General features: G+C 41.8%; 1 protein-coding gene across 1 annotated transcript; it reads right to left on the bottom strand.

Annotated features, from left to right (window-relative positions):
- Window positions 1–37,358: 37,358 nt before the first annotated feature.
- On the bottom strand, window positions 37,359–200,193 carry RAPGEF5 (Rap guanine nucleotide exchange factor 5). The gene is given in 27 exon segments (XM_042802015.1): window positions 37,359–41,106; window positions 44,498–44,552; window positions 49,091–49,155; window positions 52,415–52,502; window positions 53,590–53,640; window positions 56,318–56,408; window positions 59,708–59,886; window positions 61,098–61,220; window positions 63,016–63,077; window positions 63,080–63,112; window positions 65,809–65,958; window positions 68,925–69,003; window positions 69,956–69,986; window positions 70,758–70,855; window positions 72,767–72,911; window positions 75,019–75,097; window positions 103,428–103,516; window positions 103,862–103,968; window positions 131,007–131,132; window positions 136,782–136,858; window positions 152,119–152,167; window positions 160,218–160,284; window positions 165,890–166,058; window positions 167,408–167,529; window positions 168,546–168,652; window positions 169,721–169,771; window positions 199,919–200,193. Coding segments are annotated over 27 exon segments (2,601 nt in total). The 5' UTR covers window positions 200,108–200,193; the 3' UTR covers window positions 37,359–40,987.
- Between the last annotated feature and the right edge of the window lie 78,884 nt (window positions 200,194–279,077).

The following is a 279,077-nucleotide window of genomic DNA, read 5'->3' as shown; positions in this document are numbered from 1 at the left end:
ACTTCTCTCCTTCCTCGCACCAACAAAGATTCAGACATGTTTGGTTACCTCATCTTACCACCTATACTTTTATGTACACACATCAGTGTTCTTGCATTAGAAATGAGTTGTTCATTTTTACCAAGGCAGGATCTTGCCGGCAGGATGCTGAAATCTTGGGGGGTGTAGGTTATTGTTTCTTTTTTTTTAAAGAACCTAGGTTTAAGGTATGATATGCTCTGTAAGGCATAACATAAACTCCTCAAATCACATCACATTACCACATATTTTCTTTTAGCTTAAGACAGGTCTGTAGTGTCCCTTATCATAGCAAAAGTTACTGCTTTAGCAGGAGTTGGTTTGTTATCTTTCTAGCTCAGAGGATATAACCAAAATATTTTTCTTTGGATGCTCTCACAGTATATTTGTCTGGATTTAACATGAGTCCTTCTTTTTTATGATTGATGGTGCAGAGCCGATTGTGCTGTACTCTACCTTATTCTGCCAGACCTGAATTCTCATCCACAGCTGCTGCAAGTCCACAAAAGTCCAAAGAGGTATAATCCATTTCTTTGATTATGAGTTAGATGGGAGACACATGGCCAGAGAAATCCATGAAGCTTCAGTCTATGCACAGTGCCCAAAGTCTGTGCTTCACAGGTTCATTTAAAGAGCCATTAACCCCTTACCCAAGCACATGTCTATGAAGTTTGAAGACTGAACATGATGGAATACTGTCATGTGCATGTACTTGTTCTTTTTTATCCTCACTCAAGAACTTTTCAGTGTAACATTTTGGGATGGTCCTTGGGAAGTCCTTACGTGGTTTTACACCTGAAGCTGAGAAATATTTGTCCCAGTCTCTGTACTGCAGACCTCACCCTTATTAAAAAAAAAGTCATTTGAATCTCAGGATTCGTCAGAGATAGTCCTGAACTTTGTGGTGACAGTTGAGCTAGTCAGTGCCTTGAAGATGAAATCCCATGACTTTGAATTTAATATGGGTAGAGCACTGAGGGGTGGGGGTAGGGGGGCATTTAAGACGTTGGCAAGGAGGTGCTGGCAGTCTTTTGTGTTAGGTCACTGTTCCAGCAAAGTTGGCAGTGTCATTAAGTTGTTTGCCTTGACGACCACCTATTTTTTCAAGTGTCTCTTAATCTTTTGCTCATGTTGTGAAACTGTGGCAGAGGGCTGTCTATATTTTGGGATCCATTGCAGTATCCAATTTAATCCTATGTACTCTAGAGGCACTACCATAAAACACTGCATTTTTCCATGAGGTCATCTGGCTTCGATCTTGCTGAGTTGTCAGTGTTTATTTGTTCTCATAAAGATCAGCCCTTCTTTGTAAACAAGCATTGGTGAAGATTTGTCTTACATAGGAGACTTTCAATATGCGACATATCTTATTTCAGTACAAGTTCCTTGAATGTGCAATGGACCTGAAAATGCAGAAATTACTGAAAAATAGAGAAAAAAATCCAAATTCACCCCAATGTCACCTGCAAATTCCTTTTTTTCTTATCATATGTAGGTAAAATGTATAATGAATTAATTCTCAGACCCCATAAGGCTAAATGTAGAAGACGTTTTCAATGTGCAGTTGCATAAGCTGGGTTGCTGGTTTGTGTCTCTCTTGGTTTGCCTTGAAAGCATCAAACCCCCACCAGGGTTGATGATAAAGCTGATCTTTTATGACACAACATGCTTTTCTTCCTGGCAGCAATGGATTGAGGTTTTTGGAGTTCTAGTTAGTACAATAGTACAAAATCAGAGATCCAACCTAGGCGGTAGGAGACCTGATTTAAGCTCCAGTACTACTTAATGAAAATCAGCCCTGGGCCCTGACACTGGAAACAGGGATCATACTCCTCCCCTGCCTTGTCTATCAAGCTTGAAGATACTTTGGAGCAAGTGCTGTTGTACTGGGGGTTGCTGTGTCCCAAGGATAGCTGGAGAAGAAAGCACAGCTGTGGTAGAAATAGTCAGCTTAAGCAGCCGTTTGACTAAACCTGTTTGAAGACTGGCACATGCAACATTAAGCTTATATATGCATCCACCATATAAAGGTGAAATTCAGTATAAATCTCGGTGGGTTTTTAACCTTGGGTGCAAAATCAGGCATTCACGGAATGAAGTGGGGTGTGCATTCATAAAATGTGATTTCCAGCAACTTTGGCTAGACATATGGAGACAAAAAGCCTAACAGCAGAGGTGCAGGAAATAAAATGTAGCTAATTTAAAGTATCTTTTTAATCACATAGCTGGCTTTCCTGCATTAACACAAAAGCTTCTGAATGGGGAGATTGTGTTTCCCATAATAGTAATTTTTTTTGCTATAAAATGCTTTTTTTATCCTTCTCCACTTCTGGACTAAATGAATGATGTGGAGACACATGAATGGCTTGGTGAAATCAGCCACTTAGCAACACTAGGACCAGATGCTCATGCAATAGAGTGCCAAAGCAGAGCGCTGGTGTCCTCCACAGCTTGGACAAATGTCTGGGTCTAATGGCTCCATGGCAGCCCTGTCTGCAGAAAATTCAGGGCCACGGTCACAGCCCACAGAGAGCTGCACCCAGTGGCAAAGCCTCGAGTGACAAATTTGGGTGGTTACTGTATATCATCCAACCGTTATTCTGGCAAAAGTGTTGGAGACGTTTTGCAAGTGTCCTGGCAAAAAGGACAGTTTTTGTGTGCTTGCCCCATTTCACTAATGGTGACAATCGGTCCACAAAAGGAAAAAACTCCGAAAGAAGCAGTATGCCTACAGTCATACTGGTGACAACAAAGAAGTTACGTTGTGCGACTTGTGCCTGTTCTGTTAATTCTTACTTTGTCTTTGTGGAGATTTCGGTGTTTACTCCATAACAGAAATCTGCTTCATGTAGCAGCTCAATAGCTTAATGTGATTGCACTGCAAACCATTTATTTAAACAAAAACGTAAACTTCCAGCCTTCCTTTCTGGGGAGAAAAGACTGAAGCTGTGACTAAATTAAACCCACATTTTCCAAGCAGAAAGGAAATACAAAAGCTCAAAATATATTTTGTTTCTAAATTCATGGTTTTAAAGCCAAGTTCATGATTTTTGGTGGCTGAAAAATGTTTTCTGAACATTTGATGACAAAACTTGTAGTCAGAGCTACATTTAGTGTTAAGAAAAATTATCATATTGCTAAGAGTAATTCTTAGCAGCCAGTCAAGCAAGCTTTCTGCATAGATGCTCTGGTTAACTCCTTAACGTTCACAGGACTGTATATTCTATAGCGACTGAAGTCACCTGAAGCTCTGAATAAACAACCATTTGATAACAAATCTTTGTCACTGATGCCCTGGATTGATTTGAATCATAATCCACCTGGAAGGACACAGCCTGTGTGGTGGCATGAATTTTACATCATGTGTTGGTTAAGGAGTCAAAGCAGCAGCATGACCCTTCATCTTCTGTTCCAGCTAGGTGGGAGGAAACAAGAGGAGCTTCATGATTCAAGCAGTTGTCTGGCATTGAGGAGATTGGGGCCGAATTTTCAGAATCTGCATCAGAATTTCCTGACTATCAGTGAGCAAATCTCTGCAGGGATATCTACGTAAAAAATTCTTCCCTACATCACAACAATGCACTCAGTACTTCTGGTTTCTTAGACTCTATGGGGAGATGTAGCTGGGTGGCAAAATTGTACTTGGGAGCATCACAGGGGCTAAGGACAACCGGGACAAGGCTGCAGCAGGCAGGGATCAGAATTGGAAAAGAAGTGAAAGGAGCAACTGTATCCAGAGCTGCCTACCACATGGAAAAGACGCTGGATTCTGAAGGTCAGGCCTCGGACATGTGGGGAAAGCTGTGAAGACGCACATTGTTGGAAGCTCTTGTTGCCACAAACGCTCGTCTGTCACTTATTAAACTGTGAGGAGAAACCTAAATTGCAGCTGAGCAGAGTTACAATGGCTGATTATAATACAGAACAAAGTATTTCTAGCAACAAAGGCCCTAAGCATATTAATTCATTCAGCTCATTGCATTGTGTGTAATTCTTGCTTACACTTGCTGTCATGCAATAGAGTTAAAATCTTATTGATGTGAGAAGATATTTTTATATATAGTACTTTGTTACCCATTTTGCTTCCTAATAATTAATCAAATCCCCAAAGAAGTATCATGTTGGGGAGTGCGGATTTATTTGTGTTATTAAGCTATTCTAACAGAGCATTTCTGTGTGGTAACAGCTCTGTTACAATATGGCCCACTTGTTTTATGACAAGTTACAATTTTCTTGTAATGTTAGCTGCAATTCATCTCAATAATTATGCTAAATTAAGTACTCATGCACATATAGAAATAAACATTAAATACATTAAAATAAAGTGAAAATCATAATTTAATCTCTCTCAAGCTAAATAAAGCAGGGATTGCTTAGCAGTCCTTAGTTCACCCATCTAAACATGGCTGAAGAGCCCCAGGGCTTTTAGGTTTCTGGGACAGGGGATACACCGTGGGTCTGGGAAGGGCTTGGTGGGTCACTGATATCTGCCACCTTTGAGCAATCCTGCAGCCCTTGCTGCCTTTGGTGGGCTCGAGCTCTGCCCTTATCCAGGCCTGGCTTGTGCAGCCCCACAGCCCCCGCAGGGGCTGCCCCAATGCCTCGCTGCTTGCACGGCTGAAGGTCGTCTTGACCTTCAGATCCGGAATCCAGGAGATGGTATGGTCATGCCTCTGCCTGGGGACGCTGCCTCTACATCTCTGGAGAGGCGGGTCTAGGGAGAGCCCCGTGCCGCAGCTCAGGGGTTGCTGCAACTCCTGTCCCACTCAGCCAAGCTGAGCACTTGGACTGAGACTTGTGAAAACTAATCAGAAAAGCAGTGGCAGTGCTAGGGACTGACCTCAGCTTCTCGGTAGACTCCACATCCTCAGCCACAAGTCCGTCCTTGGCTACTGTTTCCATTCAGTGGTGAAAGCTCCTGGGAAGGCGGCTGGTACTACGTGGGCAGGAGGAAATATTAAGAACACAGGGGCTGTATGTTTGCCCCACATACGTGTCTTATGTCCCCGGTATGGAAGGTTGATTGCAGAGGGAAGACAATTCTCTGCTTACTTTTAGCCAGCAGAGTTTTGAACCGAGTCCTGTTGCCACAACTGGATAGAGAAATGCAAAATATTGTGTCCCATCAAGGAATATAGTTTTACTCATCATGTCCAAGGGCTGCAAAGCAAATATGTTTTGTGCTCACTGCCATGATTGGCGCACTCCACAAGAAGGAAGGGGGGTTCCAGGACCACCCCGGTGATGGATCTTGAGTGGAGTTTGCAATTAGGAATTACTACCATTAGGACAGCACCAAGGACTACTAAGGCCAGTGCCACCATGCTAGACTCTCTGCAAAGGCATAGCACGAAGGAATTCTCATGGAGTCTACAACACTGGCATACACCCAGGAACAGAGAGCATTAGGCATATCCAGGAGCACTCACAAGGCATCAGCTCTGTACCCAAGTCCTAGGGAGGCTTGGACAAAAAGCACCCCTCCCCCCCCCGTGCCTTCCCTTGGGGACACAACGAATCAGCAGTGAAAGCTCTTAGACTGTGGAAAAGTGTGGCAAGGAACCTGGGAAGGAAGCAGGAGGGAGAATATGTTATCCTATTGCTTTGAAAAGTTGCTTAGTCATCCAAATAGGAACTATCAAAAAAGCCTTAAGGCATTGGATCTGCTGTCAAATCCTTTGTAAATGGAGTGTATGTTGCTATCTGGTGTCTTTTTTTTTTTTTTGTTTTTTCTCTCTTTCTTCATCACTGTTGAAAAGACTCGTATTAAAAAAATTTTCAGAGAGGATGATGTTCAGTATGGCACGTCTTTAAAAATCCATCATGAAGCACACCTCCACTGAGGATTAAACCTTTGAACCATGCGTAGTCTTTGGAAAGGCTCCATATTCCACCCCCCAGAGAAGGAAGGTGGTAAGGGAAATGCACAGGAGACCCTCACCTGTGGCAGGTCTGCTATGAGCCATTCTAATGAACAGCATGATTTTCTTTTCTCTTTTTTGAACAGAGAAGAGGTTTCCCTAGAAACCTTTTTTTCTGGTAAATAAAGTCACTGTTTGTAGGTAAATTTGCCTAATACTGCTGAAAATGCTTTAATGGCCTCAAAACATAATGACAGGTTATGTGCCTCTGACTGTCACTGTGGAAGGGAAACGGTGACATAAAGGAAATAAGACAAAGACCACTGGAAAAGCAAAATACTTGGAGATCAAGATTTCCTAAGATCTCTTGCTTCATGCAGGTTTCCGTTGTCAGAATTCCCCAGCTGGCCAGTGCTACACCTGTCCCCAGCATTAGCTGGAGAAACAAAGCCACGTGTAGTGACTACATGGTTACCAGTCACAGCACAGCTGCACTGTCCCATAGCTATAACTGGGACTACACTGTCGTCCCAAGAGCTGCAGAAGAGAGTGGAGCAGTGCATGACATGATGCTCTTTCCACGATACAGCACCTTCTTCTATCCGTAATTACAAGCTGACACACCATTATTATCATCTCAAATAAAGTCGAGACTTCGGGATAAAAAAATATTTTATAGTCATTCACTTTTCCAGAAAAAAAAAATCTATCAAATGTCTCTCTGAAACATCTCTTCCTCATTGCCCCACCAAGCTGAAATGAGTGTTGGGTTACTCTATTTTCTTGCCCGTGAAGCCAAGTCATCCCCTCAGATACAAAATGCCCTATGATGCACAATGAATCATATAAACATATCTGCATGAACAGGTACTTGGTTTTTTCATTAGCTTTCTTTTTCTTCCTTTAAGTGGAAGAGCCATTCCTGTAGCTAAAAAAGACCTATCCTCTTTTTTTTAAGCCATTATATCATTTTGATACACTTTGTCATCTAAGAACAGAAGCACCATCAAAGATAAAGCCTTGGATAACCTCAAGGCCATAAATAGACATGATGTTTGAGATTGCTCCAGCTTGTGAGTTTGAATCTGGGCTGTTTTACCTGATACATTCAGTATCACCTACCAGGAAGAGACAAACAGATGTGTTCAACCTCTGGGAATTATTCTTCAACACCTAATTTTTGCTGTAAATCCATTTTCTGTGTGATGTGAAAAATAAGCAACAACATCTTTAAGAAACAGACATTTGCTTGGAGTCAGTCTTGGTCATAAGGCACCAAGAGGTCCATGCACACACACTTTTGCCTACCCATGCTCTGTGGCCATGAGCATTAGTTTAATTGGGTTTAGAGTCAGACTGATTCAACACCATACCCAGAGCAAAATCTTACTAAATTCAATTTTCTTTCATTGAAAGTTTTAGATGGATGAGGAATTTGACTGATACCAGTTGAGTCAGTGGCTTAATGTACTGGGTTATTTATTTATTCCACCCACTCTTCTCAACTTTTTTTGGCTGTTTACCCAGGTAAAGGCATAATCTTAATTAAGATATGAATTAGGGGCAGGATGGATTCCTGCAGGCTATTATACAACGTGTGATATAAAGCAGCAAATAAATAAGTATGCTGCACACCACGTCTGTAATTACTGTGCTCAGCTGTATAGCGTAGGTGAATTGGCTTTGCCTTCCCCACATCTGTTCTCTGCAGCATCCCTACTTTCTCTGCTCCACTGTAGGATCTGGAAAACCCTTCCCAAGATGGGTGACTCATTTTGGGGGACCTCAGTGAACATAGCTCCAGTTGAAAGGTCTTTCTCCCTGATAACTGTGCTGAGTGGGAGCTGGGTGGTGGGCTGGTGCCAACACCAGCTAGCTGGGAGGACAACAGAGCCTGGCTGTCAAGAAGAGCATGTGGCAGAACATATGGCATTTGTACGTCTGTAAATCACATGTCACTGCTCAGGGTGTCCCTTAGGAATGGGGGTTCACCTACAGATACTACTGGTATAACTGTTTTGCTCCTGCAGTTTGTGTACTCATCCAGAGATGCTGTAAGGCCAATACTCCCTCCCTCGCTGAGAATATTTTTCCATTTCACATTTCCATGGGAAGCATTGTAGTTGAGATCAACTGATGTTGCTTGTTTTCAGCACAGCATATAGCACACACAATTCAGTTGTAAATGTTTCTTGTGTCAAATTTCATGTACTGCATAGGTGAAAATAACTTCTCCACGATATATTGCTCTACAAATAATGATGTATGTAATTATAAACATCTTATTGTATTTGAGCAAGTAGTAAAGTATTTTCAAGCCCTGAATTTTATTTTCAAGATTGACCCTATTAACCATTGGTGCTTCACATTGAAGATTTCCTAACCAAGTTCTCAGATCACTTATTTTTGCTTACTGAATACCTCAAAACTCCTCAGAGGAGAGATGAGTTCTGTTGTTATTTTCACAAGCAATGCCAGACAAGAGTGCACTAGCCAACCCCCTGGAAGGCTGGTGGCAGAGCTTTGTGCAGAAGTGAGGTTTCCTAAGCCCCAGAAATACACACTGCGACGCCTTGCCCTCCACAAAGGCTGCAGCTCATCCCTTAGGTTCTGCAGCAGGGAATAAAAGAGCTGTCATTATAGTTTTCTCTAAAAGGCACTACTTTAAATCTGGAATAGCTTCAACATGTAAAAGCTAGCTTGAATTTCTGCTCCCGCATGTGCAGGTAGAATCAGACTCCTGCTGACTCCTTCAGGGCCCAAGCAGGAGATGAAGACACTCTGGTATCAAAATCAATATAGACAGTGTACAGGCAGCTACACTGGATCAGGATAAAGACTTTTTCTCTGATATCTGGTGACTTTAAAACCATCTTAAGGAGGAGAAGGGAGGGAGATTTTTCTTTCAACAGGTTCTTAAAGGTGAGAATTTAGACAGCTACAGAAGAAGGTCTTGTTAAGTCAGCATAGCTCTGACTAATGAACAAGAGTTAAGGAGTTTAATGACTGCTTAGCTCCTTGCAAGGCTTGCTTTCCTGCTAGGCTGACTCACAACAGCAATCCACCAGGAAGAATGCTGCCTCCAGGACCATTACAATGAAACTGTAGGATTTCTACAAACAATTTACTCTGTGGGAAAATCCCTCTCTTGGAACTACTATTCTTTCCCAAAGCCTTGTTTGACTTTTCATTGCCACAGCAGGGGCAACTTTTTTCCTCTCAATTCTTTCACTGAAACTCTGTCTGTGAAAATCGAGAGAATGTGGCTGCAGAGGAGGCCACGGATGCTATCGCTCTGCAGTGCAGAAAGGGTTCCCATGCTGATTGAACTTTCTTTTCTGCCACTACACCAATTTAGTTTGCACCATGGTGGATGTATAGGCTGATTCCTGGACACATTGAAGGGAGAAGAAAGGTAAACTAATTCAGAGGAAAAAATGCAGGATTGGGACTATGCAAATAGATTATTTCTGCTCAGATCAAACTTTCTTATTTTCCTCTCACTGAAACAAACAAACTAAAAATTCACCTGGCTGCAAACATTTCTTTCAGCTCTTAATGAAACACCTTGGGTGCTCCTGAAAGAAAAGAAGGGCTGGATTCACAAAAGAGGAAGAAACAGTATCTCCAATTTTCTCAAGAGCTCAGTCACTGGTGCACTAATCCCAGAATAAAGGAAACGCAAGTTTAAACCCCTTCTCATATCTCTGGGGTTTTCTCCCTTCTCTCTCATCCTCATGCCTTAACTACTATGCAGTAAGGTATTCTGGAAGTGTGCAAACTTCATTACGTTTTGTACCACTTTGTAAAAATACATTTATATTTTTAATTTTTAAAAATTAGTTTAAAAACATTTATATGAGTAAAACAATGACAATTGTTGATTTGGCTTCCAGCTCCATTACTGCATAGTTTGGAGGAGCACAGATTTCATGCTGACATTTTACCCAGTGTCTGGTGAACTCCAACTTCCCTGAGCTACCCAGTAGGATATATCCATGTAGCTATAGAATTGGGCTGGATATAGAAATAATGTGTGTAATGACTTCCTATTGTATAGTACTTTCAATGATTAAGAGGTCTATTCAAACACCTAATTTTTTTTTCTAAAGATTTCAATTACAAGGGTACAGAATATGGAATAGATGCAAAATACACTAATGCTTTTAACTGAAGACAAAAGTGGCTTATAAAAAACAAAATGTGGCAGGAAGCACTGACAACCATGCAATTTGAGCATTGTACAGGAGTGCCAGCAGCAGCAGTATAATTGTTTTTTCCAGTTTTTGTTTGGTCCCCATGCTGGCTCACAGTGTTAATCACCGTATGACTTTTTTTTTAATTCAAGTAAATAAAAGAAAAACAAGGCTCTGGTTGTACACACTGGTTTTACTTGTTTCTTTGTCTAAATGCGAGAGGAGGATGGGTTATGGAGGGATATGTAATATACTGAAAGTTGATCTGAAGCTACTTTGCTACTACTTGCTGGTAGGGGAAAAGAATGTCATTCACAGTTCCTCGGTTAGGAAAGTAAAAACAAGTTAAAAGCCATATTTAATGAAAAATTTATTTTCCACCAGATAGCCCAAATTTTGTTGAATGCCAACATAATTTTCATTTTGATTAACAGAATATGGCTTTTCATTGTTTTAGTCACAGCAACTGAAATGAAGAGAAATTATAATGTTTCACTATTTAGTTTGTTACTAAGTTCATTTTTTCCTTTACACATCTATTGCTTTCCATTTCCTCATTACCCCCATCTTTTTTTCATAGCCCCTTTTTCTGTCCTATTTTCATGAACTTCAAAACAGAATAGGCTCATTGTTATCAGTTTAATTTATATATTCACACAGTTTTTCTCTTCTTTATGATTCCTGAAAACCAGGTCAATTAATTCCAGTGTGGTTGTGTCTACATTGATATGCCTCGATTCCAGAAGTCCTGTAATCAAGCTTCAGAAATACATCTCCGAATTTTACAGCTTATACTGTAGCTAGCCTATCTAACCACTAAGTCACATTTCTAACACTAACAGTTTCCCTTGAAACTCACTCTGAACATTAATTTATTGACAAGTCTTAATGACTTTCTTTTAAAAGCAGAAGAATTAAAGGTAATTAAAATAGCAAGCCCTTAAAGAAAAATGGTGACTGCAACATTTTCTAGAACATCAGTTGTAAAACCATCCTATATGTGGCCACTTTCTTTTGCTGGCTGCTGCCGTGCCTCACTCAAGAGGATGAAGACAGGGATCAGGGGAGGAGATGAATTTTCAAGTTCCCTTGGCTTATCGGAAACAAAACAGCAGTGGCTATTTGCCTGACTGTCATATGAACAAAATTTGATCAAGGAATGTTCATCATTAAGTCTTGACTTCTGGCTATTTTTTTGTGTCCATGTGGAACATGTCCATGTCCATGTCCATGTCTGACATGCCAGGTGTTTGATTTTGAGTCCCTTATTCCCAGGAAGCCATGGCTTCGACACTGGAGATAAGCAAATGGTTCGTCACGTACTGGTCATAAACAATTTGAATGATGATACAGATATGGACTTTGAAGGCTGAATCAGAGACTAACACAGACATATTTAGAAAAAAGTCCTGATTTGAATAGTGGACAGTTCTAACTGAACTATGAACAAACCAGAAATAGTTTGAGGTCTGTTGAGTGCTTTGTACCATCAAACTCGAAACATGGGGACAGTGCACTGACTTATTTTGAATTAAATTCAAATAAATTTCTGAATAAAGTCTGAAACAAGAACATCCAAATATTTTTCCTTTAACTTTTTTTTCTCTCTTTGACTCCATATTTTTTTTTTTTTTTTTTTTTTTTTTTTTGTGGGGAGCGTGCAGATAGCTTTGATTGCTTCCTACCTGAATTTTGGTGAACATAAAAAGTATTGGAGGAGATCAGAAAGGTCTCACATGATGATTTTGAAGATACTCTGTAAAGCCTGCAATATTTCTTTTGCTTAATCCACTGCTCTTCTAAAGTAACTGTATTTTTAAAAGGAACTCTGCCACCAAAGAGATTCTCAATTCAATGAGTAAATAAATCAACTGTAAAAACATTTCTTAAATATGAGTCATTATACACAGGCAGCTGTCAGTGTGAGTTTGTTGCCATCAATTAGGATGCAGAGACTGCACCTCGCCATCTGAATACATGAAACTCTCAAACTCAACATGAGCCAGTTTCTATTAAATACTTTACAACTTTCACAATCATAACATTTGGATTAAACAACTGTTCAGTTAGACAAATTTTCTAGAATTCACCTTGAAGTATTTAGGAATGCCTGTCTCTAAGACAGACATTCAACATTGTTGTAAAGTAATTTTTTCATTAAATGTGGATAACAACAGTTTTTGGAGCGGTTTCTGAATGCAATGCTGCATTTCTTTTCCTGTCTCAACTGCTGGTGAGATGCTGCTCTATTGCTGGTTAGAGACACAACCAGCTGCAAGCATATGCAATAGGTTATGTGAAATTTCTTAAAGCAAGAAGCTGAAATTCTCCAGGAAGGCTGTGATCATGCACATCCCTCTCTCTCGTGTCCTCCAAATTAAAATGAACATACAGAATAAAAGACTCATTAATATTCCTGATTTGACTTCCACAGCAACTGCTGGAGAACAGCTCCATGTGCCAGGTGACTGTGTACTGCCTTTTATTTGTTTTAAGAGTCCTGTCTGACACTGCTCCCGTATGGTGAGAAAATCAGAGTAATCTGCACTGTTTATGATCATATGGGTCTCTTGTTTTCCACCCTGGTGTCTCTTTTCCTGTATGGAAATCTTGGTCTCGAGATTGGGATTTCTGCTGCCCTTCTGTATGCCTTCTACTACCCTGTCTGTGGTGGACCGACTAGGTAGCCATATGGTGCCCAAGGTATAACCACATCTGTAGTTTGCAGAGCAGCAAAATGAAGTTTTATATCTTGTTCTCAGTTCCTTTCCCAATAACTGCTAACCTTCCATTTGCCTTCTGAGTACTCAGCTGTTGAAAGACGTGAACTACTCACTTGTGATCACTTGTATAAAGGTAGCAGCACCTTCACATTGAAGAACAGACTGGCGGATTGCCAGCAGAGAAATTCAGAGTACATAGGCCTAATGAATTCGGACTGAGCAGAACGGAGAAATCCTGAAAGTCTTCAAACAAGGAAAGTATGGATTTATGATACCCACTGAAAAATTTTGACTCAAAGTTTATAATACCATTATCAATTTTAGACGAAATTAACCTCCTCTGATATAAAGGTTTGCATACTGGAGTGAACAGAGATCCAGTAAGAAAGCAGTTCAGCATGATCTCCTCCCACGTAGGTGCAACTTGGCAAATCCCGGAGATCTGGCATCTAGTGCACGGGGGACAAAAGGTTGGCAGACTAAGACCATTTCCGCCCCAGCGTCATAAAGAATCCTTCACTGCCGATAAACCAGAGGATATGTTTAATGAAGTAGAGGCCACAAGCTGACAGGAGTATTGGAAACGGGTGAAGAGGAATCAGTGGATCGCAGGCAGAGTTGGCAGGCAAGGCGGCTGGCCATTAGCCGGGGGAAATAGAGTGGAGCTGAGCGTTGGCTGTGGCCAGCTGGTGAGAACAGAAAGGGAGCACAAGTAAGTAGTAAAATCACAAGCTCAGGCAGGACAGAGTTTGTTGTAGAAACCCGAGTTACTCTTGAATCAATAAGCCTTAAAAAAAAAACCCAAAACCAAAAAACAACTCTGTCAGCACCATACGTTACGGTAAGATTGTAAGACAAAAACTCCCTTGGCCTCCAAGTCCTGTAAGCAAGCACAGAGAAGTGAAAGCTTCTCCAGGAACAAAGGCCAGACAAGAAGCAGGAGAGGAAAACCAAAATGCTTTTGCAGAAGGACTCTGGGCCTGAATTTTCCCTGTTTTGCATTTTATCATCAGTTACAAAAAGTGAATTTCAAGTTCTGCCGAACAAATAGCGATGTGCATCAGCATAAACAGCCATGCATTTAAGAAATGATTGTATTTTCCTTTTCAATGCAAAGTTCCAGTCCCTCCCCACAATGTGTTTTTTCTCAGTAGCCTACTACCAAAATCACTAAAAATTACATAATTAAAAACTTCAGATTTTCCAGAAATTTTGTGCATTGTGAAGCTCTGCTGAAGCTAGCAGCAGCCATGTCAGGATAAGAATGAGGATACTTCAGATATGTGAATTCTTCCAAGTTTTTGGAAGAGAAAACTAGTTCCTCTTTGGGAATGATATTCTCCTGGCTTGTGGAATTTCATTATTTAACTTTATAAAAACATGTCTCTTGTTGATTCCTGTGATTTGACTGAAGGAATCTGCATGCTCTAATCTTGTTTTTTTATCAATTTAAAGAGATGGGGTGGCAGGGCGTGTGTGTGTGTGTGTGTGTGTGTGAGTGCATGAAACAAAATGGATTATGAATTTGAAAATTGCCAATTATGTTGCATCATACAGCTCAGAGCACTGGCACAATGATGAACCACAATCCAGATTTTTCAGCTTAAATGGCTTTACATTCAAGCAAGCAAATTAACCATAAAATAAAGGGGGGGGTTTACAAAATATCCCAAGAAAGAATAAACTGCAGATAATAAGCACCAATCTGGTGTTGAATGCAGCCCAAGATACCAATTGTTTTAAGTCACGACAAAGACAGCTGAATGCTCATCTTGCGGATATAGAGCATGGATGATTGCTTGCCATGAGTATCTTCTCTCACAAATAACAGTTTTTTCGCTCTTAATTTTCTGCTAAATTGGAAGCTAACTGCTTCCCACATTGTCGTTGGAGCACCTGCAGCTGTGCTGGATTTCTGCACACCATTTCTTTTAGGTAAAACAGCACTCCACTTCCTTGAGCTCATCATTATGTTTATGTCTTCCTTTCATTGCACTGCTGCACTAATGATTCAGGCAGGCTGGTCAGTCATTAAGTGACAAGCAAATGATACCATATGCAACGTGTGACTAATCGGTCTGAACAAATGAAATCACAGACTTGCTTTTCCCATCATTCATTTCACAAACAGTAGCAATGTGGTGCACAGCAGGTAGTTCAGTTAAAACCAGCCTTGTAAAACAAATTTCCTGCAGCCGTTTAAGCGCACTGTGACGGATTCGATGCTTTAGCTAGTAGATGATGCCCAGGGGAACTAAGGATAGTTTGGGCAAAGGGAAGTAGGGAGGAGGAGAAACGGTCGGTACATACATTACAGTAATTAAAGGTTTAGTTACCTTATTGGTTTGGGTATTTTGTTTGTATGGATCACAGAAATGACTACTGGATTACCAAGCCCAAAACATACATAACATACACAATGCTTATCAAGACAGAATACACAGCTCTTTAGTTAAAGTTCCCCAAAGATGCATATTTTATGCAGATCTAAGCAAAATTATCTCTGATAGCTCTAGTAGGAAGATATACATATGCAAAAGTAGAACTTAAATCTTTCTTTTCTCTGTGTCCAAGATGTCTCTCACTGATTTTAATGAGATATTTTTCCCAGCAATAGTAGTATTAAAATATCTAGTATTTATAGTATTTAATACTTGCATTAAAAAAATAGTACAAAAATTAGCTGCTGACCCCCAGTAAAGTCAAATGTACAAAAATAGCTTCATCTGCTATCATTAAAATTTTGCTAATATTAAATAAAAGCCCTGAGTAGCTAAAACCATCTCCTAACTGGCTAGTTGAACTGGTTTACTTTTGTCATGGTTATATGCTAGCTCAGTTACATGCTGTTTGCATCTCATTGAAAAGGTAACAAAAAATGCTTCTGGGCTTATATTAACTTCTTCAGCGTGGGCATGAAGGGCCCTCTGTCCTGAGAGTAGATGTTCTTTCAGTCCTTTTACTCAAAACTATGTTTTTGGAGCTGAAAAAACCCACAAGAATAAAAAAATCTCAAACCAATCTACTTTTTTTTTTTTTTTAAGTTAAATAAATAAAGAAAACCCAAAAGCATGGTAAAAGGCAGAACATAGATGCATTCACTTAACCCAAACTGAGATTTTGAGAAGTTACAATCATGGTTGATGAGGAGACATGAGATGAATTTCTTCAGTCGCTCATGTACCAATGTTAGGATCCAAGTTAAGAACGAACTGGACTCATTCATCTCCCAGCATAAATGTCACCCCACAGACATTTCTTAAACCTTGTGGAAATATTTGCATAATTAGAATAATTATAAAACCAATTCTTAACGAGGATGAAACAGCCAGAGGGGACTCTCTTTTGACTTTCTATGTCAAAGTGGCTTTATGGGTTTCTAAGTCGTTAACAATTCAGAGGGAGAGGATCATGAATACTTATAGATCAAACTTCTAACAGATAAAAACACAGAGCGGGAGCAGGTGGTACGTTTTACATATCATAGTGGATGATCACCTTCCACAGCATCATTCTGTGACAAAGATAGTACAAAGTTGGGCTCATGGAGACAAAACAGTTTGGGTGGTTTGCGAAACAGGCATAACCAAGGAATATGCATTTGTATTTATAAATCTGAAAACAAAATATGCAGCTCGTCTTTACTGAATGGGGAACTGCTCTGGCAGAACACTGACTTAGGGTAAAATCTTGGAGTCCTGATGGACAGTGAAAATGTACATATCTTCTCAGCATACTACCATTGGCAAAAGGCTAATGTGACCTGTGTGTAAACCAAGAAAGGGCTGTCACATAGCTGTTATAGAGAAGTTATATTCTGTTTTTATTACTGAAACACCACCTATAGTTCTACAAGTCAAGACCGCATTGATGCATTCATAGTGATCAAACAAGTGCCCTGCATTCAAATCTGCCGGGGAGCACCATCTACATATTCAAAGAGCAAAACAGATAAAAATCTAATGTGTTACTTAACAAAACTTGTAAATACCTACAGGAGAACTACAACAACAGCCAGAACAGATCAAAACAAACATCAGTTCAGCTAAATATTGTCTCTACAACAGCACCAGAAGTGGTTGGTTGGAAAAGAGTGCATGAGGACAGAGCAAATTTATGATACTTCTTTCTAAAGTCTCCTACGCGCAACACATTTTTAATTCAGAGACTTTTCTGGGACTCATGTTTATTTCTATACATTTAACGATCATCCATGGATTTCTCTCTCACAAATGTGTCCAACGCCCTGTAGAACAGTGTTAATAAACTAGCAATCAAAGACAATAATAGGATCTAAAAGTTGGAAGTGGAAGCTCAGTACATTTAGAGTATGGATTTTGCAGTTGGGATAACTAGCAATTGGAATGATGTACTGAGGATTGTGGACCACTAACAAATATTACACCAATTTGATTAATTAATTTCTGCAAAAACTTACTTTAGTTCAAAGGGCTGTTTAGGCAACCAATATGCCACGTACTGTTCTAGATGTCAGATAAAATCAACACAAAATCCAGCCAACCATCTTTTAATCCATTACTTTTACAGTTGTGAGATACCTTGCTACCATTCTTCTACAGAAATTTAAAACATTATGCCTTCAGTGGCATAAATTATTGCATGCCTAAGAGTAGGAAAGGACTTCTTTGTTTATATCATATTGTGGCTTACTGCGTTATTATAACCTCAGTAGTCTCCACATGAGATAAAGACATACTGATTTGGTCCTGTTTATTAATGTCACTCAATTTCCACGTGGTATCTAGCCATTGCTACAGTTTGCAGAGATGCCTTTCACTAATCAAACATTTCTGCAACATGTTTTTTTTGCAGGGTTGCTGTTCATTGTTGAAGTCATTGCAACAGGTAGGAAAAAATACATTGCCTGTTTCTACTGCATTTTTTTTTCCTTATCATGCCATAACCCAGAGGCTTCTGGCACAGGATGTCTCACTCAGGTTCTTTTTCTGCAGAGAAAATAAAGGTGTGAATATCCCAATTGCAACAAATATGGGATTTCATAGGGGGCCACATGCCATTCAGTATAATTTAGTGCTTATCTGAGTACATGTTTATCCAGGCATTTATTGATGCCTAGTACAGATTTTCAGAGCATGTCAGGAAGTTACAGGATGCATTAATGATGTACCTTTTCCTTATCTTGCAGCTCAGAAGAATCTTTTTAATCTTTTATAAAGTAGAGCTAAAGAGAATGGTAAATTGGGACAACACAAGGTTAAAATAATCAAAAAAACCTTCCTAGCTATTGCAAACTAAAAATCAATGCTTAAATATTTCCTAGTGACTTTTGTTTCTTTCTCTCTTTTCTTTTAAATACTGCCATTAAAAAAAGAATTACACAGGAAGATAGATGCCCCCCATTGCTTTCTGTCAGATACTATCTTATTTGTATATACTTTTTGTGGTTTAATTACTCCCTTTGTTGTTTTTTTTTTTCCCCTTGGTTAAAGAACAAGTCTCCAGATTTTTCTGTGATCTTTGTATATATGCAGATTAGATTTGGAAATTAAGGAAACTTGCATCAGCTACATAATTAAGTGCATAAAGAGGTCTGCCACACTTTCTTGGTTTTTTTTTTATTACTAACAAACACATATAATATTAAACATTTGGAGGTTTTAGGGTTTAAAGAAATATTTTCTGGGAAAGTCCTACAAACATCAAGCTGTGTAAGTAATAAATTTCCATCTTAGCAGAAAAACTTTCAGTGTCTCCAGTCCCACCGCTTCTGCCCATTTGGCATTACACCTTCAGCCCTTCCACTTACTTTAATTAAATATATAGCTATTTCTACTTACGGCCGAGCATCCCTGTAGTGTGCTCTACAAAACTGACATTATAAGCAAGAAGGTTGAAAAGGGACAAAACAGACTGTACACCTGGGAAAGAGAATGTCACATCACTTGTCCCTAACTGTTATGAAGCCTTTCAGTCCCCGCAGAGGTTTTTAGGAGGATTTGAATGCAGAGCTGCTATGTTACAGTTTGTCATAGAGTTACTAATGCATTAATCCTGCAGACAGCTAAGAGGGGAAGTCACAGGTTATTTGATTCGCCTCTGTTAATGTAGGCTGTCTGTCTACGCAAGGAGGTTCAAAGTTTGCCTGGTCAACACAGAAGACATCCTCCTCTTACGGTAAATTCAGCAGGGAACTTGGCATGTGCCTCCTCCAGCTAGCCCAAAAAGTGCTTGGATGAATAGGTGTCTTACCCGAAATAAACAGGACTTGTTAGCAATGCTAGGAAGGATTTTACAAAAATGTCCCTGAATTGTCAGTGGAAATGGAAATAAAAATCACAGTTATTCCTACCCAACCGCCCACCTTGATCACTGGCTGCGTAGGAGACAACCTGGGCCCCCCCAAGGGAAGCAGGTTTCGAGGGAAGCGGCACTCGAATGCCAGTCCATCACTACCCAACACAGCCCATCTTCATTTACTTTTCCCACCATGAAAGCATCATGCATTCTGCTCTGCTCACACTCTGATGTGGGGCTATTTCACCAAAAAGATACCGAAAAGCTGCTTTTTCTATACCAGAGCTCAGAAGGGCCAGCTGCTTGTGTGACGACAGCTCAGCCAGCCGTCACAGCCCAGACTCCCACACAAGGAGTCCCCTGAGCCCAGATGCCTCACAGGGGAGGCAACAAAAGGGAAAAGCAGAAATATTTTAGTACAGACTCAAATCCCAGGAAGACCCTGTCACTGTCTGATGTACAGCTCACATTTCTCCCACCCCCTCACCGTGCCAGGTATCTCACTGTCATATTTCTAAACCACTGATAAAAAGCTCAGTGCTATACCCAAGAGATACACTTTCACCAGGGCTGCCATTTGAGGAGAAAAAAGGAACGGCTCCACAAATGCACTTCCACGAGGGTTACATGGAGCTTTATCATTTCACAGTTTCCTTGTGCAGCACTACATGAAATTCGAAAGGTTCCAAACAAGCTTCTAGAAATTAATAAAAATTCATTTGGAAATATATGTATGTTTGTTATCTCTTCTAGAAACTGCCTCCTGGTTTGCACTTCCATTAGGAAAGTACTGAGACTTAAAGTGCATGTAGGATCATTTCAGTCTTAAAGACAACTTCAAATGCATGTACAAATAGTGTAAGCTTCTGGATGGCTGTTTGGAGGAAGACTGAGTTCCTCTCCCATCCCTTATGACACTACTTTTCACTCTCATCAGGCTTTTTTCAAGATACCCGTTTCCCTTAAGCTTTCTGTACATTACCAGTGTCTCCCATTGTCAACCCCCCTATTTACTCATCTATTTTCTTCAGTCAGTATGCCACCAGCAGTTCTCCAAATGCTCTTCATATGCTCCTGTATCCATAGGGCTTGGGCTTCCCAAGCCATTTTTTCTAAAGAAAGGAAACCAAGGCAATCGTATCATTCTTTTACTGCTCAATCCCCCAATTTTAACTTATGAATTCTTCAGTCAACCACAGTTAAATTTGACATATAAATTTATTCAGACATTTTCTGAAAAGTTGCAGCTGGAGAGAAGGGAGAGACACAAGTTACTATCTTCTCTCTTCCCCTGAAAAACCACTGAGTGAGGTCCATCCTGTTGTCCATCATGTTTGCCCTATCTGGAGTCCAGCCAGGCCACCACGTGCCCACCTAGGGATGAGTCACGATGGACATAGCCTGATGGCCATCAGCAAATCGCTGAGGGTTCTGAGCCCTGGGGGAGGCTGAAAGGGGGAGAATCAGGGCCAAGGACAGAGGGGAGGGAGGTTGAGTATAAAATCGGACATGGGGGGAAGAGGCAGGCTCTGTTGTAGTGGTCATGAAGGGATTTAAAGTATAGAAATTAACATAGAAATTACCAATTTATTAACTGAAAAGCAGGTTTCATTAATGTCACTGTTCACAGAACAATGTGTTTAACAAAGAAATTAATATTCAGCATCTCAGTGGTTTTATAACGGTGGGTTGAAAGGAAACAGAAAGAAGTGAATTTTACCCCAAAAAACTGTATTTTGCTAATGCAAACCTGACTTCAGCTTGGTTGGCAGCATTGAAATTTGCAGCCATATTTATTAAGGAAACTATGTCCTCATGCAGAAACTGCAGGTAGAAGGTAGCACTGCTGCCTAGCTTTAGCCCCGGTAGTCAGTACTGTAGGTATTTTGTAAAAATGAAACTCCTGGAAGCGGGAACAAGAAAATAATCTGAAAAGTTCTGAAAAAAACTGCAGAACTGATTGTGATTCTGATGCACTCTCACAGAACATCTTGAAATCACTTTGCGAAAACTTCTTGTTTCAGGAAGGCATGAGAGGCACCACCACACAGATGAGCAAGGAAAAGAAAAAACAGTAAGAGGAAAAAATGCTCTTTCCCCATTGCCCTCCTTCCCCCAAAGAAGGGGAAGGGCATCTAGTTAGCTGCCCTTACAGCTCAGCTGGATGAGATGAGCACAGTCCCATCAAGTAATTCGGTGCAGAGACCACTGCTCAAAGGGGTAGGTAATCCCAGGAATTTTGACTTTCTAGTTTACTAGGAGATAATCTAATTTGTAGAATTGTGTCGTGGTTTAGGCCTGGTTGGCAGCCAACCACAATACAGCAGCTCTCTCTCCCTTCCCATCCAGCAATGAGAAGGGACAAAGAGCCAGGCTTGGGGTTCGAGATAGGACTGGGATGGGGAAAAATTTCCCCTTTATGATCACAAGCAAGAGGCAGACTCGTTAGGGGAAGAAAATAACCCATACATTTATTACAGACACTAACAACACATAGCAGAGTAGGACAGTGAGAAGCATTGCCACATCTTGAGAACACCTTCCCCCCACCCCTCCCTTCTTCCCAGGCTCAGCTCTGCTCCCAATATCTCTACCCCCTCCCCCAGTGGCGCAGGGGCAGGGAATGGGGGGTGCAGTCAGTGCTGCCACTTCCTTCATGTTCGGTGAGGGGAGTGTCCGGAACTTGTTCCCCCTGCTCCATCGTGGTCCCCCTCTCACAGGAGACAGTCCTCCACAAACTTTCTCCAACATGAATTCTTCCCATGGGCCACAGCGTTCCCCACACTGCTCCGTCATGGGTCACCAACTTCCTCCGACTGGATTCCCTCCCACGGCTGCAGCCCTTCCCGAGCTGCTCCGGCGTGGGACTCCCCCGCATGCTGCAATCCTCCCAGCGCTGAATTACAGCAGTGGGGCTGCCTTTTCCCACAAGACCCTGGCCTTCTTTGGGCACAGCACCTTGATCAGGCGAGCAGGAACAACAGGCCATAAATCAATGTCTGCTCCACCGTAGATCTTCATGGGTGGCAGGAGGGGCCGCCCTGCCGTCTCACCACAGGGTACAGGGGGGTCTCTGCTCCAGCACACCTCCCCCCTCCTTTCTTCCTCTGTTCCTCCACTGACCTTGGTGTTCATGCAGCTGCAGCAACTCCTCCTCACCAGTCCCACTGCTTGTCACCACGTCCCTTCTTAAATACGTTATCGCAGAGGCACAGCTGATGGGCTCAGTTTCCAAACAGAAGTGGAGCTGACGTGGAGCTGGGGGAGCTTCGAGAAGCTTCTCACAGGGGGCCGCCCCAATAGCCCCCTCCCCTGCCACCAAAAAACTCCACCACTCACTCAACCCAGGACAAATTGATACTGTTCTTCAGCCAAAATGTAACAAACCAGTTCCTAGCCGTTCAAAAAAAGCAAGCACTTGTTTAATTTGATTATTTTTTCCCCTTGTAGATGTATACATGTGTATATATTGCATATATATATATGTGCATATATATGAAACTCACGTTTTTGTATCATAGCATCTAATTAACAGAAATCGACCATCTCCACTGAAAATAGCCATAATTTTACCTAAATACGGCAGCATCTTCCTACTGCCAGTGTGTGACTTTTGTAGAGAGCAGCAGGTTGGATCTGAAAGCATGTAACAGGATTTGTGCTGTATTAAGTACGGAAAATAAACCAGAAGCAGCATTTCAATTTTCAGTGTTGTCTGCAAACATTGTCCTGCCAAATTGCATGGAAATGGGCAGAAGGTTTGACATGAAATTCTAAAAGGAACATACCCTCCAAAAATTACAGGTGGCAGAAAAATATGTCCTTATTTTTTCCTTCTTAAAAAAATATATATTTATATTTTCCTTGCTTTTCCCCTCCCCTAAAAAAATACCCTTTTTTTTTTTTTTTTTTTTTTTTCCATCTCCTGACACCCTTTAATTAATGCTCTTTTTTGGTGACACTGCATACTATAGATTGTGTGGCTGAGTGGATGTCTACCCCTGCCAAGCAACAAGGCACCCTGTGGAACACTAACAAAAAGCCCCAGCGTCTGACCCGGCTGGGCTCCTATGGATAGCTCACCATTTCTTTATCAAGATAAGAGATATACAAGGCCCTGTGTGTGCCAGATTAGGAGAGAGAGGAGATATACATCTAGGTGTAAATATAGCGTGTCTCAAGGAAATTTCAGAACATGATAGAAGTTGATTAGCCCCAAATGGGATTTTAGTATTGTCTGCAAGGCAGTGTGCAGTGTCGTCAGCGTTTCTCAACGAGGGCCACCACCACACTGAAACAAAACAAACAGAAAGTGCTGAAAAAGCCTCCAGGCTGCTGCCCGAGGCCAAGGAGGTGTGGGACCTGCTGCCCAGGACCTTGCCTGCCCTCAGGGCTGGCCCAGCATCCACCACTGGCCATGGGAAAGCAGGAACCTCGTAGGCAAGGGGCTGGCCGTGAGTGGGCTGTGGAGCCAGAGGGTAGGAAGAGGCTGTTCCAAAAACTAAATTTCTGCAGTGAAAGGGTAAAATCCAAAAGGTGCTGAAATACAAATGCATCACTGATGTCAACAAAGACTTGCCCAGCAACTTACCTACACATATTTATAGGGATTTGTAGCTAATGCCATATTGAATTTCAGATAGCAGCCACTGCAGTAACTTTCTCTTGACGTTGCATCTGATAAGACAAGTATGACATACCATTCAAATAATGCTTCCTTCTCAGTTTTCTTTCAGCTTAATCCTCATCATACCTGGTACGCTCAAGGGAAGGCAAGTCACAGAGGTAGAGGTAAAATCCAGCTAATGTCACCTGATGCATGAAGTGACACTCGTTTATGTGGAGCATGATGGAGCAGAGTCTTTAAGAATTTTAATACATGTGAATGAAATAATTATATAATCTACATTTTAATTGTGCAAGCCTGTTAGTTGTAGAAGGATTATGTGGGAAGTAAACAAACAAACAAAAAAATCTGAACTAGCACTGCTGTAGTCAGTCAGGTTACACTGGAAAACTTTCCTGAGGGTATACGATGTGGAGCGGAGCTCGAGTTCTTGGTTTTGCTCTCTTAAAAATAAGGAAGCACTGTCTGCCTTGCAAGAAGTTTTAGAGGCTCTGGTCTAAACCTTCTCACAAGTTTCAGATGGAAAAAAAATGGTGTTAAGCCTTCTGACAAGTTTCAGATGGAAAAAATGGTGTTAACAGAGCAGAGCTGCCCCTGATGCCTACGCAGCCTGTGTGCTGGAGAAGCCACAAGGCAAGGGTAGTGTACACAGGTTTATACACTCTGCAGTCCCATTATACAGCCACCCCATATTGGGCCCTGGAGTGTATTCATCTTGTAACAATCCTGTAGGTAGCTGTGAAAGTATTAAACCCTTGATTTAACCTCATGATATCTGATAACTACTTCATCAAATGTGGAGGAATCTGGTTGTTTTTCCACTTTTAAACAGAACTCTTCATGCTCTTTTCAGTAACCCAGCAAAGCAGCTAAGTGGCAGATAAGGATTTGCACGATGCCTTACCAGAAAGCAGAGGCTGCAGAGGATTATTTCAGGATGCAGCACTGCAGCTGAAGGGCTGACCTGAGGTAAAGATGCTGATATGAGGCTCAGGGTGCTGAAGTTCAACTCCCAAATCTGTCATACCCTGCAAGAATGATTTGAGGCACATCAGTTAAAGCTAGTACCCGTAAAAATCCCAGATGCTTAACAGTTAGGGCTTGCCTCCCAAGTCAGTGCTGGCTGTCAGCCTGGTCACCTCGGCAGGGTGTGGGGAGCTCCAGGAGCTGGGAAGGGCAGCTCTAGAGCAATGTGGATGCTGACCACACGCAGACTAGGAGGTGAAGGGCTCAGACACGAGCCTCCTGTGCTCTCGGGCACCCTGCTGAAGAGCAAGCCCCACTGCCACCCCAAATCCCCCATGGCACCTGTACGCCTGTCTCCAAATTAATAAAACTGATCGAGCAGTGCCAGTGGTCTCCACCTGGCACCTGCACCGTGAGAATATAGTGGCTGGAGGGACAAAGTAGGTTTGGGTTGTGTTTCCTCCTCAGCAGTAAAGAGATCAAAGCCATATCTGCCACCTCCTTGCAGCTTTTCTGGCACAAGCGGGATGCTCCTCTGCCACTTCCCTTGATGTCAGAGGGAAAGACACAAGGTTTGACTTTGCCATCCAAGTCCCTGGGCACCACCGGGGCCTGGGGAGTCCTGGAGGCTTGACCTTGTGTCCACGGGACTTTGTGGACCTCAGACTGGAATCACTGAACAAATACAGAAAGAGCTCAGAGCACAGGGACCAAGCCCCAGGTTCCCCTTGCCCCCTCCCACACACAGCCAAGAGTCTTACCAGGATGCAGAGTCTGGCTCCCTCTTGTGCTCTCTCCTTTTAACAAATTAATTTGGGAAATATGATGCAGTGGAATATTTTTAACAGGTGGTTTAAAAGCGCCTTTAAGATAGAGCTGGGGCCCTCATGCATGCTGCGGTGAACTTGAAGCCATTTAGGTGAGGAACTCATCTTACCACTTGTTTGGGTTAAGCATGCTTATGGGTAGGAAAAAAGTTTAATAGGAATACCAAAAAGGATTTTCACATTTCTAATCTTTTTGCAGAAGGCTTCCCATTACTGTTAAGCTGCAGCTTGTGATCTGTCATGCATTTGTGCAGCCCAGTAACGAAGCCACTTCTCTGTAGAGATGCCTGCTTCAGAAGCTGTTTGAGCAGCTCTCTGCCAGCATATAGGTTAGAAATTTCCGAGGGCAGAAGCTGAAACTGTAAAACACGACATTTACAGGGTTTTACAGAAGGTGTCATTGTTGCGCTGTTCTGTTTGACAAATTCCTCACCAGTGTCCAGCACACTGTGAGTCACTTCAGAAAATTAATCTTTATTTTTTCTCATTCAGCTACAGTCCGTCCTGTATTAAGCTCAAGATTAAATATTTCCTCTGACAGAATTTAACTATACGTATAGACAAATACCACAGGCTACCTCTCCAATTCATTTCCTTGTAAAGATTAATCAGGTGTGTGTAATCTCACAGAGTCTAACCTTAAATTTCTGGCAATAAGAGGAAACCTCTGCTTTAACCAGGTGACAAAAAAAAAAAAAAAAAAAAAAAAAAAGCATACTGGAAAGAGTAGGATCCTCATTATAGCATGTTATCTGCACCTTTTTGCCACATCCAGCATGCCTGTGCTCAGGAATGCTTTGATCACGACATGGGTGCTGGGAGTACAGAGGCTCCTGAGAACAAACGTGGTCCAGGGAATGTGTCTAGCAGCCATCAGAAACCTGCTGGCTACCCCTATTCAGAGACATCACACTGGTTATCACAAATACCCCAAATATCATGCCTCTCTGAAGAATGCCCTACTTCTTGCTCACAGAATTAGAGCAGCGAAAATCGTGAATGTATAAAAATAATGAGAGCCTAAAATAGCTTCTGCTATGACTGCTGAGGAATAGCCCATGATGCCAAATGCCCGTGCCCTTCTGTGATGTTATACACCTCTAGTTTAATCAGCACAACCCAGAGTCATCCCTACCACTGGCATTGCTATACTTGTATTTGATATGGTACCTTTGATTCAGCACTTTTGCTTCAAATGACCCAAGATTATGGTGATGCCGCTGACCCAAATCAAATTCTGCCATAGATTCTCGCCTCACCCACAAATGATTTTTGACTCCCCACGTGCTTTCAGCAAAGCAAATGTGAAGCCAGGCCATAGAAATAACAGCAGAATGAGATGAAGATGAGCTTTCCTGGAGATAAACGTGCTTTTCAATACCAAGATCCTGCTATGGAGTGGAGAAGAAGTCTGATCCAGTCCCCTGCCAGAACTAAGATTACTTTTACCTTGTTTGCAGCCAGGAAATAGTAAATACTGATCAGCATGGTTTTCAGATGTGGAACTTACTTGAGATCTCCCAGACATATGTGCCTCTTGACAGCATGTCTCTCTCATATTGTATGGCTCTCTCCCATATGATAATGATCTGAGTAACGAACAGGTATCACCCATTTTTGGGACTGCTCTAGCCAAGGTGAGAGCAGCTAAAATGCAATGCCAGCTCCCAGCTAGCATATGTAGTCCCCTCTCAAGCACTGGAGCCCCTAGATGGCACTGTGAGACTCTTCTTCCACTCACCAACACAGCCGAGATGGGATTTTTTTCTGCCTGTTTCCTTTTTGTACATAAAAAAACCAAAACAAACAAACAAACAAACAAAAACAAAACAAAACAAAAAAAAGACAAGAAAAAAACAACCAAAAAAAAAAAAAAACCAAACAAAAAAAAACCAAACACCGATCACTACCCAAACATCAGTTCACATTACTTGAGCTCACTTCCATGTTATGCATGGAAGCTGGAACCATCTCTTTATCGATTAAAAGCCAAGTCAATATGTCTTTGTCGTAGAGTATACTTGTACTATTGCCTGTTTTGTGTAACAGCAGTTCTGCCTCAGGTTGGTGCCATTCTGGTATACTCTGATTGTCTTGCTTGGCCAAACAACATTTAGGACCGTGGTGGCTCCTTGTTTTTGGGAGTCCTAAAGCACTTTGCTTATAGTCCTGAAGTGAGCTTCAGAAAAGATGCTGTAAGGTAGTCAAGCACTGCTCTTTACATTGTAAAATATCCAGGACAGAAATAGAACTTATATTCAACTTCTGTTCCCCTGAGCTGCTCTCTTCTCTGTACTATAGCTGAAGATCTAAAAAGCAAGGAAACAAACAGAAATTGCACCAGCACCCCCCAGTTAAATATCTAACATGACAATGCTGTTTTACTGGTAGTAATTGGTTTGGAGCAGGAGTAACACTAGGATATCAGTGTCATGTACACAGCTCACAAATGATCAGTCTCCTACCTGAGACACTAAGAGACAATTCACGCTCTTTGCAGGGTGGACAAAAAGGCAGGACTGGAAAAAGGCAGGAGAAAACATGTAGAATAAGTGATGCGGAACAAAGGAACATCATGAGGAGCTAGATTATGGCCCTGGATCAATGCCTTGCTAGCACCGCCAGACAGTAAACCTCCAGGATGAAAAGCAAGGTGTACCAATGGTACATTGCTCAAATGTGCCCACGTGCTTATTCCTGTGACCTGAAAAATTTCTGCTGGGCAAGGGCTAATGTGCATCAGGCAAGAGCTGGCTTCCTGCTGGCCACAGAGCACCACGGGGAAGAGGAGCAGTGCTGCACGCTCCTGTTTGACTCCCCCTCGCCTCTCACAGCTGCCCTCTGAGTTCCCTCATGGGCATATAATTGTTCCTGAGCCTTTCACTGCTCTTCTAGATTTGGTCGAAAATGTCTCAAGTACCTAGAAAGCTCACAAGGGATAAAAAACAGGACAAGCAAATGAGACATATTTCTTTAGAAACCAGGTTAAAAATGCTTCTTCCTTCCCCTGAATTATATCAGTAGCAAATTCTTGCTCCCACAAGTACTGCCTGTTATTCCAGAAGTGATTGCTGCCATAAAGGAGAGCAAAGCTCAAAAGCAGGATTTAGTCTTATAGTTCCTTCATCTGTCAATCAACTGATGGTGCAATCCTGTGCACAAGACAGAGCATATTTTTCTAGGTCTAGTTACCTGGTTTTTGGTCACAGTATGCTCTTGTTGGCATTCAGCTTGAGATACTGCAAGCTAGGAAGACAAAAGTAACCCCCTGTCTTTCAATGAAGGGATTAATAGAAAAAATAAACCAGATGAACTAAATACTGGTAAAGCCCAAACCATTAAGAGCTGGTTGTTATTTTGGCAGAGTAAGAGACCCATGGAATAAACAACTGCTAATGGCAAGCCATTGAGAAAGATTGCAGGAGGCAGATTGGAGACATGCAGCGAGCGAAGAGGACCCCCACAGCAGAAACAGTCCCCAGAGAGAGGGGGCTCCATGTCTACCAAAGCAGGTTGCTCCAAGGAGCCTGACAGAGGTGTTGCACCTTTCTCCAGCTTCCAAAACACCCCCAGCACACCTGCAGATGTGGACTGTGTCATCTACCTCCACACACGTCACATTCCCTACTCATAAAACAACTTCAGTTTCCTGAGGCTCTTCTCAGCTGATGGCTGCTCTTCTCGAGCCGTGGGGAGCAGCAGGGGCTGCAGAGGAGGAACAGCCATGGGACGATCACCAGCTGGGTCAGGCACCCTGCTTGAGAGGGGGGTCTCCAATCCAGAGGGGAGGATTTTCTAAGTCACACTGTTTTCCTTAAAAGAAAACGTGAAAAGCCTCACAGGGCGCAGAGAAAATGCCCATGCAAGCAACATCACGGCTGCTGTGCCAAGGAGAAAATAGAGCCACTGCCAGGAAACGTGGAGGCCATGCGTGGCTGGCTGAGGGGAGTGGTGACGAGCGTGCCATGCCCTGCCATGCTCTGGCTGCTGGTTCCCTACGCTGGGCTATCGCTACTTTTGCCTTCATCAGCCTTTTTTTGTTGTATAATCAGCTTAGTAAGCAAGCACCGGAGAAGCACCAATGGTCTGGAAGTACTCAAGGATGGGTGAAAAGCAATCGGGATGGTGTCCCAGCTTCACGTGTCCTTGGCCATGTCTCCCTGCCTCTTTCTGAAGTTTCCTCATCTGTGAAACAGGGATAGCAACTCCTCTCTGCCTCCTGGTGACTCTTAACTGGCTAGCATTTTCTGTGTGCCTTCAGATCCCTCTGAGTGGCACTAAATGAACAAGTTTTATTGACATTTCTTTCAGTTTCTATTCATAAGCACTCTTTTTCCTGAGTCCAGGGAAGAGCAAGTGTTAACAGTCCCTGTTATCACCCCAGACCGATCAATGACTGTCACTGTGACCAAAGTCACAATATCCCAGTGACTAGACTCTAGGGAGATCTGTAATGAACTGCATGCATTAGGCCCAGTAGTAGGCTAAGGTATAATTAGCAAGTCATGTGTGTATCTCAAATATGAGGTTTATTATGTAGAGGAGGTTCATCCTGGATGTGAACATTTCCCAGGTTCATGATATGGCTTAGCGTGCAGGCACAGGACCAGCTGCATCAACACAGTGGTGGGAATGATTGACTGGGGCTCTTCCTAGTCCCAGCTCACAGCTAATATCAGTTCATCAGTAAGATACTTCCTAAAGTACCTCCGTATTAGTTGTTTGACCCTCTCGCTGACTATGCACAGTTTATCAAACAGCTATAGCTTAAATAAATATTTTACTCTTTTCGATGCTTCTTCACAACTATATGATACCTATTGTGACAAATTTACAGTCCTACTACTCACCAAGTCACACCAAAATCTGATTGATTCTGACTTTCCCCAGAGTCCTTACAGTCTGCAGCTGTCTCTGACCAACAGCAGACTTGTTCAGCTTTTCTGAATTTTGCTCCTTTTAGCAGTCACTGGCTTGTCAACCAGCAGCTTAATAACACAGCTGATTCCCAAATGCTGCCATCTTATCTATTTGCAGCTTCCCTGTGACAGCACACGGCAGCCCCAGCTGGCTGGCCCCATCTGTGCTCATGGGGGTACTGCGGATATGTGGAATTCTGGGTGGTTAACCCAGGGTGAAGAGGACACGATCCATAACGGCACAGGGAAAGGAGACTGGCCCCAAAACCCCTTCCCCAGGTGCAGCACAGTGCCCTGCACCTGCTCCAGGGTACGCAAGGCAGCACAGCCTTGCTTCATGCCCTGGTGACAGCAGCATTTAAGAGCTCTAAACTCCAGAGCAACCCATTTTCCTTTCATAGTGCAATTCATTTGCAGAACATGGTATTTGGGATCAAAGCATGGCACAGCTACACAAAGCAGGTTAAGTTGCTGTCGTGGTTTAGGCCTGGTTGGCAGCCAACCACAATGCAGCAGCTCTCTCTCCCTTCCCCTCTGGCAATGAGAAGGGACAGAGAGCCAGGCTTGGGGTCCGAGATAGGACTGGGATGGGGAAAAATTCCCCTTTTATGATCACGAGCAAAAGGCAGACTCGTTAGGGGAAGAAAAAAACCCATACATTTATTACAGACACTAACAACACATAACAAAGTAGGACAGTGAGAAGCATTGCCACATCTTGAGAACACCTTCCCCCCACCCCTCCCTTCTTCCCGGGCTCAGCTCTGCTCCCGATATCTCTACCTCCTCCCCCAGTGGCGCAGGGGCAGGGAATGGGGGGTGCAGTCAGCGCTGCCGCTTCGCTTATCTTCGGTGAGGGGAGTGTCCGAAACTTGTTCCTCCTGCTCCATCGTGGTCCCCCTCTCACAGCAGACAGTCCTCCATAAACTTTCTCCAACATGAATTCCTCCCATGGGCCGCAGCGTTCCCCACACTGCTCCGTCATGGGTCACCAACTTTCTCCGACTGGATTCTCTCCCACGGCTGCAGCCCTTCCCGAGCTGCTCCGGCGTGGGACTCCCCCGCCTGCTGCAATCCTCCCAGCACTGAATTACAGCAGCGGGGCTGCCTTTTCCCATGAGACCCTGGCCTTCGGGCACAGAACCTTGATCAGGCGAGCAGGAGCCACAGGCCATAAATCAATGTCTGCTCCACCGTAGATCTCCATGGGTGGCAGGGGGGGCCGCCCTGCTGTCTCACCACAGGATACAGGGGGGTCTCTGCTCCGGCACACCTCCCCCCTCCTTTCTTCCTCTGTTCCTCCACTGACCTTGGTGTTCATGCAGCTGCAGCGACTCCTCCTCACCAGTCCTACTGCTCCTCACCACGTCCCTTCTTAAATACGTTATCGCAGAGGCGCAGCTGATTGGCTCAATTTCCCAAACAGAAGTGGAGCCGACGTGGAGCTGGGGGAGCTTCAAGAAGCTTCTCACAGGGGGCCGCCCCAATAGCCCCCTCCCCTGCCACCAAAAAAACTCCACCACTCACTCAACCCAGGACAGTTGCTCAGCTCTCCTTCCTTATCAAAGGTTGGGTGAACATAGACTCAAACTATCACCAGGACTGCCAGGATCACACGTACCACAGCACCTTCCAGAGAAAATCTGCTCCTTGGTCTCACAAAACCGCTTCTTGGATTAAACAGTGAATTCAGCCTCACGCCATTAACCCAGCAGGCAGGGGATTTGCTTGCTTTTGTCAAATGCACCCAGACAACTCTGCAGCATGTTTGGAGAAGCTGCCCCAGACCAAATGCTCACTCTGCAGCCAACATCTCTGAATGAGATGCTGACTCCGGGGGCTCCTGACAGATGAGAAGGCAGCAGCAGTCTTTATTGCCATTAGCATCTGTCCTAAGTGAATGTGCACTCTCATCATAAAGCCTGAAAACTAAATCCTTGGGGAAATGTGAACAAAATGGCTGAACAGATAATCCTGTTAGTCCACTTAAATGAGAAACTGAGTCAACAAATCTAATAAACCGGGATCAGTGGACCACGCAGGTGACAGAGGAGCTTCTCACTGTTGCATTATGTCCTGCAGTCCCTTGAGATCACACTGGCAGTTTTGATGCGATAAACTGACTCTCCAGGCACAGGCTTTCACCACTAGATGTCAATGGTATCTGAGCTTTCAAAAGAGAATATCTTACTAAAAGCAGGTTAGCTGCTGGAAGTTTGTTCTAGCTGGCAGCAGCTTTTGATGCAATCAGCCATAGCCAACAAAACCCTTTGCTGGGTCAAAACAGTGATGTGCCCTTTGCAGAGATACTCCCCATAAGAAACCCATCTGTCTTTTAGTAACACATAGCTCTGGCAGTTTCTTGTCAAGTTATTTCTGGGAAATGATACCTACCTTTGCCACTTTACTATCTCTCAATGTCCTCTGAAAATATTAACATTTAGACTAAGTCTTTCCTCATTTTCACTTGTACAAAGCCAGACCAAGTTCCCTGGAGTCACTCAAATCACTCTGAGGAATAAATCAAGTTAGCAAAAAGCAAGAAATTAAATTTGATTGGCTAAACTACATTATACTCTTCAACAGAAACTCTTACTTGAAAATAAAGTGAATTACCTCACTTAAAATGAAATAAACCTCACCAAATAAGTACTAAACAAGGGTGTCTAAATGCATTTTAGACACATGGATTTTCTTCAGATTTTAATGTTATTTTCCCCTAACAGTCATCCCCAGTTCTGCCTCTGCTATTTTGGACTTGTTCAAATCATCGCCAGTTATACCATATAACTCTCTGCTGGTTCTAACTATCACATCGTCATCTACCTGGACTTAAAAAGTGGCCTCCAACCAACAATGCCCTGAAGCTGGAACATGAAGCTGTAGCCTCAAGTCAAAGTCAACCCTGGCAGCTGGCATCAGCCACAACAGTTTTCATCCCCGTGAGTGTGACAGGGCACCCAACACAAGCAGCCCTGTTTGGTCCTCTTCTGGTGCTGCACAACAACTGGGGGTGCTGGCCTTGTTTGAAACCCATCATTAGTAGCAGATAAAGCAGATTGCATTTATTTGCTGCCTTAAAGTGTTTCAAATTGGATTTGGTGGTTACATTGAGGTTTGTAGAGTAGCCAGGGACTCGGCTAGAAATCAGTAGAAGGTCAACTTGACCTCACAAAGTCTTTCCAAATAAAAGGGAGAGACACCCTTATGACAGCAGCTTTGTTCTTGATGGAAGTTTTTCCAAGCTGCTTGATGTAACTTGAAGACTTCAAACTTTGGAGGGATTTACAGCTGAAGGACTGTCACCTGGAGCTGCCGAGCCAAATTCCTCAGCAGACGCTTGTCTGTACTGAAGTCACCCCCACGGAGACACATTTGGCTGGAGGCAAGCCCACTCAGGAATCAGGCCCACATGGCCTCAGTAACAGCTTAATTGCTTATGAAGCAACACAAACATTTGCCTAGCATTACAGAGAGCTCTCACAAGCTCAAAAGCCTGAGTAACTTGCCAGGGAGGTGATCGATCTTCAGCATCCTTTGTCATTTCTAGGTCTGACTTATCCCTGCTTACATTTGCTGGGAAATTCCCCTCCAGCAAAGCACAGCTCTGTGCTTTCAAGCCATCTGTCTCAGCTGGTGGTACCTCTCTCAAGAGGCACTTCACCACTGCAGTTGAATGGGTGAGTTCTGCCACTTCTCCCTACTAAGTAATACTCCTCTCTAACCCATTTGCCAGTGGAGGTAGCTCTGCATTCAACAGGGTCAATGGCAGGACATTTCCCCTTTTTTTTTTTGGGGGGGGGGGGGGTGTTTGTTTTTTTGTTGTTGTTACGGTGCCATTTACCTATTGCAGCTTATGAAGAGGCTGTTTGTCATTGCTAACCATTACTTTTTTATAACCTTACCTGGAACACTAGCAGTTGCTCCGAGCCAGCTCTTCCTGCCACTGTGGACAGGAAAGGACTTGCACTGGTTACAGTGATGGCAGGAGACCAAGACAAAAACCCCAAGCCGCTCAAGTTTTAGAAGTCCTGACAGTTTTCTGCAAGAAAACCAGTTCCAAAGACCGCACAACCTATAACCCATCTCCTCACACAAACCATCATTTAAGACCCATCTGCAGTGTGGTTTAGCTCAGCTGGTTCTGCTTAAAAACATCTTCATGTCTTTCTCACATGCTTCTCTAAATCTATACCACTAAATCCACATTTTCATGATAAAAAAGGTAGAGGAAGTTTGGTTTTCTAATCAAATTCCATTCTAAACTGTGCTGGTTCACTGTTTCTTAGAACCCCCAGGACTGCTCTAACGCCTTACTACAGAGATAAGAGCTGAAAGCTTACAAAGAACTAATAGCACCAAGACCATACAGAGCACTAAAGCCAGCCCACAAACAGTCCTACTTACACACAGACCCAGCACTATCCACCTCTCCCTTCAAACTAACAATTTAGGCAAATACCCAGATGCAATCACTCAGACCTATGCAGAGAACATAAAGGAAGAGATTCCCTCTCACCTGCTGGGTTTATGTGACCTCATGAAAGGATCTTCTCTTTCCTGACCTCCAAAATGAGTTTTTTTCCTAGGTTTCAACTGCTTAGTTTCCTCTAGGACTCTTGTGTTTTTCTCAGTGGGGAGGTAAGGATGGAGATTGTCTCTACCCTGGGGAACAGAGACCTGGAAAGGATCAGCAACACCCGTCAGAGTAAATTAAGCTTTCCAATGCTTTCAAGACAGTGCCCCTTTCCCTCTTCCCATAGTCTGCCTGGGATAGGAAAAGGATGGGAAAAGCCATTGCTGAAGCCCAGGCAGATCCCAAAATGCCCAGATTTGCAAAGATCTTTGTGCCTCTGCAAGTAAATGGCAGTACAGACCTCCTGGGGAGGCAACCACCTGCAAATGCTTACCACTGACATGGGCAGCGAAAATTAAATTTGTGCAGACTGTATTATTGCCATTCTTTGACCTTTTAAAGGCTCTGAGGCTGGACTACTGCCCAAGCTTACTTTTACTAGGCTTTCTGAACCTTTACAAGGGTCCTATGAAAGCCACTGACCTTCCAGACAAGAGGAAATGCAGAGAACACTTCTCTCCTGGCTTCAAAAATTCTTCATTTGGCCCACCTTTGCAGACCTCCTCAGTTCTCCAGATTTTATATTAACTGCATTGCATATTCTTAACTCTGATACAGCTACAGGTATTTCACAGTATTACTGCAGCCGTGCGTGTAGGGTGCTGTCACAACTCCCCAGTGTGAAGCGGTGGTCATTGTGGTTGTCTAGGTAGACAGTACTCACATCCAGAGGAAGACTTACTTGTTTTTTTTTGTGTGTGTGACTTGGCTGCCACCCCCATGGTGGAAGAAAGCAGTACACCAGGGCAGGCGCTCTGTATGGCATGAAAGCCTGCTTGGATATGAAATGCAGCAAGCAGTTAGGAGGTTTGTTTTTCAGGCTGAGTAGGTTTTTTTTCCATGGAGAAGAGGGAATCACCTCTACGTAGGGTAGAGCAGCTGTCCTGGTGCAGGTCAGTCCCACTTTGCACCAAGGGCCACGCTGGCCCCAGAGCGAACTGCCCCCACCTGCTGCCTCTCACCTTCACACAGCTCCCACGGGAACGGCTCATCACAGGCCTCTCTAACCACTTTTGTTAAAATTCACAGAGTCCATCGAGCAGCTTAGATTGAAGGTCTTTGCCAGTAAATCTCCTTTTGACTCACAGAAACGGAGGAGCCCTTTGTTTGAATAGTTCAGCAAGGTGGTCTGAAGGGACAACATCTGGAGTGCAGCAGCCTCTCGTTGGGGCTCCTTTAGCACAGCTGGAGCTGTAAGGCAGCTATTCTCAGCTCTACCTCTTCACCTTTGCAATCTGTCTTAAAGGTATTGTTATTCTAGCTTCTTGTGACAACCTCCCAGCAAGGCTGATGGATGGAAGGAGAGCCCTTCTGTGCAGTTAGCTGCTTGCATGCAGCCACCTGTGGCTTGAAGTAATCCAGCTAGCTAACTGCAACTGGTTAGGAGATACTGCCTAGGTCTCCTGGGCTATACTGTGGGGAGCAATGATCTCCAGTGAAGGGACAGTGATGAGCAGCTGGGAACATAAATTCTTCAGCTTGCACTGCTGGGTCTGGGAAAGGATGTCTGTCTGTAAAGTATCCTTAAACATCATTATAGAGCTGTGTCAACAATTTGGCTTGTGCTGTTCTAATTACACCAGTTAAGACTCTCCCTACCTGTATATTAACACTGCTATAAACACTTTGTAAGTCAGGCTTGACTATTCAAGGTGCAGACACTCAGATGATTAAGTACAGCCTATTTGTAAAGCACTTTGAACAGACATCGTGCTGTCAGTACCAATTGTTATTTCTGTGTGAAATAGCCAGGTTTGGCTTAGTGGCTCCCAGGGTTTGCAAGTGGAAAGGGTGGAAGGACAGGACAAGCTTCAGCTGCATTACAGAGCACTTGCAGCCCATCACAGATTCTGCCTTCCCAGCAGCAGACCAGCTGAGAGGAAGGAGAGGAAATAGCACTGGCAGGGATGCTTGATGACAAGGAAAAGCATTTGCTGTCCTCAGTAAGAGAATCAAGTGCTGATAAGCAGACGCCAGAGGATATGAAGATAGATTTACTCCTCCCCTCTCCCACGGGGACTTCTCATGGTGGCTCCAGGCCCCTCTTAGACTGTGCCCTGATGATAAGGCACAGCTGAGACCCCTATTAACCTCATCCCTGCTTCTGAAATGTGGGTACCAGTGAGTCCCACCGACCAGAGGCAGATGAGCAGCTCTGAACGGGATCAGGTTCCTGAGCCTCGACGTGCATCAGCATCCACATTGCAAACACAGTGAGGGTTTGTGGAAGGGAATGACTGGAAGTAAAATATTCCCATTAGAACAGTAAGTACATGTGATAGGCATGAAGGCACAGAGCCCAGACTTCGTTAAGGTAGTTTTTATATTTTTAAAAGCAATATTAAAAAAACACTGGAAAATGCAAGATAAATGTAACAGTTGCTTCTACAAGTTTTAACCTTGTATTGCTTGGCCATTTTGACATATAAATTATTGCTTACTAGCTCTCATAAATACACAACACAATAATATGTACAGAGGCAGACAAGCATGAAATATTAAAAGGAAAACATTGGCAATATTAATTCTGGTAAATCGGATTATTTCATACATACCAGGTCTCATAACGGTGGATAACTACTAGCCATAGTCCCTGAGAAGTTAGGTAAATATCTTGATTTGGGGTTTTCTATTTTATTACTTTTAATGCAAGTTGACAGCATTATGGCACTCAGAGAGAATGGAACAGGCAGGTGTTCTTACCTCAGCTCATTGACTTCATCCCAGTATTTAACAGTGTATAAGATGACAATAAATAGGCTATGCAAATAAATATTACTCTGCTAAAATGCTTAGTATTTACATCTTTCTTTGTAACTTTACAGCAGCATGTATCTTATTATTTCTGGTAACATCCTTTTTTGCCACTGTCATGCAAATGCAATTTACTTCTGATGATGGGGCTAGAATCAAAAAGCTGTGTTATAGAAACATCTAAATCTGATGAAACAAAATCCCACACCAAAGAGGTACAGAGTGACCCAGCTCTTTCCTTTGTTTTGTCGAATTACTCCTCAAGGCTACTAAAGAAAATACGCAGAGTATTTAACCCCAGGTGCAATTGTGATAAACTGAACTTGCAAGATTCATGGATTTTATCCAATATAACATAATTACACTATTGAAGGTTTTTTAAAAAAAAAAAAAAATTACACAATATCACCAGTGTTGGACCCCGTTAGAGGCTGTATAATGCCCCCCTTCCCTTTCACAGGGTTTACTTCTAGTTCTCCTCCCAACTACCACACCTTCAAACTGCTTGCCAGCCTGCAGCCCAGCTCTGCAATACTTTACCTGTTGAATGAAGACTCTGAAGGGCCTTTTTCTTAGGAGACAGATTAGCTACAGATTTGGGATATTTGACTTTCCTTTATGGGAACAGTTATAAGTTCTATATTTTCAATGTGAAATTGATGCACCCATGTTGGCCCTTCACACCAGAAATTTATATTGAAATTATGCAGGCCACTATGAAAACTAGTTTGTAAAGTTTTAAACAGTAGTCTAATTAGCCACAACACAAACAATGAGGTTAATGCTGGCTATGTGCCTTCAAATTGATTTTATGCCAGCTGCAAGGGGTAGACAACAATTCATTTAGTATAGTTACAGTGGTGCAGATAGCCAATACCTCAGCTGGCCTGAAGCACACTGGTACAAGTTAACCCATCAATTTCCTTCAACCATTTTCATCTAGCACAGTGAGGAGCCTTCAGGGTGGCTCTAGTGTGCTTTCAAATCAAAGACTGAGCACAGAATCATCTTTCTTCTTTCCCCACCCCCGTTTCTTTTTTTCCCTTCTTTCATTTCCTTGTCTTTTATTTTTCTCTGGCATTGCTGCTGCTTCAGCAGCAGTAACTACCAAAACTATCACAGAGCCAAATGCAGTGAAGTGAGAAAGAGCCCCGCTCTCTCACCCTGAATACCTTCTAATGCTCTCGCTCCCACAGATTTCAACAGAACAATTTATGGACTAGTGTTACACCACATGAACAGCATGCAGGCTGGTCTACATACAAGCTCCTAAAAATAATGCCACAGTAAAAAAGATTTCACAAGGGGGAGCTCAAAACCCAGCAAAGAACCCAGGTAATGGGGCTAGAGTGGGGATTCGGGGAGTGCTGTAGCCAGAGGAAGAACTGCAATTACACAAGCAACAAATTTTGTCTGGTTTGTGTTCTTACACTGCAAAAATAAGCCCACCGCAGCTAGTATCCTCATCTGAACAGTTTTGGTCTGTTTGCACAAAAGAGTTATTTACAATATGTGCAGTCACATCTACAGAAGAACATAGGAAATTTTTACTCCATGGCCAGCAAGAGTTTATTTTTTTTTCTTTTTACTGGGTAAAAAGAAGATTTTTGTTTTTATTAAAAAAAAAAAAAAAGTCATATAGTATTTGATAATAACAAAGTACAAGCAAATACATTTCTGAAACATCTGTTTCCTTTACAATAGATCTATACAATATTTCACAGATGGGAAAACTGAATGCATTCTACAGATTCCCCCACAGACTACGTGTTAAAGCTGCTTTTTTTAAATCCCTTTAAACCAGAGATAACACAATGATGAAGAGCATGCTACTTCAGTATTCCCACACTTCAGTAAAGGAGCATTTTCTTGGAAGTCTTCCTCATGTGGAAAACATACAATAGAGATGGGCAAGCAATGCAGTGTATCCTCCCTGCTCTGCAAAGGAACTGTTACTGTGACTCAGCGCACAAACACGTGCCACACTGCACAGCACACTGCTGTGGCATTCACTAGATTATTTCAGGGCAACTTCTTAGCACTGAAAACCAAAGCTACAGAGACGGTGGTGCTTAGATGTAAGTCAGCTGTAGACAAGGCTTTAGAAATGCTGCTTCAGTACATAGCCAGAAGTAGTAGTACTTTTAGCTACATGAAAATTGGCTAAGGAGGGGTGTGAGATGGCCAGAAGCAGTAAAGGGACCCTGATGCTGAGAGCCCGGTGTGTGTATGCAGGTAATTACACTGGTACACTGTAAGGTGTACCCTTTTGTTCTTTAGAAACTAAAAGTGTGTGCAAGTTAGGTGAAATTTTACCTGCTGAAAGAGTATTTCCAGGAGGTGAGTTAGGAATGTAGGTGGATCTAAGCATTGCCTCTGAATAGACACCGAGGAGGCTATAATCCAAGCAGAAAACAAAGCTCCTGCTATAATAATTTATAACACATTAACCGCAGGAGCTGGTACTGTATCTGAGATAACTGAAAAGGAAGAAAATAACACATTTTCAGTGTACAAACAACTGTGTCCATAAACTGCAACTGAAGTGGACTAGTTCTTATGGTGTGTTAGAAAGCAGATTCTTAAGGGGCCATAAGAGTGTGAACTGTTTACTGCTGACCTCCACATCATGATGCACTCTTGAGTTTCATCTGGTGCGCTGACTTTTTATTCCCATTCTTGGTTGTCTGTCCACACTTATCTCAAATAAGACTCAGAGGAGCTGCATGGGTTGCACAGGACTTTTGGCAAAAATACTTCGGCAGCCTTGAATTAGTGAGGTACGTACTATGGTGAACTGAGAATCAATCCCCTTGCGGCATGTTGCTTGCTGAAATGTTTTGCTGCTGTGACACGACGGTTTCTTTCATTCTAATACTGGCAGAATCTGCATTGAAAGCTACACTGGACCAAACAATATTTTCACAGAAACCAAGCTCCTGAGCTCAAAGGACGCTGCTCCTCTCCCTCCCGTCCCGGTGACCAGCGAGGATGGCACCAAGCATGCCCTGCAACTCTGTGAGCAGCTCCTTTGCTGGCTCTTGCCCGATTCTCCTGTGCATGTTGTGTGAGCTACTGATAAAACTCAGTAAACTGTTCTCATATAGGGAAGCAACATGCTTGGCATAAACATTCACTTAATTCAAAGTGCTGCAGTTACAAGGTTATATGAAGCTGTGTATGCTCACACTCGCGGCTCTATCCTGTGAGAAAGCTCAAACAGAGCTTGCTGGTTGTCGATGACATGCAGGTGATGGACGTATGGCTTCAGCTCATGATGCTCTTTTGAAGGAACTTCATTGCCTGTAAGACAGGAGAAAGGGGAGGGATCAGAAAGCCATGCTTTGTGTGCTTCTCTGTCCTGAGCATTACAAAGTCCCCGGTGTGACAACCTGTCAGGTGCTAGACAGGTGCAAGAAAGACGGCCAGCGATCCAAAGGACTTGCTGCTGAAGTGCTGTGCGTGAACTAACAGCTAGATACAGAAAAGGGGAGAAGAAAGAAAGAAGCGGGCAAGGCAGGGCAGCCAGCGTGCACGAAGGAGGGACAAGTGGGTGGCAAGAAGCTGACTCTTCCCAGGTGGAAGATTTACTCCTGCTGGCAGTACAGGCAGTCTGTCCCCAGAAAGGGTGGTTCAAGGTTCCCTCTGTGCCGCTCTGGCAGCACAACGGGACCTTGAGCAGGGGTGGGCAACCCAGCTGTAACTTTTAAACAACCGTAACGCAAGTACACAAGACAGGAGGCCTCGGATAATTTCCTTCAGAGCAGGTGAAAGGTGACAGCACAGCAGATGGATACAAAAGCTCTTCAAAGCTGCTCTGCCAGGCCCCTGCATTTTGATCTGTTATGCTTTTGATTTCTGATCTAGTAATAGAGACGAGAGTCATGCTGTCATTTCACGGGAGTTCACACGGCAAAAGGAATTAGCTGTGTAACAGACAAATTGAAGGGCGGCTTGAATAGCAGATGTTTTCTGTTACAAGCTTTATGCCTGGCACTGGCTTGGGGGAACTCGCCGCCCGTGAGACCCTCCAGCATGGCTGGTGACCAGCAGAAGTGGAAAAGGAAAAGCTAAGCTCATGGCCACGGGACCATCAAGACACACAGAGAAAGCGATGAGATACCTTTCCCAAGCATTGCTGACTGACACACGAGCAAAGGTTGCAGAGGTCCTTTCTAGCCCATGTCCTCAAGGAATTTTTAATAACATTACCATAAATTAAGAAAGAAAACCCCTCAAAATTCCTTGAACCAATCAGCTTAACTCACGCACTCCCTCCCTCTCCTTTGTTTCATTATCATCCTTTTCTCCATGCTCTCCAGCTACACGAGAAGCTTTCCAGGAACCGACCACCCCACTTGTTTCTAAAGAGTGCTGTACGATGCTCTGCAGGTAACGTGGGATGTCAGTGCAGCCAGTTCTGTGTGCGGCTGCTAACAGGGCTCCCCTGTTAAAAATAGCTATTTTTATGAGCTATTTCTGAGTAGCTAACTAACTTGAGAAATGTGGGAGACAACACAACAACGTGATAAATTTGTGTCAGGAGAGAGAGATGTCCTTTTTGTTCTGGGGGAATGGGATCCCAGCAGCTGTACTGAACATACTGAAAAACATTTGTATTTCTCCTTAACACCTGAAATGTCAAAAGCCTGAATTATGTTATTTTCTTAGGCTGCTTTGACTGGTTTTGGAAATGCTATTATTTGTTTTCAGGATTTAGGATATAAAAGCATTATTTCCATTAAAAAGGCATCTCAGTCTTGCTTGGAACCTAACCAGTTTTTAACCCAGACAGACTTTGGCCTGTAAGCTTAATACACGCGATACAGTTCATAAACAATAATAATATTCCTTGCTTAGTTTTGTTTGAATTCTTTCCTACAGCGAGACGCCTGCTGCTCTTAGGCCAATCTGGGAATTGATGCAGTAGAAAGATTCACATTCCTGAGAGCAAAATAAGCCCACTAGAAAAGGAAACTGTCCATAAAGTCTCAATAAATATTCAGTGAATTCATTTCATGCCTAAACGAATTTAAGGAAAAAAAAAAAGTGCCTACAGGGATGTCTGTATAAGCTGCTTTTTAAATGCCAGCTTCACAATAAATCAAGTCTGTGGTAAAATAAAATAACAATCACGTACTTCAAACTACCAGATTATATGATAAATCTCAGGTATTAACCTTGGATTTATGTTGCAACACTTACAAAACCACTTGGGGAAAAAAAAAAGGCAAAAATGAGATGAAAGATTTGCAGAGAAGCTGGGAAAAAAAATCACATCATTAAAATAAACCAATGTTACATTTTATAATGCCAAATAAGAGATATTCTAACTCACAGAGGCATGGTTTGGATAATCAATATTTCCTTCAATAACTGGTTTAACAGAATAGAAAAAAAAGGCATGTTCTTCTTCCTCCCCCCCTCTCTTATATTTATAACACAAAATAACACAAGAACCATAATACTAAGCAGCCTTTCTTTAAAAAAAAAAAAAAAAAAAAAAGACTGTACATCCACATGGTGATTCTACGGAACAAATGTTCAGCAAAGCTCTCAACAGTACCTATCATTCTCCAAGGTATGTGTATTTATACACAAAATTATTATCATTATTCTTTTTGTTGGAGTCCATGTTGACAGCTGCTGAAAATTCAGCTAGAAAAAAAGAAATTATTCAAACTCTTTTTCCCCAAGGCTGCAGCACATTCCTGAACTTCTCTTTGGAAAAGAGGTTTTAGTCACCTCAATAAAGGACATGTTTAGTGGGTTTGGCTTAAAAACTAACCACTTCCTAAAGTAGTGTTGTAATTGTCCCCTTCCCGTGTTTAACCTCTCTGCAGAGAATGAGAAATGCTGAAGAGAAAAACAAGGTTTCTCCTCTGTGAGCAGCAGAACAGAGTAAGCTAGTGTCTTCTGGCATGGTCCCATAGGGTTGGATTCTCTGGTGGCTATAATAAGGTGGAAACACACAGAAGTCTTTTGTGTGGCTGAGGCACTTGTGACCATTCCCATCAGCATAGATCCTCCAGTGTCTAAAGCAGGCAGAGCTCTATTTGTGGGCTTCCCCTAGCAGAGGTACTAACACAACCCCCTATTTTCTACTTTGGCAACTATTTTCACAAAACCCACAAGGACCTTAGTATCATCAAAACTTTTACCATTTTGTGAAATGTCCTTAAGAACCCAAACTAAGCAAACAATTGCTCTTGATGAAAAGCTAAGTGAAAAGCTGTGGTGCTGAGTACCATCTTTTAGCTACTGGAAGCCAAGACAGCTGTGAATCCATTACCAAAACACACAGCCTACCAAGCGACTGAGGCAACTTGGTTATAGCTGGGGAAGTAAGAAAGAGCAGCATATATCAGAGGTGTCCATTATTAAGTGCAGCTGGCACAGCTCTTGCACAGTATTTTGAAGAGGTGGTAGTTTTTGCAGGAAAATAATTTACAAAAAAATTTGGAAGCTGTTTCTTTGTAAAGTAAAGCTTCATCCAACTATGGTTATTGCTATGTTGACCTTCCAACAGTGATGCCCCCTCTTGCCAGTTGGTTAAATAATTGTCGACCATGTTTTGCTGGTGTAGTAAACCTGAGCAAGTGGAAAGAAGGCAGAAAAAAAAAAAACAAAAAACAAAAACAAAACCCTCAAGGCTGTACAAAGGCAAAATAAGTAGCAAATTTTGGCTACTCACCAAACTGGTTATTTCTGCAGTGTCTCAATGACCGAACAGTATCTGCAATCATGTGCTGCAAAGATAAGATATAAAACGTCAGTGAAAAAAATCTGAGATGGATTCTGTCATTAAAAAAACCTCCTTGTCCTACATTGTACAGCGAAATCTACAGTAAGGTAGAAAGCAAAGATAGCAGGAAAAAGACTTTGGTCTTTGTCTTAGTGACAATATTTGATGAAACAGCGTTAGTCTAGAAGGTCCTTACTGGTATCACAGAGATTAAATGAGAACAACACCCTAAGAGCCCATAGAAGGTTGTAATGAAAAACAGTCAAACAATTCCTTATTTTTGTTCAGGTGACTTTTATTAAACTGAACGCCTACAGATGGGAAGTCCTGTGGACTGGGTGGGTGCTTCTGGGTTCAACCCCCAACTTTAGTGCATTATCCAGGGCATTTGGTAGTCTGCAACCTCTCATTCTGTCTCCAGGTGTTGTCCAGTTAGGCTTACAAGCCCCTTTGTGGCACTGACTATACCTTAATGTATACTTGCATAATGCCCAGCACAATCAGGCACCAGTGTCAGCTAGGCAGGTTTCTGCAGTACGATAACCAACACAAATAAAGAGCCCATAGTCTAAACACCACAGAGCAAGGACCCTGACATCTCCGCAGACACATACCAAATAAGACTATGCTATAGGTATACTATTTTAAGAAAATCTGGTGCTAACAGAGATATTGGATGTTCACTTAGAGTAAGCAGAGGAAATAAAAAGTCGAAATTTGGTTTCTCATTCAGGCTCAGGTCTTCAACTTATGAAAACTGGAATTGTTCACTATAAATCAGTGGAGTGTGCTCATTTTCCCTAGATGTTGCCCATAAAGTTCCTAAGGCATTATTATTTCTTCTTTATTTGACTGATTCTGTGGCAACTCTTCACCATATCTAGTAACTAATTTAAGCAAATTGCAGTTAGCAGGAACGATATAATAGCTCATGCAAACATCTGATGATCTTCTCACATCTCCCGCAAAGAGGTGGAAAGGATTAACTGTAATGAGTAGAGTATGTTTAAGACCAGAATGACACAGAACAGCTCATCTCTCAACACCCTGGGAGTGGCTTACAAGGCTCCTCTGCAGAAAAATTTATCGCAAGAGCATGTTTAATGGAAACTTCATATTCCTTTCATCAGTGAATCAAAATAATTTTTCTTGTTACCCGCTGTGCTTCATTTGACATGAAATCACGCAATCTCTTGTGCTGATGTCCTTGCACTGATAATAATTAAGTTCTAATGAGATGATCTAGATTTCATTATCAATAGTCTGAGTACTGGGAGAGCTACAACTTCCACCAGTGCTGCTGCTGTGATGTTTTTTAGCTGATGCCCTTTGCATTTGACTTTTAGAAGAGAGACCCCACTATCTCAATCACTCTCATTCTTTGCTCTTTCTCCTTTGACAGTGTGGGGGTCCATCCCAAGACTGACTTCTGAAGGTGATGCTCTGGTAACAGAACCACCTCTTTGTGTAATGATCTCTTACAGCAGAATCCCCAATCTCCTGGCTTTCGGAGGCATTTCTCTCTGTCTGTTTTCAACTCTCTGGGATCCAATTGTAATACAGAAAATCAGCCAATTCATCTGCAAAGCAAATGCTGTCTCCTGACTGTTTAATCAGGTGCTTGCATACCACTAGTGTGATGAGTAACACACATCTCTAGTGGCCTTTCAGGCTATCAGCTACCTAGGTTCATTACCATTCCTTTAACTGAGGATAGCAAAAACGCAGGCTTGGGAGTTGCACAGATATTCAGGGGGTGGGAGCTGAGAACCTTCAGCTGCATGTACACAGTCCTTTACAGCTGAAGGCCCCAGGTAAGAAGGTGTTATCTAAAATGGTAATGGCCATTGACCTGTATTAGAGTTTGCTGGGGGTGTGGCTAAGACATGTCATTGCTAAAATATGGGTGACAGCTGACTGGAGGAAAAAAACCTGAAGAAGCCACATTTCAGTGAAGCAGCTCGGTAAACACCATGAAAATACTTCGAGATGCAACAGTATAAGACCGTGTTTTCAATTATTCCTTCAGATTTAGTTGAGGAAGTGGGTATGGTACTAAATATTGACCCAACACTTTTCTAGACTAGAGTTCACCCAGCATGGAGTTAAATAAGCCACCGCAATCCTTTCGACTTTTGCTAAAACTAGGTAACATTCCCAAGACAAAAGATCATTTAATTTTGTTCTCTTTGTAAACTCCCTTATTTATACTTTGAATTAACTTAGTCTTCACTGCAATCAAGTCATGTCAAATCAAGTTGTTACGGTAAGATTGTTGAGGCCATGATGGTCTAAGAATATAAAAGAAGCAGCTATTGTAAGGAGAGAGAATATCTTTTATTAAACCAATTGATATAGTTGGAAAAAAGAATGGTTTTGACTGACAAGTCCTCCTTAAGGTGAGATGCTTAATGCAGAAATGAAATATTTCAGAGTACTGATTCAAATGGAGACATGAGAAACCATCTTTGCTTTTAAATTTCTAAGCAGAAATTCTGTGCATTTATGACAGTAAGTTCCTTCCCCAAAGCAGTAATCTGCTATGGTAGAATAATTCCTTTCTTCTTTTTCTCCAATAGCAAATCTTCAGGTGAGGTCCAGTGGCTTGATCCAAACCAAGCAGGACTCAATGTCAATCCTAATTTTTCTCAGCAGAGGCCAGAAAGTGCTCAGCACAGTAGAAAGCACCAAGGAAGATATCCTTCCTTGGGATAAAGCCCTTATAATTAGAAAAGAAACATGAACTGATGTATACGTGATCATGTGTGATGCATCTTGTCAGTTCATGCCCACTGACTAAATACCTTAGCATCCAAATGAACCAGTGTAATAAGTGTACTGCCTGAATTTCCACTATATTCATATTTAAATTTCTCCTAAGACCCCACTTCCTAAGCTTGCACTACTGCCTGCATTCATATGTACACAGGGCTCCAGGAGACAGCAGTTCCTGAGGGCATGATCTGACTAATAATTTGGAGGAAGTGTCAGTTTGAACAACCCTTACCCCAGCACTATCACCTCCTACTCTCGTCCCCTCCCCGCCGCCATTTAAAATGCCCATTATCCATTTGCATGGAAAAGGTGAAATCCTGGCTCTCTGAAGTCAATTAGCAAAGCTCCCGCTGCCTCTGGAGACACAATGGTGACAGAAAGGATAGGAAATCTTACCCAGAAAACCCAGCATATATTAAATACATACATGATTAAACAACAAACAAACAAACTAACAAGGTCTGGCTAAGGCTGGAACGAGAATCAAATCCTACATATTCACTAAATAAATATATGGGCCAGTGGGGGGATTTTAGTAATAATTATTGTGCATCAAGAGCTGGTTTAATTTACATGTTAATTGGATGTACTTCCAAGAGGCAATGAAGAAGAACATGCTAATGAGTTTTATGCAAACACCTAAAGGTCAAACAGTTAATGGACTTGGGACAAGAAAACCTTTCATTAAATGCAAATCAGTGTTCTTGTGAACTCCGCAACAAGAAAAGGTACAGAAATCAAATAGAAAACACAAAAAGAGGAGCTCAGGTTCAAAAGTCAAAGTCTACATCTGCTTGCAAGTTGAAAGACAATGTACATCATGATAGGGTGTGAAAAGAAGTTCAACATCTGGTTTCACAAAAAACTCCATGCTTGCACGTTCATTCTCAGACAAGTGTAAACACATGGAGGAAATAATTGGGAACCAGGCACATCCATCTGGACTAACAGTCCCATGGCACAGCTAGAGCAACTGGGAAGAACATTTTGGTTTCTTGATCAAATACTCCAGGCCAACAAAAAGAACAAAAAAACCCAGAAGTTTCTTCACCACAGTTCAGATATATAAACCGTGGCTTTCAGTGCTACAAAAATATTATCAACAGAGAAATGAAATATCCAAATTAGAGAAACCAAACCTCTATCAGTAATATCATACCAGAATAGATGTCATATCATGTCTAGAGTAGATGTGGCCAAAGATACAATGTCAGTAAGTGCCATTCTACATGAAAGTTAGTGTAGTGGTATTTACAGTCAGTTTAATTCAGGCATTATTTTCTTCATCATCTAACCTGGATCAAAAATTTTAATTCATTTAAGATCCCTGGAATTAGCATGCCAGTGGCAAATAATAAACTAGAGAAACCTTTTCCTTAGTGCCTTGAGAAAAAAAAAGGAAACATAATTCAGAGAAAGCTGAAGCAGGAGAACTTAACTGAGAAGAAATAGTCCATGAGGTGGTGCAAAGGAATAGATCTCACTGGGAAAAATCTGAGTGGACTGTGTGGCAGTGATGCTGGCCATCACTGGTTTAGCCATTTTACCCAGAAGTGGTGGGAGGAGGAGTGAGAAGACAGAGGAGCAGAAGAAAGGGGCATGGGAGACAAACTGTTGGCTGTTTTATCCTGCTTGCTCTTTTTACACCTGTTTATTTCTCCCTGATTCAGTCAGAAGAAAAACTTTTAGTCTCACAAGATAAGGGAGGGAAAGGGAAGAAGAGAATGTGAATCTCTTTCAAAAACAGGAAGGACAAAATTAGCTTACCAGCTTTTCAAAATTAACAAGGTTATCCAGAAAAGTCTTATTTCCTTCATGGATGAATGTTACATCTGAAAAAAGATAAAGGAGAGAGAATTATTTGTCATGGCTTTGTTGTTTAATACAAAGAAATAAAATGACTAAACAGCAATAAAAAGAAAAAAAAAAAAAAAAAAAAAGAGGAAAGTATCCCATTAAGGATTGACACAATACCTCGTAGCAGTGGAACAAAACCCTGGTATAATGATGACATGCAGAGATTATTAGATAACAACACTGTGTAACACATCGTAACAAGAGGATTTTCAAGTGGGAGCACAGATTTCTTATTAAACCTGGCCTGTGTTACTTCTGGGGTGCGCGTCATACAGAGGACGGCTGGGAGCAGGCGGGGGCATCCGGGGGGAGGGCCCCGCAGGGCCCTGATCCGGGCACACTGCCCACGGCCGTGCCCAGGCTGGGGCTGGCTGGTCCCCGAGGGGACGGGAGACCAGATGTTGGAGTCGGCTCTGACACCCCTTCTTCTCTCTCTGTGGGACACGATGACTCTGATGTCCACCCCAGAGACAACGGGCTACAGCAGTGGCCAGCCGGGGAAGGTTAAACACAAGCCACCAGTTCCAAGTTCAAAGCCTTGAAATAAGCACTATGGCTAGGAAAAAAAAAAAAAAACACTTGTACGCAGTGTTGTTGGAGAGAATTTGCAAAGGCAACAAAAAGGTCAGTGAGAGGAAAAGGAAAAGGTCTATATTTGGCTCCAGGAAGGGGACTGAACACAGTGTAATGGAGCAGGGGGAATATGAAGCGAAACAAATGTTGCTAAATTAAGATTACTATTAAAACAGTAGCTTGAGGTCATTTTCTCCATTTTTCTAATATATATTAGAACACGAAGTGAGACTTATCTCGGACATGAAGTATCAAGGACGTGGATGGATTCCCAGTGGGGGCTGAAGCTCTGACTGCAATTGTGCATCCTCTGGGTTACTGAAAAACTAGCAGGAGCAACAACCACCATGCCCCTGTCAGCTCTCTCCTGGATGGGCAGGGACCCAGGAGTGCCAGGAGCAGACAGCACTACATAACGAGATGGCACTCCAGTACCATTCCTTCTTAAAAGTCACAGTTGTGTCTGCCAGCAGGCAAATGGCAACGTCCCCCTCTCAGCAGAGGTGCCAACCCCCAACCCACCAGTCTAACTGTGCATCTCAGTATTTCTCCTCTGCTCATCTCTAGGACCCCTGATGCCCACTGAGCCCCCCTAGTTTCAGGGGATTTTAGGACTGGGAACCTGCAGCTGATGCTGGGGGATGCTTCATCACACCCTCACCCCCTCCCATCCTCCTCCAAAAGAGCCGACCTGATTTATTTCCTTTTGCTTCAAAGACTCGCTCTATGCCTGAGGGGCATTTTGTAATTGCTTAGAAAGGAAACGGTTAAGGGCTTCACGGGCTGGTGGAAGCCCTGTGTGAGGGGTGATGGAGCACTCCAGTGCCCCCAGGGCAGCCGGGCTGGGGTCTGCCTTGGGCAGGAGAGATGCCAGCCCGGACCCCTCAGCAAGTGGGGTGAGCAGGGCCCACGCTGGGGAGGCCGCCTGCACCCCTCTGCCTCTGGGCAGGATCCTAAAAATCAGGGGAAAGGAGGGAGCAGGACCGTTATACCTCCTCTGCTGGGCTGCTCTGGGGCACCCCAGGAAAGGGACAGGGAAAGGACACGGCCTCAGGACACAGGCATTACTTGTCTCTATATCAATGCACTTAGAACCGTCTGTAACATCTAATAAAAAACTTCTGCGGGAAGCAGAAATTTTCACACAACTTTTAAAGTCAGTGACAGCAATGTGTATATCTCTAAGGGTGGAAGGAACAGAAATTTGCTTTGCAGCCAACAACTAAGAGTCTAGATAAATTCAGCGGAGCAGAAAATTGCATCTGGGCTAGGTTGTAAGGGTATATCACTGTATTTTATTACACATTTGAAAGATCTGCCTGGTTTTCAAAAGCTGTGTCTGTGTACTGCAAGAGAGCTCTGCATTTAAATTTAATTAACTTTAAAAGGACACTCTAAAGTTATTTTTCATAATTAAAGTTTATTAATGATTTTCAGTTTTTTCTTGAAACTACTTTTGTTCCTCTTGCATTGAAACACAGTAATTTGTTGAGTGACTGATGATTTGTATGCTATCCAGGCTTATTTTACTGGTCTTGGGAATAACATTAATGCAAACATGCTTGACATGGAATAAAGTCCTACATACTGTGCAATGCTTTGGGAACTACCAACCTTGGTAACATCTCCTTATGGATCACTGTACTGAAGGAAAATACTGTATTAATTTGAAAAGTCTCCTTACTATCTCCAATACATTTTAGAGACATGAATGCTACTTATGTGCATGTTCTTATACATCATATTGTAGTGCTGCACAAACATCATTGCTACAAGTTACTTGTTTATGTTTGCTGCCTTTGTTTGCAGGCAAGACGTACTTGAGAACACTTAAAAAATATTTATTTTGAAGCCTTGATAATTGTAGCCATATGAATTAATGCAAACTCCTTTGATGAGTGCAAAGAGGGGAAGTGCCTGATGGTTCCCGAACTGTCACCAACTGATCTGGAGAATCATCTTCAAACATTTTAAACTTGCAGCAGCAGCAGGCTGGAATAAACAGCCTAAAGAGAACGCTTTCGGAATACAGGAATAATCAAATGAATCTGCCATGTTCAAAGACAAGGCAATTAATAATTAATGACTCCAAGACAACAGAATATTTGAAATACCTGTCACTTAATTAGCCGCCCAGCTCTCTGCAGGAAGCAAGTAGCTGTATTTTATTTCAATGGATTTTTTAAAAATAATTTTTTTCATAGTAAGGTTTTATTTATCTCTCTCAGACCTACAAGAGACTTGAAAATCCCCTCCTCTCAGGACAGGCAGATGGGGTAAGTTTGCCTTCAGGGTGACCCCAGGTAGGCTCACCCTGGTGAGGCAGGGCAAGCATCTCTGCCGAGCAGCGTGCCCGAGGCCAGTCTCACTTCTTCACTGCAGAGGATGTGGCCAAAGCAATGGCACACCGCTCTATCCACACTTGATGGGATGGCACTGAAGTTTGAGAACCTGTGTGAAAATTGCCATCTTCCCCTTGTCTTAAACACCAGCTGTTTATTATCCAGACCAAGTGCTATCTTGTCGATACCACTACACCTGCCACATACTTATCATAAGGCCATGTGAAGGAAAAAAGAAAAAAAAAAAAAAGAAAAAAAAGCACCTTGTACTTATTTTAATTAACCACAATGAAGAAGAGCGGCCAAGCTTTAACATTACCTTTCAGAAGTAAGGGCATGAAGGGGATTTTCGGAGATTTCATTTTCTTGAATGCATCTCTGTAAGCTTTGTGATTCAGAGAAGGATCCTACAAAACCATTTGGGCAATAGAGAGAAAAATCAATAGGCTATAAAAAGAGCAATTCTAAATCCATTACGGGCTTATGATCTGAACATGATTTAGATATAAAAGGTTTCTTCAGGAAATGAGGTAGATAAAGGTTTTCTGAGCTCTAAACTGAACAGGACATATAAACAGTGAAAAGAACAAACACAGTCATGTTCCTCTAGATGAAGCAGTGCTAAAATGGGAGTAAGCTGAAGAATAGATTCACTGGGACTGCTCTATAATTTCCCCAGAAATTTCTTAGCAAAATCTCTTCAGCTTACTATTTAGCACAAGATGTATCCCAGAATGTATTGCCAATTAATTTCTTCTTAAAAAAAAACAACCCACCACCAAACAACAAAAAAATCCCAACAAAAATTGCTCTCAGATCAATGGAACATATTGGAGATTGTAAAAGAAAATAAGAGAGTATGTTTCAGTGGTGTTGTGTAAGTAATTCAAAAAGTCATCTCCATTTCCCGTATAAACGAACGTTTTTGTACACCAGCTCACACACAATCTTGAAAACACATTAATTTATAAAGGACTCTAAGTATAGAAGCGTGACAGCCGTTAAAGGCTGAATCTCATGTTCCCTGCGCCAGGCAGTGATCTCACCACGCACCCACTTCCATGACAGCCAGAGGAAACACTTGTTTATTCAGCTTTGATAATGCTGACAAAGACCCTTAGCCTTGAATTTTGAATTTTTTTTTTTTTTTAAACTTCAGCTGTCCTCCTTTTCTCCTGATCCACAGCACGTTGCTTTGGATAAAGGTTGATTAACCACCAGCGCAAAAGAGCAGCTTCCAAATTGATGCTGGGGAACTGACACTACATTCCCCTCTCTCTGCCCTTCGCCCAGCTGTCAGGAATACAGCCTTTTTCCTTTTCGTGTTTGGAGACCACCTCTGAGCTCTGGAGAGCTGCGTGGCCTTCGGCAAATTAGAGCTCTGACATGACAAGTTCCAGCTCCAAATAACAACAGGCAGTCTCCAAATAAATTGGGAAGAAGGAAGGCAGGTAGAGACAAGAAATGCCATTCCATTGTCAATACCATACTTACCGTCAAACTTTCGAGCTCAGTGAAAAGTTTCTTGAACTTCCCAGGAATTTTCTGAAGTGGGGAAAAACAGATGAAAAAAAAAAAAAAAAAAAGATTTAAAGTAAAAAAAAAAAAAAAACAAAAAACACCAAAACACATATAAGCAGAAAAATGCTGAGATTTTTTTTCCATAAGACTGTGTGAGTCTTATGTAAGTATGTGTAAGTCTTACATGAGTCTGTGTAAGTACCAACAGGCCACTTTCTCAGACAGTTAACCTCTGCTCCTCAGCTCCAAGAGCCCTAATTACAGACCATGTTGAGTGCGATGCCAGTGAGGCACCAGACTCTGCAGCCTCACCTCAGGGACCTGCCGTCCTTCTTGTCCTTCTTTTAGGGGAACTGCTTGTTAACAGCTGTTTTTATTTTCTTCACTAGATTCCATGTCTGCTGCATTTACCTTAATACCCTTATCAAGTTAGAAGCATTAACAGAGGCTGAAAATTCAGATTCTGTGATCACATCCAGGTTCAATTATTTGTTGCAACCAATCTTCTGGTGCCAGAGAAAGAGAACTTTCCTTAAAAAATGCTTACTCCATCTCTGGTATCTCATCCTAATCCCACCGTGAGGTACACAAAACACCGCCCAAGGGAGCCCAGGCACAAACTAACTTCTTGCCCCATATGATAACACTCGCTCTGACCCACAAGCATCCATTTCCTTTTATCTCCAAGATGTTTAAATGGATTCACCACATCATACTCAAAGCAATCATTCTTCAGTTCGAATTTTGCTGCTGGCATTTCAGACTTGAAGAGTGGTGTGTGGACCTTAAAGCCTGTCTGTTTTTCTCCAACCATACTAGTTAGTCTAGTGAAAGATATCCCCCTCTTAATACAAATCCTGTCTTGTCTTTGTCCTTAGACCATGACAGCCACAGTGACACTACCAAGAGAAAAGAGATTTAGAAGAATTAAGATTAAGTGGATGTGCTGTATGATTAAAATGCTGAAATAACTGAACATGGAACTGCAATTGCACATTTTTAGTACCTTCAATCAGGGAAAGTTAGGGTCATTAAAACCCTGCACACTGTAGAAAAAAAAAGTAGAATAATATGCTTAGGAGCATACTACTTGTTTAAGAATTCAAGTGCAGAGCCAATATAATTTAGTGTCTAAATGGTTGCTTAAATTTAGGTGGTTTCATTTACATGTGTAAGTAATTATAATTAATTTATAAACATTGCTCTACTTTCTAGAAGTCACATTACTAATGCAAATAACCTTCTGCTTTTGAAATTTCCAGTGCAGTAAAGTTTTATAAATAAAAGAAATATGCATGTGACTTCGTAAATATTTTACCCACAGAAACGTGACATATTTACAAACGATACAGATGCATATGCAGTCCTTGTTCCAACAAACAATATATCCTGCTCTTCCTGAGAGAAGTCCACCAGCAGCACATGATCTCCAGAGGTCTCACCACACATAAGCTCTGCATGTTTCTGTGTGGGAGAGATCTACATCATTGCCTCCAGGTGCCTCTGATACAATACTTGGTCCCTTTCACTCTCCTACCAAAGCCCAGAGAAATGGGATGAAGGCAACCCATAAAGGCAGGTGAGGGCAAATGTTCCCTAGAAGGGCATTTTAGAAACAGGAGAGACAAGGGCTTTCTGTACTGTCATCTTCAGGTACGTATTTTTCTCTAAAATTTTTTGCTTTACCTGTTATTTAAAGTTAGCTCCACCTTGCCTGCCTCAGTCCCTCTAAACTCCTGCCCACAGAAGCAGTCACTGCCCTTGTTTCTCTCCACGCCGAAGCCACTGGCATACGCAGTGATGTTTCCATATGCATGATTTCAGCTAAGGGGGAAGACTTTGCTCTGGGCAGTGTTAGATAGGTTTGTAAGTCTCAGATGGCTGTTTGGTTTCAGCTGTTGGTGCTCAAGAGTATCTCCAAGGCAGGAGATCACAGTCGTTCTCTGTCATTTTGTATTACAGACTGACATTTTTTGAGTACTGCCTGCTTGTGGTGGCGGGGACATGGGGGAAGGATAAGGCTTCACCCCATTATACTAAATTCCTCCTTCCCCAATTTTTGGTTCATCAGCAGATATAGTAAGCTTGCAGATACTACCACTCAGTAATTTACTTAGATGGAAAAAAAAAAATCCACAAAATAAACACAGATCCCAGTGAGACCCTCCTTCTAAACATCCCATGCTCTGTCTAGCAACGGGTAGCTTCTTTAGCAGATAATCTGTTCTCTAGTATGCTCCTTAGTCATGGCCCATTTCCTAACTTTGTTGTTCAAGATGAGCAGCTGCAAAAGAGCTGATAACAGAGAATTAAAGAAGGTTTATTTATACTCTGTATTTTTTTTTTAAATTAAGTTATTTATTATAAGGCACTGCTTTTTTGGAGCTACCTTTATAAGACTTTCTGTTCTGACAACTACTTAAAACTCTAGGATAATTCAACTTTTTTTTTTTAAAAAAAAGAAGACAAGGTCTCTTTCTTTGTTCTTATTTAAAAGTTCTGGAAGGACACATTTAGTTTTATTTGAATAGCTGTGTATCTAAGGTTTCAGGTCACAGAGAAGTTTCTCTACCAACACTCACTCCATGTTTAATTTCAGCATGAAAACCCAATAATTAGGAAGAAAAGGTAATTCAATAGTATACAACCTTTGTGAGAAATGGTTTTAACAGGGTCTAAAAGATACAAAGATGTGTCTTACCTCCCAGGTCTGAGACAACCGGCTGACAGACGCTGTGTTGAGACCCATAACAATAGCAAAGAATGAATTCAGATTTCTTTGGGCTTTACAGCTGTGGAATAAAAATACGAACACTGCATTTTGATTTTTTTGTACTCAGATAAATGGAATGCACAGGTATCCTAGGTTACTGAGTCCCATTTCAACCCTCAGCACTAACATACAATCGTCTTTCCCATAATGAACTCATTAAATGTCCTCTCATGACCACCTGCAGTCTAGGTGATGGGGTCTCTAAGAGGATTTTTAGCAAATGCTCCACTGTCTCATCAACACTGTTGTTGGCAGTTTTTTTCCCTTTGCTGTCAGAAGTAATTTTCCCTTTCCAGTGTTCAAGTTACTCTCAGCTGTCCTTTACCATACAGAATAATTCATTGACCTCTATTCTGTTGTATTATACATATTTTCATCCCCTTTTTCATCTTTTCTATAAACTGTACAACACCGGTTCCTTCAATTTCTCTTTGTGGTCCTGGCCTGCAAACTACTTTTCCTTCATTGATTTCTATGCAATTTATTTTAACTTTTCTCTCATGTGTTTCCTTCTTACCAAGGAGATGTAGGGAGACAGTGAGGAGGGAAGGAGAAACATAATTACTGTTTTGGCTCTAAGTTCTTTCACCTTTCTGCGATGCAAGTATAAAACAAATATCAAATTATTTATTTGGAACAGTATCACTTTGTCCTTGCCTTTAATTTGTCATCTATTATCACCCAAGGACCTCTGTCACAGTACTGTTCTTCACAACCATGCATTTATTTCTTCAGTTCAATATTAGCATTCCCTAGCTGAATTACATTGCCTCTATCTTAAATTAAATCTTATCCTACTGCTGTTTGCACATGCCACTAGACTCCTTAGATCATTTTTTTTTCTATCCTCCAATGCATTTGCAATCCCTCGTCATTTTTATTGTCTGAAAATCTGAATAATGTTCAATTTACATATCCCTATAAATTAGTTGCAGTTAGCACTGATTCCAATACTGGTCTCTATGGAATTTGCTTGATACCTCTATTCTTTGACATTTTACTATATATGACCAGACCCTGCTTATTTCTAGTCCATTGGGAAATTAGAAATCCTGAAATATTAAGTCCTTTTCAAACAAAAAGATTCCCCCTTTCTCTCGAAGATTCTATAAAGCACTATAAACATATAGTGCACGTGTGTGTGAGAGTGAGAATCCTCTTTTAAGATAATTCTAAGTATGAATGATTCTACTGCCTTCACTGGGATTTATCATCGGGGAAAAGTATGTGCCAAGGCCGTAGACTGGAAACATGCCAGCACTTGTACAAGTTTTATAAAGCTTGTACTCATCGCTGTGCACTAACTTGAGATGGTGTATTTCTCACTTCACTCCAGCTGTCTTAAAAGTTAATGCTAACTTTGTTGCTTAGGCTCCCTTTATTACTGAAGTTAGGCAGCTCCCAAAGGTAATTAATTCCAGAACAAGGAAGGTGTCCAGCACAGCCTGGATAAGCAGGCCATTGGATGGGCCCGTTTCTCACAAAGAACTGAAGAGAGAAGGTACATCTTTTACAGTCAGCCACTGCTTGGAAAGCAAGAAGGCTGCTGATGTAATCCATTTATGCTCACCCGATGTTGACCTGTTTCTGTAACTCCTCAGCAAGCTCATTTCTAAAAACATGCTAATTCATTTTCTCTATCAAATCGCTTGTTTTCTAATTGAGACTAGCTCATCAACAGAAGTGTAGGTATCTGTGTTTCAATAACTCTGTCTCTCTTATGTATTGACACACTTGTGTAAAAGCCTTCCATCTTCTGCAGGTGTTCCTCAACAGTGAAGCACACAAATGTTGGACATGAGATCTTAGTGCTGGTGCTCTGCCGACAAGTTGAAAGTCAAGAGACATGGAGGATCCCTGGTTGAATCTGGGAGCAGAGAATAGGGAGCAGCCAGAGCTGCTCACAGGTCCCTACCCCTCTGCCTTAGCCATAAAATATCAGGGCTGCTTGGTTTGTGCCTCATGATGACAGTCCTGTGCTTAGCACAACCTCCTCCAACCCTAACTATTCCCCTTTCATCAACTCTTTCAGAATTGACGAGATACAAAAATGTCTTCTTTTAGAAAGCTGTTTTTCTGATTAAAAAAAGATCCCAAGCAAACTACACACTCACTTATTTGTGTACCCATTATTTCACCATGTACATGCTATGATGATAGGTGCTTCCTCAGTGCACTGGGAGACCCTGTCTACTGTCTACTGACAACTGTATTTAGTCTCCACAACTTTGGCTTTTCACTTAACAGAGATGAAATTAGTTCAAATAGAGCAACATTTTAGTCTGCCGACAAATATATTCCTATTCATGTAGGACAGAGATGAAATTTTTCCTGGAATGTAAATTAATGCTACTGTAGTGCAAGCAAGGCACACAGATCAAGTTTTTGACGTAGTCGGACCAAACTTGGCCATCAATACAGAAGAAAATGAACATATTACTGGACACTGTACAATGTGCACAGTAAATCAAATCACATTTATGACTTACACTAGATTAGATTAAATTAGAAGAATTCATTTCACTAAAGGCACTGCTTCAGCAGAGAACAAGTCCCTTCTATGTAAGTGCCTTGCAAATTAAATCAAACCAGTTGATGAAGGGAACAAATTATACATTTTGCATGAACATGCATATTCAAATATTGCAGAAGACCAACAAGTGGAGATGCAAGAAGAATGGTTGTACATATTCAAATTGCTCCACTACTTTGGTTACTAAAATAAGAGTGATTACAGAGAAGACAACTCTCTGTGTATAGTATGTATCTGTATTCTGTTCCAGGGAATAGAATAAATGCCAACACTACTTAGTAACAGTGTAAGAATAGACCATCAAATCCAGCTGATGAAGCACCCGTCCTCCAATGAACAGATGAGTACTCCAGAGAGGATTACATGGGGCAACAGCTTACTACAGCTACTTTCCTCTCTAGAGGCAGGACTTTCAGGATTGTAACAAAGTTTTTTGGTTTCTGTGTAGTCTTTGGTGAATAACTGTGTTGCTGCTCAAATACTTTTATAATACTGTCCTCAGGTTATCTCTGCTAAGAAAGGAGATATCTCTGCCCATCGGGCATTTTGCAGTTGAGACTGCAGATACTGCAGCTAAGCTGCTGGGAAAGATCTGAGCAGCATATACTGTACCACATCCAGTTTTGGTCAGTGTTATTATTTATGGATGGTTTTATCTAGGTATGCTTACTACACTATTAAAACCTAGGATGACAAAATAGTTTTCTTGCTTTGCTTTTGCAGCTATTTCTCACCAAATAAAGCATGTGAATTCAAGGATTTTTGTTGCAGCTTTAGTCACTTACTGAGCAGCAATCTTGATGAACTTTTTGACTAGTTGTACACGTTTGCAGAGCTGGCTGCAGAGGAGTACCTCAGTGGCAACCCAAAGCTGGACCTCGTTGCATCTTTGAAGCAGAAGACTGAGATTCTCAGTGTTTTCAGCATTGCCCTGTCTGCTGAACGTGAAGTATATCAGCTCTTGCTGGAAGACATCAACAACATTATTAGGGATATAAAAACAATTTAAATGTAAATGAATTATAAATTATTTAGAAGTATGTTTTTGAAACAAGACCTGGTTATAAATGGTTATTTTTTTATTATCCATGAGCCAATCACAAATGATTCAGGGTCCAGGTTTGGCTTAACAAAGTCTAGAGGCTTATTACAGTAGACAGGTGGACTGGAAGTCCTGCAAGACATGCTTTTCTTGTGAGATGTCCTGCAGTTCCACTTCTGGCTACAGCCACATATAGGACTTAAACAATGTGTCTCTTTCTGTATTTCACCACTTCTGTTCCAGTATGAAAAAGCAACCATATCAGACCATTTCAGAATCTGAAAGATTTCCATACAAACTTCTTCCTAAAAATAGCCAAGTTTTCATCAACAGAGGTGTGGGTCTTGATTTCTGTGCAAAAAAAAAAAAAAAAACAAACCACCTCACAAGCTCTAGATTTAGTGTCTGACCTGAATAAAAAACCTGAAATGAAAGATCAAGGAAAGCTTCTGATGAGAAGCAAGGGTCTTTCCCATTTAATTTCTCAGAAAGCCAACATGCCTTTCAGTGTATGATATTTTCAAGTGACATTTTGTACTGTTAACTGTGTATTTTACTCAGCAGCTCACAGCAGAACCTGTCAAAGTCACTGAAACAACCCAATGGGCACTGAAGTGGGCCATTATCCCATTTTATAAAGCTTGCCCAGTATTTTTTATCTCACCGAACTCTAAAAAGAACAGTAATGTGACCCTCTAAATTGCTGAAATTGTGAATTCTTTTGTGGTTAAAGCAATGTCAACGACACCTATTTATGGAGTCTTATATTTACTGGAATATTGTTGAATGCAAAGGACAATTTGCATATACAACATTCACACAGACAGTTTTTAGAGAATAATCATGGTCTTCTACTCTCTTGAGGCAAAGCTCAATAAAACCCAGCAGGTACACAGGGAACAGGAGATGCCCCAGCATAAGGAAGTTACAAACCTTTGAAAAATTTTTTTCATTTCAAGGATTGCATCATATCTCTTTCACCTACTTCAGTGCCACAGCTACTGAGAGCTGCCAAATCAGGCTGTCATGACAGTGAACTGAGCACCAAGGAATACTGACGTTCCAAAATGCATCATAACGGCACAATGCTATATGAGAGTAATATACCTGGAAGTGGCTGTGGTGCTTCTTACCTCATGAATTGCATTGAAAAGGCTCCAGTCAAAGTTTGTTAGTTCTAAGGCAAGATCCCAGGTGTTGATTCCCAAAATTCTCACAGACCTTTGCTGCAACTCCTCATTTTCAGCAAATGGATTCTAAATCAGTAACCAAGAGCAAAAAAATCCTCAGCAGATGCCAAAAGTTCTGCAGTGAAACAACTACTGGATCAAGGTACCAAACAGAGCCAAGTAAGTAATCTTCTCTAAGTGCACTCTGAGGGTTTTTCCCCCCACTAATAATAAATCAAGGAGTTATAGCCTATTTAATAAATAGCTCGAAACAGGAAATGGGTCAATAGGATCAATGATTTGCTACTGGATTTGGCCTCCTCCCTCCCTCTCTCTTACTCTAAACCTTGAATATTAAACACCAACCGAGCAGACAGCATAATGAAAATAAAATCCCTGAAACCATCAGAAAACAAAATCTGAATTAAGACGCCAGGAAATTTTTGTATTATAAGATAAAGGAATCATTCTGCAAACACACCGGATTTAAAATAAATACACACAACTTGCCCACCAATCCACCTTTACAAATTACATAAATCCATATATTTGATGATTAATTTACTCCAAACATAATCACCGACAAACAGTAAAATACTGTGGGTCCTGATTCATAAAAGTTACTCAGCATATTACTGTGGAGTGCACTGGTACTGCTGGTGTTAAGGGTCATTCGACATTTCCATTATTAGCTTGGATTTTCAAAGGTTTGCCTTTCCCTTGGGTTTTTTTACTTTATCAGGCTGAAACTTGGCACATGAACCATCTGCCAAGATGAAAGATTATTCTTATCAGTTAAGCCATTACTTTGGTGTTATATTTCTGACAGTTACAGCAAGTTTTGAGATTTTTATTATGTAACTAATGAAACTAGATTGGCTGTCACCTGTCTGCACTGGGAACCCTGCCTTAATATTCGCATTTTTAAAGGTGGCTAGAATGCCAGAGATAATGGGGGTGACAGATTACAATGATAGTGGCATGTCAGCTCTTCAGGGCACATTGATCCAAGAAAATGTAAATAGACATTTCTCATCCCTAGGATGAATGCACAGATCCTAGCAGTACTGACAACACGTAAAAGTCAGTTGCAATACTGTCCCTGCACTTTCATCAAAACGTCTGCATAATGATCAGAAAACTACTGAAAGAGTAATTCGTTGAGCGCCTGACTGTTCCAGCCTCACTGAGGTTTGGGGAAATCATGGAGGGAGAGAGTTTGCAAGCTTGGTTTTTGAGGACAGAGGGAATGAGAGAGACCTGCTGCCCTTTGACCAGCTTCCCTCCCCAGCACAGCGAGAGGATGGAGACACAGACAGACAGAAGGAAGGGAAGAAGACACACCACCAGTGATATACGCCAGCCACAGAGTGACCACGCAGCTGTCACAACACTGGGGTCACACTGATGCCCAGTAGTTTCGGTAGAACTCACACAACATCTATTTTTACATGTAGCAATGCCATGGGGTTTGTCTATCACCTTATATGATTATGTACCAGCCACTGTAAGTGTTACAGAGACACAAGATGGGGGGAGGAAGAGGGGAGGAGGCAAAAGTCACACAGCCCTGAATAATTCTCATCTCATCCAGTCCTGTACAAGCACAAGTCAGCTTTTCCAGGCTGATCATGATTGAAAGATTTAAGCTGTACAGAAGCTTTGGTCTATTTGAAAATGATGAACAAATTCTATTACTGTTCAGTTAAATAACTGCTGTTAAAGCAATATTTTTTTTTTCAGGTATAGAGCAGCTCAGTAAGCTTTACTAAGGAAGCAAAAAATAAATTCTGTATTGAAAAAGCCCTCTGAAAGGAATGTCGAGGTCTTGAATGAAAGTCAGACAAATAAGAAATGAGAAGGATAAAATGCAGATCCTTACCAAAGAATCAGTCAGATCTTTTCGGTAGACAAACATACGACTGGATGACTCAAAAGATTTGAGATAGCCAAGTCATTCGGTTGTAGTTCATGTTTTTCTGTAAAAACAGAAAACAAAACCAGAAAAGCTTCAGACACAGAGTAAAAGCTGTATATAAATGAGAAAACGTTACAAATATATTTGTAAAGCCACATCAACTTCTTAGAATGTAACTAAGCATCAAATCCTAATCTCTGCACTATTCAGGCACAATAAAGGCAAGATGTCTCTGATGCTGGACTAGAGCACGAAAACTCCCAGCATCTGCTTCCAACCTGGACTTCACATAGGATAGAACAGAAAGAAACCCTTAAATCACCTAGCCTAACCTCCTGTGCACTACAGGATATTTCATTTCAACCCAGTGTATCTGCTGTAAATATAGTGACTTTTGTGAGAGCAAAGCGTCTCAGCCTCCAGAAACTGCACTGGCAGACAAGAGCAGGCGTGGAGATGTCATCAGCAGCCACGGCCATTCGACAGGTAAAGAAGTTTAAAGGATCCCAACACCATAAAATTCACCTCACGGAGCAGAGCTGAAAAGTCCTTTGTAGTACAGTATTTACAGAAACTCCTCTAGATCTCGAGTAATTAATTTAGAACACATGTGAGTAAAAAAAAGCAGGACACACCAAACCAGTAGCAAACAGAAAGGACTTTTTTTTTTTTTTTTTTTTTATTCTCCACTCCAGAGTACTAGTTCAGCAAACTTAGATGAACCAAAGAAAGGTGTGGGAAAAAATAAACCAAAACCCAGAACATAGCTAAAATACTGCCCTGGGAAAACTGTCTCTTCCTCCAGGCTCCAAGTAGTCTTCCAGAGACCCAACACATGAGATTTGCTTACGATGACTGTATAAACGTAGACCCAAAAGCACTACAAGCCTGTTGACAGCTACCTTAGACTTTTCATTGCCTATGAGGAGGGAGCAGGACCAAGAGGAGTCTGAGCATCAAACATCTTTTCAGACTTTTCTCTCTTCTCCATGCTCACACTGACACCAGATACATTTATGTTGAACAACCAGTATGTCTTTTCAAGGTAATTTTGAATTAAAAGAGGTTGCTTGCTCATTTCAGTAGTACAATAAAAATGTGTTCTCCGATGCTCATACTGCTGCCCTCGAAGTGGACGGCAGATGATAGTTCTGAGTCATGCAAATAGCAAAAATAAACCAAAGAAAAAAAATGCGTGGCAGGCTGCTGATTATTGCTCACAGCACAGGAGTGACAATGCATAAGAACAAAGATACTGAAACTGTGGTATCTCCAATTAATTCAGGCAACGTGACTAAATGAAATTTTAAATCAAATTTACAATGGTCATGCACAGATGACAGTCCTATTGTACCTACATTTTAATTATTATTTCTTACTGAACAGACAAGTGGGAACCACTTCTATTCTGTGGCTTTCCTGGGAACCAATGTGGTCTAAAGATAATAGTGTGTTTCATTATTTATGAATTGTTGGTTTTCTTTAGCTAAGTAGGCAGTTACCACTAGATTTATTGCTATCAGAGCAAAATCTGCCCTGCTCTTGAATAGGGGCACAAGACCTGAAAAACAACAGCAGCACAGTGATTTTGCAGTGCTGTAAAATGCACTGGAAGCGAGTCTGGGAACACAGAGGGGTAAAAAGAGTATGCCTGCAAATGACGTAGCCCAGCTAGCCAGGACACCTGCATGTAATAATGCTCCTGCCCGGCCACTCCTTGCCCAGGCTCTCGACAGCCAGAGCAGGGCACCACCCCCCCGCCACCCACATGGTGCCTTGCAAAAAATTGGTTATTTAATTGAGGTTGGTGTGGGGGAGAAAAATGTGACCTTCCACTTGTGAATCAAGTAAATAAACAGAACAAGCCAGCATTTGTGTATACTTCATTTAACTAGGCAAAGAAGTAGCAAGGAGTGCTATATCTCTAAGGGTGCATCCTTTGTCCCAGGGGATCGACACCAACTAATGTTATCTAAGAATGTGGCCAAAATATTCTTCACTCGTAGCTCCTTTCTGTAGATCCAGCTTCACATTTCTATGCATCTAGTCAAATTGCTTCTTTTATATTCCCTAAGAGCCAAAAGACACCACAATGAGGAACACAATCTGATCAATGAGCTTGAGACTTGCCAGACACCAAAGAAAACCTTGGGGGTCTGGCTGCTCCCTAGTATCAGCCCATGAACAGTCTGGTCTTCCTTGAAAAAGACAATAGGCCTTTCTGTTCAATGAGAAACACTAAAATAATAGGCAAAAAAATGTCAGTTGTAAGCAAGACTGCTTACAAAATACTGCTTAGATTGCTCTCAGTGTCTCAGTTCTGCAAATATATGTCTCCCTCCTTTCTGCTGGAGAATATTCATTACCCATGCTGTAAACGAGGCAACAGCCACACATATAGTACTTGTTATTCCCTTTTATATTTTTAAAGCAAACCATGCCTCATTGCCTTCCAAATTAATTAAATGCAAAAGTAGGCGATTCATCTGTGGGGAAAAAATAAAATCTTGCAATACTGCTGGAGACTGAGAGTCCTTTTGCACTCCCTTCTCAGAGAGGAGGTGCCATATCCAATGGTACCCAAGAATAAGCTGTTGCCATGGAAACGACTCTCTGGGAAGCAGCTCCTCATTGTTCCCATGGTCATCCAGCTGTGGGCTTGCACAGGAACAGCTATATCCTTGCACCAGCAAATATCATCCCTCCCTTACGTGATGCACTAAAAGGTAAGTAATCAGATGAAGGGAAGTTATTTACCACCAGAGAACGCGACTGTCACCAGCGCCAGCTCCTCCTCCGGATACTGGATCTTTTCTGCCACAATCTTCAGTATCTCTTGAGCTGAAGTGGATACTTGAGCTTTCACACTGACATAGGAGTGCTCTGTTATATACACGCGGCAGAAAACTGCACAAAGGAAGAAAAACATGCTCAGCAGTGGGCAGAGACACCTGAACAGCGCAGGAGAGAATCTTGCATCCCCGACCAGGGCAATGCCTCGGCTGCCTGGCTCCTGAGCCTGCAGGAAGGGTGGCTGCTGCACCCTGACTCACAGGAACATGAAACTAAGCATAAATGTCACCACTTCCCCCCTTCCCACCACCTCTCCACGGGAAATAAGAGGGGCAAGCAAATGGAAACAGACCCCCACAGCAATACCTATTTAAGACATCTTACCATGCGGATCTGTCACAGACAACTTTCTCTATTGCCTATCTTCTTTGCAAATTCAGCTGTTGCCATCTTTTCTCCCTTCCTTTTAGGGTCATATAAATCACCCTCCTTACAGTATATTTCATATCCGCTGCAGAAATTATTTCAGACCTTCACATGCACCTGGAACGGGCTTCACAAGCCCCGGTCTTCAACTACTCCCGATAGCTTATCTGTCTAGACATCTAAACTACTTGTACTGCCAGAGTATTTTAGTGTCAGAGACTGCCCAAACAGCAACGCAATTAGTTCTGACAACTCTTTCCCTGAATCACTTGCAGCACACATAAAAAGGGACCAGTTTGGAGAAATTCCCTGCGCTCATCGCTTCCACTGAGATCCACAAGTCGGTTCGGCTCTGGGAGGGACATTTCCAGAAATAATGCTCTGGTCAGCTCAGCTAGTACTTTGTTTCTGCTACAAAAAGGGACGCACTCTTGCTTGCCAGAATTTTAGGTTTGCATCTGTTGTCAAATTTGCTGTAGCCAGTTCTTTGAAATACAGCTGCTATACTTAAAAGGGAAGAAACAGAGCTGCAGACTTGCATAAATATTTCAAAACTTACAGCATCTGCTAATAATTGCCACAACTCTTGGGTTCATACTCCCTTCAGTGCTTAATTACTTTCCTTTCCTTCTCTCTAACACTTCTTATTGCAGACAGGCTGCTACCATGTCAGTATAAAACAAAACTTTTCTTCTCCAGAAACATTGCAATTTTTTTATTATTGTTATTGACAGATGTATGTAGCAATAGCTCTTTGCTTGTCCTACAAATCTTCATGGCTTCAGGGCGCTTTCATTAACTGAGACCATGCCAGAAGCAATTAAGAACTCTATCCTCAAGAATATTTTTTTGTGTGTGTGTGTTGTAGTGAAGGAAAAATGAAGATGAGAAGGAAGGAGGAACTCAACATTTAGCCTTGGGGAAGAAAAGTAATTTGATTTTATAATTTTTTCTTAACCTGTCTCTGCTGACAGACAGTAAATCAGATGCTCATCCTATGGCAGAATCTCTCTTCAGAATGGAAATAACTCATGGAAAGATAGAGACATCAAGTTTCACTCTAAATTACTAGGTAGACAAATAAATTTAAAAAAATCTGACAGGAATATTTGGACTCTGTATGCAGAGTGTGACACAACTTGCTTACAGTGAATTTGTTCTAAATATCCTCCTCTCTCTCATTTAGGAGGGGGAGATGACAGCAATGTTAATTTATAACTGGGCTATTGACATCCTTTGTTTAACACTGAACTAAACCAACCCACAGGTCAGTTCCTCCAGCACAACCAGCACACTGGTTTTCCCAAAGCCCCTTCCCCTGACACCTCTGCACCGTCCCATCTGCAGCAGGTATTGGCATGGGCCACGCCATCTCTTCCAGGAGCCCGTGCTGCTCCTCTGTGAGGTGCAGGAGGGAATACCAGTGGGAGCAAGCAGCCATGGGCTGCAAGTCGCCTTGGTGATGCTTACATTAGGGGATAAAATGCCTCCAGTCAAGTCACATGGTGTAGCTCAGACAGACCCATCCTCCACAAACTCCTTTGGTCAGCAGCACTCCACCACACCGACTTAGATGTCCACCCACAGCATCTGCCCCTCCTCTCCCTGACTCCACTTTTGCTATTTCATTCCCTCAATCCCATCATCTTCCATGGCTCATGCTCTCAAGGAGTGAGATAAAAGTAATTTAAGCCAGTCAGGGCCACACAGTCTGTCTCCTCTCTGGTGCCAGTACACCTCCCTCGCCACTCACCTACGAGCTGTGTCCAACTTTTTAAGAAGAATAAGCGTGGGGGTTCTCATCTGGAAATAACATTTTGAGAGGCAGCCCTGATAACATGAACCTCAAATAAATGTATGTCTGAAGCACAGAAGGAGGATATCTATCAGCAGCATGTACTGTGTGGAAAGACTTGGCACTGAAGGAGCTCTGTTTTTATTCTGTCAGAGCTCAGTTTTTATTCTGTCACAAACAAGCACTAAAAATATACTGACTCCAAGCGAACTTCCAGAGTTTTGTTCCCACTGAGAAACGAAGATATACTGTCAAAGGTAGGAGGTCCTTCTGCCTGTTCTCTGCTTGTGTACATGGTGTTATCCTCCTCTCTGCCTCCTTCCTCATACAGACACTACAGGAGGGTGACAGCCTTACCGTGTTATTAGCAGCAACGAAGGGAAATTCCACTTTGAAATGGTTGACGTTAAAGTGAAGTGGCACCCTGCACTCCACACGGAGATGTTTTCAAGGAGAGAAGGAATGAAAGCAGGTTCCCAGAGTTAGCAGATCCTGGCCCATTTCATGTGACAGGTTGATTAATTCACTTTTTGCAACCAAGATCTAGGTCAAGAGACCAAGAGCATGAAATGGAGCAGGAATGACACCTGGTGGGTGGGCTGCCAACCGCCCCGGGAGGCACACAGCTCTGCTGGAGGAACTGGCCAAAACCCCCTTGAGATACCACATCAGTGTTGAACCCTGCAAAGTAGGAGGCCAGAAGGCAACCTTACACAGTTAAATCTTTATTCTTTTGTGGCCCTAAGGTCCTGTTCAGAAGCTGTATGTCAATTAAAAAAAAAAAAAACAAACCTATATTATGCGCAGCACTTGAGAAATAATTTTGCAGTTTTTCCTCCAATCTTTCAATCATACTTACTTTCTTCTGTTTCATTCATGGTTCCTCTGTGCTGCAGCCAGCTCTCCTTTAGACTGAATTGGTGGAAGAAGGTTTTATTCTGTGAGGGGGGAAGGAAAAGAAAAAAGGAGAGACAACAGTGACTCTTTGAATCCCTGCCCTTTACAAAGCAGTAATTCACAAAACAGAGCATTCAGCCCCTACGTCTGGCCAAAAAGGTTTCTGTATAGGAAATCCACCCACCCCTTCTCGGAACAGTAAACTGGGAGTTGCCTTACTAAATAATGGCCAAGGTGGGGATTTTGGAGGAAGCGGGACACACCAAGTCTAAGCAGCCTCCACAATTCAAGGCTCTCTGTAGTCATGTTCAGAGCCTATTTCTTATTCAATTATTCTTATATGTGTTTCTTATGTACCAATCAGCCTATTTAGCAATTTCACTACAATCTCATGTTCTGCCCTCCACATTTCCACAGGAACATTTTAAGCTTATTACACACTTCCACTTCAGCCCAGTAAATTTGATGAGCACAGCAATTCACCTCCGTGCAGTTTGTACACCAACTTTCTCTGGCTGCATCTTCTCCTTCCAGTTAAATAGACAGATTCATGTTATTTTCTTTCTTTCTCCGTCCCTGTCACAACAAATCCCCCCTTTGCTCTGTCCACTTGACATCCATGTCAATGTCTGTGCTCAGCCTGGTTTGCCCAGGGTGCTACATCTCCCCAGCCGAGTGGAGACATGCTCCCAAGCTTCTCCTGAATTCTGACATCTCAGAGCATCTTGTTAAAATGCTAATACTGTCACAGCCACTGCAGCTTAGCTCACACAGCTGATATCCAGGCTGCACTGGCAGGAAAAAAAAAAAAAAAAAAAAAAAAAAATTCCTTAAACAATGTTACAGATCTAACCTCACTGATGTATCCCGTCATGTTTTTGGCCACCAGTCACTTTCATTTGAGAAGCCAAGAAAAGAGAAGAAAGTGGGCAGAGGGGAAGAAAGTGAGATGGTAAATTATCTAGCAACCAGCAACAATCAGGTTTGCATTACCTTTCGGTGAGGCGAATACTCATCTACAGTGCTGAAATGAAAAGGAAAATCCAAATTATTCTTTCCAGCCAAAGCTTAGGAAAATGAAGTTTTAGCTATTAAAAAGTTTACAACATCAGAAAGTTTTTAACATTAACTGATCACTGCAGAATGGCTGCAGAACTCCTTCAGGGAGAGGCGGAGGGCATCTGGCTCAGCCAGAACAATTCCCTGTGACTTGCACAGTGGATGTAGTGAAAAACAATGCTGCCAGCCCGCAAGCTGCCGGAACACACGGACACAGCTCGGGCCTCCTGGGTAAGCAGTCAGGGTCACGGCTCTTTCCACTTCCCCAACGGCCAAACCACAGAAACAAACTCCGTTTGTTGCAAAAGCGCGCCAAGGAAATATCTTTTACAAATACCGTAATTATTACTAAAATAATAACCCTGAGACAACTATTGAAAAGTGATTTGCTTCTCAGTACTGCAGATTGCAGAGAGAATGAGAATGGAGGTACCATCTGAAGTCACACACTGCAACTTCTGAGGGAAATTTTGCCAGCTTTTCCACAAAGTTTCACTCTGCTTGCAAGTCACCCCAGACAAAATTGATGGGAGTGACTGTTGAACCACACACACCACCCAACAAACATCAGTGAAGATTGAATAAGCTAGCTTTACATTAACAAATAAATGATTTGTAAAAATGAATAGAGTACTTGTATCACTCATCACTTTACTGAATTACAGCAAGATGACAACAAAAATAAATTACACTCTAAATAAAAGGACACTCGATGACAAATATAATGAATACTTACTGACGACGATGCATTCCAAGTATCTTCTGAAATTCTTTCAGGTCCTTCTCAAGAATGGGATATTCATACACATCATCTAATACATTCCTGTATATTGTCTACAAAATAAAACAGTATTTTCAAACATCTCATAACTCAAACATAAATCTAAGGCATCACATCAGTGGTCTAAAACAATTCAGGCACTAGCCTACTAAAACAAGTTTCATCATTATATTTATGCAAGACCCATAAGGAGAGAATGTTCCTGTTTAAATTTCTAGATAGGTCAATATTCAGCTTGCCTTTGGAAAAACACTCTTTGTATCATCACCAAGCAAGAGCGCAAAATGTTAACATTCTTTTGTCTACAAATGGGAAGATTTAAAACAACACTTGTGGCTGTTACACGAAATCTGGGTTAGGTCAGAAGAATACATTCTGAAGCATAAGAACACACCACACCATCATCACATATCCAAAATGGTAACAAACAGGTTCATTTGATTAAGACTTTTAAAATAGAAAATGTTCTCCTTCACTTTTCATCATGTTTGCATGCATTTTAAATTGAGTTTATGTCTCTCACAAACAAGTAACAATATAATCCTAGTTGTAAACCAATAAATAAATAAATAATGTTTCTTATTTTTTGGGGAGGCACTGTCTGAATATCATCAATCGGGAACCTCAGTTAAATGTAGAAGACACTACCTCAGACAAGAGGTAGACAAACTGAATTGGCTTTCATGATTGAAACTGTGGGAAATATTTTCTCTATGCTTCTTCAGAATCTACACACAGATCCTTCTCTTTCCCTTCCAGGAGAATGAGGAACAGATGTATGAGCTGAGACATCAGGTTTGCTTGCACCCAATTAACACTCCTACATTCCTAAATTTCAGCACGAATGATTCTAGCCTACAATCCTACATATTGTTTTTACACGTATAACTTCAACCATCAATAACATTACTGCTGTTTAATATTGCATAGAAGCCTCAAGCAAATAAATTGTGTGACAATACACAGTCACACACTTCCACATCCAGAAGGACAAGCCCGGCATCAAGATAGGTGCAAGGCAGTGTAACCTAACCGTTGGCTGGAATGATACCCCCTCTTTCCAGTACAGCACTACACATCTAGTACTAAACAGCAAAAATCCTAAGGTCTCTCCTTCCATATGCAGTGTGTCCTACGCCAAAACCAAGGAAGCTCAATGATTTCTCCAAATTTAGTTCAATGTTTCATCCCTTTGTCTTGAGTGAATGACTGACTGAAGAGAACTAAAAGGCCCTCAAGAAGATCTCCAGTTGCAGAGTCGCATCAGGAAAGGCAGAAGATCCTGCAAAGTCCCCTAAAATACTTTAATCTTTCAACCAGCAGGGGAAAAAAAAGCATAAAATCAACAACCAGATGGATCTTGGGTCAGCGACAACATGGCTGTTTGCAAATTTAGAAGGGAATTATAAAAGCTTATGGAACTCATTCAGAAAGATCAGATCCTTGATAGTAAGTAAGGACGTAATTTTAACTATTAGAAATACATAAAGCTGTGCTGCTCTCCACATGCACCTGAAAAATGCTGTGGAATGGCATTTTACTCCACAGTCAAAGTAGCATCTCTCAGTAGGACCTCAAAACTCTGTCTGTGATCCACTGGATACCAACTGTAGACTCTGCTCTAGCAGACACAACCAGCATGTCCAAGGAACCTCCACATCTTTGTAGTTTTATTTCTTACCTTCCTAACTTTTCCCATTTTCTAGAGAGCATAGAGTTTTATAAGTTTCATATCTGAAAGTAATGCTTTTGACATGGAATGTATTAACATTATAGGTTTTCAGTTCAAACAGACTATCCCTAAGGCATTCAAGGAAGACACATGTAAATAATTTTACATTATAGTTTTCATGGAGAAAATTTAAGTATGAAAAATTAGGCTTTATAGGTTTTGTTGTTGGAGCTTTTTAGGCACAGTATGTTAATTAAACAATGCTGAAATGCATCAGAAAGTGTTTCAATACCTTTAAAAATTGTTTTAAATGCTCATCTTCGTGTAACCAGTCTTTGTAGAGAGAAGTCCACTGAGACACCAAATGCAAGACTTTTCTTTTCCTACAGGACACATCAGTCTCGTCTTCTTTCCCTTGGTGGTTCTTAGCACAATAGGTACAGCAGGTTAAGGAACAAATAATAAGATCCCACAGAAACTTAACTTTTAAGTGATGGAAAAGACTTTGCAATCATCTCATTTGCTAACAAAAGATTTTTTCACTACATTGCTCAGTTTTAAACGTTTTATCCCATCTGGAGCTTTAGGAGTTTCATCAACTCTTTAGAATGAAATTCTCAGTAATAGAAATGTCAGTTCATCCTCTGTGCCAACAGGATTCTATTCCCTTATAGATTAGTGAGGCAAGTCTATAAAAGTAAAATCAATTCAAAAAGAATTATACAATGTTGAGTCATATATTTTCTGCAGAACTGGGAACAAACCTGTGTCCTGCACACAGATGCCAACATGAATGTCTGTGGGAAGGAGGACAATACATCATTAAGAACAACAAAAAACCCAGGCAGAGGAAGTCAGTTTCTTTTTCCCTGCACAAATTACACTATCTACAGGAATAACACTATTAAAATAAAATAAAAAAAAAAAAGGTGAAAGAATCTATTTCCACCATTGTCCTCTGTTCACAAAGCAGAAACATCAAATGAGAGAAGATACCCACTTTGTACATTGTTCCTGTCCTTTTGCTATTCTTTCTTTTAATAAGTAAAAAGATGATGTTTTCAACACAAAAGGTAAAGAGGAAAAAAAAATTAAAAAAAGAAAGAAGCAAGTTCATTTTATAGCTACAAGTCCATTCAAACAATGCTCCATAGCCTACAGAAGTAATTAGAAATGCAAGAAAAAAATTCCTTTATCTCAGAATGAGTTCAATTTATATACTGTATCACATGATAAAAGAAGCAGAGATGGTAAAATACTTATTCTTCATTTTTTCTCTTCTTGTATTCTGAAATGTATTACACAGATATAGGTGTTCTAAGAAATAACATATAGGTCTAGATAGGTTTTAACCCCACTTTAAATGTTATTTTGCAACAGTTACAAAGGTTTATTTATCTTTAAACAAAACCAGCAGACTTAAGATTGCATTGTTGCTATGAGTGAGGCATCTGTTTCAATACATCTTCCGAGCATTCTTGTGAAGTAATTATGCACATACACAGATGTGTATGTTTCGGATACAAGTTTATTCAGAGACAGCTTTAGCTTTGTACATTCAACTTCAGAACAGGAATTTTCTGTTTATTGATTCCTCAGCTATGCAAATTCTAAATGTTTTAATAGGTGAATGTGTGTGTATATATCTATCTATATCTATATATCTCTATTTACAGGCATGTGCCAATTAGAAGAACTCATACTCAAATTTGGATTTAATGTTTTCAGTTTGTTTCCTCCACAACCCATTTGAGTTAAGAAAACAATATAACCTGAACTTCAGGAAGCTACAGATGTGAACTGAATTCCAAGTATCATAAAACCTTATAAAAATTGGACTGGAGAAGCAGAAACCTTGAAAGATCAGCTAACCTAGCCCATCCAAGTCCACCCTAACTAGTCCACCCTTGAGTGCACCCTATGTTATCCATCCTTGGAATATATTTTCTAGTTTCTTCTTCTTAATATTCTCCAATATCAAAGGTTCTACTGTCTCCCACATTTTCCACTCCAGTGTTTCTTTTCTTATTGTAAAAAAAAAAAAAAAAAAAAAAATTTCCAAGTATCTAACACAAAACTGTTTTACAGCAATTTAATCTGGCAACATGAGATGGGAACAGATTCTTCCCTTCCTCTTCAGGTACCTAAAAGATTGTCCCATTTATAGTTTCCCTTTTTTCAGTAAAACAATCCCAGTTCTTTCAATCCTTCTTTGCAGGTCTTTTTCTTCCAGAATACTGGTAATTCCCATTGCTCTCTTCTGCAGTTTATCCTATTTCTTCAAGCATTTCTTGGGGTGTGATGCCAAAATCTCAAGTGCAGTCCACCTTCTAAGCACGTCACAGTAAACATTAGACAACTGTTCTCTTTTCTCACCATTTTACATGCAACCTCAGGGTTGTATTTCAATAATATCAACATGCAAAGAGCAAAACTAATTACCCCAGGCATGCAGTTTACTACATTTGATACAAGGGTTGGCAATAGATAAACCTAGGTGTAAGTGTGTGACTCCTGTTAATACAAGACTGAACAAAAGGATATTGCCTCAGAAGTGCCTGGCACAAGTCATCAGTCGTCATGAAGACTGTGTACGTGAGAAGGAAGTCATCCAGGAGAGTTTCTGCAGAGGAAGATGAAAAAGCCCAAGGTACAATACATTAATGAGAGGAGGAAGAGAGTATCTACTCCTGTTAGTGTGCATGGCAGGAATAGGACCTCCTCCCCAAAACACAAATGTCCAAAGCACACAGAATACATCGAATTAAGTTTCAAGCAGTTAACAATAAGTTGCCATTGAAGAGATAAGATCCTTTATTTAACAAGCCCATCCCCAGCTCTCAGAGAACCAACAACCACAAATATGCACAAAATAAGCCACAGTTTAGGAATCGGTATGAAAGAGTCCTTATCACAAACGCCACCGTCCGGGTTGGCTCTGCAACATGCAAAGCAACCTTTCCACCAGTTAAGTTGTTCTGGAAATTCAGAAGAAAATCTTTTAGCAACAGGACAGAGGAAACTGTGATTGTCATGTACTGTGATTAACATCTACACACAGTAGTTCAGAACCATTAAATAAATATATTCAAATCTTTAGCTGGTTAGTCTTATAGGCATCACTGTAAGTGCTGAGAAGTTTTCTCTAAGTTTTATTTAATTACATTATGGAAGGTTTTTTTATCTATCTGGTTTCTATCAGTGTTACAAAACCAGGCTGAAGGTACTTGCTAACAGACCATCTCTACCCACTGCAGTTGTAGCACCTCAGATTGTTAGGATGAACAGCACTTCCAGTTCGGATCTCAGTGTAACTTTCTCATTCATCTTTCCCATGCCACACCAGTTTTACGATTTTTCCAAACCTTTACCACACACAGCAGGTGTGACTGCAGACAGACTGCAGAATCTCCAACACCAGGTATATTCAGGGCCTGCCTGGGCAAAGCTCTGAGCATCCTGGTCTTACTGGACCTGCTTCAAGCAGAGGTTGGACCAGATGCCTTCACAGATCCCTTCCAACTGAAATTATTCTATACTTCTTGAACAAATTTGCTTCCAATTTTAGTAAACTACTCGTATATGATGTGTGATCTAGGAGCTAATTTGTATTTGGTTCACAAACAACAAAATCTTTAGTTTTCTGCAACAGACAAGAGAATTATATTGGTCTTTTTAACTTCAAAATAAAAATGTTTGTGTTTGTGGTTTTGGTTTTGTTTTTCCTTCCCCAAAATGGTAAGATTTTCCTCAAGTTTTGAGGAGATCCTGTTCACCGTATTTCCTTTAACAAGAAAACAGGTTTGCACCACCTGCTTTATCAGATAAGAACAGGAGTATGGACAGATTGAACAATAACAGAAGTAATTCCAGCTATATTGCAGAGCAAAAATTACTTTACCAGTATAACTAGTTGTTTTATTAGTTAGTACCAATTACACAGTTGCGATTTAAGTGGTGGATTTACAACTGCAAAGACTAAGAGCCAAACCACACCTCACTTGAGAGAGATAAGGGTGAGCCCTGATTTCCATATCCTGATCCTATCGTTACTTGTGATCTGTTCCAGTCCAAGCTAGTGCTTATGTACGAGTGTGCAACTGAGAGCATCCCGGCAGCCTTTCACGCCAAGGCTGCAATTTCACAATAATTTAGACCAATTTCAACTACAGATGCCTTGGACCTCCTTGTCAGTAAATTATTGACCTCATAGCTGTGGTACAGGATGGCAATAAGAATTCATCCATATTATCACTCAAAGCCAGATATCATGTGGATATCACATGGATGGATAGCTAATGACATCCCACCCTGCGAGCATGGGATTCAAATACCTCCATTGTCTTTAAAAAAAAAAAAAAAAAAAAAAATCTGGCTAGATCAATGAGTTTAATGCAGCTGGTCTAGAAAGAATCCTGATCTAAAGACGCATAGCTATACCCCTTTGCATTCGGAAACAAAACAATTAAATTCTTTATATTTCACCAACATAGTTTAAAATGGTGGAAAGTATTATCTCTACACAAAAAGAGTATTTTGTCTCAGTAAATGAAAAGACATTGTAAACAGCTTGTTCTCTATCTGAAAGGTCATGCATTCATTCTGTTGCCCATCTTTTGGATGATACAATGCAGCTATTAGAGTTGGAGGTTTCACAAACTTTTATTTGGAAACAGCTGATCTTGGAGTCAACAACTACATTTTAGTTCTTCGCTAAACTATATGACTGTGCAGTGATCCTCATGAAGTCAGAGACCTTTAAAACAGATTATTTCCCCAACTTTCTACTCTATATAGATGATATCTGAGTTTCAGCTATACACAGCCACACGTTCAGAAAACAAATTAAGTACTACCTGAAGCAAAACTGCAATGTTTATCAATGAGCTTCTGCAATTATTGAAAACAGCATGATTTTACCATACTAACTTTAAAAGTTCATTTTTATTACTTGATCATCTGTGTGTGTTCAGGTAACTTACAACTGCTTCTAAGCCCTCTGTTCATCTCTCTCTGCATGCTCAATCATACATCCATCTATTCAGTCTCTGGCTTCTAACAACCTTAGCAAAACAAGGTATATCACTCAGCCAACTTAAAGTTGCATGTATGTATACATAGTGATTTCTCTTCTAAATGCAAAGCAAATGCTAGGAAGAAGAAAAGTTCGTAAACTATGATTCCCATAGTTTGTATATAAGCTAGATATCTTCAAAATGCCTCTGAACTTGTTTAGCAATTTAAACCCTAAATGAATGTTTTGAACAAAAGAAGTCTGGATTTTACATGTGGTCTATTAATAACATCACTCATCTGTTAAATTACTTTAACAAGTAAGCAATGAAAGTGCTTTTGCTAGATTAAACATCTATTACCAGACATCACCTAAAGACTTTACAATAATATTCGTATTTTCAAATGCCTGTACTAGCTTGCATGTATTTCCCTGAAGTCCTACTGCTCACTGTAACTATCTTCTGTAATTTTTTCCTAAAAATACTGTAATTTAAAATCATTCAGGAATGTTTTTTCATGCCATCGCAAGGGCACAAAGCATGACAGTATACTGGTTCTTTGAAAATAATTAGTTCAAAACAAATAGCTGCACGCTTCTCAGATACTTGTGGACATTAATACATGTCCACAAATACCGATTTGCTGGTCTTAACCTGCAAACAGAGAGAAAGGCTAACCATGAGAGAATTTATTCACAGCAGATTACTCATTCTGTTACTAATGGCCACTAAGAGCAGTAAATTTGAATGAGGAAGGGCTCTAAGTGTACTATTTGGGCTAATAATTATGAACACAAGTCTTTCTAGGGTTTTTCTGTTTAGTCACAGTTGATTTAAGAGTTAAAAAAAAAGGCAATTCCAGTCAAATCATTAATTATTTACAGTGTACCAAACCTCACTCAGAATGGCAGTGAAATGCATACCTCTCTATATTACCGTGTCCCAGCTCCTGCATAAATTTGTGACCATCTTCCCCATCATTCCCACAGAAAAAGTTTTTCTGGTATTTGTAGCAAACAGGGAGAACAAAATGCACAGTAGTAGTTGGAAAAGAAAAGCTTCCATTGGAAAGGAAGTCTTTGTGCAAAAGCCTGTGACGCTACGTTATTTTTTTTTTAATTTCTCTTCTTCATTAATTTTTTATTTAATCATTTTCTTCTAGCCATCGATCTTATTTTTCTTTGTTCCTCACAATTTTCCTTTATTTGGCTAAAGAACCATTATAAAGTATGCAGTTAGCTTGCAGCTATGGAATATTTCATTTCAAAGACAATTTCAAGCATTTTAAAGCTTCATTAAGACATGTGACACAACCAGCACGAGTTCAATGGGCTCCTGTTCTTGCAGCAATTTTGGGGCAGCCTGGGGCAGTAATCTCACCACATCGAATGGGTGTGAGTACCACAGGCGTAAAAATAATAAAAAAAGCAGGCACTGTGCTTGCTTGTTATTAATAATCAATTCACACCGGCTTCTGCTGAGAGTTTCTCACGGGCTGTGTGTGTCCTCTCCTTTCCCCAGGTGACATAAGGCAACATGGACACCAGCTTTACCAGGAGCAGCTAGTACCCTCTTCCCACCTGTGCAAATCCTTCTGCAAGGAGATGGCAGAGAGATTGCAGAAGCAGTATATTGACATGGGATGTGAATTACACAAGGAACATTTGTTTTCAGCTGGTAACTGAAGGACTGAGCAGGACCCAGCAATAAGTCTACATGAGAAGTTGCAACTGTATTGGCTGTGGTAACAGCCAACAGCAGTGATGGTGTATTTGGTGGGGAAGGGGGATCTAGAGCCCCAGAGACAGTAAATGGTCATATATTTGGATAAACAATGCATCATATATTCCCACGTACTCAAAAAATCCAGAGGATTCCCTGCTGCTTTCCATGCGCCTGCTTACCTCTCTAACCAGGTCATACCCTTTCTCTCCAAGAAGGCAACTCAACAAACATTAACTCAATGAAATGGCACAATTGTGAATGCCAGGAGGATAGAGCGGGTTTCTCACATGGGTTTACACCTCAGATTTGATTTTTCAATGGTTTCTTTTCTCCCCTCTTCACCATCTTCTTTAGGCCGGGCATCGATTACTAAGCCTCAGGACAGAAATGAATTCAGATCTGTAGCGAGAAGTCATCCGTGACACACATTTAACAAATAAGGACAACCAGTACACTTCATGGTGTTGCCATGTCTAACACCTGTGAGCTCTTCTCAAACTTGAGCATTTTCTTAAACTACCATAGTGGTAAACAGCGTCAGTGGAGCATCAGGTATCACGTTAATAACTTGTTACATAAACATGAAAACAGACTTAATCTAAAGGAAATGCCTTTGTCAGGTTGAGTAGAAGTTAAATTCTTTTTATTAAATTAAATATATTTGAGGACAGTTTTTAAAAAGCAAATATTTCAGTTTAGCTATCAAATAGAATGAGTAAAGAAGGAAAAATAGGGAAATATTCCAGTGTTTCAGATAGATACACCTCTCTACCAACCTAGCAATTTGTATGTCCACATATTATTTACTAGTATACACATGCACAAACCAGTGTCTTTAGACCATCACAGCTAAAAAAGTACAGTATACACATTTACATTACAAACATGTTCAGTAGCTCAAACTGTATTCAGCACATACCTATTTCCCTTTTGCTAATATTAGACACCCTGTCCACCTAAACCAGATATAATTATTCCTAATGCCAGACCTGAGTCATTAATCTCTTTACACCCACAGAAGGGATAACCTGAAGACAAATTCCAGCTTGTCCTGGTTTTCTGACCACCCTGTTACATCCTGAACAGTTTTTGTTTTGCTGCTTCTCAGTGGCTACCAACAACAGAAAAAAAGGTGAAAAATAAGCCAAACAAGTCCTCTCACTTTCAGTGACAAACTGTGATTGCTGAGATGACAAAGAACCATTCTCTTTTTCATATCGGATTACACAGAGCAACTTTTCAGACCCTATTCTTTCCACTCTATAGCATTTGTTTCCATGTTCCTCCCTTTCCATTACATGCTTTTTTAAATATTAAGAAAAAAATCAAGATATGCAAAACAGGGCAACCAACAGGATTTTAAATACGCAATGCATCAATATTTTTTCTTAAAATTACACAGTTTACGGAAGATAACTTCATCTATATAGAGAAGTATAAACATATAGACTGTGCATATAGACTCTGTACTCCTTTATCTGCAGATTTCCTATGTCACATACTGTTAGATGGGGAGAGGGTGCTGATACTGAAATCTGTTAAACTGCAAAGAAAAATAAGTAATCTGTTTGGGGTTTTTTTAAACTAATCACCATTCTGAACCCAAATCTCTTCCACTTTGTACTGTACAAATCCATTGCGAATGTCTGTGCAAGAATTACAGAAAGATTTAAGGGTTTTTCAGGCTTGTATTGACACTAAATCGGATTATAAGAAAATATAGATGAAGTACTAGAATGCAAGTCTTTTTCCACATTATGCAAAGTTGCTACTCAGCTTTCTCCATGGATTTGCTGGAGGAAGCCAAACCTGTATGGGGATTGGAGGGGGAAAAAAAGGGGGGGGAGATTTCCTTAATGAACAAGCCACTGGAATTCAGTTAACTCGCAGGTTAAAACTACTCTTATGGCAACTTGCTAGTGTCACTTCAGCAATCTTTACTCATGCTACACAGAAGTTAGTTGTGGTTTTCACTATGAGTATGAGAGAATTAAACTGAGTAAAAGGATGAAAACTAATGTACTGAATTAAAAATATTACCTGCTAAACTCTCTGCTTTCCAAGCAGAGGAAATCTCTAAATGCCCTTACTGCTCAATTTATCTTTCAGAAACATACCAAATAGAAGGAGATCATAAGATCATCTTCATCCTGAAGCATGTTAGAACCTGAGTCTAATGTATTGGTGGGCAGCACGTAGGAGCTCCAACAGTATCAAATTGGAATGGGGGCTACACACACATTTTTCAAACATCGATGCAAACTCTAGAGTTTTGTGCAGTAATAAGATCTCTCTGGTGTTTTGGGGAGAGAGGCGCAATGAGGGAACTTTTGAGAAAGACAAAGACAGAAAGAGAAATAAATGTATTTTAGAAAACATACAAAAAATTCTAAAACTCTTTAGTTATGCCATTTCCCATTTGTGATTATGTCAAAGACAATGGGATGACCACACGGTCAGCTCCTGACATCGCCTTATGTTAATACACTTATCAGTATCAGTCAGAATTCTGAATTTAAAAATCACCAACAACTTCAAAATTTGCTCTCACTTACATTCACTGTGTCATCCCTACCTTGCAGGACCAGCCACTTCTCTAACTTTTAGTTGAGGTGCATCCTCCAGAGTATATTTGGGGAAAAAAAAAAAAAAAAATGAACCAAACCAACTGAATTCTTTGAGGTTTTTATCTTCCTGTGTATTACTGAAAGCTGGGCAAAATAATGCTAATGCACCTTCTGACTTCAAAGCACATTCTGGAAATAATTTTTAAAAGAAATTATTCACTGATAGGGTTAGCAACACCACATCTGCTCAGAAATAGTTAAAACTTGCATTTCTCACAATCATCAAGAAAAGGAGCCCTATGAGATGGGGTTACAGCTGGGCAAACAGACAGATGATCTCCCTGTGCCTGAGTAAAATGGATGCTGATTACTTACTATTTTATAGGGAATACATATTTTTTGCTATTTTAAATATTCACTCACTGAGTTCAAATTAAACTAAATGAGGGCGACAGCAAAGCATTTTCAGTTTTTCAGTCTCTCAGTGCTGAAAGCTCTTAAGCTTGATAAATTCTTGTCACCACTCTTATTCTTTTTTGTAAATGAGAAAAATTATAATCACACCTCAAGGCAGACACTGCTACATGTAGATTTTTTGCATGTTTTGGTTCACATAATACTATGTGGTGCTCTGAAACCTTTCAGCAATGCAAACGCATGTCCAGAGAGTTGTAGTTGTAATCAGAAAATTGCTTTTTCTGCAGAAATGGAAAAACGATTTGAGGGCAACTCTTTTAAAATATAGGAGTTTCTCAATAATCTGTAATTCCACAGCAATTTACTAAAAATGTCAGAATGTCTCTGAGAACAAACAGTAAATGCAAATTGCTATCATTACTATCTGATCTAGCGAGATATTGGCTCACATCTGAGTGGTCCCAGATCTCCCCTGCATTCAGCAGATGGCAGTGGCTCTCAGGACCTTGCAGGATTAGCCCTTAATTCAAAATCAAATCCTCTAATAATGCTATGGCACCATGGACACAGCATGAAGCAAAAAAATGAAAATTAAGTTGAGAAAGAAAGGTCAATGGAAAAAAGAACATCGATATATAATTTGCTGCTAATGTATTAAAACAATTATAGTAGTTATGTCATCTAACCACTGAAGCACTGAGAAATCAATGCACAAAGGAATAAAGAGCAAGTCATTTATTTCTGGCAATAGGTTAGGAAAAGAAAATACGTAAGGGCAAGATATTTAACCTGTACAACCAGATTTGCTAGAGCACAGAAGTCAGAACTAGGAATAATTTCTAAGGTCATCTCCCAGAAATTTCTGTCAGTATTTTAACATCTGCAGAATGAATCAAACACATTCTGTCTGGTAAGGTCAAAGATCCTCCTAAAGTTGCATTCCAGTTGCTGCTATCACATGTTTTGGAGCAGTTTCATATTTTGCTTGAGGGACAAAAAGCCCTGAAACCACAGGCAGAGAGCAAATGTCAAACTTGTCTAGCTTTAATGAGGCACTAATTTTTCCACATAGAAATCTGAAGCTCCTTTTTTTTTTTTTTTTTTTTTTTTTCCTCCCCCAGGTAGGAGGGAACCCTGGTGATTAATGTACTGCTATAATGGTTGGGGTTATTTGAAATTATTGGGCAAATCCACTATGCCTTATATATTTTAGAGTATTTATTAGAAATATTGCTTGCATCAGTCACCCTAAAATATTGTGACTTTTTGTTAAAAAATGCCCTTGACTACTGCAACTAAAACACTCAAGCTTTCCATGCAGTGAAACTTCACTTGACAGTAAACTGAGGTATTTAACACACATGTAAAAGTCCTCACACAAGCCTTGCTGTAGAAGGCAGCCATTCCTTGTTTGCATCAGGCATCTCCCAAAGTACTTCAGGAGAAAAACCCATCCTCTCTTTCCAGCGATTCTCTAAAATAAGCCAGCCAGGCCAGGATTGCCTGGAGATGCAGGATGGAGGATAAAAGATTTAATGGTTCCTTTTCATCCTTCTGCCCCACCGCATGCTGTGGGTCTGCCCTCACAGGCTTTCACCTCCAGCACCGACACCGTCCAGCGCCCCAGTCATTAGTGTGTCTTGGTAAAAGTCATACTGAGCACATGCAAAGCAAGTTTTTACTTTTCTGCTTCTGTCCTGTGCCTGGACTTCTTTGCATTCCGGACATCACTCTAGTCTCCAGGCACCCAAAGAGATGTAATGCTCTCCGGATCCTTCAATGAGACAACTTCCAGGTGCCCCCAAGATCTGTCACTGCCCCAGCGGGACCTTTTGTTGCCTGGTGGCAGCACAGCCACCGCACACAGCCATCCTTCAGGAACAGACAGCAGTGCACAAAAAGGGGCTGAGTCACCTGCCCCCTCTGCCACTGCAAGCCTGGTCCTACCAAGTGGCTGCTCTAAGGTGCTTCATGGCTGCTCATGCCTTTTACCAGGTCCACCAGCTCAGCATACTTTTGAGTCTAAAGGGAACTTTAGACTAGACATTCAACTTCCAGGAAGCTAATTAATATAAAGGAAAATGTATTTAATCTTCATTCTTTTCATCTTTGCTGTCAGACACTAATATGGCATTGAAGAAGAACCAAGTTCTAAGTTCAACATGTCTTTCTCATCAGTGAATTGGAAAATCTACTCCTAGAAAATGGTAATTTTCAAATCTAGTATTATATATAAATATAAAAATATCCTCACATCTTCAAAGAAAGGTTGTGAGTTCTTAATTTCTGGGTCTTCAACTTGAAACGCTTTAAAATAGACTACTTTTCAGTGACATTTTTGAGAACATTAAATCAAATTTTCTATTTACAACCCCAAAATAACATACATATATATATATAGATATAGATATATAGATATAGATATATATATATATATCTTAAATCTTAATTGGCATTATTTTCAAATAAGTTAAGCCTATTAGCCGAAAAGGTTTTAACTTTAGTGCCTTATGACAGGCCCCAGAATCCAGCAGATTAGAATGACTACAGTATAGTGATCAGGATACATCCCATACTGGCACATAGTATGGATAAAGGTCAGGTCAAACTCCACATGGTATTGTCACATCTAAAGCTCTGCAGGTCAGGTGCAGTGCCTAGACTTCAGTGTGCAGAGTTATCCCCATCACCTGCTGCTAACTGCTTTCCATACCAACCAGAGGGATAGGTCCCTTAAGGGAACAGAAATGTATGGATCCGCACTGTGTATTTTTAAAAGTGTTTAGCAAGAAGCTTTGATCTATTATTTTCCCCCTACAAAGCAGCAAGGGGAAATTTCTTTGTGCTTCAGCCCGGGGAAGGAGATATAAGAAGAATCTTGTTTGCCCCTGGGAGCCAAATTATCATAAATATGCTAAGCAGTGCAAGCTCCCCAACATGTGGCATTGGAGCATGTGCAGTAAACATCACAGCATCTCTTCAGGGAAGCCTAGCATGACAAAGTTCTGCTGGCAAAATGCTCCTGGCTTCTGTAGATTTGGCAGAACTGCCTACAAAGGGAATGATGGCATTTTCATCTGAGAAATGACTGTTGGATTTGGTCCAAATCTCTGCATAAGATGGCAATAACATGCACTAGACTAATGTACAGACCACACATTTCTTCAGTGCATGAACGAGCAATGCATTCAGTCAAGTGGTGGAACATTTTTGGTGCATTGGGTTGCACACACTAGGTTAGGGTCTGTGGCCCACCACCATGTAACCTCAAAAGCAGCAACTTACTTGCCAACATCTTCTGACGTACGGAGGCAAAAGGCCCAGAAAAGGTGCTGCATGGCTGCGATGCTGGGCAGGGGGTGAGGAGGAGGAGGGAATACATCTTGCAAACCCCACAGGAGACCTGGACAGGCCTTAGCATACTGCAATGGCACGGCAGCCCTGAAGGATGCCATTTCCAGCATTTTGCCCTAGGGTCTCCAACACTTCAAGCTGATGAGCACACACTTCTCCGATACCTCTGAAATACCTTACGAAATATCTAAACACCTACAACACACAGCAGAGACCTCCTTGTACTGGGAGGGGGATAGTAGGAGGGACACAACACCTAAAAGAACCCCAAAACCAAACCGGGCCATACTTGCATCTTACATTTCTACACCTGCCCTCCTCCCCACTCACCAGGGCAGTGAAGCATGGCTCCAGAGCAGAAAACCAGACCAACAAACATCAGAGCACCCATAAGGCAGCTGCATTTTACATCCCCGTGAGGAGAATGGGATCAAAAAAAAAACCTGATGAATTTCATGATAGTGTTGTTAAAACACAATGCTACATTAATTGTAGACTTATTTACATGATATATGCCCTTAAATTATGAACCTGAAATCGTAGTTGCTGTACTGGAATGATTTGGGTGCCTCAGTGATGTGCTAATATGTAATTAAGGTTCATTATTACAACTTAATGGAAGACAGCAATAACAAAAATGCCTTGGACTTAGTCTGTGTATGTATTAAGAACATCTAACAACTTCAAACTATCAGGTTTGTCAGTACAACCCTGTTCTGACAGCAGAATTAAAGAAATAACAAAGGTTCTTGCTTGCACAGTTTAAAGATCATACAGGTGTAAGACACAAGGAAGAGACGGAGTTCAGCTGCTTGTGAGTCCTAAAATACCTGCATGGGCGTATTTCCTTGTGTCAGCAGAACAGTGTTCCTGTGCAAGGACCTTTGGCTGCTTGCAATACAAAGGAGCTCAGCATAACACTTTTGAGAAAGAACACCTTTCTTCTGATAATTTTCAAACTTTACACCCATCAGGACGCTCAGCATTAGATCCTTGATTCAGCTGTACCATAATTACTCAGGGATTTTATTCAATGGCCTTACTTATTTCAGTTAAATAAAGCAGAGATATTAAACAATTACTGGATGAAAACCCTGGTGGGGTAATTTTCTAAAGGTGTATTTCTGCCATTATTTTGGATTTTTAGTGTAATTTATTTAGTTACAAAAAAAATACATGCAGAATACAACTCTCAAAAAGATGTAACTTTGTACTTATATAGTCTAGCTTTTTCCATTTGTATCTTTCCTTTCCAAGTCTTATGAGATACTGTATCTTTCATGCACACTCTAGAAAGCAACTAATGCATGAGATCCATTCTGTATCTTGTAGAAATTGTTCGGTTTTAATCCCTTCATCAACACTGCCAACTGTTCCTTGGACTTTTACAAGGCACAGGGGAATCTCCTTGGCCAAGATGTAAACTCTACCTTTCTTCACAAGCACACGTGAATCTGATGGTAAAAGAGGATAAAGGTAAAAATCACAAACTGCAGTAACAGATTGGATATGCTATTAAACTGGGCTTCTTGGCTTATCTGCTCCAGGGCCATGTTTCACCACTACACGTAACAACATCTGGCTGTGACTAGCGCCTGCTGCCATCTTTCATTTCTATAGCTTTTTTTGGCCATAAGTGCCAGCACAGTTTTTATAGAACGTGCTTTATTTTTCCAGTGTACAGAGAAAAGGAGGCAGACACAGGCTCAGCAGAGGCGGGAGGTACCTGCCAAGTCTGAGAGTACAAACCTGGTGTCTTCACTCACATTCTGCTCATCTCTCCACAGTCCCGTGCAGACAATACCAGTGCACTTGGTCTCCTGCCAGTGAGGCCAACACCACAAAATGTGAGATTCAGAGGGTGATCCCACTGCAAGTCACCTTTCCCTATCAAATGCCCAAACCCTTTTCAAATTAAATAGGCTAACAACCGCATACTTTCTACTTTCCTTCAGCATTTCTTCTTCTTTCTTGCTCCTCAAAGGAAAACAGCGTTTGCAACTGAACTGTCTTGTCCAACTGTCTGTCAGTCGTGCTCTCCCTTACCCTGTAACCTTTGAATCTGTTAACAAATTTCAACTAAATTTGAGACAGAGCAGCAAATTCTCAAAGACACTGTGTTGTTATAAGTAACAGGAGTAAGTGATTCTGTAGAAGAAAGAGACAAATTATTGTCTCACCGAAGTAAAGGCTGTCATTAAGCACAGCTATGTTTGTAGATATAAAATAACTCAAGCCAGAGGAGATGTAGTGATAGCATCTCAAGCTGCCATTGGTAGGACTGCATTTTCTTGATTAAAAGATACTATCTCGAACACTGGGACTACTAGCATCACTGAGATACCCTCCTTATTTAGAATTCTGAAAACTGTGTCCATTCCCATTTTCTCTAACAAGGTTTCCTATCACTGCTGTTCCCATCTCTCTACTGCACCACGTTGCTGGGTCTTCTCTTAGTTGACTCTATAAATTCCCAGGGAAGAGCACTGTTTCTTACTTCGTGTTTGCATAGCACCAGTTACAGGCAATGTGGCTTCTGAATGCCTGTATGTATGTAAAATGATAACTCGTTATCTTTCTGCAGTTGTTTCTGCAAATAAGGTTTTTTTCATTAGACTGCTTTGCTTATTCAGTTAGTCATTAAGGCCGATTATGAAAACTCACTTTTAATTTTTTTTCTTACTAAGAATCAGTACTCTCTTTATATCATTCCTGGCTAGTCCATGGAAAATCAATTACGTGATGACAGGCTCAGACTGCAATCACTTGTCCATGACACTTCTGCTAGATGTAACGCTACCTATAGCTTCTTTCAGATTACAAAATTGTGAGTGTGTATTTATTTTTACTAGAGTGCCTGTCAGAGAAGGTAGCAAAGCATCTTGAAGGAAGACTGAGGATTACATACCATTCTTCAGCTAGCTAAATACTTCCTACATAAGAACATATATTTTAAAGCAATTTTTCAAACCAGTTCTCAGAAACACATCACCAATCACAGTAAATATATAGGAGCTGGAATCAATTCCATTAGGAGCTGCTGTTTTAAAGACACGGCATCCCACATCCCAGAAGGACAATGAAGTATATTATGCAAGCTCATTTAATCACTGTATCCAATTACAAGAAGGAATAAATCATCACACACATGCCTATGTCTGAATTTTAAAAGGTAAATAAATCATGAATAGTCAAGCCAAACGCTGTGAATCTCTGGATTCACAGATTAGCAGGGGAAGTGGTGCATTTACTTCCCATTTGAAATGAAAGCATCCAAGAACTATTAACAATATCTAATTATTTTAATACAAAAGCTGCCTTTTTTTTTGGTTCAGTTTGGATCTTGATCGTACAGAGCTGCCATTCTCTACAGCAGGGAACAAAACCCTGACAAACATTGACCTCAGGAGAGTGTGTATATGGTCTAGTGACAGACTTTCCTGGTCTCTCTGCCCTGACTCATACCCTGGACTCCCCTAAGTCACAGGGGTTCAGAAGAGGAGCTGGCCTTCTTCCTAACACTACAAATAGCGGCACTGCAAATAGGAGCAACCGCTCCTGCCCTTTGCTGTAAACTCCCTCATCCCAGACCTACATGACCATACTCTCTAGGAGGATGTGAATGTTCTCCATTTGTCAAGAAAACCCAATACAGCAGTTTCTTGCAAAGCTGAGGCATTTTCATGTTTCTGAGACACTTTTAGAGAATTTTTATTAAAGATTTATCATTCTTTGTAATCAAGAAGATAGTTGTGACTTCCCAAATTGCATTCTACTAACCTAGATCCCGTGAGCAAATTTCCAATCCTTTAAACTGAGATGTTAAACTAAATGCCCTATGGTCCACTTGCACGTCAATACCCTCAACCTGAGCAGGGAGATCAGATTCTCATTAATAACACCTCAATCTGTATGCATACATCAAAGAAAAAAAAAACTGTTCAAAATATTTACAGAAACTGCCAAGCAGCCCGTAAGATGTGCCAAAACTTTTGCCTAGGGAGATGGGTCATCATGCTGGAGATGGTAACAAAATTTGCCTCAACCCAGTGACACTGCACCAGGACAGACCTCAGGAAAATGCTTTCTTGCTGCTTTTCAACAGAAGAAAAATATGTGGGAGAGGACTGAGGGTCTGGGGAACACATGGGAGAAGCCCAGCTTCAGCTGGAAGACACCGTCCCCCTGCCTATAGGTTTAGATTTAGCTTGCCCAACACGTCCCGCTTTCCTGACTGACCGCATCCCAAAATCTCCACGTGTGTGCTTTGGGGCTCCTGCCCACAGCAAACCTCAGGGGTCCAGGGGGGGCCCATGATGGCAACGGCTCCCCTGGGTCTCACGGTGCCCTAGGAAAGGGCTCCCTGCCCACCACGCAGCTCTGCTGGACAGAGCAGGCAGCCCTGGCATGCACATCATCTTCAAAACGTTTGCAAGCTGCATGTGGCCCGACAGCCCTACACAAGGAGGGCGAGGAGGGAGCAGACGGCGTCCCTTTGGCTCCCAGGACCTGCTCAGGGGGACATCCCTTCTCTGGCTCAGTGGGGAGAGGACACGGAGGAGCCCACAGGACAGCCAGGGCTGCTTCCTCGCCGTCAGGCTGGGCTTGAGTAGGCCAGGGGTCTGCGTCAGTTTGCCCGTCCTAAGAATTACTTGACCGCCCCAGCGCAGCCTCTTTGTTCATGCCCATGAAGCTGAAGGTGGAGGTGAGGGGGTGTTTCACCTGCGAGGAAGAGGGGTGAGTGTGCGTGTCCTGAATTCCTAAATCATCCATTTGTTGCCTCCCTGCCACTCTGACACATACAAGGATGGAAATTTTCCACCTGCCCATTACAGAGCCATCTCTACAGAGAGCAATGTAACAGGGAGGGGAGAAGCTGTAGTCACCTTAGTAGGCAAAATGTTTGCATTTGTCTGCTATTCGTGGTTTCCGTGCTTTGAAGCAATGCTGCATGCTCACTGCTGCTTTAAGACTTTGAGTGAAAACCTCTTGACAATAGGGATCTGACAAATGCTATTTGTTTGTGGTTGTTTTTTACTGTTGTTTGTTTGCTTCCAGCTTGTGCCTGTGCATGCCCATGATGTATTAACAGCAACAACAAACAAAATCCCATGGACAAGGCTTCTATCCGGGCAGAGAATGAAACCCAACAAGGGTTTCATTATTGTATTGATGCCAGGGCTCTGAATTCATGACTGGAGAAAAACAAAACCAGTATCTGGCTTTCTGGTTTTAGCTGCAGTGGTTCCTAGAAAGACATGAACCAGCCCTAAATACTAAGAAATGGGGGCAGGGAGGGTTAAAGAAAGGCTGCTTGGGGAATGGGTAGAGCCTTGTGGGGAGGAGAAGGAGGAGGGATAATGTCAGGAGGGAGATGCAGGGTACAGAAAAAAGGGAATAAACTGAAAAGCAATAGAAGGTGAGGTATAAAGGCCTCTAGCAGTCCCAGGTCAGACAGCATGAATTCTCCATGATTACATCCCTTTTACTGGCAATTTATATCCCCAACAAAATTCAAGTTCAAGCAAAGGAATAAAATCACAATTTATCGCAAATACTGTCACAAGAAAGCCCAATCTTTTTATTATTGGCTTCCATCAAAATTAGATCCATCAACGCTGCCACTTTATTTACATTGATCTATTTTCCCCGTTCTCCCACCCCAGAATGTTTTTGTGCTCAGTGTCCTTGAAAACAAGCCATCAAATCCACTTCAGAGAGAGAGTACCGATTTGGTTTCAGAAGGACCTCACAAGGGTTTCTGAACTGAGACAAGGTCATCTCATGATCTCAGCCTGGCTCAGAAGACTGTGATGTGAGCTGCTGCCACAGCTACAACTCACATCAGTATTTTTCACCTTGTCTAAAAGATGGGACAAGCAATTTACTTTATTGCAGTAACCGATGCTATTCTGAAAAACTCTTTCTGCCAGAACCAGCTATACTCTGTGAGACTAACTGACATCTCATGAGAAACCTTTGGCTGTCAAAGTGCTGTAATTCTACTCCTATTTCAATCTCTGAAAGGATCAAAATTGACTTTAAAAAAACAAGCAGGATTGTCTCCAATGCCAACCACATAGACTCTCCTAAATGGCGTTATATACCACAACTGATAGCAAACTGGATCAAGCCTTTCTTTCTGAAAAAGTGACAGCAATTTCAAGCCTGCATTATGAGCTTACTAATTGCAGTTAATGCACAAAGCTTCTGAATTTATGCCAAGCACATTCTGCTCCATTATCTCCTTTTCAGATGGGCCCTTCCATTCTCACAAAAGTACTCCTACTATAACCATCTATTCCTACATCCAACAGCTGAGCTTCTGACTTGCCCACTAAAATCAAAACCTAGCAAGGTAACACAAAGCACAGCAGAATCCCCCACCAACCTCATCCAGCACACAGCAAATCTGCCTTTCAGTAACTGCTGCCACAGCTGCTCTTTCCCCTGTTTTTTCCCTTGGACATGACAGAGAAGGCAGCAGCCAGCATCAGGGCAAGGCGGAGCTGAGCTCCGCTGCACTTGATAATATGGAGTGTGCTGGTACCAGTTTGCCAATGCCACAGACGGGCTTTCTCAAGCAATTGTGTTTATTCAACTTCATAACGAGCAGAGGCATTCGGTACTGTAATGCAGCTCAGGATTGGCAGCTATTAAGGGAAGCCTTAAGAGCCCAGAGAAAGCCTCATCAGGCACTACACATCGGGAAATAGGCAGAAATCTATTCCAATTAATGGTTCACAAACAGATCTTGGGCTGTGACTTTTTGTTCTTAATTTCCCTGGGTGTCCTCTGAGCACAGGGATTTACAGAAAATGGTAAAGTGGGAAAGAAAACGGCTGCATCAGCACACTGTACAACAAAGTATCACCTAACAGTAGTAACAGACAGTATGACAGGGAGCTTAGGAAAGCAACGATAATTGTAGTTTGTCTATAGCCAAAACCAGTCCCACTCTTGCTCACAAAAAGACTGAGGCTGCTACTTCCACAATACCGTGAAACTGTTTGAACTCAGGACACGTTAAGAAGGATTGCGGGGGAAGGAGGAATTAACAGCATGAGAATAAATTTAGTTGAAAAGGGGAAAAAAGCAGCTTTGAAGAACAGATTTCTTTCAGATTCTTAATACACAACCTCAAAGCACAGGTCTTGAGTGAATCCATCCTTCCACCCTGTGGGCGGGGAATGAACATGCTCTTTATATTCCTCATAAAATGTTCATCTCACAAGAAAATCTTTGTATTATAGCAACTTTGAGCACTGGAAACACTGGAATTCAAACCCTGAAGACAGCACGTGAACTGTATTCTTGGACTCAAAGATGCAGCAAATATTTCAAGAAACAATTTTATGTTTTCAGCATTCTCCCATAAGAACTCCCCCACTCCATGAAAGCTTCCTTCCAAAAAAATCTGAATTTCAGAGCATCATCTCCAAGTTTTGTAACATTACAGAGGTTCTGCTCTTGGGAAGAAGTGCTTTGCTGTATTCTGAGAACGAGCTTCTGACTTAACAGTCATCGCACTAAGTGCTAATAGCAACATAGGAGTCCTTAATGGACAAACACCCCTACTTATGCCAGCAGGTGGTGAATCCCCATGTTGAGGAAGAGGAACACAAAAACAGTACTGAAAACAGCATCCAATTTCTCAACAGCCAGCAGGTCAAGGTTTGATAATAAAAAGCTTTAATGAGGAAGGAAAGAAAGGAGAACAACACTAAGTGCTGAGAAGGAGTAAAAACCCAGGAAAGATGGAAGACCTGCAGTGAAGGGCCCCATGGTTGGGGTTCCTGAAGAACTGCATGGTCTGTGGGTCCCGTTGAAGGAACAGGACATGCAGAAACTTCATAAGAAGCAGCAACACTGATATTTCAGTTTTGTGTTCCCACTCTCACAGTTAACTGACCTGCCAATCCACACACCGTCTGTTGCTATTCCTCTTACATTACTCTCCTATGAATCAAATCTCACTTTTTCTCCACTAGAAACATCAGCTTTGAGATAACTGTGTATGCTTTATCATTAGGCAGCTTCAATAAGCCACATTCTGGGAAAACATGAAAACAGGGCTGTATCTGGGGGCTGAGAGGATCTAGAAAGTTGTGTAACCTTCACAGGAGGGGTTGTTCCCTCCCTTCATACATTGCACACTTGGTGGATTGACCCCACTGCTGCAGAGGAATGGATCTCCAGTAGACAGAACTCAGAGTTGCCACACTCACTTCAGAATTTGGCTATGACTTTTTGCTAAGCTGATGTGGACTTCCTTTACCTTTGACGTTCCTACAGCTCACTAGAATCAGTATGACACCAGTTGCAACAGAAGGGATCTGGCCTGCTTCATCTCCAGACCAGCAGTTGTGGAACTGACCCAACCTCCAGTGTAGCATTTAAGCCAGACAGGGAATCAACCCAAGTGGCTGGTGTACTTCTAAAACAATATCTCCCTTGCCAAGAGAGATCTCCTTAGCAATCACCACTATGCAGTGACTCAGTTTTCCTTTTTGCCTTTATGGCCCTCAGTCCCAGACTTCTGACCTGAGAACACTAGCTATTTCTGCTAGATTTGACACTGAGTAGCCACACTCAAGAGATTAGAAAAGGACTCAGACTAAGGAAGAAACTAAGAGGCAACCTCCGCTACTCTTTTCAGCACTAACATACAAGCATTTTTATAAAGCAAAACCTTACAAGTATTTTTTATCCCTTCCATACTCATTTCTTGGCTTACCACCACACAATCAGGAATTTTCAAAAGCACCATTCTGAAATAAGTTCTACAGAAATATTTTTCAAATATACAAACAAGTCTCTTTATAATCTCAGCTACTTAATCCATCTGTTAATTTAGAGATATATATGACCATATATCCTTTCATGTATTTGAAATAGTTCATTGGTTTGATAATTCGTATCACCTAGACTTCCAATGTCATTAGGGCAAAATTGATTTTACAAATAACTGATTAAAGCTCTTTAGGGTCACATTAGCTTTCCAGAAACCTTAACAAACTCCCAGTGTCAAATCAACTTGTCTTCCAGGTACTTCATCAAAATGTTTATATCACCCAAGTCTATTTTTCAGTACAGCAAATAAACACATTCTGCCTTTTACAACTTAAAAAAACCCAAGTAATTAAAAGCCTTTTTCACTATCAAAAGTAAATTATTGATTTTCACCCCTGAAAAAGTTCTCCTGTTATACTTGCACTTCCCAATTCCTTTCTGCTTAAACCACTACAATCATCAAAACCTCTCATATTGTCTACAGTACACATCATAATAAATGGTTTCACACCAGGCTTTCATGACAGCTCCTTATCGCCTTCTCACATAGCAAACGGTGACAACTAGCTATAATGAACCACACAATTACAGATAAAAGACTGATGAACTAGGACTACTATGATCCAATTGACTGTCATATATAATGGGTGGCCTTTTCTTCTGCAAATTTAACTCAAACACAAAACACATTAAACACTTTGAGCCCTACCATCACCCCAACCTATTTTTGAGCAGGGTACCAAACAAATGTATTTAGGTGCCCAGAGGTGTCTAGGCACACTGAAACCATGTGTTTGTCTGATGGCTACCTCAGTTCCTTTCCCTCTTTGAAAGGATCTACTTTGATAGCCATGCTTACACCATGAAAAGTATTTGTGGTGATGAACTGAAAAAAATACCATAAGTATCTACACAGAGAGTCCTGATCATTAAGGATATTCATCACTCCCCATGCTGCCTCTAGTTTCTCAGTCATTGGATATAATGGTGAGGCAATCCAGGAGCAGTATTCCTGGACTCTGCCCTTCTGAAAATTTTCCCTAAATAGGCTTTAGTGCCCAAGTGCCAAAAAAAAAAAAAAAAAAAAAAAAACCAACCAAAAAACCACCACCACAACCTTTTTCAGGCTCTGAGTCCTCATTTCCCAGAAATAACTGTCTGAGCTCCTGCCAGGAGACAGCATCTTATACATATTCTCCTCTCTGGCATTTCCTATTAGCTTAGGCAGCGCAGCGTGTGACACGCTCTCTGTAGTGAATCCCAGACATGGCACTCCTCCTGCAAGCTGATTCAGCTCACTAACGTGACAGAAAATAATCCTACCAAAGGGGGGAAAAAGAAAGTTTCCTACTAAGATATTAGGTCTATTTGGCACAAGGTCAAACCAAGTATAGTAGAAGAGAAGGGCCTACATGGGAGTGAACGAGAGAACAACTGGAGGATGCCAGATCTTCCCATTTGAGCAGACACCAGTGTCACTGCTGGCAGCCTTGGTCCCAACCTCATGCTATTCCCAGGGCTCCTGCTTCTCTTGTCCCTGCTCCAGGCCCCACCATGACATCTGCAAAGCCGTGCAGCAGAAAACTGTTCACTCTCTGCTGCCGACTGAACTGATAACTCGGTTGTCCTACCTGAAGGAACTAGTATCTTCTTACAAACTTAGATTCTGATTAACTGCTTCCACACTGCCATGTGCTGCATGTGACACACTGGGTCAGAGCAAAGATGCCCATAAAATAGAATCATGTCTTTGACAGGGGCCAACAGAGGATGCCCAGGGGAAGAAAAAAACCTAAGAAAAAGACAAAGACAGAGTTATCTTTCTCTGATACTCCCTCCTAGCTTCAAGCAACTGGCAGTGTAGGCTTTCCAAATGGGAAGTTGTATCAGCGATGGGAGTTTTTGCCAGCATTTTGCCTAGTTTGTTTTTAAACTCTTCCAATCTTTGTCTTCCAGAAAATCCTCACAACAATAAATTTCACATTTTAGTTGTGCATGATATCAGAAAAGAACTTCTCTTTATTAGCTATAAACCTAATAATTTCACTGTGTTGCAAAACTCTTCCCACATGAGAAACAACAAATAATCTTTCATACACCTTCCCCACACAATTCATAGTCTCATAGATCACCATGTGCCTCCTGTACAGAAATTGCTTTTCTACGATGACCAGACCTAGACTATTTATTCTCAGATGTATTTAATCTATACTTCTAATCACCCTTAATGCCATTTTCAAGCTTTTTTTAGTTCATTTACAACCTTTCTGAGCTGGGAGAGAAGGAGGAACCATTTGACACATATCATAATATACAGTTATACAATGGTGTAATTATGGTTCTTGCTTGTCTTCTTTGATAATTGTCCCAAATACTGTTTGCCTTTTTGATCAATGCTGATCAAAAATTTCCAAGAACTATCCACACTATCCCCAAAGACCTATTTTCTGCATAACATTAGCCAATTCAGCACCTCTGATGAATATGTATAAAAAGGATTTCCCCTTCTCCACGTTAGAAAATGCTTTACTTTGCATTTTTCAAACTTGGATCTCATTGGAAATTTTATCACACAGTCATGCAGATTTTTATTCCTTTCATCTTTCTTCAGCCACAGGGCTGGTTTGAGGGGGCCCACTCTCAACTTATTTTCCCAGTCCTGTACTGCCCCATTCCTACAACTTTCATGAGGCTATTTTTGAGTTGGATCAGCTTTCTTACAAAAGTCACCTTGCAGAGACACCTAAGCAAAGTTTGTCAGTATGATGACAGGACAACACGACAGCTTAGACACGCAGTCAGAGGTGGGATAATAGGGTGTACAAGAACATAACCTTGCATGGCCACCAAAGGTGAAACCATGGCTTCATTTATCAAGAGATCCTCAACCATACAATCAACATATGCTGTTACCTCAGTTTTCACCCCACACTCAGCAGCACCCCGTCTTCAATGGCAACTTCATTTTAAATACTAACAATTTACTCTTACCTTTCATTTTCTCTCTTCTAAGTCATCATCAGTCCTGAAAAGCATCATTTTCCTTATCAAAAGAATCTTTAAATTTCTTTAAGGCTTTTTCGCAAGGGACTTTACCAAAAGCATTTGGGAAATACAAATATAAGATATAGGCAGACCAGACCATATATAACCTCATACTCCTTCAAATCTTTAGCAGCTCTGCAGGATACACAAGATCTGACTTATCTCTGAAAACAAAAAAACAAAAAACAAAAACAAAAACCAAAACCTAAAACATTTCCCTTACCTCAGTACGCTATTTCTGCATGCATTTCTTCCTTCTACTTTTACTGTACTGACACCCAATTTTGCACAACAAAGTCATAACTTTATGCTGCAGTTTTGCACCTAGTCAAACTCCTGCAAGCAAGTCCAGATGCTAAAGACACCAGTCCTTCTGCTGCCCTCACTGCACACCTCCCACTCCCTGCCACCTTCTCCCTGTGTCAGGGGCAAACTTTGCGTCACTCACAGATCAAGTGGATCAGGAGATCGATCCATTTTAAAACTAATAATTTATTATTTCCTAAGTTAGCATCAACTAGGACCCACTCCCTACTCAGGTCTGCTATAGAATCACACCACAGGCTGTGGAGGCACAGAGGGACCAGTGCAGTGGCAGGAATGAGTGGTCAGGGAAGGCTGAGCTGCTTCTTTTGACCACAGTGCCAGTTTATGCTGGAATAATGTATTGGTAAAATGACAACCTTGTTGCTTAGAAGTTCCCCAAATAGAACCATTTCTTTAAATTGGCATCACATTTTCCACCTTCCTCTTCCACTGAAGCTGATTTATATGATAGATTACACACCACTGTTAGGAGTTCAGCAATTTCATATCCAAGTTCCTTTAGAAGTCTTTGGGGAGTAACATCCGATCTTGGTGATTTGTTACTATTCATTTTATTGATTTATTCCAAACCTATTTCTACTGACACTCCAATCTGAGACAGTTTAGACCCATGCTGCATGAAGCAATGGTCCTGTGCAAGAACCTCCCCAGGTGTTCTCACACTGAGAGATAAATCATTATTTTAGCTTCTCTACTATTCTTACACTGATATTGCTCCATGCACCCTGCTAAACTCTTATTCCTCTCCTACGGGCATGGCAGTAATATGCATTTAGCCCACTCAGTTCACCAAGTTTTCCTAAGACTTTGGGAAAAAGTTTACAAAAATCCCTCAAAATGATGGCAGACAACATTTCATTATGGAGGACTGATAATAGGAAGGGCTAGCAGGCAGGTATTCTCTCCATCCTAAAAGCCAGAAGATAGGATCACAGAGCATTGGACAAATATTTATTCTCCTTGACATCAGTCTACATGTGTCAGATATACTTACGTTGACTGTGTGGCAGTCACAAGAATATGTTTTCAATGCCTTTTACTCATCAGTAATAAAGCACAGTGAGCAAAAGTCCTAATAACTTCCTTTATAGCTACGAAACAAACAAAAAATATCAAAAAGCAATCAAGGTGTTTTTTTGTTGTTGGATTATTAAATAAAAGACAACACCTACAAAAGGCAGAGCTATATTCCTTTCTTACAACACACCACTTAGCATCTAACTACGATCACCTCACGCAAGACAGCACCATTCTCCTAAAAGGTCACACACAGTTCCACAGAGGGTGTCATTACCCAATATCAAAGCAGCGTCATTGGTGCAAGTGGAGAAACAGAATGGATTAAACAAAAGTAACCTTTACTACACAGCACTTCTAGGACAAACAGACATGGTCTGAAGGTCCCCTCCTAGAAGTTACATTATGAACCTAACGCTAAAACTGCTTCTGTGTGACAGGGGAGAGTTCCCACTAAGCCAAGCATCATACACGGTCCTGGATAAGGTGACACAGCATGGTACAAAGGTCATTACTACTCTTGGGTTTTTTTAACTACTACTAAGAAATCCAGACCATGCTTAACAACTTTCTGCATCTGTTTTAGCTATGTCATGAGGATTCACCCTCTTTTTCTGTCCTGTTAACCCTTCTCTGGGCCTTTCATCATTTGCCATCTTAACTTCTGGGACAGCCTGTCTAACAAAAGTGTCATGCCTCCCCCCCTTGTCACAATCCCTGTCACCCAATCCACTAAAAAGATACACCAATTAAGACCTACACCATCATGTTTCTCCAGATCTCCCATTTCCCACTGCTTCTCATTCTCAAAGACCTTCACAAATTAATCTCTTCTACTCCCTACTCATTCCCTAAGCTGAATCCCACAGTAGGGAGGTAAAAGACAGGTAGTGTCATCAGATGTGACGGGGGAAATTATGTTCTGCTTCAGCTGCCTGAGAGAGGTGGCCCAGCGGCCTGAAAGAAATGGTGTGAGGGATCCAGGCAGGCCTGGAAAAGTAGCGGTGGGTGTGATGATCACTGCGTCATTCCAGAGGCTGCCAAACATTGAATGCAACCACCACAAGGCAAGACGATGTGTTTGAATAGAGACCAGTCAGAGGACACTCCCAACACTAGATCAGGATAATATCCAGAGAAGGAAATGCTAATGCCCAGTAAATAAGAGTTTTTGCAGAAAAGGATAAGAATTCTGAAAAAAAGTTGTAGTCAATGGGAGGGGATCAGAGATCCTGAGACACTAAAATTTGGCCTCTTGGAGATTACTTGTTCAAATTCCCATCCTTTATGAGGATTAGCCCAGGAGGTGTGCCCTGCATTTTCTGTCAAGTGCCTCACTCTGTTCAATTCTTAAAACTTCAAACTTCCCCTTAAAGTACACACACAGCAGACAACCCCCAGTGATTCCAACACCCCTAAAGATGACTCAGAAAAGATGTTCATTACAGAAATTTTAAATTTCCATCCATTTCACGGTAGGAAATAAGAACGGTCTTCTTAGGGGTTGGTACATTTACATGTTATAACAATTCAACGAGATTAAAACTTTATCCCTTTGAGATGGAAGGCTGACAAGCCTTTGTTACTGGCAAGCCCAAATTTAAGATGATGCCACAGGAACTCGCATATACTCCCTGATAAAGTCATCAAAAACAAACCCTCAGTCATTGAACAGTTATTAAGTATGTTAAGCTTAAAATGTTTTGAAAACCTCAGGCTTTCGAGACATCCTTGTCTACAGAAGTCATCGGAGCAACAGATGAGTCTATCTGTGCCCACTGCAGTGTCCCCTTTAGTGTCCTCAGTTGCTGTAACAGTGCTCAAACAGGTCACAGACAGTGGGACAACTCTTCAGTTGGTCAGGTCTCCACCCGTTTATTATAGCAGAGGATGCCGCAGCAGAGTGCTTAAGGTACCTTGCTACAGGTTTGGCAGCAGCTGAAGGGAGCCTTGAGGCCTGGGCTGGACCCCAGTTAAATTTATTCCAGACCAGCCCCAAAGCTTCCTTTTACCCTCCCAGCTGCAAGCAGTACCTGCTGGCTTGGGCTAGAAAACGGAGGATGGCTGGCACATCATTCAGTCATGTCAGTGTTTATAAAAAGTGGTGCTCCATGACCACTGTAGCCCCAGGAGGTAGTGGATTTTTATTTTAATGACCATAGAGGGCTGCAGCTACGATGTGTTATACAAAGGGTGGGAATGAAAGCATGCAGAGCATCCTTCCTTGGGAGGCAGTACAAAGGGTCAAAAAGAACAACAGACCCCTGAGCACCAGCGTACGTAAGAACAGCTCTTTCTCATGTCCTTTACAGACACAAATAAGCAAACTGGGTTAGGGACTGCAGGGAAAGCAGGACGCCAGAGAAATCAGCCTGGAACTGGCAAACCAACAGCAGAAACAGCAGCTGGGTACAACAACATCATCCTTTTATGTTCCACAAAGCTATTCCTGCTAAAACACAAGCCTGCGGAACTCTGTAACTCAGCTGTCCTCTGAGATGGGCCAGGCCGGAACTACAAAAAATACAAAGAACAGCAAATCCAAGCACACAAACAGCAGAAGAATGCCTTCAGGTGCATACACAAAGATATACATATGTACAGTCGGTATCCCATTCTTCCTCATGCCAAATGCCACTGAGTCTGCAAAACAGACTGATACATCTATTAGAGGGGCATCTACCACATAAAATACTGAGAAACATAACTCCCAAAGCATTTTATTTTGCTGAAGTTTTGCATCACTAGATTAAAAAAGTCAGAAGAAAAGCATACATGATGAACTATCCTTGAGGAAGTAGAGGGCCGTTGGGCAAGGGTTAGCACATTTCTTTGTGATGGCAAAAAACTGAAGCCACAGCTACTTTGTTCTGCCTCTGGGATCCAGTTAACCCTGGCTACAGGGCAGAGCTAATTGTTTCTTTCTAAGAGGAGTTGGGATAAGGCAGAAGAGCTGAGGGGAAGCCAAATAACCTTTAAACACATTACCATCTGCTTACAACCAGGCAAGTAGTGTTTTAGAATTTGTTTTGAGGGCAGTTTACCAGCCCTTCTCTATAACAATAAGAACAGGCTTAGGAACAGCCTCCAGGAGCCAGGAGGGAGAGAGAGCAAAGAGAAAAGAAAAAAAAAGGTAGTACAGGTGAGGATGTACACAGCATCTAATGCTTTATGTAAGGATCTACACAGCATCTCATGCTTTATGTAAGGAGTGCTTTGTATTTACAAGCACTAAAATATAATGCCTATTACTAGTGAAAAATCTCATTGTTTTCCAGCAAGATTATAAGCTTATAAAAAAAGATGAAGCAGACTATAAAGACGAGAAGCTAATGTCCCTCAATCTGCATATGATAAACATTAATAGAGAAACTTATTCTCCATCCAATATTTGACCTTAAAGGGCCAAGAAAGGACCCTCACTACACTGCCCAAGAGCTGGTTCAAGTAAATCACACCCAGAACTAATCTGAGGACATCTGTGGAAGGAAAACAATCACAGCTTCTCTCTGCACTAAATATTAATGTCTAGGCAGACAAAAGCGGCACTAGGAATACCGTAATAATATCACCAGCAGACACTCTATATGTTTCTTCAGGGCATTCACACATCAGCAGTAGGAATATGCCTATTGTCCCACATTAAACTAATGACTTGTTCCGAGAACCCAATCCTGAAGTTCCTCTGGGAATCACAGATGTTATTTATATCTTCAGTCACTTAAAAGGATTAAAGTGTGTTTATTCTCAGTAATCTCATTTGCAGAGATATATATACAGGCAGCAGGAGTATGCGTTTTAACCCCATTGGGAATGATCAAATGCACAGCTCCATTTAGAGCCAGCTGCCTTCCTCTGCTCCTCGGTATTCGGGACCTCAGAAAGTCTCACCAGTCTGGCCGCTTTCATTAAAACTATGAATTGCTGGTTGCAGGCACTTCTGATAAACTACCCCTGGAGCTCTTGGTGACGAGCAAGCTGTGCATATAGCCAGGAGATCCTGCTGAAAATTAAACCGCATGTCAAGTAGCCCGATCAATATAATAATTGCTTGAGGCTGGAACAAACTACAGTCTCTGGTTGAAGACACACAAGTACAGAATCAGGCTATATACGCTGTGCCCTGGGTTATGAGGAAATTTATAAACCGTGATTATGAAACGGAAGATGTGCCAAGGTACTGGTGGGCAAAAGGAGTAGTTACCCAGGAGGCTGAAGTGCACAGCAAGTATCCCGATCAATACGCTAACAGCTGCAGGTTACGAGGAATGGCAGGCTCCGCCTGAAGAGACGCACCCGGGCGCTGCGCGCTGCCCGCCGCAGCCTGCGCGGCCCCGGCAGCAGCCAAACCCGAATAGGGAACCGGCTCAAGTCGCTGCGAAGCGCGTGCGGTTCCCGGGCGGCTCGGCACGGGGCCGGGCGCCCCGCTTTGCCACCCCCCGGGTGCTCACGGCGTCCGTCCCGTCCCGTCCCGTGTCCCCCCCCCCCCCAGCTCCACTGCCCCCGGGCTGAACATCGGGCTGGCAGCCGGCTTTCGGCCGGGGGGTGCCCGGCAGCGACCCCCGCGCCGCCCCGCTCTGCCAGCACCGGCACCACCGGGACCTCTTCTCCCCCATTCCCGCCCCGGGCCGGGGACAGGCGCTTCCCCGGCCGCCGCCTCCTCCTCCTCCTCCCCGCCGGACTCGCTCCTTACCCGTCTCTTTATCCTGGGCGGCTTCCAGGTGCAGGTCGCTGAGGAGATGCTCCAAAATCTTCTCCGGCGTCCCCGACACCACCACGTATCTATCGGAAAGCAGAGAGTCCCCGGAATCATCCTCGGTGGACGACTGCGAGCGGCTGCTCCACTCGTCCTCCTCATCCTCCTCGTCGATGTACTTGAAGTAAGGCACGTCGAAGGTGGGCAGCGGCCGCTCCCCGCCGCGGCCCGCCAGCGCCTCGGGGACCCGCACCCCGCCGCTCCCCATGGCTCCCCCCCTCCGCCCCTCGCCTTCCCCTTAGGCGCGCCCCCCGGGGGCCACCGCCCTGCCGGGGGCCGCCGCCGCCTCCCCCGCCCGCCCTCCCTCCCGCCGCCGCGGAGCCCGGCGCGGCCGGCCCAGCCCCGCGCTCCCGGAGCCGCGGAAGCCTTACCTCCCGCGCCGCTCGGGGGCCGGGCTGCGTGACCACACCTTCCGCAGCACCAGCGCTGCGCCGGCCTCCTCCCGCGCCCGCTCGCCGCCGCCGCCTCCGTCGGCCGCCTTCCGTGCGCAGGGGGAGAGAGAGACGGGGGGGGGGGAGAAACGGGAGGGAGCGGGGGGAGAGCGACAAGGGGAGCGCGGTCAGTGCCCGCGGTCAGTGCCCGCCGCCGGCTCCCGCCCCGCCGGCCGCCCTTCGCCGGGCCGGTCTGGCTGCCGTGAGGCCGGAATCGAGAAGGGCGCTTTTTGCGCTGCGAACGGGTTCCCCTTTGTGAGCGGCACCCGGCATCGGGTGTTGGGATTTTAATTCGCTGGGGGGGTGGGGGGGTGGGGGGGGGGGAGGGAATGCGGGTTTTCGCGTCCCCGAGGTGGTGGCTTGCTTAATTCCCAGCTGGTCAAATAAAGCAGGGGGCAGGTGACAATAGCCAGAAAGCGGGAAGCGCTCCCAGCACTCGGGTAATACAGAAGCAGAATACACCTTCTGTGAAGCTGCTCTCCTGTACTTCAACAAAGGCAATAAACCAGCGGGGCAGGCGTGCGATCAATGTCTCTGAGCACTTCTTAAAATCCTCTGTATGTAAATCTCCCTCCTTTCCAACAACTTTTTAACTTGGGGAAACAAACACACACACACACACACACACGCACAGAAAGTGAAGCCCAGTGACCAATGTCGGCTAAACCGCGATGTGGACACTGACTTTCTCCCTCTCGGCTCCCTGAAAGGGAAGGGTGCTGAACAGCCATCCATTTCTGCACATGCAGCCCGCATCCACAGAGCAGCTAAAGCCAGCTGACTGAGCAGCAGGAGAGGAGGGTTTGCTGCTGACCAAGCAGGGCCCAGGGAAACCCAGTGACTGGCAAAGAGTGGCTCACAACCCCCTGCAACATCCCCCTGGCGGGTTCGGTCACCGGAGGGTGAGCAACACAAAAGAGGCAGCTGTTTCAACACAAATACATCCAGTAGTTGCTGTCTCTCTAACTCTGACCTGGTTTAGTTATATCGTTCAGTATGTCAAACACATGTATGAAGGCAATGCATGTACTACTCAGAAAAAAGCAGCATTTGTGTGTCAAGTGTACAGTATCCGGCAGGGACAAAGACTTCAAGTGGGCTAAAAATTGCTGAGGAACAGATCTTGGCAAAACAGGGGAGAGAAAACACTTTATGATCCCTCTATTATTTTATTTCTTATTCCAAGACCCAGTGAGTCTGATTGTTGCTTCTGGTCATCATTGTGGTGCCGGCACATCCAAAAATGCAGCCCCTGCCCTGAAGAAGTTTTCTGTATCGGTAAACAACATGTAGAATTGATCTATTAAATTTCTGCAAGGTCAGACATACAGGTACTGAGCCAATTAATGTCAGATATTCATTGTAACACTCCCAGGGGACATTACTGAGCAGCCGCATTACAGGAATACTGATGCATAATTGTAATCTTCCATTTCACCGGCTGTGTTTTTATGTTGCCTACATATTTGAAAAGCTGCAATGAAAGAAGCAGCAAAAGAGAAAGAAAGGAAGAACAAGAAACAGGTGCAGCATTAAAGCAATTCAGTAACAGGGAGGTTTATCCAAACAAATACATTTCTCCATTTCTCTGTCTTTTCTCTGGCATCCCCTAAAATAGCCCCGATCCTCATTTCCCTGTGCTCACATTCCAATCTGCAGCACATATGGGGCATATATGTTCTGTATGGTGCTGCATTTGTACAAACCATCGATTTCTACATATGTGGGAATGGATTTGAAGCATACCCATATACATTACATACATGAGCAGCTGGCAGCAAGTCAATAGGGAGCATCAGGAGGGTGAAAGCTCTCTCATACTGAAAGGACATTAACAATGGTTGTTCTGGAAGATGGTGTTCCCCCTTCAACATCTCACCAAGCAGAAGAATTTTCAAAAAACCTTTTGGGTAACTGTACATGAATTAACCTCAGAAACAGCCCCGATGGTGAGATTTTTGCAAGGCTCTTCCTCTTGTCCTTGCCGGTTTTATCAATTTCAAGAAACAGAAAAATTAATCTATTTTATCAGGAAAGACAAAAATTGTGCAAAACCAAGGCCAGTCGGGTTCAGTTTGGATTTTCATTACCTACAATAATTATTTCAAAAAAAAATGAGAGGGATAAATGATTTCTTTATTTTGCTATAGTCTATGAAAAATAATTTCACTTTAAGGGAAGAATTATTTCATTAAAATCCCACTTATGCATGACGTATTTTTGTGTTCAGTCAGACCCTTTAATCATATCACAAGCAACAACAATTAACCTGAACAAAGCAAAACACGAAGGCAAGTCCTGTGTATTTTTCCCATTTTTACAAGTTCTGATTGCACTACAGATATTACTCTAAAATGACATCAAGGCACGCTTCATTTATCAGAATCCTGAATGGTCTGTGAAATAATTAATTCTCGCTGAAAGAAAACCAGACTGCTCTCAGCATGCTCCATCTAAATCCTGTGGCAGATGAGGAGGAGGATGCAAGTGGCCCCCAAGTGACAGCAGCGTGTACTGAAGAGCAAGGCAGCACCCTAGCTGAGTCCCTAAAAGCCAGCCGACTGACTCAAGGTACGTTCTCATCACACGAAGCCTCCCGGCACTTTTTCAGACCTTTAGGCAGCCCTTGCTTAAGCAACCTGCACCGACCGCGCAGGAGCACAGCGGCTCAGCGTGACCATCTCTCTCATTTGAATGCCAGGCAGAGGGGCCACCACAGAGTCATGCTGCAGATCATCAGGAGAATCACAGTTCACTGGGGTGACACTACACTTGGCACCTTGGTTTTGAGCCCCCCACGCTGCCTATTTGGCATTTACTTCACTGCAGGGCAGAGGGTGGGAAATGACTCCCCACAGCCCCGGTCAGAATACGCTTGGGCCTGTGGTTTCACTGAGCTGGGACAGGAGCGGGTAGAGCACCAGAGATGCCACAGAGGTGAAACCACTGTCTCACTTCACATGTGGCCTCCAGCAAGTCACACTTGTGCAGACTCTCCCTGTCTCAGCTGCCCCTTCAGAAGAAGCACCCTGCTTGGGTGTTATAATCAATCCCTGGTGCACATTGCCCATCACTAGGAAATTTAGCGAGTGTCCATGAAGCTCGGTGTGTGTCAACCATTATATTTCACATTTATTTCAGATTTTAATTAATCATTTCTTGATAGCTAAGCACAGCACTATCAACATCTATGTCACTTCCCAGTAGGAGTTTCAAGTAAACAGGCCCTCCGGACTCGGTGGATCTTCCAACCAATATTATGGTCAATTTTCCACTCCTCTCATCCATCTTCCTAATACTGAGATAAGCCATTTAGCTCCTGGGTAATATATTTTAACAGCAGACAAGTGCTACCTTTATTTTCAGCATGAAAGGAACCCTGGGGTGGTATAAATATTTATATGCTTATAGGAATGAAACGGCTGGAAGTCCTTGCTTAGCGGGCCTTAACTCGTGCAGGTTACGCTTTGCATGAGTAGGAATATGACCCTCTGAATTACCACCGGGGCAGAAGAAGGCAGAGGCACATATGGTAGTGTTGGAAACAGCCACAGTGTCCCAGCTTTCTCATGGAAGACATTAAGTTTCTGGGTTGTTTGCAATTGGCTGCAAAGAATCCAATCTCTGGCCAAAGCAACCAATAGCTTTGGTAGCAGTCAAGGGTATTTCCATGTCTCTTCAATTCCTGACTTTGTCTTTTTAATTAACTAAAAGAGAAACCAACACCCAGAATGTGCTGCCTCCCCTCTTCCTACAAGAAACATCCACTGCTAGAAAAAGTGTTGAAAAGCTGTTCTACTTTCTAACAGCTTTCTAACAGCAGGAAACAGTATGCTCTACAACGGACACAGTATATTCAGGTGCCTGCTTCAGTGAAAAGAAATTGCATTTTCGCACCATTCCTCCACGGGACAGGACATCTGTGCAAAGATTTATTTATTTATCTTACCCATTACTGAAGTGCCTGTTAGGTTGAAACACCCCTAACTAGCAATGCATAATAGGCACTTCCCAAGGACAGAATTTTTCTTCAACATTTCTCCATCCGCTTTTTTAAAAAAGGGACCAGACTCAGAGCTACCCCGGCAAACCCCAGATCCAGACTCCCACACTGTTGGTTCCAATGGGTAAAGAAGTAATACAGCAATTAAGAGATAACCTGACTAAACTTAATGATGCATGGAAAACCCAGTCAGCAGACAGATTTTCCTGCTGCCAACAACTGAGCAAAGGCAAAGTGAATTTTCTTTGGGCAACAAGCAAGAAAGCAAACTTTACACAGGCTATCTGCTTCAAAATCACATTAACTAAAAAAGAAATTGCCTCCTCTAGGAGTTATGGAGTGCAGGAACATTTTGTTTTCACAGCATAATTCAGTAAAACTGACTCAATGCAATCAGATAATGTGGATCGCTTCTGCCTCTATGTCTTTTGATGCTGGTGCCAGGGCATGCCCTTAAGAGGTACAGGAAAAGGCATATGCGAAGAATTCCTGGGGCTGTTCATGTTCTGAAGGGGAGACTGTCCTCCCCTAATGAATCCATGGAGCTTCCCTGCACACATATAAATATTTCCATGTAAGAGGTGTGAAATACAAGAGTGGAGGCTGGAAGGGGGCTCAGAAGCACAAGTGTAAACAGGCTGCCACTGCAGTGCAGGGAAGGTGCTCCAATAGCTGACAGAGCAGGACAAAAGTCACAGAATAACAATATCCTCATTTCAGAAGACTGATTGTTTTCCTGGGCAGATATCTTTTTGCTTGGGTGTTACAGTGAAACCCTGGCACATATTACCTATGCAAACGAAGAATTACAAGAACATGATAAAGACAGAAAAGTCAAGTCTGAAAACTGAGAAACCCTGACTGGTATTCTTTAATTTAGCATCTTTGAATAAGTCTTTTTTTTTTTTTTTTTTTTTAATTAAAATACTGTGTCCTCCTCCTTCACTATGGCTCTGCCTTGTTTAGCATATATTGAGGACTTGCTGTGGGAATGGGTCAAAGCTGAGACAAAATGTCCTCGTCTGTTGGGACCCTGCTGTACCCACTGCAAAGTCTGGAAGTGCCTGCCTTCCCAGTGTGACACTGAGGTTCCCAAACCTGCCCACTGAAAACTAGCTTGGACACACCAAAAGTCAGAGGGTTACAGCTGCTGTAGCTCAGAGCTCCGTCCAGGCTCATTACATCCTACAAGCAGATCCCAGCTATAACAGCCAAAAGCTACAGCTGTAAAGAAAACCCTTCACAGCTCAGGCTGAAGCATGCTCAGTGCTTACCAAGCCCTCAAATATTAACCTGTAAAACTCTAAAAGCCCTTTACAGAGCATGTACAAACTGCATTTTTTTTAGGCCACTAACTTGGGCCAGATTTGGGTGGATTTTTATGAAGATGGCAAAAAAACAAGAACTCTTCCCCAAAGGGATTTCAGATCCCACTTCAGACTTATAAGGGCATAAGAGCTTTTGAGAGAACTATTGCCAGGATTTTTTTTAACATAGCAAAACAGTATTTACCCCTAACCTTACCTTTAGCAGTTTCTGAACCATGTTGGCTGCATTTTTCATTAAATAAATTAAATGGGCTGAGGCAGACACCTTCCAGAATAAGCAGATAAGATGCAACTCTTAGAAGCAACTGAAAATGAAGTCTTACAATGTCAGACATTTACCAAAGCTAGTAGTAGACAATGAGATGAGCCCTAGTTATAAAATAAAACATATTCATATTACAAACATGAAAGAAGGTTAAAAAAAAAAATCTTAAACCATTCTATTAACAGCTTCTCCTGTAAGAGACCTTCCTTCAGACAGCATCTATCAAAGACTAAAGATGATTGCCTGCTTACACTTCACTATGTTTTTCCCTGGAATCAGTTATTGTGGAGAATTAGATTTAAAGTCACCAGAGTACAAACAGATGTACAAAAATGACCCCATGCTTTACAGGCTATTCCTCTTTATTTGACAAGAAAATGGAAATGAACACATCACAATTAAAGTGGAGATGGACAACAATATCTCTGATCTCTGTGAGTAATCCATCTCAGAATATGTTGCTGTATTTCAATTTCCAGACAGACCAAAATCTGCATTAATAGGCTTGATTTACTTTCAACTACAGCAGGAGAAAAGCATTTCAAAGTCACCAGCACGGCTTATCCAAGCTGTATAAGGAGGAGACTGGTATTTCTTCTGCAGTGGTTACCCTCTCTTTATTCTAGAAAGATGAAAGTAAAAAACAGCTAATATTCTACTTTATTCTTACATAAGGATGTTATTTAATTTCACTATAAAATACAGCTCAAAGCATATTCATATTAAGTTTTATAATTTTTCTCACCTCTTGAAGTTTTCTCCAGTTCTTCTTTATACTCTAATATTTTTGTTTCCCTCTGCAGTTGCTAAATCTACTTTCATAAACATGCGTTAATTCACAGTATGCTGGGAGAAAGAGAAACGCACTAATGACATTAAAATGCCTTACACAGTGATTTTGTTTTGGCTCTCAGTGACTTCTGACCAGTCTATAAAACCATAAAACGCTTCAAATGGTTCGACCACCACCTCCCCCAGCAAAGGGCACCCAGGGATCATACCAAAACTTCCCAGTGGTCTCAGGCTGAGCTATCTGTCTCAGAGACGCACAACAAAGAGTCAACATCCGACTCAGCACAACCTCCTCTGAATTTATCAACTTTGCAAATGGTGGTAAAATGAGCATGAGCCACAGCACGGAAAACAAAATCAGCTTTGTTGCTGAAGCCAATTTTGAATATCACATCCGATAATGCACAGAACAAGGCCTTTTAGAAAAACTGTTGGTGCTGTCATCTGCATATCGAGCATCTGCAGCAAAGGCAACGTTAATAACAAGTTACCCTTGTAGAGGGGTCAAAAGGACAGTGCTGGTAAGACAGAGATGACAGACAACAGGCATCAGGGAAAAGATTAATATCCCTACACAGTCATACATCAAGGAACTCAATTTTTGCCTGTAATCCCAAAACTGCTGAGAGTAGGATTATTTCTGCTTTCCCTATTACTAAGAAGAAAGAAACTGCTCATGGGAATAGGTCACTGCTAAACGCGAGTTCTTATGTGAGCAGAAAGGCAGCAGTTAGGACCTAGGGCAAAAAAAAAAAAAAGCGCTCAGTCGTGTGATGTTCCCAAGTGGTGGTCCCACCACAAGCAAGGTTGGGGTTTCATTGCGCAGGCCACTTAAAAAACATGAAAAAAAATCTGTGTAGTTCAAGAAAGACAAAAGGAGTGAGTGAAGAGGAGCCTCACGTGGCATTTCATAGCAGGTTAGTAGCAAGAAATGCCCTAAATCGAGACCAAATTGTCTGCACCCCTGACTGGCCCCTACTTATCTCCAAATATGATCATTTAAAGTCAGGGCATTTTTACAGATCAGGCTTTAATGAAAGGAAGCAATAAGTCTAACACAGAGAAAAGGGCACACTTTCTAAAATAACATGAAAAAACCCATTACTGGTGTCACAATCACCAAAGTAATGATATCATAACCTTAACACGCCACAATTCTTTGTCAGATAATGAAAAATATCTTTTTAAGACAACTGAAGGCGATGCATTTCGGTTTTCCCTTTCTTGGAGCACATGCTCTTCATAGCTATTAGTAGATAAGTTTGACAGCCTGACAAAGAGCTACCACCTTGGCAAGGACAACCTAGGAGACCTTCTCTCTGTAACCATGCAAAAGCAGAGGGGACAAAGAAAGGAGGAGGAAGTGAGGACAGAGAGACAAAAGGCATTGTTATCATTGCTTCACAGCTGGCAAGGCAGCACTTACTTCAAAAATACTGGGATATGGAAGAATTACAGGCCTAGAGTACTTGTATTTGTAGAAAAACCTGCACCACACCAGGGCAAATTAACGTGACTGTAGAACAAAAGGGGCAGGTGCCAACCATCCCTTCCAGTGGGCTTGCAGTCACTGTGGTGGGGTGTGGAGCTGCTTGGAAATATTCCAAAGCAAGGGGTTTTTTTCCTACTGAAAAAAAAAAAAAAAAAAGTGGATTCACTACAACTGAAACAGTGCCAGAACACGTCAGTTTGAACAGAAAGCAGCCTGCCAGGCTCCCCCCCCCACCGGCACATACCGCCCGCCCCAGGCTGGCAGGGCTGCTGCATCCCCTGCCCCCCAGGAGCTCATCGGGCCTGGAGCTACAGCCTGGAGGTCCGGGGCCTAAGGTTTTCTGAGTAAGTGGCAGGAAAATTAAATCTGTATTTCTGCCCTAAGAGAGTTTTGCAATTGTGTTATTTTTGCCAGAAGCAGAATTGAAACTTCCCTCCTGCCCCCCCCCTCACAAAAATGTAGTTTCTTATAAGACAAAATCCAAGCATCAGACACATCTCCCTTACATGTGTAGTTGAAGCAACAGTTCAATCCCCAGAGCTGCCAATGAATGTCTTCCACTGATGTCAGTGGATCAAACCTCAGCTGCAGTGACGAGCATGAGGGAAATGATATAAAAACTGCAGGATTTATGTCTTGGCCAGGGAGGGGGGAGGACTGCTGAGGATTCGAGGAGGACTGCAGACTTAACCCAGACCCCCCTGGACTGATAACACATACTATTATTGCCATACGCCTCAGGGAAATAATAATGGAAAATGATTGACTAGACATACAGAAGTTTTACTTGAGAATAATCTTAACATCAGCGGGTGAAATTCAAGAAATTACTGGAATATGAGGGGAACTAGATAAGAACTTAATTAGCATCCAGTGGGATTGGAACTTGGCTTCTCCAGCAGCCCCCATACAGCTTTCACACCAGAATGAAAACTGCAGAAGATAGCTCACTAACATTAGTGGATTTAATTTATTAACGTGTACTAATATTCACCTTGGTAAGGACATGTGTACAAAGGCCTTACAACCTGTGTAATGGATGTAGTGATAAATAAGGTCTGCTGAAGGAACGGAGGAGAGATGGCAGTAAATATATGACGCTGTCAGCCTTATATTGCTCTAATTACCCGTGTTGGACACATACAACTTTTAAGTCAAACAGACAGGACTGCTGGTCTCTTTCTTTGCCTTTCATTCCAATTTATACTTGGTGTGAAGTAAAATATTATTTTAAAAAACTGGCTTAGCCACTTGCTCTCTACCAGAGAAACCTTTCTCTCTTGCCTTATGTCCATAGCACCTCTCAATGCTGCCAATGCCATTACTGTAATAAAAATGAAATTAAATATATACACTATCTACATTAAAGCCATGATTCCAAACTAGAAATACTAAAACTTGTCTATTAAACTGAAGTGCTGCTCATTACATTTATCACTGTAAGGCATCTATCTTTTTGTTGAAGCATTGTGCTCACAGAAGGATACAGCTGATTTTTCACGAGAGAGCACTCAGCAAAGGTCAGGAGCTAGTTCTGGCCTCGCAAAAGGCTTAAGATAAACTCTAAAACTGAGAATACTACATAAAGCTCAAGCTCATTCTCAGGAACTGTAGAATCAAACTGTCTCAAATGCACTGACATTTAACATGGTCTTCAAACAGAAAGTGTGAAAAAACACTGAATAAAGCAGTAAAAAAAAAAAAAATCCAAAGCTACTGTTTAAAATAAAACCAATTTATTTAACTTCTAACCCAACAGTAGACGTCACAAAGTGGAGTTCATATCCTGTGTTTTCGAGGTTGTTTTCAACTAGAGTTAGATATAATGTGATGATTTATTTTGAGAAAAATATGAATCACTATGAATACAGATCTCTTGGATTTGGATGATGGTTTTAACTCCCTCCAAAACAGCATGAAATGACCAGCCTTCTTACTACTGATTTCTAATGGTTCTTTTCTTGCTAATTCATTCATGCATCTAAATCATTCAAAAATAGATAAGCCGCTAACCTCTCGCAGACTTGATAACATATCCTAAGTAGACAGCAATACATAGAGCATGCAATAAGGCTGCCAAAAATAAAGAGAAAAGAAGTTAGAAGGAAAAATAAAACTCACTCCTTCAACCTAATAGCAGGAAATTTGATTTCATTCTGCATGTATTATGTAGGACAAAATGCTCACTGATGTCAACGAATAGTCTGCTATAGAAATAAGAAAAATCAGGCTGCTTCTATACAGGATACTTTTTTCTAATGTTATATGCACAGGAGAAAATTAAAGGCTCAATTTTTTTTTTTTTTTCACTTAGGTACAAGGTTTGTTGTCCACATTTAGCAAAAGTAAAAAAGAAAAGAGTAAGGGAGGTGGGAAAGAGCAGGTTAACAATTCACCAGTTGTTGTGAGCAATAATTAATTCAAAAGTGGAGATTATAGCACACAAGAACTAAAGAAATTTTATTGCAAGATTACAACACAGAAAAGATGAAAAGTGCTTTCTTGCATGCCTATGTAAAGAATAATACTATAAAATGATAAATTTAATTAAGTTTTTGGGTACTGAAAAAAAGTGTCACAAACAATAAAAATTACAGAAAAATATACAATGCCAGTCACCACATTATGAAGTAACATTTTATATTTCTCCCATTTTATGATTTTAAATAATCACATACTAAATTACTTTTATTGTGTTCCAGATCAAATCATGTACCTGCTTCTTAACTAGCTACATGCCCTAAAAATTTATTTCAGTATGAAAGCGGGGAGTTTCTTCTGTGCTTTCTTTAGATAATATAATCATGCCCAACTTTAGGAGGGAAGTTAGTTAGTTATACCAAGAGCAATCTCAACAGTTATTCAAGTTATGGAATGAAAAATGCATCGTTACCGTGGCAACTGGTAAATCACATGGTATCTACAATGAGATGCAAGGCATCTTGAGTAAACACTCATCTGTGCGCTTGTGTGTCCTCCTCCGCACAGAACGGTTCCTTTGTGGAGGAACATGCACAATTTCACTCTCTTCTACAAAAAGTTGATAGAAGTAATCCAAAATGTCATTTTTGCATGGGGAAGTTTAACCAGATCTATCATTAGAATAGGAACAAATATTGAAAAACAGATTAAGCGTTGAACATTTTGCTAGGATTTACCTCAATCAAGACTGTGAAACCTTAGAAATGACAGAGCGTACTTCTCAAACTCACTTTGTACATTGGCATCAGAAGACCGTTTGCAACAGCACTAGAAAAAAAGTCTTCCTGACAGTATGAGGAGCTGCCAGATGTGCAGCAGCACATCACGCTGGGGGAGCTGGAGCTGCTATCGCCCCCAGCCATCTGCCCCACACCTCTGGTGGATGTTGCTCCCTCCAGAACAAGGACATCTAATCTACCCTTGAATCAGCCCTGAACCATGCTGCTGCATGTCTTGCCAGGCTCAGATATTATTGCAGCCAACATACAACCTCTCCTTGAGAGTGCCTCCCCTCCTCCCCGCTCTTAATGAAGACAACTCTCTCCAGAACAACCCTCTCAAACCATATTTCTCTACTGCCAGTCCCCTCCACAAAGCACCAAACATTCACCAGTTGCTGGGATGTGACTGCACTTCCCTGCTGTCCTTTTCTAGCTCTTCTTCTCCAGCCACTATTGTGCTCACACAAGGCTCCCTTTCCCATCCCTCTTCATTCACCATGAGGAGCACCATCAACACCAGATTCTCAAGTAAGTAATCCCTTGGATCACTCCCTTTCTCCTCTCCCAAAATATCTCCTCCTTCTTGACCTTTTTGAGCAACCTGAAGTGATGTTACCTGTAGGAAGAGATAGAGGGCAACACTGTGATGCCACTTGTCAGCTTCTGGTATCACACTGTATACACAGTGGTTTCTTTGGCCAGCAAGGTCTCCACATGGGGATCCAAATGTCCACTGACACGTGCCTACTCCCGATCCCATTCTCTTCCTCTTATCACATCCCATCACCATTAGACAGCATAGCACAGACCACCCAGACCCTGCCAACATCTGTGATGTCACCCAAGAAAAACCAAAACTCTCGTGTATCTCTGATCCTGACCTGCCTTCCCCTATTTCTGGCTTCAATTCCTTCCTGACCTTCATAGCTTTATACAGCTTTATACAGGCTGATGGTCTTTTTGTATATAAGCTTGAGACCTCATATAACCAACTTCCTCCTTATTCAGGAAATTTTTTATATCTCATATGTCTCAGAAAGTCAGCCTATCTCTTAAATCCCTCCAGTGACGACTTCTTAAACCTGTTTACTTTGTCATTGCTGGGCATTTCCATCCCACCTGGTTGGTCATTTGCTGTCTGACCTGAACTTTGACAGGTAAGGAGACGCCGTGGGTGAAGAAGAGACACACTCTGGTATTCATCAGCTGTCACAGAGCGTTTGAGTAAAGGAAAGATAAAATGAGATGTGTGAACAAATGGCCAGGTCTTAACTCCCTAATAGAAGCCTGTGGAGGGGGTTACAATATCCAAGTACTCCAGGGAAATAATTAATGATCCTTTCTTCAGTTCAGTCATGTTTCAAGAAGCAATCGCCTGAGTTACTAAGTGCTTGAGACTGCCTCAGTAATTGCAATGATTTATTTTATGCATCGTCATAACTATAGCACTAGGTCAGGAGGACTTGTGCCTTATGGATGCCTTGAATTTTAACACAGATATTGGAGGATTAGGAGACTGCAATCAGAAACAGAGACACCACAATTATTTGACTGGAAGAAAAAAAAGACAAAGTCTTTAAAATCCTAGGTATCTAAAACACTAGGTTTCTGTTAGATATTTAATAAAATTAATTATATTTTCAGGTGATCCTAAGCAGAAATTACTTACATTTTTCTTCTGCTCCCTTAAAATGCAAAGGATCATAATCCAATGTTCCTGAAGATCTCTGATAGGATTTTTTTCCAGTTTACATAATGAATGTGTAGTTAACAGTGTAACTATCCACTTAGTAAAGACAAAAAACCCTGTTGCTTCTGTCTTATACCTCTATCTATTCCAGAGGAAACTCTGCCTGTGCAAAGTGTGTTTGTTCACCTACCCTTAGTTTGTCCTGGTGCAGTGGCTGCCTGTTAACAACCAGCAAAGAGGGAGACAGGACTGTAAGCTCATGAGCCTTTTTTGCTATAAAAGGTATAAAATTTACACCTACGTACCCAACTGACCTACCAAACGTGCCAGAGAGTATTTTGTGAGGACACACATCCACGATGCAGGAGGATATATTTGCACAGAAACAAAAGGGTTTGACTAGCAGCTTATCAGGCATCCTCGTCCTCCTGACATTACTTAAACCCTGTTCCCCAGTCACCTTTCCTTTTAGCTATGTGAGGCTTTACTGGCACAGTTTTTAGGATAATGATAATTTAAAGTGCTCTCGTCACCAGAACTTTCAGGCTATTTGAAGATCTTGAAGACAGTTCCCCTCCACCCCCATAAACTTCAAACTGTTCCCCCATGATAACTGAAGTGCTAACTTTCAGCACTGTTTTTCCAACTACTGTGTTTCAAGGTTAGCAATGTGGAAAATACTAAATTAACCCGGTTTTCAAGGTCAAAATAAGAAATGCAGCAGTGATAGTCCACAGTAACTTTCATTCATTTGGTATTCAGGACGTATTCCTTCTGAATATCAAATCACAAAATCACTGCCAATTCATCAGATTTCAAGCTTTAGCTTATTAAAAATTATGCTATGCTAAAAATAAAATGCAGTTTTTTATTTGATCTGATTAAGATGTTTCTGTACAGCATTATCTAAGTCTCTAGTTATCTATACCTCTATATTATTTCAATTGTTATTTCTATATAAGCAAATTCATAACAATGCATTTTAATGTGGTAAAGCAATAGACGTCAAAAAGCTGAATGTCAAGATGCTAAAAATGAAAATGTTTCTCTACATTGTGTGTGCCAGGAAAGCAAGAGTTTACATGACATTTGGCAGTGATTTCCCATGATGAAGCAACTCTTCAGGCCTTTCATTTTTGTAAAAGCCCTAGTCTATGTAGAGCTAGCTCCTAGCTCCTTGTCCTTAACAGTGCAATACAGATATAGTTAATTAAATGTATTGTCTAAGGTAGGAAAGCAAGGAAGTTTTGCTGTAGCAAGCACTTAACCTGTGCATGGCAAATCAGACATAAAAAAAAAAAAAATGTTAAAAGGATAGGAACAAATTATTTGTTGTATAAACAAAAGTGACACAGGCATATTGATATTACATGTTGTGCTGCATTAGCAAAATTGTCCAAATGAAGAATCTTCGGAATGGGAAGTATTATTAGATCTTAATCAATAGGATTTTTTTCAAGCAGGCTGGGCACCCAACCATTTGATGCAGATCTTTTCTGTGCATGAGAGCACTGGAATACTGGAAACCGCAGCATTAATGAATTACAAGGAAAATTGCAAATGCCTATGAGATTATAGTTAATTTTCACATTACAATGGTCAAGCAACTTTTACAGCTTGTTGATACTTCTCCTGGAATGGTAAACCTTTATTTCTTCTTACAGCAGGTAAGACATTAATTTCTACCATAATTTAATGAGTAAATTGCTATTTTTTAACTGTTTCTATTCTTGTGGGATCCTTAATACGTATTGAACATCACACAAATTAAAAACTAATAGCATTTTAAAAGAATAAGAATATGCATGATTTACTGTATAGCTTTTCTCTAATACAAATATTTACTATTTCCATACCATTGCAATGAAAACGGTATGTGTCAATTGATTAACCAGTAAAAATTAGACAGAGTTTAAGTGCCTTGCTACAGCAGCTGAAAAGGAAAATGTTGCAGTGGAACTGTAGTCTTTTCCCCTTCATAGTACAAAACTAAGTTTTGCACCAAGGAAGAAATAGTCATATCTGTACATATACACGTGTCTGTGTAACAGCTGAGGGTGGCAGAGTGAGAACAGATGAAATACAGGGAGAATACGGCCACCCAGTGCAAGAAGAGAGCAACTCAGTTCTATGGATGGCTGCAGATGCCACACAAATTAGCACAGATACCCACAGCTCTGTTGTAACATTGGAGCATGTTCCTTCAGTTCCTGCGTAGGTTCCTACAAGGAAATGTCTAAAATGAAATCAGAGAGGCAGATTTTTAAGGGTCTCCTGAAATGAAGGCCACATTAAAAATCTGTCACCTGAAGCAATCTGTTCAGACTTTAAAAGGGAAGCTGCTTCAACACATCCATCGCATTCTTCAGCCAGCCCGTGCACCCTAACTACCCAAACACCATGTCAGTGTGGGAGGGCATCCCCAGAGCTTGCCTTCGCAATGCTCCTGAAAGCAGGGAAGCGGCACTTCCCTGGGCAAAGGAGCATCTGAGACACAGAGACGTTCGGTCGTTAGCCTGCTCAAGATGGGGAGCTCCCGAGTCCCCATCTGACACCCCGATTCTGCCACCCACCCTTTCTCTTCAGGGAGGCAGCTATGGTAACGTGTACCTACAAAGAGTTATCTGCAAGATAAGCCAGTGAAGAGACAGCCCGCATCTATCACTTTTTCTGTCAGCAGGCATTGGATGGACAGCAGGGGAAAGGCCACAGCCCTGATGTCCCTGAGGTAGGGGCACAGAAGTTTCTACGGGTCTCAAGTGTGATGCCTGAGATTCAGGTTTTGTTCTGAAGAACTGAAAAACAGACTGAAACTTTTCAGAAACTGGTAGATGAAAACCGGATGCAATCTGAAGAGAGGAGGAGGAGAGGAGTGTCAGAACAGATGGGTCACCAGGAAAAAGCATCTTCTTTATTTTACCAGCTGAGACTATGTGTAAATGACTAGTTATTTCTACAATGTGAAAAAGGGTTCCATAAGTAATCCTTGTAAGTGATCAGCTTTGCTTTTAGCAAGGTTTGCAGTCTGTTTAATGAATAAATATGTACAGCACATGGACACATAGACACCAATCTTTACAAAAAGAGAACTAGGGGACCACCAGCACTCCCAGGTTCCTTGGTGGAGAAGGATTCTGCCATATCCTTCATGAAATCCTGAGAAAGGTCCCAGATGCAGGAAGCTGTCACCTGTAATGTGCAGGATCTGATGGGTTCCCAGTGGGACACTGGGCACTGCCCAAACTCCTCTGGAAAATCTTGTGATGCCAATGATAAAGCAAGTAGGACAATCCTCCATCCAGGCTTAATTTACTATTTCTGCCTCTGTGGGGAATATGAGCAAAGAACTCGCTGCAAAGGGATTTTTGTTTAGAAGTCACATGCTTCTTTTACACAAATTCATCAAATCTAGGAAACCGAAAAGAAATCAATATAGTCCAGTGATTAGCTCACTATATGTACTGTGTACAGACTGATAGATTATTTAGACAGACTGAATCAATGTGTTAATTCCACTGAAAAGATTCAGGGTTCACCCATGAGGAGACAAAGCCAGAGTGTCAGTACACTTTCCAGCCATGGAAGGCAGGATTTCCACACAAAGAAATCCAGGCTTGAATGTGTCTGTTTTTTAGCTTGAAACCTGAACAGCCAGTCTTTGCATGTGAAAACTGAAATTCTGGCCTCTTCACTCCAGCCAGCTCTGATTAATGTTTTCTCCTCTGACCCTGACCACATCAATTCTCTCTATTAACCTGCTAAATATGGCCAAACAGCATATTTTGCAAACACTAAATCAATGTAACTGCTGTAGTTGTATCCACACATATGTTTTAAACATCCCTGTGGTGAATAATCCCCTACTTGCAATATCAAAAGTATTTGGCAAAAAGGCCTAAATTGATATGGTACTCATTTGATAAATACTAGTGCATCTAAAAGCGGAAGAGACGCTGTGATATTGCAACCAAACTGAAAAGATGATGCATATTCTCATTCTGTGCTTGTCTCCTTCTCTACCAAAAGAGAAGGTTCTCTTTTGTCCCTCCCAGCACTGGGCTAAGTAGAAACACTGCTCCTAACAGAGCATGCACAGGACTACTCCCCTCACCTCCCAGAGAAAATGGAGATGAATTAAGGGATGGTGCTTTCAGTCCAGGTGAGACAGCAGTGTCAGCCAGGCTGGCAGGGGACAGAGCTGATGCGCAGCACAGCCCACAAGAAGTGTGAGCCTTTCCCTTGATCAAACAGGGCTGTGTGGTTCAGCATCACTCCCTGTTTAGCGCTTAGCCAAATTCAGAGCTTGGAAGCTTAGACCCACCTAAGGTTTGATCTCCAGCAAGTTGTTAAAGGAAATACCAGCTGCTATTCATGCTCTTCCTGAGTTAGGTCATTCCATTATTTTCCAAGTCACCAAATGAGGCTAAATTGCTTTTCCCTGCAACCAGCAACTGCTGCAGCTCCCACACGTCAGAGCCTTCCCTGCTCGGATGTGCAAGTTCCAGCCAGTGAAAAAAAAAGCTGGGAACTGACTGCCACATGGTATCAGAATGTATATTCGAGGAAGGCTGCAAGGTCACTGCTAATTTCAAGCCCTGTTTCGTGTTTCCACATGAAACATCTAATTAAAACTTTTCACAGGGTAGTTAAAATGAAATCCATGCATATGCACTTGAGACCTCATTTTCATGTGCTGTGAATTAGAACATAGGAGGTACTGCACACAGCAGTAGGAACACTAATCGAGGAAGGAGAGGGGAATACCCACTTTGATTTAGAGGAAGACAGTCAGCAAAAATATCACTAATCGCCCGGGTTTTCATTCCTTTGCTCTTTGAGCTGCCACAAACAACCAGGAAAAATGAATGCAAGTGGTGTATTAACTGCTACCAAATCAGCATTCTCCACAGGTGACTGTGTGTCAAGCACATCTTGCAGAGTGCCACCACCTTCCAAGGCTATAGTGAAATGAAAGCATTAGACCCTAAGGGCTATACCCCGCTCTCACCAAAAAATACCTATTAACATCAGCAGGAGCTGAATTAGTCTTTAAAATGCAGGCATGGTGAGTGACAGAATGGCCATAGCAAAGGACAACATTTGTAGATTTAAGGGATGTCTCATGATTAAATACATAAATCCTGTAAAAAAAGAAGCCTGCAAAAAAAATAAAAGGTCAAGTTGTCCTTTCTTTCTTGCTGTGGAGGAGACTTCAGCAATGTAGGCAGAGATAGACACTTTACAGCCACCCCTTTTCCAAAAAGCCCTCAGTGCAAATAGACTGACCCTGGTACAGGAGCAGCAGCTGAACGAAAGGGAAAGGCTGAGTTTTCACACCAGCATGCTCCAGGTGGTCTCTGGAGCCTGCATGCCAGAACAAATGCTGGAGGCATTTATTCCAGTGAGGTCCTGACACAGGCTGTCGGATGTCAAGAAAGGTAGGTTGCTCTGGCAGCTGGGGAGGGTTGCGGTGCCAGCACAGCAGCACCTGAAATCAAAGGCAGCCTCACTGGCTCCAGAGCATCCTGCCACTGGGACCACACTGGCCGTAGCACAGAGTGCAGATCTTACTAGAGAACTGGTTCTGGTATAGTTTCTACTCCAAGCAGAATCAAAGCTTGACATGTTGAAACACGTTCCATGTTCACCTATTTAATGATACTAGCCACGAATCTTCTGCATTACTGTCCCAAAGCTCCACTTCAATGAAACTGAAGATTCTGCTGGAACTTATTTGGGAGGATATGAGAAAAAAAAAAAAAAAAAAAGGGGGGGGGGGGGTGGGGGGGGTGGGAAAGGAGATGTGGATGTGAAGCACTGAAGCTTTTACATGACTGATCTCCGGGCAGGCTACCAAACCTCACATTTAACTTCCAAAGAGGATTATGTAGTGGACAGCCATCAGCTTCTGGCTTATCAACAAAGTTTTCCAGTTATCTTGGCTGTTTCTTCTCAGTCAGGTCCACACTGTGAGCCAAAGCCAGGTGTCCTCGATTGGTTTCAATTCCAAGAGAAAAGACCAGTAAAATAATGAATGGCTTAAAAGATCAGCACCACTGAAAGCTGAAGCACAAAATTACTTCTCCTGAATTTCAGAAACTGCTTGGAATTTCTGACTTAAGTTCACGTGGTACCTATTCAAAGCATTATCAACTTCTCTTTTTAATCTTCCCAAATTTAGATAACAAATTCCCTAACCTGACGGAGAGTTCCAGGCACTTTTGTTATTCAGCGTTCCCAGGACAGGCGCAGAAGTAACTGTACAGGAGTAAATGGCAGAATACTTTCACTGTATTATCAGCATAACTGGGAGTTTATTGATGTCATAAATCAGAAAAATGGACAAAAGAACATTCAGAACATCATCAAATGTGTTGATCATATGAAGAGAGGGACAGAACAGTAAATTTAAAACTGGAAAACATTAAAGCAGGTGTTTTGAATTCATAAACTTGCAATTTCTACTCCTCTAAAGGGAGACAACAATAGATTAATTTTATGTAAGTCTTTGGACAGTCTAGAAACATAAGCAGGTAAGTGGGTCAGAATCTGGAGATTTAACACTGAGGCAGAGGAGAGTGGCAACCTGCAGATGAAAGCTTTTATGAGAGTTTCTTTGCTTTTTCACACTGATATACGGAGTAGAAGGCAGAACCATGGAATCAAGTTTTTGGTGTTGGCACTACCAGGAACTGCGTAGTCCCACTGCCCATGAAAAACAGCACTCCTGTCCTCTCCCTGCTCCTGGATGCTGACTCCCACTCATCATTCACCCCCTGCTTCATGCACGTAAACCTTCAGGAAGCCACATGGTGAAACACAGGATCTAGATTAAAGTTATGCCAACCAAAAAAATGCAAGGACATTTAATTTGACCCAGTTCCGCTTCTGGATTTGGTAAGTCACTAGACTCTGGGGAATAAAGGAGCAAGGCTGTGTTTCACTGTCAGCCACAGAATAGCTCTCACCAGCAAGGATCATCCCTCACACCACATCCCATTCCCACCCCATACCCATATCCCTGTACCACGAGGGAAACTGATTCAGTTGGAAAAGAACCCCACAAGAAAGGTGTCTTCATTTTATTTTTCAGATGGATTATTCCCTGTGTGTCTTCACAAAGCAGCGCAGCCCAGGGATGGGGACGAGCAGTTGGGGCAGGGATGCTGCCGACTGCACAGCCACGGAAGCGATGCCTGTGGATCCACAGACCGTGAAGTGACTGCAACCTGCTTGGCCTTGCCTCAGCTATGCTCAGGTTTTTAAAAAAATATCCCCCTGGCCCTCAGCAGACCAAAGTCCAACCCACTTCCAGCTTGCTGGGATCCTCAAATCACCTTTCAAGTATCTCAAAGCAATTCATCAACATTCATTAACCACTGCGGGTTTTATAGCAGCCCTTCAAGGTCCTACATGTTTAAGATCCCATTTTATATCTGGGTAAACAAAGGTGCAGAGAAGTGACATGATTTAAAGAAGGTTACGTATTAAATAACCGATGGAGTAAAAAATAAAAATTCTGTGTTCTGGCTCCCAGGTTTTAGCTTGCTAAATAAATTTTAGCCCAGCACCTAAGGTATTGTCTCATACAACAATGAGTCACCATTCCACACCAAAGAAAGCCCAGCATGAAAAATGCGTATGTGGAATTTCCTTCTATACAAAGAAGTTTAATGTTACAGAATAAATCAAAGAGGAGCAGCAAATTAGGCTTTCTTTTCTTTCAAACACTAGGCCGAGCATATGGAAGAAAAAAAGTATTATTGGAATATGTAACTTGACTCAAAGGAAAAGAGCAAACTTCCCACTCAACACATTCCTATACTGTGATTACAAGACATCACGTGAGAACAAGCATGATTCACGTGCTTTATACTCTACAGGAAGAAGGACCATATTATCTCACCACTATTTTGCACTCCTGGCAAGAAGGCATTCTCCTCCAAAACTCTGGCCACATTAAAGGCTCAACAAAAGAAACAGTAAGTCCTCTCAGAAGTGTATGGTAAATAAAAATACTTTTATTATTTTAACAAAAGTGTTGCAAGAGACTGAAACAAAGCTTTTCCTAGCAGCCAGATGATCCCAGCCCTACATCTGAGCAGGAAGATCCTTATCTCTGGCAAACTTTTTCTGTTTCAAGAAGATGCCTGTGCCTGTTCTGCACTGAAAAAAATCCTAGGACCTGAAGAAGTCTTCTCAGAAGATAAAGAGGTTGACTTATGAAGAACAGGTGATCACCTGGGGCTACGGATTCATTCCAGCAGATGAAAGATTGACTGTCTGGAATAGGACACTCTCTCTAGAACATGACAGAACTAGATTCAAGTCTCTGTTCCTCCTGATTCAGGACAGAGACTTGAACTTCAAGTTACCTCCACAGCAAGCATGTACCTACCTCTTAATTACTTACTCTTACTCAACACGGAGCTATACACTGCCAACCTTATTGATAGTCTCAGTTTTTTCTTGGCTTGAAGATGAAGTCCAAATTACAAACTATCATCTTACCCTAGCACAGCCCTCTCTGCTAACTCTGGCAGATCTAAGAGGTATGAAGGGAAATAGCAAATTCCCGTGCTGATGCGCTAACTCCGTTCCTGCTTCAATGACTTCAGACATCTATACTACCTCATAGCTATTCAAGCCATGAGAGTTTCTGCAAAAACTTTTACTGTGCTGTAGTTGTTGTGTCCCCTTGATCCACAGCTCTGCAGGAGATGCAGAATAGCCTCCAAAAGCAGTAAATCTGCACTCAAACTACCAATAGACCTGTCCCAGCCAGAGCAGATATTACAAAAGCAGCGACATTTTTTTTAAAAAATAAAGCACAGATTTCAGTCACTGACTGCATTCAGATGTCATTCTATTTCATCATTTTAAAGAATATTTTTCTATTGGAGCCCTGATTATTGACCATCAATTCAACAGTACGTCAGTGCAAGGCCACAGAAATGCATCTCTGGACACATCCTCACATTCATTCTTGTCTCCTTGCAGGCGTCCAGCTGGACAGGTGGGTGCACCCTAAAATAACCTTGATGTGTCATGGCTGGAATTTCCTCAAGAAATTCCTTGGTTGTGAGTAATCTATACAACCTGGGGCTCTAAACCATTAATCTTCTTTTGTAAGCCTTTTAACAGCTTCAGCCCAATCACTAACCTGCTTCAATGAGCAAATCATCAGTCTTCTTAATAAGACCACTGATTACAAAAGTTAGTACCTAGTAAATAAACAAAACTGTTTCACAGTATCTGTTGTCCTTCTGAAAACATATCTGTCCCCCTATAATATATCTCTTTCAACTTGAACTGGGTAAGTCACAGAAACAATACATTCAAGCTATATGTACTTATATACTTTTAAACAGTACATAACTCTAATGAACATATACATTAATCTGTAAAAGGATTACAAGGTGGATTTAGGAAACATCTCCCTCTTCATTGATGCACAAAGTACTGGAAGAGCCCCAGCCTGGAATATAGTTTATATAGTAGAATAAAGAAATTAATATTCTTTAGTTCTCTAATGAACACATTAGAGAATCTTACATTTCCTTTGCACATTAGTGTCATTTTCTAGAAAGCTTACTCAGTTGATCTGAATATGAATATAGTACTATAATCTAAAGAATATTTTCCCCGTGTTGCTGATGTGAAAAGCACTTTGACGATTTTGCTGAGGCAACGACACTATAAACAGATGTGATTTTCTTAATGAGTGCAACACTTCATTGAAATAATAACTGGAAACACTGTACAAACAGTATCACATCTATTACAAAGGCACTATTTAATTGAGTTGTGGTTGCTTGAACAGAGTTCTAAAAAAATAGTTTAGCGCAATTATGCCTCAAACACATCTCAAATGTATGCTTGAGCAAAAAAAAAAACTATGACAAATTATATACAGAGCTTGCTTTCCATATTATAATTAATGCTAACTATAAGTAAACTTCTCAAAAAAGCAGGCTCATTTTATATCTGAATATTTCAATACAGATTTCTCATCTATATTCTGTCAAAGCAATTATTTTAAGGGAATTAAATATTTAAATTACACAAAAGTACTAATATCCAGTTTTACATTTCCCTAGGCTTATGAGTGTGATTTACATGTAATGATAAAATTAGAACTGCAAGCTTGCATAGTTATTTTTACTCTGGCCCACATCTGATATTAAAATAATTTCTGTGCACTTTACACAGCCATTTCATTTTATTTGTCAATACATTGAATCTCATTGTAGGAATACAACAGCACAGAGAAGAAGCTTATCTGCCTATTTAGAAGCTTATTTATTACTATTTCCTTTCTACTCATTAGCAAAACTGAAGTTTTAGGAAACCTAACGCATATGGTAGGTTCAGTGCCTTAATTAAAAACCTTATTCTAACACATTAGCAAGTGGGAATGGGAAGGAAAAAAAAAAAAAAAACAACACTATAATTTAGGTTTTGTTTCCTCTACAAGTCTGAGAGCACCATTACAGCTAGAGAACTTTGCAAACGTTATATTCACCAGAGAGGAAGCTGGCACTGTGTGCTACAGAACACCAATTCCCATATACCAATCTAACCTGTGATGCTTACAGTGCCAAAAATAAATAAGCAGCTCACATATAATAGAATTGCAGCACAAAACTTTTTAAACCATGGGACTCTTTCAGAACACTTTTTTATCCAGACCATAAATCTGAATAGAAAATAATAGCATACCAGAAACTTGAAATAAAAGCAGTATGGACTTTCTGACCTGAATACTTAAAAGTATGAAGTAAAAATGTATGCAAGTACAAAATCATCATATATATACAACCCAATTTTACAGCCCCCAGAACACATCCAAACTGAAGGAATTCCTTCTCTCTCCCACCATAGTTCCAAACTGAGCTTTCCTCCAGTGAACCACCCAGCTGTCACATATTTTTCCTCTTCCAGACCATCTGCTTCTTCTGAGAAAAAATAATTATATTTCATCTTCTGAACCAGTGACCCAAACCAATCCACCTGCCCACTATGGTCCACAGACCTCCAACGCCACACCTTGAAGGATCTTCCCAAAAACTTGTGGAAGACCACTCTTGTGCATACACACATCATCTACCTTTCCTGTGTGAGTCACTAAGTTCTGTCCTCAAACTTAGATGAAGATGGTGATTATTTATTTGAATGATGGGAGGCCTCACCAGTGCTCTGCACAGCCCAGCTCACCATCGTGCTCCAAACCTCATTCACTGCACAGGAAAAAAGTTACTGGGATCACTATGTATCAAATTATTCGATTAGGCTGACGGGTCTTCCTTCTTCAAAGGAAAGTACAAGAATCAGCAAAACCCAATCATACTACATTTATGTTTGCTGTTAATGCTGGAAAATCATGTGAGGTTGTACTAATTTGAAGAGACCTGCTTTAGAAACACTGTCGGTAGCACCAGAGGAGCCCCAACTCCATTTCCCATTATGTGTGGGGGGGATAGTACACTTGCAGAGGAATTATGCATATGCACAGTTCTAATCCTGTGTTCAAGTTGTTTTTTTGGTTTTTTTTTTGCATATCTCTAGAGGAGAACAAACCAGAACTCTGCTCTGGGCAGAAATTCCCCCTTGGCCATCTTGGAATGAGCAGCTTTACCTCCAGGAGGATTACAAAGCCCCCAGCCTCAACCAGGGACACCGCCCTGGGCTGACTGAGACACGCAGCCCTGCGAACAAGCAGTATTTCTGCTCCGAGACGGGCTGCCAGGGGCCAGGAGAGGAGCCTGGCAGGGGGTTCAGGCATCTCATTTGCAGACCAAACACCATCCCTTTGAGGAAGGCAGATCATCCCTGAAAGCACAGTTTGAGCTCCCCAGGAGGGAAAGCTGGTAAAAGCTTTAGTACAGGGATACTTGCTGAGAAATGAGGGTCCTGTGGAGAACGTGCAGAGCCGCTCCATTTTACTGCCTACATCGAGTGCCCATTACCCTGTGTTTCTAAGAAAGTAATACAATATATGCTTTTAAAAAGGAAAAAAAAGAAAGGAAAAAAAAAAAAAAAAAGAAAGACGGGCATGCTACACATAATTTTGTAAGGACACCACACCCTGAACATGTTGTTCCTCTAACATTTACAGTGATCACAAGGGACTGGGCAGTAAGCCGATGCCAATGAATCTGCCATCACTTCTGTAGCAGCAGGATGAGGCGGGAAGGTCTGAAAGCCTGCATCTGAGCCATACTCACTACAACCCAGCTGGCTGCTTTTCTCCTTGGAGAAGAGAGGGCGCAGCTGCCCGGAGCAGCAAATTCTGCCCAGCCAGCCAAATCCTGCCACCTGCACATGTGCCAGAGCAGCTCTTAGGCCACAAGGGAGGAAGGGAGGGAGAGGAAGGGATGGAAGCTCACAGCTTCCTGAACGTAGGTGACCCAGTGCCCCACCACAGCAAAGCGTGTTTTTTTTTCCAGTGAAAGTAAATTACCTGAGTCAGCTAAACTGAGAACCCTATGACAGACCTTGCCCATGTTCAGTAATGGCTTATTGGTGACTACTCCTGATGAAATCAATAGACTGGGCTGGGGGCTTAGCAAATACACCTGCACTGAGGACTTCAAGTCTCTCTTACCTCTGGTCATGGACTGCCTGGTGGTAGGGAAAAGCCAGGTCACCCCCCACCCCACAACAACCAGCAAGGTGCAGAACAGGGTGGGGAGGAGCACACCATAACCTGTTACTGCCAGCAGTGTAAGGCACTCCCCGCTCAGAAATAAACGGCCCATGAGGAATGACCTGTGCTTCTGCTGTTTCGCAGGTGATTCTTCTGTTTTCTGCCACCTCCTAAGTCTAAAGGCACATCCTTGCCCAAGAGCAGTAACTGATGAATTATATCACTTGCTCTATCTCCTGCTAAACTGAAGTCACTCTCATCTCCTAAATAGCAGTGATTACTAAGTACGATACTTTTCAAAGGAGAAGAAAAGCTGAGCACTTCTTTCCATATTTGGAACTGTACTGTAATCTGTGCAGCTACAGAGCTGCAGCTGACACCACAGCACCCTTTGCAATGACTGGAGTAAGCAGCAAAAATATTCACTGAATTTTTGGAATATCAGTCCTGATATTTCCCTCTCCCCTATACCCACAGCATCTGTAATCTTGCTTCCAAATCCTGAAACACAATAGAAACCTCCCCTAGTTTAAAATCTTCTTTACTTAAACACCTAACCTTTTAATTGTGTTTTGCTGATATGGTTAAAGATATATGGAAATTCTGCCAGATGTCCATGGTTAGCAGATCAGCTGAGGAACAATTCAATCTCAGGGATTTGAGTTTGGCTAATTACCCTTCTTACTCATGCACTCCTACTGATACAATTACATATTTAACTACAGCAGACTAGACCTTATACGCTGCCGAACAGAAAAGCATGAAACTCTGAAATAAGATTTCATCTTTCTCTTTTCCTTTGTGCAGCTGTATTTCAGTAGGAATGAGCTTGCAGATTAACTGAAAAGTATTTCTTTTCTAAAGCACATGCCTTTTTTTTACTGTCCAGTGAGCAGAAAATGGAATAAATTACATATACATAATAGCAAGACACATGAGGACTAGGTGGGGTTTTTGTTGTTTTCTCCAGTTATTATCCTGGGCACCTTTAGATGAATATGCAATCAGAATAGAAATCTTTACTAGGAGAATAAAATTAGGATATATTGTGCTATAAGCAGAGCAGTCAAGTTTTAGTGCATTTTCAATTCAGTTATTAACATCTGAATAAGTGCTTTCAGAAGCATTAAACAGAATGTGGCTTTTTTCAGTGTCACTTTTGGTTGAAAACACAATTTTTTTTTAAAGAAACTACTGCATCACCTATCCAGACCATTATTTTTAATTTACACAGAAAAGCTCCAGCCAATACTTGTATCCAAATATACCAGCAGCAAAGTAATTTTAAGACGACTGAAAGTGAATACTTGAAGCACTCATATACCTTATACATTATTTAAATACACCCTAAAACCCAGATATTTCATAATCACTAATAACAAGTTGGTAGAAAGCATCCTGAAATCATATGCTATTTCCTGTGTGTATAAGATATTAATAGCAGTATCTGACAGTTAGAAACAACATAATAATTTAAGTGTGTTGACAATTATTGAACTGAACGCACTTCAGAGAAAGGTAAATGCCAGAGGAGAGCAGCTACAGTTCCATGACTAACGTGTGCCCTGGGTTCTGACCACCAGCTTTGTTATTTCAGTTTTGTGACCTAAATCTCCCTCCCCTATGAGAATGCAACAAAAAACCGAAACAAGAAACATCTTACTTGTTCTGCCTTCTCCGGTTGTTTTCTATCCGTCTGCAAAAACTGGCGGTTTTCTCTCGCCAGCTTCTGGACCAGCTCAATCCGACCGATGTCATCTCTTCCCTGAAGCTTGCACAAAACCCCTGCCTTAAGGGTGGGAGAAAGAGCAAACAGATACTTAAATCCACAATCCCAGGACATGACACTGCCACAAATTTCAACCTTAAAATAAGCGCATCTGTTTTCTCATATTTTCAGTACTTCGGTGACGCTTGCTGAACACAAACAAGTTGCTGCTTTCTGGAAAACAACCGAAGAGGAGCTGAGGCACATCTGAATCTCCAAATGTGTCTACTTTGGAAGAATGAAGGCAGGGCTAACTAAATCAACCGCTCCTCTGAGTGTGACTATCAGATACGCTGCGTTTTATTTGTTCCTGTCAGCCTGTTTCCTGTTATATAAGAGAACAAGAGCAAGAGGTTAAAAACTCATGGGAAAGTTAGCCAGGAACAGCCCTGGAAAAAGAATGAAGCGCAACACAAGGCACTCCTAAAAATAACAGGCTACAACTCCCTCTGCTCCCACTCCAACCATTTTTCACGTATGTAAGCCTCAAGAGTTAAAAAAACAGTTGCGCCATGCTCATTTATTCTGTGAATAACAAATCAATATATCCTGATTTTGTTTAGGAAAGTAAATGAGATTTGTTTTAAAAACTATGTTAGAACTATTTTTTTGGCTAATATTTTGCCAGTTATTCAAGCTACGCCGATAGTGTTTTGTCAAAACATTCAACACTGGTTGCTTCATAAAAATGCCATACATATATAAAGACGGATTCATGCTTGCACACAGGCGTACCAGACCCATCACAAAGTTAGCTGATGAGGGGTAAATTGCTCCCTGCAAAGTCAGTGGCTAATATCACTGCCCGTGATTTGGTCATGGATATAGATGCTGCATAACTGAGACCTGGCTTGATGATACCTCATGGCTTTTATTTTATTAGCCCAGATGTTTCCTGAGGGGAGCAGCATACGCCTTGGGAGGGCCAGGCATGTGGCATGGCTATGGTATTGCTATGTGACTATAAAGACAATATGTAAATAAACCTTTTTCCCCACTTCCTCCACCCTTTTCTTCCTACCATTCATCCGGAGTTTACCTGAATCAGTATCTACTCCAAAATTCACAAAACTTCTCATGAGTTAGGACCAAAAGCTAGGGATGTCCTTACCGCTAACCCATGGTGCCATGCAGGCTCCAGTCCCTTGGCCTTGAGAAACTCCTGCCCACGCCAGCTGAAGGTGTGAGTGCCCACCCAAACCAGCCTACAATATGCTGGTTTCTCTAAGGAAGAGTGAAATGAGGGTTGAGGTTTCTTCAGCTGAGGAGGAAAACAAATCCACTTTCTGAATAAGTGCTTTAACACTGATGGAAAAAAATAGGTTCCACAACCAAGTCCAAAGAGTCATCTTTACCAAATTATTTGAAATAAATTTTTACATGCCTACATTCCTCCAGTCTGGATGTAGGCACCCTCTCACAAGCCTGCATCAGGTACTTATGCTCTGGAGAAGGAAAGAATTTCAGATACAGCCTGTGCTTTGCGTGTCCTATGCTTAGTCCCCTGCCTCCTGAGAAACCCAGCTTGTCCACATAAGGAACTTACACACTGGTTTGAAGGTCAGAAATCCACCAAGAAAATAAGGAATTGCAGCACCTATGCTGAAGGTCCTTACATTTTCTATGAGATTACTCCTTATCTTCTAAATCAAGGACACGGATTTTATAAACCAGCTCTGACACACCATTATAACCTGCAAATCAGGAGTGAGACTGACTTTATCAAATGTGGAAGAATATATTGAACTAGTCCAAACTCATTTAATCAATAGAAAAAAAGAGGTATGTTAGAAGATATATATTTCTTTTTTTTTTTTTTTTTTTACTTTACAATAGACATTTAAAAATGGTCAGATGAGTTGTTTCCCAAAAATCTCCTTTCTTCAGTAATTTACACATGGAACCTAGGCAGTCATCACAGACTTGTTAGAGCTCTGGTATCTGCATTTCACAAAACTCTGATGGCTTGGGGAATCAACTAGAGCCAAACCTGCTTATTTCATGGCTTTGGGATGCTTCTAAGAGAGAATATAATGTCTGTGTGCTGTAATCCCCTCAGGCTAAGGACAACTCAAAGTGTTATGGTCTATTAGGGCTTTGGGATACAAAGATTTACAGTCTCTCTGGATCTGGGAACTTAGTACTTTGGAGGCACTTTTCACACATTCATATTGAGCCCAGACAAGTCAGACCATGACCTACGAGTGGCATAGATGTTTATGAGTCCATGTTCTTTAAATGTCAAATGGACATCAACAGAAATGCAGTGTTCACTCTGCTGAACAAATACTTATTGATCTTCAGTGTATGAAGCAAAGCCCAGTGGTTAAAACCACTTATGTTAAGATGAGGAAGGGGAACTTCAGTTTTGGGGTAACGGTTGGCTTCAGTATGTTCAAGTGGAAGAAACATCCTGGAGAAAAGTAACTTTTTGAACACATGGGCCTCCTGCTCTTTCACCCCTTGCCCTCTGCCTGTGTTCAGACAGAGCACATCATTGCTTTCTGCATGGATGAGCACCCCAGGGAAGAAGTAACTCTAGATACAAGCCCATTAGCCCTGCCACAAACAGGGTCTGTATTCAAATTGGCAACTTCATTAAAGAATCATATTGTCCTGTTTCAAATAACCACCAAGAAGAAATCTTGCATTCTAATAGGTCCCCTCTTCCCCCAACTATTCTTTAATTTAAAGAATCGCAGAGAATGTGAAAAATATTTTATTGGGTTTCCAGAGTATAAAAAAGGTCAAGTAAAAAATTTCTGAGGGCTAAGGTATTAACAAGGTAAATGTACATGCTTGGCTCTGTGAAGAATGCACTTGAAATACAAAAGGCTAAACATGCTTTTTCATAATTAAGAAGAAAAATATGAATCCCACACTTTTAATTCTGTTTTCCTCAATTATGCTGACTTTCCACTACAAATCTTTCTTCTAAATACTTACAAGAAAGCATCCAGGTCAACTAATTAATTAATTGATGACAGCTTCTAAAAGCTGGTTAGGAAGACATTGATAGAGTCTCCTATTACTGGTCATTTTCACTTGTCAATATAAATTTAATTTTCAAGCAAAACCTTTGAAGCTCTAAGACAAAAGGGTAAAGGCAAGTCACTCTACTTGCAAAGTGCAATTTTGATTTATATTTTGTGTGGGCACACATCCTCCAAAATCCCGCATGCCCAGCTGTTGGTGCTTAGTCCTCTAACTCATGTACACCAACAGAGATACCAGTACTAACTTATGTGAAGGTGAAAATCCTACAGTTGTGTATTTTAACTGGCTTTAATTTAATCGATGACAAAAGAATGTAGAAGCTTAATAGTAAGGCTTTACTACAATTCATGGCACAAAATTACTATAATTAAAGGTGTTTATGCAATATTTGAAATTAAATAAAGACATTTAATGGGAAGGAAAGTAAATTAGTCACTACGGAGGTTGGAAGAGCAAGGATGCTGACAACACATTTTCTGTTTCTGTACATCCATTGGCAAAATATTTCATCTGCAAAGGCCATAAATGAATATGGTAGGAGTGACACGGAGGCAAATTAAGACAGCCCTAGGCAGACAGGATGGGATTTTTATTTACATTTTTTACATTGTTTACAGCATACTCGCTTTTAAAAATCCCTGTACTGAATTCTTCCACACTTCTAATAGTTTTGCCAACTAACTCCAATGTAAGTCAAGCCTACATCCCACAGAGAAATGTTTAGAGCCGGCACCACACCCTTCAACTCTAACAGAAGAGGTTTGTGGTGATTTGCTTTTTTTCCACTGTACCTCTGTCTTCTCCTGTGTCTGGTGAAAATAATATAATTATTACGGGCTTCACCTTTGATCAACCTGAAAACTTAAAACCATATGCCTCTGCCTTGAAAGATCATTTGCTTTGCTCCAGTCACATGCATAGTCTCGCTAAAGTGAAAAAAAAAAATCATTCACACCCTTAAACCAAACTGTATTTGGTGTTTGCAGGATGTCGTTTTTATGGCACTGACAAACAAATTGGAGCAACAGCTGCTTTGATAACACTCCTGCTCTCCTCCTATTTGGGCACTTGAACGCTTTTTCTAACTGCTCACTTAATAAGTATTTTATTTTAAATGTGCTTCAAATTCTTTCAAATTTTAGAAGCTGGTCTCCAACCAAATAAAAGCTGGGCAAATCAATATCCCAGTAATAAATTCTTATGCGTTTTTATAACCTGCCCGTGTAATCTTATTGGCTGGCTACTTAGGAACTTCGAGCACACGTCATAGTCTTCCTTTTTACATCTCTGACATAAATGTGAGCAAACATTTTCAAAAAATAATAATAATAACTACAACAATCAAGTAGAACTTAGCATATACAAAACCCAAAGAAGAAAACAGAAAGCCAGGTTTTTTTGTGCAGTGAAGTCAGTATTTTCCCCTGGGTCTTTTTTATAGCTCTGTAATGCACAGCTGAGGTCTAGAAGTCTGATCCTCAGCCCCACACTGATGTGAATTAGGAATCAAAGTCAGATAAAATTTTCACACGAGGGCTCCTACTACACTTTTTTTTTTTTTTAATAGATTTGAAATTGTGCAAAATTAAGAAAAGAGCAGGACATTTCCAAACATCTTGCTTGATCATGACTCTGAGAAGCATGCTGGAAAAGCCCAAGGTGTCACGCTGATGCATTAGGCATATCTACATGGTCCCCAGTTCTTCTGCCTGAACTCTCCAGGTCTCTGCCATGGCCCAGGTCTGCTAATGGACCTGCCTACAGCCCCTCCTGGGCTCACTCTGGCTGAGACAGCCCCTACCTTTAGAAAGATATAGGTACTGCTGGCCTGGCTACATGGCTTGTAACCCTTCAGCTAGGCTTGCTCACAGCCACCAAGGCAAATCCTGTCTTTCTCGTACACAGCTTTTTAGTGGGCAAGGTGTTAGGAGATAAATCAGAGACAGGAAGGAGAAAAGGTGGCAACTGGTGGAGAACATCAGATTTTCAAGAGAAATAGAAGAAAAAAAAACAGTCAAGACTGGGAGAAATCAAATTTAAATTAAAAGCAATAATCAGTACAAATACAATGAGCTATATAGTTAAACTTGCACAGTTTGAATGCATGAACTGAATGATTGAATGAACTGCGGATTAATCAAAAACGATTCACAGAATTAAAAAGGGTAATCAATTCCACAATAAAATACTCTAAAAGGCAGTTAAGTTTCTTCTGAGCAGTGTCTAGAAGTATGCTTTGGTTGTAAATGAGGGCAGTTAGGGAAGGGAAGAAAAAGGTTCTTGCTTACACTTGAGTGACTAATAAGTATCCTCATTTCATTGCATGTCTACTTACAGTGATTAAAATTCAATCAAAATGTCACATGCCCTTGCTTCCTAAAATATATCTCATTTTATTTTCGCATCTGGTATATGCTATGCATATTACCTAAAAAGAGCACAGAGATAGTTGAAGAATGTTGTCCAATTACAACATCATGGGATTAATTCCCAGAGTAATCATCAATCTTATTCTAAACAGTCGCATAAGACAAGATTCAGCACTTTCTCCTTCCTAGAGGCTCCCAGCACAGAACATCAAGGAAAAGACATTTTCCAGAGCTATTGAAAGAAGATCCTTCAACTTGAAGATCTGAAAAAGTTCCCAAGACACTATTAATCTTTTACATTTACCTGAGCACCAGAGCTATCCTTGAGCTCTTCTAGTCCTCTTGTTTCTTGACTGCTGTTTTCTTCATTTTGATGAATTGCTAAAATAAGAAAGAAGGGATGTATTGGAAGCAGGCAGGTTTAATTCACAAGAAGCAGCAAAGCAGCATGGCCTGGTTTAGATCAAATAAAATGATGATTTAAGAAACCTTGTTCCAAGTTTAGATTTCTAGTTAACTCCTTGAGTGGTTTTGGACAAATTCTGTAGGGCACACCTTATTGGGTTTGGACAAATCCTAAATAACGTAGACCTTATTTTTCTCAGACAGTAAAATGCAGTACTGAGTAGTTATATTTCTGCTACTGTTAGTCCTGATAAAACAGTAGCATTTAAGAAAACTCCACTTTTCTATACATTATAACAAGACCTGATGACTCACAAAGAATAAAAAATTCAGACTTTATTTTCATCATATTGCAGAATCCAATTCAGACTAAACACAATAAGCAGATTTATCCCTCATCTCAGCCTTGGAAAATTCTTTGTCAGTAAAGTGAGCTCTCGATCTTAACAAATACCACCACTATCCATGAAAGTCTTCTCCAGAAATAAATGGTAGCAGACGATCTATTGAAGGTTATTCGCTGCTGGCACAATAAGAGAAACCAGTAACTTAGCTCAATTAACATTGCTTAGCACTAGCAAGTTTTGCCAGACTTTAAAGAAAAAAGGTTTGGATGAAACATGTAAGCTCTGGATGAGTGGAAACCAGAGTTACCAGTTTACCTAGCTGAAGAAATAAGGACCACTTTTGAAGAGACACATCAGACTTCCATAGTGAAAACAGCTATATCTATAGGTAGTTTTACTAGCTATAGCCCAAGATGCCCTTCCATTCAACATGATGTATTTTAGTGGAACATTTAGCCCTCAACCATTCTGAAATGTGACACATGGCAGGTTAGGATGGTCAGATCCAATGAAACACACAAGAAGTCACTTTACCTTTTGCCGTACTCATTTACTTAAAAGCACCATACTCAAATATCGTTGACTTGTGTACACATCAAATGATTTGCCAGTGTAGCCATAGCAGTTGTGACAACAAAAGCATCCATAAAGTGGTAGAGCTGTCAAATCCATTTCCTGAGCCACACCAGGCTCATGGCTTTGATGGATAGGCAGGAGCATTCAGCTTGAGTGCTTCCTCCTGTCCACCTCTTCTCTCCTTCACCCCCGTGTACCTGAGCTGGTCATCAGGCCGCACCCGAACTGCCACAGCTCACAGCACTGCGTTTTAAGACAAGTATCACCAGCCCCATTTTACCTTAAAACTATATTTGTGAGCTGAGGCAGCCCAGGATCTGACTGATGAACAGCTCAGCTGTAGGGGTAGCAGCACCACCTTCATCAGCCACCCTCAGCTAAGCTCTCCTCAACCCTCAGCCTAAATCTTTAGGCATATAACCAGGTTACCACAGCTGAGCTAATACATGTAACATAAGCCATGAGATACGGTTTGGTGTGCCTTAGCGGGTGCTCTGGGTCTGCTGCAGACAAAAAAGTAGCCTAACCTTTAGGTAGCATCCAGTAACTTAAAAGAAAAGTAACTTAAGACTGTTCTTGATCTCTAAAATAAAGCGTATGGATTTATTTTCTTTATACTGCAGGATTTTTGCTGATATTGCTATGCCATAGAGGGTATAATTCTTCTTTCTTCCCCCACAGTTATGCTATCAAAAAAAAAAAAAAAAAAAAAGTAATAAAAATGTAATTATAAAAGGGGGGAAATAGTCATTTGTCAATACAGTTTATTCCATTCAGGGATCTCTTTTAATCCATTATCAAAGGAAAACAGAGGTCTGGTATAAATCTTTACTAGTGGGTTTGCTGACATCATTTTACCAGCCAACCTCTGAAATTGAAAGTGAATGCTGAAAACACAGGGTCAATCTATAGCTATAGCAGAAGGAATATATAATGTAGGTTATATCCCAGCAGCACTTAAAGCTAGGCAAAAATCAAAACGTGCTTGGGTCATTGTGGCAGATCTCTGCCCTAGGTTGGAAAAGTAACAACCCAGTGAAGCCGAAACACTAACTCAACAGCCCCATGTAGCCCCAGCCCAAGGCAACCTACTCAACCCAGCCAGGTTGGGGGCTCTGCAGTCCCTTCACTTGTAACCCACCTCCCAGCCTTCCTCCCCAAGAGCTGCCTCATCCTCTTGCACACTCCCACACGCACCCAACCCTGTTCTACCTGCTGCCGGGGCAGGTGACACAAAGCATTCAGGACATCCATTGCCAAACGCTGGTCAGAACAACTGGCATGAGATGGGAATGTTGCAATGCCAGGAGGCATTAACGAGCGCTAGAAAAACAATGGTTGCTTGAGCAATTGCAAATCGCTTAAGTCTGTGGCTGCGTTAGCAGAAACACAACATTTCCCCAACTCTCCTTTCAATTTTCTGATTTCTCCTAAAATCAATTTGCTGTAGCTACTGATGGGCAAAATAACCCCACAAACGCTGGCTATTAATCACGGCATTTAAAGGAGTGGCACCTTGCTAGTAACAAGACCGCAGGTCCAGGTTTAAGTGATTTACATTGATCCAGCCAGCTTTTCTGACAAGCCTAAGCAGATGGGCACTCCGCAAACAGCTGTGCCAGGGGAAGAGGTTAGTGGCTGCCAATTGGCTTTGTGTCACCGGCCTCTGTTACAAGTGTCCCCTTCCCTGCCCAGTGCCAGGGCAAGCACCCCAGAGCATCTTCAGCCAAAGCAGACCCTCGAGGAACAGCACGTTGGTGCTAACCTGGCTGAGCTGGCAGATTAGCAAGGGGATGGTATCTGGCCGGGGAGCTAGTGACAAGCAGCAAACACCCAGGGCTGAGGGCAGTAATATCTTTTAAATGGCACAAAGGGAAAGAGAAAGAAGGTATGTGTCCAGAACCCCAACAGATACAGATATCCTTGGGTGTTAACAGTTTTAGCATGAGCAATTTTAAAGATGATGAGAAAATGATCTCAGTTTAGAAGTACCCTAAGCAAACAGCTTAAAAAAAGAAAGAAAAAAAAACAAACCCAAAAAGCTGTTTCTATTAGCAATAGCAATCTCACAGTTCAACTCTAAAAAAGCTGAAAAAGTTAATAAACCAAACCAAGCTCTCCTTGGCTTCGATGTTGTTTAGACTGTGTAAGGAATGTAGAAAAGAACCAGTAAATATTTTCTTAAAGGAAAAAAAAAAAAAAAAAATCCCAGACCTCACACTGACGTTCTCACAGCCCTCCTGGGAGAGAGGGAGCAGTTGGCCTCTTTTTCATGAAATTTCCATCACAAACTTGATTTTTGTGTCCTCTATGCCTCTTATTCAAACCCATACTGACCAGCCACAACTGAACCATTTAGCTACACCCAGGGAGTAATGCTCAAGGAATCACACCATTACATAAATTTTTTCCATCACAAGAACATAGTTACTTTAAGGCTGAAGTGGCCACACAGACAAATAACAACCCTTAATTATACTGTCTTGGGTTTTGTATGAAAAGCTTACTACATGCTTTGTCTATAAAAGAGAGAACAACCACAAATTTCTTAAAATATTCCAGTGTATTCAGAAATTTATGTTACTGAGGATAATTACACACACATAAGAAACCAATTGCTGTATTTCTATACACAGTGTGCCTCCTAACCCCATAACAACTCACAGACACCCCTTGAATTGGCCTGGGCACTGCCCTCATGGGCTCTTGTGCACACAATACAAGTTCTGTCATAAAATACAAAATTTCAAGGATAATTTCCCACTTACTGTCAGCTGGCCATTTGTTTTTCAATAAAAAGGCTTGATGTTGCAAATTCAACTGTAGGAAAAGTGAGTGGAAGGTTAGGGTGGGATGGGAAAGTACTTCCCAGGCGAGTGTTGATTCTGGGACGGTTCCCTAAAACTGTAGCAGGTACATACAAAAAAGTTGTGAACTTTGGAGCTGGGCCAAACTCTTGCTTCTCTGCCAGCAGAAACCCAGCTTTGCTCCCTGATATGAATACCCCCAGCATGTGTTACAAAGGTGGTTTACCCTCATCTATATCTATCTATTTACATTTGGGCTGAGGCCTGAGACCAGAGACAGGAATGAAATGCAAAGAAAGACAGTGACCAATCACCTTTTCTACCTGCAGCGTTTCTCCTTTGGAGGAGAGGTCACCATGAGTGAAAGAAAAAGGTGTTAAATGAGCATTAGCTTGCTAATGTGAGGATCAAAAGTGTCCATTTGAGAATTAGACAAGGGAATTCTGGATGTTGATTTTTTATGATCACTTAAGGATCACAAGGGCCATCATTTGATCTGAGTTCCTTGTGCCCTCATGGACCAGAGCTGAGATTTGCTAGGAGATCCTTCTTAAAACTAATGGTGGAACAGAGAATTCTTGTGGGGGAAAGCCTTATCCTTAAGTAATCCTATTTCAGCTCATTAAATCAGCAGAAAAAAATAATAAAGAAATAAGAAACAGATGTAAATTATCTTGTACTAGCTACCTCAGCAGAATCAGCCATCACACAGGGGTGTGAAGGGAAAGGAAAGGTAACCATCACTCACACCGGAACCGAGCACACCCTTTGTGTCACCATTACTGACCGACAGTGCTTCCCTGGTTTTACTGCCACACCACAAAGTTTAACGTAGATTTAAGACATTGGAAGGGATTTGTCTTCCTCAGCAGCATGAAACGTTACAGGCATGTTCAGTGGCTCACCTTAGCCAGACAGCAGTATGCAGTGATGGTCACAACAGCCACCTGCAGCACGATGGACCTTCTCCTGCCTGTGGAAGAATCCTGCCATGGATGCCAGGGTTACCCACAGAGCAGCACCTTCACAACACACTGTTCTGTATGCCCCCAAACTTGAAGGTAGATGAATTATGTTTGAAGAGCAATATTTTTAAAAGTCACATAATACAATGCATATTATTTCATTTTAATACTTTGTCTTATTCAAGACAGCAGAATCTTTTACCCAACTGAAAGGGGAAAGGACAGTTAAAAAAAAAAAAAATAGTCCACACATAAACCAATTCCTGGAACCCACCGCGTTGCAATCTTCCCAGAGGCTTTGCTGTATTGTGCTTTCTTCCTTTTCTATAAATGAAGTTTCTTCTTTCTACCCCTTCTGGCTGTAAAGATAACCTTCGTAACACAAACCACCGGCACTAGCGTCATTCTGCTACTGCAGCCAGCCAGACTGGAACAATAACACCAGCAGAGGTGTGAACTTCCTCCCTTTGGCTTAATAGGGTGTTAACTTTGAAAGCTAATTATTGAAATGCTTAAGAGAGGACTGCCATCACAGTTAACCATTTTGCTGCTGAAGAGCAGGCAGGGATATCTGTCCATCTGTAAGGTCTGGGTTGCACCCACATGGCCATTCCAGGACAGAAAGCCGGCTTAGTTCCCCATCGATGCCGGCTGTCCCACACCTCCTGCGCTTACTACTCCCTCTCTGTACTACCATAAAGCATTTGGGGTATGTGGATTGGCAAAGGATTACTTCTAACCTGTCTGGGTTTGCTGACCTGGTTGAGAACTGAGCCCGCAGGCAGGGCAGGGGACAGGGCACCCTTGTGCCACACAGCTCCAGCATCAGCCCTTGAGCTTGCTGTCAGGTCCAGCTGTGGGACCAGGATTGCCTGTCTTTTGGGGGCAGAGAGCCCATAAATGTCACCCTTGTCAGACATGCAGTTTACCTCTTCACTGCCCTAGGCTGCTCCCAAGACTGAGCTTGCTTAGCACCTTGCAAACCCTCAGGCATAGCCTCGGGAGCAGCCCAAGGGAGCGTGGGGGATCCCAGCTGCACACACACTGCCAGACCCACCTGCACAGCCTGTGCAGGGCCGGGATCAGGAGTTCTCCATCCCCACCGCTGCTCCAGAGGCAGCTCTGCTAGCCTTGAGAAGCTCGGTCACACCTTAGGCTACATCCCTCATGTTTTCAGTGATGCTCCTTCGTTTCAAATGAGGATGTTCATTTATTATTTAGTGTTGTTCTTTAACCTGCTAACATCCTAGAACATCAAATCACTCTGCCCTTTGTAAGATTTCAATCCTTTTGGTATCATGTGATCCAAACTTATATATGCATCTCTTTTTTCTAGTCAGTAAGTAAAAGGCACCTACGTGCCCCCTACAGATAGGAGACACACACCACCTTGGACGTGGTAAAAAGCCTACTTCTGAACAGAAGAACTTTATTTGACAAGCCAACAGACTGTCACTGTCTCATCCCTTCTGGATGGTTATACCTTGTTTTACTGTCCCTGTCAAACCATCACTGTTGAAAAGACCTCAGGAATCTGCAAGAATATTCCCCAGGGAAAGGCCCCAGTGCTCTGAATCACCAGCAGCCTGCACCAGCTGATTTATCATCAGCTGCTGGGAAGCTCACAACTTCTAGCATTCTTCTTAGATACCAAATTTTTTGAGGCATGTTTCTTTTCTGTTTTTTTTTCTTTTTTTTTTTTACTTTATTTTTTGTTTTGTTTTCTTTTTTTTTTTTTTTGCAAAAGAAGTTGCTAGCATGAAGCTATTCATAAGCAAACAGCAAAAAAGCATTTTAAAAAAAATCACATAATTCTAAGCTAATTTCATTATTTTTGAAAACTTTATTGTTATTTTGAGCAATGGAGCTTGTGGTATCCCTCGTTATTCTTTGTGGAGGATATACAGCAAGCTCTAGAGAAGCTGGTTACTATGGCAGCTCTGAGCTGTTTGACAGTGTTATAATGTTTGCTGATGCTTATTAATTTATCAGAGTGGAAAAAAATTAATAGCTCATACTGATACCATTGGGGAAAGTAAAAGCCAGATCCTCTAGGTTACGTAAGGCACTAGCGCTGAGTGGTGAAAAGGAAGATGAGCAGTAAGTAAATGCTTTACAGACCTCAGATTTGGGGACCATTTTATGCCAGACCAGGTCCTCATGCATATTCCTGTATTTTCCAAGTCCTATTTCCAAATTAAAAGGGGAAAATCAGCAAGCACTGACTGCCTCTGAAATCCCCAAAAGCTGCATATAGGAGACAGCAATAATCCTAGGAATAAAACCCTCCAACTGAGAATTGGTTCCTTATTTACCATGAAACTGTAATCTTTTCCCAGAAATTACTGAAAAGAGAAAGCTTTTTAAGCTCATCCTTAACATGTTTCCTTTTATTTGCAATACAAAAATTGCCTTTGAGCTTTCTCATTCCTTCCCACTTTTTCTGCATATATATATATGCAAATTATTGTACAGATTTCCCTTCACTGAGTATACTACATCTCTGAAACAGTTGGCAGGCCCCTGGGGGGGTGTTGCCCAGACAGCTGTGCAATCAGCTGAGTAAATCAGCTAATTAAAGAAACAAAGAAAATGCAAAAATTATTAAAGACAGACTCCCGATTACAGCATTGTTCAGCACCTCTGTATCTGAAAAAACACAGCAAGCATGGGATGGAATACAGGTGCTTGTAAATTGGGGAACGAACTTTTGCACAAGTGACAACGATGCCATTTTCTCTCAAGCACTAATCTGGGATTCATGATATTTATGCTTTGTAGTTTGAATCAATTTAATATAAATTACTCCAGCATTTTATTTCATTTTACAATGACAAAAGCGTGAAATGTAATATTGGTTTCATAACTGATTTCTGTATATAAAAAATGGTCATTAACTTCTGCTTGACCTTAGGTGTAGAACTAATATTGAATTTGCACAGAGGGTACTCATTATGCTGGTCTAGTTTCCACGCAGAAAATAAGTTCCCAAGGGTCCTAGTGCTACAAGCCATTTCTCAGATCTCAAATAGGAAACAGGACTCCGGAAAATGATGCAAAAACATTTCCCCTTATTGCAGAGTTTATCAAAAGAAACAGATAACAGCTAGGGTAGGAATCTGCAATCTAAACAGAGCAAAGCCAGTGCAGTAAGAAAGGAGGCTGACAGATGTAGCCTTGGTCTTGCTGATCCACGCACCATTGAGGCACCGTTCCTTTCCACTGCATCTGAATGACCACAGGAAGGACAAACCTCAGTTTAAACCAGACTTAGGCCCGACTACATTACACATTGTAAATTAAAAAATGAGCGTACCAAGTAAAGCCACCGATACTTCCCAACTCAGATTATGTCCAGGAGCCTTTGCTGCTATTCTTTTCACATTATCATATAACTGGTTTTGTTAGGAAGTTCTGTTTATTTTATTTATCAGAACTGAAGCCTTCCATCTGGGTTTGAAGGCCCATATGTCATCCAAGGTGGTGGTGTATTAGAAGAATAGAATTTGTAAAACACCTCTGGCTAAACAAGGGAGGCATTTCTTAATAGATAATCAACTACTGTTGATTCACGTGGCCAAGGGAAGTTTGGTTTTCAATGCCTGGCACTTTGTGATACATACAAAGGAAAAGCCATACTTTACACCCACTTTATGAACATAGGAACTCATAATTTTTTATCAATGAGAAAAAATTGGAAAATGAGTTGCAAACACTGTAGGATTACTGCAGGAAGAGACAAAAGCAATGGTAACTGTATCAACAGCAGCTCAAGGAGAACTATTTGATGGCTGAATGCATAAAGCTTTAACTTTTACGTAGTGCTTTTAGACATTCATTCCCATGTGCATGATATTCAAAATTTAAAAAAATCAAGTGGCAGTGAATGTATCTATAGCAGTGTTGCCTGAAATGAGATGTTGGAAGGGTGAAGAAGAGCCCATTACATGATCAGCAAGCACAAGGAAAATGATTGCTGGGAACTGATCAAACAAGGAGGTGCAGGCAGTTGCTGAGCAGGCTGGTGCAGTGAAACACCACTCTCTACTTCATGGAAACATCCTACGGGCATGGCCATGAGAAGAGCAAGAAACAAAGAGGACTCTTAATATAAGTAAAGATAAAATTATTGAGACCTACCAGAAGCACGACATTCCCGCTTCTTTAATTTGAGAGGCCATTTCTCCGTGATGAATGCTATTACTAACACTTGCAGAAGAACTCTTATTCCACACATTTTGCTAAATTCAACCCTTCCTTTAAAGAAGTGGATGCTTGGAGGAATTGAAAGCTGTAATGAAATAAGGTCTTTCTTAAGTCAAGTAAATAAACCCACTGAAAAGAGATATAAGGGGACATAGAAAATATCCTACTGATATTAACCTTTTCCCACCCTTCAAACTTTCTCAATTTTTCCACAAGGGAAAATGCACACCTCTTTGGCACATGACTGCCACTTTATTTTGCATACAGGAGCAAGTTTTTTCAACCCTCTTTTTGCCCTTTTTCGGTGGCATAAAATAAGTGATGATAAACTGCGCACATTTTACACCAGAAATATTGTATATCTGTTTGTTTACAAAACCTGTAAATTCAACGGGTACTTAATATGTTTGAGATCGGAACAGAACTGCTCTATTCTTGAATGACCTTTGATCTTGTATTTGTAATCTCATTTTTCAAATATGTGTACAAATCTAATTCAAATTCCTAATGAATTCCATTGTCTATATAACAACTCTGTTCTACAAGTAAATGAAACTAATGACATAACAGGGCATTCATATAGCACCAAATGGCAAAGTTTTTGCTATTTATTTTGAAGCAAAGTTACCAGAAATTCTCACAAGGATCTGTGCTACTTGGGGGAAAGTGCTGAATGTTAAAGATGCAGTTTCCTGAGTTAACTGAGCTGATAAATCAGCTTAATGCTGCCAAAAGGGTCTTAATGGGCTCCTTCTCATATCCCTCCACCTCCCCACACTGACTTTGTGCCAACTCCAGCACATGTTGCTGCAATACTGCATGCTGCTCTGGCTCCCCCATCTCGAAAATAATACAATAAATATGGCAAAGATGATCAGATTTAATGGAATATATTTGGTATGAGGAACAACTAGCAATTTAGCCTGGAAATGAGACAACTCACAGGGGTATGACAGAGGTGCACAAAATCCTGAATAGTATGATGATGAACTGTGAATGGATTATTCACCACTTTCCATCACCAAAGAGCTGTATCACAACAGTGTGAGGGTGGTGGGGAACGGGTTTAAAACAAACAAGAAAAAAATACGCTTTCAAATACCACACATATGAATTGTAGGACTCGCTGCCACAAGAGATGCTGAAGGTCAGGAGTATAAGCAGGCTCAAAAAGCAATTAGATAAATTAATGGAGAAAAGGTCCACCAAGGGCTATCTAACACGACAGTGTGGGTACAGCAAAATCCCTCCAGCACAGACTGGTAGATGCTGAGTCTGCACACCAGAAGAACGAGTGTTCGCACTCACTCTGTTTCTCTACTCTAAGCATCCCCTACTCATCACTCGTGGTAGGATTGGAGCTGGATGGACTTTTAACCTGACCCAGCCTGGCTGTTCTCATGTTTTTAACCGGGCTGACATTGCCTGGAGTGTGTTGGAGTGGAGTCACACAATCAGCTCTGACAGCAGTGCTGTAGAGGTGGCTCAGCGGCTGGGGAAAGGAATAGCTGTTCACAGCCCGCTTTCCATTCGTGTCGGCAAAGCTCAGGCCCCAGTGACTGCCTCATGCTGAATCGTCTGCCCTAAAATAAAAATACTAAGCACATCACGTAGGCAGTTAAGTGCTGGCAGAAGCAATACAAAAGAAAAGGGGAAGGGTGGATATGCACACATATATGTCAGAATAGGATGGAGGCAATCCAGAAGATCTCAAACATAAAGTTAATACATTGCAAAAGTCTTATTATTATAAATAAAATGTAAATGACCCATTTAAAAATTATAAATAGCACTTGTCAATTTAAGAATGGCATGACTAAAAAGCATCAAAGTATACTGTGGAAACCCAAATATCATTCTTAAGAGGGAGTAAAAACACACACAAGTGCTAGGGCTTTGTGACTGCCCTGCCCTTCACATTGGGAGGGAGAAGCACCCACCTTCCTGCCACTGCTCCCGCAGTGCCTGGGGAGAACCTGCAGTCACATTCTTCCTCCCTCATCCATATTCTGCCAGCTACCATCTTAATTCAGCCCCTGTATTCAAGAACACAAGGACCAGAGCTATGGTCTTACTAATGGCCATTTGCACAAATAAAGTTATAGAAATTCCTTTAGGTAGAAAGTTAAAGGAATTTGCTGGGTGCAGGGAGGTTCACGCACAGAAATGCAAGGTGCCTTGTTTGTGGCTGGGATTAACACCTATTCAGAGCATCTATCTGACAGATTTTGATAGGTTCGGATGTACTTGTGTAGCTACACCACCAGCTAAATCCTCCAGCCTTAGGCTGTTTGCTGCTTTTAATCTTTGCTTTAGCTACCATTTCTAACATACAAGAAGCATGCCATGAGCCATGACAAGCAATTGAGATAAATGCTAGCCCTTGTAAAGCTTCAGACCAGAGGCTGCATTTCTGTTACATTTCAGCACATTTGCGGAAGCCAGCAGAAGCCAGTAAGGTATAAGCAAACACAACAATTCCAATACCAAGTGCCTACAATTAAAAACAAAGTTCACTTCTGCACCAGTTACTTGCTTCCCCAAGAACTTTCACCAAACCAAGGAAGTTTTATCTACTTATTTCTAAGGTTAAGCAAGAACAATTTTAATGCATTTTTATAAAACACAGAGAAATGCACAAGCTAGTTTCCCCCTCTTAGGTCACCTTTATCATGAGAGCTTTATTCTAATGAAACATAAATGTGCTTTCTAGTCAACAGTGTTACTGAGGTCCATCAAAGCTTCAGAATTGCAGACATTAATTTTGCCTTTTTTTAGTTTTATTTGCAAAGAAGCTATAAATGCTGAGCTTCCTCTGCATAAGGGCTCTCAAGTACCTCTCTATCGCCTTATACTTCGCTATTGGAGTGGTATACTTGCAGTATATATCTGAAATATGAAAACAAAGCTTTTTTCCACAGCACAGAAGTTTTTCATTTTTCAGGTTCTGCATTTTTCCTTCACCCATCTGTCAGTTTTATGTGTTTCTCCTATTCTTCCACCCCACAATAAAAACAGAACAGCTCCTGGGGAAAGGCATTCTCCCCCACACCCTACTGATTTTTTATTTTCTGGTAGCCAACATTCTCCATCAAGTCAGATCCTGTACTAGCAAGAATTTGATACTCTACCCTACCCCACAGCAGGCTCACCTTTCTACCTTGGTTTTCAAAGCATTTTGTCAGTATATACAGTGTCTAAACCTCTGAAACAGCCGTTCTGGCCCAAGAACTGAAATAGTTGTAATTACTACTTCTCATATATATGAGGTAGCAAACCCAAGCTTCATTTAAACAAAAATAAACTGCTTCACTCAAGTAACCAAAGGCAATGTTTCCTCCCCACCCCAGCCACAGCAAGCCTTCCTAGTTGGACCTTCTTTACTTCTCGCAGAGGGAGCTGTGGTATTTGTGTGCTGGTATAACACTTTCCACGCAATGTAACCCAGTGATTACTACAACAGTCCTAGACAAGTAATATGAAAGCTTTAATCAGCCAGTTTTTCTAGCACAATTAAATCACTGTGAAGTGCCTCTCTAAGGGCAAAGGTATTTCCAGAAATTAAAGTAATTCAGCAACAAATTACACAGTGCTTGCATTAAGCAAAAATACTCTTCTTTTTGCTCTTACTGATAGTGCTAACCAGCTATCTAGAGGAACTATTTTGAAACACTGTAATTTAAGAACCACCAAACCATCAAAAACAGTACAGGAACTTCTGCACAACAGCTTTGGTTTTAGGGCTGCCAATCTCTAGGGAAGCTTTTGGTTAATGAACCAATTAGCCAGTGCAGGCAGGTTCCAGCCAGCAGGTTAGGACCGTGCCCATTGCCTGCACACCCCACTCATGAATTCCAGGGGGGGTGAGCCGGGCACCCACACCATTCACACCAGCCTGGAAGCCACCCAGGGCAGCTGGCCCCAAAACCATGATCCACTCTTTTCAAGCCAAAGTAACCTCATTTTCTGATCTTTGTTGGTTTATTCCCTGGAATTATATGAAGTCTTGGAGAGGGTCAGAGGAACAATATCTTTGAAAGATACTGTGGCTTTTAGCTTTAGAAGTACTTTCTCTGAAATACGCTTCACTTCACCAGTCACAGCATACCATAGCTTGATTGCTAACAGTAACTGCTATGCTGTGAATTTAACCATCAGCAATAAAATAAAAAAGCATAATCAACCACCCTAATTTACTCTGCTCCTACTGTAGTAAAGGCATTAACTTAAATTAAACCTTACAGTTATGCCTGATCATGTAGCCATTTTTTACAGTCATCCAAGATGAGGCATAAAGAAATGCAAATTTCAACAACAAGCAGGCACTAGTTAAACTGACTAAAGAGGCATCTATTGTTCAGATCTAAACCGATATTTTAAGTGTTTACGTTAATGTATTAGGAAAGGCTGGTCAGCACTTCAAAGCTCTATAGGGAGCTCTGTTTATTTAAGGCTCTTGATTTTTAACTAAAATATTTCTACCTGCTCAGTGTGGGTTGCAATTACACTAGTATGATGGAGACTCCAAGAGCTATCCTCCTTTCCCCTTGTCCTTTCCTGCAGCTCATTCCTAATCCATCCCCTATCCTATTTTCTACTGACACAACCATTTATGTGTCTATTCACTGAACGGAAATTAGAGGCTAATTCAGGTTAAAATCAACTCTTTTGGGGAATGGAGTTTCTATTTATTGCCAGCAGCAGTAGTAGTATTTGCCGACACAACTGCTGAGAAGCAGGGAAAGAGATTTCTTAGAATTGTATAAGCACTAAGAGAAAAGGTACATGGCACCATACTCTTAGCCTATTTTACAACAAAACAAAAGGTTGCCTTGAGCCCTTCCTTCAAATAGCCTGTTTTCTTCTGCACTGAACCAGAACAGAAGCATTTTCATGCTTAGCTGTTGTAATTCAGATGGGACTGGTGTGATAGCAGGTAAGGGCAAGCAGCTGAGAGGTGTTAACATTGTAAAATACTACAGCAGTTTCAGAAGCAAAGGTATTACACAGAAGCAATTTAGGTCTGAATTCACACTTAGATTTGTGTTTACTTTCTGCAGATTTACATTTACAGATGACTGTGGATATAACCTATGGGTACTTCTGTTTCCAGACAAAAATGCATCAAACTGTGTCTAGAATATTTTTGTAATACTTACATTTTCACAAGGAAATATTTGCAGATATGCCAGTCACATCTTCTTGGTGCCTCCAGTTTAAGATACCACGTTGTGTGTAGTGCGTGATTGTGTGTAATAAGCTTTGTGCTGTACTTGTAAGATGCAGATAGACAGATATAGATACTATGACAATATTATTAACAGGTCAGAAAATAGCTCAAAAGGTGCAAGCTACGTGATGTCAATTTCTAGCAAAATCACTGAAGATCACAAGAGATGCTCAGTGAAAATGGTCCCAAAGACCTCAGTGGCTTTGGGAATATGCCCATAATTTAAGAGAACTCCACCTCTGTTTTACTCCAGAAATACATTCTCACCTTACCATATGCAGGTTGCCCTTGCTGCAGTATAACTGCACTGCACAGGAGGACACCAGAGAGTTAATCCTGTACAGAGTCAGACCTGGCCAAGTAGGTTTGGTTAGTTCCTGTGCAGTGGAAGCTCCCTTGCTTCCACTCCAGCTCAGCAGTTCAGGCACCTTCTGAGAGTGGCTGTGCTACCAAACCCTGATGGAGATGAGATGACCACATATTTCAGTGCTTTGCACTGGATCACCAGCATTTGCTGTAAATGCTTATACTGTCGGAGACTTTCAATTATCCATTTGCCTTTCCACTTCTACTGCCCTGATAATACAGACTTGCCTCTACAGCCATATGGATGTATAGACAAGTGTTCAGGAAAGAACACCTTCATGCATGAAGTTGTGTTTTTCCTTTAGCATAAAGGAAAAATACCTGACTGGGCAGGTAATACACAGCAAAGATGGCATGAGATACTGGGCCATAAAAGAAAACACAGGAAAACTATTAACTTATTTGTCTTAAAAGTAAATCAAATAAAGACATAAGCTTCTTTTGTAAAGTGCAAGCCCAGAGAGAATAGTAATTTTTGCCAGAAACAGACCCAAGTTCACATTCAACCGTAACACTCTGATTTTATCAGCCAGGTCATTAGATGTGATGAGCCAGGGGAAGCGAAGCTTGACAGTAATCACGTTGTGCTATGTACACAGATTCTGCAAGGAGAGAGAAACGAGGTCCTCTATCTTTGCTTCCCCATGTTAATGAGACAGCAGTAACAATTCAAATACTTCAATGAATGGCAAAAGGGAACAGCATTACAATACCCTCTCTGAAGTTCAGACTGACTCACCTGACTTCCTTGCTTTCAAGGCAATGACAGCAGCCAGTTCTCTCTGTACCTAAAATATCAGGAAAGGAAATGATGGCTATAGTTACTAGCACAGTCAGACAAAACAATATGCAACACCTGTAAGATACCAGCTATCAATCTTTTGGAGCAGTCAACTGTACATGGAATTATGCAGGTACTTGTTTTTGAAGCTACAGTCACTTTTCCTAGCAAACCTATTTCCTTCTCAGCTAGGAATTCTGTGATAACTATTTTATCCTTTTTTTAACCTTAATTTCATGTAAATACTGCACATTCTTTAAAGAATTGTCAATTCAGTAGCCCAACGTGTAATTTATTTGCACAGCATATCTCTTTCAAAAACATACACTTGAAGCTTCTTCCTTTCCTTGTTAAATGTTTGCTTTGCCTCTGCTGAGCACACTGTAATGCTGGATTTATTGTGTGACTCCAGGATAAGCGAGTTCTGCATGCTGAGGTTTGGCTGAGGTTCACATATATAATTGACATTTGCTTTTTGGAGCTTTCAGGAGGAAACAACCTCTCCTAATAGTATGGCTGAGCATTTCAGGACCAAAATTTAACTTGAATTGAACATGCAGAAGTAAGAGCTATCTAATTTCCAGATTTACAGGCTATCTCACTAGCCCGTGATGAAACAGCCCTGCCACGCTAGCCAGATCCATTTCTCAGGCTCTCGTCTCTGCATTCTTCATATCTCCCCTATAATCTCTACATGACCAACTACTGTCCCTTTGCCAGTTGAAATCTATATCCACTTCTCTCCATAGGTCTGTTCCTTTTTCTATCAGTAAAATTCTGTATTATACATTATTTTTATGCCTCATATTTCCTCACTGCCGTAATCTGTCCTCTTGCAGCTGCTTCAAATACCCTGCACTTGATCTACAGAACTCCAGACTCTCTCCTGCATTCATCTCAGTTTTTCCCTTTCTCTGTCCCATCCACACTCGCTGACTCTTCTGTACACCTCCCAGCTTCTTCCAATTTCCCTCATTTTCCCAAAACAGTCTGTCTTTAGTATTAAAAAAAAAAATATGGAACATTCCAACTATTTTTCTAGGGAGGTCTTACCTCTCTGTACAAAGTCTCCTGCAGTGCATACTAGCCATCTTGTCTAACAGACCTACACAAAGCTCAAGGCTATTCTGCAGTAAGAGTTTTGACATCCAGTTTCTGAGAGTATGTGAAATATAAAACATCATTCACAAGACATGTGGTGTGATCAGAACAAGACACAAAGCCCATGAAGGATCCCTGCAGTAATACAATTCTTAACAACTGTCAACATCCCACTCTCACGACTCTGAGAAAAAGTTTGAAAATGTGAAACAAGAGTAGTTAACGTTATAGTGGTCTGAGCAGCAAGACAGACAAAATCACCCAGGCTATCTCAGTATAGTGGTAACTCCAGCACCCACTGATCGAATACTCAGCACACTCTACATGTGGCAGAAGGCAGTCATACCAGAGGCCACATCCTTCCTCTGCTTGCATCCTTCCTTCCCTTGTGGCAAAGGACCAGAGAGCTTTTTTTGCTGTCCTTGGAAAGTACAAGGAGCTTTTCTACTCCTCGATGCTGCACCACTGAGAGTGACAGAGTTTTCTGCCATTCCAGGCAGGAAAATATGAAAGCAGTGCCACGGTTTTCTTAAATGTCATCCTGTTTCCAGCACAATTGTGCAAACTGGCAGTACTACCTTCCCTTCCTTCCTTCCTGTTCACTCATTCCCATGTCTGGAGAACTGTTAATCATGGTTAATGTACGCATACACTGCAAGTAAGATGGGAAAGAACAGTTCTTCTGTAGAAAAACAACCCATGTGCTTGCTCGCTTGCAGCAATTAATATACACTAGTAATAATACATACAAACTATCCGGAGTTAAAGTGGGATTTTCAATAAAAGTCAGAGTTGTTTCCGAATAACAACAGTATGACTTGTTACGGCTAAACTGCTCGGACCCTCTCCGTTCATTAAACTCAGCAGGAGGTACCAATGTCGCCGCTGCCATCCTGGTCTAGTCTCACAGGTTACTGACAGTAAGAAATAGTGCACTGAGGTCTCATCTTTATCTTTTAGCATTTAACAAATACATTATCTTAAGATTAGCCTTAGGAGACACTACAGTCTGCAACAGTTGTAAACATACCAATTAGCTCAACCAAACAATTGCAAAATGCAAATCTCTCCAGGAGTGTAAAGAAAACCCCATTTTCTCAGAAGAAAAAGCCACATTGTGGCATTCTGCAGTTATAGTTGCAGTATTACTTTTGCTTATAAGGTGGCACTTTTCAAGTTTGAAAGACAGTGCTAACATCACAGGCAATAAAAAAGGCTGTTTTTCTGTATTTTGTCTATGTTATACAAAATATCTTATTGTTTGCTGTGTGCCAGGAATGCAGCTGGCATATTACTTAATCCGAGTAAAACCCTTCAGTTAAGGCAGGAGAAAAAAAATGTTTCTCTAGTCTTAATATTAAGCAAATCTCCATCATTTTATCTTGATGATCTGAGCTCCCTCTCATAGGACTTACTCAAATCACAAAGAATTGGTACTGCTGAGCATCCTTCTGGATTTGCCCTGTGTCCCTAGATTTCATACTCTATATGCTTTTGTATATTTTAGTGTAAATGCACTTGACACTTCTGCTGGACATGCAATTCCTATGCATCATTACATCAGTGGAAATCTGTGTACTACATTCATTCCTCACTGCTCATGTGCTACACGCTATCATACTTCTTCCTAATAGGATTTCTGTCACCACCTGTTTGACAAAATCGATAGTTGCACATCACATTGAAGATAATAACGTGGACTCAAAGTAAAATACACATTCAAACAAGAGCTATTCCTACCATATTGAGATGTTAAATACAAAAAATTGGTTTATACATGTAGCTTGTCGCTACAAAGCTAACACTACCTAAATAGCACCCCATTTTGAGTAACATTGCAGATGTCAGAACTGATTCAGTTTAAAGGCCAGCTTATCACATGGTATTTACAGAAATATTATGGAAGTCTGAAAGAGAACATTTTGATTGTGTTGTTGGCATGTTACGACATCTTAATCAGTTTTCTTTGTGCACTATGAAAGAGCAAGAGTGTGCATAGAGTGGTACCCCTGTATACTTATGCTTGATTAGATACAAAAGGCATATTGATATGGTGAATCTTCTCATCTTCATAGGACAGGTGTAGAGATTTTTCAAAAGTAAATGACAGCTACTGTTCTCTTATCCATGAATCTGGACACTTTATCATAGAAGGCAGAGTTGTACATCTAGTAGACAGTGCATACCACCTCTACATTTTTCCTCTCTTTTTCTGCCAAAAGTAGTCTTTTGCAAAACATTTCTAGGTGTCAATGTGCCAAATAGGACTTCAGATCTAGAGACAAAGTAGCAATCCTTACAGGATCTTAAAGTGAAATCCTGCAACAGAAAACTCTAAACAGCAGAGTTTTGAAATAGAAAAGAGTCTAGTTCACATTTTTGCATCTCAAGTAATGATAGTTTGATGGATTCTAAATAAAAGTAGTATTGGCTGATGTCTTAAAGTACCAAAAAACTGTATTTCCCAGCTATACTGCATTAACATCCTGGTATTCGCTTCTGTCTCATTACAAGGTAAGGTAAGGGTTTTGCAGTGGAAACACTCATAGACATCCCACTGTGCTCTGGTTTTAGAAGACAAGACACTGAATACGAAGCTGCTTTTTGGGACATGACATGGAATACATGACAGCTCTGGAATGTTTCTTTAAACCCAGGAGTAATCCTTGCATTTTCTTACAAATTCATGACCAAAAAGATTATCTGACACAAACGTATTTCAAATGGCACTTTGCACGGCTTGCATGTCAGCTGCCTTTACAATTTAAGTTTGATGGTGTTGTCAGTGCCTCGTTGTAATGGAGCATATGACATGAGCATATAATTCGATAGGCTCCATTCAGTTATCTTGACTGACTCTGCTTCTTCCATCATAGAATAAAGGGTAAAGAAGAAGTGAGACCCCTGACAAGTTAGTTTCTTATCTTTTGTATCTGACTCTGCTTGTAAAAGAGGTTTATTCCATATGTTATGCACAAATTAAGATGCTAAAGAAACCTCTGTAGTTTATTCACTGCTGCCCTTCTGAGTTGGCATCATTCACTGTAGTTATAACTATTATCTTCTACAATCTCCATAGCCATTGTTTAAAAACAAGAGTGCATTTCCCTAACTAATCAGTTCTAGACTGGCTGAATGATCTAAAAAGAAAATAAATAAATATATAAATAAATAACCTAAATTGTGCAGTGAATGTGAAAAGTGGAACTCTACAAGAGAAACAACACCTGGTAACAAAAAGCAGTAAGAAATAAGTAATAAGAGAAAAGTCAACAACGAAAGTCAGGATACAGGAAAGAAAAAGAGGTAGAGAGAGAATTCACCAAACTTGTACAGATGCCTATATCTGTGCTAGCTACTCTATAACCTCTTCACAGAGAGTGCATATCTTACCAGCAAAGCCTAAGCTATGACTGTTTTTCCCTAAAGTAGGCTTTCAAAATTAATCATACATTCAGCAGCCTAGAAGTGTCTATTTCTGCTCCCTGGATATAAGGAGTACCTGTGGAATCTAGCTCGGATGTGGATGCCTGCCATATGGCCACTTACATTTAGGTGAGGTGAGTTCCACCCTCTGCAATAGCAATAGCTTTTACAGAGGTACAGAAATATATAATTAGACCTTATGTGCATGCATGGTTACAGTTTTTCCTGTGCTTTCAGATGCTAAAACAGTGGTTTGTACTTTAGGCACACAGATTCCTCCAATGTTACTTGGGCTGGATCTTCACAATCAGTTTAGGTTCGAAAATTTGGGAATTTAATCCCCCAAAATGAAAAGCTGACATAGAAGCATCCTTCCAACCTGACACACAGTGTTTTATTCCATTGCAAGAAAAACAAAAATAAAAGCAGGAAAGACGGTGGTACTATCAACACTGATGAGATCTGAACCTGCAAACCTAGAAATGTACAAAAAAGTCAACTCTAATCTCTAACTGGTTTATTGCTAGGCTGGAAGTAAGGTTTTTGGTTTTTCGGGTTTTTTTTTTTGCACTTCTGAAACACTGGTCTGAAGAGTATTGTGAACAGGATTCTGAATTATGAATTCTTCAAGAAAGACTGGTTTGATTCTGTACAAAATATGTAAACATTCAGTGAGCCAAAAAGCAAGACAGCATGAACACAGTTCGTTCAAGTCCTCGTTAATATCTTCACTTCTGGTTTCCAGCTCCTGCTCACAGGACTCTTTTTTTTCCATACAAATTCTGAAGCTGGCAAGAAAAAAAAAAAAAAGAGAACCCATATCCTGGTGAGTCCAGCACTCTCCTGAGTGGTGCAAGCTGAGGGTTCAAATTCCCTTGGGACATAAAGGCTCTCCATAAACTCCCAGTGAGTACTTTAGATCCAGTCTACTGTATGGAGGAAAAACAATGTATTGAAGTGACTAGAGGGAGAAGTTCATATACAGATGTTAGTATCTGCAGGATTCTGCTCTGGCCTTGTATCTTTTCTCCAGGGTTAGACTAAAAAGTCTGCATAGTTTTGTGGCAAATCAGAAAATGCAAAAGAATAGATCAATTGTTTTGACACCACCATGGCAATAGATGGGTCTCAGGTCATGTGGAAATGCAACTGCGTAATTTTTCTTTAGCTAGTTAGCTACAGCAATAAAATGATGAAATGGTTCATGTAAAAAAAAAGCTGCTGGAATCACTCAGGATGTAGTTCAGAGGTTTGACCTTGCAAGCTAGATGTGAAGCACTCTGAACTCCCTGTCAATTACTCCCATGCTTAAGGATATGCATTTTACTCAAGTGTATCCAGCAACAGCTAGACACAGTTCTTAAACTCAGAAAGTTACTTTGTTTTGTTAAGTGCTTACCTTTTTTTAACTGATGGGAAAGCATTATTCTTCTATTTTTGAGAGGTGAACCTTTTGAGGGATACTGGAAATGTTTTACAGAGTTAGTAGTTTTGTGGGTTTTTGAAAAGATATAACCTTGAAAAACGTATTTTATGTTTTTCTATTTTTTCTCTCTACAGAACTAAAAATGGAGGATATTGAGGTTCAGATTTGTCCTTTCATTTTCAGTTAGGAAAAAATGGTAGAGAAAACAAGGAATTTGAATATAGAGAAAATAAAAAACAATTTTAAAATATAAGATTTTCTAATCTTATACATTTTAAATATTTTTTTTGTATAAACATACAGAATCACTGGCTTTCCAAACACATTACAAAATGGCTTTTTTAATGTGTAAATGTAAAGATATTTATCTTTACAAAATATAGCACAAATTCTCCTTTCCTTCCATTTTTCAGCAATTTCTATATAGTACTTTGTTTTACTTAAAATGGCTCTTATCTTCATCCCTTTTTCATCACAACTTCACGCTACTTGGTTCACTTTCTTTGCTGTACTTTCTATGTACCGAAAACAGAATGAGCACTAATTCCATGTTTTGCTGAGACCATGATTTAGGTGTGACATCCACAGAACCACACAATCACAGAACGGTTGAGGTAGGCACCTCTGGAGGTCATCTGATCCAAACCCCTGCTCAGTAGCAGGGTTCACTAGAGCAGGTTGCTCAGGACCATGTCCAGTTGAGTTCTGAACATCTCCAAGGATGGAGACTCTGCTACCTCCCTGAGTAACTTGTTCTACTGTCTGATCACCTTCACATTAAATGAGTTTTTTATTATGTTTAAGTAGAATTTCTTGAATTTCAGTTTGTGCCACTGCTGCTTGTCCTGTCACAAGACATCACCGAGAAGCGCCTGGCTCCATCTTCTTTATTCCCTTCCATCAGGTATTTATACACATTGATAAGATCCTCTCATGGCCTTCTGTTCTCCAAGTTCAACTCCCTTTCCTCTCAGCCTCTCCTTGTAGGTCAGATAGGCTACTCCCCTGATCATCTTCATGGTAATTCACATACGCCGCAGTACATCCACATGCCTCTTGTACTGGGAGTTCAGAAGTGGGCCCAACACTCCAGATGTGTCACACCTGTGCTGAGTAGGGGGGAATGATGACCTCCCTCACCCTGAGGGTAACGCTCTTTCAAATGCACCCCAGCAGGTAGTTGGCTTCCTTTGCAAAAAGGGCACATTTCTGGCTCATGTTCAACCTGCTGTCCACCAGGACCCCCAGGTCCTTTTCTGCAAAGCTGCTTTTCAGTCAGTCAGCCCCCAGCCTGTACAGAAGCGTGCGGTTATTTCTCCCAGATGCAGGACATTTCATTGCCCTTTGCTGAACTTCATGAGATTCCTGTTGGCCCATCTTTCCAGCCTGTCAAGGTCCCTCGGAATGGCAGCACATCCATCTGGAATATCGACCACTCCTCCCAGTCTTGCATCACCTGCAAACTCGCTGAGGGTACAGTCTGCACCATCATATAGATTACACGAGATCGAGTGAATCTAGCTTAACCTTCTGAAGTTCTGTCTGTGTGCTTCTTAGAACAATGACCTTGCCACAAGATAAACAAGATGCACCAGATTCTAGCACAGATAGGATAAGAAGTTGTTTATTACGATGGAGTTTATTGAGGCTAAACATAGATGGGAAGCCAGATACCCAGGCTACCTAGGTGGGTTTCCTCAGAAATGTCAGTTTATGATAATCTATGCCAGGGCTGCTGAGGCCCTTTGTCTCCCTTTGTCCCCCACCCCATCATTGTCTTCACACTGACATCCACTTGACCAAGAGGATCTGAGTGTAATCTACCTGGCAGAAAAATCACCATGATCCTCCAAATTGGTATATCCTGGGCTATGAATATCACGGATTACAAGAGAGCAGACTGCAGCAGTCCTTGTTTGGACTGATTTTAATAGCTTTGGAATTGCTCACTAAGACCTCAGCAAAGCTTCCTCCTTTTAGATACAAAAAAGTAGTTTGCATTACAAACACCTGCTCACTAAGACTAAGTCTTTAATTTGAAAAGATCCAAAATGTGACAATATTTCAAACATGATCAGTGCAAACTTTGATGCAGTGACCTTACCGCAGAAGTGAGACGAGCAAGAATTTCAGCATTGGTTTCTGCCGTATCTTCCATTTTTTGATCAGGCCTTAAAAAAAACAAAAATAAGATTTTATTATTTCTTTCATTCTGTTTCAACATCTTTTGATTCCTGGAAAGCAAGGAAATGCATAGCCACAGGCACCAATGTAAAAGGGCTTTTGAGATTCCACATCAAAATGATGACTGCAACATGACAATAATTTATTGTGTCAGTAACGACAGAGTACACCCTTTGTCCCTTGCTGTCAAGAACTCTTTTGATTGGACTAACATAAAACAGTGAAGGAATTCTTTAGCTATAAAAATATGATGAATAACTGAAGAATGCAGGACCCTCTTAGCTCAGAGTTGCTTATTTAAATGCATATTTTCCTCTGCTAAAACTATCATCAACAGAGCAAGAAGTTTTCCGTCCCCCCACCACCCAGCTTTGCTAAGGTGTGGAACAACACCTATGGAATGCAAGCTCACATAGATGAAAGCAGACAACATCAAAATCATTATGTGACACATGAAGCTTCATATTTAAAAAAAAAAAAAAAAGAAAAAAGAAAAAAGTGAAAATTAAAAGAATACATGTAAGAAGCTGTAAATTAGCAAACTAAAGCAACACCTGAAAATGTTATTAAGTTGTCTTGACAGTTTGACAGTTACTTACAAGACAGAGAGTGTCTTTGTAAAAGTGGGGCAGTGCAGGAAGAACCCTTCTAGAAACTGTGACAGAAGTCTGGCCCACATGGAAAAAGCCACAGCACATGATAGGACTGTGCTTTTCTTTAAAACAGTCTAATTCCCATCACTAAAACATCTGTGAGCCTTTTGGAAGTTTTATTGACCATCAGAAGAAAAATAACAATATGATAGGATTACTACTATGGGAAGAAGAAAAAGAAAATGCCCTTGAGATCTTTACTTTTCATGGTATTCAAGGAGCATAACATGCCAGCAAACTGGGCAGATATGTAAAACTGCAAGTGCTATAATAAACTTGTATCACAGGTATTAGCAGAAGCTTCTGTCTTTGACTACATTATTTAATTGCTCATATGCCTTGATGTGTTTAGGGAGAGAGCTGGCAACGTGTCTGGAATACACAGCTGGTATATTGTGGTTCTTACACCCCATGACCAAAAATTTCTTTCCCTGATAAAAATGTAAAGGTCAGAAAACAGACATGTATTCATTTTGGTGCAAGTATAAAGTATATTCAGACCAAAATGGTAATTCAGGTTAGAAATCACAGTTATTTTCACAACTGCCTTTCCTATTCAAATAAAAATGTGATTTAACTTTTTAAGAGCTATGAACAGCCCAAAAGAAAGAAATTAATGCAGTTTCATTTACAAAGACTGATTTATCCAGTCTTTCTCTTTATAATTGGGAGTGAGATTAAAATAACTGACCTCTTTAGAAGCCTATGTTCCCCTACACATCTGACCTCCTCTGCTCTCTCAGAACCAGGCTAGGACCTGATTCTTCTAAATTGAAGACAGAAGATAGCAGCTCAAGTAGACACAGCCACAGATGCATTCTATAAACCCAGAACAGCATATAGCTTAGCTATTTCTGTCTTGGGCCTTTATCACTGCATCTGCTATTTAAAAATACTCCCAGTATTCATCTGCATATGAGCATCAAGTACTTCTGAAACCATTAATATACTAAAAATTATAGTCATCTCTCCAGAATCGGAGAGGAAGAGCGTATTATGATACCCAGACAAATGGAAAAAAAGTAAGACAAAATGGATTCTGAGGAACAGAATTAGGACAGATATCAGCCTAGGTTTTTTTTTTTTCAAAAGGGGCCAGCTAAGGCCTAGTAGGGCTGGTGCCGAACAGGAGCTACAAAGCCCAGGCGAACAAGCCTAATGCTTAACAGCTCGGTGGCCTGCGGGCTTCATAGTGTGTCAAGCAGGGCGAGGTGCAGGGATGCTTGCCCTGGATCTGCACGCAGGCAAGTCAAGTCCAGAACAATTATCGCTGCACACCATGCGAAAGCAACTACCGTGCTTCCCGACCCGCTGACACAGGAAGCAGTAGGGATACAGCCATGGTCCTGGGTCTGGGCCTCAACTGTCCAACGCACAGCCACTATACATGTCTATATGCTGGTTTTGCAATCCACCTACGACGCCAATAAAAGACCCATGGGCACCTGAGAGCTGTTTGCATTCAGCAAATGCTTTCCAGGAACTCCATATAGCAGTAACTAAATGAATATCCCATCCCAGCTATTTGCATTAAAAACAAATTACTTTTAAGAATGGTTACTTTTCTGAAATTAATAAACTCTAAATTATTTCAGGACAGAAGATACAGAATATAGTGCAATACTTCTGAAAAGAAAATAACAAGAAATATGAGATAAAGAAAACAAATCCCTTGTTAACCTCTCTTCAAATAATTTTACAAAAAATATTATGGGATATATTTCAATAGTCTAAGGAACCTAGTGCATTCTTGAAATCTTAATTGAGTCTACCAGTGGTTCCGGGAATTAGGCGGTGTTATTAACATCCTCACTTACAAAGAAGGCAATAGAAGCACACAAAGATTGGACACCTGATACAAAGCCACTGCAGTCACTAGAAAAGAATTCAGGAGGCATTGGATGAGAGCCTAGGTGATTGCTCAAGGTTGTAAGGAAATCCATGGCACAGCTTTCAATACAGATCTTTTGTCCCCAGTCTATTGCAGTATTCTCTTATTTTCTGTTCAAGTAGATTGGCTGTGATTAACATAGGGTATTGTCATGGTCTGAGCCTGGTCAAGAGGCCTCTGCATCAGTCCCATCTCATTTGACAACTTTTACAGGCTTTCCGTTCTGTAGAATACACATAACAACATTAGCCTCCAGTTTAGTGTGAGCTGCTAAAAATCTGCTAAATCCGGTCTTGTTTTCCATGGTAGATTCCCATCAATGTTATGCTTAATGTAGTGAATTTTCCAAGGTCAAAAGGCGACAGGGTGCATTTGTTCAGGAACCATAAGCACAACTCAGGCTTCAGAATGCTATTTTCATTGTGGAACTTACTATAGTATTATTTGGTAACACTAATACCGACCAGAAACAAATACAAATCCATCAAAAATCTGTACAGCAAGTCAAGACTGGGCAATGTTTATTTAATAGGTTTTCCAGAAGACCTGCTGAAGGAAGTCCCTAGAGCTGCTCTTGCCTACTCAGGTCTACAGACTCCATGTGGGAAAGCAGATCGATGGTGCTCTACCGAGACCCACTGATGCACCCAGGAGTCCAGGCAAGCGCAAGGCTGCTGCCCATCAGCTGCGGAGGAGACAGCTCGTCTGCCTCCTGGGACCACCAGGAGATGTCCAGCGTTGCCTTCTGATGCACAAACAGGCAGTCACTTCTGATTTCATCAGAAGCAGGGAATCTAATTAGTAAGGTAAGAATTTCTCTATCTCTATGTACATACAGAATTAATGCTATCAGTATAGACTGTGAGAAAAACTAAGACAGAAAAATTAATTAAAAAATATTAAATTACAAGAAAGACTATGCTTCTAATGGTGTGCAGAACAGCTTATATACTGGAGAAAATACAAACACTCGCTGCAAGGAAGAGTTTTTAGAATTGCCCTCTTTCTTCATGAGAAAGGATATATGAGTTTTTTTAACCTGGTCAGACAACTTTAACAAACGCTTCAACACATCTATTCCCTTTCCGATTGTCTTTTAGCAGTGTATTATTTGCATCAGGTATGGAGAATTTTGAACCTGGTAAAGCCTCCTTTCCTTTTAATATCACACTCCCTTGAGAGTATACCATTATTTAAAATTGAATTCCTTCAATATATATATTTTTAAAAAAAAAAAAAACACCCTCAAAATCTGACAGGTAAAACCTCCAGAAAAATAATTCTTCAGTGACAATGTTCCCAAAAGGAATCCAACTTCAACTAAAATTTGAATAATGTGAACAAGAAGGAGCTAGAAACGTACATTAATGAGTAATAGCTCAGTTCATGTGACAGGGATCATCCTCCACTAGAAATGACAGTGGTACTGGAACGATAAAACTGCAAAGCAGACTGTAAAATAGTGGTATTCTCTGGCCAAGATCAGCATGCCGGTCACATTTTTAGCTTGAACCTAAAAAGTCTTAAATCCATTTTCCTACCCAGCATCCTTCACATAACACTTCAATATGACCTATCTGTTCTGTCTTTTTGATTCAAAGCTTTTGTATAAGTAGTCATGAACCATTAAAAGTGCCCTGATTTTCAGTGATAATGAGGAAAACCTCCAATCCTTTTGAAATCAGGGTGAAATCACCTTGATATTTAAGGGGCAGGCAAACTGCTTAAGCATCAGAGTAGGCCAGAAGACAAGAATTTCTATTTGCAAAAATATTCAAAGGTTTTCTACCATACAAGTCATCTGCTTAGAAAATCACATTCAGTCCCCTGCTCTAGCCAATTTGGGGTCCTTGTCACTTGGCTACACTCACTCAAGCTGACCAAGCAAATGCATTTTCAAGGGAATCCCCACTCCAGAACTACCAATTTCTGCTTTGATGAGGGCAGTCAGCAACAGTGGAAAGAATCAAGTTTCTGCCCTGAGTCATGCAGAAACATTACTGAGATTTTTTTTCTACCAGCTCAATGTGTCTTAATTTAAGAAGCTGGGTTTGAGATGGCTTACAGCGACTTTGGGTTTTGTGCTCCTTTAAAATATTTCCATTGGACATTTATTTGAGGATTGTGTTTTTAAAATCTAAAATGTAGAGAAGGAAAGTACTTATAGAAGAAAGCTGTGTCTCTGACATCAAAGAGAACAAATCCTAGTACTGGAAGAGTAATAGTTCTCCACAGTCTAAGTGTCAGGTTTAAGGATTCATCATGCTAAGGACAATGGAAGAATTTAACCCATCTTCTCTATCCAGGACAGCTCCTGCAGATTTGCTAAGGCATGAGGGGTCACGAGCCTCCAGACCTGTCACTAACACCTTTTTCCTATATTTTTGTCTCTCACTGTGGCACAAATAACTATGGTTTCCTTCTAGCTGCTCTAAATAGTCAACTTTTAGAGCACAGCTGTATCAGCACAGAGGGTATGATAACATCCAATAGTCAGGTGAAAGAGGAGACATACAGAAAGTGGAACTCATAAAAGGCATATTCTGAAAAAGGAATAATAATGTGAAACTACAGAGCTCTAGCAAATGTGCAGCAGCAAACTAAAATCAGATGACTGAAGCTACCATATTACCACACATCCTCTCTATCCATCTAATAGCTGATCCTGATACACAGCACAAGGGCATCTGATCTGCTTGTCAATCAGCTCCACAGAATACCTGCTGCCAAATTCATGCCAAACCTCCAAATGTAAGAGGAGACCAAAAAAATAATAAAGCAATTTACCCAGGTAATGTAACAAGCTAGAGTCAGCAAGCTAGTGCATAAGAACCACAATAGCCAAAACACCCAAATCAAGTGCCTTCATGTATCTACCCACACTGATTTCATTTTTCAGATGAAAATCCCATCTCTACAAAGCTTGTCAACCCTGAAAAGAAAGCTAGCTCATTTACACGGTGGTTTGGGGCTAAACAATGTCATTATAAACTAGCCACGTACAAAACAGTCAGCAAAGGTTGCAAACGGCTGTATACGCACACTTACAGATTACACATGTCAATCCTGGGAGGAGACAATGGCAGTAGTTGAAGCAGGAGCTTTACTCCATTCTTCCATCCTTCCTCTTTCTCAAATTCACAGAAAAGATAGGTACATTCATCCGCTGAGAACTGGTAGAAAGCATGAGTGTCTTGAAAATAGAGTTGCCTGTCCACTGTTAGAAAAAACTAGCATTAGATAGCTTTTAAACATTTACCACGCAAAGGTTCTGTCTCCCCAACACATTCTGTATTGTACTTGACTTTAATACTGAGTCACACCACCCCACAGGGCAAAAGTATCGCAAATTCAGCATAGAAGCAATCCCACCCTCTCATATTAACTCAGTGCATCCAAACAGGACAACCCTAAAACCTCAACTTGAAGAACTCCAGGCTCCTGAAATTCAAGCATTAAGACTGCTGAGTATTCAGTCAATTTTAGAATCAGTTCAGAATTAGGGGATAAAAACCTTCCACTTGTCAGATTTCTGAGCCTTGATTTCCATTGGCTTCTAATCTGTTCTCACCAATGGCCAGGCACAAGTAAACAAAGTTCAGTAATAAGGATGCAGCCCATCATTACCCCAGCTTCTCCTCAAATTCACGGCTACTGGATTTTAGACTAGACCTGGGTAAGATGATGCACCAGTACAACAGCTGTCATTTTCCCTGATTGAACTGGGATCGAAGGAGAGAGTCCAAAGCCAAAAGCACAAGCGCCTGCTGTGAAAGTCATTGAGCCTTTGTTGAGGCTGCATGATCAGACAGACCGTCAGTGTAGTTGGAGCAGAATAAAACCTTTAAGGACACTGTCAGTGTACATAAGCAGAAATCTTCCATAACACTTCACCTTTTCACAAGGAGGAAAGTTAAGTGTCTAGCACAGACCCCAGGGCAGGGTATGCTCTAAGTTGAGCTACTTAAGTAGTGCCAGCTAAGATGTAAAGTCCGTCAGATTTCCAGAGGTTTGTTACCAGTGTATTTACCACCAGACACATTAGCTGGACCAAACCCCTAAATTTGGTGAGGACAGCCAAATAGAACCTGGAATCACCACCATCTCAAGGAGCTGAATCCTCTCTCAATCCATTGTAATATAAAACTATGGAAAACAGAGAAAAGAAAGGAAAAATCACTAACAACAGCTAGAGAACTCATCTGGCAAAGCCATGATCTGCAGAGACTAAACAGCTGCTGTCTTGTGAAAAACCTAGAAGAGCTTGAGGAGAAAAAAAAGTAGGCTGGAAAAGACACGCACGCTGTCTGCAACTTGGTAATAGGCAATTACATTTGCAAAAGCAAAAGGAAGGAAATTGCCTAAAAAAAGATATTTGTCTTTGGTATTTATGAAATGAAAGGTCGTAGAGGCGAGCATACCAAAGAGACAGTAAAATAAACAACTGTCAAGAAAAATGGATCAATCTGCCGTGTTTTTTTTTTCCCCTCCTTCCTCTCCCATCAAAAACATGGGTCTTATCCTACCCAGGAGAAACTGAGTCTTCCTCACGCTATCAAGACTGACCTGATAATATAATGCCCATATCCAGGAGGAGCTGCCACACTCCAACTGCCGTAGATCTGCACTTAACAAAAGGGCACTGCTCCAAAAGCCAGTCTACCAGTTCCGACCCAACACAGCTTCTCCTGAAAATGAGCAAAATGTCACTTCTTACACTACAGTAATGTTAAAATTTTCTTTTATAATAAAAAGCTATTTTTAAAAGTTATTAAAAGTGAATCCTTTTATTCAGCATGGCAAACCCTTTGTCTCAATTACTAATTTTTGTAATCCTATTCATTTCAAGGGAAGAAATTATTCTGGCAAGTCTCAGAGGATGCCCCTAGTTACAACAAGGGAACTTGTATCCCTAATTCACTCACATCCCTAATTCATGCGGAACACTTTACAATATGTAATATTTTTATCAGTTTGGGTTTTACAGACAGTCATCCAAAGAGGTATAAGAGTTACATAAAATCCAGATTTTAGCCTCAAGATTTTATTTCCTTTCTGAGCATAGGCATAAGCAATACAGCTACATGATATATGTGTAAGACCTAGAGTGTTGCTCTAACATGTACTTCATCTTTCATATTATTGGTAAACTTATCTTTTTAAATCATAAAAAAAAAAAAAAAAGAAGTTGTGACTTTTTCTTAAATATGGATATGAATGAATGATGCTATAATAGAGACCTGCACCTTTTGACACAACTGAAAATAGTAGAAAACATTTATGCTGTAATACAACACCAATGGAAAATCACTTCATTACAGAAATATTCCATAAATTACATGCAAAATTCACTGTGTAACTAAATCTTAGAAATCCAATTAATCTCTTTTATAACTCCAAACCAGGACATTAATACTCTTTCTTTCAACAAAATAACAGACAAACACAATTGTATATGGAATCATAGGCAATTAAATTAATGGACATACAATCAGACCACTGCTGCTTTCTGACAATTGACAAAGACACATAAGAAAATATATTAAAATACATGAGATTTTAAAGAATTTTTTAAGAAAATATTTTCGATTCTTAGTAAACACACAAATTCTCACTCTCAGAATATACTCTCTTGTCAAATCAGAACATAGACAAACTTAAATAAAACCCATCCAGTTGATTAAAATGAATTGTCTCAGGTTACCTGCAAATGCCGGTAAGGTACACCCTGTCTTTAATCAGGTCAGATGCTTGTAGAGTAAAAATATTCCTGAGAGCTCTCCCAGCACAGGAAGAACTTTCTCCATAAATCTGAATGAAAAAAGAAATTGAAAACTGTGACAAACAGGGATTTATTCCTGCTGTAGTAAATTGCCTTGCCACTGTCCGCTCCTTCCCTTTGAACAATGACTTCTCCCCAGCTAAACGACAAGCCAGCAGTCAACGCCTCATAGGAAATGCACCCCAAATTCTGCCATACCCGGTTGTATCGTGGGTTGGAGATGCCCCCACGAGCTGGACTACTTTTATGTTTGCTGCCTCAGAAAAGCAGAGGTTTTACTATTTGTCAACTTTACCTTTGAACAACAGACAAGTTCAAATTAAAGCAAGTGTTATTTTAGCAAAGCAAAAAGACTGTATTAACCATTGCAAAACCAAACAATTACAGTTAATATTAAATATTATTCCATATGTATTAGAGTTAAATAATTTAATACAAGCCTAATACACTTTGAAACACAATTTCATAGATTTTTTTTCTTTTTGTTCAGAAACGTTGGAGGTATCCTACGATAGCTACATGTCAATTCATCCATACCTTACCAGGAGGTTGTGGTCTTTCAGAATGGACACACCTCTGACTTCCCCCACAGTTGATTTCTACTTTTACACCTCAAGGCTGCAGATGTGTCTATCAAAAAAGGACCCAACTCCATCTTCCATAAAGACATGGTCCACCTGGACTCTGTATTCCATTCCTTACTGATGAATTTACCTGAGGCTTCTGCGGTGATGTTTCCTCACCATCCCAGCAAAGCACATAATTAACACAAATAACTAACTTGAAAGAAAATCAAATGCCACAGTTTCACTGTTTTTTGGTTTTGTTTCCTACATTTAGGAATCTTTCAAGAAATATAAAATTGTTTCAATGGCTGGGAAACAGGTGCACATCAGAATTCACAACAATACTGTTAGCAAATTCAGTAATAGAAGTAGACAGATTCTAACAAAAAAATTATAAATTGTTAACTGGATTTAACAGCAGGCCACATTCACAGGTGTCTTCAAAGCTATGACTAAGAGGTTGAACCAAAGCAAAAAAGTTCCTAATACGCTGTTTGATGAAATGATATTAAAAAGAAGCTTGATGAGTACCTTGTTTGAAGGAGTTTCCAAATATGGATTTGAAATTCTTCTGGACAGGGTCTGCAAGACAATTTGGTAGAGCTTTAGGTTAGTCCTGCTTTTTGCATGGAAAAAAAGTTGCAGTAATCTAGGTCTTTTAGATATTCAAGTCTAAATAAGAATAATTTATCAAATCATCTGGGTAGACTAACTGAAGTCTCCAAATAGTATTTTTTTTTTTCACATCAGGAAGAAAGTTTGGTAAACTCGGGTTTGTGTTGTTTACTACATTTATTCTTGAACTGGAAAAGTAGATAAGCAATGAAGTGGCCAAGTCTGTAGACAACACACAATTTTTTGGGTCAGGAAAGACCAGAAATGACAGTGAAGAATTTCAGGATAAACCTAAAAAAAAAAAAAGAACTAGGTGAAAAGACAGTATCATGATGAGCTCAACATTGAAAGAAGCATGTAGTAGTGGAAGAAAATGTAATTACACATGCTCCAATACCTCTTAAAGCAAACTTTATCAATTCAGTAAAGACACCTCAGGGTCACAGAACACTTCTCAAGGAAGACCACTGTTCTAAATTAAATTCTTAACTGTAGTTAAAAAAATATTGGGATAAATGAGGAACAAAATGGTGACCAGCAGGGAGGTAACATTGCTCTAATATAGTTCAATATTATCTCTGCCATGCCACATGCTGCACTGGCAACAGCATCTCAGAAGATGGATGCTCCAATGTTAGAGGGGATTCAGAAAATAATACTAGTAGGAATAATGAAGGATTTGGGTAAATTTTAATATGAGAAGAGACAGAAAACATTGTGACTATTTACCTTACAAAGGAGAGAGTACAAGAGACATAATGCAATTATACAAAATAATGAAATGGCACATAGAAAAGACAGACTTTCTATGCTCTGTTTCATGTAACATGAGAATAACAAATAACAAAATTAGAAAGGATTCATATTTGAGGAGATAGAAGGGAAAATGACACATAACTCTTGACAGCAGGGAAATGCAAATGGCAAAATCTTAACACTGATCAACAAAGATTGGGGATTTAAAGTTATAAAATGAACGGAGAACCAGAACTCTGGAAGGCAAACAGAGGCAGGATAAACATCTCTGTGAGTGTCAGGTTACCCCACCTTTACTCACCATGATACTTCCGTATCTTGCCACTGTTAAAATACAAGATATTTTCTAATCTGATGCTTACTGGCAATTTCTATCTTACTACAAGCCATACAAGACACAAATAAACACTGCCTAGAAGAAGTCTGGAAGTGGAACAGGAGATGTGCAGGTGCACTGGCAGCACAATGGGAGGACTGTGGTGCTCCCTCACATTATTCCAACTTGTAGGCAGCATAATTAATTCCTTGCTTTGAGAAGGATCCAATTCACACTTGGTATATTGTAATCATAAAAGAAAAAAAAAAAAAGTCACCCTTCACACCCTGTAAGAATTACAGAATCCATATTTCAGTAATGCCACCTGCTTTTTTTCCTCCTGTATTATTATTCTATTTTTAGAAAGGGAAGTGACAAGGAACCACAGAAGCATCTAACACTGTTTACCCTTCCGCACTCATCACAAATGTTAGAGTAGTTCCAAGCATAACAGTAGCTCCATGTGGAAATACTATAACATAAAAGCTTAATTCCCCTCTCCCGTACCCAACAAAGATGCCGTAAGAGTGCAACATTGCCTCAGATCCCACTTACTCTTCCTAGCTGGCACATCATTAACACCTCGTTTCTGCAGCAGCCCTACATACCACCACTTCACTTGGTTTCTGTCCCAGTCTTTCATCCAGCAAGCCTCAGCCACTGCAGCAGCATGGTCAAAGCTTATACACTGATTTTTCCCCCCACCGCCACTCCATTCCCAGGCTGGCACTAACGATGCTATCATCAGCAAGCTAATTCCAGTGATGCCGGTGAGAACTACAGCTCCTGGCATTGCACTGGCTTGGTCCCTGGCATTCAGAGGACAGCTGAGCCTCAGCCAGGGAAAATATTACTACATCAGGGTGCAGTTACACAGCAGCATAAGACCAAACTCAGCAAAAAGGACAAATTTGGTGACCACCTACAACGGGTTTACAGCACTGGTGGATAAGGGAGGAGCAACTGACGTCATCTACCTGGCCTTGTGCAAAGCATTTAATACCATCCCACACACATCCTTGTCTTTAAATTGAAGAGACATGGATTTGATGGATGGATCATTTGGTGGATAAGGAATTGGCTGGACGGTTGCACTCAAAGAATTGTGGTCAATGGCTCAATGTCCAGGTGGAAAACAATGACAAGAGGCATTCCTCAGAGGTCTAGGACCAGTATTATTTAACATCTTTGTCAGGGACATGGACAGTGGGATTGAGTAAATTCACTGAGGACCAAGCTGTGCAGTGCGGTCGCCGTGCTGGAGGGCAGGGATGCATCCAGAGGGGCCTGGACAGGCTGGAGAGGTGGGACTGTGTGAACCTCATGGAGTTCAACAAGGCCAAGTGCAAGGTCCTGCACAGGGGTCGGGGCAATCCCAAGAACAAATACAGGCTGGGCGAGGAGTGGATTGAGAGCAGCCCTGCAAAAAAGGACTTGGGAGTATTGGTGGATGAAAAATTGACTATGAGCCATCGATGTGCACTCCCAGCCCAGAAAGCCAGCTGTGTCCTAGGCTGCATCAAGAGCAGTGTGGCCAGCAGGTCCAGGGAGGGGATTCTCCCCCTCTACTCCACTCTTGTAAGACCCCACCTGCAGTGCTGGGGCCAGCTCTGAGGCCCCCAGCATAATAAGGACATGGACCTGCTCAAGCAGGTCAAGAGGAAGCCAAAAAAATGATCAGAGGGTTGGAGCACCTCCCTTCTGAGAACAGTCAGAGAGTTGGGGCTCAGCCTGGAGAAGAGAAGGTTCCTAGGAGACCTTATAGTGGCCTGCCAGTACTTAAAGGGGGCTACATGAATGATGAGAAGGGACTCCTTATCAGGGTTTTAAACTGAAAGAGAGCAAATTTACATTAGATATGAGGAAGAAATTCCCAGGAGCCTGCAGAAGATGATTGAGGCTGAAAATTAGGAGAGGAAAAAAAATATTCTAGTTTATTCTTTAAATTACACAGCGCTAGGACTGGTGTAGGGGAAAGAGAAGGAATTCAGAGCCCTGAAATGGGAAAAGGGAAGACAGGACAACGGCTTCTGTCAGTAGCAGCCTGAACCCGTATCAGCTTGGAGCACGCATGAAACATTGGAGAGCCCAGGAGAGTATATTTAGTCTGCCATGCAGGAATCTACATACATAAAATTTCTACAAATATAAAAAAATGGAAATACAAAGGAAAAAAAACAAAAGTGAAAGTGGCATTCTGGAATAGAAAAACTGATCTTTCCTGTTGATGCTAGTGCAGCCTGTATAATGTTGAAACAGTCACTGCAGTTAGGCTGAAATTCATATCAAATTTTAGGAGTTTATGTCTTAGCAACCAATCTAGACCCCCTTTTCTTTCTCTCTCTTTTTTTTTTTTTTTATTTTTTTAACTTGCCTAAAAAAATATTAGGCTATTGAGAACACCTCTGTTCAGCAGACACTACTTTGGCTGTTGGGGACAAACTGGGCAGCCCCCTTCCAGAGAGAGGAAGAAGAGGGAATGAATCAGGGATCGAGGCTTAGTTTGGAAACATCAACGTTCGGAGTGCTGTGTGGGGGAAGCACGACTCCTCCCTGAAGGTATCTGGTAAGTATAGGCTGCTCCTCCCAAATGATTTTGACGTGCACACCCGCCAATTCAAATACATTTTCAAATAACTCCTAGAATGAGCTAAAATGTGCTTTTAAAGCAAATTCATTAGTCATCAAGCAAACAACTCATCTCCCGTGAAAACTACCTTGGAACAGCTATTGCTGCCCATGCCAAGTGCTGCTTTCCAGGCACTGCCACCCCAGTGTCCCCCTGTGCCTCTTCACCAGCTTGAGAAGAAGGTTTGCCAAACCAGACGTCAGGGAGGAGATGGGGATGTGGCAGCACGTATGGTCCTGGGACAGGAGACCATATGCGGAGCAGATCCAGAGAGCACTGGCTCTCCTCCAGGAGGGCTCTCCCATCGTACAGGAGTAGGCGTCCACAGGTGGTTTCATCTTCCCTGCTGGGGATGCAGGGAGAGAGAGGCGGGGAGCTGGTGCTTGGGGCTGGGCGATCAGGGGCGTGAAGTAGGAACGTGGCACAGGGAGATGGCATCCTAGCTTGGGGACACAACTTGCATGTGACAGGAGTGGATAGTTGGGACAGGTGGCCCAGGAGAAGGTTTTGGAATAGAACTGCCAGGATCTGAATCTGAATGCACCTCAGATAATCGTGTCTGAAATTGGGAAAAATTATAAAGGAGTGTACGGTGGTACTTAAAACCACTAGAAATGCAGGGAGTAGAGCAATGGTGTGAAAAGAATGGGAAGATTAGAATAAAGTGACCAGTGAGTAATTTAAAACAACCAGAAGGAAATACGTCTTTACAATCTATATGACCAGCTCATGGTGTTATTAGCCAAAGAATCAAATACCCCAGGCTAGATTTTTAAAAACACTAGCTAATTCAATGACTGATACTGTTATGCAAGGTCTATATCTGTGTTTAAATTAGTATTGCTTCAGTTGGTCAATTAGTTTTAAACAAGTTGAGAATCTCTGACATTATATAAAGCTAAGCATGCAAAGGTATTGCTAATACTACTTTAATATATGAGCACAAACTGATTTTTGAAAGGTTTGAAAAGAAATTCCCCCACGACATACTAAAGAACAAGCAAAGTGTACTAATGAAGGCACATTTTAGTTTCCATTGAAAAGGTCAAGCTGTATCTTACTGTGAGATGCTGACTTAGTTCTTTACTCAGCAGAATATTGAACTGGCTCCACTATAGCAACTCCCTACGCATTTACTACAACCTGGTTAATGTTCTAATTAAGGGCGAAAGATACCACAGAGCGTGTTTTCAGTCATAGCTTTTGGAGACACATTTGAATTTTCTCCTTGTTTTTAGATCTGGGATTTTGATTTGGCCTCATCTCAACTTCAGAGGATGACTTGCCTACAAGTTGCTTGTGCTTTGCCTCCTGCCCAAGCTGTTCCAACAACTGCTGATATTTCTGCCATTGCCAGCACTGCAGTCGCGGTAGCATCAGCAATGCTCCTTACATCTGCTAGCAATTTAATCACCATCATGCTCAAAAAAAAGCAAAGCAAGAGTGCTTGGAGCTCCAGCTCAAGTGCTTTCCTCAGCTGGAATTTAGTACAGCAGTAGCAGCCAGCAACCTGTCTACACTAGAAGTCACACTGTAATACTACAGAAGAGGCCATAGAAATTTTAGGAAAATAATAATTTCAAATATGGGACACAAATGTTTTGCCTTTCTTCTAAGAGCTTCTGATATTCCTGTGCAGTTAGCAAGAAAAAAAGCTTTGGCAAAAGCAGGGAAGAAATAAAATTTTTTTATTAATCAAGATTATTCCTTTTGCTAAATCTTTTACAGCAGGATTTATATTAAAATGAAATTAAATGAGAAAAGGCAGAATCGGGGCTCTTCCCCCCCAGCAAATTTTTAAGCTTCCACTCTAAGTTTTTCAAATAACTAGGTTTTTAACTGGTGTGTTATTAAAAATTGAGCATAATGGCCCATTAAGAGTTTGCAATGCACGATAAAACTTTACCTGTTTTCAGTTTACAACAATCATCAATATTTCTCTGTTTGATCAGACCTTAATTTGCAAACATGCCCATGATCAACTCCACACTGCTGAGCAGTTTGAGGAACATTTTTATATACAAATATAAGAAAACAATTGTTCATAGTTTCAGGGCACTATCATTATGTCCCTAATGAATTCAGTATAGCATTTGTGCATTCCAAACTGGATTACTTGGTATGCTTAAAATTAAGCAAATGCTTCAGTGTTGTGCTCTGTCAGGGCTTATTCCCCAAATATAAATAGCCAGAAAAAAAAAAAAAACCAATCTCATTTTGAAATGCACATGGTGTAGCACAGACTACCTAGTAATGAGATCGTTTCTATTCCCTGACAGAGGGATTTCTGTAAATACTCAACACCTGAATCCTAAATTGGCTGATGTGACCACAAAGGAAATTATATATTCAGACAGATTTTCAACAAGCACTTAAGCATCCAAGCCTAAAATACACTTTCACAAGTATTCATGCTGGAAACTTCTCATGTTCCAACTATGAGAGACAGCGTATGGAAAAGGATCATAAATAAAGCTGAATCCAAAATCACTTTCAAAAACAATCATCTGTTTGTGCTTTCCTCTCTTTACTAATCATTCAATTCTAACAATACAGTGGCTCAGGAAAAAGTGAAAAAATCCACCATGGGTATATACTTAATTTCCCCTAGGTCTCTCTCCCACTCCACACACAAATCAAAAAGTAATTATTTTTTTTTCCTAGATGGATTTCTTTCTCTCATTACAAACCACGACAACGTTAATGCCGTAACAGCAATAGAAACTACTGTAACTGTTACAACTGATGGAACCCTGTGGGGTTTTTTTCTTCAAAAAGATTTGCTGGAGTTACTTAAAGCAATCAGCTATAATAACTAGACAGTTTTCACTCCAGCCCTGATTTGAACACGAATTCTGGAACAAAGCTGGGCTGTACCTGCCTGACACACCCTCCTCAACCTGCAACACAAGAAGGCAGCAATTTCCGCAGGAGTAAATGTTCATTTATTCCCAGTGCTTATCCATGCCAGGCAAGGAGAGGGGGAAGGGAGAGAAAATTAGTGAAGAATTTGGCTGATCACTTTGCCACCTTCAAATTTTTGTATTTGACATTGCTTGCTAGTGTCTAAATTAAAGGGGGTTTAAGTAGAAATCAGACAATAGGGTGCTGTGTTTTGTAGGTGAAATGCTACCATTGTTTGAGAGTGGCTGGATATAGGGAGTGCTGTCATGAATCCCAATCCGTTTCCATGTGGCAGCAGATTTTTCCTCCTGGTTGCTAAGGCACAGCAAGCAGAGTTGGTTGGGAAGCTAGCTGACTTTCAGCAGATATCATTCATATGAAACTGTAGAACATGCCTGACTTCCTGCCAAACAACATTCATAACAAACAACCTTCCCCCACTGCTCCTCTTGAAACCTGCTGTCAGAATTCACAGATAATGAAGAACCACCAATGGAACAGTTCTCTCCATTGAGATTTAAGATTAAATATAAAACTCTTTATAAAAAAATCTTCTTTATAAAGGAAAGATATTCCCCTGGTCATGTTAAACTTCATATAGTTAGGTGTAGCATCAAAACATCAAAAAGCTGTAAAAAGAGAAATCTGTATTCAGCAGAGCTTGCAATGTAGGGTTCCCAGGTGAGCCTGCAAAGCTCTCTGGAGAAACCCATATGGGTCATTACTGAAAGGAAACCAAAGAATGTATTCTCACCTGTTTTCTGTATAAAAAGAGCTTGCAATGAATATAAGTTATTTCACAAAAGAGAAACCCCACAACTCTTGGTTCATTTTCACCTCCCCCAAAACAGAAAGGGATCTGCAAAGAAAATGGTTGCTCTTTATAAAGACAAGTAGTGCTCTTTGTGTTTAGACTTACTTCTGAGACAACAGTCAGGAAAGCAATGCACTTAGAAGCATTTTGTATTTTCCATTACCTACCAAACTAAATATGTCTGAATGGGTTTATACTTCAAACAAAACTCTTTTTTAGTTAATCTGGCATAAACCAGCCACTTTTAAATAAGTCTCCGTAGCCTAGCAAGGAGTGTAATTTAGTGCACAAGAGCGGACTGGCAGGTTGCTCTCCTCCCTCTTTCCCAGTCCTACCATGGGAGAAAGGCCCTGGGTAAATCCAGCTTCACAAAGGTACCAACAGAGGCTCAAACCTCCTCTGTCCATATCCTGTGCCCCAAACACAGCTGCGGCATCCTGACATGGGAGCCAACTCATTATGAGAGAAAGGGAGGAGTGGTGAACTGTCAGAGAGGGATGCCTGGGTTAGAGAAACTTTATGTTCCTTAAGAAAAGGAGACGGCCACTCTCCTACTAATGATGTGTTTCCACGAACGGATTAAAGTACCATAAAACAAGGCTGCTGACAAGCAGGTTGTGTCCTCCCTCCACCTCCTGCTTCACCTTCCCACCCCCACCGCTCTTCTGCTGTATGCTTCCATGTGTGCCTGTAAAGCCACGTCCTGAACCAAGTTGAAGGACCAGTAGCTTCAAACTGACTCATTAAATAGTGGTTCACTTTAATTCAGACTATTTCCCTCCACCACATCACCAGGGAGCCATACAAACACGATCGCAAGGCGGGCAGCCGGGGCGCGGGCAAAAGCAGTGGGATGCGGAGGGAGGCAGGAAGGGACAGCTGTGCTCAGAGGAAGCACTTGTTTATGCTGAATTAAAACTATCCAAGGAATGATGGCGTAAAACACGCCTAATAAATCCTCATTGTCTTTGCTCTGTCAACATAAAAAAGGAAGTTAACTATGACCACAAAAAATGACAAGCTAAAATTGAAAGGTGTCAGTAATGGGGAACTTTACCTCCCACCTTTATATTCAGGTAAGTGCATTAGTTTAAGTAAAACAGAAATCCCATCTCATTTAACTCTGTAGATCAGTTGTAGGCTACATAGGCTACAGCCATAGTTTACAGTATAGAAACAGAACTTAAACAACTTTTCTCTTTCTTATAAAAACCATTATGGATCTTTTCAACTCGTGGTAATCCAGTGTTTGCAATGAGAGTTCATTAAATATGAAAAGAAGAAAGAATCAGAATTTTATTGCTTCTTACCATGCTTTATATAACATTAAAATATGCATAGTACACTGAATTGACTCTTTATGTTCCTTCATTAACCTCAGTTTATTGCAGCATTTGTGCTCTAGTTTGCCATTTCAGTCATATTTTTCCTAATGTTACCTTAAAAGCTTCCCAGTGCTTTTCACTCTTTCTGGCTGTCAGCTACATTTCACAGGAAAGCAGCATCCTCCCTTTTTTTCAGTACAAAATAGGCACTGTACAGACTGTCACTGTAAAAATTTAGCAATATTGCTGCATTTATTTCTCTTTAAACAGTAGATGGTCTTTGTAGTCTACCATTGTGCTACTGGCCATCAGCATCTGGTTTGGTTTAGATCTGGAGGGAAGCACACAAGAGCAGGTGGGTGGGGTTTTTTTAGTGATTATTAAAATTTTATGCAACAATTAATATTTCTAATGATGCAAGTTATACTTTATTAATGCAGTATTTGGAGCTTTCAAAAGAATGCACACTGGATATTTCACACTAATTAAAAAGATGTTCCCAGTGACAGGTTACCACTTCTTTTCCGATAGATCTAAATGAAGACATCAACAAAATAGTGAAAAAAGAGATCAAGAGTAGGAAAATGCAAATAGTCTGTATAGCTTAAAAGCTTTTCAAAGTACCTCTGTTGGCACATTCCTTGTGTTGCCAGCAAAGCACCTTCTCACGACACATTTCCAAATAAAAAAAGAAAGCAGGATGGCACATCAATTTGGCAAAGACACTCCGCAAGCCAGGCAGCCTGACACTCAAGCATGCATTAGTATAAAGAAATTTCACAGGGAAATTGTGTGTCAAACACAAGAACTAATGTCCAGGCTGTGCAATCTCCTTCCTGGAGTTTTCATAACTTGACCAGACAAGGACCTTCAAAACTGCTCTGGTTTTAAAGCTAGCCCTGCTCGAACCAGGGGCTGGGTCAGACAACCTCTGGGAGGTCCCTTCGAACTCAAATTATTCTGTAATTCCCTCCTGCACCATCACTCCCAGACGCAACTTAATTCTGCTCCTCTAACCAGCTGCATCAGGCATGGGAGAGGAAGTCTGTGGAGCTGCAGAGCAACCAGAAACACTTTTCTAGATGCACTCCATGTTTAAAAAAGGCTCTTAAAATCACATATTTTCAAGTCAGCCTTTCACCAAAACTTCTCTCCATCACATTACCCAATGTGCCAGGTCTCAACTGCTGAGGAACCAAGGTACCTCTGCCATCAACATTACTGCAGATAATACTGGTGCCAGAACTTGGCCTTCAGTAACCCACGTTTGTCAGAGATTAAATATAATAAAAATTTTAAAACAGACAATCAATTAAACAAGTGATTCCTTTCACCTGTCACTACTAACCACCCATCATGTAGATGTAAGTAGTTCAAGTGCTCCCTCTCTGGTGTCAGCCAAAATCAGCGTGGTTAAGTACTTGATAGTCCCTCAGAAGCCTTCTTGCAAACTGCCCCCATGACCCCGCTGGAAGGATGCTTTCCTCTGTCCCAACAATTGTAACAAGCAGTAGAAGAGGAAAAATATCCAATATTATTGCAGCTATTTCAGTAAACACAGATGCAGGAACAAAACTTCAAATATTAGCAAATATTCAGTAAATCAGCTGTGAACAATGCTGACAATGAACAGCTAAAAATGTCAATAGAAGGTATATATATTATTGAATAAGAAAATCCATTAACATCTTAATTTATTCAGAAGCAATTTGCACATAAAGAACTAATTTTACAGATTTCAGTAACTACAGTATGTTTAATGTTTCAAGTACAAAAAGGCAAAGGTAAAATTTGGTGCTCTGATTATGATTTATGAAAATACCTTGTAGTAAATTGCATCAGTTTAGTTTATTATTTGAAAAGTGCCTATATTTCTGAGAACACGTTTTTCTTTTTTTTTTTTTTTTTTGCATGAGCTTCACACAAACACTCCATTAATTGCTTTTAAAGTGTGCAAAGGTATGTTTTTAATGTCCCTGCTCTCAGAACTCCACTTTTACCACTGGCTGCACAAAGGGTAGGTCATCCAATAATTTCTCAAATCTTATTCGTAGAAATAGAGCACAGTTATTCCTTTCAGGTACAAGATATTGAAATTCTTTACTCTTTGTCTCTGAAAAACTGATTTTCTGATTTTGCAGAGACAAACTGACCTATGGGGCAAAGCACCAGACTGTTCAGCATACCTCTGTTTTACTCCCAAACCTGGTGCAGTTGCAATTTCCAGCAAGTCACTTCTCTCCCCCTGCAACGGGAACAGCTATGACCACTTTGCTCTGCGGAGCACTTTGAGACCTCCTGGTAAAGATCAGCTATCAGCTAAGGGCTGGAAGCACCCCAGGTCTCTGCCGGGGTAGCCCCGCTCTAAGTTCAAATACCTATAGGACATTTAAAACACAAGTCATGAATAAAACTGCCGATTTTTCCTTTTCTTGCTTCTGAGGTTTTCAGAGAGCGGGAGCAGCCTCCAAGCTGGGTGAACAAGCTTTGGTTAAAGAAGCTTGCATTACAGCCTTAACAGTTTGAGAATCTGCAGTGCTGTTGTTTGTATTGGCAGCACTCCGTTATGTGACCTCTTGGGAACAATATTAATTTCACTGACAGTAGCTCTTGGCACAAGCTGGTGCCAACCTACTATGGACTGGATAGTGGGAGTTCTTAACCACTTCCAGAAGAACAGATGTAATTTACTGTTTCGTAGAAAAACTATTCAAGTTTAACTATTCTAGTTTCAGGAAGCAGTCAGGGCCTCACTGTACCGAAAACTTAAAAAGCACTCAATATGCAAAGAAAGAAAAAAATTGTTCCCTTGGATCACACAAGTAATTCCTTGGCAAAATAGATCCAGAGACTCCTCACCTGCTCAAGGCAGAGCCTCAGCACTACTTGGAGCTCCACTACCAGCACCTTTAAACAGTTTGCAGAAGGGGATCATGCTAACCCTGATAACATCTTTTTTTGTGTTTGAAAACCTTTGATCTGGCTGTTGAAGCAGGAACAAATGAAAACTTAAGTGCACTCCATCTCCAAAGGGAGGTTTGTTACCTCCGAGATGGGGAGGGACTTGAAAAACAAGGCAGCTCAAAAGTCTCTGCTGGTGTGCCAGAAACTACTGCACGCCTATCATTCAATCCTGACTACTTAGCACATAGAGTAACATGGGAAGAAGTGTGCAATAACCATTAGATCTGGAATAGGATTAGAACAGGAATAGAGTTTAGCATGTACGAACCACGAAAAGCAGCTTAGGTAAATTTAGCTTTCACTAGACTGAGAAGTTGCAGAATCAGAAAACAGCATAGATGCAAGACACAGATGAGTCTTCTAAATTTTTAGACATGGAAAAGCAGCTCAAGTGCCAAGTACCTAACAGATATGAGTTTTACTTAGTACGATAAGATCATAACCAAATAATATAAATAACATATGCAGAGGAAGCTACTAAGAAAGCAAAATATGTGCTCAGCACCCCCATAAGGTCACAGAAATAGTTCAGGCATTTTTAGATAGGAACCTCCTTCATGAGCATAGGTTCAAGAAAAGAAGGACACAGTCTTTAAAGTTAAGCAAGGCTCCCACCATAAAGAGGCAGATTTCCTTACTGATGTTCTTTACCCGTAATTTTAATTACCTGCCTTTCTTCTGATATATATTTTCATTCTTTATTCATATAACAATTGCTTGCACACATTTGATATTACTAAAGCACATGGATGTATCACATCATGTCTATGCTGCATTATTCTGAATTTATGCACTGTAAATTTGCTCACTCTAAACTCCATTAAGTCCACAAGCCCTTCTTCCTACTGCTGTGGAAGCTTGATCCCTCTGTGCAGGCTGGGGGTTTCTTTATCTCTTGAGATTTTCCAGGTAGTACCAGGGAGTTTTCTCATTTTGATCTACAGTTTTGAAGGGTAGGACCTTGCTCCAACAAGAGACATTTGAAAATGTCATTAATAGAATTGGTCCTTATGAGGGCTCTCCGCATTCATCATTTATTTTCAAGACAGCGTAGGTGAGATAAAACAAGGCCTGCACAGGTGATCCCTGCACCTCTCTTTAGGCTTAGAATACAGATGATCAATCAAACTCAGTTTAAGCAAAAAGCCGTGAAAATTGACAAGCTACTCTTGTGAGATTATTGCCTTCTGTGATGATACCCCACTTAAAATCATAGAAAAAAGAAATACTAAACTGTGTTTCAGTAAACCTTTTGTGGAGAAAGTATATATGAAAAAATTCTTTTAGGCAGCCTAACTAAATAAACAAACTAACAAAGAAATAAATCTTCCGTCAATTTATCCCACATCAAGTCATTAATCCTGATAATTTCCCAGCCCTCAGAAAAAAACCCTGCAGCAAAACTAGACCTGGTATTTAAAGCATAAAGTTCCTATCCCTTTGTTTCATTCTTTATATGCATTAGGATGTCTTTAAACAATTAGAAGGGCACAATTTTTTTTTTCCTTTACAAGAAAGGTACTATTCCCTAAACAGAAAAAAAACCCTCACCATTTGAGAGTCAAAGGATTAGATTTTTCTATTTTTACATCTGATGAAATTATCTGAATTAATTAACCTTTAATTACATTTGCAACTATTATCTAGTTTTGCATCCCAACAGAAGTCCCACCATATGATGTCTATATCCTAGTCAATCTTATTCCCATATTCAAAGGCATATGCAAAAAAAAAAAAAAGAGAGTGCTAGAGAGCGCTAGAGTCTAAATTAGCATAAAAACCACGTGTGCAGTGAAAAAAAAAAAAAAAAAAAAAAAAGTCCAAAAAAGTCCATAGTATTACAGCCCTGCAGAGATCTGGGGTGAATTGTATGTTATGAAGTTGAACATACATGCCTGTGTAACATGTATCTATCTCTTGGCAGAGAGACTGAATTCTCTATGATTTCAACAAGATTTCTGTATATCATGTGCTGTAAGGAAGATGACTCCTCCAGAGGAACTGTTTGGGGATTACTTATCTCACCATGGAACAGGCCAGACATCTACCAGATATGGGGATAGTCCATAAGATACATATTAGTAGGTCATGCTAAGGATTTAACTGTAGTTGGTACAGTCCAGTGACACTCTATTAAACAGCTTTCCTACTCAACTGATTACAAGATTTTGTTTTAAAGCAGAAGGCTTTTGGCTTGAAAGTTGTGGATGACCATTTTAAGGTTGTTTCAAAACATATGTGAGGCAGTAACCACAGCCTGTACCTGCAGAATATGAAAGAACAACCCAGAAGAGTACCTCATCCCTCACCAAAGACAGCAGTGGTAACACTATAACTATTTTTAAAGAAATACTCATTAGAACACATAAGAAAGAAGCAGAAGGACGCAATGTGAACATAAGCATTCTTATCAGTTGTGTGAACCAGGGCATATAAAAGAAAAGTAGAATAGTCTCTGCATTACTCACGGCCAAAGTATAGCTAAGTGTATCCTGAACAAAGCAACCTCAAAGAGCCAGCAGAAAGGTCTGCTGGTGCCGTAGTACAATCAGAGGAAAGGACTCACACAGCACTGCCTTTCTATGGGGTCACATTTCCACCACCTGAGGACAATCAGGCCTGGCAGCCAGGCCTAGGAGAAAGTACATTTGAGGAGCTTCTGACCACCAGGCTAAGCAGCAGCTCACGCATTCCCTGTGCTACTTGGAGCTGTGCCCTCCTCGCCCGACCACGCACACCGCTGACCGGGGCTCTCCCAGGATCGTCCTGTACATATCCATGTAAAGCAGCAACGCAGAACTGAGACACCTTCTTCTGCTTCACCAGACTGAGTCTTCACCCTAAGATCCCTGAAGGGGTGCTTTGTCCCATGGAAATAAAAGGACCAGAGGTAAAGACTGACCACATTTTTTTCAGGTCTAGGGGAGAAGAGAATTAATCTTCTTCCTCTTCATAACTCTGCATCATAGCCAATGCCTGCAACATGATCGCTTCAACATGCTGTTATCCTCCTTCCACTTGCTCACTGTATCCTGGCTACCAGCCCACCCAGATTTAAAAGTCAGTTCTAAATATGATTTTAAGTCAGCAAATGTTTTCTGACCTATGCAAAGCAGGAGGCAGGAGAGAAAGAGAAGAGGTGGGAGAGATGGTGAACTGCTGTCTTTAAAAGTGGGTTCAAGCAATATGCCCACAGAAGATGCTAATTTGTTAGAGAATTTAGACTGAAATCAAGGAAACAAAATGATCCAAAAGATTAATATACTGCAGTATTCCCCACCACAGTGACTGATCTGTCAGAGACTAACAGAGATGCTCTACCTGTGTTTCTATAAACACTAACAAAAAACAAGATGTCAGTGATATCCTATCAGTCTGCTGTGACCTTCAGTCTGCCCTCATCAACTCACCAGGGAAGCCTAGGCCAGCCTGGATGCCCTACCAAAGTATGTAAGACCTGTTCAGACTCTTCCAGCCCCTTTGCCATGACAATCCCAAAAGCCCATCCAGCTTGATAGCTCATTCTGCAGCAAGGTCGCTGGTTAAACTCTGAGCAGATTAGAGCAGATTGGAGGCATATCACCACTTACTGTAAGAGACCTTCATTTTGAAATACACTGTTTTCAAGAACCAGTTGATTCTCACCCTGATCAACTTGCTGACTGCTCCATCCTTTCCCATGCCAGCCACTGTCTGAGTGGAACCACCACCACAAACCACACAGGCTGTACCAATTTCACCTAAGCCAGCTAAACCTATGGGATAACCTATCTATTTGGTCACCTCTCAAGTGCCCAAAATAACTGTCGCAAAATTAAACAGAGTTTCAGCACCTTCTTGGTAAGTAGACACATACACACAGACTTGTTCAAAAAGCAGAGCTTGCAAAAAGATTAACAAAAGTTTTTTTTCACCTCTAACTTATTTGCTGCCTTTTTTTTATGCAATGCCATAATGTCTGTTGTGGGCACTGGACACACCAGCAGAAGTTAACTGGAGAGGGTCTCCAGGACACCATTCCTGGTCAGTAAACCCTTGTCTTGGAATTAACCTCCCTGCTCCCTCCACCAGGATACGGTCAAAAGATCAGATGGGTTCATGAACAACAAAGTAATGGGAACGGGAATGCTCTGGGGTTTGGAAGATTACATGGGAGGTTTGTTTGCATGTTTTTTGCATGCCTCATGCTTGTTTGACGTTTTTAACTTCTCCACTTGTGCCAAGAGATAACAATGACTAACTTAGGAAGGAAAAAGTCATGGTATAAAGAAACAAGCATACACATACAGAAACTGTAGTTGGCTCAAGCTGAAAAGAAGATGACTCACAGACCCTCGGTATTTAGCTTTGTTTCTAAAAGTCAGATAACAAGAACTGCTAAAGCAAGGGATGAAGATTCTGTCTGTTTTCTTGCTTAAAAAAAAAACCACAAACGAAACAAAACAAAAGAAAAAAAAAAATCAGGTTTCCAGCTTTGGAAGTCTCACAATTCACCATTAGCTCTTCAGTGACAGGGGACAGTTTTTAATTCAGGTTTATAAAAATAAATTATTATTGTCTCTGGATAGCTTCTTTTGAATTATTTTTATTTACAGAATGAAAGAAAGTAATGTTTCCTTATCCATTCCCACCACTCTGCCATCATTTTTCCTGGTTTGATTTATAAGCAGTGTTGCTCTGTTAGCTACACTTTGTGCTTAAATGCAAAAGTCCACTACAGGGACATTTTGTGTCATTGCTTTTAATGAAGAGCTTTACAAGATTAGAGAACAGTTGTCTGTAATGTGACATGCTTCAAAAATCTTTGGTGATTTACCTGCTAGATAGTTTAGTTTCTAGTAGCAATTTTGCTATAAAGTTGCCTGAGTATAAAAATGAAAAAATATTAAATAAATAAATAAATAAATAAATAAATAAATAAATAAATAAATAAATAAATAAATAAAACAGAACAAAACAAAACCAAAGCACACTCTTTCCCAGTCGTGGTTTGGGCCTGGTCGGCAGCCAACCACCACGCAGCCACTCTCTCTCCCTTCTCTCCCGGCAATAAGGAGGGACAGAGAGCCAGGCTTGGGGTCCGAGATAGGACTGGGATGGGGAAAAAATCCCCCTTTATGGGCACGAGCAAAAGGCAGACTGGTTAGGGGAAGAAAAAAAGAACATACATTTATTACAGACACTAACAACACATAACAGAGTAGGACAGTGAGAAGCATTGCCACATCTTGAGAACACCTTCCCCCCACCCCTCCCTTCTTCCCGGGCTCAGCTCTGCTCCCGATATCTCTACCTCCTCCCCCAGGGGCAGGGAATGGGGGGTGCAGTCAGCGCTGCCACTTCCTTCATGTTCGGTGAGGGGAGTTTCTGGAACTTCTTCCCCCTGCTCCATCGTGGTCCCCCTCTCACATCAGACAGCCCTCCACAAACTTTCTCCGACATGAGTCCCTCCCATGGGCCGCAGCGTTCCCCACACTGCTCCGTCATGGGTCACCAACTCCCTCCGACTGGATTCTCTCCCACAGCTGCAGCCCTTCCCGAGCTGCTCCGGTGTGGGACTCCCCCACATGCTGCAATCCTCCCAGCACTGAATTACAGCAGCGGGGCTGCCTTTTCCCATGAGACCCCGGCCTTCTTCGGGCACAGAACCTTGATCAGGCGAGCAGGAACAACAGGCCATAAATCAATGTCTGCTCCACCGTAGATCTCCATGGGTGGCAGGGGGGGCCGCCCTGCCATCTCACCACAGGGTACAGGGGGGTCTCTGCTCTGGCACACCTCCCCCCTCCTTTCTTCCTCTGTTCCTCCACTGACCTTGGTGTTCACGCAGCTGCAGCAACCCCTCCTCACCAGTCCCACTGCCTGTCACCACGTCCCTTCTTAAATACGTTATCACAGAGGTGCAGCTGATGGGCTCAGTTTCCAAACAGAAGTGGAGCTGACTTAGAGCTGGGAGAGCTTCAAGAAGCTTCTCACAGGGGGCCACCCCTATAGCCCCCTCCCCTGCCACCAAAAAAACTCCACCACTCACTCAACCCAGGACAGCCCTCTTTCTTTTTTGATGTATTAGACAGATTGCTACTTCTTAACAGCATATTATCTACTCCATCACTACAGTTTTTAAAGAAAATACTGATAGTATCAAAGCCGAGAGATACTCTTGTAGACCCCTGCTCAGAGATTATTTGACAAAGTTGTTGGTTACTAGTCTGTGTAGAACTTTCCAAACAGTTGTCCACCCACAAAACAGGAGCTTCACCAATCATGAATATTCTTATATTTCTTACAAGAACAGGAAAGCCTTTGACACAGTATGTTGTAAGAAGGTCAAGACTGACATGATATTAGCTGGTTTTCTTGTATGTTCAGAGACCATCTACACAATAACACTCTGCAGTTGTAACTCCAACTTCAACAGAGATGGTGTATATATATATATATATATATATATGTATATATATATATATATATGTGTATATATATATATACACATATATATGCCCCAACAAAAAAACTCCCCAAAATAAGCTAAAGCAATCTTTCCTGGAAAGACAAAATATTATAGTTTGTTAAGTAATTGCAAAGTAGTGAAGGACAAGAACAGGATTAAACAGGCTGTTTTCATTAAGAAAAGAAAAATACAAAGATGTCCCAATGTGACATCCTAGGCTGAATGCTGTTTAATAAAACATACTTGTGATGTCAGCATCAAGATAAGCAAATGTTGCTTATACGATTTTGGTTCATCACAATCAGAAGTCTATAAACAACTTCAGATGGACCTAGTCAAGGTAGGAGAGTGGACAACTCCATGTTAAATTATATTAATCCACATTAAATGCAAAGTAACACCCAGGGAAGGAAAAAAAATGCTGACAATTTATATAGTTTAAAATTAACTATATCAACTTAAAGAAAGCAACCTGAATGGCTGTGAAGACATTTCAGTGAAGAACTAATCTGTGCCACAAGGAACTCTAAGAAGATAGCAAATTGTTAGGATGAAAAGCCTACATGATGGAGAAAGAGAGGAAATTGCATGATTTATATAAATCAGCGATACAGTCTCATCTAGAATATTACATTCAGCACAAGGCGTCACAAGTTCAAAGGGACATTGCAGAACCAGATAGAGTTCAAAACAAGGTAACAAAAATTATTACAGCATGGAAAGTGTCATCTAGAGACACTGGGATTGCTTGCTTTAAAAAACAGCTATAAAAAAAGAATATATAAAAACTAACTGTACAGAAGTTGGAAGTTCCCTGCCTCATAGGGACAACAGATGGGTCACTGAAATTAAAAGCAGGATATTCAAAACTGATCAAAACCAAATGCTTTAATTAACAACAGAGTAAAACAAAATGTACTTTTCCCTGTAAAGTCATTATCATCAAATCCCACACACAAGCTTTGTAAATGTGAGTTCCAAGATGAGTCTGAAGCCAAAATACTAGCCAGAATCATTAAAAGGCTGCATTTGTATATGCATAACATGAAAAGCTGTAACTATAATGATTAGACACAGCAGTTCCTGAGCATCAGAGTATAAGGTATCTCTGGCTATCTGAAGCCAGAAAAAAAAAAACAAAGTGGAAGGCAGACTATACAACATTTGCCCACACGTTCTCTTGAAAGCACAAGAAACTTGGTGGCTAAAATTGTTACCTGTTAGATTAATCTTAAAACTTATGGAAAGAGGAATAAATGAACCATCATCTTAGCCCACAACTTTTTTTTTATCTACACTAGCTTGCTCTGAAATGCATGATTTGTTTTTCGGTTTTCTGTTTTGTCCTTTTTTTTAATTATTTTTAGCAAAACCTCTATCTGCATAATGTAAATATTTATTGCCACATTGAATTGCAAATGATCAACTCAAAAATGGGACTTCTTAGGCAGGGCTTCAGATAAATTCTCAGTTTATGCATACACTGTATGAACTGAGGACAGACATCTCAATGGAAAAAAAAAAAAAAAAAAAAAGAAAAAACAAGAGACATCACTCTTGCTTTTCAGCTTGGAGACTCACCAGTTTTAATACATGTCCTGGCAACCTAAGTGACCTATTGATTTGCAGCCATTCATTCAAGTGCAGTGAGAGACATAATTAGATAAATAGCTTTGGTAAAACTAATCTGAAACTCATTTGGTTTGGGACTGTCTGTTTAATGAGATAAAACAAGAAATTAAATATCTGCTGAATGTTCCTCTTTGTATCCTTCAACACAATAATAAAAATATAAATAAAGAGGTATTCATTCAATCAGCATTATTATTTTTTGCATTTTATGTATTTTGTTTCAGCAATTGATGTCAAAGTCAATTACAAAGACACTATTTATGAATGACTATGCTTTAAACAGGCTGACCAGTTTTATCAATCTCTTTCATACATGTGAATACTGAGGAATAAAAAGAACAGGTCTTTTAATAATTTGTAAATTCAAGCTGACAAAGTGTATCTTTAAGATGGTATGTATGGTATAAGTTTGAAGTATCAAAGTTCCATTTTTGGACATGATTATGCCATTCTTTGTGAACGTTAAATTCTGGTTAAGTTTTCAAAAATGTTTATAACAATTACATCTAGTGGGATTATTGTATTTTGTTTCTTAAGTAGTTTTTTCCAACAAAATGCTAAGGAAGACTACTTTAAAGAATTCCTGTGCACAAATCAGTGCTAGCATGGACAGATATTACAGTTTACCCTTCTTAAGCCAAAACACACTTAAGTTTGGGATATGCTGCATCCTCACCTTTTTTCTTTGGAAGCTAGTACTAGATTCTGCTTTTTTTCCTTTAGGACCTGTATCTCCCATGAGTTTGGCCTTCCTTAACAAGCACCACAAATCTTGGTTCGTCCTGCAGCACAGATTCAGCAGCAGACTTGCAGCCCACACCCCCATCTTTGCTTTCACTGCCAAGAGGCTTCAGGCACTGCAAAAATGACAAACTGCAACAAAGCACTGGACTGTACACAAGCTGGGACCCAGACCATATCTATGGGATTCTTTTAGATCATTCCTTCAGCCACCCAGTAAACAATAGCTTTGCAAATTTCAGAGCTAACCATGCATGCGCATTGTTTTTCTCCCCTTCTCGCCATATTTTAAAAATCAATTTATGCATCACTGAAGTGCATTCACCTATGGGATGACATGGAGCATCTGCTTAACAGTGTGCAGTAGCAGTCTATGACATGATTACCACTTCCATCTGAAATTACAGAGTGCTTTAGGATCACTGGGCCCAATTCTCTCGGCCAGAACCTGGCCGTAAAACCACAATTAAATGCTTATCATCTTAAAAAAAAAAAAAAAAAAAAAAAAAAAAAAATCAGACCAAAAAAAACCACACCAAACCAAACACCTGTTCTCTCCCAATCTGCATCATAAATTCTTGATGCTCATGAGTGTCTGGACCTCAATTTTCTGCTGGGGTTTTTTAGTCATTTTTTAAATCCAAAACGCAGTACTTCCTCTGGCTCACTGCTCCTCAGTACTGACCTGCACACTGCCTACTGCATCACAAAGGGCATGATTTGACATACATTTCTTTTACCAGTGGTATCATTGCAAGCAGCTACTGCCCCTTGCTTGGTGCTACTTGTTCCACAGTCCCAGTGATGATGCTGACACACGACCTGCAGAGATGCTCAGAAGGGGCAGCTACAGATGGTACCAGCAGATCACAAAGCACACACATATAAAATCAACTCCATAATTAAACAACAAAACTGCTGGAGAGGCTCTGAACTATTTCTTTCCTTACTGCTCTAACTCATGTAGCCCATGTGTGTCTCAGTCATATAAAGACTTAGGTATGAGGTTCAGGAAGCAAGGAAAGAAAGGTAACCCCCCTAAATCAAGGATAAAAAAAGAAAGTTGCATTCCTCACTCTCTTTTAAAAAAAGGCAAAGTAGAAATTGTTCATCATTTTAAGCTTTAATGGGTTAATTCCATTCTAAAACTGAAGGCAAAAAACCCTTACTGATGCTATGAATACAGCTCTGTTGGTATTTATACAGACTGAAGTGTTTTTTCTCCCTCAATCAGCAGAATATTTTCTTTTTGCACTATAAAAAGTATATCGACATTTAATCAGTTAGCCTGCTGTGTCCTCTCCAGAAAAATATCTTGCAAAAAGAGAATTCATCAAAGAACACTGTATACTGTAGGATTTAAATATTAGTAATTGACCCTAGCATAATACAACAACCATAAGTAGATCATTTTGCAAGGTCGGACTAACCCAAGCCAAACCATAAGTTAACCGAGATAAAAGACATAGTGACAATTATGAATAGTTGCTGCCTTTCACACCTGGAACTTGATAATATTCATATCCTGCTTCCATGGCTTTTAACTTTAGAGCCCCTATGACCTCATTTTTATCCTTAAACTTTTGCCAAAAGCACAGATACAATGAAAAACGCTTAAATAAAAAGGTGTCACGGACAAAAGTTTATACAGCAGATACTAAAAAGCAACCTACAATATTCCACTGAAATGGATCCATGTGTATGAACCCTATGGGATCTGCAAGGCAGCCTGATTTGGGGAAAAAAAGGTTTAAGAGTGTGCACAAAGAGCAAAGCAATGGATGGATGGCCCAGCTAAGCCAGCCCTGAGGGACTAGAGAAGGTCAGGGTGCTCTCAGTTGCCCCATTTCATTTTCAGTCCTACAGCACCATGCTGAGCCCCAAAGCACACTAAGGCTCCCTTTCTAAGCATTAATATGAACCCCTGGCAGAAGACGGCTCACATCCCAAGGAGATGGCCGTGTGGCTGGACCTACGGCCTCGGGGTGCCCAGTGATCAGGCACAGAAACGCGGCGAGACCCATCCAGGGTCTCGAGATGTTCCGCGGAGCCAGACCAAAAGTCCGTGCACTGAGCCCCATCGCCCCGCGGGCTGGCTGTTACACCAGCACCCATCTGGGTCAGAAACCATGGGTGGGACAGGAACACTTCAGCTGTAACTGAATAAGCAAGTTATATAGTATAAAGTTACACAGTATAAGCATAAAGTTACATAGTATAAATAGAAAGCTACGTAGTATAAGTAGAAAGAACAAGCACCTTCTTTTCCCACTAAGTATTACTAAGTATTACTTTAATTTTCATATATTAAGGATAAAACTGTTTTATTACAATGGCTTTCTGTGAGTTGGGTTGAAAAGACAGCATATTCTGCTGCTGGTTTTGTTTTTTTTTTTTTTATCTTTTCCCCTTCTAAAATGCTGTCGCCGTCTATTTTCAGCATTTTCATCAGCATAAAAATGCACAGCTTGTTTTGCAATTTCCTCACGGTGCAAATGGAATTCAAACCACTGGGGCCATATGAGTAACAACAACTGAATACAAACCTTAATGGAGTTTGTCATAATTGTACAGTGCGGCGTTATTCATTCATCCTGGTGGCTGGGAAGTCTAACATGAATTAACCAGTAATGCAGGTTTGCAACCAAGGAAATTAAAGTATACAATTCCACAAAGCCAATTCTGTTTATTCCCCTTTAAATACACAACTAAAGGCATGATTAGCTCACATTTAAATTGAGCTTTTCGTCAAGATGCAACACTAGCAGAGATTTTGCAAATATTCAAATACATTCCTTTTAATTCCAATGGAGTTGATCGTATTTGCTGCACAGATTTCCTTGACAGGCTTGCAAGCCACACAGGGCAGCACCACATCTGAGGATCTGCAGGCTATGCCCCTTAGAAACAGGAGCAAAACCAAAAGTGAAAGTAGCAAGATCCTCGTTCAAGCAGAATTACAAAAACATACGAAGCTGATCAATATTCTCCTCGGAGCCCCTAACTGAAGGTGTTATTATGAACAGAAGAAAAGCAGCACTTAAAGACTGAGCAGAGGCAAAATTTACTCAAGGTGTTTTCAGCATGAGCTTGATTTGCAGTGTGGGCAAGGATTTAAAGGCAAGACCATGTTTTATAGCAGCTGACTGTGGATCGGAGTGGGATTTACCAGGATATGTTCTGGCCAAAACAGAGAAAGGAGACAGAATCTGTCCCATAGCTTAGAGCAAGCTGCTGCATTTTGTCTGTGTCAAGGGGTCAATGTCAATTTTATGCACCTTCCACGAGCATGAGCCACATGATGGCACCTCTTCTGCATGCGTTGGCAGCAGCTGCCCCTGCACCTTCCCAGGGATGCTAGAAACCCGCCGAGATGTCAGTCCAGGCACTGCCAGCCTCACACCCAGTGCCAGTGTAAGACCACAGGCGGTGGGCATCATCCTGGCAGCCAGACTAATCCCCAGCCTCAGGGAGAAAAATAACTTTGCACCCTTCAAAACTTATTAGGTTACTTCCTAGGGCAGACGAATGGGTTTGCCTTCCATTTCGTTCAACAGTAGTTAATCAAACCCAGGCATAATTTCTCAGATGTCATAACACATGGGCTAATTAAGAAGTATTCTCAATTTAGTAATTCACTGAACATTGGGTATGAAACAAATTATTATGCAAATAAACACAAGAGAGACTGAAATTCTCCATCAGCTACCGTGGTCAGTGACTCTAAGCTATTTTTCTCATTACTCAACATTTCATGTGTCACCAGTCACAGACCTGACAAGTTAAAGGATACTGTGAAAGGCAATTATCTTAATCAAATACGTTTAGCAAGAATACATAATAAGCTTGATTACAATAGGAAAAATTCAAGACTACTTACCACAACTATTTTTAGTCACATAATAACTGCCAAAGTAATGGGGGTGTTAAGTTACTGAGCAGAACCTCTATGGCAGGCTTTAAAGCAAAATGTCACAAATATCAATCAGCCTACTTTGATAATACTTCTGACAGCAGAACTTTGGATTCACTGAGACAATCTAGTATTTTGGTGCACTGATTTCAGCCAGTACAGCATCTACACACCACAACATCTCATCTTTTTAATGCAAGAGAGACTCCAAAACTAAAGATTCTATAGTATATATCAACATAGGTAACAGAGCAATTCTTCTCCTGATTTTTACTCCTCATTAACAACAGTGGTCAAACGAGCATAAAGGTGCTGATGGCACAAAATTGGAGGCATTGCCAAAACAAATGTAAACAGAATGGCGTACAGGAAGATTAGGTGACTTCAAGAACTGGAATATTAGGAAAAGAGTGTAATTCAGCAGCACAAAAGACAAGGTCACTCAGGCACTACTAAGATGAGGAGCTGCCAACAATGATATGGGCTGCTATAAATGTCAGGCACTGGTGGGAAGATTACCCGAGTACAAGGCAGATACGAAAGCTTAACTATCAACCACCACCATAACGTAGCCATGTTATGGAAAGAAGGACTGGAAATTCTGAGAACTTCCAGCAGGGAATTTCTAATGTCCTGTCAAAACCTCATCTACAACACTATGGCTTTCCCAATCACAGGATGAATTGATTAGAGGAAAGTAATGACATAAACAACTGAAAGCTTCTTACAAAGGATGAATAAAAGTTTAGCAAAATGTAGGTTGAGAGGTTCGGATATTTCATTTAATTAAAATAGATTGAATATAATTTGATTTTTTTCCCCGCCAAAGAAGAGTTGTCTCCGACAGCATGACAACTTCCAGTGCCAGAAAATATGATAGATATCTCTAATACGCTCCAACCTTCCAGCTATTTTCAGCTCAGGAACCTTCTGTGCCTGATGGGGATTATGTATGTTCAATACACTTCTCTTACTTGAACTTCTCCAGTCTCCTGCTGAACTCATGTAAACTTTTAGCATCCGTACCCTAACTCCTGTGATTTATTTTCAACCTGTAACCCTAGAGCCAGTTTACATCCTGACATACACATACAGCAAAGTTGTCACTCAGAACAGAGCTAAGGTGAAGACAGTCTGAGAACATTTGTCTGGCCAAAGACCTCTAGGAAACTCACAAAAGTCATTACAGGATCTCAGAAGAGAAAATATCCGTGGTATCCCTTCAACTTCCAGCAAGCCAAAAGGCATGTCCCATGGTTTGTACAGGCCAGCAAGATCTTTCACAATATCAGACTAATGGGGTTTGACACCATTGACATTCAAAAGGTTTTCCAGCTCCACTGCCGTGACAAAGAGCAACATCCAGGCTCATGTATAACAACAGTATTTCACTTGTGTATGAACGCAAACCTAGAAAGCAGAAGAGGTCATTAAAAACGCACGTGTGTCTGTGTGTGCGGTAATTCCTCCTCTGACTTCTGAGCACTTCCCTGCTCCCTCAGGAGGCATTCAGGAGTGGCATTAGCTCCCTAAGAGTCCAACAGAGTGTGGTGAAAAGGATTTTTGGCATGATGGAGTGACTGCTACACTGATGCTCCTGCAGGACCTTGCCACTGGCATTCCTGGTGCTTCCACGGGGCAGCGACCCATATTTCATCACTAATAACAAGAAAAAGCAGAAGAGAGGAAGACACCTTTGGCAAGGACCAGGAAGAACAGCAAAGACAGTTCATAACCAAAATACTCACGCTTACTACATGTACACTTAACACATGCCTCAAGGAGGCAAACTGGGGAACAGAAGGGTACCACTGTCCAAAGATTTTGCGAAAGCACATGGCAGAGAGGAATGGTTCCACAGGGCACAGCAACCCACTGCAACAGATCCCTACTCTACCTCTGCACAAGCTCTGACACACACACACACACAAACAAACTACCACAGGAAAAGGCTGGATCATTTTCTCCTGTTTTATCCAGCAGAATGAAAGAAGCACCAAGGAGAGGATGAGGAGTAAACCCCACACCCTGCAGCTCACTGTGCAACTGCAGCCTAACCCCCAGTGCCGTCTCAGACATCTGTGCTGCACCTGCACTAAGACTGAATTGAAGAAAAATCACCATCAGAGACAAGCATTGGGGTTCCATAGCCAAGGAACTGGAGGTTAGTTTTATCTAAATGACTGAAGCAGTGGGGTGTATTGGTGTTTACCTGGCTCCACAGCACACAAACATGTAAGCAGGACAGTTACTGCAGCTTTTCTGCAAGGCGTTTTTCCACCTCCAAGTTCTTCACATATATTAAAATTCAGCACATCCTAACACAGAAAGCCAAAAATACTCACTCATACTCCAGTTTTTTAGTTCACTGAACTGAGAGGGAAACACTTATTTTGTTGCACTACATTTTCAAATATTCCCATCTCTGGTCACAATTTTCGTATAGCTTAGTGCCAAGGACTGAGAGGCCCAAACAGGTTAAAAAAAAAAAAATTATTCCACTCCATACCAAAATTGTATTATTTTTTTTTTTCTGTGTACTACCCTCCACTACACAACACTTTCTTCCCCCCACACACACACCACAAGAAGTATTTGAACAGCATGCAGTGAAGTAGATCCTTAAAACAATTATAGCACCCATAACATTTCCATTATATTTTATAATCCATAGTCCCCAAGCATGCACACATGCAGATTATCCCTGCTTTATTGATGAGGAAGCAAACTGCACTGCAGGCGGTCCCTCAGCAAATCAGAATCAGAGGCAGACCCCCTGCTCAGGGGTCATAATGTTTTTCTAGGAAATTAAACAAGCCAGAATTTCAGCTGGTCAGCATTTACTTGAAAACAGCTCACCTAAGTGAGCAACATTCCCGATGAAACCAGCTGGACAAATAAGACTCTCAACTTGGTGTTTGAACAAACAAAAAAGCACAAGGAAAATGTCACTGGAGAGGAAGATCGGGTTAATTTTTTTTTTTTTTTTCCAAAAGGATAGAGGGAATGGAGATTCCCTAAGCAAACAAAACCCTTCAAAAATTAACTTTGGATTAACTTGCAATATTTCGTTGAGGAGAAAAAAAGGAATCTCTGTTTCATATTTGTGTTACTCAACCTTTCTCCAACTTTAAGACTTTTTAAATTTAAGAGTCACGTTTAAAAGTATTAAAAAATGATGCATTGTATTATTCTAACATATCCCTTCCTTCTCCCAAATACTGTCATTTTCAGAGTTGAAGTCATTCTCCACATTAAATAGAAATATGTGAAAAGTATCATGCCCCTAAAATCCCACTTCTGGAGGGGGAAGGCACATGCACAGAGCAGACGGGAATCGACAAGGGGCACTAACAGAGCCATGCTGCTCCCTGGAGAATCGCACGTGTGGGAGAAACCCTCCCCGCACCCGCTGCGTCCACTTTGCTTTCAAAGAGAACAAAGTGACATTAACACCACCACCGGCCTCCCAGCGCTACCTGTGCCCCGGAACACCCCACCAGGCACCTCCCGTGGCTGAGTAGTTCCAGCTGCAGGAGAATCCCTGCAAACGCAGAGATGGCAGAGCACAGCAGTCCCATGCTCCGCACAGGACCGAGCCACCAGCCAGAAGATCCTGCTGGAGCCCTACAGCATCTCCAGGCGGCATCGCCCACTAACCCAAGATCTGCTGGCTTGGTTCCAGACTGCCTGACAAACTCACCATCCTCCCCTTCAGCCTTCTTCCTGCCAGGATAGGCGGCGCAAGAAGAACTTGGCCAGATGACCCACAGGGTGCTGGGAGGCGAAGAGGACACGGATGACACCACCACTAAATCTGTCACGCTGTGTTTGCTGGTCCGTAACGCGGCACATCGGCAAAGACAGGCGGAGCCTCAGCTGGGACTGTACGAAGCAAGATGGGACCAAGGCTTCAGCAAGCACATCTGAGGAGCTGCACGACCCAGGAGCTACTCGAGCTTCTCACCAGGGTGTTAACTCACCCACTCCAAATATTTACAGAGTAACTGTTGTACCACTCACTTGTTAAATTCTTTCAGCAGCGGTGAGGAATAACCATGAGGATAAAACTGAGCCTGCTCTGCATGGCGTCTGCCCGAAGCATCATTAATATCTTGTGCTAAAACAGTATTTCGGACCTGCCTGCAAACGGACGCTGTTACCAGCCACGGTTCTGCACCACTGGACACTTACGCCACTTCTCTGGTAGTATGCTTTAAAAGTGGAACAAATTAAACTCAATTCAGAAAAGGTCTCATCTTCATCGGAAGAAAAATATCTGTCGTAAACATCCTGTTAGGGCAGAGCAAGACTTGGCTATTTAAAATTAACTGAATCTCCTTAGCTCTGTGTTCATACAGACACTCGTCAAGTGGATTACTGCTTCACCTGAACAATAAAAATCATTAGGCATCTCCATACAGACTAGTCTTTACTAGTCTGCTAAACTCACTCGGGGAAAGAAATTAATCCAGAACAAGAATCTGAATCAAAATATTACTCAGAATTAACTATTTTGATGTCAATTTATATACTACCTTAATCCTATTTATCCTTCTTGCATGCGTATCTTCTAAGAACAAAGCATTCACAGAGGAAGTTTTGTTTTAAATTCACACCCTACTATATTTCACAACAACTTCCCCGTGCAGATAAAGCATTTATTTACACGGGTAGAGTACTGCAAAGTTGATGAGTACAAATACACACCATGCTGACTTCTCCCCACTACCTCCCTGCACGGGCATTTATCAGTGCACCAAAACCACACCGCAGCTCGCTGGATTCCCCACGTAGACAAACCCAACCCCACGCGGGTAAACCCAACCCCTTCATTTCGACCACTCAGACGGCGGGTCGCAGTCCGGTTTTGGCCTGCAAGTAAGGTTTGCCGTGACCTGGTGGCAATCCCACCCCTGTTGATACAGCTCCGGTCACCAGTGGGAGATTTCACAGGCGCGAGCGGCCGCATCCCCGCGGCAGCGTCACGCTGTACTTCACCGGGGCACTTGCCTGCCCTGTGAAGCTGCGCCACCAGCCTTTCCAAAAACGAGTGAACTCGAGTGAAATTTGGCTAGGGATTTCCACGGTGCCCACCTGACCCCGCCAGCCTTCAGTTCCCGGAGGCACAAGGGACTGGCGGCCGAGCGTGCCCAGAAAGCCATTCCAGCCCCAAAAGCTCCGGGGCACGTTGGAGTTCGCCGCTTTTAACGCGCGTTTTGCACAAGCGTCCGAGCACACCTGCGCCGCACCTCCCGAGAGGCGCATCGGCCCACACGAGTTCTGCCACGCGGAGGGGGAAAAGGAGGGTGCTGCTACACGAGGAACCCGGAGATCGGGACGGGGTCACCCAGACCGAATTTTTTTTTTTTTTTTTTTTTTTTTTTTTTTTCCCCCCGCCCCCCACCCGAGCTGGCCGAGGCGGGCACCCCCTCCACCCCCCACCCCGGGGACGACCGATCCCCCCGCGCCCGGCAGCCCCGCGGCCCGCCCCCCCCCCCCCCCCCCCCGCCGCGGCCCGGCCGGGGGGGCTGCGGGCGCCGCCCCGCCTGCCCCGGGCACCGCCGCCCGCTCCGGCGCCGGCCGGGCGAGGGCGAGGGGCGGCCCCGGCGGGTGGGGGGGGGGTAGGGGGGGTGTCGCTGCCCCGGGCCGCCCGCTGTCTCACTCACCCGTCCGGCGGCGGCAGCGCTCTTCCTCCGCAGCGTCAGCCCGCTCCGCAGCAGCGCCGGCAGCTCCCGCAGCTTCTGCCGCAGCTGCACCGGCGGTGGCGGCTCATGGGCTCCGCCGCCGGGGCTCCAGCTGCGGGCCAGCTCCGCGCCCTCACGCGGCGGCGGCATCTTCACGGAGCCCACGGCCATGCCGCATCCCTGCCGGGCTGCGGCGCGCAGACCCGCTCGCCTTTCCCCCCCTCGCGTCGCCCTCAGCCCCGCTCCCACCCGCGGGCGGGCGGGCGGGCGGGCACCCGCAAACCCCGCTGCCCCTTCCCCGGCTGCCCCGAGCGCGGCCCGGGCAGCCCCGCCGGCCCTCCCGCCCCGCTCCGCCGCTCCGGCAGTGATAAAGTGCAGGTAATGAGGAGGGTGGAGGAGGCGCGGGCGGGAAGAGGCTGAAAGTCCTGTTAACTCCTTTGCGCTCGGGGACCGACGCCCGGGCCCTCTCCCCACCTCTGCCGGCGGCCTGCGCCCAGCACAGCACCCCGTAACCCACGGGGAGGACGCGGGGGAGAGTGGCCGGCCTGCTCGGAGCAACCGAGGCGTTCAGGCTCCTCCGGGGGCCGGGAGGTCTCGGCTCCCTCCTGGAGGTTGCCGGGGCCAGGCTGGAAGGGGTCCGGAGCAGCCTGGTGTGATCCCAGAGCCGAGCCTGCCCGGGCTGGAGGCCCCCCGGGGCCCCCAGCTGCCCGAGTCACCCTACGGTCCCCTGGGCTTATTTAGGGCTGCGAGGGGTGAGATCTTCCCTCCTCCCTTCCCGGCGGATTCTTGACTCGGTGAGGCGTTTTGTCCTCCATGTCACCATCAATACTGGAGAAGCTGAGCGGTTCATCCCAGGCAAATGACTTGCTTTCAGACATCCAGGTAACCCCTGGAAGGGAACCCTCAATGCCAGAAACCAATTCCTTTATTCTTTGTTTAAGGAAGAAAAATACATTCAAGGCACCTGTCTAGAATTCGGTACCTTGAATTATAAGGGCTTTATTTAATCTCTGGAGTCTGCCTATTCTATCTCAGTGGTACAGGTGTTGCTTCCTTTCTGCCAGACTCTATTCTTGTCGATTTAGATCAGAGAACTGAATGTAAGGTGAGGCTTCCCTTACATGTATCTTCTGCCTCAGAGCTACAAATAGGGCTGACCTGCTCTTCCCGGCTGAATTCACCAGTGCCTGAATGTCTCGGTAAATTACAGTGTTGTAGTCAAGCCAATCTCACAGACACGTTATGGAAAGCTGTCACCCTGACACAACCATGAGGTCCCATTGGTTTCAGGGACCGACCCTAGTACTCTTCCAGCCCCACATGGAACTGGCCTAATCATGAAACTAACCTTATGGAGCGGAAAAAACAAAACACAACAAAACAAAACAAAAACAAACAAACAAAAAACAAACAAACAAACAAACAAACAAACAAACAAGGAATAGTTTTATTTCCTCACTGATGTGCTCCCTAAACCACCTCTGCTGGACTCACGGAGGTACCCATAGTGGAAAGAAGATGGCAGATGTGCCCAGCCTGCGTCAGAGCGCCAAGACACAGAATGGCCCCTTCCAGCATCAGTGTGACATTGGGTTTTCTGTCACCTGAAGGCAGCAGCAGTAGCCTGGCCTTTGGGTTGCGCTGACCTGACAGCAGGCTGCTGTGAGAAGGTGATCCTGCCTGCGACCCATGGGTGCGTACTCCCTTCACATCCCTTACATGGGATCTGGTAACTGTCTGACTCTAGTCAGCTGATCGATCTGGTGGAAAAATAACACCTCAGAAAATAATGAATTTTCCATTGGCCGGACAGCTGAATTGATCCACCTTGTGACCACACAGCCGCAGGACTGAGGAAGGCAGAAACCTGGAAGTGAGGGGAAGCAGAACTGCTCCTTTCAGCAGCCGTCTGCCATTAAATCAGCTTAACAGCACCCTGTGCGCATGACTTCACGAGCGGTGCAAACCGGGCCAACCCAGGTACCTGTGAAAAGGACAGGGTTTGCTCCAGCCACATTCTGCCACCACCTCCTTCCTGCTGGTACCAACAATCTTTGCCCAGTACATGAGCCAAATCTGAAAGGGAAAATGTAAAAAAAAATCAGCTATTTTAGCAGAGTGATATGGCCCATCATATGATGCCTATTGCTGACACAAAAGGGACAGAAATGTGACAGCCCTAACTTAAATGAAAAGCGTGCTGCAGACCCCTCAACCCCAAAATGCCAGGGAGATCTGCAAACCCCAGCTGGCAACACCAATGCCAGCCCTTTTACAAGGGCAAGTGGGATTATGCCATAAAGATGCTTTAGCCAAGGCCACGCTGCATAATCAGGCATGAGGAGCACGAAGAGCACTGGCTGTTCTGTGCAATGCTTCGTGTCCCAAACATTCCTATTATTTCGCTTGATTTGTGCTCTCCAACTGCCCTTCAATGTGGTTTTGACAGCTGTGTTGCCTGGCAGCCACTTAGTCACAGCTCAGGATGTAATTATGAGGAGAGGTGTATCTGCACCCAAAAGAATAACGGATCCTTAGTGTACAGGCTTCACAAAAGGACCATGTTCTTTGTCCAAGTCTTTAGGTGTTGCTACAATACAAATAGTAGTAAGACAACTCAATAAAGTGTGAGTTAATGTAACAGACCGGGATAAAACCAGAAATAATTTCATTATGTTAAGAAAGGGTAAAATTATTCCAGTGCTCAGAATTTGTTTGTTTTTCAACTGAGCAAGATAAGTATAACTTGTAAACAGTGTCAAAAGAGAAATAAATGTGCTCTGCAGTGTGTTTAAAAATAATCAGCTGCCATATAGCACAATTTGGACTAACAATTGTCAGGCAAAATGATTAGACAGTAGTTAGGTCTTTCTATTTCTAATTTGGATCAGATCTAGTTTGGGTCAGTTTTGGGGAAGATCATGATACAAATTGTTTAAAATTACATCTTACATCGCATTTTTTGTTAAGTGGCAGAAAGTTTAGCTTGATGAATGAGTCTGATACCTGTTCTTTTTCCTCACAGGAAAGGGATGGAGGTGCAGAGAGGAAAACTAGATCTGGACAGGAAGTATTTGGCGAAAGAGTTTCATTTAAAAAAAAAAAAAAAAAAAACAAAAAACCAAAACAAACAAACAAAAAAAAAACCACCACACCAAAACCCAGTGCGTTGCACCCAAAATGCTGTGTTCAGAGCACCTTCGTTTCAGTGAGCTGTCACTGAAGGGAGTGCAGGGCTCTGCAGGAACGGGGTTCGTGTTCTTGGCAGGTTTGGCCCCCGGCCGACTGAGGGTTTCCTGCCCCTTGCAGGAACCAGCAGTAACACAAAAAGATACCAGATCCACCTGCAGGCACTGGGAACTTCCAGTGCTGCAGATTAAACACTTTTCATTTGGTCCAATATAAAGGAAAACCAAGGAGATATTCTCTCCAGTGCTTCTACCAAGGAATCTAGGTTTGCATATACTTCCCAGGGTAGAGCCTGGACAAGGTATTGTTATCTTGCTTGCAAGAGACTTCATATAAATATAGAAACATGTATGTTTAAATGGATACAGGATGGAGTCTGAAGACCTAAGCAACTCTACTGCAACTTTACAGATGTTGGGCCTGGGAGCGTCTGCTTTTTTTGAATGTATTTGTTTTTCTTTTGTGGTGTAGCACAATCAAAAGAAATGCAGTAAAAACAATACAAGTTGTTTCATGCCTGTATGTGTTTAAGTAGATCATGGAAGAAAAAAGAATTATCTGGAATCAGACATTTCCTGACAAAGCATAATAAACACCCATTTTGGACTTAAAGTATTAAGAGTTCTTGGCTCTGTTGGCATAATCAACAGATGCCACTTTGGTTTTCACCTGCGTGAAGTGAACATAGGTGGTGGCGGGATAGAGCTGCAGAGTGCTCAGCTGCAGGAGCCAGATGTGAGGAAGCCATTGACAAGCAGTGACCCTGAGCCAGCTGCTTGCAGCAGTCCTTTTTGAATGTTTGCTCTCCCTGACCTGGCAGGAGGCATTGCAAATAAAGCAAGTTTTTTCCAAAGCAACAACACCCGCTGTACCGCCAGCCAAGCATCACTTCCCCTTCCCCAGGCGGTCCTGCTGAAGAGGGGATGGGGGAGGTGATGCTTTTCTATCCTTTCAGAATCTGAGTCAATTTTCTTCTTCCCATCTCTCCAGAAAGCAAGCAGGCAGGTTTTTCTTCCTAACACCTCTTCTCCCATGCAGGAGGAGGCGAGCTGTGCACTGCCCACCTCCCCGTACCACATCCGGATGAGTCCCCTTCTGTAGGACTCATCCCACGCTCTCACAAGAATCATATCCTACAAACTTCAGTTTGCCAAATGTTACTCCAGGCCCAATGCATGTGAATCGCAGACTAACTCTGTCATGCTCTGAGATGCATCTGCCAGCTTGCTCAGGCTGCTGACGCGGGGTAGCCTAGCCTGGCAGATATTTATTTCTGGCTTTCAAAGCACTGAGCACAATGACCCTGTAAAAGAGAAGGGCTGGGGAAGGCTTTGCACCATCCTGCTGCGTTGGTGCCTCACAGGAGCTCAGGGCGCATTTTGCAGTCCCAAGAAGGGTCATGCGTGCCCCTCTTCACTTCACCCACGGTGCCAGTGTGGCAGGTGACCATTCAGGCACCACGGTGTGGGCTGGGGGTGCCCTGCAGAAGTCTGGGCACCTCTCGCCACCTTCTGCTGCGGCAGTTCTTCATCGGTTCATCCAACTTCAAAACAAAACCAACCTGTTCACCCTCAGAGCTGCTAGGAATCTGTTTTTTTGGCTGAGAAACTCGCTTCATGCTTTTGAGTTGCTAGCTCCCTTCCACCTGATCAAAGAGTGGGATCTCAGTTGCATGTTAAATGTTGGATATCAACAACCTACTGTGGATATAAATAGCATAAATTGATTATCAGAGCCATATCAATTGATTATCAGAACCACATCAGGGACATATATGGGGGTCATGCATACTTTTTTTTTAAAATCATTGATTTAGTTTCTCAAGTAATTTTTTTCTGAAAGAAAGAATAATTTCCAGCTGGTTTAGTACCACGTCATCGCATAGACCCAATATTCAGTGACTTAAGCTCAGAAGCACTGCTTGCAGCGTTTCCGAGATGTGAAAGGCCTGCAAAATGTAGCATATGCTCAGTAACCAAAAGATATCAAAATGGAAACGGGGGACGAGGAAGCAGGAGATAAGCACAGGGTGTGACTTGAAAGACAGCAGAACAGGAGAATAACCACAAAAAAGGGGGAAGAAGTGAAAGACAAAGGAGATATATGAGGAGGCAAAACATTTCAAGTAGTTTCATGATTTGTGTGACTTATAGCTGGAGAGGCTGAAGCTGCCTCTATTGACTCAGCCCCCAGTTTTCTCTCGACAGCCTGCAAACCTCTTCAGTCCAGCGTCTGATCCTTTCCTCCCCGGTGTCACACAAACAGCCACCTGCCCCTCTGCCCCCAGCGCCTCTTCCAAGCTTCAGGACTCGAGGCACCTTCAAAGGGCTGCTCAGCCCCTGCCCTGCCCGCGGTTCACCCAGGGAACTGGGACACGGTCCCTGCTATTGACTCTTCAGTGCTCAAAGATGAGAGCACTCGGGAACATCCTGAGCCATTGGGTTTGTTGCTGCCGCTGTTTGAACCAGAATTACGGCACTGGTCAGAGGACGGGTGGAAGGGTGTGTGCAGGGTGGTGTCTGTAATCCAAAATGGATCTCCTTTTGCATTTCCTTTAGTCATTTGGTCTTTTTTAAGAATCGCTGGGCCATGATGACGAGGGCAAAAACTAATGTAAATAGAGCCAAAAGCATTGTTTGGAGCGTAGCAAAACTTTTGCGTTAATACAAACCCGAGGAAGAATTCTTTCACTGTGGTAATTGTGATTTGCCAGAGCTAATGAACCTGACTCAACTCTTCAGTTTGATTTGTCTTTTTAACATACTTGGAAGCAGGGGACCTTATGACCCCTTAGGGAAATTAAAACTCTTAAAGCTCTCATGTCTGCCCTTTTCTGTCAAAACAGTGTTGTCATTGAGCTATTGCTCTTTCTCTTACAGGCCAAAATTAAACTCCAAAGCCAATAAGATCTTCAATGGAGTTTGTTCAGTTTATTTTCTTTTTTTTTTTCTTTTTAACTGAACACAGAAATCTCAAAATGACAAATCAATATCTTTTAATTAAAAATTTTAAAAGACAGACATAAATGGACCCATTAAATCAGGAAGTTTTTCTGACAGCTGCAACCAAAATTCAAGTTCCTTTACTCCCAGGCACATGGGCATATGCGTGATTTTTTTTTTTAAATGTCCAATGTGAGAAGCCTTACATACATTTACAGAAGAGATTGTATAGGAGATCTTGAAAGAGACAAATTGCAATTAGGTGCTAAATTCTCACTGAAAGTCAATGGAAAATCTCCCCTGTGTGATTGATGGTTAATCTGCATATTTATCTTTTCTTCTTTAGCTGTTAAATTCTGTATTTATGCTTAAATTAATATTTTCTGGTTTAGTTCATCTTTTTTTGTTTCTCCTCCATATGTATAAGAGTGAGGATGCTTTAGCCTGATTTTGCAGATACTGAGTTTAAGACACCGTGCTGCCTCTTTGTATGTCTGAGACCTCTCTTTGAATCTTCAAATGCATAAGCTCGTCAAGCACATTTGACAGAGGTACTGAAATCCAAAACCTATTAAGTCCTTAAAAGTATTCTGAAAATAGGCAGCCAGTTAAGAGCTGCGGTTAATGCTTCACTGAGGTAAAAAGTGCAGTGTTTCATATCAGACCTTAGAAAGTCCAGATAGGGTCTCAACCTCAAGACATAAATCCATAGATAATCAGGCTTCATTGATCCCCCTGCTCACAGAACCACTACAGAAGTGTGTGAGAGAGATATATACATGCTTCTATAGCATATACATCCCTACAGTGTCCACTCTGCTTTCATATGAGTGAGCTACCATAATGTAACAGTAATGACTTTCTTACCATTTGCAAAAAGAGATATTTGCGTATATGTGCACACATGCAAGGCCGCCTTTTGTTTTAAGTACAGTGTCAGTATCTCTCAGTGCCTCCATGTGAACAGACCTTAGCCCCACATAATCTCTTTGATGAAGGAAAAATACAAAACCACATGCCAAATATTTTGAGTTTTCAGCATAAACCTGGACCCGTGTTGACAAGCTTTTCCCAGGGATAGTAACATCAGTAAAATATTTTCATTCCAATTTCTTGAGAGGTTGGAAAAATCAACAAAAGAATAACATGAGATCGACTGCCAGAAATAATATTGCCATTTTAAACATGAAACCATCTCACAACATCTTGTGAGTAGTGAAATGCTTTAAAACATTTTCTTTAATTTGGTTTGTTTGTGTTGTGTTCTGTTTTTTGTTTTGTTTTAAATGTGCCTGGTTTTTCCTGCTGAATAAGAGCACTCCAGCTGTTGAACAGAAACAGAGAGGCAGAGGGCTGGAAGAGAAAATCACATCTGATCGCAGGTTCAGAAGAGAGTCTCCACTGTACAAGGGATGGTGTAGGTTTGCTCAGTGACTGCATAGGTTTCTCTGGTTTTGTTAGGGATAATATTTCCTCCTGGCTGAGGTAGTCAAGTACAGCCAGACTAGCACCAGCAGAGGTAATAAGTCTGTGGACAAATCCAGGTGGCTTTGTCCTCTCCATTTAGGAGGTGGTAGAGCAGGGAGGGCTTGCTCCAGCAGGGCTGCTGGCATAAGCCAAAGGCCAGGGAGAGATACTGCCTTCGACATCTGCCAGTGCTGGAAGGCCAAATGCTCTTGCAGCGAGCATGTGCCGGTGGTCTAGTAAATGGCTTTTGAATGGACCCACACGAGGGCATTTTCAGATCCGTGCTCGGAGTTACGGCCTGATGAGCCCTCAAAACTCGCTCCAACAGCCCTCCTGGGATTTCTGTCTGTTCAGTTGTCCTGTGGGACAACTGTTCAAAGGGGCTGTGGGAAAACGTGATCCAACCTATCTTGTCATTATTTTTCTAAGGACCTATTCAAGGAAGTAATAGGAAGCAGGGGCAGGGATGGGGAAGGAGAGGTGGTCGAACAAAACAGCTCTCCCTGTGCTGAGATATCCAGCACACCTGGAGAAAAGAAGAAATCGGCTGTGTCCTGCCTACCCCAATCTCCTCCCCCTTCAGCCTCCTCTAACTGCTTACAGATGCTCCTGGAGACTTCTGAAAAGCAACAGGAGTTGTGGCGTTAAAGAAACTGAGAGAGCAAACCAGTTTGTCGTAGGATGTAAACTGGTGGGTCCAGTTGAGACCATCCAAGGAAGATTATGGGTTTTGGCCTGTAAAGAGAGGTGGGCTTCGGTGAGAACCTTGGCTACAGGGGCTGAGAATGTTTATGATTTTTGATCTTGCTAGGTGTACTTCTATGTGAGAACAGTACTAGCTCTGAGGTGTGCATGCATTTAGCTGTCTGAAATGTGTTTTGTTTACCTGGGAGCAGCCAGAACTGTAAAACAAGACACCTAAGGTCCAGTCCCCTGACAAGCCACATCAGCAGCCACATAAAACCTGCCAGAGGAGAGACACAGTAAACACACAGCATTTTTCTGGACCTATGCATAAGATATAAGATGAATTTTTCTTGCCCATGAGAAATCACTGTTCCCTCTCACTGAAGCCCTGGAAAAAGACCTTTTTTGTACTTTGCCTGCAAGACATTTACAGTGTTTTCTGAGATCTGGATACACTACCATTGTAAACAATGTCATATCTGTAACTGTAATGAAATAATATTATAAAGTCTAAGCTATTTCTAACAAAATACCAAACCAAATTAATCTAATTAATACATTTATATTTAACATATTAACTTACAGACAAGCAATTTCTAAACTATCTAATGATGTATTAAGCTAACAACCCAAACAACAGCATGTATCAAAGGAAATTGAAGACATTCTGCCAACTGGAAGACTTGGCTAAACTAATACATTTGTAGCTGAGACTAATTTTTGAATTAGAGCTTCAATAATACTCTTATGGCAGCCTGCCTAGACTGTTGTGGTTAGACAATAGCAATCCTTCCCTTTTCTTCCAGTATTTTTATTAATTTGAAACACAATTTGTGGACTATATAACTTGAAAGCCAGCCCAGCATCCCACATCACAATTAACAGTCAAACCTTTAAGATAATAATTAATACATACGTTATTACCCCTGCCTTATATATGACTGTCTCAACAGTCAGATGTTTACAGCTAGACACCTATTTCTAAACATTATCCTCAGCAACAATTCTAAAAAAACCAAACCAAAACAAAACAAAAACCAAACAAAAAAATCCAAACAAACAAAAAAACCCAAGTAGACATTAAAGAAGGAAACAGCATTTGTCTCAGGGACACTGATTTGCTGTTTAATTAAGACTTAGGTAGCTTTCTGGTGATAATAAACTATGGACTAGTAAACTACTCTTACTGGCTTGCAGTGTCTCAATTTCTAGTATTGTTAAAAAATGAGAGAGTAAATACCTGTTGCGAATCATTCAAAAGTTCAAGTGTCTTACTTCCCACAGTTTTTCAACAACTAATAAAAAGCAGATGGGAAAAAAAGGAATGTAAGTGTCTGGAAAAGGCTGATAAAAATAAGATGACATGTAGTGAGTCCCTCCAAGCTTTTATTAGGCCTGTATTACAAACCACAAACATCTTCCTATCATCCTTCACCGAAGCTGCCAGTCAGTAAGTACTGATTACTGATTAAGTAATTCATGAAAAATTCTATTTTGGCAAGCAAGAATGCTGTCTGAATAAGTTATTAAAACTAAATGGGTCATGTAAAATCAGGCAATTTGTCCTGTGAGCTTCACTGACAAAGCTGAGCCAACTTGGAGAATGGCTGAGAACTTAGTCTGTGAGAACTTTGAAGCACATCAGATCTCACTAAAGGCCAAATAAATGCATCTCAAAATGGAGAAAAATAGAACAGAACCTGTTTCTCATATTGATTCATCACCTTTGGGTTTTGTTTATCTAGAATGTATCTATGTGCGAACAGATCAGCTAGGCCCCCTTTCCTGTCAATGGAGAGAAACAGGACTTGTAGCCACTGTGTTTTGTATTAAGCATGTCTTATAAATGACATTTTATCTCCGATCACTATAAAGTGAAGGCAAGTAGCTCTAATCTAGACAGCTGCACCGCAGGCACCTAAATTTTGCACTGGGCTTTTATTCACACTTCTGTAAAACGGGTGTAAAACGTAACTCAGCCGGGAGGGAACATTTACATTATTCTCGGCAATGCAGACTGATCACATACAGTGCAGGGAATTTTAAATGTGGACTTTATAGGCCTGCTTCAGAATAATTCAGTGCTTACCAAAAGCTGCACAGATTTTTGTTAAGAGCAGAACCCATCTATACTGCAGGTTTATTTATATATTTTTTCTTTGTAAAGTCAAAAATCCACTGCCACTAATTCCCTGTCACTGAGTGCTCCATAATACAAATCCATATGCAAATAAGTTCATTATATCTAACAGGAGTTGTACTGATTTAATATATATTATACAGTACCTGTGATTGGCAGTTTATCAATATATCAGTTGTTGTCTTGTTTATGCCAAAAAAAAAGGTGTTTGAATAACTTCAGCCAAAGTTAACAAACCCTTTCCCGTAAATGTATACCATGCATGCCCTACATGTTCGTTGTCTTGGATATCAATTACATGCCTTAATTGAATAAACAGGATTTATCTTTTGTTACATCACACACAAAAAAATATACATACTTGCCTGTAAACCTATCTGGTAGGATCCACAAGACAGACTCCATGTCTGAAACCTTTGTCCTAATTACATTATAGGGAAAACACTAACTTTAAGATAAGCCATATACAAACAGGATGTTTGTTGTTTAACCTGTTCTTGGAGGCTGTGTTGCTACGGATGAATAGACAGTGCTTAGTCTGAGGGCACTGTTTGGACTCACTGCGCTTTCCAGCTGGTAGGCACAACAGAGGAGAGGAGCAGTGAAGAAAGAGGGAGTAAACCCACATGCTTGCATGCTGCCACAGACTCCAGCGTGCACAGAAGTCACTGCTATTTTGAAGACAGTGGAATAATTCAGGTAGTTCATCCAGTTTCAACAGTAACATGGCAAGACTGCTGGATTAAAACTGCCAAATTCTTCCCTCTTTCTTCTTTAGGACTGTCACAGATATTCTCTGGGCAAGTAGCTAGTCAGATGTTGCTCACCAGCCCAAATATCAAGATTATGAACATCGCAACCATCATTTCATTAGGACACCAGCTGTAAGCCTAGAGCCTCTGACTTGGCTGCAGGCTTCAGCAACCACAAAGGTTTGCTAAAATTAAAATGTCTTCTTCCCCAGAGAAAAACATGGGGGGCTTGTGGGACATTACCACTGACACCCCTGACAATCAGCACACTGACTACCATATGGCTCTGTCTTCCTAACACCTACATACACCTCCCTAGCTCTCTGGCACCACATGTATTCCTCTATCAGAGGCATGAAACATGAGCTGCAGAAAATAAAAGTTGAGACTGTCCCACAGTCCCACAAAACCTTCCTGCCCACCTCCCTCCGCTGATGCTGCCAAATCTCACCCCAAGCCTTCCTGTGATTCACAGATGATTTAATCAGTTTCAAACAGACAGATCTTGTGATCAAGCAAGCACCAGAAATGCAAGGGTCCATTAAAGGACACCACCATACCCAGCAGTCCCCCAGGGCTCCCAGGCCCATTACCTTCAACAAGCACAAAGATTTACATGCTGAGGAAAGGGTATGAACCAAGAACTTTGAATACAACTGTTGCTTTTCCTCCATCGTGGTAAGCAGGTGCTACTTGACAAAAATAGCTGACATGGAATCCACAGGAGAAGGCTCTCTTTTTCAAAGACCCAATCTGGCATGCGAAATGTCCCAGATGTGTGGGTGACAGCCAGCTATTGACTATGGTCAATCCTTCCCCACTCTACTCCTAATCAAGCTCACAAATAAAATAACCAAAGATGACGTGTACCCTTGTATAACTGAATCTTAATGTCTATATTCAGATCCAGGACTTGGATGAGAAACAATTTCAGTAGATGCAAAATCTCCTCTAGTCAGTAGCTAGACAGTAAACATCCTTTCTCACACTCATGAAACTGCCTAAAGTATTGTCTCAGAAACTCAGTTCCATTTCCTGGGAAAAAAGGCAAGATCCAAAGTAACAATCTGAAAAGGTCTGAGCTCTTTCTGCAGCAGAGCACTCAAAAAGTAATGACAGAAAACTGTAGCTTTATCACAAACTTTCACACAGTTTGTCTTCAACATCTACAAACAATCACTAGATACAGCAATTGAAAAACCAGAACATAAATTCCAAGCTGTTATTTGGAAAGTCACTTTTATCACCCTTCTGAAATCAAGACGTTGCATAGCATCATCTAACAGTCATTCCTGGCTGGCTAGGAAACATGTCTCTGGTAGATTATAATCTGGTTTTAGTAAATCATGCTTTGATCATCCATCATCTGACTATAGCATGCAGTATACGTTGGCAGGAAATTGCAATTACTGTAAAATACTGCCAGGTATCTTCTCAGAAATACAGGCTTCCACAAGCATGCCAAACTCTGCTACCCCAAGAAGCTATCCTGTTGTGCACAGTTCTTCCCTCAGGAGGGACGCACAGTAAAGCACACCATGGACATGACTCAATTTGCTCAGCACATTGCCAGATCACGCGATAGAGCTGCAGTGCAAGAACCGCACACAAGTAACAGGGAACATATATATTTATGAACATCCACACTCAGCTGAAAGACTGCAAGTGATGACAAATTGAAATGACTTTTGAAATTGATTCCAACACTTGATTATGCTCACAGTTAAAACTTTGGGTTTTAGAAAGATATTTTTAATGAGCATTTTAGTCATCTAATTAAACTGTGGTTCAGAACATGTAAGCCTGAGAGCCCAACTTCCCTGCGTGTCCAAAGGGAAAGATATGGATACTGGCACATGGCTCAGAGCACCTAAATAGATGCGTAGAATCAAACAGTGTAAATATCTATCTTTGCCTTTGTTAGTTTAAGATAACCTAAAGCCATGTTCCAGTTCAGGTTTGTCACCTTCACATAATTACTTTTGATACAGCAAAGAAGTGAAGCAGAGCAAATCTGTTTGTGGATACAGTGAGAATCATACTACTGCAGCTTGCAATCACCAGCACAGCTGGAACTTCAGCCCACACTTCTGTGCCTTGGTGGCTTGGGATAGGCTTAAGTATGTACTTATGCCCTGCTAAATGGGGCCTGTAGAAACAGATTTCAGCTGTTACAACAATGCTTTTTTCTCTGGCACGCATCCGTGCGAGGGATTCCAGCTTCTCTGAATTCCTGAGTATTGCTTGTTTCCTGTAACATCTGGAAGCACTGCAACCCATTTCTCTGCCAACCTGTCCTCCAGGGTAAAGGGTTCAAGTGGCTTCATTTGATTTGCTTTTACCAAAGATTCTCTTTCATTTCTGAAAATGTGTAAACAAATAACCAGGAGTGCTGGATAAAAGCAAACAACCCCCACCTATGCTTCATTTCTTGTCTACTGTCTCATGGCAAAATTTAGCGCGACAAAGGATTTGTGTCATGTTCACCATCTACTGACTTCGGTGACTACTCCAGTAGTCATAAAATTCAGTCTGTGTTCTTCTTAGACATTTTCCAGCATATCCAATGCTCTACAACTTTGGGGCAATGCTATAGGCTGCTCTCCAGAATGGAATGCTGCTCTCTTCTTATAGCAGCACACTGGTTTGTGCTGGTGTAGGAAGCAGATCAGGAGTTGTTCAAAAGCTGCTGAGACTCCTAAGTTCCTAGCAATGGCTGTGTCCCCTCACCCCTCACCCTCATCATTCTCCTGTTTTATCCCAGCATGAGGCTCAGGAGAGGAAACAACAGACCAGACAGAATCATCTCAGGAGCAGAGTAGGCCTGAAGGGTCATCACGGGTAGACTACTTGCTTTTCCTCTGTATCAACAACACAACTGTTTCAGTTTCACATCTCACTGTCAAAATCAGGAGCAGAACAATGTGGGGCTGACGTGGCTTTCTGAGTGATTGAGCATGTGTTCTCTCTCTGTTCCCAGGTGGCATAAAGCACAATCACTGTCTTTTGTTGATGGTGTTTTGCTTTCTGAAAGATTGAATTCTACATCCTGGCTTTCAAAAACCCAGTTCACAGTGTTCTGCATTTGCCTGTTCTAGTGAATATAGGAGCAGTAGTAAAAGGCCAGCGTGGGAGTCAGTGCAGGGTGATGGCTTCAGCTTTCACACTCAGCCACACAAGTGGCTTTGGTTGATATCGGAAACAGTTTTCTAGCCTCTTCACATACACTTTCCTGCTGGAAATTCTTTACAGGTTCTTGATCCCTCACCTGAAGTTTTACAAATGAATCACCAACACGTATCTGACTCTACTTATGCATCTTTTTAACAGCCCAGTCAGAAACCGTTTCATATTCAAGAGAGTCTCAATAGGGAGAAGAGTCAAAATCTAACCCCCCATTGAAAGGAATTTAGAAAATGTCATTCTACAATGTCACCTTACCTTTGCTCTTGAGGCTGAAGTTTCTGAGAAAAATGTGCAATGAACACACTGATAATGCACGGATATACTCACACAACATATGCATCTTGAAAGTGTGCTACTTTTTATTTACCCTTGTCTTTTTTTTGGCATGTCCCTTTATGTAAACTCCCTACGTGCATCTCTATACATGTTCACAATGATATTAAGAAAGTGTCTTTTGCAGTGGTATCTCTAAATCATTGAGTAGTCTACCTGCTACTGCCCCAATAAACTGTCTACAGAATATATAAACACCCTGCCTTCTATATAAACACCCTGCCTTTTATATAAGCATCAACCAAGATTATGTCACTGGCACCTATTAATTTCCATTATAAGCATTTTTTTAAAGGCTGTCCAGTGTAAAGCTTTATATAAAAAATGGTATGGATAGAGGCACTAGGTTAAAAACAACTAAGTTCCTCTGGCACAGGCAGTCCATCAGCTGAAGCACAGTAACTGACCATGTGCATGTTCTTAGCATGACCCAGTTGCAAAAATATGTTAGGTTAAACCACCATGAAGGTGCCTGCACCCTCAAACAGTCAATAGCATGCAACGTCACTATTATCACTTACAGTCCGCACCATGTCTTAGGACAGGCTTAACTGTGACCTTGGTATAGCTTGTAAGCTTCCACTGTTACATGCCAGGCAATAAAGAGCCAGAAGAGCCATTCATTATTATCAAATTACAGTATAGAAAAAACCTGGGATCAAGAACTACCCACCAGTGCTTCTTCAAGCAATGAGGCATAAGGTATCTCCCACCACGCTGAGCTGGTCAAAACAGCGAAATCTCACCAAGTCATGAACTGTGAATCTTGGAAGCGTGTGGTCCACCTCAGCCCTCAGCAGTTTCAGAAAGTTATAAAGCTACCTGAACCAGAAAACTGACATTTCAAAAGCTCCCATTAAACATGCTTTTTAAAATTTTGCGTTCACAGTATAATATTGTTTCATTTTGACTACACAATCTGTTTATCAAACAGATATGCTGTGATGTTATATTACAATAATGCTGTTACTGTTCCTAGCATCCTTTAATACAATCCAAAACTATGCTCACTTATTCATTCAGTGAGGAAGGTTATTTAATACTAGTGAAAAATTTGAAAATAAAATAATAAAAAAAAAAAAAGTAAAATAAAACAAGCAAACTCAGGTGATTCTTTTCAACCTGACCAAAAGTTTTAGCAAAATCCAAAATTTTCTGTGAAAATTTTTGATTTGAAAAAAAGGATGTACCACTGCAGTGAAATGCTTCCTTCCTTAGTCAAACAGTGAAAATATTTAGAGTGAGGAGTACAAGTGCTTGTAGTGTCTGCTAGCTACAAATACATTTGTGTTGTTACAGGTCTTATCCCTGTACAAATCCATGCTTTACTGGTCTTGGCTTCAGTCACTTTAGGCCTTAGTTTTTCCCACACTCTACTTCCTCAAAGATTTCTGGAAACCCAAAGGAGATTTAAACAAGACAAACTCCTATTAGTCTTTGAGAAACACAGCTACTTTCTAAAAAGAGTCTCAAAATGGAAAGCAGGCTAAATAATCAGAACTTTATTTTATTCAGACAGCCAGTTAAATTCTGCAAGTCCTGAATATTCTGCTCCACGTTATCTCCATCACAGGAGACAGAAGCGGTAGCAAAATTTATGCGTAGTTCAGAAATAACTAATACAAGATGGATGAGAAGCTGGACCATGGGGTTCAAAAGTCAGTATAATTATCATCTGGTCAAGAATGGCGATATCAGTGCTTGCCCTGTTAAACATCAGCAGCAACTCGGGTGGTGGTATGGAGTGCACCCTCAGCAAACTCACAGATCAAACCAATATAGTCAGCGTGCAGAAGGAAACAGTTTTTCTCCCTTGTATCCGCTAAGCCACTGTGTCCACTTTTACATCTGCCGGAGCAGAAGTGAGATCAAAAAACCGGAGGGAGCTCAGCACAGGGCCACCGAGATGGTTGGGGCTGGAGAACTTGCCCAGTGAGGCAAGACCGAGGGAACTGGGCTTGTTCAGCCTGAGAGAGAGGTGGCTTCAGGGGGGACCTAAAATCAGTCTGCCAGGGCCTTTGGGGGATTACAGAGAAGATGGGGCACAGTGAAGGGAGAGGCAACAGTCACAAGTTTCATCAAGGCAAATTCTGACGGGATCAAAGCAAAACAGTTTCACAGTGCAGGTGGTTAAACAATGGAAGAGATTGTCTGGAAAAAATGTCTGGCCTCCATAGAGATACTCAAAATTAACTAGACAAGGCTCTGAGCAGCCCGATGTAGCTTTGAACCTGGCCCTACTCTGATCAAGGGCTAGGACCAGATGACGTCCAGAAGTCCCTTTCAACCTAAGGATTTTTTGTGGTTCTGTGACTCTTTTAATCTATAAAATAAAAGTAATTTCTACTTTAAAATGCTTTATATGGATCTGTAAAGAAAGGAAAGTTGTTGTGGTTTGAGCTTACTCAGCAGCTAAACGCCACACAGCCGCTCACCCACCCTCCCCCCACTTGGGAATGGGGAGGGGATCGGAGGGGCAAAGGGAGACTCGCGGGTTGAGATAAAAACAGTTTAATAACAGTAACAGAATAATACACTGACAGCAATATCAGCAGGTAATGTACAATACAGCTGCCTACCACCCACTGACCGACAACCGCCTGCTCCCGGCCGGCAATCCCAAACACAAAGCCACCACAGCAACGCTCCCAGAAGTGAGAGCCCCTCCTGGCCCTCTCCTGCCTTTATATAGTGAGCACAAGGTCACATGACATGGATATCGGCCAATCGGGGCCCAGCCCTCCAGCTCTGCTCCCCCCGCCCCCGCGCCCAGGTGAGGGCACTGGGACCTGGGGAGCCCCTGGGGTCTCAGGGTGCTGCAGCACTCCTCCAGCTACTAAAACGAACAGGAACTCTAGTCCAGCCCGAACCAGGACAAAAGTGTATGCCTTAAAATGTAACCTTTTAATTCCTACAGTCGGGTAAAATGAAATTATTTACAATTCAGTGTAGAAGTACTACACAAACCTTTAATCATGCAAATGAAACTATTGCTTCCCTTCTCTACAGGTTCATAAGCTGTGCTCATCAACATAATATCTGATCAACTTCTCATAGTGCTCTAAGCAACATGACTAACATCTGGCATATAGTTTGTTTCATGGTTACCGGCATTCTCTTCTATCTGTTTAGATCTTGACTCCTTTTGTTAGGGACGTTCACATAAACAGGATGTTTCTCTTTCTGCCTGTACTGATATCATATTGATGCGAGTTCTCCTGCAATAGCCATATTTAGCAAGGTAGCACTAAAGGCTGTGATTACCAGCAAACAAAATCAAACCTGCATTCAAAATGACAAAATAAAATGGAATCTTGTCCAGATCCTGCTAGAAAAACTGCTTTCTGTCTCCACTTTATCTGATAGCAGCAAATGTAATTTGCACAGCTGTTCTTCAGGGACTTACACAAAGGCTTCAGGCTCTGGGAAGACCTAACCTTTGTTTCTTTCTGGGCTGATTCTATCTCATTTTTATAAGGTCATAAATCAAGGCTAGAGAGAGAGAAAATATATTTGGGCTTTGAATGCAAAATGAATAAGAAAAAAGGCTGCCATTTAAAGCAAAGTCCTTCCTCCACCCCTTCTTCTTCCCAAGTGCAAGCTCCCTGCTGTACAAATCAAAAGTATGCACCGAGACAGTGCCTAAATCTTTTATGAAATGGGCCCTTCACTTGCACTTCAATGGAGCTTGCTGTGCATTAAAATTTCTTTTAATGGCAGAAGGAAATAATTCTGCAGTTAGGTCACAGTGCTCCCTGCCGCACCTGCTATTTGGGCTGGATATGGGGCAGATGAATTACAAAAGGGAAAGAGAATGGATGTTGGTGCCTTTACGCTGTCTTCTCATAGACCAGAAGACCTGAAGGTCCCTACAGTCCTGTAAGGGTAAAAAACATGTAGCTCTTGAGACTCGTAAGGCCCTGTACATAGTTCCTGCATAGTTCTTATGCCTACACTATGTCAACTTGACCTGTAATGCCACTCATCCTGCAACAGGCATCTGGTAGCATGGGGATAGTTAAGCAATCCAGATCTCAAGCCCAGGTGGGAAGTAAGCCAACAAGGATGGCCAAGGTCAACATTGCTGAGTTGCCCAGGGACACAGATGCATGCCAGCACTCTCCCATCGGCAGCACATGGAAGTCCCACTGGAAAGACAAGAGTCTCTCCTTGAGATTAATGTCTCCTGGTGTTCCCTCAGCCCTCCAGTGTACTCATCTCATGACTCGAGGACACACAGCAATATTGACATGAGATAGTTCATGGACATGCACCAGTTCGCCCAGCCACGGAGAGTGGATTGCCTGATGTCAGGCGTGCTCCATTCTTATTCAGCTCTCTTGCTTCTCTCCAGCCACTTTGTTGCCTGCACAAGCCCCCACTATCCATGAGGCAGAGGATATACGAGTACTACCTTGTTTCCCCAAATCCTCCCTCTTGCACAATATCCTCTACACCATAGGAGGCATCTCTGCCGTTCCTCACCCTTGTGCAGACATCTGAGAGTTGAAAGAATTGCTTCATTCTTTTCTTAAGTTGTTGACATTCATATGGCCTAGGCAAGACTAACTCAAATCAATGCAGCTCACAAGGGTGCGTGCTCACAGACGTATTAACACCAGCTTTCAAAGTAACCCCCTCAAGCTCAAAAACAACAAAAAAATGAGGCTTCAAAGGATATGTCTACCCCCTCCACAACATAACGTCCCATGCTCTCTGCAAACAATAGTAACAGAAAAATCTGCCCTAACAAGATTCAAGGAAGACATTGAAGTAAACTCAGATGGATTCTTTAGGAAGAGCAGACTCCTCCAACATGGAAGAAAGATATCTTTTTTTTTTTTTTCCCCCAAATGGTAGGTATGTTTAATAATACAAAAGCTGCAGTACCATCAGCCAAATATTTGTTTTTATCTCTGTGCAGGCAAGCCTGGCTCTGTTCAGTCAGATCTTGCTTTATTATACACTTCCAGTGTGGAATCCTTCCCTACAAGTTTTTGAGTTTTATAAATAACCCATGCTACCTCTAATGCACCCTTCATTGTATTATTTAGGTATAAACTCCAATTACAGACTGATGGGTAAAGCAGGGAAAAGCCCTCATTTCCTTATACTTTTAGCTAGCATATTTTAGTATCTCAGTTGTTGATTTGTTTTTATCTGGCAGCAGATATTACATAAAAATTGCACTTAGAATAATTTTTCATCATTGCTTCTTGAAGCTGCCAGTGAGTTTATTAAAACTGAAAAGCTAATACCCCATATTCTTTTATGTATGCTGGGTTTTCTCCTCCAGTTCCTTTTGTCTGAACCAAGACTCATTGAATCTAATCAGTTTTTCAAATACAAATGTAAGGAAAAAAAGCACTAGAGGGTTTCTTTTTTTTTTTTTTTTTTGAGAACTAGATGTACAGCTATGATAAAAATATTTCCAACATCATGTTGCAGTATGCTACATTTCTTCCTGTGCTGCCTTTGTACATTCTGGATCCTATTTTATTTCAGCCTGTTTCTCTGTGTTCAGAAGCAATGGGTAACATATATCAGTACTAGATGTTCTTGTGAAGCCTTATACTGAAGTACAGAACTAAGATCAAAGTTCATTCATGCTTTCTAGGTGCTACCAAAATTAAGTATTTGTTTTGCTACTGATAACTGTAGAAGTTTGTAACAGGAGAAAAGATGTTTTCTCTCTCTCTCTTTCTTGGTCTGTGTTTATTTGGAACATTAAAATAAGACACAAGAAAAGCTGTTAGAAATGGCACTGAATATCTTGAATTATAATTTGTTTTGATCTTGTCTATATAGTTTCTGCCCAATCACTGAAATCTCATTTCCTTCTCTGAAAATTAACAACAAAGAACCGCCACATAATGTTGGGAAGCTACATGCCATAGCTGCTTCCCGCAGCCATCTTCCATTCTCATCTTCTCATGCTAATTTACCCTAGACTCCAACTGCACAGCTGAGTAATGACTACCATACATATAGGCAGATAGATGGGTAGCCCCCTGCAATATATCTTCTGATTTCCATATCTACCAGATTAAGGGATCACTATCTGGAAAGTCCTTTCCTATAATCTTGTTCAGTAAAACATCTTTCATTCTGTTCCAACTTCAAAAGACAACAAAAAGGTACCTTTTAATCAACAGTGACTGGCAGACGGCCATTACCTAGTATTTTACTTTCCTTGAGTGTAGTTTATCAACGCTGCATCGATGCCAGTCTCTCTTTGACATAAGCAGATTTGAGTTTGCAGTGTATTTTTTTTTCCAGAAATCACATTCCATTGTCTCAGCAATCATTGTCTATTCTCATTTTCACATAATTGCCACTTTATTAAGCAAAGTATTTAGAAAGTTCCTCCCAAAACCTTTACACTGAGTGCTTTTCAAAAATTAAATGCTAACAGAACAATTTTTCTCCCTTCCAACACTAGAGGAATGTTAATTAGCAGGGCTGTTTTTCTCATTTTTTCGTATCTTCTCCCCTCAAATCTGTATGTGATAGTTAGACACCATACTGATGTGGGCGGCATAAGAACCAGAATAGAATAAAGAAATATTAGAACAGCACATTGCCTGTCTTAGTGAAGGTACACATGAGAAGGAATTGTGGTGGGAAAGGCATGTGAAAGAGGAAGCGAAGAAATGGGAGAGAATTTTTATAGTTTAGTTTGGACCTAGTCTTGAAAATATCTGCTGCTGAGGTTATACTCTGTTGACCTGACTGCATGTCCTGGGTTGAGTGAGTGGTGGAGCTTTTTGGTGGCAGGGGAGGGGGCTATCGGGGCAGCCCCCTGTGAGAAGCTTCTCGAAGCTCCTCCAGCTCCAAGCCAGCTCCACTTCTGTTTGGAAACTGAGCCCATCAGCTGTGCCTCTGCAATAACATATTTAAGAAGGGACGTGGTGACAAGCAGTGGGACTGGTGAGGAGGAGTTGCTGCAGCTGCATGAACACCAAGGTCAGTGGAGGAACGGAGGAAGAAAGGAGGGGGGAGGTGTGCCGGAGCAGAGACCCCCTGTATCCTGTGGTGAGACGGCAGGGCGGCCCCCCCTGCCACCCATGGAGATCTACGGTGGAGCAGACATTGATTTATGGCCTGTGGCTCCTGCTCGCCTGATCAAGGTGCTGTGCCCAAAGAAGGCCGGGGTCTCATGGGAAGAGGCAGCCCCGCTGCTGTAATTCAACACTGGGAGGATTGCAGCATGCGGGGGAGTCCCACGCCGGAGCAGCTCGGGAAGGGCTGCAGCCATGGGAGGGAATCCAGTCGGAGGGAGTTGGTGACCCATGACGGAGCAGTGTGGGGAACGCTGCGGCCCATGGGAGGAATTCATGTCGGAGAAAGTTTGTGGAGGACTGTCTCCTGTGAGAGGGGGACCACACTGGAGCAGGAGGAACAAGTTCCGGACACTCCCCTCACCGAACATGAAGGAAGTGGCAGCGCTGACTGCACCCCCCATTCCCTGCCCCTGGGGGAGGAGGTAGAGATATCAGGAGCAGAGCTGAGCCTGGGAAGAAGGGAGGGGTGGGGGGAAGGTGTTCTCAAGATGTGGCAATGCTTCTCACTGTCCTACTCTGTTATGTGTTGTTAGTGTATGTAATAAATGTATGTTCTTTTTTTCTTCCCCTAACGAGTCTGCCTTTTGCTCGTGACCATAAAGGGGAATTTTCTCCCCATCCCAGTCCTATCTCGGACCCCAAGCCTGGCTCTCTGTCTCTTCTCATTGCCGGAGGGGAAGGGAGAGAGAGTGGCTGCATTGTAGTTGTCTGCCAACCAGGCCTAAACCACGACACTGCACAATTTCACATGACACAGAATCACGTTAGAAGGTGACAAAGGAAGAACTGAGCCAATGCTGATCCTGTGTCAAGAAAACTATGGGAGAAGGTTCACGTATTCAAAATTATTGTGTTATTTCATTCAGGCAACTGAATATTGCAGCACTGGCATTCACAGACTTTTGCTTATGCTCTAACTGGCTGCCCAGCAGGCAGACATGGCAGGAACAAGCATGAAAATGAAATCTTGGTCGCAGGGGTGCTCAGAGAGCAACTGTTCCAGCACAAATCACTAGCAAGTGGCAGGCACCACTAGAAAGATGACACCTTTCCAAAGAAGCTGGGGCCAGGAATCCAGTGGGATACCTTGCAACAGGAACGTGAGAACAAACATGAACTTTTCTTCCACGCAACTCATTGCTAGTGGACAGTCAAACATCCCTCTGTGATGAAGGAGATGAGGTAGCTCAAACTTGGAGGTCCACTGGGCCAAACCACTAACCTCAGCATTGACACTTGGTACATATGCAACCATGTACTAGTTTGCACAACAGCCTTCTCATTTTGTGTGCATGGCTTTTAGTATCTCCCTCTGCATACTAACTAGTAAACAGACATCATGCCATTTAGTGTTTACTACTGCTTTTGACAACTTGAATCCTGGCAGACACAGACACAATTCTTTTGAAAAAGTAGAAATTTGCTCATTGAGAAAATGTGCTGGCCATTTCTGTGGCACTCTGTAGGCTCTGTTGGAAGGGTGGGGAGAGGGAGATCCACAGCACCACAGAGCAGCTTATCACATCAGTGTGAGTTCAGACAATGACTGAAGAAACTAATGCCTAAGAGTATGCTTTATGAATATGTATTGTAGAGGTGTACTGCAATGTGCACATGCAGTATGTGCTCACAGTAAAAACTGTGGTGGGATTTCTTTGACAGATGTACAGCACTGCCATCAGAAACCAGCTTCTTTCATCATGGTGTGGAGATCGCAAATGAATACCCCATCTCACCTCAAGCATTTGACATACTGCCAATCTTGAGCAGTGATGTATTTTTAAAACAAGTTTTTGAATGCACATTGCCATCACATTGCCAAGGTTCAGAGCTTGTAGAATTACAGAACCACTGAGGTTGGAAGGGACCTTGAGAAGCACCTAGACAGCTTCCTGTTGAGGTTTCTTATGGCTTTGCCCAGTCAGGTCTTGAAAACCTACAATGACAGAGACTCTACAGCTTCTCTGGGAACCCTCTTCCATTATAACCATTTTCACTTTTCCTCTTTAAAAAAAACAAGGAAAAAACCCCCAAACCGCTTAAAAAATACTTTTCCATTCTAGTCAACAGTAAACATTCTTTCCTCCTCTTGATTTGCTGAAATGGTTTCAATAGATCTGACAAGTGTCAACCAATCAGGAGGAAATTCCAGCAACAGTTACATAAATACCTGAAAACAGACGTGTTTAGAGAGGGAATGCTGATGCTGAGCCACAGCTGTGTCACTACATGTATTATGAGACATAAGAGAGACAGCACTACATTAGTAACCCTCATCTAAATGACCCCAGATCAGTTCTAGTTGGATGAGATGTATATTTAAATATCCTCACATCAAAGAAAAGGGAGAAATAATTACACCTACATCCACCACTTTAATTTTTAAACCAATTCATCCACTGTGGTTGTCTCTAATTAAAACGCTACCTCCAAAAAACTTTACACCAGATATATTTTTTTATAGCAGGCAGAGCAATCCCTTCCTCCTGTTGTGAAGGAACAGATCATCCAAGACAGGAGCCTGGGTTGTGCTGAAGGCAGTTAAAATTGCAGCCAGTTCCCAAAATAGATATCAAAACCCCAACAGGCTCCTCTTCGCTCCATGACTTTCCACGTCGTGGGAACCGTTCCCCCACCGTTATGCTCATTAGCTCTTCTTCCACCTCCCCAAACCCAAGGAGGAGACCCTGAATTCTGACCCCATTCTTAGTCCTGCCCATACGTTCCCTGGTCCCCCAGACTGGCCAGGTTTAGCTCAAGAATTTAGCCTCGGAGAGTGTCCACAAATTTGTGTAGTTAATTTGCATAGAAGTAAAGAATAAAAATTGCTATCTGACTGCTTTTTTATTTCCAGACCGTGCATGCTGAGGAGAAACTCAGCCTTACGTGAGGAAGCAGATTTTAAGCCACCAGCGTGTGAGCGCAGAGCTGATGGAATAGATATTCCCACGTTCAGCAGATGGCAGGTAAAATACCCCATGCACTCATCCAGGCTGGCGATAAACAGGGAAGCTCTCCTCATCCTTCAGTGGGCACAGTGTGTGTCAGCACAGTCCTCAGGCCCCACAAAACCATTCCCTCTCCCCACCTGCAGTATTGCAGCGGAGCTCCAGCCATGCCTCTTATGCAGGTAACAGCCTTTTCCTGGGTGACAGGGACGCTTAGCCCTCTAGAGATATTTTGCAGCACCCAAAGGCTCAGTGGTACTAAACACCTCCAGGGTAAAGCACTGTGGAGGCAGTTGCAACCTGAACCTTCTGCTGTGGTCTCCTGAGTTATAACACCATGCCCACAGTCTCCCGGCTGGTCTGGATGCGGTTGACCAGAGAGAGCAGAACTTGAGAGGGAGCTTTCTGCTTCGCATGTCCTTCAAGCCTTTCACTAGCATCACACAGCTTGGTCTGAGGACAGAGCTGGGAGCAAGTTCTGACCTCCTGGTCTCAAGGACACAGACCCCTCCGATGATGCAAACTCGCTTTCAACAGCAGTTTGTTGCCAGGGGAACTGCCCAATTCTTAGTGAGCTGCAAGAAAATTCCTCTCTCTCCCCCTCTTATCTTTTTCACTGTGTTTAGAGAGTGTCAATCCTGAGGCTACCAGTACCCAGGCTTCCTCTCCCAGCTCTCTACAAAATGCCAGTAACGAAGCAATCAGGACAGTTCAGCAATCAGAGTCTTGATATAACCCTTCCTCTTTGACAGTCAGTAGGAAATAAATCACTCGCTGGAGCCTGCTACAAATACACCACCCAGGCACAGATAACATCCCTAAAAACGGATGTGAAGGACAAAGACTAATCAAGGATCCTGCAGCTAGCAGAGGAAGGTAGTTTCTATGGCAGAAAAAAAATATCTCATTTTCCTGAGTATTTCCCATGCGATTTTACCTTCATGTAAACTGTAAACATAGAGCCTGGAACCCAAGAGATCTCTAGAGGTTCTGTGAATTTTCAACATCATTGAGCATAGCATTAAATGAAATTGGAAGCAAAATACAAGTTTTCTGGTGTCTGGTATATCTATCCTTACATGGAGTTTAGGTGAGGTGAAGGAGAGAGACAAGCAGCCAGGAGAAAAGCCATACAAAAAATTTCATCTTTTGACACAATCTGAATGAAAAAGTTGGAATGGAAATCAAAAGTGTGAAACAGCAGCCTGAAAGCACTTATTGATAGCAATAGGTTTGTCTTAGAAAAGGATTCCTATCCCAAAATATTTTTGTACGTACTTTGCTGATGAATGAATTACATACTTGTGTTAACTTCCTCCACTGCCTCTTAGGAGAGGATGAAGTCTTACCTTATGCTGGACCAAACCACACTGAGGATCCAGATCAGTGGATCCAGATTGCGGATGAACTTTACCAATTCTTTTCTAGCTATTAGAAGCACCTATTGGAGCTTGACACACTCACATTCACATTTACATTCTGCTTCAGTAGGTTTAGAAATCTGCCAGCAGAGCCCTCTGTTCAAAGCTCACTGCCTATTGGGGAACATTTCTGCAACATGCATTGATTTCAAAAAAGTGATAAATGTATTTCTACTCCAACTTTTAACTGCTTTACTCTACAACTTATCTCATCACTCCCCTAAAAGAGCTGATGAGACTGACAGTTCAGTATTATTTTTTATCATCTTCTTAGTGATGACAGCATTAGGATTCATCACCTTGAGAAGACACAGGGATATTCAAGTTGCAGGAACTTTACGTTTAAGATTATAATTTTGCTTTGAAGCACCATGTCCTAACACTTCAAAAAGAATTTTTCTCCACAGTATGGAAGGGATAGAGGAAGAGAAAAACCAGCTGTAACGTTGCAAGTTATGGTAGCTGATCTCACAGTATAAAAATACCTTGGGAGCTGTACGTGAATTTATCTTAGCATTTACTGAAGCCAAACCCTCTACTACCAAAGATTTGGTAACTGCAATTTGCAAATGACTGCTGAGTCTTACATCACTGACCATGCTTCGTCATACTTTTGCTGTCATACCTTTTTGCACACCGTGTATTAAAGACAAGTCAATTGAGATATTATAAAAGAATTTGATAAGATTTTCTGCTCCCTGGGGTCTCTGCTCTTATTCCCATCAGATGACTAATATACAAGCAGGACAAACCGAAACTAGTCTCTAATTAGCTAAGCTAATTAGTACCAGTAAAAATAAGACTCAAGTCTTTTCACTATTGTAAGGAAAAAAAAAAAAAAAGTAATTTCACTTCCCACTCCTAGTTTCCCCAGTTAACACTGATCTCATCTCCTGGTATTTACACACCTGATAGCCTGCCAACATTCACATACCCTGGGATGTTAAAAGAATCAGGAAAATCCATGGGCATAAAATAGGCAGCAAATATCCAAAGGTATGCTATCCTTCATGACTAAAGCACATTCGCGTGCCTGCAGCTCACCTATTAGCAGTTTCTAATTCCTTTGGATGTAATATGTATTATTCTGATATTATTTTTGCCAGAACCAAGCCTTTTTTTTTTTTTTTTTTTTTGCCTACATCAAAGGAGACTGGAGCTTCTTAAATACTGAATGTTATAAGCCTAGTTTTCATTCATTACTTAGTAGTCAATTAAAAAAAAAAAAAAAAAAACCAACAAAAAAAAACACGAAACATCTGGATTCTTTGGGAGTTGTCTTATCTCCAGCCTTGTATGTGTGATACAGACCGTGTTACACCTTCCCCAAGATAGCTTCCACCTTCCAATGGCAAACAGGTGGACAGACTCATGACTAGCCCAAGACTTAGTCATATCCAAGGCTGCTACCCATGGAGAGACCCAGAGTTGGGCTTGGGCCGTGCAGGGGGGAAGGCAGCAAAGGCAGCCGAGGCCAGGACGTGGAAGAAGTCAGGGGTGGGGGGAGCCTGGGAGATACATTGCACAAGTGTGGGTGACCCACTGCCCAGGGAAGTCTGTGCTGGGAGGGCAAGAACTGGGTCAGACTGGGCGGGTGAGCTGACATGGACAGGAGGCGTCAGACGGAAAATTACTTGGTTGGCTGGAGATACCGATGACGCCTTCAGAAAGGCCAGGGAAGGGAAGTTCCCAGAGCAGCTGAGCTTATCCTCAACAGTTTTATCCCTTTTGTGCTCTCTGCTGCAGCTGGGTGAGGTCAGTCACCCTTCCTCTTCCTCTCCGCTTTTGTGGCGAAGTGACATCTTTGGCTCCAAACCGGACAAGGGCAGAGCAGACTGTGATTATTTCCTTCCCAGGGCAGGTCACGTCTCCATCACAGAGTATAAGACTGGGCCTGTCTTAAGACTTTTCAAGGCCACCAACACAGACATGATGAAGGACCTGCAGCCCCCAGTGGCAGAGAAGCTGCTGCATTTCTCCTAAATGGCTTAGGTAATTTTTGCACCCAACACACCATCCTGCAGAAGGGGAAAGGTGTGTTCACAAGGAAAACGTTTCCCTGGGGTCAGGGGCTGTCCCCGTGGTTTAAGGAAGCAAGAGTTACAGCTCTCCAGTATGTGCAAGAAGCCAGCTCAGTGTTTCCTCTAGTTCCCCTGGTTTCTCTTCAAATACTCTTTTGGAAATCCCATATTCCTGGTACACGCGCTTCACACTCAATAAAGAAGCCTTTGCAAGGGAAACTGCAGCCTAGCTAGCTGGGAGATGTGGAGGTTAGTCCTGCAGAAATGGGTTGGTGATTTCAGGCCAGCTTTATCTTCAGCCTGACAAAATCCCCTGCTTATATTTAGTATAAACCCAATATCATTCAAGCTCCCTTGGCTGGGTCTGTACATCTGTGTTTCAGGCTGCGGTTGTAGCCTGTAGGTTCATCCTCATGGGACACATTTCAGTGGTGTTTGGAGGGGGATTTGGTGGGCATGGATGAGGTTGCTTTCAGAGGAAACTTAACCAGGTGCTGTGATCCAGGTATGTAGAGAGGAAAACATACTTTAAGTCTTGCTGGGAATGCAAAAACCAAAATTAATGACATCTGAAGAATCAGACTAAATCTGCTTTGGAATAAAGGGGCAACTTGTATACAGCGGAGGTGCAGGGACCCCAGAACTGACATCTTTGATCCATGGGTCCACTCTTGTCACACACACACCCCCCCCTAGACTGAACAGTTCAGAGAAGATGGAAATGGACAGAAATCCCTCTCTGTCCTTGTCTCTGCTTTGAGGTATGGCCTTGAGAACATATAAAAGGCAGTTTGGGCATCCTGACAGCAGTGCAGTTCAGGGGCAGTAAGTATAATATAGGTAAGCAGAAATTGGTATACGTGACTGTTAATCAGCCACCTTCAGTCAGTACAAATTCAGCATAAAGCAAGCAAAAAGGAGTAGGGATTAGGGAGAAAAAGTAGGACCCGTTGCATCCTGTAAACAGTGCTGCTAAGGCACTTGAGACAAACACTAAAACTGTCATATGAAAACATAACTGCTCCAGCCAAAACAAGACCTGATGATGTATATGATATACCAGAAAGAAGCCTGCTAGAAAATTCATATGAGAGGCTAGGAGAAATAAGGATAAACCATATTTACCTAATATACAATCACAGTATGTGATGCCACTTGCATCCAGAAACGTATTTTTAATCAATCTTCCCCATATTACAAATTTCTAAAGCTTTTAGAAAACTTAGTGGTTCAGTGGTCTTTTGTAACTATAAATCACGAGGTGTGTCAGTGGCACTGCAACCCCATAAACGGAACCTTGGCTGTTAAATGAGCAGCAACCCGACTGATCTGATGCGTGATTTAACCTGTCTGGTGAAAGCCCCCAATCTGTCTTGTTCCAAAGTTATTTGGAGGTGACGGCTGATAAACACAGCTCTGCGTGCGCAGATAAATATGTGACTCGAGCAATCTGTAAAAACAGATGCCTACGGAGCTGCCTTTCCTGCTGCGTGCGGCACGTCCGCCCCTCACCCGGCCGTGAAACCGTCGCCCGGAGGAGGATGTGAAGCCGGCCCCGAGGTCGGACAGACGCTGGCCTGCTCCGTTTCCCCCCCCCAGACAGCTGCATCATTCTCACCAGGGCCAAGGATTGTCCAGACGCTGGCAATCAGCGGGGCGATAAGGTTGCTGCGCCCCAAAACGCTGCAGGCAGCCTCGGGGTGTGGGGGGGTTTGTTCTCAGTGTCAGTCAAGGGCCATGCTGGGGAGAGGAGCCAACCTCACAGGCCTAGTCAGTGTTCAGCCTGGAACTGGATTCTCAAATTCCTGAAAACATTCAGCCTGGAACCAAAGCTCAACTAAATCTAGCTGTATTTCAAGTGTCCAAGCAACTACACTAAAATACCCAACATACTGCAGCAAACTGAGCCATTCTGAGACAAGAGACAAGGATACCTTTTCCTAATACTGATTGTTTTCTTAGTTACTTTTTTCTTTTTTCCATTTTTGTAAGAATTTGTGGAGTTTTAAACACCATTTACATGGAAATGTCAAGTACTAGCAAACTGCATCATGGCACCTAACACCATGTAAGGCTAAGCTGCTTCTCCAGCATGTTGTTATGTGAAAACCCTAAGGTACTGCAGGAGAAAAACAGTAATCAATAAAATCCTATCATGTGTGGAGCTTAAAACAAAAGTCAGTATTCTTCAGAGAGCAGCACTTAGAGAATAGACTTCTTCCATGAACATGCTGGTACTCAGACCTCATTAAATAAAAGCATTATCAGATTAATTAGTGTATATCAGTTCCAGCTGTTATTTATTTCAGCGGTAGTGGGGCATATTCTGTATTTGACTGTGCCAGTACAATCCCCTTTGGCTTCAAACATGAGATATGAATAAAGACAGGGTGTAAGATCAGGACAGAATTTGGCCTTTAAACTTTGCAAATGCTGATTTTACCATCCGCTGTCTCCTCCTGACTTTGAATTCTACCCCAAAGCAGAGAAACCAAACTTTTACTATACAAGCAAGAGCTATATTACATCCACGGAAAGCAGTTCTCCCTTGAATACAATTTCCACACAAGCCATAAAACAGTACGAGATACCCTGAAAGGGAAGCAAGCTCAGGCAGCTGGGACACACAAGCATGAAAAAGGCAAAAGTACTACAGAATAGCAATATCGACAACAGGGGAGTTATTACGCTATGAAAGACTCATACCCAGACTGTGTTGGCTCCTAATGGTTCTGCACAAAAATCAGAGCTAGACATATCTGTACCAATGTCAAAAGATAAGACAGATAAACACCCTAAAATGCAACCCATGCAGTCCTGTAAGCGTACTCAAGAGGATTGTGTTGAGGCAGGAAAATACTGGCTAGAAAGCTACCAATAAATATAAATCCTCCTGGAAAAATAACGTTAGAGATCACCTCTAGTCCTCCTTAGTATTTATATCCTTCTTTAAATTTGCTTTCACATGTTTCTTAGACAAAAAGCTGAGTGTAAATCTCTCCAGTATACCTATAAAGCAGGATGTCTAAAGCCCAAAGCAAGTAAGGCAACCCTAGAGGGCTTTGGGTTTGGTTTTGTCCTCCAGAGAGGTGCTGTTGGGGTAGGAACAGATAGACACCTCCTGCCAGCAAACATCATGTCACCGGCAGTGATCCCTGGCCACACAATTATGCCTCTACGCTGTAGTGAGACCTGCAAGTCATCCGAGGACACCACCTAAGCCATCCATTTAACATTTGCACACAGACAACATTTGGAAAGCTCAGCCTCCCTGACACTTCTGTTCAGACAACGCGTGGCAGGCGTCTTTCTGCGCGTGGTCAGTGCAGATCTCAGTTCTTCAGAGATGACACAATTTTTTATACATATATATATAATTATATATATTATCTCATCATAGCTCTAGAAGATACCTTTAGATACTGCAGCTTGTCAAATGTTTACTGCTTGACTGTATTTGCAAGACAAGTGCATAAATTAAGAAAATTAAATTAATTAGTATATGTTGCTAATTTTAAATTTTGTTCTTTAATAACCCTAAAAAAGGGCAACCTGTTACCAGAGAAAGAGGAAGTTATTTCAAGATAAACCAGTACTGCTGATTCCAGAATAAAAGATTGGTCCTGTACAGAGTTAAATCTGAGTGTCCCAGGATTAATAATCCTGGAGGCTCTGCATGCATGTAAATATACCTCTCTGTCCATCCAACTGCATGATCATTCTGCAAAACCTCAAAGAAAGCAGCTTGCTTTGTTTTTTTTTTTTTTTTTTTTTAACAAATGCAAAGAGTGAAACCAATCAGATAACTCAAAAGGCCAAACTTTGAAAAATAGATTTCATTATTGAACCAAAAGGCGGGACCATCTGGGAAAATGGAAGCATGGATTATTACCTCAGGAGACTCAAAAAGTCTTTCTTTTACTATGTTAACTCTCTCCATCCATTATTCATCACAGATGCCAAATTAGATAATTTCATGTCAGATTGCTCCTAGGCAAGCCTCAGCATCCCACCGTGCAGCGAGGGGCCAGGGGAGAGCGGGGCTGGTGTGGCACAGCTGTGTGCTGGGGACGGGGGGCCGCACCAGTCCCCCTCCACCTTTCTGGAAGAGCAGCGGTGATCCCAGGTGAGCTGGCCCTGGGGCACAGCACACATTAGGTCTCCTGCCTGCAGGAGCAGGGACAAGCTGCGCCATTTCAGGCCCTGCTACCTGCCTACCATTACAGAAAGCAACCCCTTGTAGGATTTTATCCTAGGCTGCTTCATATTCTTGCGCCACTAAGATGTTTGGACAAAACTCAGAGGAATAGGAGCAAATCAAGGAAGAAGTAGGTTTAAGAGGCTCCAAGGATACTTTACTATTCTGTCAGATAAAGGAACATCCTGACACCACGCCTACTCTGTCCCAATGGCCTTGGGTGTTGCTTGCCCCATATTTCTACTGGTGCCCACACCAACTGCTCCCTTCCTCTCCCCGCAGCTATCGTTCTCTTTCTCCCCTGCAACAGACTTGTAACTCCCCCCTTCATTACTATTCTCTTTCTTCTTTTCTTCCTCTTCCACAGTATCATTTTTTAAAGGCTGTCCTGGGAGGCTGGGAAGAACTAAGACTTCTTGTGTGTGTCCCTTTGTGTGTATATACATGTGTGTAGCATTCTCCATTCTCAGGAGCAGCAGAAATACATCATCCCCCTCTGCAGTCCAAGAGGGTAAGAAATGGAAGAGCACACACCCTTGGGGATGTGCAGGGTCCCATGGCTGAGGCAGGGGAGCAGCAGTGGTTGGGGACTGAAGCCCCCAGGGAACCCACCCCAGCATCACAACAAATCTCATGTCACACGGTGTCAGTTCACAACCCAGTGCCCTGGATGGTGCCAGCCTGGGAAATAAGCTGAGTGGGACACACATAGGCCAGCCCATTTCTTTGCCGCTGGTATTTCAGAACCAGCACTTCCCAGATAATTTTACTTTGCTTTACTAGTTGATCCCAAGAGTAGAGGGAAATTCTGTTTTTTCTCTTAACACTGTTACCCAATATTGTGTAGAACTGCATACACACAGCCAGAGGGAAAACGAGGCTTAGCAAGTACTTCTTCTTGGTAATCAGTTTTTAAACAGATGTTCAGCTGTCGTAAGATGCTTTGTGGTAGTGGGCTGGGCCCTAGTACAATGCACAACCAAGGATGTAGTGACAATGGTACAGGATTAATTAAACTTCCTGAATGACCTCACTTAAAGGCTCTGCAGAGACCAGATAAGAATCACACAGCTTGGCCAAGAGCCTTAAAAGGGAAAGGAAAGGGAGGGAAAAGCACTTTCCGTAAATGTGCACTTCTTTCTCTGGTTCAGGTTGTGGAGCAGCAGCACCTGCGGGGCCTGGCAGAGAGGGAGGCACTGCTACTGCTTTGCTTGGTTTAGACAGAGAGCCCTGAACGGGTCAGATGTGCCAGCAGCCAGCCACGGACAGCCCTGGACCCTTACGGCAATGCGCAGAGCAAGCCCCTCTCTCCCCACAGTCCTGCTGCCCTCGCCCCTTGTCTCATTGCACTCACACAGCACTTTCCGTCCATTCCAGGATCCCAGGGCACAGAAAGATCCAATACAAAGCTACGGGCACCTATTCTGCAAATAATGTAATTTCCTAGCTCACTCCCTCGATGCCCTGACCACCCATACCTCAAATATATCAAGAGCTGTCTCAGTCCATCTGACAATAATCATTCCACAATATGAAAGCAAGAAATAAGCCATTCCAAATTTGGCAGCTGCCTCTTACATCAGTCTTCCAACACTACCTTAGCTAGCTTTGCAACCTGAAAACACTCCACAGATGCCCACTGGCCGCTTCACAGGATACACAAGTCTGGTGTCATGCTACCAGAACATTATCTGGCAGGTTGTGATGCAGCACTCACTTAGGCACTCTGAACTGAAAAGGTACTGCAAAATAAGGACATCTTGGGTCATAGAGGAAACACAGGTATGATAGGGAGCACAGATAAACGGGGCCAGGACATGAACTTGAGCACTGCCTGTGACATTGAATTTTCAACAGGCTCCTTGGCCCAGTTGTGTCTCCTGGGTAATACCCAGGCTCACTTCAGGGGACCTCACAATGTAGTGAATATTCTTAAGAGAAAAGATGGCCAAGGCTACACCTTGTTCTAAAGAAAAAGAGCTCATTTATCAGCTATGCAGCATCCCCTTGGGATGGCCAGAACACGATCCATTTTACTTGCTCATCAGGGTGAGCATGCAAGGCCCAGAGATGCTCCCTGATGCTGTTCTCTGGACATGAGCCACTTCACATGCCTTCACCTCGTAATGCTTCTGGGGGCAGATGCCTCTAGCAGCATAGATATAGCCAAAGGTATTCAAGTGCTCAGCACACAAGTACCTTAAAAAAAATAGAGGCTGAATTTTACCATAATGCTGGGAGCATGATTTCATGTTACAGTTAACATCATGCTGCACTGGGATGGTTCTGCTCTCCACCATCCCCACATCAGTTTTGGTGACTCCCTTTTCTATCACGTCAATCAATTTACCAAGAAAGGGCATGATCACTAGGTGCCTGGCTAGAGAAGCATTGTGACATGCAGCCAAAGATGGTGTGAAGGCGAAAAGGGGATGCTCCTTTCCACAGCAGACAGCAAGTGGATTTCCTTAGATGTAAGAAGTACAACCAGAGAAATAAGTGAGATTTGCAGTTCCTAGTGAATAACATGGCTAATGTTCTTCTCTGCACCAGTGTTGCTTGATGTGTGCTACAACGCCTGGAGAAAACATGCTGCTACAGATTTTGGTCTGCACACATTCTCCATCAGCATCCTGCTATGTGCACCAAGTGCCAGATGAAGTCCTTAGGCTCTACTCACAGCGCCTTGCTGCTGACCTCAGAAGGGGGTTTGCCCAGAGAAACTGTGGAATGAAGAGTTTAGAAAATTACCCACAGAATGGAAAATATTCTCCTACGCAAATTATATTTCTCAATGTAGGAAATACCTTTGGCCTTTCCTACCCATAATCCTGAACAGGAAATCAGTGTGTCAGGAGAGTGATCGCAGAGGAATGTTTGGTCATCTTCATGTTTTTACTAGTACACATATATCTAATGTATTTACATGTTGTTCTTACTCTGTTATATGTGATACAAAGGGTTGTGAAATACTGTTGGAGAAAGTAAAAGTCTAGAAGAGTTAAATAACTTGCTGAAGTCCTACAGCAAGTCACTGATAAGAATCAAGAATGGAATCCATGTGAAACAGCAAAATGAAGCAGAATCCAAAGTGATTGGCAAGATGCCTATCGATTTCAAAGGGACCACAATTTAATCCCCAGTGTCCTGACTTCTAACCTGCCCTTCTTGTGGCACAGCAGATTATCAGCTGAGAAACTTCTCTATTTCAGGCTGATCAGCATGATGATGCATGTGACATGCATCTTGATAAGCAAGTTGTGATAAATATATTTTTAATATAGTTTAACAAGATAGGTCTAGTAGATATTAGAACCATCAAAATGTGTTGAAAATGCTTTCCTAGATTTACTTGCTTTATGTGATCCAGGATCCAAGTCCCTGCGATTCTTACACAGTCCAAAAGTCCAGAAAATTTACCATTTGCTTTAACATAACACAGTAAGTTTCCTTCCCAAATAAGGAGTTAGCTCCATAAAATTTAGAGTGGCACATTCAGATAGGGTTAAACACTTTCATTTAATATTTAGCATGGGTGTAATTACTGTATGGCTTGATGTCCTGGAGTTCTCTTTACAATTAGGCACCACAAGGACATAATCAAGGACAAGAAAGGAAGAGCTGTGGATGTCACCATACTCATAATGTAGCATCTCTCCTCAATAAAACAATAAAGAAAATAGCGAAAAAGTTGTGCTGCTTCTGTGCAAAGAGGACAGCCACCTGTATTTGGCAACACACATCTTGTAGGAAGGCAGCAGCTAGCCTGGCTACCGAAACACGCCACCCCTTGAGCACCTCCAAAGCATGGAAGTTCTCTCCCAGACAGACCATTCCTGCAGCAAGAGGCAAGCACAGAACTGCCCTTGGCAGCTCTTGAGAGCTGCTTGCTTTCTTTGTGCCCTGGGTCTGGCCCTGCACCAAGAAAGTGCGAGTCGAGCTGAGCTTCCAGGAGGAGACAGGGATGGCTGGGGACTGCCCGGGGACACCAGCGAACACCGAGCCCGTACCGGAGGGCTTGATGGGCAGCACTCGTCATTTTCTTTGCACAATGAGAAAATTGCACGCTCACAAAGTAAGCACATCTGTGCCCTTTGTTGTTTGCTGTTAAGGAGATACTGTTCTTGGAAAAGAACGCCACAGAGTACACATTTTCTACTTTGCTTTCCACATATGGGGCTCAATTTAGCTCTAATTCCTTTAAAAGCACATGCAAACAGACTTAGTGACCTTGTGCAGATTCCCAGCTGAATGCTTTCTGCACAATGCCCAGGCTTTACCTGGAATAACGTTTCTTAACTGGAGAAGTAAGAGTGGGAAACAGAAGTTATTAATAATTAACCTGTAGATCAGTTGTTATAATGAATACACTAAGCTGCTTACAATGGAGGAACAGAGCACGTTCTTTCCCATGGACAGAGGACCTGGAAGCAGAGTTCGGCTCCTGAGCAGTCACATCTCTAGCAGTGCCAATGCCACTATAAAGTAATGCCCTGTAAACCTGAGGTCAAAAAGTTGGTCTGTGTCCTGCAGTAAAGCAACGATTTCAGAGGCCCTTTTCAATCTCGAGATTCAGGTAAAAACAGACCAGACGTTCAGAGATCCCTAGTTCCAAGTCAGGCCTGTGATTAAAAATAGAAACTTACCTTACAATAAAAAGCATCCACGGTTTAAACAACTGCTGTCTGATTCAAAGCACTTACAGTGTACAGACATGATTTCTTAGGACCTATTCAGACAAAGTTCTTGCAACCTCAACAGACATTTTCACCAAGTGATAAAAGCAATTATTTTCCTTCAGTAAAGTTTTTAAAATTATACTGACAATGAAACAAGCAACTATAAAATACAGTGAAAATTCATGGAGAATTTAGATAAAATCATGTGCTCAAATTGTCTTGGATGAGATTAGACCTAGAAACCCTAAGAACAGCCCAGAACTCAACATTCTCACATTTAGGAGGTAAAGGGAAAGAAATAAGCTAGGTAAGTTTCTTCCACTATTGATTTTTATTTTCCTGAGCTCTGTTTCTAAAAAAAAAAAAAGTTTTGTGAAGAGATTTCCATCCCAGATTTGACAAAACAATTTAGATGATCTTTTGGACAAGCTCCTGTGCAAAATGAGTGCTCTTCAGACCTCTGCCTTTAGGCTTTTCCATCAGCCTTGTGCTGTACACTGTGATCTCTGCCACTACACAAGCATGCACCTTCACCTCGCTCAAATCATCCCCATGCACCCTAATTTCCAGGCACCACCAGCAATCCTTGGCAATTGCCTTTCCATGTGCCATGACACCCCTCCAGCAATCCCAGAGATTTTTTTAGTGTTGTGTTCACACAGGAAAGCAGCTGAATTCCCTTGCAATCAACACTGGCACCTGCTTAGCAGCAGCCTCTCCAGGGTATCCCATGGGTTTAGCCTATCATTAGATAAGATCGGTCCCATTCCAGCCCAGAAGAAAGTATTACATTCATAGCATCAGTGTGAGACAATTTAAATATTTCCAGGTTTTCTTGTGGCTGAAGTAGTTAGCTATGTATTATGCCAACACTTCATTTTTGTAACCTAGAAAACAGTTATTTTAGTATCCAATCCCAACATCGTATGTATAATCTTTAACGTAGAAAGCAAATTACTAAAAATAGGTAAGACACTCTCTGCAGGCAAAGGGGTATGTTGTTCAGAGTAGCTACATCCTTACCTCCCTCCAGTAAGCTATATTAACTGCACTGACACATCTTCATGACAGATAATAACCCCACTAACAAGCACCTGACTCTGCCTAAGTACCTGTTAAAAGGGTTCTTGTCACTCCGGTGGGAGCTCTGCTTAATGTTCCTCTCTGGGTGAGGTGGAACAGCTCAGCACAGCCTGCTACTCTGCTGCAACCTCCTTGCAATGAGCAGCATGCTCCTGCTTTTCCATGTACAGCTTGTTTTTTCTGCCGCGCTCCCTAGAGATACTGGCAGAATACAGTCCCAGCCCTGAGGAACTGGGAAGCCCTTTCACATCTGTCAGCAAAAGTTGTGGAATAGGGTATAAAAGCCTTTAAATTGACATTGCATCAAAATTCCCAGATGCTTTCAATATTATTCAGTTAAAGACAAGAAGAGGCTAGCGACGTGCTTTAGATATACTTCTCAAGAAGAGGCAGAAAGAGCATTCAGCTGCATCTTTTCCAGGGTCTTCCTCCCCTTTAACAGCATGTTCTGCTCCGTGGGACTTTGGTCAGGAGCAGTGCCCAGCTCAGGAAACATGGGCGCAGTGCACTGGTCCTGTGAAAAACTGTGATAAACACAGTATAGGGTGGGGTGGGGGGAACAAAAGAACCAACTGGGTTTTTATTCTCTATACGTTAGTTCTGCCAGCCAGCATAAATTTAAAGAAGAAACAAAACAGCAGTCAGTCAGAGGGAAACACCTGCAGATCTTTGAGAGTCCCTCAGCTTTGAATTTGCACTTCTTTGTTTTACCAGTTTAAATTAAGCAATTAGTCAGTAATGTGCTGCCAAATTTATAACCTGCCTCCCAAACAAATGTTACCCATGAGCCTTCAATAAGACCACGGCACAGGAAGGGCACATAGGAGATGGCTCTGAAATTTGTTATTGTCACTTTTAAAGGGTAAAAAGCCTTTTTTCTGCTGCAGGGGTGGGGAAAAGCAGAGAATTTGAATCAAATTAGCCTGCCGGGTACCTAAAAAAGATAAGTGCATGCAGAGTGTATTGACCACATACTGTTCACGCAGGGGGTTGATAGGGAACATATGTGAAGACTTGATGGTGCTGGAAGGATCTGAAGACTCCCTCCTCCCCACCAGTGAGCTTTCTTTTGGCTGCACAGTTTGAACCTGGTTCAGTCCCTCTACTCTTGTGATCACCACCACCACGCCTGTGCAACCAGTGCTAGATTTTCCTCATGAAAACAAAAAGTTTTACATAATCTGTCTCCTTGAAGCATGCATCTCAGCAGTCCTCCTCCTCCTCCTCCCGTGGGCGTCTTCTCTAAACCCTGCTGCTCTCTGTGTTCATTAGTCCCCCAGATAATTCTACATGCTCTTAATTGATGCCTGGGAATAGGAAACTTTCTCCAGTGGGGAAAGGAAGAGAAAAACAGAAGTTAAAACTCATTTTAAAATGTTTTTTTTTTAATGTCTGGGTGATAGAGTCCATCAAGACAATATCAAACTATACTTCTTAGGCAGTAGCTAGCACCAAAGCCTCAGCTCTCTTCCTCTTAGACTGGGGAGCTTTGTGGAACAGAAGACTTTTCCCCACAACAATCCACTTCCCAGGAAGGTTTATTTCCCCACAGCCTGAGGTCTGAGACCACATGCTTGGAAGCAGAGAAGGGAGCCTACCCCTCCGTCTTAAACCTTCATACCACGCAAACCACTAACTTCCCTGACCTGCTGCGTTTGCCCCAGCTGCCCATCATGCATTCCAGAACAATAGAAAGACCATGGGAACGTTTCATGAACATTTCAAAGGCATGTGCTGTGCTGGTGTGTTTAAGAACTTGAACATCCTCAATATCTCACATCAAGCAAAAGCTGAAACAGGCTTCAGTCACAGTATGCACTGTATCTTTTCATATCACGAGCCCTGCAGGGTCCATGCAATCAAAATCAGGCCCATTCACCAACACCTACATCACTTTGATACCTATGCATCAACAAAAGTCACTCAGTCTTCTGCCTACATTGAATCCACTGTATTCATTTTAAAGCTGTCTTTGAATTAACATGGCACAGCTGCAAATGCAAAACCTTAAGCTTCTCCATGGAGGATTTAAAGATGGCAAATATGGCATAACTATAAAGGGTGTGAAAATTTATTGCAGAAAGGACTTTTTAAAACCCAGGTAGGTATACTTTTCATAACTTCAGTTTTTTCAAAACACTGAAGGAATGAAAATGAAGCCAGCATCACATGAAATCACAAACTAAAACTGGCCCAAAACCACAAAAAAAAAGAGGCAGAGGAAGGCAAAGTTACATCTCTGCACGTCTGTTTTGCCTCTCCAAGGCAGAGGAGCTGCCACCACCTCTGCCTATCTGCTGGTGAGACACAGGCATGTGCGAATGGCTCTGCCAGGCCAGGTCCAGAGAAGCTCTGGGTTGCCTTGACTGGAAGAAGCAGACACTTTTCTCGGCCCTATCCCCTCTACCATTGTCTAGCTGCTGTCTTTTGTGGTCCTGCACCTGGGTTTACACCTGTAGACCTGGTGGATTTAGCCCCAATGCCTCAGAAATGTTGCTTTGCTTCATGCCTGCAGGCCCTGGGCCAGGGAGGATTAGCAGGGGGAAGCAGAAGATTTTCCAGAGGAAAGCCCCTACAAACAGTCTTTTTGGGAAGAAAGCCAGGCTCAGATTTACGTCTGTGGACCTAAATTGAGAATAAAAGGAAACTCCAAGCGCTGTAAGAGCAACATTTGCAGGGTGAGCGTGCTGCACTCCCTGCTACACCGCAGGATAACTGTCACCTCTGTGGTGACACCCCCTGCCCTCTGCAGCTCTCAGCCCATTGCCGAGGGGCTTTGATCCTCCTCTGTCTGCTTCTGATAGTGTCTGTCTTAGGTGAGACCAAGTCCTGAAAACATTAGTGCACCACGGTCTCCCCAGGACCCTCTCGCTCCCCGTGCGTTGATGCCGAAATGCCTGTCCAGCTCACACGTCCCAGGAGCGGGGCACTTCCCTTCTTGGTCTGCACCAAATCCCATCTGCTCCTGACGGCTGCCTGCAGGAAGAACATTGCCTAATTTAGCCAGGGGACAAGATTTCGGCACAAACCCCACAATTCTTTAACTGAGCTGATTAATCTATACTTGTCAACATGAAAATTGTTCAGAATAGCTGCATAGGTGTTCCTCAACGCTGCACGTGGCAAAGGGCTTAACTGCTTGAAAGCTTTTGGGGGTTTTTTGTTGTTTTGTTTTGTTTCTTGCCACAGTTAAACTCTGGATATTGAATCCTATTAGAAAAAAGGCTTCTCCTACAGTTCCAGACCACATGGCTGTGTTAGTTTTATTACTGGGACTAAGGTTTTACAGTCATCTGCTGAGCCACCAGCACCCATTTTCTGCCTGTCCCCTGCCCCGGCTCCACCACTGCAGGCTGCTCCAGGAGTGGAGGGATTTCTCTACCCAGCCTCAGAGCTGTGAGCAAGGTGGGCTGGCTATGCCACGAATTATTGATTCAGGATTGGCCAAGATTCTCGGGAAGCTGAGAAACCTCCTCTCTGCATACGAGATGAGCCTGACACCCAAGGCAGCTAAAAAATTTGGCCTTATTAGCAAAGGTGCTGTTCCTCTCTCACTCCATTAGTGCCATTATTTCCAAATTTTAGCCTAATCACAAAAATCTGGTTTTTTGCAAAGCCTCTTCTCCTGCATTGAAATGAACAATGTCAGCAACAGACCTTGAAATCTCCTGGAAATGTAAATTTCCAGCAAGGAGAAAAATCAAGCAATGTGAAGATTTTATTGTTATTTTAAAATTCTAGATTGCTGTAGTTTTCAGGTGAAGAGTATTCCAGTTTGCACATGCAAATCAGGCTATTGATAGGAGCTGCTATTAAATGCACACAGCCTGAATACAGCCCAGTCAGCATTAAAGAGAAAAATTGCTAATGAGGTGAAATGGAAATACCTCAGCCTGGCAACATGGAGAACTACAACTAATGAAGCACCAACGTTGAATCTCGGGTGATCAATCTCTGTAACTTTTCAAACTCTTTATTCTGCATTTAAATATTTTAATATTAATTTATTATAATGTCATCTCAAGTGACTAATGAATGCTATCAGAATTGTGGTTTAAAAATCCTCCAACAACAAAAAAATACCAGACTCTTATAAGATAAAGCCTGTCCTGGTTATTAAAACACAGAACACCTACGTTAAGCAGAAAACCTCACTATGATGGACTCCCCAAAGGCCATTCAGACAGCTACAAGAATTTTATGTTTACCTTGAAAGCAGTCATTAGTATAAGCTAATGATCTCTAAAAGCATCCCTAAAACCCGTGGTTATGGGCTAAATAACTTCTATAGTCTAGAACAAATTCAGTAGGAAATGCTGTATTAAGAACAAGAGCATAAAACGTAACAGTTAACACACAAATGCATGGCAAAATACACCAGAAGTAGAGAGAGTAGGATATTCCTGAAGGTCCCTGCAACATTTTTTCTGACTGCAACAATTTTTCCTGTCCCTCCAAAACAGAATCATGGGTGCTTCTCAGGGTTTCTACATAACTCACCTCCAAAGGAAAAAAAAAAAAAAAAAAACAAAAACCACAGCAGATTCTGAACTGTTATTTTGCATTTTCTGAGGCAGTCAATGTCAGCCAGGTCTTATGCTTGACCTCCAAATGGTGTTTCTACTTAAATTATTTTAGCAAAGCATAGGGAGAAAATTGGTATTTTCTTTTTTCGGCCCTTCTCAGACACCATTATATCTGTAAAAAACCAATACCAGATTAAAGTAATTTCCCCCCTACCTGAAAGGTCAAAAAGAAATTTAGAAAATAAAGCTAAATAATTCTTTTCACGGCTACTACCTTGCTGAAGTTGTAATTATTCTGTTATAACTGGGTAGAGGGCTGGCCAGCATACACTTTTAGACACGTGCAACACTCGATACGGGGTTGGCTCGCCTGTGGCCATCACAAGCGTGCAGTCACAGGCCCACCAGCTCCTTCGGTTGACATAAGCTGGTGGCCACGAAAGGAGAGCCAGAGTCCCCTGCTCCCGGACGCCGCTGTCGCCTCTCTGCTGCCAGCGCCACCATTCGCAGCGGACCAGGCTGAAAAACTGATCCAGCTGAAAACTAGAGAGAGATTTGAGCCCACAGTGCGTTATCACTGCAGACGACGCTTACGGTACCATCATTCCGTAAAGGGCTGATGAAAACCCGTTGCTTTTTCCCAACAGCGTCAGACAGGGGGGCCTGCTTGCTTTTGGCATCGTGAAGGAGTGACTGACACATGAAAGCCTGCAGCATCTATGAGCGGTCCATGAGCAACTTTTTGAAAATAGTAGCTTAGTGAGGACATTTCAGCTCTGGAGAAGCTGGACATATTCAAAACTCCACGACCCAGCACACGTAGTTCCAGTTCAGACAACGGCCCTTTTGTGTGTTATGAATGTTACGTTCAGCCATCTTAATTTCTTCCCTGAAGTTGGGGGACCTTATTTTAGAAAGAAAATTAAAATAAACAATGTCAGCAATGTCTCCAATCTTCACAGCAGTATTTTCTTGATCTTCATTCAGCAATTTGTGGGTTAAAATTATTTTTTCCTGTCTTCCCAACAGCAAGTAACGATAAACAATTTTAGGGAGGTGAAAGAAGTGAGAGGAGACAAGATACTGCCTTTAGGAGTAAAAGGAGATATTCAGAGAATGGGAAATCAGTCTGAATTTAGTTGTCCCACCAGGTAGTAAGCTCCATGGGCTGCACCCTCATGTGAGAAGTCAGGGAACCTGTGCTTAAGTGTTTCCTTAAGTGTCAGTTCAGTGCTTGAAGTTCCCGTGAATTTTTGTTATTATTTATGAGTTCCCATTACCCTGGCATCAATATTTCCAAGACTGTTGTCAGAGTCTACTAATCTCATGCACAAATCTGACAGCTCCTTCCAATAAGCGTTGCATTTGGTGGAAAGGAGGCAATGTGGTCCGGGAGTTCATCTTCATAAATGAACTGCTGCCTCACTAAAGGAAGAGTCGTTTCTGTTTTTCCCTCCATCGTGGCTGTGGTGGAAGACTGTACATAGTCCTTCTATAACAGCCTGCTTGCATGACTGCAGTGTTAAACAAATCACACATTTTGGATGAGGCCACAGGAACTGCTGGATTGCCTTATGGCTATTGCTGCTGACTGCAACATGAAACTGGCAGGTTTTGACACAGCAACTGCTCAGGCTCTTTAACAACAAAATAATAAGGACAGGTTTCAAATACAAGTCATTCAGACAAAGCATCATCAATGCAATACTGTTCTGAAAGGTGAAGAGAGGCAATCAAGGAAATTGAACCAAGAGACAAAGGGCTGCAGTCTGGCTCTCTTCTCCTGAATGCAACTGAAGCAGCAACACACCTAGGAAATCAGTATTCAGTAGTGCAACCAGAACTACCCAACACAACAGAATATCATAAATATCCAATGCATAGATGGCTGAGGCCTTGCTACCGCAACTCCACTTCTGCAAGGATCAAAGCACTCTGAAAAGGATCAAATGAATATTTAATAACCATTGCCTATCCCTCACCAGCATGAAATTGCTCATTTAATTCTAATCAAAGTTAAGTCTCTGTGTTCCACAACCAGACTTTTTAAACTTTCCTGCAAAATCCCAATGTTCTAAAGATGCTTTTCCAATGCTATTTACAGTTTGGTTTTCATGACATCCTGAAAGTATTTTTTTTCCCCTTCATTGCTTGCCTCACACAGCAGCAGCGATCTGCAGGATGCATGACCATAAACACAGCAGTCAGAAACACAGTAGCTGCTGAGCAGCTTCACCTAGCAGTATCTCCATCTTAAAACTGGAAGTATAGTATGTCAGCAAAAGATATGAGAGGGCATATATGAGACTAGAAAGCAAAACAGTAACATACAGTTCAGACATTGAGTTCCTTCACAAATTACATTAGTTTTCATCTCTTCAGTCACAATCTTTCCTCTTCCTTTATGCGCACTCCCTCTGTAGAGGCAGAGTTAACAAGGATCGTTCACAGTTTGACCCTTTTCACCTCCCTGGCACTCCCCCAGGGTCCCTGGCTTTAGCACTCTCCATCACCAGCCAAACAAGGCTAGATGCAACTCTCCAGAACCTGTCAAAGAAGTGTCAAAACTCAGCTAGAAGAAATCGAACAAGCCATGAACCAGAAGGCTATTCCAGAAGAATTCTCTGTGGGAATGCCTGGATTATCTTAATAGCTTTGTTGGCTTAAACACAGTTCACAGACTTTGGCAGTTCTGAGTTCTGCCTCCCCAGAGGAAGCCCATAGGGACCTTGTTCTCATATTTTCATTGCTTTTTTTACTTTGATCCGAGCACATAGGCATGCAGGCAATAGGAAATAGTCAGTTCACAGAGTTAGCAGAGTTTAAGTTTTCTGAACATGGTCCTTGGAGTTTCTGTCCTGGGAATATGGCAACTTCCTATTGTCTCACAGTCACCATCAGAAACATAGCTGACCTAAATCTTAATCTACTCTTAATATTATCATCTCAACATTACAATGAGTTCTAGCACTAATCAGATATCTTTGGAGCTTCTGACCTGTAAGAATTAAATTATTTGAAAGAACACAGAAATCATGGAGAAAGCAGAAATATCTTTCCCAACTGAAACAGTCTTCAAGTAGTTTATGTGGGGGGCAGCTCTTAACTTATGTAAGAAAAAAATATTTTAAAATTGAACACTTTCCTTCAATAACCCAACATATAAGCTTAAGAGTCCATTACAGTAAGCAAATTACGTCAGTGACAAACATAGGGAGTGAGCATGTTAGCAAGATCTGGCCAAGGACCTCATCCCTACCATGAAGCAGTGAGGACGCATTTCTGAGGGCTGCAATCTTCCACCTGCATTTTCTCCAGAAACGTGAGAGCCCAGCAGGGGACTGCAGGTGGGAAACTGCATGGACTGGGAGCAGAGAACTGAAGACAATAATAACAGCAATGTTTTAATGACTTGGCTGACACTACCGAAAACGAGAACAACCACCTGTATTTGTTTGTATTCCACTGAAGGCACACAGTACATTATGTTGCACATTAGACTTAAAAGCTCCCAGTGTACGCAATGAATTATGCAGCACTGTTTATTGAACAGTTTTACTAACAAGCCATCTTAGATTTAAATAATAACAACTTTTCATGTAAGGCATGCAGTAAAAATGATACATGCATTCTAAGTGCCTGGAGCAAAGTGTACCTTCCTTAGTAGGAGGCTTACAGGGAGCCAACAGCCGAGGGTTTACCAGCTACACAGAGTAACAGGGACAGAAGAACAATATGCCTCTAGTTCCTCCTGCCATTTCAGCCACCCTAGAACCAGCCTTGCAGCAGGAGCCCAGGTCTGTAAAGATTACAAGCGTGAGGCTTTACCACTGAGAGGAACTCAGGGCTTTAGCTAGCAGCTGCAGGTCATTCTTTTGTGTACTTCTAGCACTAAATGTAGCCAGAGATAAGAAGAAGTTGACGAAAAACAAGCGAGAACTGTGAGATGGTGAAGTGACAATATATTGATTTTGGTCCCCTTACGTGGGGATCACCCAAATATTCCAAGAAGGGAGGAAAATCAGAATTTTGCAGCACTGCTCCATGTGCTTTAGGCTCGTAATCACTTCTGTATTAGTGTGATATGTAACATTATAATTTGCTGCAATTATATAATTACAGCAATATTACAATGCATAAAATTGGTATAATAACGTGGCATAATTATAATCTGCAATATAATACATGAACCGATTTGTATACTATGTAACATTACATTATAATATTACATTCTGTCATCTCACATGCTCCAATTGCAAATTGCCACTTAAAGCATTCCTGTAAATCCCTATTCACAGCTCATTTGTGCTTTCCAACCTACCTTAACTTCTTTTCTATCTTCATCACATAGTTTCTGCTTAATCTGACTTACTCACTGGTTTGTGTTCCACCACAATTTTTTGCCTAAGCACATGTGACATTCAAATCTGGTCCTGGTGGATTATAAACCATTTTAATTAATGCAGAATTGTTCAAGAATGTAATCACAGAACTACATAAAAATAAAGCTTCTCCACCACTTAGGGTCTGGCTTTGTCTTTTCTGCTAACTAGAAAATAATAATGTTTTGGAACTATTAGTGGAACATAAAAGCATCCTTTAATTTGAGTAATAGACTGTAAATTAGCATATCTACATACTGATGGTTGAGCATATCTGGAACCAATGGATCAGCTACAGTCTGTAACAGTCACCTTATAGCTCTATTAGTGATGACAGTGATGGAGCCTGGCCCTGGTCTGCCCAAGGACCTGCTGCCACCTTTCCAGCTTTGCACACTCCTAGCCAGTCTCCCAGAAGGAACCACCACTTTTTTTTCTATATTAATTTATCAATAATGTCAAATAATTGGGTAGCTACTTTAAAAAATATGGTAATTTCATCTTTCCCCTAGAGTTTGCATAGGACTATCTTTGTAAATAAGGTAGCAAATCTCAGGGCTAGACACAAATTTTGTTAAAAGTTTTTTCATGGGTAGTTGAAGGGCTTTATCTTTTTGTGAGAAATTTTTACTATTTCTATGATATTATTTATACCCTTTAAATAAGTCAGGCAACATACCAAAGCATAATTACAAACAAACAAAACAACAAAAACAAAACCAAACCCACAGCTTTTTAATACAAACCAACGTTTAGACTACAGAAAATTAGAAGTTTGGATTTCCTGCAATACCAAATTAGATTTGTAGCTTGGGTTGCTGAATCTCCCCTCTGGTTAGAAACTGCCTCCAGAACACACTTGTCATCAAGCAGTGCCAAGGACTTGTCCAGTGGTTGAGGCAAACAACCGGACAGGGGTGATGCCATCCAGCCACAGAAAGAACTAGCCAGATGCATTTCCAATGTTTCTGAAGTTTTCTATTTTAAATTATGTGTAAAATACTACTTCTGTGTTAAAATTTTTATTACAGTACTACTTTAATGTTTTTTCTTTCCCTCCCACCAGCTCCAGTAACTTCTAGCTGAAGATAAAGCAGGGAGCTCAGCACCTCAGAGTGCTGAGACAAATAAAGCACCAATTCTGATCATAAATGATTCAGCATTTAACCAAAGGGCATAGCTGAAAATATTAACTTTGAACTTAACTCTAATTTAATTTATATTCAGTGCCTTTCTATTGGTCTCCGTTAATGTAGTCTACTTAACATTTTTGTCAAGTAAATCTTCCTAGGTTTTTTTCCCCCCCCTCTGTCATTTATATCCCATTCATTGGAAGAGAAATGGACAAAAAATGCTTTTCAATTAGTCCGGAAGGTTTCTTGCAACCCCCTTTAACTCCTCTTCCCTCTACCGATTAGTGCTAATGTTCTATAAAGTTTGGCCTAGATTTTGTGACTGGGTCACATCTTTCAAAGGAAAGATTTCCAAAGCCCATTTGTGTTTCAGTGTGGGGCCAGAGAGCTGCCTTGCTCACGGTTCACCCCGGGCACCGGTCACCCTGGGCAACCCGTTCTGATGAGATGTGTGATTCTGGTTTCTGACCCGAAATACTTTAAGGAGGATAAATTATTACATACCACTGAACAGTCATCCTGTGACAAACCAAAGCCTGAGGATATGTTTGGCTGAGTAGCTCGATTCATCAGACACTCCTGAAAATGTTGGTCACTGTGGGCTGGTGTTTTAAATAGCGATTAGTACTTAAGTAGTACTGTTTAAAGTATTGTTTATAACTATTTAATATTTAGATCCCTATCTCCTTACCATAACATCGCTACCTGCTTTGTTGAAACCAAAATGTTTATTATCCTTGTTTACCTTTAGCAATAGGTGGCACGCTCTGGTTTTAATTAAACTAAGCTTCGTCTTCTCTTTGAATCCCTTCAGCTGCCGGAGAAATAAACCACTAGCTCCTCAAGACTCTGGAAGGCAGGGGAGGCTCCCACGGTGAGGTTTTCCCCCGGCGAGCCCCATGGGTTGCCATAGGGAGAGCCGGATGCGGAGGCACCACCCGGGGCGGTGGGGCCGGTACCGGCGGGGAGCGGGCTCCATCTAGCGCCCGCTGCTCCCCGGCTTCGCCCGGTCGCGGGCAGCGGGAGGGGAAAAAAACAAGCAAACAACAACAACAACAACAACAACAACAAAAACAAACACACAAAGCAAAAAAAAAAAAAAAAACAACCCAAAACACTAAAACAAAGAAAAAAAAAAAAAAGAAAACCACTAAAACAAAAAAAAAAAAAAAAAAAAGAAAGAAAACCACTAAAATAAAAAAATAAAAAAAAAAAAGAAAACGAAAAGAAAAACCAAACAAACAAAAAAAGCACCTTTGTCCCTGCCGCAGCTCGCCCTTGTCCCAGCGTGAGGGGTACAGGGGAGCACGAAGGTGCAGCTTCATAAACAGAGAGGTTCTGGAGTGCTGCGTCCAGCTCTGGGGCCCCCAGCATAAGGAGGACATGAAAAGCTTGAGTGGGTGCAGAGGAGGCCATGAAGACGATCAGGGGGCTGGAGACATCCCCTGTGAGGTCAGGCTGAGAGAGTTGGGGGGGTTCAGCCTTGTAGCAGCCTGCCAGTGCTTAAAGGGGGAAAGATGGGGAGGGACTCTTTATCAGGGAGTGTAGGGATAAGGTGAGGGGTAACAGTTTTAAACTGAAAGAGGGTAGATTTAGATGAGACATAAGGCAGAAATTCTTCCCTGTGTGGGGGGTGAGGCGCTGGCCCAGGGTGCCCAGAGCAGCTGTGGCTGCCCCCTCCCTGGAAGGGTTCAAGGCCAGGTTGGACAGGGCTGGGAACAACTTGGTCCTGTGGAAGGTGTCCCTGGCCCTGGCAGGGGGGTTGGATCTAGATGATCTTTAAGGTCCCTACCAACCCAAACCATTCTGTGAATCTCTAATTAAAAAAAAAAAAAAAAAAAAAAAAAAAAAAAAAAATTGAAACTAAATACTAAATTGACTTAATGATTTTTAAAATAAAAAAAAAAATACTATTTCTAGATTGAGGCATAAGAAAAGTACTTTAAAAACCAAGTTCCTGAATAATTGAAGGGCTATTTCTCTAACAACTGCTGGGGGTCTTTGACTATGCTACCACCAAACTTTAGGGCTGGGAAAAGACAGAAAAAACCTAGAGATTCAGGTACAGTGGGGCTGGAAAGCAGCTGCCATGGAGAGTCGATGCTGACAGTAAGTGGAAGTCCTGATCGCATTAGCCAACTGTGTGGGGGCTGATAGATGGATCCTCTTACCCGGATAGCTGGGGTTAAAAGAAAGCCCGTGGCCCCATGAGGAGTGGGACTGGAAGGGTCCTATCAGAAGGCATGTAAAATACGTAATGTAAAACCTGATCTCCTCCATCTGCCTAAGGATGCCTTATTGACTTCCATTTAGAGGAAGCTCTGCATATGAGCTTTGAGAGATTTTTCCTGCCATAATTACATGCAGCTATATCTTTAGGTCCTCCATTAAGCACATATTACCTCTTTAAATCCCCTGAGAGCTGTTTTTTAATAGATTATTAGAAGTTTTTTTCATCTTTTATTTTTTAATTAGCTGTTAGTCACACAAATTGGGCTAACACCAAATGAAAAATGTTTTCATGGAATTCACCACAAGCAAATGAAAACATATTTTTGACATTATTTCTGTGATAGTAGGGCTATTTTGTCCCTATTCCAAGATTCCAAGTTGCTTCATCGCCTACCATCTGTGCACAAATTTGGCCTGATACAACTTCTTAGTATTCCCAATTCTACCTAACCGACACCGAAGGCATTGTCCAGCAAACCCTGATACCGTCACTGCATGGACATGGGAGTGACTACTCTGCACCATGACTATAAACTGCTTGTCATGGTTTAAACCCAGCCAGCCACCAAACACCATGCAGCCGCTCACTCACCCTCCACCACCCAGGGGCTGGGTGAGAGAATTGGAGGGGTAGGGAGAGACTCACAGGCTGAGATAAAAAACAGTTTAATGATTGAAATAAAATAATAACAGTAATAGAAAGTGCAAACAAATAATGCACAGTGTGATTGCTCACCACCTGCCAACTGATTCCTGGCTAGCAATACCAAAATATGAAGATCCCACAATCTCAATCCCAGAAGTAAGAGAGAACCCTCTCCTTCCGGGCCGCCCCCTCCTTTATATACTGAGCCTGACGTTATGTGATCTGGAATATTCCATTGGCCAGTTTGGGTCCATTGCTCTGGCTCTGCTCCCTCCCAGCTTCTTGTGTACCTGTCCACAGGCAGGACAGGGGGAGTTGGAAAATCCTTGATTTCTTAGCAATAACTGAAAACATCAATGTATAATCATCATCCTTCTCATACCAAATCCCATGCTGAATCCAAAGCACGGCACTATTCTAGCTACTAAGAAGAAAAGTTAACTATCCCAGTCAAAACCAGGACACTGGTATAAAGCAAATGTGAAGTCAGTCATTTCCCCGGTCCATTCCTCTGAACACAGCTGAGCATCTCATGTGCTGCTCTCACTCCCATACCACGGAAGGGTTTGTGTTTTCTGTAACTAGCGGTTTTCTCTGATGTCAAAAAAATTCATGTTGAAAAGATGTGGTGGTATATATATTGTTGTTCAATATGGGTGGTTTTCCCTAAAACAAAGACTGGGTCAGGCTCAGTGTGTTCAGAACTGAGGGATCTCCACTGCAACAGGAGATGGGCAGGAATGCCACCTCCTATCTTTCCACCAACTAAGGCTCATCCCATAAAGGTTCATATAAAATCTTGACTATGGGTTAGGATTTGTATGAAGCTACTAAGGATCAGCAAGTCAGCTGCTTCAACAGTTAGTGATATTTAAAAAGCATTTGACAAAGCTCTTGTTAACACTACACTGCCGCAGGCTGGGAGGGCCAGCAAAAAGTGAGCAGCTGCTGCTCCAGCACCCTGGGGTGAGCTACAGCAGCTGTGCCAGGCAGCAGGCCCATCCCTGGGAACAGGGGCTTTGAAGCCCTTGCTCTGCAGCAAGCACTGTGCAGCCCCAGGGGGGACTTGGCACACAGAGGAGCCGCTGCACCCCGAGCATCCCCGCTGACCACCACCACCACCACATGCAGAGGCAGGGACCCATGCAACTACTGCCACCCTCAGCCATCCTCCAGAGAGCTCTCCTGGGCCACGACAGCATGATGGGTACTGGCACTGTGGCTAGCAGCCATTTGGTTTTGTGTTAGAGGATGAGTGAACTGAAACTACTGAAAACCTGCATATAAGAACATATGTTGCAGCTCTGCTTGCAGATCGGAAGAGACAGCACTAGGCAAGACTAGCATAGGATTCACACTGAAAGTACATACTATGATTTTGTGTTCATATTTCTATCTACCACTAGTTCCTTTACCACCTCATTATATCTTTTACAGTGAACTGATGTCTCAAATGTTCCAGTTTCTACTTTATAGGAAAGCCCAGAAACAAATTTGGCTTACACAGAAATTACTCAAAAGCTATCAAATCACCTCGATGAGAGTTCTGAACTAAGTAAAGCCCATTCTTGATATGCAGGAACCAAACATGGGAGAAGGGCCCCATGAAAGAGTCAGCTCCTGGTTGATCTCAAATGCAAAAGGAAAGCACACAGAAAATAGAAGCAGAGGCAGGAGGAATACAGAAACTTTGCTTAAATTTGCAGGACCAAATATAGGAAGGTCAAAGCTCAGCTAGATTGGAACACATAGCGATCACATTGGTCAGCAAGAAGGGCTTCTGTAAGTACAGTGGCAGAAAAATGAAATTTAAAGAAGACACAGCCCTATTGTGTAGTGGGGCAGGAAACCTGGTGATAAAATACACAGAGTAGGCTGAAATACTCAGTGCTTTCCTTTCTGGCCTTAAGATTCAACAGTAAGGTCTGCCCTCTGGTCTCCCCTTTCCCTGATCCTGTTAGCCTCGTCTGTGGGAACACATCAGGAGGCAACGGGAGGGCTGCTCCACCAGAGAGGGTGAGCCAAGGGTAAGGACAGTAAAGGCAGGGATGTTACCACTGGGGCATGGTCCCACAGCCCCTGAGCAGGAGCAGTGACAGCAACAGGTCCCATCAACCATCCCACCATCACCAGGCAAAAGCAAGGTAAAAAGCCAGATCCAGGAAATCTCAATAATGACTCATGACCACCAGGAAACAGGTCCTACAGCTGCAACACAGCTCAAGGAAGGGACTCGTAGTCTGGGCCTGAGCTTAAGAGATCTCCTGGCCCCATGGTCAGTGGGTGTGTGAGTGGGGACCCCGGGTGAGAACTGTCAAGGCAATCACAGCCTATTAGTGCACTCAGGGCCCCAGCAAAGTGAATAATTGCTCACAGCTGTGGAAGATACAGTTAAGGAGTACTGGAGCCAATTGGATAGACACATGTCCATAGGACCAGATAGGATGCACCTGAAAGTCCTGAGGTAGTTATTCTGCAGCCTCTCCCTATCATCTTCAAAAGGTCATTGTGACTGGGGGAGATGCCTGATGTTTAGAAAAAACACATCACAGCTATCTTCCAGGACAGCCCAGGGAAATGCAGATCAATCAGCTTCGTCCTGGGTCTGGGGAAGGTGATAGAGCAAATCCTCCCAGAAATCATTTCCAGCTATATGAAGATCACAAAGATGATTGGAAGCAGTCAGCATAGATTGGTCAAAGGCAAACCATGGCTGACTAACCTGACCTCCTTTGGTGAAATGGTTCTGGGGATAAGGGAAGGGCAAGATCCCAAGCTCTGGGTCTCAAGAACCTTTTCAAAGCACAATGTTTCCTTTGCACAACGTAAACTTGTTGAAATACTTCACCTATGTTTTGTCAAGGCCAGCTTCCACAGACCACCCCAGACAACTTTACTGGATGTATATGCTTATAAACTGGATTAGATGAGGCATCATGGTCCTGCTGTTTCTGTGTTTCCCCTTGAAGGTCTTGTGAGGTTCTATTTCTTGTTTAGAATAGTAAACTATTTCTGCCAGTTTTCTTTTTATTGCCTTTATTTCAGCAGAGCAGATTGGGAGGCATTGTTGGCTGGAGCCAGAAGGGAAGCATCTGGATGGTCTTCTTTCAGTCCAGTACAGCAAGGCTCAAGGAAACCATAGTCTCTCTTTCAATTAAATGTAGGAATCAACTTTAAATATGTCACCTAAACACAACAGGTTGTTACAGGAGTGCAGTTCAGCGTGAAATTCTTTGGAGTAACAGAGGGGATAGTTCCTTTGGGGTCCACTGCTGGGCAAAGGAGTCATTCATGGGAATGAACCCACTTGGGACACCCTGAGTACAGAATTCCTTTTTGTTATGCACAGCTTTGTGCTAAGTCCTGATGCTTTTCTCAGGTCTATTTCTAAATCTCACCAGTGCACCCCAGGCCCATAACTGATAGAAATAAACAACACATTAAATCAGTCAACTTGTTCTTCTAGTGTCAATGCAGATCCACATTAGACTTGCAGCAGCTTTAGTGGAGCCACTTGTTAAAAGAGAAAGCAAGAAGTTGCCTTTGTAAAGTACATATCTGGGCACTGAAATTGGATAACCTCTTTGCTAAAGGAATGGGATCTTCATTCATTACATAAAATACAGTAAATTATGTTAATGGTTAACTGCACTGAGAAAAAACACAAATAATGTCTAGAGATTATTTTTGTTAGTCATGTACTAACACTTCTCAACTCCTTAAATGTGATGAAATATTTTACTTCACAAGCCACAATGCTTTTCAAAATGTAAATTCTATAGCTTCTTATGTAATGACCTCAATGTCCTCTAAAGCACAGAAAACAGGTTCCTCTTCATAATACTTCTTTTACTTTCAGGTGACATTTCTTTTACATTCAGGTCATAAATGTGAAAGCCAAAATATAACAAAGTGTCAAAGTATTGAAATAAAAATTGGGAAATTACAATGGATTGAAAATAAAGTCATACTTAGTTTTGCAAATGAGGAACTTATCAAAGTGTTTCCTGCTTATAGTACTTTGCAGAACAAAAATAATGAGGCTATATCTAAAAAGGAGCACATACACACCATTTCCTGCAACGCCCAAATGTGTCTCAAGTGAGACTCAGTGCTATGACTGAACCTCCAATTCCTAGACAGGCTCTTGTGACTACTCGTATGAACAGTTTTAGCAACAAAATGTTCTTCCTCATGAGGTCTGTGGCCTTGGATCCTTCTGAGAACTATACATCTATGCATGTCCTTAATATTCTGGGACTGCAGCAAATGGGCACTCCCTTTGGTTTCCGCTGTGATGTGGGGACAGGCTCTGTGCCAGCACCAGCTCTGACAAATACTGGAGGTCTCTGTCACCCAGTTGACTCTGGCCAGATGCCACTACCCCTGGGGACCTCTGCTAGACAGGGAGAGTCGGTGTGCTGCGGGATCCATCTGTGCCCCTCACCGATGCCACAGCAGACCTTAAACACATGCCTTTCTTTTGCCGCTGTCTGGAACAATCAGCTGCCCCAACTCCATGAATGCTTATAAGTAGCATGGTCAGAAAGAGGCCCTTCGGGATTTTTTTAATGTGTCATGGAAAAAATGAAATTGTGATGATGGAAGTGCCACTGGAGTCATTTGTTGCACTGTACTAGTCCTCCCTCTACAACTGTATGCAAATTCTTCAGTGGGTTTCACTAAGATGTGATGTAGGCTGTTGTTGTTCTCTGAGGTTTAGGGGAATCCCCAAATTAAAATTATTCCAGTAGCAATTTCATAATTCCATTAAAATTTTCATAAAAATTACATTCATGACATTCCCTGAAATTATCCTTGCAATTGCAGGATGTGTGGTTACAGTAGGAAGAGGAAAAGGTTTGTTAAAATACATATCTTTTATACATATATACAAAAATATTGTAACACAATATTGTTGTTATGTTATATGCTTTATATATAAAATATATAAAAATACATCTGTTTTACTGTGTATGTATATGCATAAAGTTGTATGTATGTGTATATACTACCACTCATAACTGCTCCCTCAAAGCCACGGTACTTGGAGCTATGTTAGGCTAAGTCCTAGCACTCACATTTCAGGGAAACTGGTAGAAAAAAAACAGTTCCACAAATGGGTGAAAACGGATGCATATGACATACTGAAAAAGACTCAACAAAACTTTTCCAAATGGAAAATTATGTTTCACGAATCTATTAGAGTACTCTGAAGTCTACAAGCATGCAGAGTAACTAGGTGGATCCAGTTGATATAGTCCACTCAGGTCTCCAAAGAGTATTTAACATTGGCTTTTAAGGAACAAAGTTTCTATGGGATAAGAGTGAAGGACTTTGCATGGCTAAGTAATGATTAAAAGATAAAAAGCACAGATAAGAATAAACAGTCTTTTTCACAGTGGAAGAAAATCACCAACTGAATCCTACAGACTTGTGTTAGAGCCTGTACTCTCTAACATATTTCCACATTGTAGGAAAAAGGCCAACTACTGAAGTAGCGGTATTTGCTGATGGTGCTATTCTACTTCTTTGTGCTGGAAGTAGTGATACTGGGAACTGTTGTCATAAGGAATTGCTGAGGCAGAGAATATCAACAGGTTCAGAAAAAGATGAGGCAAATTCAGGGCCAATATGTCCATAAATCAGGAACTGACAGGGTAATGAAATGGCATCACCTATTTTCCCTGTTGGAGATGGAACAGCGAACTAGGCAAGCTATTGCTCTGACTAGAGAATTTTTTATATTTTGTGTACATTAACCTTTTCAGTGTAGTAAAGCTGCAGGCTAAATGTGAGGAACTGCAGAAGCAGTCCTGAGTCATTGGAGATAAAATGGCCTGTGGGCAAATGTAGTGCACATGAAAATAAAAATCCTAACTTCACAAACAGGGTGATGATCTCTGAATTAAATATTATTGCTCAGGAATGAGACCTTGGAGTTATAACAGAAAGTGTTACGAAAACATCTATTGAATGTCCCGTAGCACTGCATAAGCAGTCAACTTAATTGTTGGGAAGCATATGACAGAAACCATCATTACAACATCAATTACATTTAGAGCGTGTCTGCATTTTGAACACTTTTATAGACCTCCATCTTGAAAAGGAGGTGAATTAACTGAAAAAGGATTCAGCAAGGACTATTGGGGACAATCGACTGTATGGAATAGCTTCTAAATAATAAATTATTAAGAAGGCTAGGACTCTTCTGCCTGGGAAAGAGATGGCTGAGAAGGGATTTTTCAAAGGTCTATAAAGCCACACATGGTGCAAAAAGGGTGAAACATTGTCTCTTCTAGTACAAACTCAGAAGGGAACGGTGGGTCTAAAAGGTAAATAACAAGCAGAAAGTTCAAAATAAGCAATGCAATAACCTTCAGCAACCAATGGGCCTCATGATGTGTGTGAAGTGCACTGTACACTGACACAGGTGGCCAAGCAGCAGAAAATGGGCTTGGTGATGCCCTTGTCAAAAAGGATGTCGGTACCTCTGCTCCCCAGTCCTTCACTTCCTCCTCTACATCCAGACACTTTAAAGGCACAGCCAGGTAAATCCAGATCCTAAGCTAGACAAACTTCTGTTCTTGTTCCCTCTATCTCAGCATTTCCTTCCCACTTCAACGCCACTCACGGTTTATGTTGCACAAGCTCTCTTGCCTACCACATTTTCCACCCCTGTCCACTGCAGATGAGTAAAAACTAGGGCACACCTCATTAAATGCATGCACATAACTAATCCTCATGCAAAGAATGGCCATGTTCACTAACCACCTACAGACTGGAAAAACATATGGTATTTAACATTACATTACATCACATTCAACATTACATTTAACACTACAAGACACTCTGTAGGAGGGACCCTGTACGGAGAAAAGACCCGAGTAACGACATCACACCGATGCGATGAAAGTCGTTCTCGGGTCTTGTCCCTGTTCGGGCTCCGTTTGTAGGGGGGACCCCCGTACGGAGACAAGACCTGAGAACGACTTTCATCGCATCGGTGTGATGTTGTTACTCGGGTCTTGTCTCCGTACGGGGTCCCTCCTACAAAACTCCAGAGCTCCAATAGACATTTAGTGCAGAAGAATTAAATTGAAGATTATATCCCACAGTCTTGGATGCAAAAGTCACTGGCTAACGTAGTCTAGCTTTATGTCTGTACCAATAGTGAACAGTTTTCCTTCTTGTAGATATTTATCTACCGTAAATAGATACTCTGAACAGCCATTATTAACCCTCTGGTTTTAAAGTGTTCAGTTTCCTTCTAATTGGTATGTAAACATTTTTCTCTATTGTAGACTTGGTCACTGTATGAGTGTTGGTGCAACTTTAATGGTATGAGCAGCAAGCTTGACCAGCATGGACCACTGTTACAATGAAATTCTAAATTTGATCAGAAAAGACCTGGAAAATAGAGTGTTTCCAGTGGTGGTAGACATTCTGCATCTCTGCTGCTGTTGTGATCTCATAGAGGCAGAGCTCAACCACGGCGAGGGCACCAGAAAGAGATCTTGCAAAAGCTCAGTGCAGATGATGTAGACATAGCACACACATGATGCAGGTCAGTCATCAGAGACAGCAGAGGAACAGGGTCCCATCCTCGTGAATTTGCTGCCCAGAGAAATGTCTTCAGCACCAGCACACACCATCTCTAGTACCCGCACATGCTTCGCATTCACACACTGGGTACCATTTTTGCACTGATGCAGGCAGAGACTGTTTCTCTAACAAAGGCTGATCCACCAAAATGACACCTCAGAAGGGCAACTGAAAAAATCGTATTTTCACTAGACTAGAAAGCTTATTTCAAAGGATCATGCCATTGTTCAAAATAGTGGAAAGAACACTTTGAAACAAAGTTTTGTGATCAAATGTTTCAGATAATTAAAAAGCCGTAAAGTTTAGGACAGCAAAAGTTCTTGGAAAGAAGTCCAGTCTTGAGTATGAGAGTCTTAGAGACAGCTAGAGTAGTCCGTCAAATCAGTATAACTGATCAGCAATTAGATATGCAACAAGATACTGTGCATCTTTAAAAATCCTTTTAGAATAAGAGCTTTTAACAAAAAGAAAACACCAGACAGAGACCTTTTCTTTTAGGCTAACTTGTGGTTTTATTTCACTATTGCTTTCCTGAACTAATTGCAGAATCCATTACCACATAACTTGCTTTCATTTTCTTTTATGAGCATGTTTTTCCTTGCCCAAGTGAAACAGGATATCCATATTCCAGAATTTCTGTCCTACCTTTTGCAATACCATGCATCTGTACGTGGTAAGAGCACAAGCATTTAGCAAATCACATCGTGGTTACAGGAAGTTCTCAGCTTTTCTATTGCAATAGGATAAAGCTTTTGTTGAGCTACGAGATTGACTAATGTGGGACACTTCCTACTTCCCCTTCCTTTGATGTCATATGCTTAAGAGAAGAACAGCAGAAATAATAGCAGTATTTTACTGCTTATTTTTCTCATTTTACCATGACACTGACTTTTAATGAGAGCAGATTTAAAGAGCACTTGAACCAGCTGGAGGTGCCCCCTTGAATCCCATGTCATTAGGCAGACTACTGTGGTGTCATCCATGTGAAGAATATGGGATCCACCTGCACCTCACTGATGACATATAGTGATCTTTTTTAAAGAAAATATTAACAGTTGAATGTCTATGCTGCATTGTCATTGGTAACAAAAATAATGAAAAGAGATTAAAAAATAAACTGGTTTTGCTAAGGAGATTTTTCAATTATATGTAACATACTATGAGAAGAACTATATACATATTAATTTCTTAATAATTTGCTCCCCAAAATTTTAGTTTTATTTTGGAAAGAAAGGAGTCGCCAAAGTAGATTTTTAGGGCCTGTTCGCACTAGAAAAACCCATAGTGATGAGCAGGTTACTAGGGAACTAAACACTGACACTGCAAAGTGAAAGTTGAGCAACTATGACTTTTTTAGCTAGATTGCTTCTCCTTTTACAATTTTCAGTTTACCAACTTTTGCAGCTTCACTCGTTGGTTAACTTCTGGGCTTGAAGAAGAGCAGAAAGGTCTTGGCTGATGAATCAACATCTCTGCCCCTTCAGCATGAGACCTTGAAAATACTGGTCTCAGAGATGTCCAAGAGATCCTCCACCGAATGGGGAAAACCTTGGCCAACTTGTTCTATAGAGTTAAGGTAAAAAATGAGAAAAAAGAGGATGTATTTGAACAGACGTATCAAGTTTTCCATATTCATTAAGAAGGACATGGAAACCAACATTACCACTTTAAAAAGAAAAATATTCCAGCTGTTTTAAAACCATTTTCTTTACTTGAAAAGGGACTTAGATTCTTCAAGTGAAATTACATGCATGTGTGTCCTTTTGTAGAGATGCTATAAAGGTTCATCCCCTTCAAGTCCATGGCTACTCTCCATGATGAATATTACATACCACTTATAGATAAGCGGGTTAGAAGGACATTGCTTATTTAGAAGCACATTGTCAGGCCTGGGTCATGCTGGCTCCTCCTGGGTTTGTACACTGTGAGATTGCCTTTACTTCCAGGTGTAAGGAACTGAAGGAATTTATGCCTCAAACATTCATCGACACAGAAAGCCTCAAGGATGAGCTGTGGTCTTTGTGACTAGGAAGCGCAGACTGCATCGAAGGGTGCACGGCTTCACTCCCTTGTGGTTGTGTTGCCAAATTCCTTAGATAAGCCCCAAAGGCGGGGAGAGACTGAGTGAAAGCAGATGCTATGATAATGCCTACACTTCTACACTTTAATTTATGAGTATAACCTTGAAGAAGGGCTGCTAAAGGCTAAACAATTACCTAAGAAGCAAAAAACTGAAGAAGTAAATGTGGTAGGGGGGAGCACGACCACTGATTCAATTGGGCAAGGGGGCTGGTGCACTCCATCCCCCATCAATACGTATGTAGAACCCATGCTCCACCCTTTCCTCATCTCTCATGGAAATGAGTTTGTGAAATACCTGCCTCTCTTTATTTCCTATGCTAATCGGCTGATACAGATGAACTTAAAAGGTGACAGAAAACTTTCCTGCGGGTGCACCCACCACTCAAGATTTCTGGAGTCTCCTTTTCATGCACCCACGACCCAAGATTTCCGGACCTGAGACAATGCTGGAATGAGGGGTGGTGACTAGACTCTTCTTTCCTTTCCTTTTATTTTATTTCCTTTTACTCTTCTAATTTCCTTTTATTTTCTTTCTTTTCTTTCTTATAGATTTACCAATAAGAGACCCCATTTATTACTATCCTTTTCCAAGTTTAAGTTATTTCTACTGCAAGTAAAACATTTTAACTGGTTGTTTGGTGTCATTTCACCTTAATTTAACCCGAGGGGATCACAGAATCTTAACAATTCCCTGGGGTCCCCTTCTGGGTCGTAGCACCAGGAACACGAACTGTTGTCTCCAGGGCATTCTCACCTCATGCAGAGTCCAGGATGAGTTCTGCTCAGGGGGGGGGAGACAGTTGCTCAGCACTTTCGCTCTTTGTCCAGCAGATGATCCATCTCTTACCTATAGCCACCTGTCTTTCCTGAAGTTTTCTACTCCAGGAATGGTGGAGAGGTGCTAACTGCAACAGGATTTCTACCACAGCCTTCTAAAACTTCAAAAATATAAATTTATCTGAGGGAAAAGATGACATTAATATTATTCCCATGAGAAATTGAAGACAAAGAGCTTTTTCTGAGGCTATCCATAGATCGAACCAAAAAATATCAATATTTTTCATAAAATATTTCATTCACAAAAGTTGTTTCATTTGTGAAATAAAATTACCTCAGAACAGCTTCAACTACACAAATGAATTAATGGCAGAGAAATCAGGTCTTCCTCCCTGATGATACTGTCTCCATTCCTTCAGATATCGCGGTTTCTTTGATAAGATGCTGAACACTGCAATGACTTTGGTTTTAGGTACCTGGAAAAAGAAAAACATCACTGTTGTTTTAGCTTTTAAAGCCTGGTGATTATCAGTGGCTTACAGGGACTTCTTATGGCAACCAAGACATTGCCAGCAGTTCACTTTCTGTAGTACAAAAGGTAACAAAAGGACCGTGCCTGAATCCTTCCCTCCTCGTGGTAAATGCCAGTGTCAAGGAAAAAAAGGCATTGGGAAATTATAGGAATTAATGTGTCTCTACAAGTTCTTCAAACTATGATCTTGCATTTATTTTTTATTTTGAACTAAGCATGCCTCTCAATATTATGTTTAGGGTTTGATTGGGAGGGGGTCATTTTGAACACCTTCATTTTACCTCCTAAACCTTGGAGGGCAGTTGCTGTATCCTTAATATGCAGTGTATAATTAGTACCTAAATGATTATAAAATACTTCAGGGAAGATGACGTTTTAAAATGCTCTGAGGACTAACTCTAAACAAGAAGATACAAAAAAAAAGTTTTCAACATTCCTTTGTTGTTTTTAAAAGGGTTGAGATCATTCTGCAAAAGCAAATCAACCCTTGGGGACCTCTCTTCCAGTGAAGGTGGTTACAGTATGAGCAGACTTTCAAATAATGTCCCCTCAGACCTCATTCCTAATTTGCTGCTTCTTTTTTACATATAATTTCCAGCAGTGAATAAAGCCCTGAGGAGAAATAAACTTAATTATTTGTACATGGGCCCCCACGGTCTTCTACTTGATTGTGTCAAGTGAGTTATTCTGCTGACGCACCTCCCGCCAGCCGACTGTACAGTATAGTGATGGCTTTTCTTCACTCATTTTGCTTTCCCCCTCCACTTGGCAGAGGTACGTGTGTGGGATTTCACAGGGTCATCTGCCAACTTTGAAACGAGAGACGTGTTCAACTACTATTGGTTGCTCTCAGTCTGTAAGGGCTAAAATAACATTATTTGAAGCTTCAGACAAATACCAGGAAGGAAAAAAAATAAAACCTCTGCTGTTGATTTACTGGAACACACTATCATTGAGACTTGAAGGGAAGGAATTTAAAAGGAACAAATTGCATGGATTGCGCAAGCTATTAATTTTACAATTTGATGAACAAGCCAAATAACGCATGCCCTAATGTGAGAACGTAGGTAACAAACACCACAATTCACAGCCGTCATGTCTATCTTAAACCAATGTCTGCATAATTTCCCAGACTAACCAGCTACTACACTTTCTCAAATAACAGCTGAATTTGCCCCTTCTATGTCTGTTGCTTCCAAAATAATTTCCTTAATACACTCAGAGCACAGCTAGTAAGACTTTCAGGAATTTAACTCAAGATCATTACAATATACCGAAACTGGCTATTAATACTATACAAACCTTAAGAAGCACACAAAACCTTTTTCAAAGCATAAACTGGAGGTTGCATTTCCTATATACAGTATCTCACCTCCTTATTATGGTATATAGGCCAGGGCATCTTATTTGAGAGTCATCATGGGATTTTTGTGGGTGTTGGATCAGAAGGAAGAATAAGAGGTCCATTAAACACTGCACCAAATGCTGAACTACAAAGCAGGACTTTGCACAAAGACTAGGGGCCAGGTATATGCATCTTGCTCATCAAAATTAGCAGTCAGAGAATTCACAAGATGTTTAAAGCACATTTATAGAATGAAGATGCTTTCTAAAAAATTGCTAGGCAGGTTTTGTAGCAATACTGTGCAAGGTAAAAGAGTAAAAATAACTCATAAATATCTTAAGGTAAGAAAAATGTTTCAACCACTTTGGCCAACAATGAGTTCTGCTATTTAAGTAAGACTTGGGAAATTTTCTTTATTCTTAGGGGTTCCTAGGCATTTAGGAACTGCACTGAGCAGTCAGAGAGGACCTCATGTAAGTTTGATAAGAAGAATTCATCCTGGCATAAAACTACTAATTAACTGTTAGAAAAGTAGTAGTAGGAGTCCATGTTGCTATTTTTAAAATCCTACTCTGTTGATCCAAAAAACCCACGCCATTCCTAAGAAATACAAAATATTCTGAGAGACTGATAAACTATTTTTTTTTAGAAAGGTTTTCCTCCAAGCACTTTTCCACTGCCAAATAATAAGCAGTTTTTCAAGCCAAGTAGCTCATTTGGGGATAGTTGTTTTCGCAATATATCAGAGACCATTTTACGTTACTTGTTCTCCAGATGGTCCTAAAAAGCTACCTAGTACAATCCTGGTACAGCTAAGAAATTCATCACCTTGCAGGTGCTTTACTGCTTCCCCAAACCAGGGCTGTAACCCCACGTCCTTCACCTACTGCCACCTTCTTCAGCCTTCGCCCTCCGCCCCAGCCCCACTGCCGCCACCCCCCCAGCGCCCCGTGCCCTTCCCTCTGGGCAGGGGCATTGCAGAGCCCACGGAGAGCAGACGTGGGAGTACCTTGTGGCTGTCCTCCAGAGAGCTCCCCTGCCTTCCCGGGAGATGTAGGATGAGCCATACATTCTGGAGGAAATACACACGTTTGGTGGGGAAACTGAAACTGAACTGCTTGCAAGGACCGTTCGCCCAGCTCTGTAGCAGAGGAATAAATTAAACCCGTGGAGGCTACAAGCAAAGATGGATGCTGGTCTCCGTAGCCTTTCTGCACGGCAGTCTTCCACAGACAGTTTAGTCTTCAGTGCATTTCATATCCCTTTATTTTGTCCATGAATATCAATACAAAAACCCGTTAGTACCAAAGATTGACTTTGTTATGTGCTTCTCCATTCCCCGCCAAATGGAAAGACTACATTTAGATTGCCATTCTGTTCTAGCAGGTTTTTTTAACATAAGATATAGGGCAAGAGTCAGATCTTAAATCCAACAGTGTAAAGCCAATATTTTAGATACCTATATCCTGCTATATCTAAACTTTTAAACTAACCATGGCAATACTGAGCTTAGGATAAGTACTCAATTAACTCCCCAGCTTTCTATGAAAGTTTTACACTTTCTACTGAACCTCGTGCTACAATGAATATACTGCCAGAAGATGCTCAATAAAGCTATTTCAAAATACAATGACTTCAGTCATTACATTTACTGCAAAAATCACCAGTATGGGGTCCTGGTGGAATCCTTTTGTTAATGCCTTCACTTTCCAATAACATCCATCCTCACGACCTTGAAGGCAAAGAACTGGGAGTTTTTTACCCATGCTAAGTAGAGGCCAAAGGGTCACTCTGGTCTTCTCCTGACCTGCCCACAGATTAGCACGTGAACATGTAGCGGTCTCAGTTCTCTCATTTCCCTGCAAAAAGTGCTGAACAACCCTTCCAGAACAGGCACACTTGCAGCACGCTTATAGATGACTAATACTGCATTTTGTGTTGCAAATGTGCTTTATTCTATTGTCTTTTCTTTTTTTTTTTTTTCCACAGTCAGCCCAAGAGTGATCCTTGTACTATTTCATCTCCTAATGATGGGATAGTTTGACAACAGTATCGCTCACCAACAGTCAATGTGTTTTGCTTTTCCTCCTTCTAAAGAGAGGAGACATTTTTCAAGTGTTTTCCAAAAGCCATGGAGTTGGTTGGTTTTTTTTTTTTGCCAAAGAAATGAGTGAGTCAGCCTGCTAATAGATAGTACATGCAGATCTTTTAGAAGCACACTGAGCCATTCCGGGTAAATAGCTCATGTGTGACTTCACAGCCTGACACAACCAGCACAGTCCGAGCAGAACACCCGTTAGCACATGAATCACGGCAGAGCAACAGGTAGCTCAACACATGTTATGTCACAGTTACATCAGTGTTCAGGGTAATAAAGGAGGGAATAAAAATAAGGAATCAGAATACAACTGTATTATTCAGCCTGATTAGAAGCCAAAATATTGTGATGAGCCAGCCAAAAAGGACAAACGCTTTCTCACACGCCTATCTCCCCTGCTGCCGGTATTGCCCAGTGGGGTAAAGCCCAGGGAAAAGTAGAAAGTCACAGAGAAAGATCACAACATTCACTGCCCCTGGAAACCCTTGGCAGTCAGAGGGAGACTATTTTCTGCATGTTGATTCTGCTACACAAGAAGAGAAAGGTTGGAAAAAAAAACATGGGAAGGAACTAAGGTAACCACTGAACTTTATTAGGGAGCATTTTCTTGTCTCTGTAACTGAGACTTACATTGGATGAGGACACTAGAATGCTTGGGAGACTTTCCAGGCCCCGTGCTGCCTTGGTGCACTATTCAGTTCACTACAACTCTTATGGAACAACTTAGCTCCAGCTGCTCACAGAAATACCCATCTGTTTTCTGTGTGACAAAACTACCCAATTATCTTAATGTGACTACGTTGAGTAGAAATATGCAAGTGTGATTTATTCTAGAGAAACACCATAACGCATTCAGAAGTGAAAAGACTTGCTTGTTGTGGGAGAGTCCAGTGACCCAGTAAAATAATGTTTCTGCCAGATCACCATTTCCAGAAGCATATTTGAAGGCACCATTTCCAGAAAAGTGGAGTGAGAAGAAAGAAGCCTTAGGAAATAAAAGTCCTTCTTAAGAGGGTGACTCCAACATATTTACGGAGCTAATGAAAACATGATTTCTGAGGGGTAGGATTCACTGGAAGATTTTCAACACTGAAGTCCAGGATGCCAGAGTTGTGTTCTTCGGCATAATTAATCTAGTACAAAACCTAGATCTCTGTGGGACAGTTACCATTTTCTGTGCATTGAATTCTGCACAATTTTATTTTGGAGTCAGAACAGGTAAAAAGCAGGAGCTATACCCAATCTGTGTGTACAGAAGACTCTTAAGGACACTGAGACATAGTCCCCGTCACTACTTTAAAACACAAATAGTGGTCAAACAGGGAGATGTGACAAGGGTACACAGATTTTGGAGCTTTGCAGGAAAAGGTCATAGTATTTCAGAGGGGATGGTGGTGTATGCAATTTGGTTTGCATTTCAATTGATATTAAGGTAAACATTATAAAAGACTAGTGACCATGTCCTTTCCTCCATCATACTGCTGGGAAACTGCAGCATTTAGAGGCCGTGATCTCACTGGCTCCAAGGAAATCCAGCAACAGCCAAAGAGATGGCAGCCAGCCAGGCCAGTTCCACTCAAAAATTTCTGCTGCTAGTATAGGCAGAACTGTCAAAACCATGAGAACTAGGGGAGTTTCACACCACTGCCCAGTGCTGGGGAACCAGCAACTTCCCAGCCCTCTCACCCCAGAATATGCTTACCAAATTTATATTTCAATTAACACTTGTTGGCCAAGAAGAAGAAGCCATCAGATTTTTCTCACAGAGAATTACTCAGAAGGACAGAAATGTTAATGTTTCAGCAGCAGAGACCAGCAGTGTGACATGAATCCAGCCAGTGCTAATGCAAGGTACTCCTGGATATATAAGGAAATTAGGAAAGATTACAGCTTCAGGGAGAAGATCTAAAAATAGAACAACTTTCCTTTCTGAAAGGCCCAAAGTTCCAAATCCAGTCTGAAAACCTGCAGTTACATAGTGTGGTACATGGTAAGGAGGTAAGAGGGAGGCTGGAAGAAGTGATACAGGGACGAAGCAATCATCCACGCTTATAGGAAACAGTTAGGTTCCACATTCTTCCAAACAAATCCAAAACACCTGTTGGGTCTTGTCCAGTTTTGGCTGGTGTCTATGAACCTGTTACACTGCTGCAAAATAATAATTAAAAAAAAAAAAAAAAAAAGAAAAAAAAAAAGATTAGACTTGCACTGACAGAATTCAGAATACACAACTGTAGAGAGGAACGCGATGGTGCTTGTGAGTTGCAATTTAAACTAAATATCTGCCAACTGTAACTCCTGTAACTTCTTTCAGGGAGTGCCATCTCCACTTCTGTTCTAGCCTGCAAAACCTGGAAACTTATTAAAACCCCACTTGTTTGAGATACAATCTATGTTAACAGAGAAAATTCACAAAATTCAGTATCTTTTGAAAGCTGTAGGGAGCAAATGTATCTTATAGCGAACCCCAAAGCTGGAAGAATGGAGCATAACATTTAGTGCTATGACAAAATGCCTATCACAATCCTAACGAATATGTGTTTAAACTCCAAATACCTGTTGATCAATTATAATAGAGTGCTGTGAATATTAAAAAGAGTGTTTTTGTAAAGATTATGACTGTAGTGAGTCCCGCTCTGGGTGATGGTGAGAAAAGCCTCCTATGTAATTACAGTGTGCTCTGCTGCTTTGCCGATTAGAGCTGTCTGGATCTCTCTCAGTCTACGCTACCAGGGCAAAATCTGCATATTCACATTCAGCAGATGAAGCATCAAGAGTATGTTTATTTCTTTAAGAAACCCTGGTCATTGAAACACCATCTTTAGAAAACAGGCAGCGAATTATCCTTGGGTTCAGATTCATTGCATTTTATGATTAACCTCCAGGCCTGAGGTTTTCTTACCTTTAACATTAGACATATAAATTTAAATTGTCACATGGCTTGAATTATCAGTAAAGACAGGTGCATGCAAAATATCAGTCAAATACTTCTGAAGATGTATATAACTGGTAATGTGGGCATTTGAAATTAGCATTTGGCCTCAAAAATTTTCATGTGGGTTTCGATGTTAATTCATTAGGTATTTTCAGACAAGACAGCTTGCATTTTGAATATCCTGCCTGTGCAAGGAAGGGAATGACTAGTTAATCTACTAGGGACTGCCAGTGTGATTAATTATTGTAATATTGCTACAGTTAGGCACCACAGAGTCAGACAGGCATCACTGTTTCTTCACACACAGGAGGCACCCCAGTTCGTCACAGTCTCCTTCACAGAAAAAGGAAGTGGGAGAGGCCCCTGCACAATCCTGGAAAGCTCTGAACAACGGCTCTTGCTCTCACTCTGGAAGAAGTCATTGCCGTGCTCTCTTGCATTTTCCCTTTAGCAGGCTTGCTGTTATACTGACTGGACACAGCTCTCAAGAGGCACTGAACAACTTCGGATCAGTTATTCAGTGAGTCATCATCAGCCTGTGAAAAATCAGATCATAGAGCTTAGGAAATTGAGAAGGGAGATAAGGCAATAACATTGCGTTTTTTCTCTTCACTGGCTTCCCTGAAAATACAGTAAGTAAGTGCCTCCAGCATTTCAGCCAGCTGCTAGGCTTGTGGCTTCTCTGTTTCAGTCTCAGCAGGTACATCTGGTTTCTGGTCAAGGGATGGCCCTTCACCTTCCCTTTTTCCACTGAAACGAAACAAAACATGGACATCTGCAAAGTAATGAGAATGAAACCACTTCATTCACTTTCAGGGAGACTGAGCAAAGTTTCCTGAAATGTAACAGGATGTGAAAGCAGCAGCAGCACTTTGAGCAGAGCTCTGTGAGCCTCTGCAGTGGCAGCACATCTTGCTGCAACATCAGACTGCCCGGGGAACTTCTGTTCGTTCAATACACCTCTTCCAATGACATCTTACACAAGTTCACTGCTTTGAAGTTATTGCCTCTTGAAGTTATTGGTGGCTGGTCACAAGTGGTGTTCCCCAGGGCTCAGTAATTGGGTCTGTTCTCTTTAATATCTTTATCAACAATCTGGACGGCGGACTCAAGTGCACCGGTTGGTTAAGTTTGCAGATGACACCAAGTTGGGTGGGAGTGTTGATCTGCTTGAGGGTAGCAAGGCTCTTTAAAGCGATCTGGACAGGCCAGATCAATGGACCAAAGCCAACTGTACAAGGTTTGACAATTGGCAGGACTGTCAAGTCCTGCACTTGGGTCACAACAACCCCGTGCAACACTACGGAGTTGGGGACAAGTAGTTGGAAAGCTGCCCTGGAGGAAAAGGACCTGCAGGTGTTGGTCAACAGCCAACTGAATGTGAGCCAGCAGTGTGCCCAGGTGGCCAAGAAGGCAAACGGCATCCTGGCTTGTATCAGAAACAGTGTGGCCAGCAGGACTAGGGGCGTGACTGTACCCCTGTACTTGGCACTGGTGAGGCTGCACCTTGAGTATTGGGTTTGGGTTTGGGCCCCTCACTATGAGAAAGACACTGAGGTGCTCAAGAGTGTCTAGAGAAAGGCAACAAAGCTAGTGAAGGGTCTGGAGCACAAGTCTTATGAGAGGCGGCTGAGGGAACTGGGGTTGTTTAGTGTGGAGAAAAGGAGGCTGAGGGGAAGACCTTGTTGCTCTCTACAACTACCTGAAAGGAGGTTGTAGTGAGGCGGATGTCAGCCTCTTCTCCCAAGTAACAAGCAATAGGACAAGAGGAAAGAGCCTCAAGTTTCACCAGGAAGGGTTTACAATGGATATTAGGAAAAATTTCTTCACCAAAGGGTTGTCAAGCATTGGAAGAGGCTGACCAGGGAAATGGTTGAGTCACCATCCCTGGAGGTATTGAAAAGACGTGCAAATGTGGTGCTTAGGGACATGGTTAGTGGTGGACTTGGCAGTGTTAGATTAATGGTTGGACTTAATGATCTTAAAGGTCTTTTCCAACCCAAATGATTCTAAAATTCTGATTCTCTGACGTCCAACATTTGGCAAGGACAGTCTAATCTGAAAAAAAAAAAAAAAAAAAAAAGGTTCAAAAAATCAAATCTGTTTCTTCTTTTGGAAATTTCACAACAACTGCCAAATTTGATTCACACTCCCCCCACTTTCCTGACCAGCTAACTTTACTTCTGACCTCAGATACAGTAGATTCGGATCACATCCCAACATCCATGCATCCTAACCTTCTGTTTGCAGCAGTGTTGTGACAGCTGTTCCTTGTGTCAGGACTGGCCAACTGGGGAAAGCGGGGAGATGAGATAAATACGACAAAAGGGCTGTTGTGACACCATCTTTGTGCAAAGGAAATTAGGGACTGTGTTTCAAGTACAGCTAAATTATGATGGCTCTCCAAAGTGTTTATGAACACTTATTTTTCACTAATCATGATTTTCTACTCATACTGCTCTGCATTTTTTAAACTTTTAATCAAGCACTGGCTACAAGTCTCTAACCGAAAGTAACTCTGCCTTCCCCCTCCAGTGTCAGAAGTGACAACACTGTCCACAAACACAGGCCTCCAGACTGCAACATTTGGCCAAGCTGTGGTGCTTTTGGATGACTGACAGATCATGTTATATGTTATGTTATGTTATGATATTATGTTATTATGGGCAAGCTCACAGACTTCACCGGATAGACTTTCTGCAGAAACTTAGCCAAAAAAAAAAAAAAAAAAAAAACAACAACCAAAAAACCCACTTTTCTCTCTTAAACAGATAATCACTACTCTATATTGGCACCTGGTTTATTAAAAGCAGGATTTGGGCCTGATGGTTTGCTTTTGAGTCTGACCTGCTTCAGCACATACTGTTTGCTATTGCTGAAAATAGATGCTTCTAGCTCCGTGCCTCTGGAAGTCAGCGCACTCCTCAGTGGCTTTGATCTGCAGACGAAGTGAGGTCAGCCCAGAGATGTTACGAGTCCAAAGTGTTTCATAACACTCGAGAGAGAATATGCGGCTCGGGACCCGGATTCCTGTCCCAGCTCGGTCAGGGCTGGGCTGCAGGCTCTGGAAAGCTTATCCGCTGATGTCAAAGAGATTTAACATGTGACAGTGTGTGGAAACTGGCTGTGCAAGCTGTTGCAACATACAGTAAGAGGAGCAAAGGCAGCAGGAGTACTACAAACGCTTTACTACCACAGCAGTTCATGCCAAAGAAAATCCCCATAAAAAGCACTTACAGCTATCCTCTGGCAGAGGTTGGTTGATAAGATGGCTAGTAAGTGGGATAACTGGATGCTCCCTGAGGCAACTGTGGTGGTTCCTATACCCCAGAGATAAGGCGCTGGGTGCGAGCAGGAGCCAAGAAAAAGGGGGAGGTGATATAAAACAGAGGAAAACCCACGTTTTCCACAAGCATGGGCACTTTCCCCAGGGCAGGAGAGAGCAGAAATCAGAAGTAGATTTGATGTTTCTTCTCTGGGTTAAAGACGGGATTAATCACAAGGGGAAAATGCCTTGTAATACTGTGACTCAGCAGAAAATGTTACTTGCTTGGAGGAGGCTGGAGGGCATGTCCAGGACAGAGCAGTGAGTCAAGAAAACCTGGGATTTGGACTGCTGCCTTTACCCTTCCCTACAGCCTTCATTTAACAATCTGAGCATCTGAGAATAAGGCAATCGCTTATAAAGAGATATCTCATGTTGTGTTGGGTAGCCAGTATAGATTTAGACTGCACAGCAGAACTAGATGTACAGATGACATTAATCCCCTTTTTGTGAAGTGTTTTTTGGCACTGGTCTGGCTACGGCAGCTCCTGTGGCGTGGTCCTGGCAAACCAGGATGGTGAACCACAGATGAGCCCTCCAACATGTACAGTAGTCTAAACTGATAGTAACACAGACCTGGATCACTAGCTTTTCCACACGAAAAAAAAATGCGAGGAAGAAAACCTTGTATCACCACAGCCCTACACTCTATGGTAGTTTTAGGGGAAGATCCCTCAGAAAAGAGGATATATCTTTTAATAAATCATGTGTTAGCTTTTCTGAGAACAACCACAAGGACGCTGGAGCAATGAAGTGTGTTTCTAAGATGGCCACCTAACCTGACCTTGCATCTCATGGAGTCAAAAGAATATAAGACTAAGACTCATCTCCAAGAAAGACATTGTGAGGGTAGGATGCTACCCAATTGCTCCCTCCTGTCCGACTTACTTCAGTGGTGCTGCAGAGCAGTGAATGGTACCTGACTACTAACTCAGAACATGAATTAAAGGAATTTTTCCGACTTTTAGGCTATCCTGCTCACCTTTTAGGAAATGTTAATTTTCCCTAAATCCTTCAGATGGACCTACATAGTGTTTCTCTTTTCACTGTTTGATGTTGCATGACATCCTGGAGACCCCAACCAGAAGTAAATCTCACGGTCAATGGCAGTCCATGACACACTGGGAAGCTGACTTCCCCCCCGAGATTTTATAAATCAAGATACAGACCATAGGCAGCAGGTAAATAGGAAAAGGAACCTAAGTAAAATAAATAGCCTAAATAAAACCTAAATAAAATTAAATAGCAGACAAGGGAAAGGTGATACATGGTGACAGTGAAGGCAGGTGTGATTATATGACCTAGTCACCACAGAGACCTGGGTAATTACAAGCTGTTTCTGGATCATCTGTGTGGCAGACAGCATGAAAAGGCAGGATTTGGTGAAGACAAAACGGTGCTCTCATGAATCTGAAATAGTGCAATATGCAAAACGGTGAGGTTTTTCCTTTACTGGATGCATTCATGGATATTCTACAAATCCATGAAACTCAAGCTGGGATATGCAATGTTATTTTCATCAGTCATGGTGAACAATCACTTTTTCCTTCTTCTCTTTCACTCCTCGTTGCTCAGCACTCTGACATCTGCAAGATTAAAATAAGCAAACCTGGTGGGTTTTTCTCCCTACATTTCTGCTGACAAACCCTGGCGACGTGTTAGAATACACTGTTGGTGTTGGACCACTGCCAGAGGATGAGCCAAGAAACCGGCTGCGGGAAACATCACCAGTCCTTACAGCTGAAATTACAGGAGTGAGTTAAATTCAACTTTGCAATCATTAGACATGACTGCATACTCACAGTCGTAGCTAGGTCAGGCTCCTGGATCAGGCCCTGATTTCTGTCCTGCCTGAGCAGCACAGTTTCCAACCCAGGCTGCCAGAGGTCATCCAAGGACCGCCATGACTTCACTGGTGTCTCTCCTGGGGACAGCTGTGCACACGAGGAGCTTAAATTTGCCTGTATCTTCTCCTCTTAGGAGCCCTCTCTGAAAAGTAGCCCTCTCTTCGGCGTTAACTAAAACAGAGGCTATAGCTTACTACACGTTAAGGAAGGGTCTACGCCAAAACAAAAATATAGCAATAATTCCTTCAGTCCCACATTGCTTATTCTCCTCCCTGTTTATCTTCTTCCCCCTCTCTTTTGCCCCCTCTCCATCAGCAGCACAGGCATAAACCAGATCTGGAAACTGTTTCAGCTGAAATCCATACGTCACCATGCATTTCTGTTTGTTGGGGACTACATTAGGTTGAATACACATCAAAATTCAGTCTAAGAAAAAACTTACAAGACTATTCACCAGTCTGCTGACTCACTTGCATTGCCATTCCCTTGCTTTTGTCAAAAGGTACAACACTGCTTCTCAAAACCTCAAAACAAACTGCAAGAAAATACCAAGGAGACATTAAAAAACCTTGAAAAACTCTACACAGACTTTTGTTTGATAGGTAGTTTGAAATTCATGTCCCCGTGTAGTTCCTCTCTGTCACCCAAGGCTGGTGTATGTAGAATATCATCACAGGCTCACTGATGCAAGTGGCTATTCATAAACTGAAAAACATGCTAGGCTGGAAGAAAAGACTGACAGACCATCTCAGAGGCTTCTGGGCTGTAACAGGGCGACAAGGAGATGAGGTTATACCAGATGTCCCAAACAGCTCTAGTCTTTTACTTCACAATTTTATGTGAAGGTCAACCCTTTGAGGTCTTTCCTAAGCATGGTAGCATTGCCCGGGGAATGAGTTTGTGGTCCAGTGGGGGAAGGACGCAGACAGAAAGGCACAAGAGCAAAGACAACAGCTCCTGGTCTCCTCTTGTGGGCAGATCACCCACACTTTCGGGCAAGTGTCTCACCTCCTCATCTGTGACGTTTATGAGGTTGTTCCAGGGAGACTTCCCTAAGAAGACCAGGGCTCTTACCACCAGGACTGCCACATCAGCCTCAGCAGCTGCCCACAAAAGAGCAAAGGAAGCACCCTGGCTTCAGAAAGTTGATCAAGAGCAGTTGTAATACCCATGGGAGATGGCCCCATCGCTGTTATTTCTGCTTTTGAAAACCTCTTCCTACTCATTTACTAATTCCCAAACACAACACACTAGGAACATTACTGAATGGAGAATCCCAGACTCCCTCACACCACAGAAGACTCTGAATGCAGCTGAGAAGCAGAATTATACTTTTCTTGAGGAATTTTCAATTCTTGAAAGTTATATGGCTTTCATTAATTCTTACCATGCATTAGTACTGTAAAAGGCAGAAAGAAAAAAGAAACATTTGAGATTTTATGGAGCAAACCCCAGCTATACTAGACTGATGCCAGCAAAGATGGTTTCTCAGTTGAAGGGTGACCTGAGGTCCATATGCTTGCTTGACAGGGTGTTTAACTTTGCTGTGCCAGTAACGTTCTGTGCATATTTTATATTGAAATAAAATAGCAAATCTAGCTGCCTTGTATTTTTCTCCTTAGGCAATTTATCTTCAGGCAGAATGACTACAATCACGCTGAGGGCAAGCATTTCTTTACAGTCTCATTCACTTTAGAGCCTCATGAGCTCCCAGTATTCTATTAAGAGTTCCAGTATGGGTGGTACTATTATTAGACCTGTAATATCCTCAGAGTCCTTAAAGTGGACTGGACTTTCACATATAAAACAATAAAGCAATTGTCAGGCTCTGTGTTGATAGATAGGAGTTTGAAAAATAGCTAAATATGCCCCAGAGGCTCAAATGCAGTAAAGCAAATTTAGGCAGAAACAAATATTTATTATATATTTAGCACCTTGCTCTCTGGAATACTTGTTTAATGCATGGTGTGAGGGTGGTAAAGCTGCTATTGTATCCTCCTGGTAGGATTCATGCTGTGAAACCACCTGCAGTACAGAACAGAAGTGGACAAACGGGATCAGCTAAGTCAGTTCCCTTCTTTAGGAGACTAGGAAATAGAGTAGAAGGGTGGCAAGTTTGTGTGGGGAGGCTTCAGTGGAGGGGGAAGAAAAGAGGTGAGGGTCCTCTTGCTTTTCCCACCTGTAGGCAGAATCCCCTCCTGACCACGCACCCCGGCAGGCGCAGCAGCCTGTGCTCTCACTGCCATTTTGTCCTAAGGGGTGGGGAGGGTATTTTTCTTCCCATTTTGGAGCAGTAGTAAAAAGAACATTTCCTTAGCTAACTTGCATCATGGCTCCTGTATGCTATTTGCATCTTCAAGTCCAAAGGAGAAGGCAATGAAAATGTTTGTCAAGGTAAGATCCATTCAATGCAGGGCGTGAAGAGGGTCTTTTTTGAGGAGTGAGGGGCAAAGGGACATGTTTTAGCAACTCTAACAAAGTCCAGGAAATAGTTCTGGTAAACTTGCTTGAAATGACAGCAAAAATGGAAGAAAGATAAAATGTTTTAAAATGGGGAAGCTTTAGTTTCTCCACTTGCCAAGATCTAAAGTGTTTTTAAATGGGAAAACTTTAGCTTCTTCACTTGCCAAGATCTGCTTTTCTAAAATTGTGTAAGCAGCCAGGCCAAAATGAGAATTTGTTTGGAGGCGTTTTGTCTTTTTTTTTTTTTTTTAATTTAATTTTTAAAGTATACATGAACTTATATTTCTAGATGAAGTGGAAAGAATAATAAACAAAACTTGTTCTCTAAAAACATGGATGTAAAATGCAAGTGAGTTTGTTTCACTTTTTGCTTTTGTAGGACTAGGGCCTGGAAATTAAGTTTTCTTTTCTCAGAAGACTTAGAAAGCAATTCACATTCCAAAAGCAGTTACCAGTTACAGTTTATCCTGCTTGTTTTTCAGAAGAATATGAAAAATATATTTTTAAATGACAGAAATAATTTACCAGAACTAACCATTTAATTGCCAGACAGGAGCCATAGGCTAGTAACACTATTGTGAAGTCTGTAAAAAGCACAACATGAAAAATTAAGTATTAGGTGGCTCTTTTAGCTTACAGCTGTTCTGCATTCTTATCAAGTGGTATTCTATGTCAAAGAATGGCAGTTTTAATTTCCTCTGATGATAGTTCTGTTTAGATCACTTTGACGCAGATAATTGTTTTTACAAGAACACAGTCCAGCTGGAGGGCAAACATCTCTCCTAATAATTTTTTTTTCATTTTTTTGCTGTTGTTCCTTCACCGTGTGTAGCGGAGGTACAAAGTCAAGTTGTATAACTTGGGTTTATAATGCCTATTTTGATATTTTTAGGCATTCAGGTGTAAAGTCTGGTCCCTAAATTACAGGGCTGTAATTCTAGCTTAGTCTGGAGAGAATGATTTCATGAGGTAATAATTGAAACAGCGACTAAGCAGGATCAAGAAATCATCTAAAACATGGGATTCGATTTCAGTGGATCTTAGGCATATAGTTTAACTTCTCTGTGCATTTAATTGAGTTGTCTTGAATAGAGTTGTCTTGAATAGAACCTAACTGAAGCACAAGCTCCCCTGACCTTGAGCCTGTGGAGTCTGTGCTTACTGGAGCCTATGCTTACAACACAGGTAATTATACTGAAGCAACTGGTGCTTCTATTATAATGCCTATCATCCAGAAATCAGTGCAGCAAAATCTGACCCAGAAGCTGTAATACCCATTCAAACCTCCACACCCGGCAGCGCATCAACTGGCCCCCTTTTACAAGGGGATTTTGATAAAGACCTTGTTGACTACGTGTCATCTCAGAGCAGACTCTCCTGAAAAGTCCCCATGCAGCCAGATGTTCCCAATGTTTCAAGCTTCACAATTTCCCCTGCCTTCTTGAGCATCTACAACCATCATCACCCCCAGTCCTTGCCCTGAGAGGTGGTCAAGGGAGAAGAAGGGACCGACCTACCGCAAACCGCTGGTGTTTCTCCAACAATGCTAACGAAGACTTTGACTTCTCCGATGTAAGCATGGGCCAACACAATGGAAGATGCATCTGGCACTTTAGGTGATGAGACCAGGTCTCTGCTGGGTCGCATGAGAAGGGCAGGTCCCAGTGCTGGGTTGCAAACATGGGTTGTGCGTTCCAGAGGTGTGCCTAGGCTATGGGTCCTTGCTACACCGCAAGGCTGCTGAGAAGTGCCACACCTGTATTTGGCACAACTGGTCAGAGAAACTGGTCAAAGAAAGGCTGTGGCAGTGCCTGGCAAAGGTGGTAAATACAGGCCTGGTTTGGGGTGCTTGCAAGGTAGGAGCCAAACAAGTCAAGTTATCATTCATTGCAGTAGATTGACTCAATAACTTCATGCCCAGGCTTTCCCATTTCTTAGGCAGTTTGGCCAGGATTTGCTTGATCAAATTTAGGTGCCAGAAACTTTACTAAACATCTAATGCTACAACTTTGCTAGTGAATTAAGTGTGACTAAAACCATCCTCAGGCACTGAAGCCCGTATTCACAGTGTTAAACCATCTCACCTTCCATAACAGGATGGGTGCTCACAAACTCCCTGTTAGGAGTGGTCATTGATTGGCCCTAACCCCCAAACCATGCCAAAAAAGCTGTTCTGGAGAATGATATTTGCCTTAGTCTGAAGTGGGCCAGGTATATTCTGATAACTGAATGATACGGAGGCCTCAGTCTCTTTTCCCAGGGACAACCTGCGGCAGTTTCTGATATCTTCATTATTAGAAACACAGCTTGCCATTGATTCATTTCATTCATTCTTCTCTTTCCCTCAGTAAGCAATGTTGGCCTCTCCCAACATTGAACGCACGTCGGGAACACAACTGCTGTATGTAGGAATTATCCCTGCTTGTTAGATGTGTCTGTGGTCCCTGAGATCCACCCACTGTGCAGCCCACGTGGTGACACTGCCAATGGCTGACTCTTCATATAGTTCTTGGACAAAACTTCCTCCTGGCCCGGTGGGCTCACTTCCAACCCAATCCCCAGGCACTCCCTCCCCTTTGCTGCCTCCACGCACACCGAGCTCAGACCAAACACTTTCCTCTCTGTTCCTCTCCATAGAGGACTGTGCACCAACTGTGACCCTTACCTCCTGAGGTGGCACTGGTCTTTGCAAGACAGTGGTAGTCAGGTCCAGCACTGGATTCAAGCCCCTGCAGAGGAGTCCTTGGCATCTCAGAACTAGCACAGCTTTCCTTTCACTGTTTTTTTTTCAGGTGCACTGCAGCAGCACTGTCTTCAAGCTACGTTGCATCCTCCACTAAGACAGACAAGACACAGCCAGAGGGCTCAGGAGTGGAGGACAGCCAGTCCACCTGGGAAAGGTGGACCAGATAGTGGAAGGTCTCTGGGACCCAGAGCAGAAGATAGATAGATAGATAGATAGATAGATAGATAGATAGATAGATAGATAGATAGATAGATAGATAGATAGATAGATAGATAGATAGATAGATAGATAGATAGATAGATAGATGATAGATAGATAGATAGATAGATAGATAGATAGATAGATAGATGCATGCAT

The sequence above is a fragment of the Tyto alba genome, unplaced genomic scaffold, assembly GCF_018691265.1.
Source record: "Tyto alba isolate M040663 unplaced genomic scaffold, T.alba_DEE_v4.0 Super-Scaffold_38, whole genome shotgun sequence".
Classification (NCBI taxonomy): domain Eukaryota; kingdom Metazoa; phylum Chordata; class Aves; order Strigiformes; family Tytonidae; genus Tyto; species Tyto alba.
Note: the sequence above shows the minus strand (reverse complement) of the source record. Positions and strands in the feature narration are given on the sequence as shown.